The 288,358-nt window shown below is 47.3% G+C and overlaps 7 protein-coding genes and 1 long non-coding RNA gene across 10 annotated transcripts in view; 4 read left to right on the top strand and 4 right to left on the bottom strand.

The window, feature by feature from the left end:
* The window catches only part of Culd (CUB and LDLa domain), a 201,698-nt gene extending 121,111 nt beyond the window's left edge, over window positions 1-80,587 (top strand). The window contains exons 2-12 of the mRNA XM_077683855.1: window positions 5,128-5,288; window positions 18,927-18,992; window positions 23,313-23,547; window positions 55,727-55,902; window positions 58,326-58,679; window positions 60,685-60,720; window positions 64,370-64,534; window positions 65,236-65,439; window positions 69,915-70,034; window positions 73,627-73,878; window positions 77,137-80,587. Of these exons, the coding sequence (XP_077539981.1) occupies window positions 5,225-5,288; window positions 18,927-18,992; window positions 23,313-23,547; window positions 55,727-55,902; window positions 58,326-58,679; window positions 60,685-60,720; window positions 64,370-64,534; window positions 65,236-65,439; window positions 69,915-70,034; window positions 73,627-73,878; window positions 77,137-78,206 (2,742 nt within the window). The 5' untranslated portion in view covers window positions 5,128-5,224 and the 3' untranslated portion in view covers window positions 78,207-80,587. The remainder of the gene's footprint in view (window positions 1-5,127; window positions 5,289-18,926; window positions 18,993-23,312; window positions 23,548-55,726; window positions 55,903-58,325; window positions 58,680-60,684; window positions 60,721-64,369; window positions 64,535-65,235; window positions 65,440-69,914; window positions 70,035-73,626; window positions 73,879-77,136) is intronic.
* Window positions 80,588-89,347: 8,760 nt separating this feature from the next.
* LOC144152561 (pyruvate dehydrogenase phosphatase regulatory subunit, mitochondrial) lies at window positions 89,348-147,275 on the bottom strand. Its single transcript, XM_077683868.1, has 19 exons — window positions 147,108-147,275; window positions 144,065-144,315; window positions 140,824-140,954; window positions 137,698-137,779; window positions 136,308-136,389; window positions 129,948-130,029; window positions 121,455-121,579; window positions 119,092-119,206; window positions 117,392-117,541; window positions 115,880-116,004; window positions 115,315-115,507; window positions 111,869-112,036; window positions 108,832-108,968; window positions 106,426-106,574; window positions 104,132-104,339; window positions 103,183-103,272; window positions 102,724-102,903; window positions 97,427-97,621; window positions 89,348-94,458 (listed from the first exon to the last, which is right to left on the bottom strand). The coding sequence occupies exons 1-19, from the start codon at window positions 147,114-147,116 to the stop codon at window positions 94,267-94,269; spliced, it is 2,664 nt and encodes an 887-aa protein (XP_077539994.1). The 5' UTR covers window positions 147,117-147,275; the 3' UTR covers window positions 89,348-94,266.
* A 229-nt stretch (window positions 147,276-147,504) lies between these two features.
* Eef1gamma (elongation factor 1-gamma) lies at window positions 147,505-148,926 on the top strand. The gene has a single exon (XM_077683880.1). The coding sequence runs from the start codon at window positions 147,535-147,537 to the stop codon at window positions 148,819-148,821; it is 1,287 nt and encodes a 428-aa protein (XP_077540006.1). The 5' UTR covers window positions 147,505-147,534; the 3' UTR covers window positions 148,822-148,926.
* A 153-nt stretch (window positions 148,927-149,079) lies between these two features.
* LOC144152580 (uncharacterized) lies at window positions 149,080-160,231 on the top strand. Of its 2 annotated transcripts, XR_013319189.1 has the most exons (4): window positions 149,080-151,484; window positions 152,826-152,918; window positions 154,877-154,911; window positions 160,006-160,231. It is a non-coding gene; the product is annotated as an uncharacterized LOC144152580 (long non-coding RNA). The 2 variants fall into 2 exon arrangements; XR_013319188.1 differs by lacking the exon at window positions 154,877-154,911.
* On the bottom strand, window positions 156,424-159,978 carry LOC144175420 (neprilysin-like). Its single transcript, XM_077704502.1, has 2 exons — window positions 159,703-159,978; window positions 156,424-157,981 (listed from the first exon to the last, which is right to left on the bottom strand). The coding sequence occupies exons 1-2, from the start codon at window positions 159,976-159,978 to the stop codon at window positions 156,446-156,448; spliced, it is 1,812 nt and encodes a 603-aa protein (XP_077560628.1). The 3' UTR covers window positions 156,424-156,445.
* A 24,184-nt stretch (window positions 160,232-184,415) lies between the features above and the next one.
* On the bottom strand, window positions 184,416-234,666 carry Nelf-b (negative elongation factor B). The gene is made up of 13 exons (XM_077683910.1): window positions 233,922-234,666; window positions 220,212-220,328; window positions 219,030-219,374; window positions 208,682-208,830; window positions 204,082-204,184; window positions 203,925-204,020; window positions 198,739-198,798; window positions 194,833-194,986; window positions 193,826-194,061; window positions 189,273-189,311; window positions 188,982-189,092; window positions 186,705-186,858; window positions 184,416-184,513 (listed from the first exon to the last, which is right to left on the bottom strand). The coding sequence occupies exons 1-12, from the start codon at window positions 234,228-234,230 to the stop codon at window positions 186,736-186,738; spliced, it is 1,842 nt and encodes a 613-aa protein (XP_077540036.1). The 5' UTR covers window positions 234,231-234,666; the 3' UTR covers window positions 184,416-184,513; window positions 186,705-186,735.
* A 17,234-nt stretch (window positions 234,667-251,900) lies between these two features.
* LOC144152600 (endothelin-converting enzyme homolog) lies at window positions 251,901-268,129 on the bottom strand. 2 transcript variants are annotated; one of them, XM_077683931.1, is made up of 3 exons: window positions 267,670-268,129; window positions 263,116-263,463; window positions 251,901-252,049 (listed from the first exon to the last, which is right to left on the bottom strand). In XM_077683931.1, exons 1-3 carry the CDS (start codon window positions 268,095-268,097, stop codon window positions 251,974-251,976), a joined length of 852 nt encoding a protein of 283 aa, XP_077540057.1. In that variant the 5' UTR covers window positions 268,098-268,129; the 3' UTR covers window positions 251,901-251,973. The 2 variants fall into 2 exon arrangements, with proteins under 2 accessions (XP_077540057.1, XP_077540047.1); XM_077683921.1 differs by lacking the exon at window positions 251,901-252,049 and adding an exon at window positions 261,378-261,990.
* An 18,998-nt stretch (window positions 268,130-287,127) lies between these two features.
* Window positions 287,128-288,358, top strand: part of LOC144159698 (neprilysin-like) — a 67,700-nt gene continuing 66,469 nt past the window's right edge. Inside the window, exon 1 of the mRNA XM_077691364.1 lies at window positions 287,128-287,151. Coding sequence (XP_077547490.1) covers window positions 287,128-287,151 — 24 coding nt within the window. The remainder of the gene's footprint in view (window positions 287,152-288,358) is intronic.

Below are 288,358 nucleotides of genomic sequence, written 5' to 3' on the forward strand. Positions count from 1 at the left end.
TTAGCTGACCATTCTTTGCATTATTCGTCCAAGACGGCCTGTCACGGCAGCGGGCCGGCACAGCGCCGGGTCTAACCGTGACCTTTCAGGCTTGAGCAGCGGAACCAGACCGCTGGGTACACGCGGAGAAGAGTTCAGCCTAGAGTAACTTCATGTTGTAAATGTAGTAAATAATGCCTTCGTGTCTTTGAGATGATGTACCCCTGCAGGACCTCTAACTATTCCGTGGAAAACAAAGGGGCGAAGCGTATCCTCACAGCTCCGGAGGAATCGGCTGGGCTGTCCTCCACTGCTGTCGGTGGTTTTCACGGAGCGCCAAGTCGTTGAACGGTTATATAGCGTTGCTGCGCAGACGTTGGAAGGCCGCCCACTGCTTTCCATACCGGAGGCAGCACCTACCGAAGACGGTGGTTTTCGCAATAACGCTTTCATCGCCAGGCCTGGGCCTTTCGCAAACACATGACAGCTTCTAAGTTGCGCACGGATTGAATGCGCCTGCACCGCACATCCGTATACGGCGACGATTTTTCCTGAGACGCACCAACTTTTGCGTCATATTCTGCGACCTTCAAGGGTACGCTGAGGGCATGACAACATGCGATGCACATCCCTCATCGGCGGCTTGCAGAAGGGCCCTGCCAGCAAGTCTTCCTTCCCGGACTCAAATGCCGACCAGTCAACACGTTGCGTCTGCGTTCGACGAGTAGGAACGATGAAGCCCCTTAATTCTGCCGTGTACTGAAATATGACCGCTTCGGTGAGCTTAAATGAAGGCGGCCTGTGAATCGCTTCGAGGAAGGTCGACTCCGCAAAGTCGCCTACGAAGGAATATCGTTCGTCATGACTCCTTCGTAGCTAACTGGGAACGCCTAAGCGGACTTGATTTCTAAAGTATACCTGATGGCGTGCTATAGAAAAGTATATGAAGCAATCGCAGTGTAGCTTAGGCGGAGCGGGAGTTCCGAATTAGATATTACGCGCCACTACAATTCCTATGTAACGCTGGGAATGGGAGCCGTGGTTTAGCTGGCATTCAATCTCAGTACATTCATGGACATCGGGGACTTCTTAGTGCGAAATCACTCCTACCCTACCACCCTGCATTTCGCTGCATGAAGCCTAAGCAGCGAGATGAACTGATGGCGAGGCAGCCAGAAGTGGAGCAGGGTGCGGGTATGCGCCGGCCGGACGTTAGGCCTAACGTTACACTTGGAGGTCGAACGTCGTGCATCGATACTCGAAGCTTCACGTACAATGGCGTGATGATGGCTTTGTGATCGCAAAACGCAAATCGCAAATACTTCTCCCTGCTCGGCGGCGCCTTTTGTATTGTGTGTATGCAAATGAAGCAGGCGCGCTGGCGCCGCATTGGCCTTAGACATATGCTCATATATCATTTGATGACACTTTCTGTATGTAAATGAATGCGGAAATCTCCATTGTATGCATATTTTCAAAGAATGTATACTGAAGAAGAGCGTGTCGGTGAGGAGCAACTGAAGGAACAGCAGGCAATGTTAAATGCGCGACGCCGTACGGCTAGAACCGATAAAGATCGGCAGCGAAAGAGCGAGTGCATGCAGCAAGCCAGCCGCGAGCAGAGCATTTTTACGTAACGCGCGATATGAAAAATCGGGCTGAGTGAAGCATATAGAGCTTCGCTGTAAAAACGGGCCACAGGGTGCGCGGGCATGCTCGCGCGGGCCCGCTCGTGAAAACAATAACGCGCGCCCCATCACTCGTTTCTGGGCCCACTGGGACTCAAAAATTACGAGAGAAAGATTGCTCGCAGCCGAGGATCGTTCAGATGGCGGGCTGGCCAGCCTTCCTTGCACTGCTGCCACGGCCAGCAGTTAGTTATATTGGCTGCCACACGACCACGGACACGTGTCAGGCCCCTTTACACTCAGTTATGCAATAAAACCAACTGCGGCGAGCTGCAGCATAGAAAACCAAATGGACCGCAGAGCATCGCCGGAGAGAGAGAGAGAGAGAGAGAGAGAGACGAGGGGGTAAATATACTTCTCCAGCGTTTCCACGCGCTGCACACAACTGCGCCCACCCTCCCCGGCAGCCGTATATGTATATATATAGCTCAGAAATTTATGCGCGTTGGCGAGCCCCTGACACGTTGGGCTAGTGGCAGCTGGCCTGGATTTTCGACTCGAAATGGCGTTGGTGCCGAAGTGCGGATCCCGGCTGCAGGCGCCTCGTTGCGCGCAGTCGACTCGCAGGGGGAAATAAAAGGGAAGCGTGGGGTAAAATGCGGCGAAGGATAAAATTCTAGGGGAAGGTGGGGAGTTCGAGAAAAAAAAAGCTAATAATGTTCGCAGCAGTTTTTGAGGTAAAGAGAACGAAGGCTCTTTCAGCGACTGATCTCGCGTGAATCACATTTGTGTCGTGACAGGCTTAGAACTCGCGTTTATAGGGAGCGCATGCCGGAAGCTCAACGCAAGATGCCTCGCGCCGCCCGCTGTTCTTCGCCCCCGGGCTCTTTCTCTCGAGCTTTATTCCCCCGTCGGGCTGCCTGTTTCTCACGAAATGTGTTTGTGCACAGACTGAATGCAGCCGACGCTATTGTCACGATGTGCGCGTTTCCTGTTCGGGCCGGCATGTTTGGTGGGCCTTTCTTTTCGGCTGATGAGCTCGCCTATGCGCGCGCCGCCGACTCGCGAGTCGCGTCTGCCCCCTTCCGCTTCGTGTTGCTTGAACATTTTGTAATCGCGGTGAAGTGCAGTCCCCGAAAAAACAACGAGTCAACGCGGTTTTATTCGAGTCGGTGATGTTCCATTTCAGCAACACACAGCAGCGCCAAATGCGTGTGAAAGTTGGCCTTCCCCACTGCAAGCGCTTGGGGGGGAGTGGGACGCTCCGTTCTTTGTGTGCGCGCCAATGAAGGTGCTGACGGCAGAACATTTTTCGAGTAAACACGGATGTTTCGCTGATGAAGCGCCAAAGTATAGCGTGAACTGCTTTATATTCTACGATTTTGTCTTTTTTTAGAATCTGCATCTTTAGAAGTGCAAACTTATTGCGCCTCTCCAACACTGTTTCCAATAGTTCTGCACCCGCGCACCCCAAAATATTCTTTTGTTTGGCTGCTTTGATTTTTTTTTTTCATTTATCTGTGCACATGTTTTGCGCATACATATATATTTTTTTTCCAGCAATGTGCTGTGTGGCCTGTACTTTCAACTGCATTCTGAATCTGTTTCGAGAAGGGTGAGGGAGCCCGCCGAGAAGCTTGTTTTTTCACCCGTGACACGTAATTACAGATAAAAAAATTGGCCGCCTATCAGCTCCTTTCGTTGCAAATGTCGACAAAAGACGATAGTCTTTCGTCAACATTTGCCAAGTAAATGCCTCCCTTCGCTTTCCCGCGTACCTCTCATGCTGTTTTTCTCCGGTCGCGCTCCTCCCAAGGTAAACACGCTGGCGGTTTGCTCAAGTCAATTTAAATTTACCGCGTTCTACTGCTCCAGGCCCGATTCCTCGATGCCAGCGCTGTGGTACGACGGAGACGCGCGTGGATCTAGGCGCCCTACTTCCACGTTTATAGAACCACATTGCTTTAGTCCACGTGTGTTCCAAGCAGAACGTGGAACCTATCTAGTGAACCTTTCGTTGCGGTTGCCGTGTGATTTCTAAAATGCCGCCAGGAGCGCGGGAAACAGCAAGAGGCGGTTTTCTGCAGTAAATGTAGAATACCAGTTGCTATCGCAAAAACCAAGCATTCATGAATTTTTTATAAGGGAACACTGGAAATATCACTTATGTATTAATTTTCTGCCTCACATTTGCGTAACGTTTTGTTCTTGTTCAACAATGTTGACAAGTATGAACATTGCCACCGGACTTACACGTTTAGATTCGGCTGCACGTATATAAACCTATTGTATACAATCCGGCCGAAGTGAATATATTCACTTCGGCCGGTTGGCTGAATCGAGTTACAGACAGACAGACGTCCGGACAGACAGACAGACGGACGGACGGACGGACGGACAGACCAAACTTTTCTAGTTCAAGTAGCCCAAGAAATACTATCGTCTTTAAAAATAAATGCATTAGTATCCGTGCCCTCTGCAGATAGCCCCGCACCACACACCGGGAAAACGGTTCTTGTTTGCAAAGTTGTGGCTCCTCCACGTTCAGTTGTTTACGAAACGAAATCTTTCCAAGTGTGGCACGATTTTAATATGTCCGATTATGCCAACACTTTACCGCTGATTGTGCACTTTTCTTTTTTTCTCTGCTAGAGTTGTCGCTGCATCTCGATACGGGCTCGCAAGCGCCGAGTCGAATTCATAACTTCAAGGGAGAATGACGTTGATAAGTCGGCCCTCTAGACGACATGTTGGTTGCCGCTTGATAAGGTAAATGTATGCCAGGGCCCTACGCGCCGGAACACGGAAAAGTTGCATAATTCAGATGTGGTATTTAATGTGTCGAAACTACTCATTGACTAAGATGCAATGGAGAAATCCGGAGTAACTACTTGAGGCAAGACGCGTCCGTGTGCACTGCGGAACGGATCACTCGGCGCTAATCTCCTGCCGCCAAGCGTGGCGCGGCGCCACGAGGGGGCAAAAGTTAGCCTTTATGTTTCACTCTGGTCTATGCAAAATCCTTAAATCTCGTGCAGCTGTCGAATCTGGGTAGTCATGTCCTCTCGGTATCCCTCAAATAATCTCTCTGACGGCTTTTTCTTCCTTCTCTCTGACATTTCGGTCGACAGAGCTTCATTCTTCGCCACGTATGCGTTGCCTTCATTTAACTAGTAAACGCGAACATCAACGTTTTCCCAAACCTTTACGCATGCACTGACATCCCGAAATTTCCCAGTTCACGTTCACAGCGTCCGCATGTCATTTGCTCGCGACAGCACGAGCGGTGCGCGCTGGTTCGTCGAAGGCGACTCCAGTTGGCACCCGTGGCTGAATTTAGCCGGGGAGAGCTGGTTCTGAGCAGAAAGCGAAAATCAACGACAGAGCGGCGATGGGTATTACCGCAGGGCGGAATTGCGAGTTCTCTAAAGCGCAGGCGTCGCAGTGTGTGTTGCTTCGGGGACGTTCAGTGACCGGCCGATTTGGCTGCGCCTGAACTGCTGCTGTTTGCGTGACGCAGGGGCAGCCATGGCGAGTCCCGGAGGCCGCACCGGAGCGCGCCGGCCCGGAGGCATGGAGTCTAGGCCCCGCCTGATGCCATAAGTCCCGGCGGCGTCATGCAACCGCAGCGGTGGCCGGCACGGGCGACTGACCCCTGCGCTAAGGCCTGTCTCCGAAAAGGTACGTACCCACGCCGCTGTTTCCCGTGGGGGTACGAAATCTCTTTAGCGGTGCCCGAGTCGTGTTCGCATTTTTGCGCGTGCATGTATGTACATTGTGAGCGTGCTTAGCTAGTGGTATATCACTGTGGCATTCTATAAACAGCTTTAATTAGCTGCTGCGAAGTCCAGAAGGCGAAACAGAAACATTAACCACAGTAGATAGTTTTGCCTCACCTGGAAACAGCGTTTTTAACTTGTTCCAACGGATAAAAACGGGCTGTTATTTGGAAAGTAATCTGAAGGGTCGTCTGGCGTGTCAAAGACGGCTGCCCCAGGCAAGGCTCCCAGGCTGGCAGCTGCTCGAGCGCAGAGTGCCGACGTTTGCTTCTTTGCCGTTTTGTTTCGGGAAGAGAATTCCGCCATCGTTTAGCAATGCCGGTGCATTTGCTAACTGCATTTCGGCGTCATCCCGCGCACTCAAGAAGAGCTCCTTCAAATTCTGGAGTTTTGCGCGCGAAGCTGCACCTGTGCTATGAGGTGTGCCGTAGTGGAGGACTACGGATTAATTTAGACTGCCGAGGATCTTTAACACGCGTTCGAGCCTGCGTCCTTGGGCTCAGCAGGACAACGCCTTAGCCACTGAGCCACCGCGGTGGCTCGAGAAGAGCTCCTCCTTGGAAACTTTCGATTATTCTATTGCTTTCGCGTCATGAAGATGCCTTTTCGAACACTGCTTGCGAGGCTCCTGTCAACGGTGGAAACAGCCTCAACCGACCGTGTGCTCGTTCACGAACTATCTCGCTCATTTGATTGGTCAGAAGTTCAATTTCGCATTCCATACACTCGGCAAATTTATCGCGTACAGGTCTGCGGCCATACCTTTCCCTACAGCGAAGGTGGTGGGCCACATTTGCTGAGATTTTTCGCAGGCGCTGTCGTCCGTCAGCAAGAACGCCTTCTCAAGGTCAACTTTATGTTGTAAGCTCTGTAACGCGAATTCTAACGCGCACGGTTCTTATCACTGCTCTGAGTTCCACCTATTTCTTATAATCACTTCATCATCATCATCAACTGGTAGAGTAGAGCTGTAAACGGTTCGGAATTCCCGACCGTAGTCAATAAGTGGGCTTCTACAGGATGATCGCGGTTTTAAGAGAACGGCGGCTGTAACTCGTGTTGTTTTAAACTAGCGCCCCGAAACAAATTATACGAAGTTTGACTCCATAACCGTAGGGAGCTTTATCCCGGGTAACTATCGCAGTCGCAGTGTTAATACCAGCAACAAGATGCTGCCGATTTTCGACAAAACCGCTATGAAATGGATTGTAACGGTCCCGTGCTTGTCTCCCAGGGTATAAAACTGTAATCCTGCCAGATACCAATAACCTAATCCACTCGGAAGTATATCCCAAATCGCGAACTCGAAACGATCGCCGTTAGTTTCTCCTGCCCGTTTTGTCACTCACTTGTTTCGACAGCGCCTGTTAAAAAATAAATAACCTTATGCAATAACCTTATATCTTTTTCTTATATCTTATGCCCTAATAATAAAGGGAACATGAAGAAGCGCACTCCTTGCTTTGACGGTCATTCATTCCTCCAACGGAAAAGTGTGCCCCCGTTTTTTTTTGTTTTTTTTTTCTTTTTTTTTCTTTTTTTTTTTTTGCCTCGCGCGGACGCTTGACATGCACGCTCGATCCTGTGCCGCGGCTCTCTGCAAAAACGACCACCAGAAACAACGAACAGAACCCAGCTGTATTTGACGCAGGCATCGTTATCCCAATTCCAATTAATCTGCGTACACGTATACGCCGCGTAATACTCGAAAAAAATTCAGGGGTTCTGCTTCATCCCAATAAACATCGCCAAGATCAAATTCTAGTGCTGGCCTGTCCACACCCAGAGAACTTTTGCGCCCTATACATGGGATGTGTCGCTTACTTCCCCGCTGGCCTGGTCACGTGCTCCACGGCTGCTGTGGACTGAGGGCCGTGAGCATTGTAGTCGGTTATGAACCGACTACCAGTAGATGGCACTGCAGTGCGTTCAGGAAACGTCGGGATTGTACCGACATGGGAACGGAATGTCGCTGCTCAGAGGCCGCCCTCCCGGACGCTGACGGGGTCACTGCGTATCGTAGAAACAGTGCCAGCGTAACCACACTGGCCGTATACGCACGTATGCACGTGCGCCATCAGCCACCGGGCAGTTCTGTGAAAGCTGAATTTTCCTGCACTGCCGAGATTGATTTGATTGATTGTAGGGTTTAACGCGCCGACGCGAAGCAGGCGATGAGGCGCGCCGTAGCGGGGGGCTCCGGATTAATTTTGACCTCCAGGGGATCTTTAACGGCACTGCCGAGCCACTTCGATCGCAAGGTTGCGTGTTATAAAAGCACCGTACAGCCTCCTTCGCGGCATTTACTACCGTTTTAGGCAAGAAAGCGGTAGCCTGGACGGTGGACGTCGGCGCCGGTCACGGGTTAAAGTAATGTCATCGAGAGGTAAAACCATTGGTTCAAAACATCGTTGCAGTCAAGGAAGCTGTTTGCGTACCGAGTATTCCGAGACTTACGACTGGGAGCCCCGCACGTCATTACTTTGCAAATTTCACGCCATTATTTATAGCCGCATTCCGCGTTTGAGAATATTCTTAATTTTTTCCTTAGCTCATCGCTCATCCCATGGCCATATTAAGCAGCGTGGAGCTGTTCGGTGCATAATTGGGGATATCTTCTTCTGGTAAACCAACCAGAAATTGGACCGATTTTCTTTTTTGTTCTTGTTTCTATTCGTTGCGTTGACCGCCGTCGGCGCTGTCGTGCAGCGCAAGTGTCAGAAGAACGTGACCCCGAGGGGAAAAAAATGGCCCCTAATCTACGCCTTTCGAGGGACTAATTAATGCTGGCTCACAACATTTAGATCACAAAAAAAGTGATTTTTTATATATACCTGTCAAATCATATCGCTAACTTCGCGCGGTGCCGTCCTATATGAGTGACCGAAACGGGCACGGAAAAACGAAACGAATGAATCAGCCCCGAGCTGTCCGTGGGACGCAAAAAAAAAAAAAAAGGAATAAAATTATGATTCTGTAGCGTTTCTTGCCTTAACGGTTTTTTACATTTTTGCCATACTCATAACGTATTCTTAGGTTGTTTGTTTATTCTATCAGCTTAGTACTTTACTAGTTAGTATATAGCTTAAACCGAACATATTTAACGCATTTAACCGTTCAAATGTAGGGCATAGGCCTCATGAGTGTCAGTGATGCAACTAGTTACCATCTTTCATCTGTTTTTTTATTTAAGTGTCAGCACGTGCTTGTATAATCTTTGAACTCTTGAGATGAGCGCTGCGCACTGGTGCATGGGATGGGGTTGAGTTTCCTCCTTGAGTAAAATAATTTTCAAGCCCACTACCCGTCAGTTTGACACTTCAGCGAATATATCTTGATAGTTCGGCTCTACCATCGGGCTGTCCGTATTACCCCGTTGTTTCATCTTCGTCCCCTCCAGCTCGCTCAACTCCCTTTTGTACCCTAAATTGTACTTTGGTCTGGAAGAAACCAGTAGTTTCTGCACTGTTCTTTTTTTTTTTTTTTTTACTTTTCAACAACATCAATCTCTTTTCCTTTCTAAAGCCAAATACATGATAGTCATTTAAACTCTTGCCCATAAATGCACCACGCTTTGTTGGGAGGGCGGGGTGGGGGGGGGGGGGCGCACGCGTGCATCTGATAACTTTTGGCAAGCGAGAAAAGGCATTTTAATTGCAACGTCTGCCCAGAAGTTGCCTTATTTTTTCTGCGGGTTTCTTTGGAGTGAAGAAGGAGAGGGGGGGGGGGAGCGGGAATCGAGGAACTGAGAAAGTAGAACGTTTTTTGAAGCGGGGGAAGACAGCGCTCGCCTGTCATAGCTCCTTTATGGCTCGGCCAGCATCGAAGCCATCCGGTTGCATCATTTGTCGGATATCGCAGCATACAAGTATACGTGCATTCCTCCAAACCGCCTCCAAGATCCACAGCGAAGCCGGTGGTGCGCAAGAAATTAGTTTAAGAAAGACTTGTATTCGTGCCGGCGGCCTTTCACAGCAGCCACAGCGAAGAGATCCTCGCACAGAGAAGGCGCCATCGGCCACTCACCGCCACCTGGAACGTGCCAAGGCAAGCGAACGCTCAGGATGCACTTGGCGATGTAGTGCACCGTAAATCACTGGGAAAATAAAGCGGAAAAATAACCGTTTTCTTTCGCTCTCGTAACAAATCGAACCAAAGGGTAGCCTTTGCCTCCACGGGATGCATTTTCACGCAGATGGCCGCGCACGTTGTTGGCGCTGATGAGGGCGATGGCGCCCTTCCTTGGTTGATGTTATCGCACCTTGGCCGCACTGACTTCAAAGTCGCCAGAACGCTGCGCAGATGTCCGCGGCGTCTTGGCCTCATTTCGGTAATGCGTTGCGGAGCACGTTCCTTCTCTGAACCAGGGACGTAGCCAAAGCTGCAGGGGAAACGGCCCCATGGAGCACCCGAGGGTCAAGAACCCCGAGGGCCACTCACGCGAAGGATTATGCGGTGACTTTTGCCCCCGTTATGATTGGTTTTTCTTATTTGGTAAGACGCTGGATTTGCTATGCTTTGCACCATTGCTTGCTCATGCTTATGTGTTGTCAAGCAGCCGGCAAGAGCTCCTTGACCAAGCTTCTTAGAGGTAAAACGCCGGGGGCCTGCATGAGTGCCCTCTTCATCCTTGGTGCGATTAGACGGAACACGCTGACATATTTTATATTGCGAACCCCGAAAGCATATCGTGGAGTCAAGAGCCTTAGTGTTTGTCTTTTCTTTTGGTAATGCACGTGGCAAAAAAATTGACAGGGTTTCGGCTAAGGGGCCAACTGCTATACTGAAACTTCGTACGCAAACGGGGCACTAATCGAGTTAGTACACGATCTCTCTCTCTCTCTCTCTCTCTCTCTCTCTCTCTCTCTCTCTCTCTCTCTCTCTCTCTCTCTCTCTCTCTCTCTCTCTCTCTCTCTCTCTCTCTCTCTCTCTCTCTCACTCACTCACAGGGTTAGCGAGGGTTGATGCTTGGGCTGGTTTGTTCATGGTACAAAGGAGGGTAACAGTGCAAAATTTGACGAGACGAAGAAGACGACGAGCACAGCGTTCTTCGCCTCGTGCCTCGTCAACTGAGCCTGCCATTGCGAGCGCACCCTGATAACGATTACGGCTACGCGCGCGCGAGGGGATAAGTTTTTGAGCTTAAAGTCCAACACCATATCTGGGATTGTGCAGAGGACCCATTCCCTACCATTAATTCTCCTGACCAGTGGGTGCATGGAGGCATTGTGGATGGAGGCGTTGGGCCGCTCGGACCCCCAGCTCCAGAAGGAGCTCGTAAGGCTGAAGTCGTCGCAGGCCTCATGGTTTCGCCCACCATGCCCTAATTCATTATGTAAACAAAAGTTCTCTCCCTCCCCCATCTCTCTCTCTCTTTTTCTCTCTCTCTCATATATATATATATATATATATATATATATATATATATATATATATATATATATATATATATATATATATATATATATATATATATATATATATAGTAAGTAGAGACAGACACACGAGAAAAACATAAAAAATAAAAGTTTACTGACGTTTCAGGAAGAGGACTTCCTTTCTTCAGAGTACAGGTATGTACGTATATATAGCGAATCAGAATGGGAAATGAGGGGCTCGTTGAATTAGGGCAGAAATAAGGGTTGGCAGTCAAGAATGCGTCGGAAAGCAAAGGGGCGAATGCGGATCCTCCCACCCGGCGGGTATTTTTTCTCCACTTTCTTTCTGTCTTCCAAAATTCATCTGTTTAATGACCTACCGCATTCTCCCCTTTGCTTTCCGAGGCATTCTTGACTGCCAACCCTTACTTCTGTCTATATATATATATATATATATATATAGTTGCGGTGACTTTTATCCGTCACCGCAACAACTGCCAGCCCTCCACAAAGCCTGGCCATGCAATCATGCTTACAGCGACCTCGAGACTGCCGAGACTAAGGCGCTTTTTTGTTTGTTTTTTGTTTGTTGTGTTTAAACCATGAGCCATTGTCAGCCTGAAAGAGGCTGTAGGGAGAGGGAGCATGAAATCGCACCTCACTGCTGGGGCTTGGTCTCGTGAGCTAAGTCGCTCCGAAAGAAAGCGGGCCGCGATTCAGACGCGTCAGGTGGACCTGTCAGATGATTCGCCGGTCGTCCTGCCTGCCGAGTCCTCGAATAACAGCCCTTTGTCTCAGGGACGACCGTGCATCCGGTTAGGAGACGCGTTGGCGGCGCCTAAGTGCTGCAATAGCCACCTAGTTCCCGCCATGGTCTCGCCGCGGCGAAAGATAAACCCCCACTGGCCGAGCGATCGGCTCACACCGGCAACGACAACGAAGGACGCCCTTCGTGCCCGCCATAACAGCGCAGGCTGGCGTCGCGCGCAATGAAAGAGGTGTCGTGCGTGCCGCGTCTGGCGAAGTACGAATGGTCATTTGTCTTTCTCTCCGAAGGGTTGTCACCGACAGCACTTCGCCAGAACTCCGGCATGCGACAACACTCAGAGCGCACTCCAGAGAGGGAAAAGAAAACAGTAAAGGAGCGCTCCAAGCCTATCGGCCACGAGCACTGCCTGTAGGGACGCCACTGAAAGCGCTCTAGCGGCACGTTTAAGAAGCAGCCGCGGGTCGCTCCGACTCGCGTCCTGTTGTCGCTGCTGCTGTCGGCCACGTTCACGGCTGCGATTTCCCGTTTGAACGCGCTGGAGAATAATATTTCTGGGGGCAGTCACAGTGTTCGCAAATTCAAGAACGGGGGCTTTACTACAATGGAAATATTTTGGGTGCGACTGCGGCGCAATTCGATCGCCACAATATGTGCACACCATGTGTCTGTGATAGACCAGCGTCGCGAAACCGGCGTGCGATGTCGCGAACTGATCGTAATTCCTCGGCCCAGAAACTTTCTGTGCCTTATAGTAGGCAGCGTTAACTCAAATGGCCATGGTACGTCAATATAACTTAAGTCCGTTTTATGTGCTTACATTATCTGCCGCGGCATTCATAGACCTCAGATACTGACTCACACCCTTGTCGTTCAGTTATCACGACAGTGTATACGCCATCGACACCACATAGGCGTCGTCGTCACATTCAGTCTTAAAACATTCTACGAAAACGGTTAATTGAATCAGGTTAAAATATATTGCGGGAGGAACACATCTTAAAGTATTTTATGTCGGGGTGGTCTGTGCAAAGGAGCGGTAGAGAAAAATCATCGTCCTTGAAAGCAGCTTCTTGGAAACATCATCGGATGGCGCACAGAGCCTGCAGAAACTAGAATTAGCGCGTTTAGTGGAGACTAAATTCTTCAAATAACGGCTTTCTCCTTTCGTGTGCTACCTACATTCTACTTTAAAAAACTGTGACCTCCGTGTGTTCAGCTTTCGTTCAAGTTGAGAAAAAAAAAGCAAAGAAAACGATCCGCTGCTGACGGTCATTGCAAAAACGTTTATTGCGTAATGTAATTCCGCATTCTGACACAGCGACAGTTAAAGGGCCATGGAGGTAAAATTACAGATTTGGTTCATTGGAAGGATTGCACGGCAGAATAACAATGGTGGAAATTTCAATACGAACTACAAACAGTTAAGCTAAGCTTGATATAACGAAAATAGACGAAAGAACGGCCCCTCATTAGCCACTTTCTCGCTTCCCGTTATGACGTCACAGGGTCTAGTTTGCATGATTGGCGGACGTCAACAAACCCGATTGTCAAATTGCCCGTGGTGCATTTGGTTCTGTTCTACCACGCCGATTTAATCCTAGCACGGAATAAACACACTCATCATCTGCTTTCGGTATGCATGACGTGTTTGTTCACGTTGTATAAAAGGTAAGTTGGAACTTCCTTAACATTAGTCGTCATTTTTTTCTTTACCCGGGAGCTTTGTATGGCTACTTTCTAAAAATGTTTGCATCCGAAGACAAAGTCGCGTCCACAAAAAAAGTTTTAATCTTGTGGAAAAGCCAACTTTCTGGTGAATTCTCTGTAGCTCTCAATCTAATGTAGGTACCTCGCAAAAAATCATGCTGAAGCAGGCCGCTAGACGCCGTGTTTAATTCACTTGTCATAATTAGTTAGCTCTGTTAGGATCGGCCAACACTGGTCTGGGAAAAATTCCTCGCGAGCTTTCTAAGAGCATGGTGTACGTGGACGAGTCGCCCAGAGGCACGAGGCGGCAAGAACCGCTGGCGCCAACGGCGGCGGCGGCAGTATCAAGTGGCAGTCTACCCTCGGCTCACCGGACGCGCTGCGGGCTGCTTCCTGCCCCCGTACCCGGACGACAAAAGGGCCTGCCGAAAGGCAACTGCGGTCTCAAGTGGCCAAGATCTTCGGTTTCCGACCGCCGGCGAGAGGACGAGTTCACTCCTTCACATGCTGGGAGACGAGTTGGAATTCCGTTCTCACGGGAAGACTTGCGCGTAGTGACCGGTACAACTTCGGCACAAGAAATGTTCGATGACGTAGACATTTCCCTTTTCCATCGACTGAGTGGCCCGTGTGCATCAGCTCCGCCTCATGTCATGGGCGGTACATCAAGTATCGTCAACTGCCCACCTGATTGGACAACTATGGTGGAGCTAAATTCCCTAGCCAGGGATCTGGGGAATACGAACTCTATTTAAACGACTGTATTTGTCTTCTGCTTGTACTTTTGTCTCGACTGTCACCATGTAAAATAAGCGTACTGTACAGTTTCCTCCGAAACCGTCATCTCGAGTGTCTAGTCCGACACCATGCCGAGCCGGGACCTGTAGGCCTGAACGAGTCAGGCAACCCAAAGGCCCCTCATCTCTAACAGCTCACAGTGAAGTTGTAAATGTTACAGAATTACCGCCTGTTGTCCATACGTGGCCATCTACTTAGGAAACGTGGTTACAAAAAACGACTGTAACTCTCGCTTTATCGAAACCACCCTGAAAGAAATTGAATGGAAATTAGCCGCTAAGACAAATCTGACATTACACCAAGTTTCATGTCTGCTGTCAATAAATGACCAGCTACGGGGGGAGCATGGTTATAGAAAACGACCGTAACTTTTGTTTAATCGAAACTCTCTGAGGAGATATTATACGATAAATTAGCCGCCCAGACGATTCTACCGTAGCGCCTTAGTCTGATTTACTTCTCATAATTGCATAGTTCACAGTGACGTTGTAAATAGTAGACTTCCCGTCTGCTGTCAATACATGGGCTTCTGCGGGACGGAAGCGGATGGCCCCATGTTTTTCTAGTCCTTCCAAGTTTCATACAGATAAGTCCGCTCAATCGCAAGTTACTTACAAACGTGTTTTGTTTCGTGCACTCCTCGGACTGCGCCCAGCTTCGCTGGTCGTCCTTCTTCAAAGAGGGGAAGGGCACTAATTTTTGCCTTTTTTACGAAAACAACGTTCTTTGGGGACGTAATGTAATTGAACGAGTTATCTAAGACTAGTTCCTGCATGGTTGCTTCTAGCGTTCCAGCTGTGCTCAGTGAAACTGGCTTGCGACTCACGCGCAGTTGGGTTCGATGGCTTGACTTGAAACGAAGGTGCATTAGCATCTCTGAGGATGCACGAGAACTAAAAAAAAAACAAAAACACGTATGAGCTTTTCTGTTTCTTCCTGACTTGCAGACACTTTCATTGTAAGTGCGAATGCACTTCTTAAGCGACCCTGAACCTGCGTCCACCGGCGATGTCCGCGCACGTGGAGATGGGCGCGCGCAGCCTGGCCGCTGACATGGCACATACCCACGTGGGGGATTGGCCAGGCATCTCCTCGTCTTCCTTGGCAACGGGGGGAGATGGGCGCGCGCTGCCTGGCCGCTGACATGGCACATACCCACGTGGTGGATTGGCCAAGAATCGGGCGTGAGAAGGGCTAATGCACCTGCTTAAAGGAGTACTGACACGAAATTTCAAAGCTGAGATCCGCTCTAGCAATCAAGTACAACGACAACACAAATAGGTGTCTGTGAATAAATGCATCTTTCTTTCTTTGTAGTTGTGTGTGTGTGTGTGTGTGTGTGTGTGTGTGTGTGTGTGTGTGTGTGTGTGTGTGTGTGTGTGTGTGTGTGTGTGTGTGTGTGTGTGTGTGTGTGTGTGTGTGTGTGTGTGTGTGTGTGTGTGTGTGTGTGTGTGTGTGTGTGTGTGTGTGTGTGTGTGTGTGTGTGTGTGTGTGTGTGTGTGTGTGTGTGTGTGTGTGTGTGTGTGTGTGTGTGTGTGTGTGTGTGTGTGTGTGTGTGTGTGTGTGTGTGTGTGTGTGTGTGTGTGTGTGTGTGTGTGTGTGTGTGTGTGTGTGTGTGTGTGTGTGTGTGTGTGTGTGTGTGTGTGTGTGTGTGTGTGTGTGTGTGTGTGTGTGTGTGTGTGTGTGTGTGTGTGTGTGTGTGTGTGTGTGTGTGTGTGTGTGTGTGTGTGTGTGTGTGTGTGTGTGTGTGTGTGTGTGTGTGTGTGTGTGTGTGTGTGTGTGTGTGTGTGTGTGTGTGTGTGTGTGTGTGTGTGTGTGTGTGTGTGTGTGTGTGTGTGTGTGTGTGTGTGTGGTGTGTGTGTGTGTGTGTGTGTGTGTGTGTGTGTGTGTGTGTGTGTGTGTGTGTGTGTGTGTGTGTGTGTGTGTGTGTGTGTGTGTGTGTGTGTGTGTGTGTGTGTGTGTGTGTGTGTGTGTGTGTGTGTGTGTGTGTGTGTGTGTGTGTGTGTGTGTGTGTGTGTGTGTGTGTGTGTGTGTGTGTGTGTGTGTGTGTGTGTGTGTGTGTGTGTGTGTGTGTGTGTGTGTGTGTGTGTGTGTGTGTGTGTGTGTGTGTGTGTGTGTGTGTGTGTGTGTGTGTGTGTGTGTGTGTGTGTGTGTGTGTGTGTGTGTGTGTGTGTGTGTGTGTGTGTGTGTGTGTGTGTGTGTGTGTGTGTGTGTGTGTGTGTGTGTGTGTGTGTGTGTGTGTGTGTGTGTGTGTGTGTGTGTGTGTGTGTGTGTGTGTGTGTGTGTGTGTGTGTGTGTGTGTGTGTGTGTGTGTGTGTGTGTGTGTGTGTGTGTGTGTGTGTGTGTGTGTGTGTGTGTGTGTGTGTGTGTGTGTGTGTGTGTGTGTGTGTGTGTGTGTGTGTGTGTGTGTGTGTGTGTGTGTGTGTGTGTGTGTGTGTGTGTGTGTGTGTGTGTGTGTGTGTGTGTGTGTGTGTGTGTGTGTGTGTGTGTGTGTGTGTGTGTGTGTGTGTGTGTGTGTGTGTGTGTGTGTGTGTGTGTGTGTGTGTGTGTGTGTGTGTGTGTGTGTGTGTGTGTGTGTGTGTGTGTGTGTGTGTGTGTGTGTGTGTGTGTGTGTGTGTGTGTGTGTGTGTGTGATCTCTCTTTCGCGAACATTACCGAACCGCGCAAATTCAACTCGTGCATTCGCACTTTCACATTCTTCCCCTCGGGGAAATGCGGGGAATTTTTTTTTTACTCTGAGGCGTGAAATTGTGCACATTTCACACTTAGCGCGCACATATTTAATGACGCGAAGCTTATAACATCTAACCATGCATATTGCGTGGCTCACATTCACAAAAAAAAAAAAAAACATTCGGAAACCTTCAACAAGGTGGAAATTTGGGCTGGTTGGTACATTTTTTGATGAGCGAAAAAACAGCGCGAAGAACGGGACAAGGAAGGACAAACGGACGAAGCGCTTCGTCCGTTTGTCCTTCCTTGTCCCGTTCTTCGCGCTGTTTTTTCGCTCATTCGGAAACCACCACGTTGCTTGCGCATACGATATGCGAAGCATGCGTCGTTCATGCAAACTCACGTCCCATACAAGAAAATGTTTTGTTACCATGCGAGATAGTTACAGCGTGACTCACGCACTACTTGAAACTTTTTATCACCCACACTGCACGACACACTATAAACTAGTCTAGCACGAAGTGCTTCGAGAAGTAGGCATCAGCCGCGGAGGTAGATGGTTGTTCAGGCAAATCGAAGCTTACAGTCTGCTGCATCCCTTCCGTTCTCACCTCGCTTTCCTGGGCGGTCGCTTGTGAAATCCCATCTCATCTCAATCGACGAATGCCTCAACATCGTGTTTTAAAACTGTTTAAGACGCCATCAGTGACGCCGCCACGACTGCTGCGTGCCGCTTCGAAACCGGTTTTGAGATACAGGCGGCTTTCATCTAAGGGGTCAACTAATCCCCACGACAGGATTTTCTACGACGTTTATGTACTAAACGAGGCCGCAGTCGTTGTGACTGGAAACCAACTTGTCGCAGTACCAGGTCTGAACGCAGCGACAGCATGACGCACGCGGGTATGACGCCGGGCTATGGTGATCTGGTACTGTCGTCGCTGACGGACGTAATAACGACTAGGACACGCGCAGAACCGCAACCCATCGTGTGCTTTTGTTGGCGTTCGAGCACCCTACCAAGTGCAAGCGCCAAACAAGTGTTGTTGGGCGCCGAGCAAAAAAGAAGCGGGGGAAGCCGCAACACCGCATGGGCACCTATCAACTCGGCAGACGTCCCTTCCACACCGCAGAAAGGCCGCAAAAGGCGCCGCAGCAGTCGCGCACTCAGGGACTCTTGGCACGTGTGTATCGCAGAAATACACGCTCGTCGGTCGCTGTGAGTATTCCTCACAGGAACATCGCTAGCCACATGTTACCTCTAGGGTAGAAGTGCCTCATTAACACGGGCAGGTTTCATCCAACGTCGTCTTGCTCCACGAGTGAACAGAGCTCACCTGCAACAACATCCAGACTTCAACAATGTCGTACACTGCCGAGCCGTAGTAGATGGACTTCTGGTTTTCTACAAAGCTGAATTTAGATCCCGGTAATAAAATTAAACGCACGCACGCATGCGTGCGCACTCACGCACACACATGCAGTCTTGGGACCGTTCTGAAAGATAACCGAACGAGAAAAAAAGTATAGTTTTGGAACCGTATTACACCGGTGGTGGACGCTTAGACTGGAAGGATTGTAATTACATGTCTAATCTGTTCAAAATAGTTGCAATTAGCTACTTACTGTCTGGGTTTGTAGCACATGTATATGTAAGGAAGTCTTAATCATGGTTTCTCATATGCCTCCAATGTTCTGCCTCAAATGCATTAGAACTCTGCTCGCATTACCAAGCACCTTTGGGACACTATTATATTTCGAATATAATGTATTACGTGTGCTCTCGGCCACAAGCTTTACGCGGAAGATGTCTGGTCACATTCTCCTCTGGCTTTCTTTTGAAATGACGCTCGAAGTTATCTTACTCGATCCGGTACGGCTATTTCGTGGCGACGACCGTTGCGATCGTTTTCTTTCGCACGCGGGAGCCCCGCTGGACCAATTGTGGGAGTGTAGAAGCTGGAAAGGTAACTCTCAGAGTGGTTGTTAGGGTTAAGGTAGCGCTCGTCCTGTGTTCCCTTTCTTTGTCTCGCGTTTTTTCGGTGTTGCGCTTTTTGAAGGTTTCAAAATGCAATTTCACCAACTAGCCGAACTCGCCATTCTGCTCGAGCAGAAGTTTTTGGAGTGTTGCATGCGCAGTTGAAAACGTACGCTCAAGACGCCTGTACGTCCCACGCGCAGGGAGCTAACCCTTGCCTCTTCTTGTTTCATGCAGGATTTTGGGCTGCGCTGGTGGTGTCTGCCTTGTTTATCTGCCCTTCATCGGCCCGGGTCGATGGAGGTAAGTCCGAGCGCCTTTAGGGCACTGTGTGCTGGCGCCCCGCTTTTCTCGGGTGCTGTTCATGCGCATTCTGGAAGTTACATCTCCCGATACATCGTGTCTAAATACTGGGGAAGTTTGTTGTGTTGAATTTAATTGTGTCCTCTCCTGAAGACATTGTGATGGAAAGCCGGAGCCCACCATCGAAGTGGACATGATATGCCTTGCTGCGAAAGTGGGCCAAGTCGTAAAGGAGTAAGCAGTGCTCCATTCGAGGATAACGTTAGGTAGTCGGTGGACTGTAAAGTTTCGGTAATTAATTTGGGCCGACCAGCAGTTCGCTCTGCTTCTAGTGTCTCGGCTTTGTTGGCTTTGTTTTTCCCGAGAGCGATTTGCGTTGACGTTGACTGGCAGGACAAACTTTTTACCTCTGCGCAACAGTAAAACGATCACGCTATCCATATGACCGAGTTTATGATTTATATTTCACTCGTTCGCCACCTGGCACCACGCGTTGTTTTGCGTGGTGAAAGTGAGTGGTAGAGCTGGAGCGGGGCAGCGTCGCTAGGTTATTCTTGGTTAAGCACGTAAGCACAGTTCCCTCACCGGGACAGGGAACTACCATACGAGGCTGGGACTGCGTTCCGCGGGTGTTCCCCGTGTTTTCGCGCGAACCCTTCGCAAGTGGCACACCCATCTCCCTCTCGCTAAAGGTAAATATATCAACTAGATGGGGTCTACAGAGAGGTTCTGTCTTCTTTTTTCTGACAATTTCCCGTCCACTGGAACCCTGCCTGACAGCTGATGCGCTAAAAATACGTATACTTGCGCTCGGATCACGCAAAAACATTACGATTGCACGTAAGTACCCCTTATGGTGTAGTGAATGTGAAAGCATTAATGGCCAATCGCCACACGTGTCCTCCCGTTACCTTCGGCATCCTTTTCCCTTTGCGTCTTTTACCTTTTGTCTCCGTTACTACGACTGAGAGCGCCAATCTCACTCGCTAGGCCTAGGCCTATCGTTGTGTAGTCCTAAAACTGTATTATCCGCATACAACGTGCTAGGCGAAGTCAAACTCATTGTGCTCCATGCTACGGGTACGGGTTGACGACGTTAACCTTCCTCTGCTGCGCACCAACCTTTACGCAAGCGAGTGATAAACGGGAAAATACGAAAGGCTTCACCGAGTGAAAGATCTTCTACATTCGGGAAATCAGCCGCGAGCTATATAGGGTAATCGTACTTTCACATGTACTAAAGGTTTATCTAGACCCAGATTGTAACCCAGGTATTTTTTGAGGGGGGCGAGTATTGTGCCCACTAAGACACGGCATGGGGGGAAGGGGGGGGGAGGAGGGTAAACCATTTACGAGCGTTGGGAGCCTGCCCCCCCCCCCCCCCCATGCCATGTCTTAGTGGGCACAATACTCGCCCCCCTCAAAAAATACCTGGGTTACAAATTCTGGGCCTACATAAACCTTTAGTACATTTTTGCCTAGTGTTCAAGGCGAAAGCCTTAAATCGCCCCTTATACGAAAATCCGGCGTCCGCCTACTGAGCGAAAGAACGCTGTTGGGCTGCCGCTCTCCTCAGTAACACCTATGGTTAAACCGGTTTAATCCGGGTTTGGTTGGCTTCGGAGATAAAACGGCCACAGTAGACACAGCGTTAGATGTGCCACTTGCGAAGTGCTCGCGCTCCCGCGACACCGCCCCGGCAAGCTCAGTGTGGAGCATGTGTAGCATGAGTCGAAAGCATTTCACCCGCGGGACTACGTATAAGTCTTGTGGGACTATAGGTTTGTGGAATGCGCGATGTGTGTTGTGTATTTCATCCCGTTGGACTGCCGCAAGATGTACTACGTGGGACAAACGGGGAGATGTATTAATGATCGGCTACGCGAGCATGCTGACAATGTGCAAAACGCCACGTCAGGCCATTTGCCCATTCACTGTCGCGACTGCACTCCCCTGTTTGAAAAGTGCTACGTCATAGCGAAGAACAGAGCTGGACAACCCGAGAGTTAATAGAGGCAGAGGAAATCGCACGTGCTGGGGACTGTTGTGTGAGCACTCCCTCCTTGTCCCCCACGTATAATGAACTGTCTTTTCTAGTGCACGCTGACGTTTAATCATGTGTGTGCGTGCGTGCGCGTGTGCGTGCGTGTATGTGCGTGCGTACTGCGAGTAGGGACGGTATAAAAAGTGTGGTATCTTCTTAATAAAGTTTCTTGAAAGTTGCGTTTTGTGTCGCGTCGTCTCCCCTCAGTCCATCTTTTTTGCTTAGGTGAAGTATAGCATGGAATGCCAGTACGCCCAAACCTGCACCCTGTTCAGCATATTTTTTTCTAGGCGAAATATTCACTAGTATTTCAGTTCATGATTCACTAGTTGTTGAGGTTCGTAACTGTTTCCCATTGGTGCAACTTTACTAAATGAAACGTTCCATTATATTTCCGAAGAACTTATTCGGAGTGCGATTTTAGCGGCACGATGAAACAAAAAAAATTGTCAGCTCAACGTTGTCTTTCCCGGCGAATGTTTCAGTAACGTCATATTCCTGCCTCTTTTCATTCTCTGCATTCGCTTTCTGGGCTCCAGAGCCTCGTCCTCAAGGTAAGCGATGGCTGAGCAGACCCACGGGAGTCTCGTACAGGGTTTGGATACAAACAATGTGGTTTCTGTCAGTCGGCGAACAAATACGGATGCAAGTTGGATTACTGTGACCCACGATGATGCTTATCATTTGGTAACTTAATCGCATACTTATTTGGGTAGCGATTTTTGAGAGCGAGATTGACTGCTCCTTACCGCTGTGGTGCTGCTTTGTCGTACCACGGTGACAAATAACCGGCATGTCCGGAGGCATGGCGAAATCTTTTTTGATCCCTCGATCGGGGCTCGGCGAGGGAAACCATATAAACGTTCCCTTGCCTTGCTGCAGCCATTTTTAACAGCGAAGCTGTGTAAGCTTGAGCTCTGCCCGTGCGGATCGTTAACAGAAAACGATCATCGCCGGCGAAGCGGAGAGGGGGAAAACGCTAGGCCAAGAAACGTGAGGGACAGTGGCGAGGAGGAAGGAGCCGGCGTTGGGAGTGCGCGCCTCAAAAAAAAAAAAAAAAAGTGGTTAGGAGGGCCCCAGGAATCGAACCTTGGGCCTTTACGCTGTGAAGCTGAAACCGGCAGCCGAACCACTGGCCACCCGAAAGGCCCGAGGGGTGCAGGGTAAGCAGCGGTGGAGAACAATGGCATGTGCTTGCCAACTGGAAAGAAAAAACAAATGTTGTGTTGGCACGCAGCGCGCAACGCGACAAGGAAAAAGGCCAGATTTGAATTTGCGCAAGTATTACAGCCAATGGGTGTAATTTTGAAACGAAAAAAAAAAAAAAGAACAACCTAACAACGAATTTAGGTGCCCATAGCGTGCAAAAACCATTTCATCTCGCCTTCCTGCAGGCCGTTTCATTACAAGACGGGAAGGCAAATGCACACATGTGTTTGGGAGGTTGGAAATAAATAATAAAACAACGAAAAAACACGATAACCACCAAATTAAGCGCAACAGAAAACAATTAAAAGACCGCCGCCGCATGAAACAAAAGAGAAAAACCGGGGGGGGGGGGGGGGGGGGGGGGACGTTCCCGGTGGTCGGAATCGAACGTAGCTCCCTCGCGTTATGAAACCGGCGTCTATTTGATTGCGCTATCATCGCATTCGTGACGCTCAGCATTTCCTTCGGGTTCGTAGCGCGGGCGTTGGCTTTGGACTTTGGCTCAGTTGAAGGGGACTTTGGCTTCGAACTTGGGCAGTTTGGATTTGAGACTTTAGGGGGTTGGAGGGTGGACTTTGATTCAACTTAGTTTGCGTTGACAAAGCCACGCTTTTTAACCATCTTTCTCTTAAGAAAGGGGCAGAACTAAGAAAAGCCAAGTTATAGCTATTGATTGAAGACCTCCAGCCCCGCTGTTTCCTCAGTCTTCGCATCTCAATTGCGAAGGTGGCCGGTTTATTATTGTTATTATTATTTTTTTTTCATAAGCGGAGGCTCGTGGGCTCTAGTTATGCAATGTCTTTGTTTGTTCCCACTCATGTTCAGAAGGACAATTGGGACGTGTGTCGTTGACGCGGGTAACGCGAGACCTTTGTCCGAGTTGTGCTAGGATGAGATGCAATGCCGGAGATGCATTATTTTGGCCGCTTTAGTCCCCAGGTCACGCTGATGGCCGAGGGAGCATTGTTTATTGCACGCCTGTTGCCCGTTTATGCGCATGCGATGGGAGCAGCTGTCCTCTGGCAGGCCAGTGGCAAGCGTGGGTGACGTGGTCCTGTGCCGTGCAGAGCTGTGCGAATGGATGAACGGGCGCAAGTACTACCTCGGCCTGAGAGACCTGGGCAGCGTGACTGTGTCCAACGTGACCGCGGACGGCGCCAACCCGAGCGGCAGCGCCAGTCGCAGTCAGGCGCGGATCCCGCAGCGCTGTACCGTCGATATCACCTCGTGTCCCAGCTGCCACATCCTGGTGACCGTGCGCTACATCAACATCCCCTCGTGCTCCAGCGACGGATCGTGCCAGTGAGTCGTCCCGCACCGCCTGGCCGGTCGGGGCTTCCGGGCTGCGCCATGCATGTGGTCACTCTGAAATTGTGTTCAAGCCGATTATCAGCCCTATGACCGTAGAAGTTACATATGAGCCAAGGCTGTTGTTTGTCTATAGTTCTTTCAATTGTTGCTTTAGTAATGTCGCTGGAATGCAATGCTGTTTCGCGTAACTCGAACCAAGAAATTTTAATTTTAAATTTCGCATATTCTATCAATGAAGTGACGAATAATCATTAAACGTGGCGTGTACCACCGATTCTCACTACATTTCTACAATATGAGTGATTACGGAGTTGGTGAAAATAAAATTGTGAAGCTTAAAACGAGTAGATCTATACCCCAAACTGTCAATTACGAAGGTGTAGATAGTCTCAGTATGCCGAATAGCCAACTTCCTACGAGAATTCCCAAGCCGGGGGGAAATTGGTGGCGTTCGAATGAAACGCATAATGTACGCCAAGCGACCAAATGGCGAAGGCCCGCGGCAGTTGATAACAGCGACCCCTGCGCGCTCGCGATGCAGCATAGCGGTGTCCAGTGCAAGATGCTGATCCGCGCTTCGCTTGAAAGATGGCCTCCACCAGCCGGTAGTTGAAGCTTGGCGCGCTTTCTGTGAAGTGTTGAAAAATCTTCTACAGTCATTAAATTTTCACGAAAAATGGGGGAGGCGGTATTTCGTTCGACGTCTTAAGATTATATAATTTTTTTTTTCGGATTGAGCCGTTCTTACTAAAGTTAATGATTTTACCCGAGTAATTTCGCAACTAACCGAAATGCAAGGCTATGGTAAGTTGGAATAGGTGTAAGAATAGGTGTCTGAACGAGGCTGCTGCACTGGCGACTTGAGGTTTACGGCTCTCGCGACAGATGGCGCGAGTCATTGGGGGTAAACCACGGCGTGACCCCGCCTTCCCAACTTCCCAAGGGGCACACAAGTTTCACCTTCAAGACTCCAACGGATCCCAAGATGTCTACGACTCCAAACTACGACTACGACTACCTTCATTTTACCACTCTCGCAATTTCCTGCTCTCTCTCTGTCAATGTTCGGTGAATGTTATTCTATATATAGCGAATCAGAATATGAAATGAGGGGCTCGTAGAAATAACACAGAAATAAGGGTTGGCAGTCAAGAAAACCTCGGAAAGCAAAGGGGAGGTTGTGGTAGGTCATTGAAACAGATACAGAATTTGGAAAGAAAAAAAGAAAGCGGAGAAAAAATGCCCACCTGGCGGACATTTTTTCTCCGCTTTCTTTCTTTCTTTCCAAATTCTGTATCTGTTTCAATGACCTACCACAACCTCCCCTTTGCTTTCCGAGGTTTACTTGACTGCCAACCCTTATTTCTGTCTATCATATTATATATATATATATATATATATATATATATATATTTATATATATATATATATATATATATATATATATATATATATATATATAAATAATATGATAGACAGAAATAAGGGTTGGCAGTCATGACTGCCTTCTTTATTTTATTCTTCTTGAAACAGATAAATATTTTGAAAGAAAGAAAGAGAAAAAATGCCCGCCGGGTGGGATCCTAACACGCGACCTCCAGATTAGGTGTTTGGTGCGATGACCACTACGCTACCGGCGGGCTGTTCTCCCCGAGAACAGCCTCCCCGGGTGAAGGTCCCTTTCACCCCGAGTAGTCGGAGTGGCGCTGGCTACCACCCCCAAGCACAGAAAATAATTACCTTGAGATAAATACTCAAGAAAGTGCAGGGGAGAACAGCCCCGCCGGTTGCGTAGCTAATTTTCATGCCAAGTGTATTTGATTGCTTGGCTGTGATCTTTATAAGCTAAGCGTCAAATCACACTGCATGTCGTTATAGCTATACGTGCATTACGTCACTGGTTGCTTACGTTTTGCTTACACGAGAAACATGGCGAATTCACCGTGAATTTATGCAGTCAACGGTCGGTGAAATTGTTTGCCCTATTTCACGGCGACATGAGCCGCCATTTTCAAGCTGTTACGTAACAACACATCACTTTTACGCGCGCTGAAGTTGCTGTGTGACGTAAGCGTACCCGCGAACTATTTAAATTACGCCACGTTTTCTCAGCCAGTCAGTCACAGAGAGGGCGTGCCATAAAAGTCGTATTGTTGTTGAATAGCAAAGTCAGACCTACGTCGTCATGTCCGCTGCGTTTCGGCTAGTTTTTCATTTCCCGCCAAGAATTATGCGCTTTCAGTAGAGAGAAATACGGTAAACTTTAAAAGTGGGGCTAGTAAACGTAATGAAACGTCAAAATGACAACTGCTTCGTCAACCGGAAGCACGTGGCCGAAATTGAAAGCCATTCTGAAAATACTTCCGGCGCATTCCCAGTTTACCGTGAATTTAGTGCGCCGAGAATATGGCCCTTGGTGCCTCGCACTTATCTGAGTTGCTGCTGATGGCGGATGCGGTGGGTTCGCCGGGCCCAAGTTTCTGACTGTGATGTGGTGGCTGCTGCCGAAACGCTGAGTCATTCCACCGCCGATCCCCGGCAGCGGGAAACGTATTAGAATGTGTCAACAGCGCACTAAAAAAAGCGATATTTGCGCATAAAGATAGAGAATTTCGCCAACGGCAAAGAAATTTCCGCCGAGGCCGCCCCTGACCCAGCGGCGCTAAGGCAATTTTAAGCGGCGCCGCTCCCGAGGGCCCTCTGTCCGCGCATCTGCGCTGTAGCCCCTCATGTTTACGCATGAAGGCGTGACGTGCGGTCACGTGTGAGTGGATGGATTTTATTCTCCGTGTGAATCCTGAGGGCTGCCCCGCCTATTTTAACAGAACGGCCTACTGAAAAATAATCTACTTCATTTTTTTTTTTTTAACGGCGCAGCAAAGCGCCTGCACTGTCAGAAATCTCCCGTTTGTGTGCTTCACCCCTGCGCGCAATGATTACTAACTGCGGCTATCAACAATGAGCATTAGGAGAATCACAAGGCCCGCGCTTAGAAATTTCAGTGTACCGTTTCGCCACATTGCACCTTGAATGACCAGTCACTGCGCCCAAGGAGGAAAATTTCACGACAAACAACACGATTTGACCACGGGGCGGGAACATTTCAGGCGCAGAACCGGGGCTTCTTCGTACGCATAGATGACGTCATACACGCACTAGGAGCAGTTAGTGTTTCCTGTACACGAACGAGGGTCCTGTGATAAGTCTGGCAAATTTCTGTGAAATGGCTCCGCAATTCGTTTGATGACGTCATAGATGGCAAGTATCACTCTTCTCTCCAGCTCAGGTGATATATTATCGATATGCGTTACAGTATTTTCGTCCGACGCGTTTGAAGCGAGCACGTCAGCGCGTACGTGTCACAAAAATGGCGCGAGTTCCGACCAGTTATAAAACTTTTCATTTTTGTTAGAACCGTATTTCAGCCACCGCATAGACGCCGCATTGCAGAGCTTGGTAAACACTTTCGCCAAATTCGAAGTTGTAGTATCACAGAAAGCGATGAACGAGCAACAACGCCGTGCCACATCTACGACATGTGTTTCCTCAGTAACCCATTCACCGCAGGCAAACACGACGGCTCACCCGAAAAGATTCCTGATCTGACAGTCACGTTCTATACGCTGCTGCGACCGTTGTTAGCCTGCACCCCCGAGCCACCTTTCCCTCGTTTGGTTTCTTTCTTTCCTTCTTTCTTTGGGCGCATATATTTCTCGCTCGCTGCTGATGTTGAAGTGTGCCAGTTCGTTTCAGTAGCGCAGGCTGTGACGAGACGTCTCTTCCGCGTTCATTAACGTCCTGTTCGCGTTGGCAAGGAAGCAGCAATCGAACGCGAGTGCTCGCCCCGTCGCCTCGTGCCTCCACGGGGCGTTCGTATTTTATTTTGGGCTGCGCCTGTCTCTAACGCCGGTTGCGAAAATAAAAACAAGTCGAGCACAATACGCGTTTTGAATGTCAATCCGGGTCGCGACGCTTTTACAGCGACAAGTTGTTACGTGCTGAGTTTCGCGAAGGTCCTGTCCCCTGTCGTCGAAAAGAGCGGTGAACATTTTTTTTTTCTTTCTGAGAGTGGCGTTGTCTGTGACGTTGGTGTCGCGCCCCCTGGAAGAAGCGAGCTGGCGTTGCCGGCGTCTCGGTGCGATGCTCTCATGCCGGCTTGGCTCGCCCCGCACAGCACCATTTAAAGCCATTATTTCCTGTGGGTGCTCTCGGGAATAGAGGTATTCATTATGAATCATGCGTTTCCTGAAAAGTTTCGGCCACGCGACTGCATCAGACGCGAGCTGAAAAAAGCGCGCTAAATGTGAAACGTTGATCGATTGTGGGGTATTAACGCGCCGACTCTACACAGGCGATGAGGCTCGCCGTGGAGGGCTCCGGGTTAATTTTGATCACCTGGGGATCTTTAGCGCGCGCCGAAATCTCGAACACTCGGGCGTTCTTCTTTAGAAAAGCGGCCGCCTCGGCCGGGAGTCGAACCCGCGTCCTTGGGCTCAGCAGCACAACGCCATAGCCACTGAGCCACCGCGGCGGGTAAATGTGAAAAAAAGAGGTAGAATTTGGTCTAGATTGTCGTTCAACGCACGGCATTCTTTGGTTTGAATGAATCGTCGTGTATATATGTACGTGGAAATTGTGCTCCCCACGCTAACGGAAGCTGTTGTAATGTAATCGAGCGCACTTGTGATGGGAGCCCAGAATGCCAGGCAGGCCTTCAGAACAAGGGTTATGGGTGGTCAAGGAATGCTTCGAATTAGAATCGGGCCATCAATTGCTCATGCTGAAAAATACCAGGAAGCAAAGCGGGAAGGCAATGTTAAACTGTTTGGAGGAGGCGGAATAACTTTATTTTACACTGGTTAGGAAAGGGTATAGTTTGCTTGAGGATGACAGGTGCCTCTATTCCAGGTCCCTTGTATCTCTGGCCGCACTCGTGGCTCCTCGTACCAGCTGTCACTGATCTTCTGGGTTCGAGCTGAGCAACGCGGTTCTCCACTGCTCAAGAGTTGGGTTGGGTATCGGGGAATTTCCGGAATGTCGGGTCAGGGCCACGTAACGTGGTAAAGGGAGACATACTCAGTTGTGCAGGAGGAGCATTTGTTTGAAGGGTGAATTGTAGGGTACATTGCGTGGAGCCTTCCTATAGGTGCGGGAAGGTGTTGGTTTGTAGCTGACGCCAGAATGTCGCGTCTTCTCTCGACGCACGGGAGTTTCTCTTTTTTTTTTTTTTTTTTGCCTCTTACATCGTTAAAAAATGCCGCCGCGGCCGTAATCGGACCTGCGCCTTTTGCGCAGCAGCACAACGCCATAGCAACTGAGCCACCTCGGCGGGCACGGATTTTCCTTCGTAGCATTAAACCCAAAGTACATAGTTCCAGCTGTCTCTCAAATATGGCGCAAGTATTTTATCAAATGTGATCGTTATGAGAAAATCTAACCACAACCGAGAACTGTTCTAACCATATTACGACACAAAAATGGCCGTTGTTAAAGAGAGACTAAATTATGCTACTTAATCTACATGTTGTCAGTAGTGCCACAGTGGACGGATTGTGTTACATATGCACTCGCATGGACTTGAACAATAGCTTACAGAAAGAATGCCCAAGCACTTCCGGTCTCCTTGTGCTTATCAGTCAATCTTTCCTGTTGTGCTTAAGTTTGAATGAACTCGCAAGTTGTAGTAAGTCTTAATAAGAAAGTCGAAGCCTACATGTTAATAAGAATCTCCCTGCTCAAATAAATAAATAATAATAATAATAATAATAATAATAATAATAATAATAATATTTATTGCCACAAAAGGAGAAATGCAATAACTAACAGGGCTGTCAAAGCCTACAAGGCTTGTTGGACATGGCCCGGCAATGTTGGTACGGCAATATAACATGGTTAAGTAATAGCAAAAGGAAAACAGCATCGCTGTTTGAAGAAAACACACGCACGTTACACTCAGAAAGGCAAAAACGTAATACCAACCGCGAATGCAACCAACAAAATAGAAAAGGAAAAGCAAGAAAACGGATCTGCAAACAGAAACCAATGCACACAAACGTCACATCAGAAGCTGTGAAAAGGGAGACATTGACCTTATAACTCCATTGAGCGCACTAAAATGCAATAAACCTCTTCTTCAGCAGTTTTTTCGATGTCGATAACGAAACATGAACACTTTCGGAATGTGCACTGAGCGCCGTGCTTCGCCGTATCTCGTTGAAGAACGACGAGGCACAACGAAGCGCGCGCGAGAACGGAGCATGCGTGCAGGTTTATTCTCAACTTTGAATTCGGTGCTCCAAAAATGCTTCAATACCATGCACTGTTCAAACAAACAGCGAACGGAACGAAGGAAAGCCTAGTGCGGCGAATACATTTTCAGACGAAAGTAGGGGAAAGTTGTAGCCCACGCTTTCAAGCATATTTTTAACAAAGCATCAATACGGGCCTCCCAGCGTGCAGAACAGAAAGCGAAAACCGTTATGCCTACCTCAATATCCCGTAAGCGAGAGCATGTACGATAGTTTTTTTGACGGGGTATGGGACTTTTGAAATGATACATCAGCCATGCAACACTCCTAAGTTTGTTGCATAGGTGTGGCAAATTAGTATGCCGTGACATGTTCGAATTGAAAAATATTCCCATGATTGCACATACTCTACTGGAACACAAAAGCATGGTGCACAGAATCTAGAGTGCAGATAAATTTGTTGGTCTGTTACTGTCGCCTTCAACGGATTTCTAAAGCAAACAAGTCTTGTTTTTGAGACGCTGAGAGCAAGAAGATTTTTAGAAAATCAGCCAGCTGCGTTATGGACATCATTTTGGAGCATTTTGATCGCCGATTGATAGCATACATGTTCAGCCAACAATACGGTATCGTCGGCATACTGGCAGGCTGTACACCTAGAGATCGCGGAGGCAAAATCATTGATAGAGGTGTTAAAAAGTAAGGGAGACAAGATTGAGCCTTGGGGAGCTCCAGCTTTAATAGAAGGCCTAGAGCTGAAGTGACTGTCTAGTGCCACTATATGGAATCGATTACAGAGATAACTTTTAAGAATGTTATGAAAGGGTCCCCGAAAACAAATCAAATATAATTTGTCCAACAAAAGGCCGTGATTAACCGCATCGAAGGCTTTGCTGATATCCAGGAATAAAGCAATACTAAATGAATTCTGCTCGAGGACGAAAATAATAATCAATCAATCAATCAATCAATCAGTCAATCAATCAATCAATCAACCTTTATTTTCGGCGCCCAGGAACAACCCTAGGGTCTTGGTACTGGTACACCATATACAAACAAACTAAAATCTAGACAACACAACACAGAAAACCATATGTATGACAGAAACAAAAAATTACACCGTCTCCCCGAAGGGAACTATGTGGTGATGCAAAGCATCTCAGATCTTCATAATTTTTCACTTGTTCACTTGTTTTCGTTCTCTGTCACTCGCTCAACGATTACGATGTAACTTGGTACTCTCAACACCGGCGGTGCGAAAAAAGACAAAAAGAAACTGGCTGCCTTGTGCATGTTTTGTGCACGCTTGTAGATCGTTATCAATTTGATCACTAATAATTGCTTTTTTGCCCATTTTAATTCTAAAATTAAATTTTCCCCAAGAACAAAACATGGCAGCAGTGGCGACAGTCAGTATATTATCTCTATGGGCGACACCACAACATGGCGGGCGAACGCGGAAACTTTCAACTGCCTTTGAGAATGGTAGTGTAGATCGACAGAACTCCTTCCAGTTCGAATGACATTTGAAATTTCGAAGGTCATTAAACTCAAAGGACCTTCCAAACGCTCGTGTAGCACGGGTATTATCCGGTTCCGCACTAGTAAATTGGACAACGTCGCAGTGCCCCATTGGAGGTATGCTTTTCCGGGACAGCAGGCGGCACTTGTCTGCAATTTACACAGCCTTCCTTACCGGCGTTTGAAACCTAGCCGAAGATGTTTGATTCGGCCGTGAGCGCACAATTAATCATTGCGTGTGGTGTGCAAGTCCCGTGAACATAACGCGAAGAGGCGATGATGGCCACCGGGATGCTCATCAATAAACACGGGTCGAAGCAACACCGTCTCAATTAAGAGGCGTGAGGCGTGAAAACACCGGATGATAAACGTCGCGTTGGTAGGTGGGTTGAGCGCCCTCGTCGGTGGCTGTCTAAAGTGAAAACAGAGACGGCGATCGACGTGGTGCAAAATCGGCCTACTAGCGTGACGTACCCTCGTCATCCTGTGCGCAGGCCTGCTATATACGGTGTTGGTCGAGGCGAACGTGGCGAAGCGCAGTTTGTGATTTCTTGGGTGGAACTTTTCCAGGAATATATACGCTGCAAATCCCCAGCGGCCGGAGTGCGTGTCTCGTGTACCAGTGAGCTAGCTTCGAAGGTCGTTAAAAGCCGGCTAATTGCTTCCGAGTAATTATTCCGGCATAGGGATGGATAAAAAGCTTTCGATAGTAGACGATGAAAGTTTAGAGGAGCAAAAATACGCCACTTCGTTAAACGCCGATGAAGCCAGGAAACTTTATAGGTCTTTCTGTTCGCTAGGCGGCTGTCGGGTTCCCAATAGAGTGACACTGTAACAAGCGAAAAATATAAGCACTCGTGCCGCAGTTTTAAACGATATTGCACAGTGAAGGTGGAGAGTGGGGAGGAAAGAGTGCTGAGGAGGGTGGATATGAGGAGAGCATAAACAGGTTATATATTTGCAGCGTGACTCCGGGTCACAGATTTTCACGTTTTTGTGTGTGTGTGTGTGTGTGTGTGTGTGTGTGTGGCTTTCTTCGATATGAATTTACTAAAATACTTATTTGAGAAGACGTGACTTTGCTCTCCAGAAGAAGCGATCCTTCGTTCTGGTCGGTATAACATTATGGACGGTGTTACAAGCAGTCTAGACGTTTCATATTGAATTGCGCTACGTATAAACAGGCAAATGGGACGCTAACAGTATTGGGACGAGGCCCCTCGTCCCAGTCCAATTAGCGTCCCATTTTTTTTTATACATAGCGCAATTCAATATGCACCGTCCCCATTCTACGTCCTCTTGAGTCAAGACGCTCTTTGTCGCGGCTGGCAGCGAGCGCCAGCATACGCAATTTGTTGGTGACACCTGCACAACATGCAAACGTAGTTACTTTGTGGCAGTTTCAGTAGTTGGCAGTAGCCTATTGTATTTATTACCACTGTTATTAACCCACGGATGGTCCTAGTACAGTCATCGACTTTGGGACCGTTGTCTTCAGAAGCTCTACTTTTGTCTTTCGCAGTGTCTCGAGTTCCGTCCGATGGTGCTCCAGCTCAGAGCTAAAATTAAGAAATGGCTAGAATGCTGGCTGGTCCAGCGCGAATAAGACCGCCTGGCATATTGGTGTACAAGTTCTGCCCTAGCTTATATGGCACAAAGGGCGGGGGTCCAAATCCAGGGTTTGCCACATTTTTAATTTTTTAAAAATAAACTGTTGGTGGCTTAGCTTAGTTTTTCAGGTTTTAAATGATTTGTTTCTCGTATGTTAGGTTAGGTTATCTTCGGTTAAGTTACATTACGTTAGGTTGGGTTAGGTTAAGATAGGGAGGGCGTATTTATTACGGACACAGCGTCATTAGATAAAACGCCGCCGGACGTCACTTTAACGGCATGCTTATGGTGACGTCGGGTGGCACTCCAGGCAAAGCGTTTTGTTAATCACCTGTTAACCTCACTGTAACAAACTCATTTGACTTTGAATAACTATAAATTCAGTTTTAATTGAAAGGTTTATTTGACAGCTAGGCCATAAAACGCAATTCCACTGAGCGACCCCACCCCGCCCCCGTAGTTTCCTTACAAAGCACGTACGTTGTTGGCCTCGAGTGTGGTGCATGCATAACGACGAAGATGGGTCGCTGCACGCCCCGCCCAGGAAGATATGGCCCCGGCAGGCTTTCCCGCAGCGCGCTTAATTGCCGCGAAACTTTCTGGCTCGAGTGTGGTGGATGAAACGAAAGCGGGGGAAAAGAGTAAACAGTAAAATGGTGGGCGTAAAAGTGAAGCGCGTAAAAGAAACACGAAGCCAAAAAGAAAAGAACAACGGCAAGGAACGTTACAGGGAGGAACGGCCGTATCGATACACGACCGCTGTCAAAAGAGGGAGCGTATGCTGGGTCAGCTCAATTAGCGAGAAAAGGTTATCCTAATGAAGCGAGAGTTTCGATTGGGAGAGGTAAGCAGGCGTGTCTGCCACGGCGGACACCAAGACGCCCAGAGAAAATGCGCAAACGCAATTTTCTGAACACCAAGGGAGCGTCATGGATTCGGAAGAAGCAGTGACAGATAGCACAGCAAGGCTCCCGCACTTTTATTTTTGCCTGCTGGCGAGAAGTCGGGCGCACAAAACGGAGCACCTGTAATTATATAAGAACAATTAGGAGAGGCAGGGCCCTGTAAACTGGCACTGCGAAAAAGCTTTCAGACATAAATGTGTGTATCGCACAAGAGAGGAACGGCTCAACTAACTCCGTTCCAGCTCAATAAAATGTTTTCACCACCACCATCACCCTACAGTGCGTTGTGCCGAGGAGTTTGCAGTCTGCTTTTCTTTTTTACTTCGAAATTCTAAGCCGTCTCCGGATGTTGTGCCATTGCTATTTTTTTATATTACCGTACGCTAAAGTTCTGCAGTGCTGAACTGGAGCGTATGAAACAGCTAGCTGCAAAGAAGCTCATTGCTGACCTCTATGAATGACAAAGGGTTTAATAACTATGCCACACGATGTGCTCGGAATTTTGGAGGCTTATGTGACTGAGTTTGTCACCGCTACTGCGCCGTTTTTCCGCCCTGTTTCGCTATCGTCTAATTTATCCCCAACTTGTCAGTTTTAAATACACAATATTGGGATGCCACGGCAGCTTTGCGACGTACAACCCGAGTGGGTTTTGTTGTCTACTTTCACAGTGCCCTCGGGAGGCGAATGAGCAACGCATGACGTTTGTATCGAGCTGTCTGTTCGAGCTCCATAACAGCTTTTTTTTTAACGTGAAAGCGTTACTTGGGTAGGATAGCGAAAGCGTGAACCCGGCTGGAATCTGCAAAAAGCGTCCACAACGTAGCTTACCCTCGGCGCGCGCTCAATTCCTGTTGTCTGCGACACGTTCGATGGCACCTGCAACAATAAAATAAAGCACAAAAAGCATAAATCTCACTGGCAGTGCCATATGGCCTTCAGCTATGGTGGAGGCATGCTGTGTCGCACCAGCGTGAATAGTGGTCCTGCTACAAGTAGCTGCAGTGGGTGTATGCGGTGTTGAAGGTGTAGGAGTCGACGTCGGCAGGTGACTCCTCGACGAACCTGGACATAAGAAAAGGTTTCGGGATCTCATCTCATAGGAATATGCTTAAGGATCCTCTCCAAACTTTGTAAATGCGAAATAATTTCATATAGAACGGGGACCGACGGCATCGTTAGGACGTGCCGCATTGAGCAAAGGAGTAGACGGGTCACCTGTCGTTACCACGAGAGTATAACCGGTAGAGAAGAAACAGAAGGAAAAAAGAGCAGACTGAAAGAAAGGAGGTAAAAAGCGGATGAACATACAGGAAAAGAAGGGAAGCTGGGGGTTGGGATAAAGGTGGGGAAGGATCAATCTACCATCCGCGAAGCCAGACCCAGGGACGAGAGTGCGGCATTTGTTAATACTCAGCAAATGGATCAATAAACGAAAACACAAGGACTCGCAACCAACCATGATAGAAGAAAGAAACAAATAATAATAAATGCATAAGGTTCAAAACACAGTTAATGTGAAATGCTTAGAATAGTGTAAATAAAAATTCATACCAAAAATAACAATTAAGGCGCACACTAACCGTAATCCAGGGGAGAGCAAGAACAAAACTACCGAGGATCCTTTTTTTTTTGTCTTCTTACACTCCCACGAGGAAATGTAAATAAACCTCACCATAAATGAAATCAACACCACCGACAAGCATACAACAACAAAGGAACTAGCTTGCATGCTCGACGTCAAAACACTACCTAGCTGCCGAGCAAACTAGACAGAGAGAAAGAGAGACAAAAAGTGTGTGTGTGTGTGCGGGGGGGGGGGGGGGGGGGGCGGGGCGGGGCGGAGGATGCAGTTTCAGCAGCCAACCAAGAAAGCGCCCGCGCGACCAGGCGAGATACGCGGGGCTTGAGGCAGAGGTTGTGCCACATCGAGTAAAAGGGCATAGGGCGCCTACCGGTACCACCTGAAGAGGATGCGCCACAGCGAGAATCCGTTTTGGCGTCGTACAAAATGGGATGGCTATCGACAGGGCCCGCGAAATAGAGCACTGCACGGGCCCGGGCCGGGCTCGGGCTCGACGCCATGGGCCCGGGCCGGGCTCGGGCTTGAATTCATAGCCCCGGCTATTAATAGTTCCGACGTGAAGTGTATAAAAGATCATAAAATTGAATATTCTGAGTTTACTTTTACGCGCTTCTTGATGTTAGTTGTACACATTGTTTTAAAAACATATTTTGCTAGGTCTGATAGTTACTATACTGTAATTTTATACACATTTCATGTACTGCATACACGTTTCATATTTGGGTGTATAACGTATCAAAGATACGGTTACAAGGAATGCCCTAGCGGGGAAGGAATTAAGACACCCTGGAGCTGTACACCTATGTCTATGTACGTGTGTTTTACGATGTCGAACCAATCTAAATGCGGCTGCCATGGCTGGGAATCAAACTCGCGTGCCAGAGAAGCGCCACCGCTTAACAACCACTGAAGGGAAAATATTTCAACGCACGCACGTACTCGTGGATTCTAATGGGGAGCAAGAAATCTCAGCAATACCAACTTGTGACCGAGACAACCACGTGAAATTGCCAAGAGTCTGGTCATCAAAGGTGATGGTGCCTCTCGTTTAAGAATACGAGCTATTATAACGCCGATGTGGCGTGAACTGCAGACGGTGTAAGCCAAACTACGTGCACTTTTAAACCCTTATTTTTTGCGTTTCAATTCAGGACGTGCTTGTACAGACTAGATGCTCCGTCTGATTTCCCGCTACGAAAACACTGATCCAAATATAATTAACAAATTTTCTTCAGCGTCTAAGACCGGACCTTGTTTGAAACGGCGGGCCCGGGCCGGGCCCGGGCTAGGTTCACTTATGAATACCGGGCCCGGGCCGGGCCCGGGTTTGGTGTCACGGGCCCGGGTCGCGCTCGGGCTTCACAAAGCGGGCCCGGGCCGGGCTCGGGCCTTAAAATTAGGCCCGTGCAGTGCTCTACCGCGAAAATCATCACTAGCAACGCGCAGCAACAATACACTAAAAATAATCGATAGATTTTTTTATTGGCATGCGCCTGTGATGCTCTGCGTGTTATTGCCGTTTGTTTCCCGTTGTTGACCAGCAGCAGATAATCGACATCAGTCGGGGCCTAAAATTTTTCACGCATGGCGGCGCATGTCCTAATAATTATTGACCACGAAAACGAATAATATCGTCTATCGGCACCAATCAATCGGCAGCAGTAAACACCCAGCGCTGCGGAACAAGAACAAGAGTTTTGTTTTAGATACGTGTGTGGGGGCCACCCAGACGGAAAGTGGTTTCTCTGTCCGTCTGAGGCGACCCCTGGGGGACGACGTACGAGACAGCACGCTTCGCAAATACACAGTACATGATAAATTATTGATCTGTATATATACACTAAACATTCGAAAATAAAGTGCAGCAATAGAGGTCATATTTCCGCACGTTTTCTAACAAAATGGGCACATTTTCGAAACTTGTTTATTTATTTATTTATTTATTTATTTATTTATTTATTTATTTATTTATTTATTTATTTACAGCAGTATAAACGTTTATTTGCCACAAATGGGAAAAGGAGCGGGGGATGATCTTCTGCGTTGGTCTTAATGTGATCATCCTGTGTGGTTGACGTCCCTAGTCCGGGAAAAGTTTTAATAATTTATAAAATAATTCAATATTTCAAATGTTATTCAATAAAAACAATAAATAAATAAATAAATAAATAAATAAATAAATAAATAAATAAATAAATAAATAAATAAATAAATAACTCAGCAAACAGTGGTACAGTGTTTACAAACAGCACCGCTATTCAAAGCGCGTATAGCAAATAACGGGAATGGTGGCATTTCGGTGAGCTCATGCATGGAAAACTAACTTCTAGAAAACAAAACTTACACATGCCACAGAACTATAACGCATTACCGTACTAGGAACTTTTTTGTCTTACTGACTTATACTCGTTAATCTGTTGAAGAGCTGTTCACGCGTACGCTAAATGAATCAGAAAACGTTTTAGCACAAATAAAATTGTTCAAGTCCCAGTCGTCACAGAGACGACCTTGAAATGATTGTTGAAAGAAATAAAAGGAGAAGAGCAGTAGAAGGCGATCGACACTAAAATGCAGGGAGACATTGTACATTCAATCTTGCATAAATCTAAGCCGATCCTTTCGAACCGTTAAGCGGTTGGTAGGTTAAAAATTACCAACATAATTTAATTTCATTAGGGGGGGGGGGGAACCCGAAAGGCCTAAATAATTTGATGTACCCATACGTTTTATGTCTACTGCACATAATATACTTGCTAAAGTAATACATTACGTCGAACCAGCGACGATATAGAACCTCATTAACCTATGGGGAACAACTTGGACTGAAGAAAGCTAACTCCAGGATTGATGACATCCATTTCACCAACCAAGCAATCGAGAAATCCGCGGAATGCGGCACGCATAGATTTTTTATGATTACAAAAAAAAAATGGTTTAACTCATTGGAATCCACTGCATCAGTATAACCGTGGCGAAAACAGGACGTTTAATAAGGATATGCGAGTCTTCTGGCGAATCGTTAATGTGTAACAATAGGAGCTTCATGTGAAACATTGATCCATGTGAAACATTGAGTTTGAAACATTGATACATTGATAGGGCACCTTAATATACCTTACAATAAAAGCGAAAATTTCCCCAATAGGGAGGGCATTGGACAAGGAAGCTCAACCTCCCTGAAGTCCAGCCACTTGTCGAATAAACGCGTGGTGTCCAATGAAGCACTTGGAAAGTAAACGTATATCAATCAGCTAAAAAAATAATAGACAGAAAGTTGTTCGGATAGAAAGCGCGCGCCAGGGGTCAGAGAGTTAACTAAAGTGGAGGTCGAATATTTGCTTTAAAGGGACTCTGCAACACTTCCAATAAACGCTTGCACTATTTCCTTAGTGTCTGGAAGCATTGCCAACGCTATAGTTATCAACAGCACGGAGCGGCACTGCGTGGTTTGGTCGTCGCAGCACAAGGGAGCGACTCTCGCAGCAGAGCGCGCGCACAGCGAGCTACTAAGAACAGCTCAAATGACAGCGGCGGGCAGGGGCGGCGCCGGTGCGGGCGGAGCAGCGTCAACGTCCTTGAACTGCGGTCACTGATTTTTTACATTTCGGGGATTTTTTAGTGAAAAGCGCCCCCTTCGATCACTTCCGAGTACGCACTCTTTTCGTAAATAAGGGCGGTTTAGTATCTTGTACGTCGTTTTAGGTGGGGAGAGGAGCCAATCCCCGCGTTTAACTGAAGTTCCGCATCGCACCGGAGGTGCCCGTCTTGCAGTGACCTGAAAAGGGAATGTCGCCGTGGATGACGCACGTGCGGCGGCGTGGCTACCGACAGAAGGGAAAAGAATCCTATGAATGCAGAATGTTAGATGGAGCGGTAAAGTAAGAAAATTCGGGAGCAAGGGATGGATTCGGCTGAAGCGGGAGAGGAGCGAATAGCACCGGGAGATTGATGAAGTCCTCCTTCGTTCACTCTAGTCCGACGGCTGGTAATGATGCTGACGACGGCGATGACGATGATGGGGATAACACCAATACTGATAACAATACAAAAATATTATGAATGATATCTATAATATTTTAAAAAAATAAAAATAACTCTATATTTCTCTCTCCCTTTGAAAAATAATATTAGAAATTGCAGAACGAGGTTTCTTAATGGTGCTAACAAGCCCAAAGTCTGGATACGAATTTAAATAGTGTCTCTAGCCGTTTTCGGCTACCGCCATGGCGCACCGAACAACCTTGGTCGGCTACCCTCCGCAAAGCTCTGCCGATAAGCGTTCCAATGCCCTGACAAACTGTCATGTAGGATGACCCAATTTTGCCATATAGCGCGTTTACAAGCATCCCACTATCGTAGGTGAAATATGAGGCGTCTATTTCGTTCGCCGGAGTCCTTCACTGGCACCGGCTTTCTGCCTCTACCCGCGGCTAATCGTGAGTTGATCGATCCTGGAAGGCTGTGCGGCACGCGCGCGGTCAGCCGGGGTGAAAAATTATCGCCTTTCTCTCGCCTTCTTTCAAAAGAGCAGGTGCGCGAAATAAAAAAATAAGAAGAGGGAACGTGGAAGCTGAGTGAAAGGAGTTCCCTTCAGCTCCCTCGAGCTGAAGGGAACCAGGGTGGTGCAGCGGCCTAGGGTTCCTTCCGAGCCGAAGATGCGACCACCTCCGCCACCGACGGAGGGAGGCAAGCGCACTGCCGGGGGTGGATGCACCTCACAATTGGGCCCTTCGACAATTTACTCCGGCCGCGCAGCGAAAGTGCCAGTCGACCAATGTCCTTGCGTCTCCTTCGCTTTGTTTGCACTGTCACTGTTAGTCTTACTTTGTCGCCTTCCCACTGAGTTGAGGTCCGCTGCCCGAGTTTCAATCCGCCCCGACACCCTCCTGTGCTACTTCGTCGATCGATGCACCGTCTACGTTGTTGGACGCCTCCAAAATTGAACTGGCCGCCGACTGCCCGAATCGGCGCGTTTAGAGCACCACCCTTCGGCCACTGTAATCTGCCACCCACATTGCCTTCTCCATCTGTCGCTCGCGAGTCGGCTGTCAAGAGATTTTTTTTCCCCGTAAACTTCCTTCGTCGGTGGATATTGATGTTCCAAGTACCGTGTAATCACTCTTCTTTTCAGGTTATTTTGGTAGATATATCGTTTCATCACGCCCGCTCCAAACGTCGCTCACCGTCTGTGTGCACATTTTTTTTCTTGGTGGTGAAGGGTAGGGGGGAGGGGGGGATAGCGTACGGCACTTCCGCTGGCTGGGCACCGTGGCCTAGAGCACTGCACGGGCCCGGGCCGGCCCGAAAGCCCGGGCCCGACCCGGCCCGCGGGCCGGGCCGGGCCGCCCGAAGTCGATTTTCGGCGGGCCCGGGCCGGGCCCGGGCTCAATGCCGTGGGCCCGGGCCGGGCTCGGGCTTGACGCCGTGGGCCCGGGCCGGGCTCGGGCTTGAATTCATAGGCACGACCATTAATAGGTCCGACGTGAAGGCAGAAAAGAGCATCAAAATGAATATTCTTGGTTTATTTTAGCGCGCTTCTTGCTGTTAGTTGTACTCATTGTTTTAAGAACGTGTTTTGCTAGGTCTGATGGCCACTATATTGAAGTTTTAATGACATTTCTTGTAGTGCATCAAGATTTTATATTTTGGTGTATAACATACCAAAGATACGATTGCAAGGAATGCCCAAGAGGGGAAGGAATTAATTCAGACAACCTGGAGCTGCGCACCTATGTCTATGTATGTACACGTGTGTTTTAGATGTCGCACCAATCAAAATGCAGCTGCCGTGGCCGGGAATCAAACACGCATGCCAGAGAAACACCACCGCTTAACGACCACTGCACGTGAAGTTTTTCAACACGCGTACATACTCGCTGATTCAAATGCGGATAAAAAAATTTCTGCAATACCAACTTGTGGCCGAGACAACCACGTGAAGTTGCCAAGAGTCTGGTAATCAAAAGTGATGATGTCTCTCGTCTAAGAATACGAGCTATTATTACGCCGATGCGGCGTGAACAGCAGACGGTGAAAGCTAAACTACGTGCACTTTTAAACCCTTATTTTTTGCGTTCAGTTCATGACGTGCTTGTACAGACTAGATGCTCCGTCTGGTCGCCCAGAATATAATAAACAAACTTTCTTCAGCGTCAAAGACCGGGCCTGGTCGCACACGCGCGGGCCCTCTCTAGGCCAAAAAATAAATCACCGGGCCGGGCCGGGCCTGGGCTTGATATGGCGGGCCCGGGCCGGGCTCGGGCCAGGCTCACTTATGAATGCCCGGGCCCGGACCGGGCTCGGGCTAGGTGTTACGGGCCCGGGTCGGGCTCGGGCCTTAAAATTAAGCCCGTGCAGTGCTCTACCGTGGCCAATTGCGTATAAAAAGGAAGTTCAAATCAGGCTTTCCCGCGTCGGAATTTCACCTTGGTTATGAGGCGCGCCATAGTAGAGAGCTGTGGATTAATTTAGACCACTTGGTGTTCTTCAACGTGAACCTAAATTTCGTTCACACGGAGTTTTTGTTTTTCGCCTCCAAGTAGCCCCCGAGAGCCGGGATTTAAACCCGCCACCTCGGGCTCAGCAGAGAGACGCCTCAGCTGCTGGTCGACAGCGGCGATGCCACTACCAATACGTAACGGATGTCCACGCAAAAAGAACGGCCTTCTTGAGTTGTAGCTTGGTAATAGTTTGTTGCACGTATCCACAATGTCTTCTGTTCGGACTAATTAATTAAATAAGCTGAGTAAACTGACGTTTGGTTAGGTGAGAATAGAGAATGTTGTTTTGTTTGGTTTTTAATTCTAAGGTTGTAGGGTGCTCAATGACACGCTCAGTGCAAATTACTTTCAGTTCTTGGAAAGTTAATTTATGAAGACATTCCATACTAGTATATAACAGAAACGTGCGATTTAAAAAAAAACTTGACCGCGGCGAATAAACAATGGGGGGCAGTTAAAAAGGACGCTCGCCGCCGAGTCTGTACACAAAGCAGCCGCGTCGGCGGATTGCCTCGAAAGCGCGTCATCCCTATTTCATATTTGCCGCGCTTTCGAGGCGCTTTTTCAAAGAAAGTGCTACGAGTTGTGCCGCGCCTCCGCCAGATGGCGCCACGGGTCCCGCGACCGAGAGAAGATGCAGTGAAACATCCCCCTCGAGAGGGGCACAATCAAATGCAGAGCATTTCCGGGGGCGCACGACGTTAAGTAGTTTGCGTTGCGTTACGTTAATGTTGTTGCACTTGTGGCAACTGCTGACGACAGAGCGCTCGTCAGCAGTAATTTGAATGAGTCAACGATATAAGGCGCGTTCATAGCGTCCCATTCTGTGTCGGCTTTGTGGCGCAGTGGGTAGAGCAACATGTACATTGCGTTCCGCCCGCAGGGTCGAGGGATCGAAACCGGGCGCAGGATAGTATTTTTTTTTTATATATAGTAGGGAGAGGTGCGGACTACGGACGTCAACGCGGGTGACATCGTGAGTTACTGAAATGCTCTGCATTTAAAAGTGCGACCTAAGCATTTCTTATGCGTTGTGAATGCGAAAGCATGAATGTCCACCTGAGCGCCTAAGACGCCTTGCTTCCACCTCGCGTTGACGAACGGCTCTGCAATCTTGCCGCTGGAGACGTTTAGCTTCGCGATCCATCTCAAGGCTTTTAAATGGCTTCGACCTGCCTCCTTCTACGCGTTGCGCCGCCGCTCATTTCCGCCGCCGTATAACGCGAGAGTTGAGGACTGTGGTGAAATGGGCTGCTTGTTCTTCCCCTCACTTAATCTGCGGTACACTGGCGGGGACGACCACCTCCTGCGACTGCCACGCTGTGGAACGCCTCGCGAAGGGGCTGTTTTTCTATTACGCCGATTCTGGACGCCAGCTTTTTCGCTCAAGCTGACCTTGTGCAACATCTCGTAATACACGTGGCTTGCACGTGACGACACGACCGCCCTTTCTGGTGCGTCGCTCTCGGCTTTTTCAGAGCGTAAAAAGTTTTCTGTTTTTACGCTCGGCTTTTTCAAATTAGGGCGGCAGATATGTTCACAGCCCTCTACCGTGCACGTAGTGCACCTCACGGCGGCTAGAGTGACTTCAGTGCAAGCAATCACGCCTACGAAGGATCCGTCTTTCTGTTACGGACGCCGGGTGCAGGCTTTTTCTTCTTTTTTTTCCGCTGAACTGGTCATTTAAGACTTTCGCGTTAAAAAAATGACAGACAGCGGCTTGGCGCTTCATTAAAGCATTGTGTAACTTAGAGAGAGAGAGAGAGAGAGAGAGAGAGAGAGAGAGAGAGAGAGAGAGAGAGAGAGAGAGAGAGAGAGAGAGAGAGAGAGAGAGAGAGAGATGGGGGAGGGAGAGAACTTTTTTTGTTTACATAATGGATTAGGGCACGGTGGGCGAAACCCTGAGGCCTGCTATGACTACAGCCTGTCGAGTTACGAGCTCCTTCTGGAGCTGGGGGTCCGAGCGGCCCAACGCCTCCATCCACAATGCCTCCACCCACTGGTCAGGAGAATTAATGGTAGGGAATGGGTCCTCTGCACAATCCCAGATGTGGTGTTGGACTTCAAGCTCAAAAACGTATCCCCTCTCGCGCGCGTAGCCGTAATCGTTATCAGGGTGCGCTCGCAATGGCAGGCTCAGTTGACGAGGCACGAGGCGAAGAACGCTGTGCTCGTCGTCTTCTTCGTCTCGTCAAATTTTGCGCTGTTACCCTCCTTTGTACCATGAACAAACCAGCCCAAGCATCAACCCTCGCTAACCCCGTGAGTCAGTTTCGCCACAAAGCCTAGGAATTGCCAATAACTGCGCTCAGCGAAGCGGGCATAAAACAATGATGGACGATCGCATTTCATTAAACGAAAAACAGGCCATCTGCGCTCTCAAAACACCGTGCAATGCAAAGCTCGCTCCGCTGGTCGCGGTAATTGGTAATTTGAGCGCATCGAGGCGAAACAAACTTGCGGAGTAACGCTGAAGTTGACTTGTCAAACTTACGTTTGTGGCTGCACGTTGAATTTTACGCGTGCAATTTTTCATCTCACGATGGGCCGGAAGCATATGGAGCCGATTCTTTTATTTTAAAGGCCGGCAAGAAGAGAGAGAGCGCCCTTTTGGGTCGCCTCAGGAACTGCGGGGATGACGACCCGCTTGTCTGTCCTTTTCAATCTCAGTCCTTGCAAGTTTATTCTTAATCTACTACATGGTTGCGTATCACTGCTTCTGTCCAGGCCCGATTTGCATGCCATCTACGTGCTCGCAATCTATTAAAAGGAGATTGCAGTGTGAAAACAAGTGTGCTTATCGGTAGATTGTAGTTGCGAGAATACAAAGATGGCGACAGCAAACGCAGAGAATTACAAAAAGCGTAAAAACAGAGTATCGCCACCCCATACATTTTTTCCGCACTAAGATTTGGAACGGCAGAAATCGCGAACGGTGGCATCCGGTTGGCGGATCTTGTTTAAGCGTTTTTTTCTGAAGGGAGCAGCAACGTAGGGGCATGGAAATGTAGATTACATGGGTCTTGAAACTTCTGTTCAGCATTAAGAGACACAGCTTCCGTCCTTTAATAACGCCAAACAGGCGGTCTTACTGCTGTAATAAGTAAGTTTTGTTTCGGTGTTGTTTTGTCAAAATATTTAATGAGCCCAACTATTTATGCCGCTGAATGCGAAAGCTCTAGTCCCTTCGAGCCTGCGGCAGAAATCGCCAGATTAATGACGAAGTCAAGTACGCGTAAAAGTCGACCGCAGCGTTACTGACGGCCCATCTGAGCATGTGCTTTCCACACCACTTCCTAAGTGGCAGCTGCTCACAGGCTCGCTTGGATTCTTCTCGCTTGTTCAGCGTTCCCCCGGCATCGGTCGGCACACTTTGTGACGGGATCTTTTGCGTCAAAAAAAAAAAAAAACGTAGGGATACGGGATCCAGCAACGCTAGCTCTGTAGATTAATTTCTAAACAAACAAAGCATCGTTTGTCGTCGAACAGCAGCCGAAAGAGATACGAAAGTTGTGATCTTTCAGTTAAAATAAAAAGTTACTAGCTCCTGGTGCATCTTTAAAACCATCTAGTTGACATTCAGGACTGCCCTCACGGCTGTTAGCAGTAAACAGGGAAGTGGGGTGAGAAAGGAAAAGGGTCAGAGTTCGCTGTAGGTTTCTCACGAACAATTGCGGATATACGGAGGCGAAGTTCAAGTTTGCCGAGAGGGCGCAGCGCCGAATTTCTCGCGAAGCGGCGGCCTTGGCTTTTCCCGGGCGTATGAGGGGTGTTACAGACCTAAAACCGGCTCCGCTCGCAATTCATCGTTCCTATGGGTCACCCAACTAATTCATCAATATCCAAACATACCAGTCATAATTGGAGGCGATTTCAATGCAAAAAGCACAACGTGGGGATACGCAATGACGGACATCAGAGGAAAACTTCTGGAAGACGTGATGGAAATGAATAACCTCACGCTCGCGAACGATCTCAGCGTAACCACAAGAATAGGGCTGCACGCCTCCCAAAAAGATACCACACCGGATCTCACATTTGCCTCTCTTGGTCTCTTAAACGCGTGGAAAATTTCTGACACAACTTGGGGTAGCGACCACTTCCCCATAACATATTTCCTTCGTGGAAAACGACTAAGAACGACCAAAACTCTGAAATTAACGAACTGGATGACCTTTCGTGACCGCCTCAACCAAATCTCTGACCCATCCACCGATTTTCATACTCTTGTTGAACGCATCCAAAATGCTTCGCGAACCTCGAATGAAGAGGTCACCTGCTCGACTGACACACCGACCATGGACAACCATTTGGCCAATCTGTGGCAGCGCGCCAAACACCTCACGCGCAAATACAGACAAATGGGAAAACGCCATTGCGATCTCATGAGGTTAAGAAGGCAATACAAGCTAATTCAAGAGTACCAACGACAGCTTGCTAACGACCACTGGCAAGAGCTATGTTCGAGTCTAGGAAATGAACGCGGCCTGTCGAAACTTTGGAAAATTTACAGAGGAATGGCGGGAAAAGGGAAGCAGCACGTTAACGCTTACACTACACAAGGATCCCGAGAAGGTGGAACGAGAGATTATCTCGACGCTTTTCCCAACTGCTAGTAGACAACCTAACGACTACCTCCCCATCATTGACATCGATAACGAAGATTCATCACTGGACTGCCCATTCACGATGGCAGAGCTCCGCACTGCAATCAGACAGGGTAAGGCGAGATCGGCCCCGGGACACGACGGGATTACCTGGCAGCACATACGAAACCTCGATGAAGCTCACTTGGAACAACTATTGGTGCTCGTAAACCACTCGTGGAACACAGGCGAAATTCCCGAAGACTTTAAGCTATCCCTGGTCAACCTAATCCCGAAGCCTGGAAAAGACCCATCAGTAGTTTCCAACCTAAGACCCATATCACTCACACCTACTTTGTGCAAGTTAATCGAACGCCTTATTAACAACCGAATACAATACCACTTGGAATATGTCAACCATTGGCTTCACCCTTCCCAAACTGGATTCCGGCCGCATTTGGGAACGCAGGACTGCCTTTGGCTGCTGCGCCGCGTCATCAACAGATCCCCGTACGACCGCGGACTTCCCGACTACGTCTTAACTGTGGACCTTAGAAAGGCATTCGACAGAGTAAATCAGACCACAATTCTGAATGAACTAGCTCAAGCCTTTCCCAGCAAAAAAGCACAAATATGGGTCCGAAACTTCCTTCACAACCGCCCCTTAAAACTCAACAGCAAGCTCCCCGGATGGACACCTAACACCTATTACAACGACAAGGGAGTGCCACAGGGATCCATCCTTGCACCGGTCCTCTTCAACATAGTCATGGCGAAATTGGCTAAGAGTCTTGAACAAGGAACGTCGGCCAGATTTGCTATATACGCCGATGACGTCACAATATGGTGCGAGGGTAGAGATTACTCAACGACAACAGACATGCTCACCGAACTACAGGCAGCAGTAAACACCATAGAGGCGTGCCTACCACAACTAGGTCTTGAACTCGCCGCTGAAAAGACTGAGCTGCTCATGGTTTCAAGCACGAACAAAGCTCAGCCCACAGGAGATGACCTGCTGTATATAGGTGACACTGAGATACAAATGAAACGAGGGCACGTACGGCTACTCGGCCTCCCGCTAGCCAGCTGCAACAGCCCCAAGATATGGATCGCAGAACTGAGACGAAAATGGAAGCCAATGCTGAAATTGATAGAACGCCTCTCCAACAAACACGGAGGGGCGAATCAAAAAGCCTGCCTAACGATGGCACGTGCGGTCGCAATTGGCACTCTAGCTTACGGAGCCCCTGTCTATGAGTTGAATAAGACCAACACCAAACACATTCAGGTTCTCCACAGGGCCACATTGCGTACCATAACGGGCCTCCCAATACACACAAAAAAGGCAGCCCTTGAGCAGGCAGTGGCACTTCCTCCCATCGTTACTGTGATGATAGAAACAAAAGACCAAGCAGACCGCAAACGAGGTCTCACCCGCCAAGGATTGCTCCTCACGGCATGGGACGAACAAAAACCCGCACCAACAATTGAGCTACCCATCCCCCTTGCACCCTGGTCGATATCAAACAACATCGAAAGCCACCTCAGCAAGCCAATCCCACGGGCTCTTCCAGCAACCAGATCTCAACGTATTCATTACCTGATGGCGTCTAAACTGCCAAATGAAATTGATATCTTCACGGATACAAGCGTGACTCCCACACATATCGGTGCAGCATGGACATGTCCCGAAAATTCATCCTTTAACGGGCAGATATCTTTCAACCAAAACGATGGAACCGCATTAGAAGGAGAACTACACGCCATAAACAGCGCGATTAACCACATCTGCTACGAAATCGACTTTAAACCACCGCACAACGTGCGCATTTTGACAGATTCATTCGCAGCAATCCGAGAACTACGAAAACCCCTTTCACTCAACCCACTTGTTAACTCCATATTACTGCTTAAGGAACTACTAAAGAGCCAGAAAGTGAACATCCGAATCGACTGGACACCGGGTCATGAAGAGGCCAGCCCAGGAAACCAGGCCGCTCACGCAGCGGCGCAGGAGAGTCTTAACGCTACCCCTCCGCTGGTTTATACCTCGGCTACTTCACCTGCCCTACTCATCCAGCGACTCAAGAAGCGCAAGAAATGTCAGTACGAACAAGTGACACCATCTGGTTATCTTGCTAACATGCCCTCATTAACAAGAGCCGAAGAAGTATTCATCAACAAGATTTGCGCCAATGCAGCTTACACCCCACATATCATTCAGAAGTGGACAAAGGGCCCCACAACACCCTCACCCCCACATTGTCCCTACTGTAACACAAACACCAAAGCAGACCTTCACCACTTAGTATGTATATGCCCATTCTTCGATGCACATCGTTCAGACACCATTCGACACATTGATCTAAACACCATACACCAAGAAGCACATGCCGCATTAGATAAGTCTTTATTACACGAAATAGGCAAATTTGCAACCAAAAGTGGTCTGTCGCGAGTAGTCTGACGAAGGACGACCCCGGCGAAGCCTCCGAACAGTCCGTGAATAGAAGAAAAAGTGCCTGGAACTGAAGCTACCTGTGTAATCCCCTCCTTCATATCCCATTTTCCCCACCAAGTGGCTTTAGCCCTCCCTTCCCCAAATAAAAGCTTTACTACTACTACTACTCCGCGCTTCGTACGTGCTGGGCTAACCAGCGCGTGCAGCCTGCGCCGCGTTGTTCGCACTCGGAAGTAGGGCGGGCGGGTGCCGAGATAGCGAGAGAGAGAGAAACAACATTCATTTGTCCAACTTGGTTTTGAAGCAAGGGAGGCGGAGCCTCTTCACCCCCCTTCAGACGGCGGCCAGAGGCGTCTTCGGCCATTTGGACAGCCCGGATCTGTACGTCCGGGTCGGAGCTGCGCAGAACGGTCTCCCACTGCTCCTCAGTCTTAATAACGAAGCACCTAACGGATTCTTCCTTCTTCTGGGGACATTCCCAAATATTATGACGTAGGTCTACCCTGCCCGTACATAGCTTACATTCGCTCATGTAGAGCCCCGGGTAACAATGGCTGTACATGACCGGATTGGGGAATGTATTTGTAAGAGGCGCCGGGCTACCGACTGCCATTTGTTGAGAGTACAGTGAGCAGGAGGATACGTAACCCGTTCCAATCTGTAATGATTAATTATGTCTCTGTACGAGACCATGCGCTCCCTCCCCATCCCAGCACGCGAGAAGTGCTCAGATGTTTCCTCGACGTGTGATCGGCTCGGTTAGCCAAACCTCGAGCCGCGTCGTGAGCGTTATCGTTACCGGCAAGAAAAGAGTGTGCCGGCGTCCATACGATTTGGACCTTTCTCCGGTCTTTGAAGCCGACCAGAATTTTCAGTGCCTCGGACGAGATCCGTCCCTTTGCAAAATTCCGAATTGCAGTTTTAGAGTCGCTGACAATAAATTTACCTTTCGTGGACGCCATCGCCATAGCAATGGCCGCCTCTTCTAGTTACGGAATCGCCGTTACGGTCGATAGCTGCCACGGTCATGGCATCGTGGGCCGCGTATTCCGCGGCGTCCACGTAGACCACGTTCTGGGTGTTTTAGATGCGACGCTGAGAGCATCTCTTGTCGGCGGCCCTGTCCTTCCTGCGTGCGTCCGTCGTCGTCGGCGTCCGCACTCTCCTCCGCTCACCCCCTCTCCTCTCCGATGGCGAACACTCTCTTGCGAGGGGCATTTGATTGGATTGGATTGGCTTGGATTTGGATTGGATTAAAGTGGATTGTGTTGGATTGTGTTGCGTCATAGTTGCGGCAGACGCACTGGCGCCGGCGCGTGCCCAGGTGAGAGCGAACACTCTCTCTCAACATCTGCGGGTGTTGGTGTGTTGGTGGTGTTGTTGGTGTGCGGCCCAGCGCGCTCTCACTCCGCCGGTGGGCGGCGCTGCGCGCGGTGCTGCGCATGTGCAGTACTCTCTCTCCGCGGTCTCCTCTCCTTCGGGCGCGCTGCGCATATAACCGGTGTGCCGCTCTCCGGCGGCCTTTCGGTCGACGGTTGCTCTCCGGTTGCGCTTGAACCCCCCTCAGCGTCGCATCACACCAGGGTTCCCGCGAGGGGAGGTGAGCGTAATTTTTTTGAATCTCTTGTGTAAGGCTTTCGCTCTTTCTCGTCTTCTTTCTTTGTTGTGTTCGGGATGCATATTCCTCGGTATAGGAGGGACGTGTATGCATTCCCATACTTCACGGGAAATCTCGCGTTTGGTGCCGAATTGAAATTCGTACCGGATGCCTAGAGTCATTAAAATATGACTGCCAGTCGAACTCTTTGTGATTCTCTCTTGCTGGGCAACTCTATGCGCCTCTATTAGTTCCTCCAAGGTATTATGAATTCCTAACGCCTCGAAACGTTCGTTGTACGTGGTAACTGGTATCCCGAGAGCTTGTTTATATGCTTTCCTGATCATGGTATTAATTTTAGTCTTTTCGTCCGCCCTTAGTCTCAAGAAAGGCGTTACGTACGCTATGCGACTCAGGACGAACGCTTGTACTTAGTAGCGTGCGGGGTGACGTAGGGGGATCGGCAGGTGTCAGAGCGTGAAAATCGAGCCAGCACGTCGACTCTCAGAAGCTTCCGGTCGGGCCGCCGCGCGTCTGCTTCGATTCGAGCTCTGGAAATCCGTTCAGCCGATGCTTCCCGCAGTCGTTCGGCGATGTCTAAGGCGTTAAAAGCGAAAGCCAAGGCTAATCCGCAGTGTTGGTGGCAGAACTCTTTCGCTGACAACGCGCAGGCAGGGCGATTCACGAGAGGCAACGGGGGATGCAGAGGTAGGAGAGAAACGGTACAAAAGGCGCGGATACTACGGGCTTAGTGCAAGCCATGAAGATTACCATTGGTCGACCAACGGCAGGAAAAAAAAAAAAAAAAACCTCTTTTGCAGCCTTTATGCTGCCGGCAGCAGGATTCTTGGTTTCCAAGGAGTGGCTTTCCGAAAATTTTTAGAAATGATTTCGACTTAATTATTTGTCAAATTCGAAGGAAATGCCGCCAACTTGTTTTTCTTTATGTTGTCGAAGTTCTGATTTGCCAAAGATTACACATTTCGATCTGTTTGTTTTAAATCTTTTGTTATTTCAATACCTGTTTGTTTTTCGTTACACAGAACATTACTACACTTCCACGAACGTCACCCGTAAGGGTTGAGGCATGTACTTCTGTGTGTGTGTGTTTTTTTTTTTTATGAATTCTGAAATAATAACGTATGACTCGCAGAATGTTTTTTTTTTTTGCTGCAAAATTTGTCGACTCACACATTACATAGCAAAAACAATGATTTTCCTGACGTCAGGTCTGAACGTTGCGAACAGAAATTCCTTCAAAGACAAGCAAAATGGAAATGCGGCGTTGTCAGCGCACCTCTTTAATAGCATGTGCATTTTAAGTTCGGGTTCCATATGACGCAGCTGATTATTTCTAGTGTCCGAAGGAAATGCGGCGTTGTCAGCGCACCTCTTTAATAGCATGTGCATTTTAAGTTCGGGTTCCATATGACGCAGCTGATTATTTCTAGTGTCCGAAATAATATATTAGCCAGGATCAATCACGTTTATGTAACATTTCTTGCAAGCCCCAGTGTTTCTGCAGTCCATAAAATTTGTATTCGGGTGTACTAACGCGTATGGCTTCATAAACAGAAGGAAAATTTTACCCGGACCTCATCTTTTACCCGGACCTCATCATCATCAGCGATAAAAGCATGCACCAGAGCGTTGTCAGCTCGCGCATATGCTCGGAGACGAACGGCTGCAGCGCGCTCCTGCGACCTTTCGGTAGCCTATACTCACTGGAAAAAGTCAAGATATCTGTTGCACACGCTAAACGCTTCGATCGTAAGGTTGATTACCCTCTCTAGTGCTCTTTTAAGGGTGTAATGTAGCGCTTTACGCTGGATTCTCCGCTCAGATCAGGCCAGTTTTCATGTAAATTGCGCATATTTTGAGCATATCGGCCACAACATTTCAGCATATTGGCTGAAATGTTCAGATCGGTCTAAACTAAACTGCTCAGATCGGTCAGCTGTGGCGGGAAAAGTGGCGCTCTTTTTACGTCCTTGCGTAGCGTGTCTTGTGAGGTTTGTCGTCCCTCCGATGACAGCGAGCTCGATACCTGCTGCGTATAAAACTTGTTAAAGCACATCGCCAGCTGCCCAAACAGAAGGCACAAGGCGTTCCGTATGAGAAGTCTCACCTTGACTATTTGCAATGGAGTGGCTGGAGTTGCTGCCACCCTCTTCCCAATTGGCCTGCAGTATTTCAACTGAGCATGATATGTCAATTGGAGTTGTGCACTCCTCGTGTCCTCGTGACTCCGTCGCCTGCGCGTGTGAAGGTTATTATTATTATTTTTTTTTTGGGGGGGGGGGTAACTAAGGGCTGCTATTTGTATTAAGAGACAAGAGTCAAGTTGTCAACTACATGGTATCAGTGAAACGCCGCCATGCTGCATGCAAGTACAGGCACGTGCACGCGTGAACGTGAGACATTACTCTTGTATCAGTCGTACCACTAAAGCTTTCCTCTGCCGCAGGCAAAAAACTTGCGCAGACGTTAACGTGGTGCTCTAGCTCTCTTTTGGAACATGGAGTAAATATTCGATGATATGCACTCGGTGAAACAATAGTTGATGCAAAGGCGTCCCATGGAACAGTTTCTGCGAAACGGCGTTCTTAAAGTGTCCGGAAGCAAAGCGACAAGTATATGCGACGCGTTCCGCTGCCGTAGTGGTCCAGTGGCTAAAGCGTCGCGCTACTCGGAACGCGGTCGTAAATTCGATTCCCGGCCGAGGCGGCTGTTTTGTTGCGAAGTAGTCTTTGGCTGCCTTCCCTCCCTTTGGGGTAATTTACTGGTTGGCTGTGAGACTGGCAGCCCCTCACGCAGGATCATCGCCGACTTTCCTGTAAAGGGTGCACCACCGCACAATGGGTGCTATGACGGTGAAGCGAACGTTAGCGTTACTGCGAAGCGCGCTCTCCACACAGCTATTACTCCGTATGTTATCTATCTACACTTTTATTTCTCGATTATAGCAACATGCTTATTGTGCGATTTGAGTGATTTTTTTTTTCTTTTTCTGGCTGTGTGGGGCTGCGATTGCATGGAAGTAGTGTGCAGAGTGCGCGGTGTCCGGGGGCTGCAGAGCCCTAGGATTAACGCAGACTGTGGCCACTTCCATTTTGACTCTTTGTGGGGTGCTGCAGTTCCGTAAAATGTACGCAGCGGGTGCTGGCTGGGATTTTTGGACGCAGTGTTCGCGGCTGCAGTGCTGCGCTGCTTCCGCGTATGTCTCCGATGCTGCGTAACGGTTCGACAAGTGACTGAGAGCTGCCATTTCTGTTGGAACAGTGAGAAGTGTGTACTTTAGCTGCGTTTGCGCTTCAGTGTGTAGTGCGCGGAGCTGCCATAATATGTGCGCGAAGTACGGATCCGTCCTTATTTCCTTTTTTATAGCGGGGCTGTTATTGGCTTACTCCCCCGTATTTGTTTTTTGTTTTTTGCGTCCGTAAATGGAGAAATGCCGCTCCTTACTCCCCTCTTCACTCCGGCACACCCTCTCCCTTCGGCCACTTGTTTGTTCGGGCGCTCTCTCGCCAGTTGTGCGCCTCCAATGTGCGTGTCTCTTTACTGTGACGTCATACGTCTCCTAGCGACGTTATCGCAGTCGCCTTCCGGCGCGGTTTGAGTGGAAGTTTGAGGACAGCGAATGCGGCATCACTTCTACGGTGGGTGATGTGGTTTCCCCGGGACCTCACCACGGTGCGTGGCGTTCAACAGCGTGAGCGTGCGGCCGTGGTTTTACGGCAGAGTGTGACATCGTAGTGCGTCCACGTGATGCGCGTGTGTGGTGTAGTAACCCACAAAGAGCTTCGCTGGTCATCCAGCTTAGCAGAGATGCAATGGCACTGAATTTGCTGCAGTGGGCGAGGCTGCCATGCCGTGTCCTTTGTTATTTGCATTTATGTTTATACTAATCGGTCTTGCACCCGCTCGATATGAGTCTGCTTCCCGCGGATGTGGAAAGTTGTGGAAAAATGTTTTGCCTCTTTTCTATCCCCAGGCGAAAAAAACAATTGGAGGCCCAATTTGACCTGTCGAAAACACAATTGGGCCAAATGGAACCATTTGCATTTTCAAATGGTTCCATTTGAACCATTTGTGTTTTCGGCAGGTCCAATTAAATGGTCGTCCAATTGTTTTTTTCGCCTGGGTCTAAAAAATGTTTTTTTTTCTGCAAAAATACTCTTGGCTGTTGCCCGTTTTTATTTTATTTTTGCTTCGAACCTGCCATACCATGGCTGGAGCAGGTTTTGTTCCCCTCTTTTATTTTTTTCGGGGGCGACGTGGAATACATAAAGGAAATCGGGAAATCACTGCACGATGGATATTGTGACGGTGAAGCGAACGTTACTGTTACTGCGAAGCATACTCCCTCTACTCACGCTACTCACACTCGCAGCAGTCGCACTGCATGATTCATTTCCTGTAAAGTGATCCTTACCTATATGCCTTAAGTTCATAGCGGCTGAATTTCCTAAACCGAAGACTGGTTCGGATTAAAGACGATCATCGAGGGTTAATTACAAGTTATACGGACAAGGGTCCGAAATTCGAGAGACTGCGATGGGACCTTCGATAAGAAAAATGCAAAAAGAGATTCAATACGCAGGACAGCAACGAAAGTGAAGCTAGAAAACTGATAAAATGTTTGCTTTTCAAGTGCGATAGCACTGACAGGGCCATATTATTCCCCGCGTATGGTGTCCTTCCATTCGTTCGCAACCTCAAGGAATGCATCACAATAAACTGCGCTCCTAAAAAAAAAAAAAAAAAAAGCAGCGACCGTGAAGGATGTCGCATAAAAGTACCGTGATAGCGTGAGTGGCAGTTGTTGCCCGATTTCTTTTCTCTTTTTTTTTTTTCCAGTCGTGTCGATTATCTACGAAAGATTCATCGCAAATTCAACTTACGAACTTAGGGGATGTCGTAGCGGAGGGCTCCGAAGTAATTCGGGCCAGCTGTGTACATCAAGCGTACTCTTGACAACTTAACCAGCACTGGTGTTCCGCCCACATCGATATACAGCCTCCGCGGCAAGGTGTTGAACACACAGCTAGGAACTGGCCAGGCAACAACGCCAAAAGCATTAGTTCCTTCAGGTACTAACCCTTTTCTTGTTCTCCTTCAAATAAACTTTTTTTGCTTATTGCCCCCTGCAGGTGCGACTACGTGTGGGTGAAGGAGCCGAGTGTGGGCAAGTCCGGCCGGGAGTTTTGCGGCATCCGGTCCAACCTGACAAGCGAGACGTACGAGTCCGTGACCAAGTCGGTCTCCATCGACTTCCTGTACAGCTTTAACTACATCGACGCCTTCATGCTCGAATTCAGATCCCAGCGTGAGTTGACTTTCACGGCTGAGTGCGCCCGGGGAGAGGACGCGTCGAGGGCGACAGAGGGTGCACTTAGGGCGAGTGTCGTCGCACGCGTCTGCGACGCTTGCAAAATGCGACGACAAGGCGCGCGATAAGCGGGGCCGTCGGGGGCGCTTCGGCTGTGCTCGATGCAATATGCAGAACTGCCGGCCGCTGTCACCCTCGCGCCACGGCAGCCCTGTGCTGGAAGTGTCGCGTTTGCAAGCCTAATACATGGGCTGGCGAGGTTCGGGATATTAATACTCGCGCAGTGTTTCGCAATTCAGTGACACGTGCGCGTGATATCTTCGATGACCGTCGCAAGTGGCGGCAATGACTGCACGTTAACTGACACTGGTGCCGTCAGCGGCGACCGAAATCTCGCGGTTCCGTTTAACATTCGGAATGACTATGTTGGCGCGTCACCACCTCGATGCTACCATAAAAAGGGAGAAAAAAAGCGCCGAAACGAAATATTTCGTGCAGTTTCAGAAGCTGAGTGCCGTAGCTTTGCACCCGCTGCAATTTGATTCCGTTAGCTTGAAAATTGCAAGGGAGCTTTTCCGCCCCCTTGGGGAATCCTCACCGTGCGAAGCCGTTCCAGGCTGGCATTGAACGGTTGGCGGCTTCCCTTTTAAATGTCAGCGGGCAGTCCTTGTTTATTTTGCCTGATTGACTTTCGCTCTCCTTCTGACAGTAAAAAAAAAAAAAAGTATTAAATCCGGCAGATTCTCCTTCCCTCTCATTTTTTTATCCTTGATAAGGTCACACACATGAAAGGAGCGTTGGCGGGGCAGAACATCAAATCGTTTTTACGAACAATTCTTGCGAGGACTAAGCAAAATCATATTTAACAACAAAAGAAAAGGCAGTGAACCCTTGCACAACCTTTCTCCTTTGTGAAGGCAACTCGTACACAGCGCTAAGGCAGAGCAGCTAAAGTGAGCGACAACCCAAAGCGATGAAGCTATGGTGAAAGCTCTTGCATGGCTTCGCCAGGCGATTCTGTCTAAAATGACTGTTTCGTCTTACACCGATGGAATAAAAGTTTCTTTTAGGAGATCAGGAATGCTTGCTTTGAACAGCCGTTGCATCGATCTGAATGAAATTCGCTGCATCGGAAAGCAGAATGTCGATTTCAATTCTGTAGCAACAGAAGCGAGACGAATTTGGAATTGTTCTTAAAAAAAAAAGAAAGAAATGACTGGAAATGAGTCTGCGACCGCCAGAATTTTTAAGTGTTGAATCGATGTGCGTGGCAAAACTGCGAGCCAGACCTAGGTTAGATGCTTGTCATTCATTGGGGATTCCATGCAGGTGAAATTTATATTCTCTGTAAGAGTAACTGAAAGCCTCTGCGTTACCAGACGCTCTGTTTAACGTGTGGATGTAAATCACAAATGTGGAAGTCTCATGGGGGGTGGGCACCAATGGGCACCGAGTGTGCGTACTGCGCGTTTGTGCGATCAGGTTGACGACCTGCACGGGAGCTGTCAGTTCCGTCTCTCACCAAGCATATGATTAATTTTACGTGCTCAAGCATGCATTTATATGTAGACTCAACAAAAAAAAAAAACCTGTCTGCAACGCTTGATGTGTCACACATGAGGCCAATTCATACTTTGATAACAGAAAGCTTCTTAAATTGCCCCTAGAAAAATGTCTTGCCAGCGTATCGTTTGTGTATAGTAGTTGAGCCGACATTAAAGGGTCTGGGTGTACAGCGATTCAGAGGGATGTGTGGGGTCTTATTGGAGTATTAATAACTTTCCTACTTTGGTATCAGACTGCTTATGCGGCGTTCTAAAAATAGTCAAGCCAAGTCTGAAGGAGCCAGGTGCATAAGAAAGCGGCCCAAGCATATTGTGGGTTGGGAGTTTCTGCCTTTTTTTTTTAAGTTTTGGAATACTGCGGAAAATATTACGACACACGCTGAGAAGTTTTGTTTGCGCAAAGGCCATGCGGTTTTATTTAGTAAAAAGCAGTCTTCGGTCGCTGTAGCCCAGAGCGAGCCTAAAATGTCCCAAGCGCAGTGATTTCTTCGTGAATTTGCAAGAGCCGCTGATTAGCTCGAGGTGCTGTTTAAAACTGCTTGCTGGCCCCACGAATCACAATTTTCTCTGCTCCTAAATCAGAAATGGGTGAGCATAAATAGTGAGGTTTTTGCCTTGTTTTGCGATCGTTGGTTCGCCGGAGCAGCACCACGTACAACGGGGCAGTACATGTCTCTTCTTTACAAAACACCAAGGTGCCGCATCCGTTCCCATTTATTATTACAGTAAGCTTTTTGGGTCACATGGTCAAAAAAGAGAGAAAACACGGGCAAAATTACGGTTCTATTCATTATCGCTCTGATCGAGTTCAAGGGCGAGCCGCGATATACACGCGGTGCTCCTCCTCCGGTGCAGCCAACGTCTACTCGCACGAGGGCCAGGTGGACTTTCAGCACAAATACAACGCGACCGGCTTTGTGGAGTCCCCGCACTTCCCCGTCGGGTACCCGTCCGACTACAGCGTGGAGCACAGGCTGCGCAACATGGACAGCCGTGGCTTCGTCCAGCTGGTGTTCACCGACTTCCAGCTGGCGCCGTGGTCGTACGTGGAGCTGCTGGATAGCAACGGCTCCCGCGTGGACGTGTACAACGGCAACACCTTCCGGCCGCCCATCATGGTGTCGACGGGACCCACCCTGGTGTTGCGCTTCCGCGCCAACGACGAGTACCCCGAGAGTGGCTTCCGGGCAAAGTACACCTTCGTCAACTGTGAGTGCTCGACGGAATCTTCCTCGCAAAGGCGCGTCCCGAAGGACCCGGTCGACCTTCTGCGCGGGTATCAAATGCGCGGCATGGTCGACTGAGGCATCGCGCAGTGAGGAATGCAAGTAGCGTGTCACACCCTCACACCTGACTTGAGCCAGGGGCAGATTTGTGGGTGCGCCCTAGGGGAGGCGGAGAGTTTTTTTTTTTCCAGTGATGATGACGGATGATATTGCAGTAGACGACGATGATGATGATAATAATAATAATAATAATAATAATAATAATAATAATAATAATAATAATAATAATAATAATAAATACACAATCGCATTTATTTACGTGCCCAGGGACAGGCGATAGACCTTTATGGGCATCTGAATCATAGTAATTTTTTAGGTCATTTCAGGTCGCCTAAAGGGGCAGAAAGGGTGGGAAGGAGGAGGGGGGCGGGGCCACCGTTCCCTTCCCACCTCAAATCTACTACTGGCTTGAACCACGTGCTTCACTCAAAAAAGTAAACTATAGCAAGGCCACTACCTTACGTAATTAATTTACTTCTAAACCAGTGAATCTAGCCAAAACCTTTCAATTACAAAATTGTAGTGTCCAAAATATTTAAAGTGCACAAATTTTCCCCAAGGACTTGAGCAGGAAAGATTTTGTCACTATGAAAGTGAACTGCACGAAACGTTGGAGAAGCGCGCTGATGAGGCCAGCTGCGTGAGCGTATAGGTGCCGACTATAGCTAGCCTCTAAGATGCTATAAGCATATTGATGCTTGCAATGCTAGAGTCCCCAAAGGCACTCCAGCAGTCTGCCGCTTAAATTTCACCCATCTGTTTTATCTTGTGTTTTATTTTTGCATGTTTGATGAATCATTTAAAAATTTTCCACAACATTATTTCTTTTTTGGTGGGAAATTGTGTGTTCATTGGCTATTTCAGCATCCTACAATTTGTAATTGTAATTTAATCACCAGCACCCTCGTTTTCTTACATGGGGGAATGGAAGCTGGTTTTTTTTTTTTTTAGTTATCAACATTATGTAAAGCTTGCTTACCACAGATCGTAGTTCGCCAGTGCTTCGCACCGCAGTGACTGAAGAATCGGGGACTATACTTTTGTTGGGGAAAAAAAAAAGAAGAAGAAAAGAGACAGACCATAGGGCAACTAATTCGCATTTTGAATAGGTCTCCTAATGAAAAAAAGATAGCACAAAAAATTGCGTTTTTAGGAGCTTTGCAAGTGCTAGAGCCCATAACTACATCCACCATCTCCTTTTGGCATGGTCCGAAAGCGTGTGTGATATGATAGCAGGCACAAACCGCTAAATCTCATTAATAAATCTGGTGACCATTTTAGAGGGGCACTGCATTTTAGAGGGGCACTGCAGTGATTTGCAAACTTTGCCTAATTACCTTACCAAAATTAAAATCTGAAAAGCGTAGGCTGTGTTTTTAAATTTTCTTGGTTGATTGATACCCGTGCGTTCAAAATTGCCACTTTCCTCATACTATCCTTTCCACTGATTTGCTATTGTTGGCTATGATGACACACTGGTAAGTCCGCAGGGTTAAATTTAGCGAGTTGCTAGCATGCTTAACCTGTACAAGCTCTGTGTGAGCAAACGAAACATCGATATTAGCCATGAAATACGTTAAAATGAACATTATTTAAAGGCTGAGATGGCACGAAAAACACATTGCAAACTGGTGGGACGTCACTGCGGTAGTTGGTGCGATTTCCATGGGCGAAGCATGGAATTTTCTTTCTTTACTTCACAGCGTTTTCTTTTCTGCCGCCGATTACAGATGAAATGAGGCTGCAGATTTCTGCTAGGGAATCGTATCACAGATCGCATGCGTTAAATTGCACAAACCAGCCACAAATAACATTTTGACAAAACTCACTTCAGTGTCCCAAGAGAAGCAATAGAGAAGGAAAGAGACCAAGCAAAATGAAAGTGCATTCTTCGAGCCATTATAAGCCATGGTTTACTTCTTTTCCAGACCCAGAAAAGTACTGGTTTAACAAGCCTTCAACGGGTAAGTAGCAGATTTTTTTCTTGTCAAACTTTAGGGGAAAGGATTTGGGTGGTTGGGGAGCACATTAGTGGTGGCACAACGAAGGCAGTTTAATCATGAGACTAGCATCGCGTAAGCTCAACACATTTTGTTCGATCAGGGTGGGCAAGTTTTTTGTCTGGCCTCATTTCTCACCCCCCCCCCCCGCCCAAGAATCATGTTTTCTTTCTTGATGGCCTAGCCATTTCGTATTCGCATAATAGAGTCCAATGCTTCAGACTGACAGCGTTTTCGGTAACCCACCCTGATGGAAGACGTTCAGCTTGTTGCGACCGGGTGGGCCGACCTGAGCCGAGCTCTGTCGCCTCCGGCATACGTGTGGTAGCGTGGTGTGACGAGCAGCCAGCCGCTGTTGCAGCCGTGAAGAAGTCCAGAAGCCGTAGGCTACTGTAACTATTTACTTCATAGCGAGAGGTGAGCCGGAGCCAAAAAAACAATGCCCCGACGGGTGAGGTAACAGTACAGGACTCGAGCAGAGTAATAGCAGTGATTCGCTGCTCTAACAGGAATGGGTTATAGCGCTTGCGGGGCTCTATTTATACCCAAAAGCGGTAACGGTCAAAACGCCAACAAGCGGCAACAAGCCACGAACGTCACAGACACACACAACGCTCTTTCCAGAGTTCGTAAGCAGTCAGTAGCATCGGCGCACGTTGAGTCTGGGAGAGGGGAGAGAGGAGGACTCCGCTGCGATCGCGGGGCCTCTGTGTCCTTGAAGAGCGTTGAGACGAGCCTCGCCGGCATCCGCCGAAGCTTTGAAATGCGCCGAAAGCGAAGCGTCTGGCCCGGGGGCTTGTCGAGGCATGAAAACATGAATCACTGACAAGAGGGAACCTGTTTCAAAGGCGCACGCAGTGGCTTTGCCGCACAGCCGAGGAGTGATGCGGGAAAGTACGGCGGCGGGCTGATTCGTAACAAGCTTCATACTTCGTAGCTGTGCGTTCAGAACAAGTGAAACTGGCACCTACAAAATAAATTTTGGCTGGTTGAGGAATGCGATAACATTTGTTTGGCGCATGCATCATGAACTACAGCATTTTGCGATCAGAACGTCATGATTGCACTGGTCAAGTTATGTTAAACTTCCTAGCTGACTTGATGCCGAGCTTTGCCACATAATCCATTGCGAATTTTTACATAACCGTGATGCGTGATTAGTATGAGGGCACACTTGGTATTTGGGTGAGTGCAGATGTGTTGTTGAGATTTTGGTGCCTGTTAAAGATCCCCGCCTGGTCAAAATTAATCCGGAGCCCTACACTATGGTGGGCCTCACAGCCCAGGTGTAGCTTCAGCACGCTAACCCCCACAATCAATCAACAAGTGCAGGTGTGTAACCACTTCCCAAAATCTGAAATTCAAGCAGAGGCCATTTTTGAGTGAACTTGGTCACGTCATGTTTCGGGGAGGTCTGTGCTTTTGCATTGGCCCGAACCGTTTGGGACCTCGCCGGCATGTAGCGGTAGTTTGGCCCATGAGGCGAATTTTGGGGAGGACCATTTTTGCCAGACTGGATGATTTCTTCAAGGGCCAATACTGTTCCATCGTACCGCAATAAAAGTAGTTTTGTTTCACTTGCATTTGCATCCACGAACCACCATATTTTGTCTGTTGGTCTTTTCCGAAACTCCCTAAATAGGTTTCCGGCCAACAGTGAGTACTTGGCTAATGATTAAATACTAGTTGGAACAGATTTATCATTGTGTTATTTCCGCTCTGTATGTGCGCCTAAACATCATATATGAAGCCAAAAAGACCTCACAATCTAGAAAAAAATTCTGTATTGGCCGATCTTGCAAGGTCGCTGGCAACCATGTTTATCACAAGTTGTTTTTTCAACCAAATCAAGACACGCCAAGCCAATGTTGAAAATGTTGGATATGTTACAGTGAACTAGAATACCAAGTATTCTAGTTCACTATGGATACGTGTTAGCATGTGTTAGCTTTTGCTTCCTCCATAACTTTTGTAGCGTAGATACGTATCTTTTTGCACAGTCATGGGCAGCATAAGCTGAAACGATGGAACAGCGGCTGAAAGATAGTGGTGGTGCGGCCTAGCCGTGATTAGATACAAGATGTGTTTGAGGAGTGCTGTTCGCTGTTTCCCAGCAAATCTGACGGCTTTGTCCGCTACGCAGCTGGGCAGCTTTCACCCATGCGCTTGTCACAATCTGCCGTACCTGGCAAACGAAACAGGCTGATTCGCATGGCAGTTGTGTCTGCTACTCAGTCATCTGCAAGATAAGGTAAATCACGACAATATTACGAGTAAAAGCTGCTCTGTTGCGTAGCCGACGAAACCAGCGGATTCTCTAAGAAACAGCAAAGGGCACTCTTGAACACAAGTCTTATCTCGTCATAGCTGTCAGTTCTTGTGGCATTCTGCGTGCCGTTCTGTCGTTTCAGCTTAGGCTGACCATGACTGTACCTTGCTTGTGTTGAGAACAGATCAGGAAGTTTCCCAAGTGCGAGTTTAAAGGGGGGAAGAAACCACGCCTTCGAAGACTGCACATTTAAGAAGCAATATTAGCTTTGTCTTATGCTCTGTTCCCATTTAATTTTCCACTTATAGCATATAAATTTAGTTTGTCACGAAGAGAACACTCTGAAAAAGATCACTTATCCCATTTACCAGAAAGAGATTCTCTCAGCCAGCTAAGCAATCTTCACCCTATCTCGTGGACGACTGGGGATTTCAAATTACAATTAGGTGCACAACCAGTGCACGTCATGTGTCTGCTCAACTTCTGCGTTTCTACAAATTGTTTTTTTGCCGTGTTCTTTTGTTATCGTTTTTTTTTTCTTTGCTATACCGGGCTAGCCATCAACTTAATCGCTCCAGCAGTGCAGTGTGAAACAGGTCAAGGGTGTTGCAACCTACGACTACTGGCACAATAAAAAGTTACTTTTGAGTTTGGTGAAACGTACCAATTGCTGAGAGATAGCGAGACAGAAGGAGCTCTTTAATGATAACCGGAAAGGTTAGCCTGAAAAGTGGCAGGGGTTGCTATGCCAGATGAGGACAACTGTAGTGGGATGGGGTGGTTAGGGAAGACTGTGGGAACAGCAGTGAAATGGGAAACGAAAAGATTTTGAAAATAAAAAGAAAGGAAATACGAGACGGAGAAAATCCAAAGGAAAATACCAGAAGAGAAAACTGAAACAAAACAGAAGGAAAAAACAGCGCCAAAGGCAACTTGTTTTCGCACATTTAGTGTACTTCCAGCCGTGCTCCGAATATAAGCACCCCTCCACACTTTAGGCATTGCGGATAAAAAAAAAAAGGGGTGGGGAGGGTTAGAAATGAGAAATTTGGTAATTGCACACACCTTTCCAAAAATTATCCTGTGGATATGTATGTGCACTAATCTAAAGCCTTGCTGTTTGATGTTGCTAGGTGTATGTTTGAGAGACAATTTCAGACCCCATATCAGAATTTGACTCGCACAAAGTTTAGAATAAATACATACAAGTTCAGAACTCCATGTGTCTTACAATGCTGCTTTTGTATCCTATTTTCTTTTAAATTTTCTTCCTGTTTTCTGGCACATCATTCAGCTGCTGACAAGGTGTCAAACTATTTACAAAGATGTTGTTCATTGTTTCAGATTGTGGTGGTGTGGTGGAAGATCTTGGTGGTGCGATCACCATGATGAACATGGCAACACCTGGATACACACGCAACTTTGACTGCATTTGGCTTATCCATCCTGGCACAAGTTATACGTACGAAACACACATTTCCGTGCGGGTGGCCCAGTTTGAAGAAATGGGTGAGAACTCAACCTTTGTACAAAGCATTTAACAATGGCCCCTTTCAAAGTCCCAGCAAGTTCTGCAGCACCAATTCCATTGTGCAGTGCACTCTCCCTAATGTGAAGTTCTAGGGGATGGAAAATTTCATGCATGAGGCAGAGTTTGAATACAGTTTGAACCGTGCATTACTGGGAACTGAGCAACAGTTTCGATAACTCATAAATTTACACGTAGTCTTATGTTAATGCATATATATGCGCTTTAACCTTCCTGGACAACACCGGCTCATTATGGGTGTGCCTCTTTAGTACCCATGTCACGTTTTATCATTGTCATTTAAAGTAATTTAAGTTGGGAGAGAAGTGAATAAGCGGTGATAAGAAACGAAGTTTGCATATAGTAGCACGGAGGGGCTTTAATGGGGCACTATGGAACAAGCTAATGTGGCTTGGTTGGCTTGATTCATTGCTAACTAGGAAAAGCAGTGCAAGAAAGGCAACACGGGCGCCTAGGTGACTTTTTCGGTGAAGGTAAATAAAATTCCAGTTGTAAGTCGAAGGTGCACCTTAATTCTGATTAAAAAATTACAAGCAGCGCACATGCTTAGCTCACAAGGGGTTTTCTGAGGTTCTTTGCTGGTAGCTTGATTTGTTTTTTTGTTTTTTTTTTACAGCAAAAACCACTGCTTATTTGAATATGCATCAATTTTTAATTGCAGGTCAAGAGTCAAGTTTGGAGATTCGACAGGGCCTGACATCTTTGTCGTATCTGCTTGAGTCCCTGACGGGCCACCAAAACAATAAAACACCACAAGGCCAGGAGTACATCATTGCAGCTAACATTGGATTTTATATACGACTCCAGGGAAGCTTCAGCAACAGGTCCCGCCTGGCAATCGTCTACTCGGTATTCAGTTACGAAAGTAGGTCCTTTTTCTTCTTTGAGTGTGTGCAAAGATATTTTGCAAGTGCAGCTTACTTATCCACAAGGTTGTGCCAAGGCATTTTGGAGGTGGGAAAAAGCAGCAGCAGTTTTAGTTATTTAAGTGTTGTTTCTGATTGTCGCAGTCAATTTCTACTACACACGGCTTGCAATTACACACGGCTTGCAATCTTTTTTGCAACATACTTTCTAATGCCCTAGGTTCGTTTGACTTTCCATTGAGCAACTAGCTAACTGCTTTACAACCTCACCATCAAGCCATATATAGTCATATAAACAGGTCTTGTAAGATTGACAGTGGAAATGAGGTGTCCGCTGTGCAAACCAGGCTTACCTTAGTTTCAGTTGTTTCACCTCGAAATTTAATCGGGTAGATAAATTGCTGTTGTGACCATGCTATTTTTACTTCAAGTAGGGAGTTGTAATTTGGCATTTTTAGTGTGTTGGCACAGCTAGAAGCCTACATAACAGCCGTAACAGCCTCACAAAGTCATAACAGCCTTACAAATCAAGGCTGCTGATGTGCGATTTTAACATGTCGTGGCTTCCAGGGGCTTTATAAATGCGAATGAAAGCGGAAAATGGGCCATAATACTAGACATCTATGCCATCGAAAAAATCCTAAAATAATGGGAAGTCCATTACCTTCACGATACGTATTGCTTGATCAGTCCTCACTACCTCCCTTGGCCTCCGTTGTATCATATCGAACTCAAAAATAAAGGGAGGGAGAAAATGCCTGGGTGCTGGACTTAACAAAAAGGCCAAGGTTGTGAATGAAACATACATATGAGGTTCCATGGGTGTACCTAACTTTTAACAAAATATAAAGCTATAAGGCACACTTTGTCATGCCAACAGCTACGATGTCTTTTAGATCATACAAAAAGCCAGCAGGACCCCACCAAACAGTCTGAAGGGTATTACATTTCTGAAATCCTCCTTTGGTCTGCGCTGCCTAAAACCACAAATGTGAGCAATGTGATTAGACTTAGAAGTATAATTTCTACAATTTCTCTACTCTGGCCTCAGGAAACAAAGCGATAATTGCATGCAGTGACACGTGCAGTGTTTTTGTTCAGAACTGCATAGCTCATCAAAACGCTGTGATGCACTCCCCATGGGTTTTTCTCTTTACTAGGGCAACCTCAGCAGGAGGAAAGGGGATGCAGGCGATTTAAGTAAATTTTAGTATTTCGACACGACTGTGAGGCTGCTGTGTCTATAGCACCCTGTGTACTGTTGAAGGCAAAAGTTAAAAGGGAGTGTGAGCAGCAATCGGACTGCACTGCTGTGCCATCTGCTTGTGCCTTAGATGGGAGTTTAAACTTCTCTCGATTATACTCCTTACAAACTGAACCAGTGCAAGGTTTGTGGGCATACTGGGTCTGGCTGCGGGTTAGCAAACGACCCCGGCTAGCCTCGTTAGAGACGTTGAGCGACGATGTCAGCTCGACGCCCGGAAATGACCCATCCAAAATGCCCCAGAGAGGTACGCGGCGTCCACAAGGGAGACGCCGCGACGGGTTCGACTCACCGACACAGGCGACGACAGGCTCCAAAGGGCCAGGACGAACCATGGGATTTACTGGCCGAGTCGTACAGTGCATAATAACGCCAAGACCGGGTTAAGAACTACACTGTACCGACACGCGTCCGATCGGGGCCAAACAGCGCCCGACCGGCCGGCGCGGCGGGGAGGAGACGAGCCGGCCGGGGGCATGGAGCGCCCCGGTATCCGACTCCCTTCTCCTGGACGTGGGGCGGCGAGGGTGCGATACGATCCGCGGCCCCTCGCGTTCCCTATCCTCCATCCTCCATCTCCTTCCCGAGTCCCTGGAGTCAGGGAGACATCCAGAGAGCTCGCGAGAGAGCCGACCGAGCCCAGAGAGCAGAGAGAGCCTGAGAGAGAGAGAGACCCGCGAAACGTCCGCGTCGCGGTTTTAAGGCGCTGAGGAGAGGAGGCAGGTTCCCGGGCGAGGAGGAGCGACAGCGGCGGCGGGACAGTCGGTGCCCGCCGGCGCGTCGGCCCGCGAGGTTGACGTCACGTGCGCGGGAAGGCGCGCTCGTTCGAACATCGCGCTCGCGGGAGGAGGAAAGGGGATCAAGCGGATCCCCACAGGTTCTGTTTTCCTAGCTTTACTATGAGCACTCAACTTGGGGAGGGTAATGATAGAAATGAGTAGTTATTAAAATTTGGTCAATAAAAACAAGTTACAACTTGGGATTTCACCTAGGCTACATGGGGCATCATAGCGAAGGGCTCCAAATTAATCTAGAGTATTCGGTACTCTTTATCACGCATCTAAATCAAAACCGTGGGTGTCATATGCTCTCATATAAAACAGTCGTGGCATCCTAACAACAAAAAGAATTAATTAAACACGAAACGCATTTATGATGCATTTGTCCTACTTTAATTGTCACTATTCCCTTGCACATTCCTGCCCTTTTGCTAACAGTGGTTTGTAGGACTTTGTATACTTGGGGACAACTTACGAATGGCAATGGAGGTTTGAAATCTCGTTTGAAACGCACACGCGCATTGACATCCGGGTCAGTCACTTCGGCGGAGTGATACACTGCATGAACTATTGCCGTTCTTAACTTGTAACGGAGTATAAACCTTTCCGTCCGTTAGTCTTTAAAGGAGCCATGAAGAGAAAATGCAAGTTGGTTTTATTCGAAAGATTTCATGTTTTATAGTGCCCCCAGCGCTTGTCCGGATACAAACGATGCTTTATTCACTGAGAAATTAAACAATTTAGGTTAAAATTTTGATTTTCCCGCTCAATCGTGCGTTTTCGTGGTCCCAAGTGACATCACTGAAACCGACCGCTCTGCAGCCTAGAGTACCTTCATTCACGCATCCGCCGTACAGGGTAGAGACACGTATACGCTGGCGCCGCCATTTTCGGTTGCTCGCTCGCCGCCGAAGCAAGTCATTGTGTCAAAACCGCGCTAAAATTATCGCCGAAACGCGGTTTACTGAAGAAGTTTGAATCATATTGTCTGTTTCGCGTTGCTAGGTCTCGTGAGAAACGAAAAGAATAACGCGTTGAGCCCATTGGCCCAATTGCGGCGGCACGGGACCGTTCAAAGGTGGTCTCCACCCTGTACAGCGGTGTTGGTTTGTTCCCGCGTTTCTTTACGTTCCGTAACCTAAATGGCGCCACCATACCATGGCAAGCGTTTGGTTTGTTTTTGCCCGCGTTTAAACCTGGCTTGTTTTTGTTCGGGGAGAAAGTATTCGTTCCCTGAAACAGTGCTCGCTCGACAAATGGGGTCACGTAAGATAACGTTGCTTGCGTCAATCGGCCAGTGTCGTCTGAGACAACCCCAAGCCCCGTAGTGCTGTGCAGCTAAACCAAGTATGCTGTGCGCAGTACGAACAGCAGAACGCATCAGTACTTCTATGTTTACATGTGCTTTCGTAACTTCCACTGTTTGTCCCATCATTCTTATTGCTTTGTAAAGAATGTGCCTAAATTTAAGCGCAAATCGCTCGTTCGTCTAGTTTGTAAGTTCTACCTAATTTGCGTCTGCTTCTGCCAGCCTCCGCCAATCGCAGAGCTTAGCTCATGTGACGACATAGGTTCTGTTGCGGGAAATGAGCTGGTGGGTCGCATGACCATTCCCGTTTTTCCTAATTATGTAGCTTATTTGAGCGAAGTTTACGTTAAAAGTGGTGTCAGTATGATTCTAACGAGACAATCTTTTGAATGAACCAAACTTGTGTTTTCTCTTCATGGCTCCTTTAAAGATCAGAGCATGTTCTGGGCTGTGTTGCTCACGTGCAGTTGCATCTTCTTGTCGACTGCGCCCATTGTAGGGCCGCTAGCACAGCCCACTGATAAAATGGAAGCTCCCAGGATGAAGCAAGTAAAATGGTAAAATGGTCTATAGTGGGTACTTAAATGTAGTGGTCTGAGTCAACAGGGTATGCGCAAGTTCTCAGCAGATACCACATCTCAAATGTCCGGTAGTCCGGTAGCTTGGTTCTTTTTGGCTCTAGTAGCTACAGTCAATACAGGTTCTGAAACCCTGCTAAGTTTAGTTTACAGTATTCTTTCATTTTAATCAGTGGGGAGGATTGCTTAGATGCAAACCACTCCAACATTAAAACATGGACATTTTTTTTAGACTTCGTTGAGTAGCATGCAAGACGGCACTAGAAAATAGAATAGTTTATTCAGACCGTAACACAGGAGCTGCGCAAAGCACAATATTCCATGTCATTACTTCCGATTTCGTGAGTGTCGATCCCCACTTCTTTTTCGCTTTTTTTTTTGTTGTTGTGCTTGGTATTCCATAAAAAAAAGCCTGAATTTTTTTCTTCTTAAATTCATCTTTCTTGAACAACGTAATGATCAATGTGCTGTTCAATGTCTTGAAAGTTAGGGTTAAGTATAATTGCATACTTACCACAAATGAAATTCTATTTGTCCATTTCAGCGATTGAGTGCCAAACATCAGGAGATTTTGAGTGCAGCAACGGGAGGTGCATAAAGGCTGCCCTGCACTGTGATGGCTTCAACCACTGTGGTGATGGCTCGGATGAATCCGCATGCTATGGTAGGCCCACTGCACTGCACCTGCGTTATTTTAACACCACCACTACCATCATCGTCGTCGTAATAATCATCACCGCCAGTGTACTTGTGTCCCCTGCAGGACGAATACCTCTACCACAGAATTCCAACCGCTCCTATCCTATCCTAATCCATTCTTTGCCCCCATATTTTTTTTTTATCTCGTCCCATTGGTTCTCTCATACTTCTAGTCCTGTCTTTCAATGTTCATTCTGTTACCCAGGCACAACTCGCCTTCTTTTTTTTTAATTTGAGCTAAAACATCTCCCACCCAAGTTTGCTCCCTGATCCAAGACACTTAAGTTTCTTATCCCTAAGCATCACTCCTAACATTCTCCTTTCCATGGCCTGCTGGGCTGACCTAAGAAGTTTCCTTTTGAGGTGTTTAGTAAGTCCCAAGTTCCTGCCTTATAAGTTATCACTGGGAGTACGTACTGCTTGTATACCTTTCTCTTTAGTGACATATCCTACTTTGCATTATTTCAGAGTGCTTGCCAAGTGCACCCCAGCCCATACTAATTCTATGCCTGATTTCTTACTCATGGATGATCAGCTCTGGCAACTTGCATGTTCAACATAATTGTACACATCGACTATTTCATTACCCCGAACAAAAGGGGGGGGGGGGTCTGCATTTTATAATCACTTTCAATTTTTTCACATTGATCTTTAATCTTGTCACTGGGCCTTCTGACTACAGTTTCTGAAGCATTCTTTGCGGCTCTTTTACCAATTCATTGAAGACAGTGTCATCTTGTCAAGTGGTTCAAATATTCTCCCCATTAACTGATATCCCTCACTTCTCCCAATCAGGCCGCTTCCCAAGCATCTTTTTTTCGTAAATAACAGAGGACAGATGTCTCCTTGTGTTATGCCTTCATTGTAGGAAACTTTTCACCCTTCTTAAAAAATTTATCATGCCTGTGTATTCCTTGCTTATGCACTATAAAACAAAGAGCTATGGTGTTTGCTTTTAAAAATGTGCTATTACAAAAATACGGCATGAGTACGAGCATTTATATATGCAGTCAAAACAAAATCAAAATGGAATTGCGTTTCAAAAGGAAGCCCAAGGAATTGTAAGAACATAGAATTTTATGGGTATTCACACACATTCCAACACATACAGGGCTCCTCCTCAACCTTCTCCTCACTAAGATGAAGGTAAAATCACACGCAGTTGTCCCATAGAGTTTCTCAATCTTTGCTAGTGTTAACATGGTTCCTGCAAAAAAGATACTCCAAGGGAATCATGGGTAGTGTGTAGGTCAACGTTGGCATGGCCAGCCCCAGTCAGGCTACAAAAATGAGGTTTTTTGGCTAAAAGACAGGAAGGGAATGTTGCATTGCTAATATCATACTCGTCACAGAGAAATGCTTTTGTAAGCCACTTGAGGTTCGAAATAAATTATGCATTGTGGAAGAAAAAGAAGCAGGCATCTAGCAGTTGCCATACGCCGCCAAATTCAGTGATCCATTATGAATATATTTAGAAATCATTAATACACCCAGCGGAGTATTTTCTTTCTTTCAGTGATAAAGTGGTGGAAATACATTATTTACATCTGGTTTACATTTGGATCCATGGCAAATCGCCTGCATCAACAAGAACTATGATGACTGCTCTTTATGTTGGCTTGATATTTTATCAGTGGGGGGGGGGTCAGCTTAATAGCATTTAATGCAGGGTGCAATTTGTCATGGTCTGCCACTTGCTGCTACCTGGCACCTTTGCAATGGCAGCTTATGTTTTGCCGGCGGCTGCAATCCGGCAGATAAAGTGTTGTAAATGTCTCACCCCACGCAGGAACCTGAATATGAGCAGAAACGAATTGAGCAGATTTCATGGCGGTTTAGTGCATGGTGAAGCCTAGGCAGTTCGCACACGCGTGTATGCTGCTGAACAGCGCATCGCCACATACTGTACAACATCTGGCTGAACACACTGTGGCTCTGGCCATCGCAATGCTGGGAAGTAAGCTCTGCGGCTTCAGGTCTGCAAGACAGGCTAATAGTATCAGTACACAACAGCTGATGCAATGTGGGAGCAGGCCAAAAACAGAACTAAATAACACTTCAAATTCAAAGCTGACAAGTCCAATCCTTAGCACCAGCCTGACACATCGCCCATGATTTCCATGAAAGCACATGATTGAAGCACTAGTTCCCTCTGTAGGTAAGGTTGAGGGACTCTATGACTGTTCCACTCACTGTGATTTCACTGGATGAGACGCATCACTGTTTCGGTTGAGGAGACACAATCCGAATCTTTAGGAGAAACATCGGTGTGTCCTGCAACCCTGGTACTGGTTGTATGCACTTGATCAGCCCTCGTGGGAAGTGGGAGCACACTCGTGCTTTGCACTCTGCTCCTCACTAGCACGGCAGGCGGGATCATGAGCCACCACTATCTCCCTCTTGCGAGCAACAGGGTCGTCATAGCACTCGTCATTTGGCTGCTAATTGACCTGAGGAGTTGGGTGCACTGTTCCCTTTCTGTTCAGAGAGGGGAGAGGGGAGTGAACTGGAAGTTTATGGTGCTTATGAGCTCCAGAAAATGAGACAAGAAAAATAAGGGCCACTGGGAAAATACCCCTCCATACTATGGAGTTGTGGGCCGAATACTCACTTCCTATGGTTCAATTCCTAGATGGCCCCACCATAACACGGCGGGCCATTCTTGAAAACTGAAATAGAGACAGGTTGCATTTCATCCAGCCATGACTTCTGAGCAGACGGCTGCACTAAGCTTCCTCCTAGTCCTGCCTGTCATCATTGGAAGTGACCGGTTCAATGCTACTGACCTGAGATATGATGCCCTAATCCGTCAGCACTCCGCACACACCACTGCGCCCTCATTGACGTAGTTCGCAGAAAATGCGTCTTCCAAAATGTTCGCCTTATGTGATTTTTATAGGTTTTAATTCCTACTTTGCCTTCTCTGTTCCACGCAGCCTTGTTTGTAAGCACAGAGTGCGTTTGTGTGGTAGTGTGCCAGGCGCCAAGGTGCCGGCGTGGTGGCGCATAGTTCGAATTATTTGTGGTGCAGCCTATTCAGGTTCGAAATAACAGGCTTCTTTACATGTAGACTTCAATGGAGGCTTGGCCGGACCAAATCGGGCAGCTCAAATTACCCATCAATTCAAATTATTAAAGTTTGAATTAACGGGCTTTCACTGTACACCATGCTACTGAGAAAAGCCACTCTTCACGGCACTCCGAGGCATCTTGACCCTCCTCCATCTTTCCTTGCATAATTTTAAATGCAAGGGCCCTGAGGGGCGGTTGAGCCACTCTTGTCTTCTAGTTCACTCTAGAGAGAAGGGAGCCATGATGATGACAAGGACAACAAACACATCGTGGTGTATGTACAGGCAACTTTTTGCTTGAAGTTGGGCATAAGCCGTATTCCATGACGAAACACGCACAAGGTATGCATGTCCTCTGCGTGTTGCTGCCAAGTGTCATTTCTTCAGCTGGTTTGTGGGCATACCAGCGAGCTATTTCAGTGTCACTCCCAGGAGCCAGGCTACCACCCAGCAATTGACTGGCGCCCGTTTTCTTTGTCCCAACAGCGGTGCCCGGCTCTGGCGGCCGGCTGACGGCCAAGGACAACAACTGGTGGCGCAGCCTGACCCCCAACTACTACTTCCCCAAGCAGGAGAGCTCCACGGCAGCCGGCACCAACACCCTCATCCTGATCACCAGCATCGCGGGGCTGGGCATGTTTGTCCTCACCACCGTCATGATCCTGGTCAAGCTGCACAAGCAGCGCCGGCTCGAGGTGGTGGGCAGGGATGCCCTCCGAACCATCAGCGCAGATGTTGGTAGGCCTCCCCTCCTTTCTTCCTGGCTCCACACTTGGAAAGGGACGCATAGCACCGCTCTCATTGTTGCTGCCCTGGTCGAAGATGAACCGGCGCGCCTGGCAAGCTTGGCCCCGAACCACTACCGACACGAGGAGGGAGCTGAAATAACCGTGCTGGCATCTGGCGATAATGTGTATTTTAAGTGCGCATGTAAACTGTGCACACGCAAGTGAGCACATCAGATATTCACAAAACATTGCTTTTCACCCTGCTTTGCTTTGCTTTGCTGTGCAGCAGCAGTGTTCAATTTCTAGTCTTTGCTAGTCCTTTACTACTCTGTGGCGGCTAAAAGTGCACGCTCAGGATTATCAACAGCTCCTGTACTTTACTTTGTTTCACTCACCTTATGCAGTGCTCTTTTAAAGAAGACACAGTGACAGCAAAGTAGTTTCACACCATGCCCTGTACTTCCTGCTCATGGGAGCAGACAGCACATGTTCAGGTGTTGTCGAGGGGCATAGTTATGTTTTAAATACCATATTTGCATGACTCTAATGCACCCCAGTTGTTAAGTGCAGGTAAGCTTACTTATGAAAATTTGAAAAAATAATTCAACGCCGATTCTACCCGCATATGTGATTACGTATGTGGGTATAATCAGTGTACATGACACCTGGCGGAAGACATTTATTTGACACACGCAACTCTGGCAGCAAAATCTTTTGCACTTCATTAATTTGCTTATGCAGCCCCTACTGGCTTCAAAACTGTGACAGGGAACATTGAAAGTGTTTGAGCACCTTGACCTTCATAAGTTCAGACATAATGGGCCATCGTTTGTTCGTTTCCCCCTTAAAAATTCCGTCGGGGAGTTTTCAAGTTCTCAAGAACGTCCATGCTCAAGGCTGGTAAATTGTTGCCTCAAAGCCTTGCGGGACAATATAATGCTCCTTTGTTTACATCAATCATGCACACGTTACTGGGCACCCAGTGTGTGTGATGCCACTCATTTCCCCTCTCTCTCGGTAAGTAAAATAACCTTGCGTTGTAAAGATGCTTTACGGTGGTCCCTCCTCAGAACCATGGCCGCTGAAATGGGGAGCTAATAGCTGCAGCAGCGCCCGCCGCGGTGGCTCAGTGACTAAGACGTTGTGCTGCTGAGCACAAGGACGCGTTTTTGATTCCCGTCCGCGGCGGCCACTTTTCTGATGGAGGCAAAAAGCAAAAACGCCTGTGTGTACGAGATTTCGACGCACGTTAAAGATCCCCAGGTGGTCAAAATTAATCCGAAGCCCTCCACTACGGCGTACCTCATCACCTGTGTTGCGTTGGCGCGTTAACCCGGCAATCAATCAATAGCTGCAGCAGCAACATATGCAACACCTCGGGCCAAATTCTACTGGGTGCCGGAATTCCGGCAGGGTTGACTCCGGCGGGGTTGATTTCCCGCGGGGTCTACGTGACGTCACCGAATTATAGCCAAAACTTATTCGTGCGATGCAGGCTCGGTGGTGTTTTCGCTCTGCGCCAATCGCGTAAGACCCTGCGGGAAATTAACCCCGCTGGATACCTTCCATTGCCCTTCCTGATTGTTCCGGCACCCAGTAGAATACAGCCCCTGCTAAGGGTATGCCAAAATTTACTCATGTGACGCTGATAGAATGTTTTGCATCGGATTGAACTGGATTTTGGGAAGAGTTGGTGCAATGCTGTTGCTGTTAGCCACTTTACAGATGTTTTCACTTTTAAGCCTGATTATAACTGTAACACCGACAAAAATTTGAAGGCTACTTTAAGTGAAAAAAGCGTGTTAGAATTGTGCAAATATGGTACTACATATGCTTCTCTTATTGAGTTATGCCGTCTTGCTCGCTCTCCCTATTGGCTGATGCCTGCTGTAACTTCCCCAGTGCTGCACAAAGTTTGTGAAATGGAGTATTGAGCTAGGGTGACTGTGTTGCTGAAGATGGAAAACAGGACACCCCAGCATGCTTTGAGGGCAGAGAAGAAAAGATAGAAACAGAAAGGAGGTAAAACCAGTAATTTAAATCTATGCCTCCTATGAAAGCTCCGGTGCATAGCATGTTTTTTGGGCTACGAAAAAGTCCACTACAAGAGCAAACCCTTGTTGTGCATCACTAGTTATGCTGGCAATGTTTGTTGTATGTTGATGTTTTCTTTTGAGGATTCCACTCTAAGAAACCCTGTCATCAGACTTTCACATGAAAAGTAAATGCTCCGGCAACATGATTCGCAACATAGAAACAAGAAGCCGAAGCTTCTTTATTGTCAGTATTCAACTCATAGTAGAGAATGCTCACACTCGCTCCACTGGTGTTGTGGTACGTTTCTTGGAAGCATTATATTCAGCTCCACATTTCGTCAACTTGCTGAAAAATGTATTTTCTGTTTCCATGTCTCTAAACACTTGCAAGAATCTGTCCTAGAATGATGTGCCCCAGGAGCTCCGCTCCCCAAATATTTTGATATTTTTTGCTGCAAGGACATGTGGACAAACGCTACTTCTTTTGGAAGCTCATCCTGTGGCAAGCTCGAGAATAGTAGGAAGTATGGCAGTAGTTCTCTATAATGAAAAATATAGCTTTGGCTTCCTGTCTTTCTCTCTTCGAAGTAGATGTGCTTTATACATAAAACATGCTCCTAAAACCAAGACACAGTGCTTTATCAAGACACAAAAACAGGAAGACCGACGTCAACCTCCTCGACGAGTAATAATCAGACTTTTCAGGCATAGCAGGAAAGAACAACAGAGCCTACACTGAAAGCGGGAAAAGGCATGGTCAAGCAAAGAGCCATATTCAACTGAGGTCAGGCAAGCAAGCGGCCAAGTGCAGTTAGCCAGCATGCCTCCAGCGCCATGTGAAGACTGCCTTATCCGCTCATGTGTCAGCACGGTGATGAAGCGTGGGTGAAGCTTGACTCGCATCAGTCAACGATTGCCACTTCCTGATTTGCCATTTATTTTCAGTATTGCTCATTCGTGAGGTGGGAAGTATCGTGGAAGCATAGAAGTGTGCTAGGTATGTGGCTAACCATCAACTCGGCAGACGCCGTGCGCATGGCACACTTTTCATTTTGCCCCTTGCATAACTCGCCCCTTTCGCAACTTGCGCCAGGGCATTGCTTGGGCTCTCAGAAAGAAGTGTACATTGCTGTAGGAACATGTCGGCACTAAACAGCCTACGCAACGACACATTCCTGTCGTGCCATGATGGAGGAGGTACTTAATTCGTGTCCAAAATGCTTCCCTTGCAGACAGTGACTCAGGTTCCATTGGTCCTGGAAGGTACCCCTTTGGTCTCAGCGACGCCCCTCTTTATGACCCACCCCCATCCTATGACGACGTGATCAAGTTTTACATGCCACCCCCACCAGCCTACAGTGCAATTGTTGAAGCACGTTCCGCAACTCCCGTCAGCAGCCACCCTAACCCCAGCATTGGTGGCTCATCGCATCGATTTGGCATCGAGAATGCAGCGTACGTGCCAGACGATGGGCACTGCACCCCTTCCCGCCAGAGAAGCTCAAGTGGCCGGCACCGGTCCTCCTCCTCCTCCAAGGCGACCCAGCTGCTCAGAGTGATCCTGCCCCCCGTGACCGTCTTTGAGCGCGGTCCCCAGCGCAGGCACAAATCGACGTCCGTCGATCCCAAGCAGCTGGGCCTGCCTTCTAGTCGTAGCCAGCCACCCCAGCACCGGCACGGCCCAGCGGCTGCATCCGGTGGGCCCACGACCGGTGGCGGCCCTTCTAGTCCAGCCAGGGACCGGCTTGGTGCCAAGTCTCCTCCGGTGCAGCAGCCACTGGGACAGCCGCACTGCCAGTGCGGGGGGGCCTGCTCGTGCGCCACTTCCCCGCCACCCAGGGTGCACCGGCTGCTCGTTCACTCCACTGCCAAGAGCCGACAACCAGGGAGCACCGCAACAGCAGGCCCAGAGCTCGCCAGCCGGTCGGCCCCAAAGGCCAAGAGAGATTGGCCTCAGTCCTGCACCAGTGCAGCCTTGCCAGAGCCCAGCACTGTGGCACGGGTCGAGCCACCACTTCCATCGACGAAGCCGAGCCAGTTGCGTGGCCCCAGATGCCCCACTCTTGGGGGTGGTGCAGCTCCGGAGCATCCAGGCGTTGACTCACAAGCAACCGAAACGGCCGTCACCAAGGACACACAGCCGCTGCTGAGGAGAACCTCATCGCTGCCAGAGCTGGCAGCTGTATTACCAGCACGCTTGAGGGTCACGCCTCACAAGGCGATGCCAGCCGCTGGCCAGAACTCTGCTGCGCTGTGTGACCAGGTGGACTTGCCAAAGGTGACCGAGTCAACGCGACCGTAGGCGTACAGTGTGACATAAAGTAAAAAAAAAAGTGTTCCTATGTTAAAACGCAGTGTGTTTGTGTGTGTATATGTGTGTGTGTGTCAATATACATGTCAACCAGAGTTTGCAGTGGCTGAAATTACAGCCAAGGTATTCACAGCAAACATGCCCCATTACGACTCGCTCGCATCAGCGCTATTGTCACCCCCATAGAAGAACAGAGATGTGTGTCTGTGTCCCAGTTTATGTGTGTTGACAAGAAAAAAGATGTGATGGTGCCCCTGTCGAGACATGTTTAGGGTAGCATGCCAAACAGTGACCATTGTATTCCTATAATTTTCTCAGCTATCTACTCTGCAAGATTGAGATCTCCTAATATCTAATGTCATGTCACATCCATATATGTAGTAATGGCTGCACAGATTAAAATCTGCGCTGTTTACGAGGTGGAAAATATGTTTGTCCTGATAGTAGTTGTGTTTTGGCCATCATAAGGAGCTTAGCATTCATGTAACAGCTTACTACACAGAACAAGCTGCGTACATTTCTGACTGTGTCTAAAGGTACGTTCGACGTACTCACACACATTTTTTTAAAGGTATGTCGGACCTGTGGTATGCTTTATCCGATCATTTTTTCCTCGCCATCAAAAAAAAATTGTCCTTGTAAAATTGCAGAGCAGTAAGTATGATATGAAGCAAGTGCACCTTCCAGGATAAGTTTGCTGAAACCAACCTCAGATTATTTCACATTCTCAAAAATTTTTTTCCCAGAGTCAATCCATACTTGCACATGATGTTTAAATTTATCGAACTTTCTAAATTCAGTAAATATTCTCATAAATTTCACGTATCTTTAAAAATACATGTGGACATGCATGACAGATACGTCATTTGTAATACTCACACAAAAGCCATTTGCAAGAAAGTATATTCTTAATTTTCTTAATTTGATGTTTTGTGCACTGTCTTAGCGTGTGTGGCTGACGTGACACAATGGCCATCAGCATGGCCAGCTACACTTGGTAATTGGTTATGGACACCAAAACCACTTACGGAAAAAGGTTGCTGCAGCCAGCGCTACCAGCACCTGTGTTATCGCCAATGTGACAGGATTCTGCCAGCCCGGCTGGTTAATCGCATTGTCGGAAAGTGCATATCAGGACCGCTTAATTAAGGCTGTTTAGTTTTACACCCATCCTGTGGCAACTATGTATATGGCTATTAGCTCAGCCAAATTCCTCTGGCTGTTTTCAAACTCAATTCAAACATTCAGCATGACCTCTGCTGTGCAATAGTGGTAGTAGAATTGAAGGTTGTTAGCTCAGGCAGGATTAGCCTGGCATGAAATTGCTGGAGATTGCTCAGCCTGAGTGATACCATACCGCATCAAAAACCCAACGAGTCAACACTGAGTTCTGCGGCCCTAAAAGAAAACTCCAGCAGGAGCTGAGAAACAGCTCTTCATATCGTTCAATGACCCCTAGGAAAATTGATGTCATCTGATCAGCATGCAGAACTCGTAGTCTCTAGTGATCACAAAAAAAGTTTGTCTACTCCAGGTTGTGGCCTGCCATGCACTCCCCAACGTGCACCAACTTTTTCCAAACTACTCGAGCACATTTTGATGCATTTAAATCATAGCTTAGGTATCATTACTGGATTTACAGTGGGAAAAGGTGTTTCCAGAATGAAGAGTTCATTCAGAAATCTTTGTTTTACATTTGAGGTTGCCGCTGCTTGCTTTCCAAAGTCTCTTCTCAGCTTTGCTTTTTCACATGTGTTCAGCAATTTTACAAAGCCATACTTTGTGGGAATGCACCTTTTGTCCACAAAAGGCACCTAGGGTGAATGTTTCAGTTGCATCCGCTTCAAAGACATTCGTTTTACTTCCACTTCAAGCCGCAATGTAGTTCCAGTGGCGAGTCCTCTGACATGCACAGAAACCAAGCCTTGCTTATTTTGTGTCACATTGGTGTAGTTTGGCTTCAGCCAATCAGGGCTAGCTTGAAGTGGACCGTTTGAAATGGACATGCCTATGAATTCCACTCCTGGTGCGGCATATTGTAATTCGATGTATCTTTATCCCTTTGCGACACGGCGTGTACAATTGTACACGCAACTTTTAAGAGCATTTTTGTGAGTTACAATTGTCGTCATCCCCACTTGAACTGCTCAGCCAGCATTCGCATTTCCCGCCGTAAGGCGGGAAATGCCAATGCTGGCTGAGCAGTTCAAGTGGGGCTCAAGAACACCTACTGAGCGGTTCAAGAACACCTACTTGGCACACCAAATGCTCGGCGCATCAAGTAGGTGTTCTTGGTTTTACATTTTCTATCTAGCTAAATGTTTATTAAAGCAAAACAAAAGCTGTCACCTTAATATACAAGGGCTACAGATCACAATAATGTGTATACGTTTTCTATTGTAGTAATGGTTAGCAAACGGTGGTCACGTTTACGATAGCATGTTTACGATTAGGACACGACTTAATTTATTAACTACTTACGAGATCGAGTTGTTTATGGTTTTTAAGTGAAATTTTGGTCATCAAAAACACACACGGGCAGTTTCAAATTTTCTGGCGACTACATCCTAATGCGTGTCACAATGGGTTAAGAAATGCACGTGGCTGCATCTGCATAACCTTAAGAAATTTTTCTGGGTATGTCCAACGTACCTTTAGACACAGCATACTTTCAAATGTTATTGCCATACCTTGCAGTCTCGTGGGCTTATTCAGAACAAATACAGTGTAATGTGCACATTTATGCTCATAAATACTCCCCAACTGTTGTGTGAACTTAATGCAGCGCAGAAAATATGCTTTGGCAATCGGCTAGCCGGAAGCAATTTAAAATCAGATACAAAAAGAATGGTTGACGGTGTTTGTAAAGACGATATATTTCTGTTCTGTGAAGTCGCAACATTTTACGCAGACCCACTCTTTTTGTGTGGTTTATTGGTGTGCAAAAATGAAATCGTGCATCCAATGAAGTAATAAAAATGCCATAACATTATGCTTGCGTCATTTGTCTTTGTGCACAATTTCTCGTTCCTATAGGTCTTTCTAAAATTTGCCTGTTGACTCCTCATGCAAGAGGCCGTACAACGACACCTCAAAAAGAGAACATCTAGGGATCTCTGTTGCACTTTCAATTTTCTGCCAACATGTGCTGCACACACGAGCTGTGTTGCTACAGGTATCAACTCCGTGGAGAAAGAAGCCCCAGGAGTTCGAATGGGGTTCACTTTCCTACTTAAATAGTTAACCAATTAAGGTGAAGCGTTGCTTGGGGCAATTTGGGGAAACACATCGCAGAGCGGAATTCTCTGCAACCACCTACCACAATAACCTGCGTGTGAACGGTGGGGGCCAAAATTTTGAGTTGCACCAGTGATTTCTAAATTTATAAATGTGAATGCCACATAAACATATCTCCTTGATCGCAACAGCTGTCAAGTTACATAAAAGGGACACTAAAGCATAAGAATAGGTTTGTCTGTATTGGTAGATTACAGTGTTTAATCCACATATATGAGGAGCTTTTTTTTCGAAATGAGTCAAAACCACCTGAACAGAATTCAAAAAACAAACGAATTAAAATTTGATAGCGGACCTAAATGCAACGCTGTCAAAGCTAACTTCCTCAAGCTGACATGTAGAACGTACGTATCATATAATAGCTCTGACAGCACTGCATTTAGGCCCGATCACACATTTTCGCTCGTTTCTGAAATTGTGTTCAGGGGATTTGACTCGTTTCGAAAAAAAGCTTCTCATATATACCAGTACCACTCACATCAGCAGCAGCAGCAGTTGCTTACTAAAGGAGCCATGAATACAAAATACAAGTTTGGCTTCGTCCTGATAACAATGACACCAATTTTACCACAACCTTCAAAGAAATATTCAAGATATGAAAGAAAACATGAAGCAGTGGCACCTCCCCAGCTACTTTCCGATGATGTCTTTATGGCATCACAGGATCTTGTTTGTGCGTGCATTCGGCAGCCACCGACCTAAGCCGCCAGCAAGCAACATGGCTGGGTAATTGTTGTGGGGGCTTCTCATTCCATTTGATCGCATCACTTCAACGCCAACGTGCAGTTAACACACTGATAGCTATGATTTTACTGCTGGCCCATCATATGTCACTCATTTATTTATTTTTATTTATTCAGGTACCCCTAAAGGCCCTCCGTAGAAGGGCATTACATAGGGGGGAGCATGTGCATACATCAAACAAACAAAACATAAATGGGTGCTAACAAAATCACAAATTACAAATTTACAAAACACGAGCGATAAGAACTTTTCTGACAGATACCTCAAAGGCAAAAAAAGATGCGCAAGTAAAAACAGAATTAGGTCGTTTCATTCAAAGTCTTGAAATTTTGTTGCTAGCTCCTGTGGCAAGGTAGGTTATTCCTGTGGTAGGTTATTTTCCATTCTATGACCGTGCGTGGAAAGAATGATCACGCCGAGGAAATGAAATGGTGGGTGAGTGAAAGAAGCCGTTGCAAAGACGTTCATGGTGATACAAAAAAGTGTTAGGCGAGCATGTTGGTGGGGCAGTGATAATAAAACCCACTCGGTGCGATTTTTTATTGCTGTGACGCTTGCGTACAATGAATAATCCAAAAAAATCAAACAAACAGCACGATTTTGCAGGGATTCAATATCGCGTATAATGTATTCTTGACTTGGATCCCGGATGGCAGACGCATATTCAATTTTAGGGCGGATAAGAGTGAGTATGCATACTGCGTGACTAGTGCGAAATTTGAAAGTTTTTCAGTATTTTTTTCCGTTTTTTTTTTCCAGTTAAAAAGTGTCTTTTGCAGCTGAGATGAAGCTGAATAAGTTGCCAAAGGCTAGTTCTTTCAAGCTGAACAAAGCTGTCTTTTGTCTTCATGGCCCCTTAATGCAGAAAGTGCCAAAAGCTTGAAAAATGTTATCGCCATCCCATATCGTACATTTTCGAACATTAAAATTTGTAATGTCACACATCATGACTGGGGAAGAGATTGGCAGAACTTTTTGTAAGCATTTTTCTGGAAAATACAAAAAAAAAAACAGTAAGGTAGGGTTATGTATGCGTAAAATGGATATACAGTAATCCCTCGTTATAACAAAATCACTTTACTCAAAATATCGCTTTATTCGAAATTTATTCTGGTCCCAACCCAAACGCATGCATTTTAGGCTGCATTACTCAAAGCGCACGAAGAGCGTGACCCGCTTAGAGCGAAATGGCGAGCGGACGCATGGCCGAGCGGCAGCAACGCAGGGGCGAGTAAGGCTGTCAACATGGCGGGTCAACGCAAGCTGGTGCTTCCCTGGCAATTTTCTCGAGCCAGTCATGCTCGATTCGCCCCATCCGACTTTAGAGAAACGGTTAAAATTCGTGGTGGGGTCACTGAATTTTATTCCTAGACATTGATCAATGGCGTGGACGCGACGGTGCGTGAACACCGATACTCGGAACACTAGAATTAGCAGTGTCGTCGACAACGGGGGCGCCAAAAAACTTTTGTGTGGCAAACTTCACGGCTGCACACCTTGGGAAAAAATGGCCAAGCGGTCATGCAAAGCCCCTAGAGCAAAACCAGTCAGTTTTCATGATTGCGCTTAGTACCTGCAATGAGCGGTTAATCATTTTTTTAGCTCAACAAACACAACCTCAGACTCGAGCCACGGTGTTTGCGGCGCTTTCCAGATCAAAACTCTCCTAGCATTCCGTGACTCCCGCATGCCCCCTATAAAAGCAACCACTGCCACTGCCACTTTTACGTGCGGCGACCGCAGCGTCATGCAATGCTTGGCCAAATTGGAGCAGGGTTTGCTTGTGCCCGGCAAGAACTTTAAACAGTCAAAGCTCTCTGCCTTTTTCGCACCTGAATAAATTTTTGCTTCACTTAATTAATACATCGTACTTTCATTCCTCGCAGCTGTGGTGGAATTAAAGCTCAAATGCTTTACCTTTTCTTAAGTGGTCGCTTATATTGAAATACCGCTTATAACGAAATTTTTCGCCATCCTGCTGACTTCGTTACAACGAGGGATTACTGTATCTGCAAACTTTTGCTGAACAGATGACGTTACAAAATACACAAATTTTACCTAGTTAGCTACTCTGATGGTGGGCTTTGTTTCTGTTTTGATTATAGTCAAATGGTGAATAGGTGCAGTTAAAATACGTATTTATGTGCACAAGTGCAAAAGGCATCGCGTCTACTCACTGCCAGTGCATGCAATTATGACAGCCAATGACAAGCGGCAGATGATCAGTGCAATCCACTATGCTGCTAGCCGGCCGTCAATTTTACTCATCACCACTCTGGTGCCCATATTTTCCACTCGTTCTTCCTTGTAGCAGCCCTGCACAAGAGCAGTCTGCTGGGACTCACTTATTGCACTTAGTTGCACGCACCCAAACACCACAAAAAGTTTGAAAGCAAATGGGTGAGAGAAATACACCAGCTTTAATTATTGCTGAATGCATCAATTGTAGTTGACCAGTTGAACACAACCCGAAAGAACAATTACAGGTGTGATCTTTCCATTAAAACAAAAAGTCCTCCAGACATAAAGGGAAAGTGAAGAGGTTTCAGACCTAAAAGAAAAGCTGATCCACAGCAAATAAACATCGTCCCGTGAACAGAATATTTTTGTATAGGAGCGGCATATATAAACAAATGAGGCCCGATGATCTGCCCCCACATGAGTGTGGGATGCCAGGAGAGAGAAGAGCCCAGACCAAAACCAGCCGGAAATACATGAGAGAAGGATTTTCGGTAGGCGCACCCACCTGCGTTTGGCTCTTCTCACCATGTTCCCTCCGTAGGATCGTCACAGAGGGAGCGCTACTCGGCACCTTTTTCAAATTTTGACGTTTATAAAGTGCCAAAGCTACACATGGGCTATGAGGCATGCGGTGCTGGAGGGCTATGGGTTAATTTATACCACCTGGGGACTTTCAACATACTCGGCTTCTTTGTTGTCCTACCTTTTATTTGTACGATTTCCATTTTTAATAAGTATACACCGACACGTGAGACTTCTGTTAGCGTACCCTGGTCCTAAGCGGGATCTTCCCATGCTGCAGTGTTTTATACAGCTTGGCGGTGAAAGCAAAGATGGCCGTGCTTAATGACATAATACGGTATGTTGACGTTGAAGTAGAACGTTTTTATAAGCACTTTTCTTTTATGGTAGCCATCAATGCTTATATCTGATGCAAGAGATAGGAATGATAGTGAATACTACTACACTTGGGCCTGGGCCATATCTTTTATGCTCCAGAGAAAAAAGGGTCGCATTTGTTGACCATATATATATTATTTCTTACAGGGGCCATGAAGACAAAATACAAGTTTGGTTCTTTAAAAGGACTGCTTTGTCCTGATAACAATATCAATTTTATCACAAACTTCAAACAAATAATCGAGATACTAATGAAAACATACGAAGCAGTGGTGGCTCCGCAGCCACTTTCTGGCAATTTTTCTGACTTCACAGAATCTTGTTTGTGTGATTGGCAGCTGCCAATGTAAGCCACCGCCAAGAAACATGACTGGGCAATTGTAGCGGGGCCTCTGGTTCCATTTGATCGAATCATTTGAATGCCAAAGTGGAGTTAACACAATGATAACTATGTTTTTAGTGTTGGCCCATATTATGTCACTTTGGCCCATATTGCATCAGTGTAGCCCAAAATTTGAAAGTTGTTGAATATTTCTTGCATTTTTTCGGCGAAGAAATGTCTTTTGTGGCTGGAATGGAGCTGAGTGAGTAAGCAACAGCCACTTCTTTCAAACTGAACAAAGTTGTATTTTGTCTTCCCGGCAAAGACAAACTTAATTGTTTCTGAATATGGAAAAACAGCGCTAAAACGGGACAAAGAATTTTTTAATTGTTTCTTGCTGCAGGTCTAAGAACTGTGTTCAATAATTCACCCAACTTTTATCAGAACTGAAACAAGGTTCTACAAACAAAACAAAGTTTAAAAGGGGCCCCATCATCGTTCCCTCCTAGACTTCATCCGCAAAGCGAACATTTTCATGTTCACCTAATCAAGTTTCCCCATCATCAATTCGCACCCCCTCATCTGGTATGCCCTGCGGCAAAATAAACTATCTAAAAACGAAAAAAACAAAGTTCCAATCCTGACAGAATTTCTCTTCTGGCTAATGGGTAAATAATCTTACAAAGCCAAAGAACCAAGACCATGGCATGATTTAATGTGCAAGTATGCATGCCATTGATTGACTGATTGTGGGGTTTAACGCGCCGACGCAACGCATGCGATGAGGCGCGCCGCAGTGGAGGGCTCCGGATTAATTTTGACCACCTGGGGATATTTAACGTGCGGCGAAATCTCGTACCCACGGGCGTTTTTGCTTTTCGCCCCCATCAGAAAAGCGGCCGCCGCAGCCAGGAATCGAACCCACATCCCCACAACACTTCGTCCCTTTCTGTGTTACCTTAGTGGTGACTTTTCGCTATGCACCTGCGCAGCCTAGCATACACCGGTCATCCTTGTAGCTCATCCATGTTTCAATCAGATTTAGCAGGATGGTTCATAAATCACGATGCGACTGAAAAATGCAGGAGCAAAAAATGCGTATACTGCATCATTTATCCAACTCGAAATACATGCTTAAATCTGGCTATAGTGAAACTAGGCAAACAATTTATTATCACAGGCAATGTAATTACAATCTAAACTACTGTGTGATCAATCTTGTCTGAATTATGACAAGGAGGTGCTATTGTGGAAACAGGCTGTGTAATGTATATATGAATAGCATGCCTGACCAGAGCCACTAATGCTGCAGGAGGGAAGCACTAGCATGCTAAAAAAATAAAAAAAAATTACTGTCATTCAAACCATCGGATGTCACGAAATGGACAACCGGAATGAAAAAAGCACTGCAGTGCCATTTACAAAAACAAGAAGGGGGGAAGGGGTCAACTTACAGCTAATAAACAAAGCGAACTGGGCAGTGGGGTTTGCTGTTCCATTTAGGCATCCACATGGAACATAAGCACTGTTCCAGCTATAGTACACATGGACGTGGTATTTTTGTGGGTAACTACTTTTTCGCTTGTACATTGATAATAAAATGCCAATGGGCCTCAGGCTTATGAATGGTTACTTGGATGTTGAGGCAGTACTTTACCTTGTACTTTACCTTATCCTATGCAATGTAAGCACTCTATGCCCATTTAAAACATGGTCTAACAAAACCTGTCAGCTGACGCTGTGGCCATCACTGGTTTGTGGTCCTCACTTGTGTAAAGCAACCTGAAGCTCCAAGATACTTGAACCAACTCGTTGGTAAATTAGCAAATGAAATTGCAAAATCAGATGCAAACACAAAATTACAAACTAAATTGTGACAAAAGGCAAAAAGCACTACAGATCGAGAGGTTCCCATGTTTCTGACAGCCACCACGGCTGGAGTGTCCTCTACTGACGTCATTAAAGGGCCCGACCAATGAGAGGTGTCCAAGAGAAAAAGCATGTCTCGTTTGGTGGAGAGCACTCGTTTTGCACGACATTGAGACTCACCTACAATAAACTGCAGCCTGATATTTGGAATCAGCATGCGAAAAACTGCTTAAAACCAACCTTTAACCCAATTTCTTTGGAAAGCACGTCAAGTTCACCTGAAGTGTTCCTTGATTTTGCCCCGATTACTGCGCACAAACTAGACAAAATTTGATACTTAGTTTTATTTCGTACATAGAGCGCTCATTCTTAGACATGTTTTGCTGCCCTCTGTCTGCGCTGACGAGGCCGTGAAAAAGACCAAATACAAGTTTGGTTCATTTAAAAACTGCTTTGGCCCAGTAACAATGACCCTAACCTTACCGCAAACTTTCAACTACAAAGCTAAATATTAAGGGAAACAGATGAAGCATTGACGACTCACCAGCCACTTTATCGCCAGGTCCTTACGATGGCACAGGGGCTTGTTCGTGCGATCGGTGGCCGCCAACCAAACCCACTGCCAAGAAACACGACTGTGCGATAGTAGTAGTGCCGCTAGGTCTGCTCGATTGTAGTACCACTTCAATGCTAGCGCACAGTTACCTCACTCATAACTCTGTTTTCAGTATTTTCCCCATTACATCACATCTGACGTGACGACTGCACGAAAGCGTCGCTAAAACATGGAGGTGTTGTGAAAGCTGGAAAATGGTTCTTAACATAAGAAAGTGCTCTGTTTAAAGAATAAGTAGCGAAAAATTAGTCGCAGGCTCTTAACATAAGCAAGTGCTCTGTTTTAAGAATCAGTAGCAAAAAATTATTCTCGGGTTCTTAACGTAAGCAAGTGCTCTGTTTTAAGAATAAGCAGCAAAAAATTATTCTCGGGTTCTTAACATAAGCAAGTGCTCTGTTTTAAGAATAAGTAGCAAAAAATTATTCTCGGGTTCTTAACATAAGCAAGTGCTCTGTTTTAAGAATAAGTAGCAAAAAATTAGTCTCGGAGCTTCTATTGGAGGGAACCCAACTAGGCTGTTTAGTATTTGGGCGTTACAACTAGCCTCAAAGCACATCAAAAGTATTTGTTCTAGTGCACTATGGTTCCTTCAGTGCAAGCTGTCAGGGGCCCCAGTGCACGTCAAGCTAGCAGCTTATAAGGCACTCGTCACGCCTTGTCTAGACTAGACTTCATCCTTATGGAACCGTCACACTGTAAAATATATAGCTAAACTTGAAAAGGAGCAAAGAATTGCGGCTACATTTATCTCGAATCATTATAGAACTCACAGGATCACCTACATGATTAGCCTCCTCAAACTTCACTCACTTCAATTTGAGACCATTATCCGCATAATAAGTCACTCCTGCTTGAACTCGGATGAAATACGTATTGACAAACAGACAAAACAAAAACTCGGAGCACCCAGCATGGGCATTGGCAGGAGGGTGCAAGAGGGGCGCTTGCCCGCCCCTGCCCCCCAAAGCCACGCCAGCACTTTTTCACTCCACATTGAAACTCCGCACAAATGCTGAGCTAATTTTTGCTGAGTGCATTGTAAGATTTACATTTGTACTCAATGCCCTCCAGCCAGACTGGCTACCTCCATGTACTTCTGTATCTATTGTCTGTTGTTTGGTGAGCACAAACAAAGAAAGAAAGTTCAAATAAACAGCTTTTATTTACTTTTTTTTACAGTTTTACAATAGCAGTAATGTTGAAGTGTACACCACCAATGTCTATAAAAATTTCCAACATCCTGCTCAGAAACACAATCGCCTTTATTGCTATTATTTTTACAAACTTTGCTATACAATTCAAAAAATTTGTTCTTTTTTTACATTGTCAAAATAAATAAAAGCAAAACAGATTTAATTGGCTCAAAGCATTTAATTTACAACAGCTATAAACACGCTTCATGGTACAGGCTAGACTAGACAACTTTCATTTAAATATTCAGCTCTGCTAAAAAAAAAAAGCAACAATCTCGCATTTTGACAGCCCATTGGTTTTGATGACTGCTGAATTGATCTCTACTGCAGTGCTCGAGACCTATGCACACCAGAGAGATGCTGTTAGTGCCAAACAGCGTGCCTTTAATAATGCGATGTGAATCATTGAGCAAGTACTGAGCGATACAGCATGCCAGACTTTGGCATTTTATGGAACAAGCAATCACCGAAAACTTGACAGGGGCTTTTGAGGTTACCCACTGGACACGGGAACAGACAAGCATCATGAGTATGCAAAACATGCAGGCACTGAGCTGTGCTCGCGCTACCATGCCTTGGGAGATGCTTGGATGTTTCGTAAGGTAGGCATTAAGACAGTTTGCAACCATTCTGAACATTACGTACAATGGTGATGGTCAAACTAGGACTGAAGAACAATTTTCAGCGAGAGCAAACACTGCCACGTGCAATGCTTGTGCATAACCCGCCCACATGACAACAGCTACCAGCCAATTGCAGCTCATGAATGCTCTGGCAGGCAGCCGGTATGCCTGTAGAAGACAGCAACAGCTTCTCTGTTCTTAACAAAGGGTGTCTCTGTTTCCCTGGGCAGTTTAAACAGCGGACACAACAGAAATTGTGTCATGTATATCTTACTGAATTCAATATGGTTGAATGGAGTAGCCACAACGAAGTGAATCAGAAGTTTGTGCCACATTAAGATTCCAAACAAGTTTTAAAATTTTACACACTGCACCTTATTTTCTATAAAAGCTATAAAAACAACTGTGCATCTGCTCAGAGAACAGTTTCTGAACATCAAATGATGCTAAATGGCTAAAGTAATGTACTTCTGGTGGGCTCACATGCCATGGTCGAGCTTTCGTTCTGAACACAGATAAAATGACGGCCTGCCTTCAACAATGCAGATACCATTCATCAGCCAACCTTATTGGATTGAATGAGCTTACCACACAAGTGCAATCAAGAAATTCCCAGTTCAGCTGCTGTGAATGCTGCCAAAATTCAACAAGTCGAAGCTTGACAGATGGCTATCCTAAACAATACTGCAACTATCTATGGCCAAGTGGCATGCAGTGATTAACACGTCAGTCAGGATCACGATACGTGATCCCACACCTCAAATGGACACAATGGCCACTAAGCAATACGTGCTCAAGTGCAATGCACCCAACTCCGTCCAACTCATTGCGAAGGATTAATTTTGCATGTGTTTTTAGTGGGGCGTTCCTCATTTTCAACAAGGCATAGTTTTATCTATCGGAGTTTACTGAAAATAACTGTCCCTCTGCATTTCAGCCCTTCAAAATACCTTTTTAAAAATTCGAATTTTCAAATAGTGCTGCTGTCGAACCTCAATTAACCATCTCAGTTTAATGAAATTGGTAATGTTAGAAAATGTTTTTTATTTACCAATCTTTGCCAAATTGAAAATTACATTTCTTTTCCTGCTGCAAAGGCAATTTTCACCATACTTTCAATTTGACAAAGTATACTCCCACATTGTATGTATGTACCAGGAGCCTTCTTGATAAGTAGAAGAAAATAACGTGAGCTTAAGCAGACCACCATTGCACGCGTAATTTCATGCAAAAACATCGCCCTTGAACGGCACTCCGTCAAGCAGTGGAGCAGACCATACATAACACTGCACTATCTGTCATGCACACACGAAAGTCGCACTGGGCACTCTCCTTTCATCCTGGCACGAACGGGGGAGCCCTTTGAGAGCTCCAAAACATACCAGCGACCAGAAGATAGGATTATTAACACTTTAACAAGGCGGAACCAAAAAAAAGAAAAAAAGAAAGAAAGAAAGAAAAGAGCGTCATTATCTCCGGCTGTCAGCGTATGCCATATATAAAGCATGTCAGCCACAAACAGTGTGCTGACTATATACACTGTGTAGGCAGGGCATGATTACTTGCACTAGTAAGGAATGCGTCCAAGGTGGTTTTGAAGCTTTCAGAACAGTTAAGTGTCTGGTTGGGCTGCATAAACAGGTTAGGCTTACCATCACAGCAAACATTTAACGACCTGTTCATTTATAGCTGCACAGATGATGATTTCTAGACAAGTTCTGCCTGCAATATTAGCTCCTCTCCCAGATATGCTACTCTGCTTTAGCCAAGAGTTCCATCCTGGCAAATGGTGATGGGCTGTAACAGCTGCAAGCTATTATTATCGGTTTGTGATCACAGCCAGAATGGCAATGTTGGCACTGCTTCCTGTGTTGCACATTGGGCAGGTTCGTATGAGCCTGTGGCTGCATTGGCACACCAGGTGTGCGCGCGGCGCATCCAAATGCGGAAAAAGCTTTTAGCAGTTCAGGCTTTTTAGAGGTAAAAGTGGTCTCAGCCTTCTGAAAATGTATGGGTTATATTCTGAGGGAGCCTAACGTTGACAAACCAAGATGTTGGTGGTACGTGTGGAGCCATCTTGTGGCAGTTACAAGCACTATGTCCGCACTGCAGTTTTCAAATGATTTCAACTATTCAGTATCCAACATTATGCTTCAGATTTAAAAAAAAAATAGAGACGCCACTTTTGATAGCTTTATTATTGCTAAAGTTTTTTGCAGAATGCTGTTCAGAATTCAAGAAACAGAAATCAATTTGTTATATCCGTTTCTTGCTATATCTTAACATAAAATGTACAGTGGAATCTCGATGATACGATTCTGGGTGATACGAATTTCTGAGAAGTCCTGGCGAAATTGCATTGTTTGCAATGAGCACAATTTTGGCCGTTACGAATGGACCTGCACGGCCCGGCGAATGATACGAATGAGCCGGTGGGGCGCCCGACTGCCGAGCGTGCAAGCGACGGCGACGTACTGGATCTCTCTCCCCTCTTTGTCACTCTTTCTCCATGATTGGCCGGGCTGTTGTTTTCTGCTCGCGAAATCACGCCACGCACACCCCAGGCGCGCTGACGCCGCCACGGAACTACCCGCACGCTGCGTGCGGCACAACCGCCGCCGGCAACGTGGCAGCGGCTTTGGCCGCGAAGTGGTGTGGGGTGCTCGAGCAACCGCTTTTAGCCATTCTTTAAAATGCCGCTCAAGGCACACAAGAAGTTGCTTGTGCGGTAAAGGAGCTGATAATGTGGGTGGAAATGGCACTATAAAACAATCCGCGCCGCTAGTGAAAGCGGCCATGAAATATCTGCCGCGGTGGTAAGCCTAAACATCTCCGGCGGAGCCAACCGACTGTCTTGAGCACTTCGAAACTGCCACCATGAGACGCGCACTTCCACATTGGCGCAAGTCATCAGGTTCCTCCCACTTCTGCGTGCGTCATGCGTTATTATCTCACCGAGGCAGAAGCTGCCGCGGGCGCAAAATCGTCGACGTGGGCGTGAAAAGATCAACCGCGCAACGCCGACGCGCATGAATTGCATGCAAAAACACGCCATGCGGTTCATGCTTTGACTGTTGCGGCGTGTAGTGAGCTTGGGCACTGCGAGTGAGGAGACGAGTGAGAAGTTCCACACGCTCCAGAAAGGACCGCTCGGCAACATGAAGGCTAAAAAAAAGCAGAAAAACGTTACCGATTTCTTCCCTCAGTGCTCACTTTTTTGGTCTTTGTTGGTTCATACGAATTTCGGATGATACGAATATTTTTCGTGGTCCTGCGAGATTCGTATCATCAAGATTCTACTGTATCCAAATGATAATGGGAAACGAAGATTTGTTCTTTATAGCCGGGATTTCGTTAAAACCGGGTTTGCTATAGTGGGCTATACTGCATGTATATTTGCTTTGGTGTTCTAAATTTTTGAATATTCGCATACCTTTAGTTGTTAAGGTTAGTCACCCTCCATCGCTCCCCATGGGGACTACTGCCTCAACGGCAAGCGTGCACTACACATAACACCCCCTTCCCGCTTCCTCCCTTGTAGAATGGTGTAACATATGCAAGGGAGCTGGTCTCCTGCCACGCAAGAGACCGTTTTCTCTACACCAACCTGACAAGCACCACCGAACGTGTCTATAGGGGGCTTTCTGCTCAGTGGTCTGTACAGTGCAGGTTGCACAAGGGACTGCAGTTCCTCTACAGCGAGGCAACTCCACCTTCAGGGGAAGCACCCAGTCAGTGGCCATGGACGGCTAAGTGAGCTTGTGGAGGCTTTGTCTCCCACCCAAGCTTGCAACGGCCACTCTAGCATATTTGCGACCGAGCTTCAAAGAATGCTTGTTGATTTCACCTCTGAGAACATTCTTGGCACCTTCTGGTGACCCAACCAAACGAACCCTCAGCAGCACCCCTGATGCCACAAAAGGAAATTGCAGATTTGGTTCTCATGTGCTAGCTTGGTAACAGGGCAGAACAGCCTGCTTAATGTACACACACAAAAAGCAAAATTTCATAGAAAAAAATAACAAACGTATAAGTGATGCAATCTAGTCCACTTTTAAGATGCTACTGCAATTCTACGAACTAAGAGAATTCACACACAGCATTAGATACTTCAAACAAATTTACCCCCTCTGCAAATATTGCTGCCAGCTTTTATCAGTCACTATGTCGACCGAACATCTCAAATTGAAAAACAACATTAGCACACCACAGTGCTGAAAAATAGAACAGCATCCATCGATGAGCTTCACCTCGTTGCCAGATACAGCCGGTCTGGGGTGGTGACTTGGTAGGCCAAAGACGGCGAGTGGATATTGGCTCTAGCCACAAACTTGTGGCCTGCAATGTCAACATAGAACTCATTTTTTAGGATGAAGTCATTTGTCAGAACCTGGGGAAGGCCATTTTCATCCTTGTTCTCCACAAAGCCAAGACACACCTGCGAGACAAGCAACATCTTCTTTAAGGTGTAGGCTATACAATGTGAAAGATTTTCAACTGTGAAGGCAAGGTGCTATCTTCCAATGAGACAATCACTTATCTTTGAAAATAAATTATGCAAGAAAAACAATTTTAAGTACCGTATTTATTCGAATATAAGGCGAGGTTTTTTTTCCAAAATGTGCGGTCTCAAAGTCATACCCCGCCTTATATTCGAGGCTCAGTATCCCAATATGCCGATTCTGGTGTGACAGTTTTGGTTTCCACCTTCCAACCATTTCCAAGCTTCCAAAAGAGCCCAATGACACTGTTGGAAATGTAATAAAGAGATTTCAGAATAAAACGCATAAAATTTTACACGAACGCAGGTTGCAGATACTAATTACCGAGTTTCGGCAACTGCAAGGGTATTGAATAGTTCGCGATACAGCAGAGGCCATGGCAGCAGACGCCTTCGACCATGTCAACGAGCTGAGCCAGCAGTAGCCGTTCCAAGCCAGTAGTAGCCGCAAAGCTTGTAAACAAGTCGGGACGCCATTTTGCATTTTTTGTTAGAGCTCTAGGAGTCCCTGCTGCAAGATTTTCTTTCTCTGTGCTTGTTTCACGCGACCAGCGCAATGGCGAGTCGTCGTTGCCATTACGATGCAGCCTTCAAGAGGAAAGTCATAGCAGAGGCGGAAGTCACTGGAAACTGCGCGGCGGGTCGAAAGTTTGACGTTCCCGAGAACAACAAGCGTCGTTGGCGCAAACAGAAGACGTCGCTCTTGGCATGCGCCGCGACGAGGAAGGCTTTCCGTGGCCCACGAAAGGGAGCATTTCCCGAAGTTGAAAAAGTGCTGACAGACTTCGTCAAAGAGAGAAGAGGCCGCGGTTTGGCCGTTACTACCGACATCGTGCAGATGAGGGCGCACGAAATCGCGAGAGAGCATGGCATTCCCGCTCTCAAGTTCAAAGCCAGCCTCGGCTGGGTGCAGAAGTACATGAAGAGGGCCGGGCTTTCGTTGCGAAGGCGGATCTCCGTGATGCCGAAGTTGCCAGACGACTATGAAGAAAAACTAATTTCCTTTCAAAGGTATGTTATCGGCCTGCGACGCGACCACGACTTCCTACTTGGGCAGATTGGCAATGCCGACGAAACTCTGATTTTTTTTTACATGCCGTCGGCCCAGACCATTCACCAAAAAGGTGATCGCCAAGTGAGCCTGCGAACTACAGGCAACGAGAAGGCTCGGATAACCGTGATGTTAACCGTGATGGCGGAAGTTCCCCCCTTCATCATCCTGAACAGAAAGACTATGCCAAAGAACGAGATGTTCCCGCAGAACGTCCACATTCGTTGCCAGGTGAAAGGGTAGATGACGGAAGAGCTTTTTCTTGACTGGATAAAGTCGGTGTGGTGCCGGAGACCAGGGGCACTTCTCGCCCGGAGGTCAATGCTGGTGCTCGACGCCTTCCGCGGGCACCTCACAAAAGGTGTGAAGAAGAAGCTCATGGACAACCAGACGGAGCTGGTCGTCATTCCGGGGGGGGCATGACGAGTACTACAGCCGCTTGACGTTTGCCATAACAAGCCCTTTAAGGCACCCGTCAGACGGCTGTACAACGAATGGATGGCGTCTGACACTGTGGCCCTGACGCCGTCGGGACGTCTGAAGCGGGCGTCCCCGTCTATGCTCGCCCAGTGGGTGGTCGACGCTTGGGCAGCGATCCCCGAAGCCATGGTTGCGGCATCGTTCCGCAAGTGCTGCATTTCAAATGCTCTTGACGGTGCCGAGGACGATGACCTCTTTGAGTACGCAAGTGACAAGGAAGATTCGGATACCACCACCTCTGAAGACAGTTTATAAGTTGCACTTTCGTCTCGCTTCGAATAAATCCCATTGTGTGCAGATAGTTCATGAATACTTGGTGTCTGCTTTGCTGAAAGGTAAGGAATTTAGTTGCCTTTTTTCTTTCGTTATTTCGCCTTATATTAGTGTGCAAACTTTTTTCTTTTTCTTGGGTCCTTCAACTCCCCCCTCGCCTTATAATCGTGACCGCCTTATATTCGAATAAATACGGTAATTTAAAAAAAAAATACGAATGATTCAAGTAGTAGTTCCACTGATTTTAAATGGGTCCTAAAGCAACAATATATGCTGTACACACAATCCCGCACAAAACAATTAGAGTAGTCTACCCGCAGAAGAATTTTGTTAATGCAATCAGTGTACATGGAGTTATCATATACAAAAAGAGTGCACACTTCTATGCTCTTCCTGGCCAGTTTTAACACTGCGGAAGGCAGAGGTGCACTGCTTTAGGAGTAATGACAGGCCTCATCTTGCACACATCAGCTAACAAGTTCAGTAAATGCTCTGACCAATAGCATGGTGACAACACCTGTTGCACATCGGGCGAGGTGGGATCATGGCCTGTTCATGGCATTAATGCGACCACAAACCAACGTACGCTACTCTGAGCAGGGCTGGCGTTAAGCATGGGTGAGTGGGCTGACCACCCCGGGCTAACACTGGGGTCCTCAACAGTGAAACACGGCCCCGCACTCATGCTGTATATGAGCTCCCTGACACCAATTCTAAGTTGCTTTACGCTGCTGTCATTCTATGTGTGATGGAAAACGTGTGCTGAACTTGGACAATCTGCAGAATACCCTAGTTACGTGAATCCAGGGGCAAGGGGGGAGTTACTCTGAATTTAAGGCGACCAAAGGCAGCAGTTGCAACTGCCATGACCTGCCCGGGATACGTAGCAGCATCGTTGTTGCTGGCTCCGTCGTTACTTGGGGACAGCGATAGGGACACACGCACACCACCACTCTCTCCCTCTTTCTCTCAAGGTACACCTTCATTCCAAAAAGAGCCGGTGGGCTGTGCAGCCCAAAATGGACGTCCCAGAGCCTCCTCAAAGAAAGCTATAAAAGAGGAAAGAGCAACCGCCTTGAAATGATGGCCTCTAAGTGGTACCTGTCCACCAAGGGTAAATCCGTAGCACGTGGTGGATGTCATGCCGATGCAGCGGTCCTCGAACAAGATCGGTTCTCCACCCCATGGCCATGGGTCATAGTCGGGGTCGTGGTCTTTCAGAAGCAGCTGGACGTAACGTCGTGTCACACCTTTTTCCTTCTGCTTCAGCAGGGCTTCCTTGCCAAGGAAGTCTTTCTGTTCAAAAACAAAAACGAAAAATGAATATGAGTGCAGTAACATGCTCTATACAAGAATGAATAGACACCACTTAAAGGAGTACTGACATCAATGTTCAATTCCTGGAAACTGATGTGATTCTCTCCCTGACGTAGCCAAGATGCCTTCCTGCAAGTACGGGCGTCGAAGTTTGCTCGGAACCAATTTCGGATTGTTACTACTGCTGAAGTTTTGAGTGGCCAAGAGACAAGTCACTCTGTGACGTCAAGCGGACCTACGGCACCACAGGGAGAGGTGTGTGACGAAGAAGCTTCCAGCCAGTCAAACTAGGCATCTACTCCTTTTGCCTCTGCGACATAGTCAGAAGGAAACCAGCAAGTGCACAGCGAAAAAAATAACAAAAAATCAAAAGTTTGGAAGGGCTTGTAGGGTCTTTTGTACCCTTTCAACACCTTTATGCCCACTTCCCTTTGCCCAATTATGGACAGTTCAGACCTGCTGAAAGTGGCGGGACTAATCTTTAATTGAGCTGGGGCTAAAGTGGGGTATAGGTGGTCATGAAAGAAGGCCTTGGATGCTTTCGAAGCTAAGGACAAGGCTGGTGTCTTGCTTGGAGAGAAAAACGTGACATACAATAGGCAGTATGGATAATAGTATACGAAGCAGTTCAAACCAGCGCAGGCCATGGCAGCAACTGATTGATTGATTGTAGGGTTTAACGCGCCGACGCAACGCAGGCGATGAGGCGCGCCGTAGTGGAGGGCTCCGGATTAATTTTGACCACCTGGGGATCTTTAACGTGCGCCAAAATCTCGTACACACGGGCGTTTTTGCTTTTCGCCTCCATCAGAAAAGTGACCGCCGCGGCCGGGAATCGAACCTGCGACCTCGTGCTCAGCAGCGCAACGCCTTAGCCACTGAGCCACCGCGGCGGGTCCATGGCAGCAACTGCTCATTGCTGCTGTCCAAAGCAATCGTGAAAAAGAGGGTAAACATGCAAGGGAGTTAATGATGGTGTAGTGAAAAATTGTGCTAGAGATTGTCATCTGAGGTGATTTTGAAAGCGGTGATAAAATTTGTGCCGAGATGCAAAGCCGACACTTTTCTACGCCAACCGGCTGTGGAGGCTGGTGAGCGATGGCAGCAACTGCACCTGCCCAGTGTCACTAACCACACCTACCTGAGCACACGATGCTGCAAGGAGCCGAAGGATGGCGCTATCTGTTCGCAAGAATGAACACAGTACCGATCGCTAAAATGGCAATCAACGTGAAAATAAAGCTCCACATGCGAGAAAGGGGAAGATACTGTAGTGAAAAATTGTGTTAAGGATTGTCATTTGCAACTGTAGTGATAGCAGCGACCAAATATCTGTCTCGATGCTAAGCTAAAGTTCCTAACATCCAAGCTGTCGGGGAAGATGCTCTTTTCAAACTAGTCGCGCATGAGCGTGTGGCGTTTGGGTTCCCATAACTTTTGTGGGGCCCCCAACGCTCGGTTCCCCTATTCTAAAACTCTGTATGTGCAGCAATGCCAAGCCTAACATTTCGCTGGCTGGCCACGGAGCAACCCGGCAGCAGCACCTCCACACAACGCGGCAACCAGCAGCCACATCACTGCTGCCTGCATGCATAAATCGATGCAGGCCCCTGCACACAGCTTGTTACCGCCCGAGGAAGTGGATCATAGTGTGTTGAAAAATCGCGCCAGGAATTGTGATTAACACTGGCACAGAAAACGACATTCCAATATCTGCACAAGTTCCCCGCACCCAAAAAATCAAAGCTGGCCATGAGTCACTGGGGGAAAACCACTTTCTCAAGCTCACCGTGAGTGAACTTGCTGCCTTAATGCTTCCCTCAGGCTCTCCTATTTTAAGGACAGATTGTGTGCACCTTCCATTCCCCAAGAGGACCGTTTGGCCCGCATCTGAACGGGAACAGAATGAGCTCTGCAGGCTGAATGATCACCGCAGTGCCAGCACTTCCGAATATGAAGTCATCTACCGCCGGCCAATCGCGAAAGGCAGACCGCCGGCCAATCGCGAAAGGCAGCCAGAGATCTGACCGCACCCTTGAGCAGGGCTGCTTGTTATGATGAAAAAAGTGGTTTGGGTATATTTCCACATTAAATAAACTTGTTTTTCGAATTCAGCATTAAGAAAACTATAAAGTAATGCCCCCAATAAAAATTTCTTTGGAAAGCTCTTCAGCAGCCCTTTAATGCATGCCCAGGTTTCCTGGGTAGCACGCCTGGATCATGTGGTGTCCTCCACCGAATCCGAGTGCATTGCCATCGCGAATGCTTTGAGGAAACTTAAGTCATAATAAGCCACAGGAAGTTGTAATTCTGACTGACTCAAAAGCAGCACTACAGCTTTTGCAGCGTGGGATCCTCACGAAAAGGGACTGTCAGCGTTCCTTACGGCTTGTGCAAGAACTCAGCAGCAAGGGTTTTCATGTGCGGTTTCAATAGATTCCATCCCATGTTGGCGTCAAGGGCAATGAGACCGCTGATCAGATGGCACGGAATGCGCTGCAATTTGCACCGACAGTTAAAGTTTCCCCCAATCACTGGAACGACTTCAGGTGAACAGTGGCCGAACATTTCAAGTCCTTGGAAAATCCCTATCACCAGCCTTGCGTCACAAAGGGGCTTACAAGATCGGAGGCAACATTGCTGTACCGCATCCGAACGGGCTCAGCGAAGACCACAGCATGGCTATTCAAGGTGGGCCTCGCGCGATCGCCTCTGTGTTCGTCATGTGCAGTGATAGGGGATGTAAACCACTACATAATGTGTTGCCCAGAGCATGATGTCATGCGGACTGCAATGCTCTCAGCGATTCGAAAGCTGGAAGCCCCACACAGCACTCTGGACCACATCGTCTTTCCAAGGGGGCATTGGATGCTGCGAAGAGACGTGTCACGCCTTCTCCTGAGCTTCCTTGAGGAGACGGAGCTGGCAAACTTGTAGTAAAAGGACACTACCTTTGGCTAATTAGGAGGAGCTTGGGCAGAGCAATTGCCGGCATATCCAGCCAGGCTAATGCCGCCTGATCCCACAACCACCACCACCACCACCACTACAACATGCTTTACAGTTTACGGGGCTAGCCGGAAACTTTCAAGAGCGAAAAACTGAGAAATGCAAATTTGGTATCCGTACTCCTACAAAAATACATCACCTGCATTTCCTCATGCCCTGAGGGAAGCTAAATTACAAGCCAAGCAGGTCACACATCCAGGCAACAAGGTTAACCCGTTGTTGTAGTGCATACAGGGATAATCAATTACCAGTCCAGTATAACACACGTAGGCTTACACCATGCTAACAAAACTATACACTATACATGCAACATTGTGTCTGGAAATGTAGGTGAAAAGGGCACCAAAGTTCATCATTCTTACAGATTTTGTCGGACAACAAACGGTGCTTAGTCCATTTAAAAATAAGTAATGAAGGCTTACCATTTCCATGCCATACTATACACAAGACAGCTGTATTTCAAATGCTTTAAGGAGTGAAATTCTATGAGGAAGGGCATTGCAGACTCATTTCTTCTCAGTTTTGGCATATTTTATGCTGCAATTTCAACATTTTTTGCAGTATAGTGAGCATAAAAATTTTACTTTGGCACTTCACAAACTGTTTTTTGTTTTTTCTTAATATCTGCTCTGAAATTGCCCAGAATACTCCCATAGAGCCCTGCACTGGACTAGACGTATGCAATCTATAGTGCTAAGGAAGAAAAAATGTATTTTTTAGATGATAGATTCGCCTAGCGAGACACTACTTTCACATCTGAGAGAGAGTATAACTTTTTTTTGTTGTTGTTGTTGTCCAAACTCAATGACATTTGGAAGGACGATTCTTATGATAAGATAAGGAACAGCCATAAAATTCATCAATATTAGTTTGGTGGTTCAATATTTACCTTTTCTAGGCAGTGTACCCCCCCCCCTTCCCCTCCTTAAATTCAGCAGAAAAATATACGTCACGAGCACTGCCTCTACGGTGCCAATAAAAGCTCCCTAGCGGAACATTTTGAAAGAAACTGGGGGCTGCTCCCCACAGCTTCCCATTGTCGCTGCAGCCATTTGCCACATTTACAACTCTGTGATTTCTCACTTCTGTGTGTTGGATATTATTAATTATGCAGGGCTGTGCCAGTTCTCGCAAAGAGCATGTTATTTACCGGTGCAAATATTTCTGATGCAACTGCAGAGCATCACAATCGGGTGTGCATAACAGACAAGTGCGTGAAGCCAGCTTGTGATGCGGCACTTAGCAATTGCTCGTTTGCCAGATTTCTAACAATGCCGCAATAAGCCACATTTACTCACACTGCCATGGTAGAGCAATGCAATCAGATAATCAAGCACACCTCATACCTCATGGCACACCACTTATGGCCGCCAACGTACTGGCTGACACTCTTGTGGATGAGTGTCCAAAAATGTATTATACATGTATATACAGACGTGGCTTCAACAATTTTCGTGGGATGCGAACAAACAAAAAGTAGTGACAGAAAGTCAAAATACTGCACGAGTGCCTATCAGCCTTGCAGCTCTCTACACACTGCGGAAAAGCAGCACCTGACAGCACAGCAGTCACCAAACTCAGGGTCTATATACTGCACGAACCTGAAGGTATTTAAGCTGCTGCTCAATCAGATGGGCTGTGCAAGTAGAAAAATTTGGCGCAAACCCCTTACAAATAAATGTTACACAACCAGGCTACTTCACATGGCAGTCTGCCCCAGTGCAAGAACATCGTACAACTCCAATGATCTACAACACACCTTCCCAAGTGGTTTGGAGTGCCTCTCCTGTAGCACAAAAAACACTCAGGGCATGCACGCTCCTATGCTAAGGACACAAGCATAAAGCCTATCACGTGTGGCCTGTTGGCTCACTTCCCTGCGTGCCTCTGTCAAAAAAATTTCGAGCCACTCTCCCAATGCGCAGACTTCTTCCTCGCAGCTAGGTATGTTGCCCAAAACTACTCAACCCGTGGCAATTGCAAATGCGAAGGTGGGGAAATGTCTTTTCGCGTGAAATAGGACTAATGCAGCGCTGTGTGAAACATGCAACTTTTCATGCCATGTTTCTTACATCAAACTTGACCCTGAAGGCTCTTCCGCACTCGAATGGTGTTGTAGTGCAATCGAGGTCTTTTCCCCAGAAGGCAAAGAATTTCTCAATGCGAAGTGTTCTCATTGCAAAGTAGCCAGCGTGCTGGATGCCGTACTTTTGGCCCACTTCCAAGATCCGGTCGTACACGTGCAGGGCGTACTGAAAGGAGATAAAAAAAAAAGAAAAAAAAAACAGTTGATAGTTAAACAAAAAAATTAGCTTTATTCTTTGGAACATTACACATCATGTGGCGACTCCTGGAGTCACTGTCATGTTTTGACTTGAAAGAAATCAGCTAATGAAGTGCACTTTCTTGCATTAATCATATATAACCATAAACTAAGCAGTAAGAGTTGCCACACAGCATGCACTTAGAAAAATTTGGAGACAACAAAACCATCACATGCTTTAACACATGGTGCTTGTAGCTTCCCTTACCTCATTGGGAATATATAGAACCCATCCTCTATCTCCAGTATGAGTCATGTGAAACACTTTTATTCCACTGGCAAACCCGATGTCAAGTTCCTGAAAGAATCAGATAATGGATGCATAAATGTGGAGCACAACACCGATGCTGTTCCCTCTACCTAGCAGCTACTAAAAGCAAGAAAATACTCTACTTGGTTTATTAATCATTACTCATTATTCATGGTTTATTAATCATCAATTTGGAAGCATGTGGAAAATGCGAGGCACCATTTTTTTTTCTTCCATATCACATCATTTATTTTGAGCCTTCAGCAGCTAGGAGAGGCATTTTTCTGCAAAAAGTATCACTTAATAGCGGCGCAACATTCCCTTCCAGTTTATTAGATAAAAAAACTTAGTTTGCGTAGCCCTAAGGCAAACTGATGACCATGCCAATCCTGAACTATACACTATACACTACCCATGATTCCCTCGGAATCACAGACCTGTTTTATTTCAAGGCACTTTGAAAGAAACTTACACACAAAAAAAACTGCAGATGATGTAGGGAATTTGCCACATTTTGCAATATTGAATGGTCTAAAGACTGCAAAGGATCAGGTCAAATACACTTTCAGTTGTGCAAGGTAATGCCTGTCCATACCCAATTCTCAAAATTTAGGCAAGTGTGCTCTTTTCTCTACCAAGTGCAAAGGTAAAAGTGCATCCGTACATAGGCACGTCCTTCCAGAAAAATGCTCTCAGGTTTTGACCCCCCCTTCCCCCCTCATCTCAGTTTTTCTGACACTGAACTGAGTTCGCCAAGTAGCTTATCTGGTTCAGCTTCATGTGATCACAGATAACGCATGAAAATAGTGAAAAACAATTTTTCTCCTTTTCTCTTTGTTTCTGTACCTGTAAACCTACAAAAACAAAACCGAGCCCTACAATGCACTTGGACACACGGCCCGCCCACCTTCCAAGTGAACAGCGGGAAGTCCTTGGAGGTGAGCGATGTGTCCGTCAGCTCTGACATGAGGTTCGGAGCTCGCTGGCCCATGATGCAGATGGCGGTGTACATGGAGGTGACGTCGGCCACTACAATAGGGCTGTCATAGGGCACGTGGCGACGAATCCACGTTTGGCAGCGCATCTGCTGCTTGGTGGGGGCCACTATCATGTACCTGCCAGGGGGAAAAACATGGCTGGAGAAAACTTAAAGCTGGCAAGCTCAGCCTGAACATAGCAGTACTACGAAGGACGCTGAGAACAGTACATGGGACACAGCGCTGTGACCTGTGTGTCCTTTTCGACACCTTCTGTACTCCGTTCAAGCGATAAGCTCAAACCAACTTGCCTATTCGTGAGCGATTCTTGGAACTTCCTAGGCTCACATATTGTCAGACATCTCACTAACATCACCAATGATTTCCGTGCCCAGGTTATGCAGAAAATGAGGCTGAATAACATTAAAGTTGCAGGCGAGTATTAGATCCGACAATGTGAAAATTCAGTGCAGCTGCATGATCCTCCAAAAACATTGCACCGGAACAAATACCGCATGGTGACATTTTGATGACATTAATCAATACTTAAATGATATTTAGTAAACCTTAATTTACTGCAATAATATTACGGTAAATTGAAGTCATATTCTAGTCGATCTATTTCAAGCAATTACTGTGGGATCTTTTCTTCTCTCTCCATCACAAGCATGTCGTTGATCATGTATTTCTTCATAAGCAAGTGTCTTTCACAAGGCCATTGCAACTAATTGTACAGCGCTTACACATTAGCATACTACGACCAATGGTCACCGTCTGTTTTTCAGTTTCCACTTAACCTAGCCATTGCAAATAGCAGCAGCGGCTGTGGCTTTGTTCTCAATTCCTGTCCCCTTTATGCCTTGTTTCTTCTTCCCCTTCCAGAGGATTTTCACAGGTGGGTGAGCAATTGAGAAATTTCTTTGCTTTGCTGCTTATGTATTGTTCCAAGTTGTATGCATTGAAAGGTCGTACGCTGTTCATACCTGCCAACTTGGTGACTCGGAAAATCGTAAAACCTGCGTACGGAGAGGGGGGAGGGGGGCAGCACGCTTTAATTTTTTCTAGTTTAAAAGGATTAACGTTCTGTGACAAGCGTTCTCACATTTTCACAACCATAAGTGGAAACCGTCAGTCTTGAAGAGTAATGAGCAAGAACTCCATTGGGTAGGAGAAGCGAATTCAGACGTGTACAATTTCAAAAACACTTGGTAGTACTGTCGCGGCGTCGAGCCTGTCATTGCACAGCAAAGCAACAACCACGGTCGTACCACAGGTTGTACTGAATCGGACGCCGCAGTCCTACAAAGAGCAACACGGACATGGAAGTCCTAACCGTCCCGCAAACAACGTGCTATAAACAGGCTTGCCGAGGTGGTAGCCCGGACGCGTCCTCCATGTGGATGCTCACCCCGAGAAGACTGCTGATGATGATAGCAACAGTACATATTGCCCTCTCATAGCGGCGTAAGAACTAAATGTCCCCCCCCCCCTTTTTTTTTCAAAAATCTAAAATTTCACGCAAGATTTGTAAAATTGTAAGACGAATGAAATTCGTACATTTTGCAGAAAATTTAGAAGAGTTGGCAGGTATGTATACACAGCTTTCATAGTATGTGTTGCTCGTAAAAGTTTGCACTTCTCATTTTGGGAGCTTGCCATTGTGTTTTGACATTATGAGCACCAGATATTTTAATACTTTGACTCTGCTTCAATGCAAAGCCTTCTCAAATGCTGTTACAATAAAGTGCACAACAGAGTCGCCGTCCATAGCTTAACATTAGCCAATGTTTCCACTCTCATGGGCTGCTGTCACAGCTTCGGTTGCTTGCCATAACCTATTCGGGCAATCGGGTTAGAGGCTTCAGGTAAGGCTCGTCGTGAGACCCAGGGGATGAAAAACACCATCGCCCTAAGTGGCTGGTAACCCACACGTGCAACATAATGGCTAATGTCATCCAGTGGGCCTCATCCATTAGGTGCGCTTCAGATTCACTTTTTGGAAGCTTACTACCTTAGAAAAAATAGTAGCTGGTCCCAGCTGGAACCTGCTGGGAGCAGCTGTGCCCAGCTGGGTATTGGGCCATAAACCAGCTGGGACCAGCTACCATTTTCTCTAGGGTATTTCAAGTAAATGTAAGCCCCTCTGTACACAGTAAAGAAAGAGGGAGGGGGGGGGGGGGGTAAATTCAACACAATCAAATCTGGCCATTTCAAAGAGACAAACCTGTTCTTTTCAAGCCTGACGAGGCTGCAGTCATTTTCATAGCCACCCCAATGATTTTGCATACCAGTATTGACAATGCTTCCAACCGGAATGTCAATGTCATTTGAACAGAGGTACTGCAGGAGGTCAACCACTTCACTGCCAGGAGACTGAAGAGAACATGCATGCCCATGTGAGATCAGCACCTACTGAGTAACTGAAAGCACAAATTTCACACACACTAGAAAAAGACAACACGTTAGCATACATGAAATAAACCATATACAATGCAGAAAGACAAAATGAATGCATGACTGCAAAGCAAAGTTCATAGCATGCATTGATGATGTGCACTCTTTTTCTCAAAATGGTACCCCCTGACGCACACACGGTTTTAGATGGGCTATATAATTCTTATACAGCAGAAGACAACTACGGTAAATCTGAGTATCATATCATAGGAATTGTCAATGCTGACTGGATTCCTATGCAACTTAGGAACTCACAAAAAAATTCCCTGATAGAGTAAACATCAAAGCCAGAATAATCTTATAGGAAGCACCACCAGCCTTGGTCATGCTTTCAGTAACAATGCTACAAATATGACACTATGCTTGGGGCGGAATTCAAGTAAACCTTTTCTTCAGGTGCTGTCGCTGGTTATATTTGGGTTTCACGCTAGTAGTATTGCAAGATGCAAAGATGTTTGATGGTTAGACAGTTAACATAGAATAAAGGATTTGTCTGGAGCTTCTGAAGAAATGAAACAAGCAGGAAAAGTGTGCTTGACCCTGCCCAACAAATCTCATGATTGAGTTGTTTCGAGTGACCATGTTTTCTCTAGGACAGCATCATTACGTGAAAACCAGTGGGCAGCTGGTGAAAACCAGTGGGTGAAAATCAACAACCTTTAAAACTTTCCAAACAGACATAAAGCGCATTGTACATACTTTCGTACCAAATTTTTTCAATGTAGTATGTTTGTTCAATATGTTAATGGAGAATAAAAAGCGTTTCAGTCAGTTTCCAATGAACTCTAGGGGCTGAAATAGATGTTTTGATACTTACATGTTCAAGCAGTAGCATGGAAAGATGATCGGCAGACAGAAATAGGACAAGATGGGTATGCCTTGTCCTCTCTGCCTGTTCATTGTCTTTCTGTTGTGCTATTTGAATGCCTAAGCGTGCATATCAACCAACTTTCCACTCTGCTGCAGTAGGTGTTTGGAGTGACTCCCCCTCCCGTAAATTTCCCACTACAGTAAACATTTTGTTTAGTCCCAACCAATTTACCACAGCAAAGATTTATTCTATTTACTTTGCTTTGAAATAATTGCTTTTGTTACACCTACCCTGATTTGGCCTGCATGATTTCAGGCTAGATGCCTAATTGGATATCACATGTGTGTTTGGGTGCATAGGGGGACACAATGCCTTCAAGGGTGCCCCAACAGTTTGCGAATCAACAAAAAATGACTTGCTACATTTATATATATTTACCTCATAAGCACTGCATCAACAGCCTAACCATTTATATCACTCTGCTGTAACAAATGTCGCAGTCCCATTCTTTTGTTGCTACCATGGCATAAAAAAAATTCCACCAGAAAAGCCACAACCATTATACGCGAAGAAAGCAACAATTCCACTTGTTGATTAAAATTACACGAGTGTTGCCCTGAAGAGAGCATCTCGTACTTTTTTTCCCCGTAGCAACTGCTTAATAAAAATATGTGCATTTGGAAAGCAGGTATTTTACTTTACACAGAGTAAAGCTTGATCTGGGTTGCATTTTCTTGCAGCATGGGCACCGCCCCATATGCATTGCTCTATGCATGAATATTAAAGGAGCCGTGAAGACAAAATACAAGTTGGGTTTATTAGAAACACTGCTTAGTCCCGATAACAATGATACCAATATCATCGCAATCTTCGAACAAATAACGGAGATATTAAAGAAAACGTGTGAAGCCGTGGCGACCCCCTAGCCAATGTCCCGCAACTTTTCTATGACGTCACGGAACCTTGTTTGTGCGATTGGCGGCCGCCTAACTGACCTGTCGCGACGATACATGACTGGACGTCTGTAATGGGGCCTCTAGTTCCATTTGACCGCATCACTTGAATGCTAACGTGCAGTTAACGCACTGAAAATTATATTTTATTGTTGGCCCGTATGACGTCATTCTTGCTCATAACACGTCACTGTGGCGCAAATTGAACAGTTTTTAAATACTTCTTGCTTTTTTTTCGTTATAAAACCATCTTTTGTGGCTCTAATGGAGCTGAGTGAGATACTGAATCCTAGTTCTTTTAAATTAAACAAAGTTGTATTTTCTCTTCATGGCTCCTTTAAGTGCAGGTTTTGGAATACCACTGCAGGATAACTGACGTATGTTTCAGCAGGCCTCTTATGCACACACTCACCCAGACTTCGAGCTTGGTAAAAGACGAGTAGTCAAGCAGAGCAACCCTCTCCCGGCAAGCCTCGTACTCGGACTTCACTGCATCAAACCACGGGGGCTTCCCATACACGTCCACCTTGGCTGAGGGTAGATCCGTTCCTGCAGCACGCAGAAAGCAGCACGTATGCACACTGCCTGAAAACCACAAATTGCACTTCAACTCAAGAAAAAAAGCATGATCAGATGCCAGGACACACACACACACACACACTGAAAAAACAAATTACTGTTCTATGACGTGGCTGTCTTTGCCAATGGCTTCTGTACAGTATCTGGTTTTGTTATTTTTTCAAATTGATTGATTATGACATTTAGCGCGCCGAATCTGCACAGAATATGATGCGCGCCGTAGTGGAGTGTCCGGAATAAATTTTGGCCATTTAAGAATCTTAACGTGCGGCAAAATCTATTTCGAAAACACGGGCGTTTTCGATTTTCGCCTCCATAAAAAAAGTGGCCTCCGCGGGCGGGAATCGGACCCGCTTCCCTGCCCTCAGCAGGACAACGCCTTAGCCACTAAGCCAAACCCACGACAGTAATTGATCAAGATGTATGATTGGCCTTATTACAAAAACACGAATCGGTATCACTAGAGGCAAAACATGGTAAAATATACAAAGCAAAGCCATCCCCTTAGAGCACGAGACAGCTTCCTCACTTTTTCGCCATAAAATAAAGAGGAAACAGTATCGTTCTGTGGGCTGTGAAGACCTTGTATGAGCTGAACAGCAAGTCTCCGATCATCATGATTGCAAGCAAGCATTAAGGGCAAGCTAAGATCTCAAGCACTGCATTGGCATATTTGTGTATATGAAACTATCAATATGTCAAGCTAGTTCGAATATGTCCTTTGCATTTGAACAGATCAGACGCAAATGAGTAGCCAAAAATAATGCAAAACAATATTTTCGTTCAGATATCAGAATTTTTTTTTTTCAAGCTGCATTCAATGAAAGAAGTGGTTGTTGTACCTATATTCAAATGCAAAAATCACAGCTGCCATTTTTGCAGCATCCCATACATCACTAGAAAAACCTGCTAAGATATACAAAGCTAAGCCAATACCAAAGATAATTCAAAACTATGCCTCAAGACAAAAGTTGTCATGTTATCCTGAAAGCAAGGATTTGTGAACATAACTGCATGCAAACATGTTAGAAGTTTCTTCCCCCCAGACTTTTATCCAATTTCTTCAATGGGGTTGCCGCTTCTGATGAATGCTAATAGCATAGCTCAAATACGTAAACAAAGGTATATGCACATATAAATCTGTCTTTTCATGCACATAACATGTGCAGAAACAAACTAAATTATAGTTCTATTCAATTTAAAGGCAAATTGAATATTCACACACCTCTTCGATTCACAAGCATTTCCAAATAAAATTTTTGAACTTTCACGTTAAGAAAATACTGGGTACACCAATTAATTTCTCAACTACATAATTATAATTGAATAGTTTCTTGTCCCTATATTTTATATCTCAAATGCCCACCATTAAGCAAAAAATGCAAACAGCAATAGCAACCAAAATGGTAGAAGGACCAAAGCAACGACACTATAGGCATACGAAAATAAGATCTGAATCCAGTCGTGGTCGAAGGCAACAGATATTAGCAATTAGGTTTCTGTAAGCTATGTGTAAGCTGCCAAAAATGACAGGGAGCCCCAGAAGTGTGAGGGTGATGTTGACCAGTGACTGACAGTGAAAGCCATATTCTCTTGTGGCCAAAAAATTGGTGGTACTTAAAAGCACTGCCCGTGTCATTTCTGAACGTGTCTTTTGCAAAGCTTTCATGCAGCATAAGAAAGTCAATTTATAACTGAGTGCTGTGTGTGGATGCTTTAGATTCAGAGCAAAGGTTGGCAATCTACAGCCCGTGGGGCAGTATTATGTGGACCCCGGCACACCGTCAGAACCCCCCTCCTGCCTGCACCCTCTCTCCCCTTTCCACTACCTATCTGAAGGCCGACATGGCAGTTTTGACTTCAAATGTGGTTAGATACGAACAAAGAAAAATCACATCCAGTTGGCACTGTCCCCCATCTTCACACTTAGCCAGATAACATCTTCACTTCCTTTCGCACAGGCCCAAAAAAGCCCCCCCCACCCCCTCCCTCCATGCCATCCGGCCCCAGGCGCGTCGACTTCATGCCACTCGGCCCTCCGCCTCGAAAGGTTGCCGATCCCCTGCTTTACAGGAAGTCAAGGGGAAAATACTCCGGACAAAGCTTTTTGCATTCAATCAGCTGCTATATGCATGAATCTCCTACATTTATCTCAAATGACTCCTTTGTGCTACACTTCCACTTGCAACACACGTTGATCTTGATGAGATAATTATGTATTCAATCAAAAGACACTAAATTAGCAGAAATAATTGCCGGAAATACGTAGCATGGCATGAACGTGACCACACCTTTCCTATAATCGGCCCCTCTTTATGCTCCACTTATTTTGCACTAGGAACGAACCAATGTTGAACACAGATGTGGACCTTGTAATTAGTTGTGCTTTTCAAGACCCTGCTCAGGATTCATCCTATAGTACAAGTGTAGTGGCTGTGTGTAAAATGATGTTCCCCGCAGCACTGCACAGGCACCTCTGAGATTTCTCAGCTCACTCGTCTTTCCCATGAGGAAGCAGGATTTTGACTGACGCAGTACTTCTGCACGTATGGCAAACAAAGCCCCACAGATGCTACGAGGTGCCACTGAACTCCCACTGCTGCATGGACTCGTGAAAAACAATGCACAGAGGATAATAAACTAACGCGAAATTAACCACGGTAAAGCTATTTTGAGTCACAACTTGAGAAACATGCCACGGTATTTCTGACTAGCAGGTTCAATAGCTGCGCCACATTTACACAGGCTGGCAGTGGTTCATATAATAGTCTTCAAAGTCTTGTTCTCGTTCAGTAAGCAAGGAGAAAGTTTCATGTGGCACTGATTTGTGCATTCCACTTTTCTACAACTTATGGCAAGAAATCAGTTACCTGTGAGGATGTTTGGGTCACTAGACGTGTAGTAGTGTGGCCGTTCGTAGCCCATCGTTTGTCCGAACACTGCTCCGGCAAGCTTGAGCCGAGGATATATGGGCGACATTCGCAGCTCTCGTCCAGTTTGAAATTCTACAAATGGGTAGCACAACCTGTAATGCATACCTGCAAAAAAGCAAATGGTGTGAGGCCTATTTTAATTCTTTCGTGAAATTTTGAGAGTTGCCTGCAGCCAGTGCCAATACTGGTGCAAAACACATTGCAAGGCTTTGAAAAAAAAAACAGGGTACGTAAACACGTCTGATTTTGTTCAATTTTTAAAACTACCTACACTTTGACAATATTAAGCCGACACAATTCGCATAAAATAAGAAGGCCTGTTTCTCTTTCCCTGTGCTGGGTAGCACTACATGGGTAGCACTACATAAGGAGGTAATAGACAGTGCCACCAATTCATTCACACAAGAATGCTACATTTTTTTTTACCCAAAGGTGAAAGAAATAGGGGTTTGCAAATGTTCCAATTCGTATCGAGTATGCAATGACTTGCTGGATAACTCAATTCCCTGTATTCAATGCGTAACAAGATCTCATTGTGAGCAAGGGTTTCTTAGTGATACGTGACATGCGTTAAGACAGTACACACGGCAACTGGTGACCGTGGAATGGGAAATGAGCCCACCGTGCCAGAGACACTTGAGCATGCACAATAATGGTGAAAGCACCGCTGCAAGCCTTGTGCTGCCCTCTAAATTCCTCCTTATAAACTCTTTTTTCTTAGCCACTGTGCCAACACAGCAGGAGAGATTGCTGCTCAGGGCATTTACTGTAAAGCAACGCTCAAGGCCCAAGCTTGGGTTTTGAGAACTGCTCTGCATGTGTCCACAAAGGTTATCCGTTGCATGTGCTGCGATGAAAATAAATGGCCACTTGAGTTTTGCAACTTGAGTTTTGCACTTCAACTTCGCTGAAAATTGGACAGTTATTCTGCCAAATGAAGTCCAGTCGTACCACTGGCACAAAACACAGGTTTCACTGTTTACGTGCGTTGTAACTACAAGAAAATCAGTTCAGAGCTGCAGTAGTCGGCGATCACATGCAACACGATACCGCACATGCGTGCTATGCGCTCCACAAAGTGCACGAATGCCTGGAAGAAAGTGCCCCTGTGTACAGCGACGTTGTTTACGTTAGTGACGGTGCAGCCAGTCATTTCAAGAACAAATATCAGCTGTATGAACGTTCCAGAGCAAACTACACGTCTGCGAAGTGGCTGTTCTCTGCTACCGGACACGGAAAAAACTCGTGTGTTGGAGTTGGTGGTATTGTAAAACATCGCGCTTCGTTACACAACCTGAGGGCAGGCAGCACCAACGTCATTCGGTCAGCAGCTGAAATGATTGCCGAGTTGCAAAGCAAGCTAAAGAAGGTGACCCTGATTCACGCATCTACTGCAGGAATCGAAGAGTTTCACATGGAAAAGCGCGAAGAATGGAAGTGTCTGCCACGCACCCGAGGCATCCAGTCCTGGCACGTGTGATCCGTCACGAAGGAATACCCAAACGAACAGCGTTTAACTGTCGCCAGAACCGCTGAAAGTGAGCCCACTGCCATTTGCCCGTTTTCAGTTTCCTGTGCTTGACTGTATGAGCGCCCGAGGAAGCTGTGGAGCAGATAATATAAAGATTTTACTTGAGTTGTATTCCCACACGTATGCCTTTTGCTGTGTTCCTGACTGCAAATAATTAATCACGGTAGTCTGACAGCCAATTTCCAAACTTGTGTCTTTTTACTTGAATAAATATTCTTGTGAAGAAAATCTGAAATCCCTTCAGTAATTTACTCGTGCTGTGACCGAAGCGCCATAATAATAGAAAATTTCGACCACTCCTACCACTTCTACCCGGTATAACCACCGGAAAAACTTTTCCTGTTGTTTCGAATCCTTCTTTCCTTTCCCTATAAGAAGAGTGGCGTTCGCAAAGGAGCGCTTTTGAGCTGGTATCGGCCAGAAAGTTAGCTCGTTAAAGAACACATTAGGGAAACAGAGGCGGGCAAAAAAAAAAAAGAATAATCTCCAGAATAGTTTTTTCGTTTGGGAATATTGGAAAGAGATTGACCGTGCCGGCATGTGAATTTCCGCCCGTGTACACCCGCGCAACGTCCGGCAACAGCGGCCGGAACTTACCGCGGCGCGCCAAGACGCGTCGCGCGAGCCCCAAGTTTGGCCCCTTACAACTTTGTTGTGAACAAAATGATGCAACATGTTTTTCCACAGTTTTGTTTTCCAAGTAAAGGAGTCTTGTTTCCGCAATTTTGAAGAAAATCGAGTATGTTTTTTTTTTTATATTGAGTTTTGAATTTGCGCAGTTTCTGAAAAAGAGCCTAAGTTATTCAATTTTTTCAGTACTTATAATTTTCTACAAACACCATCTTTTGCTGATGCGTTCAGACACGTATGGCCAACAAAATGGCTGACTGACAAGTTTTTCAGAAAAGAAGAAATGTAGATAGGGGGCGTCAAAAACAGTAACAAACTATCGTCTGGGACGATTTCACGATTTTTTTTTAATTTTTTGTTCGCTGCTGGACGCTGATTTTGTGTTAAACTGATTAGCATTCTGGTCTAGTTTATGGCCCGAAACATTTTATACACACCCCTTGTACTCCTTGACGTACACAGAGACGCAAACTTGAAAAAATCTGCAGTTGCCGGAACCACCGCTGCGCTCCGGGCACATTCAAACATTCTTTTCTCCCGAACTACAACCTCAGGAAAAAACAAACTTGATCTTCGGGGGTTTCCATATTGCGCGCATATATAATAAAAAAACAAGAATGAACAAAAAATGGTCGTGCACACACATGTTCGTTCTCTCGTGCAATCGCCCATATTCGGGTTTGACTGTATTACACCAATTATTCACTTCAAGGATGTCTGAAGCAAATCATTATTTGCTTCATATTCGCTAAAAAGGCAAAAATCACTAATAGTGCACCTTCACACATCCTAAATAAAATTTGGCCCTTGGTGTGAAATAAATTGAAAAACGGCATTTTTTTGGCAGACTTGGGATGGAAGGTACAAATAAAAAGATATTTTTAAGTAGGCATTTCTTTCTAGCGAAATTTGTTTTAATTAGAAGTAGAAATTTTACTAATAATTTTGGTATACACATTTTTGCTCCTATTAGCACTCTTCAATTTGAGATAAAATTTCATTATTTGCCCCTCTAGCTAGACTATTTTAATTTCTGAGAAGTAAGCCAGGCAAAGCCAAATGATGTCATCAAATGCAGTATCAGTCAACCTTACATATCACAGTTAACATTCCTATGCGACAGTTAAGCATGCATAAAAGAGCCATTTAGGTCAAGCAGTGTTTAACCGTATTGTGTATCTAAAAAAACTGGACTGCACATAGCTTCCAAACGGTGACATACCAGGTGCCTCAGTCATGCGATCCCGCAGAAAATGGGCATTGTTGTGAATTCCAATGAACCTTCGGATATCAATATCCCACAGGTCTAGCTTCGGTTCTCCTCTGGCAATCCACTCAGCCGTGACTTCTCCCAATCCACCAGCTGCCTCGATACCAACAGACTTCATGCCAGATGCTACAAAATAGTTCTTGACCTGAACAAAAGAAGACAGAATTAGTTCCCACAAACTACCTTCGCGCCAACATTCCCAAGCTGCTGTATACCTACCTCTAAGTGCAAAGGCATCCCTGTAGCTACCAATGACTACACTGCTCACAAATGGGTTCGTGTATGTTGCACTACAGTTTTGGTAGTGACACTAGCTCACGCGAGAAACTCAATTCTATACTTATGGCATTTGATAAGACATTTTGTTGGCTATAATTACTTGCACGCAAAACACAGCTTTTAGAACTAGGCACCGTGTTGCACTGGTAAAATATTTCAATGAACGCAATGATAACGGCATATTGGATCATAACGACATCTTCCAGTTTGTTCTGTGTTCTAGAGCACGATGGTTCACCTCTGGCGCTTCTCCAATAATCCAACGGCAGTCAGGCGTGAAGCTCTCCGGGCAGTTGTAGAGTTTGTCCACCTCCACATTTCCCAGGTTTGGAAATCGGAAAAGCATCTCCTTCAGCAGCACGTCTGTGACATAAAAAAACAAGAAGACAAAACACATCAAAATTCTGCATTCTGATTTCACCCTTCACAATTATGGATTTTGAAAACTACTGGGAAAGGTGGACAGCATTCCAGTTAGGCAGTGTGTCAACAGACAGCACACAAAACTAGTGCCACTTGGGAGACCAACTATACTTTGGTGTTCTCTTTTTACGTCTGCTTTTACTGCAGAAGAGATTTCTCGCTGGCCACTTTTTTTTTTTTTTTTTTTTAGGTGCTGTCACAGGGCAAAAGATTCTGTGCAGCGGAGTGATGGGGAAGTGTTTCGTGCCGTTTAGCAGGAGTGGGTATAAGTCCTGCCAAGGAAAGTACTCACTTATCAAGCTACTGGACAATGAAGTGCGGTCGTGGCATGGAGGTGAGCAGTACCACGCAATAAACGCGTACTTGAACAAACAGACCATGCATGTGAAAGGCACTCTGCACCGCACTGTATCACTGGTTGCGTTCTTATGTCAGAACGGAAGAAGAGCTGTACTTTTTAAGGGACGCTGTGCCTCCTATGTTTTGAGGGAGCACCAGCTATTTGTTGAAGATCAAATACTGGGCGGCGTATTATTTGCTAGTAGTGGCACCCATCTGTACTAGCACCCTTCTGTCTCTAAAAAAAAATGCTGTTATTTCTGGATTCCCCCCCCCATTTTTGCCCTCTGTACATGAAACATAATTCGAGCAGCAATTGGACAGGGAATCAGCAATGGATAATAGGGGAAATAGGAAGAGGATAAGATAACTATGTAGAAATGTCGCCATGCAGCAGAACAATAATGCACATGAGTAACAGAGTTGGATCCAACTGGACAAATACGCAGACTTGTTTGTTTGTGCATACTGTTAAAAGCAAAAGGGCCAATACAGGGGGGAACAAAACTACAAACATCAGTAATAGTACCAGCATATGTCACCTCAAACCCTAGCAGACAACATACACAAAAATAATTTGAAAAGGAATGGAAAGACAAAGTTTGAGAAGTTGGCCTTCTGTTTACGTCTTCGTAAAAGTGCATACTCATGCACCAACATTCTTTTTTCCCTCACTACTTGGCAAACAATAAGAAGGATAGCACCCATCTTTTCATGGTAAATACTTCTTCGATTCAGCACCTTAAGCCAGCATGATGGAAGGCACAAAAAACAAAAACAAACAAAAACAAAAAAACAGAGAAACAAGCATTTTACGTCAGTATACTGCTCGCAAAGCAGGAGCATATGGCACAGCTCAACGCGAGCCTAGCATCAGTGCAGTCAGCAAGCCAAAACCTTTGAGCATGCCAACCAGTCAACAAGGGTCAGCATATCGAAAGTCACAACACGTGGCACAGAATAATTGCACAGTGGTCTAGGGACTTACAGAACTGGTCCCAGTCCTCGGGAACGGTTCCCAGCTCTCCCGATGTAAGGATGGCAAGATCAGCAGGCTTACATTGCGGCTCGAAGCCACCGGCAAGGTAGGCTCCCTCATGTGCCCTCAAGTAGAAGTGGCCATCACAGTCGTGGATCACTGAAGGATGCGCGCACAGGAGGGAGGAAGAAGTCTTGAAAGACAGCGCTGGGAAGGACACTTCTGCCGTGAAGTCTTTTTAGTAACCGCATACTATTTTACAACTCCACAAGTGCAAGCCTGCCAGACTGCAAAAAACTGAAGTTCACCAAGCGGCTGCGGGGAACGGGAGACGCAGCCTTCTATTTTTGCAGCACAGAATTTTTCATGGGGCAGGATATTGTCACAAAGTGTCAGGCAAGACTGCACAAAAAAACATCATGCTAGACTGCAAAAAAAAAAAAAAAAAGTCAAATTTTTTTTGCCATTCCAGCGTGGTGAGCTGGTGCTCTTTTCTATACCTATTTCAGATGAACTAAAGATATCACAAACAAACAATTGAATTATGTCACAAGGCGTTATGCACATATAGCTGGGATTAACTAGTGTTTTAATAACTGCACACATGGCACAACAATGAAAACTAGAAAGGAAAATCATGCCATGAGGTTTCGCATTTATTTCACCCTGGTCAGATTTTTTTTACTTGAGAAACATGGAAAATCTTTTACGAGCCATTAATGTGACAAATGTATCTGTTCTGCATGTTAGAAAATGTTGGAATTCTAGAAACAAACTTGACACCAGCTACACAAGAGACAGCTTGGAGAAGGGCTGCAGAGTTTGTGAAGCATTTGTACACTCCCCCAAATCTTTAACTAGCATGTGTGAGTGACGACTTTTCTGTATGCGAGCACCATATGACGGGGGCCAAGTTGCAAAGGGGTTGAGGCTAAGTGCATGCTCAGAATGTGGGCTCAGCTGGGCTCATCGTCTGCTAGGCTGTTCCTTCTTAAGAACGTCACCCCATACAAGCGCGCTGCAAACAAGCAGGCAGCGTACGCAAGCGTATTATTTTGCTCGTATTTTATGTTCAGAAGACCAACACTGCCGCAACAAACTGAGCAAATGAAATCTAAAGATATGCCGAACACGCCAAATCATGAAGTAAGCCGAAGAACATATATTATTCATTTGCTAGTTCCAGAAGTAAACGTTTTTTTCTTCTGTAGAAAGTTCTGCTGCAATGCTGATCTTCGGAACATAAAATACGAGCACAATAATTTGCTTGCGCACGCTGCCTGTTTGTTTGCAGCGCGCATGTATGAAGTGACGTTCTTAAGAAGAAACAGCCTGGCAGACAATAAGCCCAGCTGAGCTTGCATTCTGAGCATGCGCTTAGCCTCAATTCCTTTGCAACTTGGCCCCGTCATATGGCCCTCACGCACAGAAAAGTCGTCGCTCGCGCACACTAGCTAAAGATTTAGGCGACTGTACATCTCAATATAGCAGTGTTTTCTTCATGATCATTATTATTATTGCTTTGCACCTATAAATATACAGCTGTCACAACCAATGGTTGAGCCCAACCCTTTGTGCATGATCACAGCAACTTTGTCACCATAATGTTCCAAAGTACGGCGGTGAAATTTCGGAATCTGTAGTGCGCACGTCCTAATATCGCTACCTATGCATCACAGAGCCTTAAACATGACTAAGAACCCACTTACCAGGCATGTCAGGGTTTATCCCTTCCACAGGCATCGTGTGCAGAAAATGATGCTCACATGGGTACAGTGGAACCTTTACTTCAGGAGTACTCATTTTTCCAACATGCCGTCCAAGCTAAGGAAGAGAAAGAAACACACACTGAAACACTGGCAAGAATACACCCGTACAAAGAACTTTTAATGTAAAATAGCCTTAACTTATCCTAAACGCAGGCAATGCAAAACATGGGCACATCATCAGTCAAGAATTCCACTATTACTCAACATAGCTCGAAATACGCAACTACCGTATTTACACGATTGTAGGTCGACCCTTTTTTTCAAATTTGACAATCCAAGGTTGGGGGGTCGACTTAGAATCGAAATCAACCGTCTACCGCTAGTCACGGCAAGAGAAACGAGAACTCAGGGCTGCTGCGAGGTGGGGACACCTTTGCACCCTCGTTCCCATGGTTATGGTCGTAAGTGTGAACCGCATGGGGCGTTTCTGCTCGCGAAAATGCGCCGCTGACACCGCAGCTAATGCCACCCGCGTGCGCTACGCGATCGGCGGCGGCAACATGGCGGCGTCACCAACCGCGAAGAGGTCCGCGTAGCTCCAGCGACCGCTCCTAACCGCTCTTTAAGATATCACTGAAGGCACAAACGAAGGCGTTTGTGCAGGATAGGAGCTGATAATATGGTCGAAAACGACACTATAAAGCATCATCCGCGCCGCTAGGGAAAGCGCCAATCAAATATCCGCCACCGTGGTAAGCCTAAACGTCTCCGGCGGCGCCAGCCGTCTGTCCCAAGCGCTTTCAAACTGCCGGCTTGAAGAGCGCGCCTCCCCATTGGGGCAAGTCGTCAGGCTCCTCCTACTGCCGCTCCCGACACGCGCGAATCGCGTGAAAAAACACTCTATGAGGTTCGGCCTTAAAAGCAGTAGAAGCTGCCGCGCGCGCGGAGTCGTTGATGGGGGCATCAAAAAGTCACCCGCGCACGAATCGCGTGCAAAAACGCGTCAAGAAGCGTTTTATTCGTATAAAAAAAAAAATCATTAGCGAATCCCTTGATTCAATGCACGGCGCTAACGTAGCCGCCATGTTTGTTTTGGTATCGCGCGGCAGTGGCCGCTGCCGGTTGCTTCGATGGTTGTCATCTCGCAGCGAATGTATTTTTCCCGCTCAACCTACAGCGCATTGTTATTCCGCGTGCTTATACAAAAGCTTTTCTTTTTTAACATCTACCGCGCTTACCACGAGCGCACGGCTCTTGTGGAGAGCCGCCGTGTGGGTTAAGAGCTTTTCTTTGTGATACGATTTTCTACGCGGCGCTCGCATTTTTTTTTTTTTTTTTTTTTTTGAGAGATGTAATTTTTGGGGGTCGACCTACATTCGAGTCGACTTACAATCGTGTAGATACGGTAGTTGCTCTGAAAACAAATGTTACTTCAAATGTGAAAATTTGTGGTCTTTGGCTGCTGAAAAACCATAACCTTAAACCATTTCAGGCTTTTAATTCGAAGCGGAACTTTTCCTTTATGGAGTAACTGATGGGATTAGTTGGCATTAATGAGAGGCATCATTTCCTGAACTGCAAAAAGTATTTCAAATGTCCAATTTAAAAATTCGTTCATTGCCCTACTATTTACCAGGTCAGTTATCAATTTTCTGGCAGCTGCAAAGCAAAGTTAAATGACTAAAAACTGCATGTGCGTTAACTACTAAACTCTGTGCAACTGAAATCAAGCACCCCGTGTATTATATTATATTTTACTTATTTATTTATCAATTTATTTATTTACTTTTACTTAAGTACATACTGCAGGCCAGAGGCCCAAGAAGGAGGAGCGCAAAAGCCTGAACACTATCAAAAATACAAAACCGTTCAGGACACTTCATGTGGCAGCAATGAAAAATGAGAAAAGGTTAACAGCACTGGCTATGGGGCAGAATTAAGCCCTTGCTTTTATCTACTCAAAACATCTGAAATATTGTTTATGTGTATTGCTCCAGTTGGCAATAGCAAGTGGGAAAAAAAGAGGATTTAAACACGTCGGTGCAAGCGAAAAAAAAAAGGAAGGGGGGGGGTCTGAGCGAAACGAAATGGGAATGATGAGAGCGATGAGTAGCAAGGGGCCTGAGGTACGGAATCTGGGGCAAGTTTGCAGAGTAATAACAAGTAAAAAAAAATTTATTACATAGAAACTTTCTCCTCCACTCCAATGTTTAGATCCTGCCAATTCACACGAGCTCACAAACAGGAGCCGTGTGGCTATATTTGTAATGAATGAAGTGAACAGCTCTCCTCTGAACCTTTCCAAGCAAATCTATTTTCTATATTAAACAAACACCTTGACGAACAGATGTGAATGCACTCACGCAACCGGCCGAATTGACAAAGTATTCACAGCGAATGGGCCCCCAGCTGGTTTCCACATCGTGAAGGTTGTAGTGGCTTTGCGCTGTGACCTTCTCCACTGAGCAGCCTTCCACGATCTTAATGCCTGCATAAAAATATATACGTATGCCTAAATCTGCAAGCACGTATTAAAGGGACACTGAAGTGAATTTGTCAAGCTCCCGTTTTTGCTTGCACTGCGTAGACTGGCTCAAATTAGCACACTTTTCATCGTTTATCCGGTTGACAAATCGGTAATTATTTTACAAAGCGCGAAAGAAGAAAAACTACCATGCGCGGTTTGCGGCGGCCGCACCAACTAAGGCTGTGACGTTGGGAGGAGGGGCGCCGTGATTGGACGATGCCCAAGGTTAGCAATCAAACAAGTTTCGGTTTCGGTTTCGGTTCTGTAAAACATAACCAATGGCGTTGTTGGATGGGCATTCTCAATATCTCAGTAATCATCGTACCGCGCTTCTGCCATGTTGTCGGCTGTAAAATGCACAAGATAAGCCTCCCAGGACGGCTTGTAGTCGTAGCATTCACTAGCCGAGACCTACGCAGTGCATGAACGCCCTCCGCGTACCCGCAGACGCCCAAATGTCATGCGCTTTTCCCCCATATTTAGAGCTTGCCTCCCTCATGCCTGTATCGTAAAAAGCGTGTTCGCACCAGGCCAAGGGTCTGTTCATTCTGGCCTGTGCCCACTGCCTGCAAGCAGTCGGTGCTTATGGCAACAGCACGCCAACGAGAACTCGCTAGCGCGCCAGTGCCAGCCTGCGTGCGTTTTGTGAACTAGTTCGTGTAGCCATGAACGTTGCGGCCCAAAAAAAGGTGAACTCAATATAGAAAGCATCGGCGGAAAACAAAAAAGTTAACTTACAAAAAAAAAAAAGCACTTACCCGCGGGGATTCGAACTCGTGACGTGCAAAACACTTGTGGTGACATACCTAGCGCCCCAGACCACTGAGCCACGGAGCGGGATGCGAAGGGCTTACTAATATAGCGTATATATTGTACAACCGGTTTACACTTTTATTTAGTTTTGGCATTTCAAGCAGCTTAGGTGACTATTTGTTGTACTGCGCTCGTGCAGTAAGCGTCGCCCGAGTTTCCACAGTAGCTCACGTCTAGCAATTGCATTTCGTAGACGGAAAAGCGTTCGCAGATGCGTAGTCGTGCTGCTGACCGCTGTGCTTGTTCGCCCAGCGCAAAAAAGTGCTTCCCGCGCCCTAGTTTTATGCTGTACGTTTAAAATATCAGTTGATTTTATTTCCTTAGTACCTATATTGACTTCGCTGACTCTTCTCCCGCCTTCAAGAGGCCTTATATTTTACTACTGGCGTACCAGTCAGCGAAGCGTCGCATGTGCGCTTGTGCAGCGCTTGTGTGAAGCGACCTTGACTTGGAGCTAGATACAGTGTACAAACAAACCAAGTAAAGAAAGGCACATTCTTCCATTCACAAACGTGTCCTGGCTTCGTTTCAGCTAAGCGAACGAATTGCGACCAAGCAATTTTTTTTAACCTCCTTGATTGCGACGACCCGCCGGCGGCCGGCGGACGAAACGCTGGGCCGACTGACTCTGTCTGAAGGCCGGGGAGCCATGCAGTAGCGCAGACAATTGCCAGCTCATCCCCTCCTGACGTCACACGAAAACGCCACAGAAAATGGGCGAGCGTAAAGAGAGGAGGACAGCATTTTCGAATTAGTTTTTCTACTAAATAAAATTGCGTAAACGCGCCTAGAGTGGTCGAAACATGGCCTGGGGACTCCGGACAATTTGCGCTAGTAATCCCGCAATGTTAACATATCACTTCAGTGTCCCTTTAAAAACTGCTGTAATGTGCCATGACTGTCTTAACCAATAGGTAAAACTCTGCCTTAGTAAAAAAAAACTCTGCCTTAGAGGATATTTCAAGAAAAAGGAGCGCTGAAAAAATCCCGGGAAAAAGTAGCGCTGTATAAATGCCTGTTTTGACATAAAGGCAGAGAATAACTCTTTTGTGAAGCACACCTCTTTGAAGCTGGAACATGGCTATTTTAATGTAGCCCTATGCTTTTGAAGTCTAAACTTTCTTGCTTAACGTCAACCATTCTTAGAATTAACGAAGGCACTTCTTCGCATGGCATGAACAAACATCAGGCTGCATGGCATAAAGAAACATTAGGCTATAGGTAGTTCTCGCTAACTAAAATTGATATACTAATAGGGATAAGAGACAAAATCCCAGAGCCATATTATGCAAAGCTGGAAGTTCTTGCTGCTAAACGTTAAAAGTTCATCCTGCTAAAAGTTAAAAAGCTTTCAATGCCCATGATGTATGTGGTTGCTTCCAATACACATAGTATACGTGGCTCCTTAATAAATTATGTTGCTAAGAAAGAAGCAAAGGTGTTGTTACATGCAACAGCAACAAAAACTTGCTGTAATGAAAACTACTTAATGTGATGAACTTTGATAATTCAATGCTGACATCAAGAAATCACAGCACGCAGAACTCATCTTGAGTGAAGTGCTTCAAGGGGCCATGCAGGCAAAACAAGTTTGGTTCATTCAAAAGACTGCCTCATTAAAATCATACTGACCACTTTTAACCTAAACTTCGCTCAAATAAGCTATATAATTAGGGAAAAAAAAGGTACTGGCCATCCGACCCACTAGCTTATTTCCCGCAACAGAACCTACGATGTCATATGCCCGGCTGTGCGATTGGCTAAGGCCGGCAAAAGCAAGCGTAAATTAGGCAGAGCTTATAAGCTTGCCGAACGAGCTATTTGCACTTAAATTTAAGGCACACTCTTTTTTATGCAGTAAGAATTGTGGGGTGAACAATTAAAGCTGTGAATAAACACGTAAATGCCAAAGCAGTTAGCGCGGCACTTTGGCGGCTGACACTGCCTAACACAGCCGTTGGATGCGTTACACCTGTCTGACACAACACTGGCCAACTGACATACCGTATTTACTCGCAAAATGAACGCACTTTTTTCCCATAAAACAGAAACAAAGTTGGGGGTGCGTTTATTATGCGGGGTATTTTTCCGGAAACTTTTTCGCACTGACGAAAGCAGGCTGCAACAACAACAAAAAAAATACTGCATTACATAACCTACCTTTCGCAGTAAATATACGCGTGCACAATGGGCATACAAACAGCATTTTTACTGAATTACATTCGTCTTCGTTTGTTAACGCTTCATTTCGTCAATTCCGAAATGTTTACCGGCAGCATGCTTCCCATGCCCAACTGCGTACTCCACAGCTTTAACTTAAAACTGGCCGTGTAACTGACATTTCGGCCTATCGCCTAAAAAGTGCAGGACGAGCGGAAAAGCAAGCAAGTAGCAACGCCATCACGAAAAAAAGTAGAGCTAGACGCTGACCGCACTGAGCCGACTGAGCATCGTTGTGATTGACTGTCCCCCGACGCCGCGCCAGTGTTTGTTCGTTTTTACTCCGAGAGATGGCTCAAGGTTGCATGCGATCATCATTGAGCTAGTGAAGAGGGAAAGATACAGTACAGCCATTCGTGGGACTGCAGGGTTGAAAAGTTGGGGGTGCGTTTATTATGCAGGGAAAAAAGGAAACCTAATTTTGACGACAAAAGTTGGGGGAGCGTTCATTAAGCGAGTGCGTTCATTACGCGAGTAAATACGGTAAGCGGCAAGGTAACTTACATGACCATGTTTGTCGAGTTATAGGTTGCATTTTAGGAAACGATTAGTATGAACCCTAATAAAATTCCGGCAGGTTCTAGGTTTAGAAGTCTAGCCAGATGCAAAGTGCGAACTCTGGCACTTCATCGATATTGCAGCACCATCTATGAAAGTAGGCGAAAAAGAAAATAACCAAACAGCCGTCTGTGAGATGGGAGCAGCCATGGTCAGCAAGCTATCTTTAGCTTTAAAGGGGTCCTGAAATACCTTCCGCCGATGCATGGATGTACATGCACCCAAATAAAGCAATGTATTTGCAATCTCCTCCCGCAAGAATTTTGTTAAAGCGATGAGTATTAGCTGTGAAATCGTAAATCGAAAACCGCGCATTATCGTCGCTCCAAGTTTCCTCCTCCTTTCGACTTACTCTCCGCTGTTGACGGCGCGCGAGCCTTGCCTCCCATGATGCTGCGCTCCGCAGCGGTGACGTACTTCCGCTATTGCGCTGCTCAGACTCTCGTCTGCTACGGGCAAGCTTTGTTGACACCATGAATCCCGCACGCACTCCGCTCAAGGCTGGAAAAGCGAACGAAAAATCTGGCCGCATGTATGTGGCGGTCTGGCCTTGCCCTTTCGCGGTGTACGTTGCTGGCGGCACATGACTTTTTATCGGCGGCGAACTCGCAGCCGCAAGGGGAGGGTCGTGCGCTCGTTCCCTTGATGCACCGCGCACTGTTTATCCAAAAAGCGCCGTATCAGATGTGGCCCCGCTGCATGGTGCCGGGTCTTATTTTGCGGCGGTGGTAATTCCTGCCGGCGGCATGTGAAAAAGACATTTTAAACCGCTACAGAACCCGTGCACAAAACGCTTCAATCATGTGACCAGTTCAGCTTGGGGCGACGCGTGGTGGAGAGCGGCAACGTTGGCAAAACATTCTCCGCCGCGGCTCTGAGCTTTCTAGCGCTGGAGCGAGCGCCATTTCTTTGACAATCTCAAACATCGGTTGCCTTGGCAACAAGGCACAAACCGCTCCAGAAGTCAGTTACGGTTCCGTGATCCCGGTTCAGCTTGGGGCCCCACCTCGCGACATGTGGGCACTGCAGGCGTACCACCCACTCCTATTGGGAAGTGCGAGATGCGTTTGGCATTACAGGAGGCGATGGTGTGTGTGTTGTGGACGCCTTTGTTTCGCGATGAAATGCGACGTTGTGCTTCTGCGGGTGGATAGTTCTTCCCATGGTCTGGATAATCTTTCTCAAGCGACGTACGACTCAACCTCACATGGGGTATGTGCAGTGTGCGTGGCTAAAAGCCATCGGCTTGTGCGCCAGAGTTAAGTGACTTGCTGTTCGTCCCCGCAAACCGCGCGCGAGGTGAGTACCGAATTTAAAACGGGCAGGAGGCAACCCATCCTCTGTCAATCGTGGTTCAGACTTTCAACGCATGTTGTGACGTTGTGTTCGTTAGAAACGCATCTCTGGATTGTTTTGAAGTTGAATAAAATGTATGGTCAAACCCGGGCTTTCGGCTCAGGGCGTTCATTGCGATTGCACGAAAGAAGTGCCACGGGGCTTGAACGCTTTCTTTATGGAACGTACTCAGGTAAGAGAATATCCATGTTGTGTTATGGCCGTGTTGCATTCAATACAAACGGTTAAGCGTTTGTTTTACACTTGTTTCGTTTGTCGTAAAATGCCCAAGCACTCCGGCACTCCGCTGGCAGATCAGCCGGCGAGCCGACGCTGAGCAGACGACTCATCTCTTTGCCGGAAGTGCGTGAAAAAGCCGCCCAATAGCAGGATGTCTAGCTCATGACGAACATCTGGGAATCGATGATGTAGACATGTGAAGATGGCGGCGTCCAAAAACACGAAGGAAAGGGTGAGAAAAAAACGACAAACTTTGCAACAAAAGTGTGAGCTTTCCGCTGCGCGTAAAAGAGTAATACTTGGCCCAGAGGACGTTGACGACCCAATCTAACGGTTGCGCTAGTTCATTTAGTGTGCTCAAAATGCCTTTCAGGGCCCCTTTAAGGTCCTGCTCTGGATACGTCATAGCGAATTCCACGAAAATGCACGATTTAGCGGGAGAATTGAAATTTTCGCTAAAATGTTTAATTTCTCAGTGATATAAAATGTCGTTTGATGCTGTACAAGCGCTGAGGGCGCTTTATTATAAAACACTAAATCTTTCGAATAAAACAAAATTTTATTTTGCATGGCCACTTTAAGGCACGGACAAGAAGCAGAATTCAATGTGGTTTTACTAGGTCTGAACTATTCTGTTATCAATGTATTTAATCGGTGCATAACATATAATTCCTTCTTCCAACTTCATGTTTTTGCAATAACCCGAGCCCACAAAAAATTAAACTGGCAAATGACCTTAAATGTCTTTATTACCAGTATTAGAAAACCAACAACCCCCTCTGTCGAAATGACAATGATGCGAGAACACGAAGCTTTCCAAAATCAAGTCCAACACCAAACGAACCAAGCAAGCGGACCCACATCCCTCCACCTTACCATGCACATAAGGTATTTCTTATCGTGACGGTTTACTGCATGGCGATTGTGTTCTCTAGTGCTGTACTGATGCGAGCATTCCATGGCTCTACCTAGCATTCAACCATCTACATTGTTAGCTGGAGGGGTGCATTTTCTGTCTAATTTTGCACGTCCATGCACCTCTCTCCAAATCGAACCTGCTTTGACCGGGCTGGAATGGCGCAATCAGGTAGACATCGGCTTCATAACGCGAGAAACCCAGGTTCAATTCCTATTTAATTTTTTTTTTTTCATTTCACCCATGATGATTGTGATCATCATCACCAGAAAAAGTTCGCCTTCCCGCAGTGCATTTTGGGTGGACTAGGCAACGTCAGTGAAAGGCCAAAAGCTTCGTTTTAATTGCAGAAGTGAAGCACTAATACAGGAATTGACATTGTAATAAAATTTTCTCATGGAAGCCTCAGTTACAGTTCTGCAGCATAGGCTAAAAGCATTCAATGCTGATGGCATGTAGCTGTAAAAGTGCCAGCTAACCAGCACAGCAAGTCTGGCTCTCCGTTTCATAGGCACTCTAAAAGTCACTATGTCAGAGTCATCTCAAAGTTACATTTTTCAGTCCGCACTCTAAAAGTCACTATGTCAGTCATCTCAAAGTTAAATTTTTCAGTCCGCACTCTAAAAGTCACTATGTCAGAGTCATCTCAAAGTTAAATTTTTCAGTCCCTACAGGCATGTTTTCTCCACCGTTCATGAACAGCGGACTGCCCCTGCAGTTTCTAGGAGGAGTATGGCCATGAGCACGGGTGCATGCACACACTTGCACAAGCCACTGTCAGCGTGCAGCACAAGGCTTCTCCCAATGAGGCCCTGCGACACTTAGCACTGCGCACTGCCCCCAATATGAAGAGTGCCACCGGGTACGAACTGCTCCTCGAACGGCAAAGACGTACACATCCTCAGGTAGTAGACACACAAGTATAAACGACAACCTCGAAAGGGACAACGCTAAAACATACAATAGCAACATGATACACCACCACCATCATCATCACCAGCCTATCTACACCCACTGCAGGGCAAAGGCCTCTCCCATTATTCTCCGATTAGCTCGGTCCTGTGCCAACTGTGACCAATTTATCCCCGCAAACTTCTTGATCTCATCTGCCCGTCTAGTTTTTTGCCGCCCCCTGCCAAGCTTGCCTTCCTTAGGGATCCACTCTGTTACCCTTAATGACCAATGGTTATCTTTCCTTCTCATTACATGCCCTGCCCACATCCATTTCTTCTTCTTAATTTCTACTAATATGTCCTTAACACGCGTTTGTTCCCTGACCCACTCCGCCCTCTTCTTGTCCCTTAATGTAACACCTATCATCTTCCATTCGATTGCTCGCTGAGTCGTCCTCAATTTAAGTTGAACCCTTTTAGTGAGCCTCGATGTTTCTGCTTCGTAGGTGAGTACCGGTAAGATGCAGCTGTCATACACTTTCTTCTTCAGGGACACCATGCACTCATAGAAATGCCAGTGCTAACTGAAGTAAGTGGACACCAGTAGCAGGGCCGGTGAAAATCCTGGTGCAGCGTAAGATTGCATCAGTGCGAGATGAGAAATTGTTTGAGGACATGAAGAATTATTTCTACAGAGACCGATTGGGTAGCTAAGTGGCACAGATCACACACAGGAAATGGTGCAGTGTCTCTCAACAGTCTCTGGGGGACTTCCCCAAAGACACACTAACATGCCGTACCCCCTCTGCGATCAGGAATCAAACTCAGGCTCTCGTGTGCAAACTTTTTTTGGAAGCTGAGCACCCTTGTGGCCTTTTGTAATGCAGATAAACTGCTCGTTTCTAAAATTATTCAGTACAAATTTTTTACACCTCCACACTGACATTTGAGGCAAATATCAAGAAAATTTCTTTTACCTAATTAGACACATATGCTCAGCCAGATATGTAGGTTATTTTGTGATGCTACAAACTTTGAGATACCATGTGCTTCAAATTTTACGGTCCATTACCTGTAACTAGGAATGCCCATGTAAACGCAGCTTTGTATTGCAATGTTGCAATTCCTTTCCCACATCAAATGCTACTTTTCCCAATGATCCCCAACCCATGGTATACTAGGTCTTTCTTCACGGTACGAACAGTACAAATATTCACTCAACAAAGGTAGGCAGGCTGCTCTGAACAGGCTTCTGTTGTAATAAATGTTCATCCTTTAGATGGTCCACACATGCGGCTTTGCAATGGGTACTACCACAACAGCCCAAGGTCAATCATTACGCCATCACACGCACCCATGTCAACTGCCTCCTGAGCAAGCACTTGACACACAAGCGAAGGATTGGCCACACCATCTCCAGGCACCCACAGAGCACCCTGGAAAAGCAACAGACATGCTGTAACTCATTCTGTGGGGGCAACAAATTTAGGTTCACCTTCCAGAATACTAACATATGTCAAAGGTTTTACTAAGTTGTGTCAAAGGTTTCTGCATTATGCCTAACCCACAAATTCAAAGCGAATGCTCACAAAGCTGATTACCGAATTGTAGGAAGCTATTCAACCAAATAACAGAGCGAACAGACGAGAACGAAGAGCAAGAAGCAAGCATGCCTACCTAACCACTCTACTATCAGGCCCACATAACTGTTTCGATGTGCTGCTGAAGCATAAAAAAAAAACACTATTGTGCAACTTGAACTGGACCATCAGTTGTAACGATTTGCCAATGCACTTTGCCAGTTTAACAAACTCCTTTTTTGTTTCAACCTATGAAACTTTTTACATGTACATTAATCGTGACACCACCACATTTACTTTTAGCTTTTCACTCTGTTTTCAATAACTTTTCAATAACTCTGTTCCTGCCAAACACTTACTACCTCTGCACTTACGAGGGAAAAATATTACAACCAGTGTTCCAAAGCTGAACACAAGTCCCAATGACGGTGACAGAGCATGCAATTTTGGCTCAAGAGTCACATATGCATGTTACTCGCCTGAATTGGCTTACCATGGAATCTGAACAGTAATTCGCGTGAGCGGGTGTTCAGAGATTTCTTTTATTTCAGTAACTGCTATGACATGGTTGCCTCTTCTAAAATTTTGTTAAAAGCTAATACACTCACAGCCCCCTGTATAGCTTGCAGTAAGGGGGAAATGTGGAGGCTCGTGTTGCAGACCATAAAAGAATGCTACAGTAATGTCACTGTTTCATGCACCAATTATACCTAAACGAATTCATAAAATACCCACTCGAATAAAACCATTCATTGGCTAAGCATTTTTTTTGAAGCCGCAACTAGAATATCCTGACAGGGTTTCAAACCGAAGCATGCTGCAAGTTAACCACTAAACAGCCTTTGGTCCTTTAAATATCTGAATAACTACAAGGAGCCTACCCATATGTTTTGCTTTCCTTCCACAGTTAAACATGGATATAACGAAGTTGATAAAAATTCAAAATTTTTATAAAAAAAAAAATTCTGGACATCAGTGAAGGTAAACTCACCGTTCAAGGATTTATTTCACACTTAAAAACTGCGTGATCTACGCCTGCTCCTTTCGCATGAGCTTAGGCACTACACGACGCTCCGATGTAGCAGTGTCACTCAGCTCCGTCTTCGCAAACGTAACTTAAGTGTTACTTTTTGCCTTTTGACCCTTTTAGGCACCTTGACGAGTTTCAAGAACCAAACTTATGCTGGAAGGACGCCTTTTCGCCAACTTGATGCTCTTTTCCGCACTCAAAGTTATATGACTTACTGTGTGGCAACGTTCTTCTTTCTCGCCAGCAGAGGCGGCATTTAAAATTGCGAGCTTGTCTTGAAAAGACAAAACTTTTTCTTTTCTGGCAGCAGAACTAATCACTGACAAACCGACACCACAGGTAGCAGTAGAGACACGCAACTACACGCCGACAGGCAGACCTAGCACCTCAACCGCACAGCATCTCAGCAACCGACACCACACTCACAAGTGGAAACACACGGCAGTCTGAGATGCGGGCGAAATTTGCTAAAGTAGTGCATTTCTCCAACCGATTTTTCAGAAAAAGTATGAAAAACAATGACTCATCAGCGTCGGGAATTATTTTCATCAAGGTTAACCGTCGCAACGCCTTCGTTACAAAGAGGTCGCAAAAACATGGGTTTCAATGGGGCTGGCAATGGGGAATTGAAAAACTTCATTAAATACAGGAATTCATTACATAGAGGTTCATTACATCCAGGTTTAATTGTACACACTTACCACTAACAGCATTAGGAGTTTTTTGACCTAGCACCCCCAGCAAACAAACATGAACCTCTACACACTATCATACATTGAGCATATGAGTAATTCTACATAGGTACGTGCTGATTTCATCTCACTTTAATTACATTCTCATTGCAACGATTGGAGACTACTGGGCAGTGGCAATGTGCTTCAAGTGGAGAAGGCAGGCAGCGTGTCGATTCCTGCTGGTCCATTTCCTGACATGTACGACACTTACAGGACACAGAAGGGAATTGTCAGTCTCATACGTGTCTGCACCATGTAGTTGAACCTATGTAAACCGTTATTTTACCATTTATCAGACGTCCAGGACCATAGACCATCTGTTATGGTTGGCAGAACAGAAAACTCCACGCACCATTTGCAACTGCTGCACCAACAACAGTAATGAAGTCATACTGGTTTGCAATGTGGTTTCATGCTACCTCAGCTTTAGAATGACCAAACAAACAACAAAAGTGCAATTACTGATTAGAGTGCAATTTTAATCAGAATTAAGTACAGTAATCCCTCGTTATAACGAACTCGCTTTACTCAAAACATCGCTTTATTCAAAATTTCTTCTGGTCCCGGCCCAAACACAGGAATTTTAGGCCGCATTACTCGAAGCGTATGAAGAGCTTAACCCGCTTAGAGCGAAATGGCGAGCGAAGGCGTCGCCGAGCGGCGGCGACACAGCGGCGAGTAAGGCTGTCAACATGGCGGGTCCACGCAAGCTGGTGTTTCCCCGGCAATTTTCTCGAGCCAGTCATGCTCGATTCGCCCCATCCGACTTTAGACAAACGGTTCAAATGGGTGGTAGGGTCATTGAATTTCGTTTCTAGACATTGGTCAATAACGTGGATCAGATGGTGCGCGAATTCCGACACTTGTTCTATACGCCTCGAGCTTCTCGATCGCTGCGCCGCCTGCCGCCGCTTCTCCGCGGCGCTTACGGGATGTCCGCAGCGCAGCTGATAGCGGCCCATGCAGTGTTTTGGTTGTCTTTCACTTCTTTTTGCCTTTCCGCGCCCTAAACATCATGTTATTTTGATGTCTGTACGCAAATCGTACGTTTAGGGGACTTTAAAAAACAGCTGCGTCCTGATTAGAGTTGTTAGAGAGCTCGAACGCCGACAAGAGCTAACCGGGGATGCGGTACTGCGCGCTTCTTCGCCGCTCTTACGGAAGTCGGCGACGGCAGCGGCATATCACCACTGTCACCTCCGAATATCTCAGGCGCAAGTGAATTCTATTGACGCCTCGTTTAGACCTGATATTGACACAGTGAGAGGTAGGTTTTGTTTTGCAGCGCTGACAACGAATTCGGCCTTGTTTTGAATGTATACGTCGTCCAAAAATATCATTCGGGGAGGTGATTACCTAATATACCTGGCAATAACTTGTGCGTTTTATAGAAATAGAGGCCACGCGAACATGTTGAGTATATTCCAAGTCTATGGGTCGCTAAATATGTGCCCACTCCCGCCTGATAGAACGGGCCAAAGGGAGTCAATGAAACCACGGAAAAATAAATGGTCTACCAAGTCCGGAAGCAATGTAATAGCTCGTGCGAGAGTGAAAAAAACAAAAACAACAACAAAAAAAACAGTGCAGCTTCTCAAATCCCAGAAACGTTCGTCTTAGTTTATATGGCTGCACTCACTAGACCAACTATATGCGGAATGTACTGATGTTTTCCAAGACAGGGGGAGGAGGAGGAGGGGCGCTTTACTATCGTTGTGTACAAATGCGGAACGAAATCAAAGAGAGACTGTTTTAGAAAATCACACACAAGCTGCGCGTTCACCTTTATTTTGTTTTTCGACTTTAACGAACAGCGGATCACTCGGCGGACACATTTTTTGAAGTACAGTAAGGAAGTTCACAAGCGATAAAAGGTGTCTTTGGATTCAGTGGGGTCCCCTGACTTCACTTTTGTGCTAAATTCGTCAGGCTCCCTGTTTCATATGATGATGTTTCGAAAAAGCGTTTAGTCACGGTCGCGGATATAAGCGGAGGATTATGTAACCGATGACTGTTTGGGGAAGCTCACCTCGCGATAAGACGACCCAGCCGTAAATTCTTGGTGCCGACAAAATTACATGTGGGATCCCACATGTAATTTTGCATTATTCATCGTACTTATTGCGTGGAATGACCGTGATATTTATGCCACATTGGCTTGTTCAGGGTAGTGATCAATATCCGAGATATGAAGCGTAACTGGTGGGCTGTCAGGTATGAGTGCTCTGCTAGATTATGAAACCACACGAAACCGATTTACATCGCAGTGTAAAGACGTAGAATGAGCATCTGAACGAACGCTGCTTACGGAGTTACTGTTAGTAAATTTCTGGGCAGTGTAATTACAATCAGATCCATGCATATATGCCGGTTTCGTGACGCCAGCTTGTGACACACACCTGGAGCTTATGCGGACCGAATGCACCACAGTAAGATCGCGTCAGAAGCATTTACACTCTCGTAAATGCACCACGTTTGCGAACAGAGTGATCGCAGAGTGATGTGGAGTGATCGCTCCACATAAATATGTATTTCCAACGCACACAAACGGAAAATATCAGTCGCGAACGTGCCTCAAAAGCAACGGCGGCAGTGGTGAGTGGGCCGGCCACTCCCGCGACTGCTTTCGAAATGAGCCGCTAGGGGGATTTCAGTGGCGCCCCTACAGGCAGCGCTCGAGGCGTATAGAATCAGCAATGTCGTCGACAACAGGGCGCCAAAAATCTCGTGTCACAAACTTAACGGCTGCACAGCTCAGGAAAAAATGTGTCCTGTGATCATGCAAAGCCCTATTGCAAAACTAGTCAGTTTTCATGATTGCGCTGTGTACCCACAATAAGCGGTTAATCGTTTTTTCAGCTCAACAAACACAACCTCAAACGGCGCTTTCCAGCGCGAAACTCTCGTAGCGTTCTGGGACGCCCGCAGGCCTGTATAAAAGTGTCCGCTGCCACTTTTATGTGCGGCTACCGTAGCGTACGTCATGCAAGGCGTGGCCAAATTGGAGCAGGGGTTGATCGCACCCAGCAAGAACTTGAAACAGCCAAACCTCACTGCCTTTTTTGCACCTGAATTAAGTTTTGCGTCACTGAATACATCGTCCTTTGATCCCTCACAGCTGTGGCGCAATTAAAGCTCAAATGCTTTAGCTTTTTTCGAGTTGTCGCTTACATCGAAATGCTGCTTATAACAAAATTTTTGGCCGTCCCGCTGACTTTGTTATAACGAGGGATTACTGTATCTTTGTATGTAAGCTCCTAAAGTTCATGAAATTTGGAGAAATTAGGGACATACAACAATAAAGGGATTTGCAGCAGTTGAAATGACTTGTTAATTTAGAAAACAGATCTGTGACATTCAAGAGGAGAAAAAGAAGCTTCCTTTCTGGGGGCTTCACTAAACAGTCAGTCAAACTTAAAAGAGTGTATGGTCAAAACTTGATCTAATGAAACCCGATCGTACTTATTTCCTGATTTAAGAAATGAATTCGGATTCCCCGAAAGGTGCCTATACAGCTTAATGCTTTTCTGAACTAACGAAATAGATTCAGCGCCATTCCCGATTTAACAAAGTACATTTCGAGAAACATACATATTTAAAAAAGTAGTAATTTCAAATGTTTTTCTCAAAAACGCCATGAACATTACTGCGCCCCATTAGAAAAAGAAATGAGGCATCTAGTACAGTTAGTTTCCAGCGCATAAGAGGATTCAGAGGATGCTGACGAGCCAGAAACTGCTGAAGCTCCTGTGCCCGCTCCAGGCCAGGTGATGGACGCTACTGACTTGTTCAGGCGCTTTGCTGGGGCTCATTGCGAAAGACCCGAGGGCGCGTTTAACGTGCTTGCGTGCTATGAAAAGTCTGTCCACCCAATGCTAACCAAGTGCACGCAGGCGAAAATCACACGCCTTTTCGCCAGGAAATAAATGCGTTTCCTGCAGTACCCCTAGCATTTTATTATTATTTTCACAACGGACTTTTAGCGCATTGCTAAATTACCACCAACGAGCGCTGCGAGCACCACGGCCGCCACAGGTATGAGGTCATGGCAAATGCTGGGATGCGCCCCCCTTAAGATGCCGAATTTATGGGATCAACTGCTTGAAATTGACAGTCCCGATTTTACAAATTATTTAACGAAATAATTCGCGAATCCCAGTGACTTCGTTAGATCGGGTTTTAACTGCATTTGCTTGCCAATTTCGATATTATTCATTCAGCATGACAACCGAGCCATGACCATTTAAACAGAGAGGGGAATCTACACTCAAATCTGCCTCTTGGTTCAGAATCCCTTGAGAGCAGCAGAACTTGAGACATGGTGACAATGGTCAAGACACGAGTACAGACAACCTAAAAAAAAAAATTACCTCCAACAACTCCGTTGTGATCTCCGGTGCTTTCAACTGTGCCTCAATTGGGGACAGCAAATGACACTCTAGGTTGAGTGAGCTAGAAAAAGCAGAAACAGTGATTATATATAACATGTTAAGGAAACTAGTGCATTGACTTGCTAGCAGCTGCCTTTATGATACTACACACATTTTAAAGGAAATGTGCTTTTGTCTTGATAAGGTGATAAACAAATGGAAAGGTAGCCCCCCTAGACTTTGTGCACAAGTGAATGGTTATAATGGTTACACAAGTAAATACTGTTATTAGCTGGGCAAAAGGTACTTCAAGCTTATCACGGTTACGAGTTAATTAACCAGGCGAGAGAAAAACTTTAAAAAACTAAGCAAGAAGCCCACAACACAGGCGCTACACCAACTTGAACACAAAACAAAGTTTCTTGCTTAGTCGCATCTTCTGCACCTTCTTTTTTTTTTGATACGCTACAGTATCACTGTAGCTATACCAGACCAGCTGAGAATAGTTGCAAAGGTGTATTTAAGGAAACTGGACAAAGGCAGGAATTATTTAATATTTCTAGAAGATTTAGCCCTTATTTTCTATTATAGCATATGAGGAATATTTACACATTACAGAATTTTGCTGCTGCTTCTTTAGCCTTATGAACAATACAAGGTCGACATAAGTGAAGAGGAAGGTAGGGGAACACCTCACACGCTTTCTAGCATGTACAAAACATGCAGTAAGTGAAGCCATTATATTTTTAGTTAGTATTAAGTTTTTCTAACACAGCTTTAAGACAATAGGGTTGGTGTGCAGTCCGATTGTATGCTGTACTTTACTGCTGATGCTTCTATTCAGCATATAGCTCTCTTTTTATCTATCATTTCATTATACAAAGATACTAAATGTCAGTGACTGCTATGCTGTAAATCCACAACAATTCAAATGGATCTCATAATCCACTAATGTCAAATTCAGCCAATTTCATCTTACCTCTCAATTTGACCAAATTTAACAGTACCACTAAGACTTGAAGCTATTTGCTTCAAATATGGTCAGCAGAGCCCTCCACTACAGCGCGCCTCATCGCCTGTGTAGCATCAGCGTGTTAAACCTCATAATCAATCAATCAATCAATAAAATATGGTCAGTTTGATTTTTTGCTTAATTTCAACAAGCTGTGGTGGTCTAATTAGGGTGGTCTAATTTTAACCAACTGCAACGAGTTTCTGAATTAAGTAAGATTCTTCATGAAGAAATACTTCAGCTGAAATTTCAGAGGTTTTCTTGTTTTTTTTTTTATACAAACAATTGGCACCATGACGTAAGATGTTGACTTCTAAGGCATGACAGCCCCTTCCCATTTCAAAGACAAACGTGTGTAAACAGAGAGCTTCGGCTTACGCTGCCATGGCTGCTAGCCGCTTGAAGTAGAAAAGCCGGTCTTTTGTACGAGCAAGGAGGAGGCTTCCACACTGGTTCCATCCTGGAGGAAAGAGCGTGCGATATCAAAGAGGCACAATGACCCTCAAATGTGAGGGTTGTTGAGAAGTTTGGTAAACTTCTGGGAGACAACACCACAATCTTTGTGGAGACATCACAACCATACAGTTCATTACTAAAATATACTAGAGGGAAATCTGCCACTGCAATTGCATGCCGTCATGGGTGGCACCATAGCAGCTAGCAACATTCCTCTCCTACCTGGTTTAACTAGCCACATGGCTCCTTTTCACTCCTGAGGCCAAAATCACAAAAACGGGTAACTTTTTTTTTGTCTTGCATGAAGCTTCTAAAAAATTTCTGTCAATCAAACTTTTTTTTTTTTTGACTACACCATTGATAAAACAACCTTAAATAACCTTTTAAATAATACCACATTTTTATGCAGCCAAATAACTTCTCCACCTGTTCTGAGTCATGCCAAGGATGAGTGGAACGTTCCTACCCGGCAAATGACAACACGCTTGTTGAAGCAGCACTTGCCTCGACACTGGTGCCAGATTCCCCTCTAGAATATATTAGTATGAAACTCTATGGTCGTGTGACTAGCAAGTAACATTATTCAGAATAGCTCAGGCGAGATTATCGATAGATAAGCAGGGCCTTAGTTTTGTCTCGCATACGTTTGAAACAAGCATGTCAACACTTGTCCTGTAAAATGACAGAGACAAGTTCTGAGCAGTGATGGCTGCACAGATCAAATTTGAGTTAGATGAAGTGCATCAGGAACTGTGCACCAGCCAAGAAGACTTTCTTATTTTCAGATTAATTACTAACTTAAATGATGCTGGACATACATATATTCAAGCTGAAGTGAATTATTCACTGGATGCCCAGTTTGGGTCCTTAGTCCAGACATTGTGAAAAAAATTTATGGTAATGTCATGCATGACCACCAAATCAGTGGGTGAAATTGTCAACAGCGTAAGGATTCCAACCTAAACAGTCCACAAAATCCTGCATGAAGAATTGCCAATTAAAAAGTTGCGTGCACAACACGTGCCCCGACCGTCAGCTTTGGGCCAAAAGTACCCAGAAAAGAACATGTCCATGCCAAGTCAAGCAATGCTTAATAACAATCATAACAATCAGATTTTTCTGCATCAATGCGTTACCCTAGGCCAAACATGTACCCCCCCCCCCAAGTGAAAGCACTCCAAAGAAAGCATAGACCATTTTTTCAGCTAAGATGGTTATGGCCACTGTATTTTAATACAGCCAAGGAATAATTTGTCAACTCCTCCTGGAATGACGAAACAATAGGTCGAGCCCTACACAATGTCATCGATCTGTTTGAAGGAAGAGTTGAAAAAATTAAAAAAAAACCCAGACTGGCACACAAGAATGTGCTTTCACCAAGACAACGCACTGTTCTACAAATTGATCGTCACAGTTGCGGAAGGAGATGGTTTCAGCAGCAGTATTAGGTTGCAGCAGGATACAAGGTGAACACGGAGTGATGAGGATGAATTCCTTTACTGCGATCGCTACACACGCACGATCTGTCCCACCAGTGGTGCACCACCCCATTGTCCTCCTTTTCTTCGCTCACCTAGATGGGCGAGATGCACACCGTTTCCCTTCAACAGAAATTTAGCAGTAGCAATGGCTTTCTGCAACTGCTTCCGCACCTTCCATATTCTCAGGATTTGTTTCTGTCTGATTTCTCCTTGCATACCAACTTGTATATCTGGCTCAGCAAAAGAAACTTTTCCTCCAATGGAGATGTCATCCCTGCCACACATATATTTTTGCTGCACTTGAGTTTCTATTTGCAACAGGAATAAAAAAAAATCCCACAACACTTAAGCATCTTTTATGAGTTGTGAATGAGAAAGTAATAATGTTCAATTGAATGCCACTGAGTGCTTCTTCAAGTTTAGCTGTGAGTTATGTTTTCTTCGACATATGCGATTAAATTAGTGCAGGTTATTGTTTAGCGTCTCTATGGTAGCACGTTGGCTGCGTACAGCATTCATTTGGATGGCATCACTGAGAACTCAACTGTTGTGCAGAGTGCTCTGGCTCACTGCTGACTGCTGTGCCGCTGGGTGAGGCCAGCGTGAGAGTGTTTTATGCACTTTCCGCTTTCCGCATATCTCTGCAAATGTCCAGGCATTGCCTAGCAGGGCAGTCCTTTTCTTGTGTTTGAATAATGCAATACATGCCCTATGGAACACTTTGCAATTGTGCGGGTTCACGAGCCGTTTTGCTGCTTCCACCAATGCCAGCATTTTGTTTAGCGGGCCATTTGATGCTCTCACATTACAAATTGGAAACTCAGGGAATTGAGTGTGTAGGTCTCAATGGATGCCATGTTTAAAAACAAAATGAAGTGCTTGCAGAAAACAGGACTGAACTGATATGTTTGTCATACTTATCATGCAACCTTCACAACCTCAACCAGTTTTGGAGTACATACGATTCAGCACAAGCCATTGTAGGCAGGAGAGGAATGCATTTTGTGCTTGACTGATGTTCTTGTGTAACTAAAACACTCATTGCTCATATAGTATAACTCCTTCATTTTGATAACAGCACCAAATAATGCATGCACACACACTATAATGATCATGGAAATGGAAAGCCCATAAGATTTCTTTTTTTGTTTCACGTATGGTACATGCACTTCAAATACGTTTGGTTGTTTAAGCTATGTCTTACATCTCATCCATAATTCCATGCAGTGCTAATGTCTGATGTGTTATCAACTAGAGGCAATCTGCTCACCCATGCCTGGTTCATTTGCAGAGTGTAGAAATTTTCACATAAACAACAAAGGACAATACACTAATTTAAAAAAAAAAACATGAAAACAATAAGAAATCCCGCTAGTCTAAATATACAGAAACTGATTACAGTATGTGCATGAAGGCTTTTCTGAGGGGGCCGTTGTATTTACATTTCGAATGCAGAACAAGAGGCTCTTGCAACGAACAGAGCTAGGCGCAAAAAATTATGATCCCCATGACAGCAATTCGTTATGACACCGCCCACGCTCACAAGAGGTTTTTTCCAAGTACTAACCTGTGTTGAAGCCTCTCCTTTCAAATTCTTTGTAGAGTTGAATGCTGTACTTGCAAACTCGGGATTCTATTGTGGTAGCCTTCAGTTGCCCAAGAAGCCCAGCACCGTGCTTTGTAGAGCCACCTCCAATTCTGGAGAAAAAAAAAAAAGGGCAACAATAAGAGTCAATTTATACAATTTATGCTGCATTGAATAGACAACAAACCAAATTGTGAACAAATATTTAAAGAATTTCATCCTCCTAAGAGTGACTACTTTGCAAAGGAAAAATTATCCACCCAAATGCTGGCAGCACCAGCTGGCGTATGCCCTTTAGATTGCTATGAACCAAACGTAACATAGGTTAAAGGGACCACAAAAACAACATGCAGCTTTGCTTTATTCAAAAGAGTGGGCAGTTCACACCTCACTGTATTCAAAAGAGTGGGAAGTTCACACCTCACTGGAATTGGCATTTTAGGCGGACATATTTAAAATTCCCCCTCACTTTCTAACCCCTATTGTGAGCCAAAAGTCCCCTGTGACGTACGTGAGGAAGCAGACAAAAAGGCCCAGTCAGTGTGCTGACCACATGTCAAGGGATAGAGAGCGCTTCAAACTGGCCTTGCACACCGCCAGCTGTTCGCCAGCCAGTTCCGTTTCCATACGAGGGTATCTCCAAATGTCTAGTGTTGCTCCTTAGTAGAACTATCAATTCAGACGGAGTCTCTAACAGGTTTGGTATTGTTTCTTTTCGAAAATGTTAGGGTGGCGCTCCCATTCAGAAGGCTCGTAGTGCTAAACGCTTTCACCGCGCAACAGCTACTCGGTGAAAGCTTGAAAGGCACTATTCTAGAGCATCGCACCTTAGTCCTGCAAGCAGGGCTACAACAGTGAGTCAGAAGATGATAATAAACCACAAGTTTATGTTTTGAGAGATAACTGACAGTGAACGTCAACAAGCATCAGCCATCAAGTTTCAACTCCATGCTGATTTTTTCAGCATCGCGTGCTTGTCCCGAATACTGAGCTGGCCGTAAATGCAACACCAGTCATTGACGAGATGCTTTAACACCATGTCAGGACAAATTGGTGCCTCTGATAATTTAAAACCACCAAATTTCTTCTGGGGAACCACCCAAAATTGCACAGTTTGAATGAAGGTTGGGCTTCCCCGCATGGCATAAGCACCATGCATGCTAACATTTATTTTATATCTTCCGCACAAGCCAACATTTTTTCTCTCACGAGTTTTTGAAATGTTTCCCTACAAAATGTATATTTGAAATTTTTTTTTACTATCGGTGGTTTGTTATACACAACTCCCTTTTTATCATTTTCTACGACCGCTAGACAAAAGTTCTGATTTTGATATTTTTTTCGCAAATATGATGCAGGAAAACATTTTAAAAACTGGTGCAGTTAGAAATGCTGTTAAATCATCTGCATTTTTTGTTGCTGCAAAGTTCCTAACTAATATGTTTAGCAGAAAAAAAAGTTCTCTTAGACCCCTAAAGTTTAGTCAATTTCCCGCAGTAATGGAAGAGTTAAACAGCTTCACTGTTAAAATTGTCATAAACAGTTTTCAGATCCACATGACCAGCGGCACGACTGCCTCAGTTGTCTGGCAACCATTGTAGCGAAACTCCGACCTAGTCGCTGTTTACCTGCTGGAGACAGCATTCTTTCGCCAATTCTCTTCGAAATTTACCTTTGTCGTATCAGACAGCACAAAGCCATTCAGACAAAATTTAAAAAAAATTCACATGAGATTCGATCCTGCGTGAGATCCAAGCCTCCATAGCCATATATTGCCCCAGCAACTTGGCCCAGTGCTTCACAATTAAAAGCCACTAAACTATGTTTTAGCTTTAGACCTTGTGGTGCCTACACCTCAAGGTGATATCAAAGATAGCTTGAATGCCTGGGCCACCATCGACAGGTGGGAGGAACCAGCAGAAGAGGCATCATCCATCGCTACTGAGTTACGGTGACATGCTCTTTGAGCCACCACTGCAGCATCTACACACCAAGCTTCAACAAGTGAGCAAGCAAAGTAGCTCGATCATGACTAATCCTTTCACTCACGGTTCACGAGGGGCCCACTTTGCACGCCTCCTGGCTTTCGGACTTCTGTTGAGCTCCTCCATTTCCCCCCTCGTAGCAGGGACTGCCCCTACCTTACCAAACTGCTTGTACTATGCCCTCCAGATGTTCATTTGACATACAGGTCTCGTTACAGGGGCTATAATGAATAGAATTAAATTGCTCGTATTCATGAAGCACTATACAGGTAGCAACAGGCAAAAAAATGTCAACGTATGTCCACAAACTGCTCTACTGTTTGCCCATGGCACTCGCCACTAATCAATGTACCCCATGTTACAGTGAGCCCACTAGGCAACCAACACATTCTCTCAAACGTGGCTGTATATAAAGCTGATGCGAAAATGTAACTTCCAAGAAATGTTTCATTCCAAATGAGCTATTGTCATCGGTCCATTAAGAATGCTGTAATATCCCCCGGTGCCCTCAAGTTATAGAAAGGGTATCATAAGTATTTAACAGTAAAGACGCCTGAATCACTATATCTGGACACGCTAGTCAAACAAAACCACTTTACCGGCCCGGCCACTGAGAGATGAATTAGTGCTAGAGCAATCAAGCAGCCCTAGGCAGCATAACCACAGTAGGCATTTTCATGTTCCAAGACCAGGGTTCTTCCCACAGTGGGCGGCGGTGGCAGTACCATCGACTGCTCCACCTTACCCCCCACTGCCTTCGGTAGGCCACCCACCACACTGACTGACCCATTTGAAACAAGAGCCTGAGGAACTAAGAACTAAAAACAGCCACTGTGCTACAGCAACGGCAGCACCAGCAGGCTGCACCTCCCGCCATCTGGTTACGTGAACAGGAGTCTGAACAAGCGGCTCTGTCTGCCTTCAGCCAATCAGGGCTCTCTCAAAATGGACACTTTGAAACGGACATGAATTGGGCAAAACTGAAGCCTCACATTGAGATGCACGCAAATTTTGGGAGTCAATGCTTGTGCTTATAGCTTTCTTATTTTGTTTGAGAGCCTCCACTTTTCACCACGTGCAGCACCCCAATACCTGGTATTTGACCCCAGTAGTTAAATCTTTGTGATGAATTTGAAATTCTTAAACTTCTTGCCCCCCTTCCCAAAAATTCCTGGGCAGAACCCTGCAAGACTATCCCTGACAAAGCTAATCTACGACGCAAGAAGTGCAGCACTCACACTCCTTTCTCCAGAACAACAACATCTGTGAGACCATGGTCTCGAGCCAAATGGTAAGCCACCGAGCAGCCCATGACCCCGCCTCCGCAGATCACCACTCGTGCTTCAGTGGGCAGCTCAAAGGGACCAGGCGGGGCAGCCCTCTCAACCACCGGCTCAACAGCACTGGCCAGCCGCAGGCTTGTCAGAGGGCCATGCCGACTTGGCCGGCTCAGCTCCAGAAGCCGCAGGGGCAGCCTCCCTGCTCTGACCTGCAAAGGCAATCAGGAGCCTGGCTCCCTTCAGATGCTTGAGGAGACCTCCCTTGCCCACTAAGCAGTACACATTTTCTATGAAGAACAAGTAGCATCATGCAACTGATAGCACCGCATGCCGACTGTACCTTCTACTGCAGTTACTAAAATAAAGCTTCAACAACTAACACACACAAGATACTTTCTGGGCTGAGTGGCAGAACTGTCGCACATGAAACACAGCAGCATTACAAGATACACACACAACAAGACTAAACTGCAGCAGCAAACAGCTGAAAAACAACAAGTATAACTTGAGTCTAGGTATCATGCAGCCAGGCTGCATGTAAAGCATACAAGCTAGGCACCAGAATAAAATGGAAGGTAAAAAATATCAGCCTTGACCCAAGGAGTATCTCCAAAGTGTGTAGCGCATTTGGGTCCTTCAGCTCAGAGTGGAGCCCAACATTACAGTTTCCAGCCATGTTTTTTATATAAGGCCATTGCAGAATAAATCCCTTTGGTGCATCTTTCACGGCTTTTTACATTATGAATCTAAAACCAATTAGCCTAACTTGCCACCCTTCTATGCCCAACAATAACATTCGATTGGATTGCGCAGTAACTTAACTTGGCCCATGTTTGAACTTTGAACTTGGATACAATTTCAGTCTCGCTTTTGAAGTTGGAAATTTTGTCTGGTTAAGTGAAGTCTTCACATACCTTCAACAGACGTTATTTTGCACTCAAATTTGTCATTTGCTACTGCCATTTGCTCTAGCATGCTTGGCACTATCCTGATCTTGTCTATACGAAATGACACACTTGGTAGGAATGTACCTCACAGAAGCGAACCACGGACGCATGCAGTCACTTGCGTTCCTGCCATAACTGAGAGAAAATATTGCTTGTTTGCATAATAAATTGGGCTTGACTCGTCACTAAACAACTTACAGCATAATTGTGTTCTACAATAAGTATAGAAAAAAGTAGCCGTGCTAAGCCCCAGATTTGGATTTTCTCTGCTAATACCGCTAGCCAAATTCTACTAGCATTGCCGACTTTTCTGGTCGTGCCCATTGTAATCATGAAGGGAACTCACAGCCCTCCTTAAATTCTTAAGCTGTAATGGCCTGTGTGACCAGCTTCAGAAGCCATGGCAGCATGGCAGGCATTCACGATTTTTTTCACTGCCTTCTCCAGTATTCTCTTCTTCCCTGGGCAAGATAGCCAACTTGAACTAGACATCCTAGTCTGGTTACCTCCCTTCTCTCTTTATGGCCAGTTCCAGTGGCCAACTCGGAGCACAGAGCAAGAATATATATAGGAGGTGAAACAGCCAATTGCAGCAAGATCGGGCGAGCGACCAAATAATGTCACAACAAAAACCAACACGGACTACAAAGCTTCATAGCTGCGACGGCGAAGGAGAGGGTAGCGGCACCTGATGGACGAAATGGTAGCAGCCATAGTTCATTCTGTGGCTGCACAGCAAAATTCCGATCAAGGCAGCCGTACAGTTTCTTCTCCCGCGACAGATGCCACTAGGCTAACCTTGGCCAAGTGCTTGTGACGTTATCTGGCCTCCCTGAGACGCAACGTTTCCCCTCCTGTCTAGTTCTTGCTCTGTGACTTGGAGTGACAACTAAATCTGCCAAAGATTAACAAAACCAAACATGAAAGGAGCAAATCCAAGTAGACCAGCAAAATGCAATATGTTTTAGCTGCATCCAAAGTTTCTCACTGGGGCAAGGCGGAAGGCTCCGCAGTGGAGCAAGTTGACCTCAGACAGTAAAACAAAAATAGCCCACCACAGATCGAAAAGCTTGCCTCACGTCCGCCACTGGAATTCACCATTAGAGAAGCCTTCTTTCACTGGAATTCGCCACTAGAGAAACCAAGCCTTCTACATATGCAAGTTGCTTACACACACAAGAGCCTAGAGTGTCATTTTCTAAAACCCTCTATTACCTGAGTACCTTTTATTATTAATAGCCAGAAGAACAGAACACAACGAGAGCTTAAAGATGTTTGGCAAGTGATGCAGCAGCTTTACCGGGAGTAAAAAAGCACCAAAATGATCAACGGGTAACTTAGTCAATATTGACACGCGTTTAGTCCTAAATAATCCATTATTTTGCGTTGGAATAATACACGAGGATAACGCACCCGTCCTCCTCATGTATTACTCCTTTGTTTTTGTACCTCATGTCCCCAAAAGAGGCAACACCCAATGCATTAGTTTCAAAACTACAAACATGTTGCGTCGACTTCTCACGCTGTGAGAAAATGTGCTTGCGGTCGGCTTTTTAAGTATTAAACTATCCATTGTCTTTTTTACCAATAGGAATAGCCGTACTTCACTGACAAGCCAGTGGGAACACAGGAGAAGGTAAAGCCGGCAAACTTCACCGCAAGTCCAAACGAATTCAGCAGTGGCAACTTGCGATACCTACAAAACGGTTCAGAGTGCAGGATGTACAATGTAATAAAATGCAGTTTTTGACAGTGTTGACAATGTTTGGGCGTAATTTTCTTTTACTTCACAAAGAAAGCGACGAATTTGTAACGGTCGGATGATGGTCCAAACAATGTCGCACTGAGCTTAATAGTCGAGATAGTGTTCATTTGTACTACACAATACGTAAGGATAATCCTGCATAAGTGATCATAGTAAGTTGCGTAGAAAGTAAGTTGAACAGTAAGTAAGCATAAGCATAATAAGTTGGTAGAAGACTATCCGAAACAAACACTTCGTTGGCCCAAAAGCCCGTGTATAATCATGATTAAACGTTATTTTCAGTACTTACCGAAGCCATGTCTTCCAAAATAAATTTTCAGGGCATTTCTCTAAACACGTATTTACTAGAATTCTCCAGATAAATATTTTGTAAATGCCATTATCCCTTCTATTATTTCAGTAGCACGGCGCACAGAAGAACATACCACTGGCCCATGGCTACCCATGGCTGGGAGCTGCTGCTTGGGATCGACTCGATCCAAACGTTGGTTTGAACGTTAGCGCCCATGAATACAGTAAATTATATTGAGGGATTGCAGTAGTGGAGCAAATCTGCAGCAAGCTATTTATATTGTTTTTATTAGCTTGTTATTAGGACCACAAATTAATTTAATTCTATTAACCCAGGTACCAACCCGCCAGAGGGCGAGGCAACTTTTCCGACTTTTCTTTGAGCGCCATTGTCCCGCATTCCTTCCTTTTCGACACTGGTCAAGATGGCAGCCGGTACCCTGTACACGTGGAAGGACAATTTCCGTGCCCACAAGATCCTTATTGCGGCACAGTATAGTCAGTTCAAGCTCAAAGTATGCTGCGACGCTCCGGACTTCGTATTCGGGGACACTAACCAGTCTGCGAGCTTTCTGGAGAAGTTCCCGCTGGGCAAGGTACCGGCGTTTGAGACGGCTGACGGTCAAACTGTCACTGAAAGCAATGCCATCGCCTTCTACGTCGCAAACGACCAACTTCGTGGCAAGAACCTCCTCGAACAAGCACAAGTTGTCCAGTTTCTGAGCTTCGCCGACTGCGAAATTTTGCCGCCAGCTTGCACGTGGGTGTTCCCATGCCTCGGCGCCATTCAGTACAACAAGCAAGCCACGGAGCGTGCCAAAGAGGACGTGAAGAAAATCCTGGCGTACCTCAATACTCACCTGCTGACGAAGACCTACCTGGTCGGTGAGCGCATCACTCTCGCTGACATCGCGGTTTTTACTGCCCTTTTGCCGCTTTACAAGCTCGTGCTGGAGCCGTCCTTCCGGGGACCGTATGCAAACGTCAACCGTTGGTTCGACACCCTGGCTCACCAGCCCGAGTTCCAGGCCGTGCTGGGCGAGGTGCCGCTGTGCGAAAAGATGGCTCAGTTTGACGCCAACCTGTATGCCGAGGTTCAGGGAAAGGCCGGTAAGGGCTCTGGTGCGGTGAAGAAGGCCGAGAAAAAGGAAGCCAAGCCGAAGGAGGAACCCAAGCCCAAGGCAGCCCCGGAGCCCGAGGACGACATGGAGCCGGCGTTGGCGGAGCCACCCAAGAAGGACCCCTTCGAAGTATTCCCCAAGGGAACCTTCAACATGGACGACTTCAAGCGCTGCTACTCCAACGAGAGCGAGACGGTCTCTGTTCCTTACTTCTGGGAGAAGTTCGACAAGGACCACTACAGCATCTGGCACTGTGAATACAAGTACCCCGACGAGCTGACCCAGGTGTTCATGAGTTGCAACCTCATCTCTGGCATGTTCCAGCGTCTGGACAAGATGCGCAAGCATGCCTTTGCCAGCGTGATCCTGTTTGGTGAAGACAACAACAGCAGCATTTCTGGCATCTGGGTCTGGAGGGGACACGAGCTGGCTTTCACCCTGTCCGAAGACTGGCAAATCGACTACGAGTCGTACGAGTGGAAGAAGCTTGACCCTACCTCACCCGACACCCAGAAGATGGTCAGCGAGTACCTCAGGTGGGAAGGAGAATTCGGTGGAAAGAAGTTCAACCAGGGCAAGATCTTCAAATGAGCCCTTTCTTAAGCGCACACTGTTTCTTGTGCTGCCGTGAGGTTAACAAAGCCGATTTTTTGCGTAACATTGCTTGGCACAATAAATTATGCCAATTTAAATGTCTGTGGTTGTCATGTTTGCAACTTTTATTGCATCGTGCTCTGTAACAGCCTGATGTGTTATCACTCAGTGCTGCTGGAGTGCATGACTGCAATGTGAAACCTCTTGCAAGTTCTGGAATTTTTTTGAATGCGTGGCATGCATCAGTTGATCTGTTCGGGGCTCTTTCATATGGGATGGCATAATATTGGACAGGTGGGTACACAATTCTTAGTATGTGACCATGTGGCGAAAACTCTGCTGTGTACTCTGGAGGCACGGCGCGTACTGTCGGAACTTGTGTGGTATGCTTCCATGCCCTTGCGTACTCGCAGGCACAGGAGTTGTGTTGCTTTTGGTAGCCGTGCTCGTATCGTGAATAATGCGCCACAGGGCGATGCATTTGTAGCATTTCGTGCACACCGATGGTACATCTGAAACATTGTGTACGTTCCATTTGCGCAGGATTTCACGTGTTCATGTTGTGCAGATAAATCATTACTCGGAATGATTTTTGTTTTATGCTTCATCAAACAACGTAGGGTTAGCCTGCTGGCTATCAAAACAGAAACCCGAGATTAGTCGGGACATGAAAAACACATGCGTTAAAGCCTGTGAATTGGCCTGTCTGGCCATAGACTGGGCATAACGTCAAAAGGGATGCTACAAAGGCGTTGCCCCAGTGCCTCTCTGACAGTCGGAGTGAGCTGCTGAAAGTGAGAACTTCTGTGCCCTCAAGTACGTAGAGATGCACATCGCTGTCAGCAGCTGGAGCCATGCCTCCAGAGTGTGCAGCAGTGGTTTTCACTGTACCTCTGCATTGTGTCCCCGCCTGTACATGTGGGTGGGTGGAGACAGGCTGTGTCAAAATGCTATTTTCACTTGTCTCCTCATATTTTATTTCCATTTTTTTTTCCTGCGAATATTTTGCACCACATTGTAGGTCTTTCTTTTTTTTACATTACTGGAAATGGCACCTAACTTCTAATGCACACCAGAATGTGCATGTCTTTCAACTTATTACAAGTTCAAATTAGTTTTGGGTGCCTTGGCTGTTTCAGGCATTTGGCAGGCAGCTACCGTGATTTTTAGCTGATTTATCTTTGTGATTGGCTATTGCCATGGAAAAGTGTGCCTGACCAATTTTCGCCTTGGCTTCCTGAACAAAAGGTAGGCTAATGTATGCCTTTTATTATAAACTTGCTGCATGCTGTTGGGACTATTGCAAGCATGTGCTGAGAGAGTCGGTCGCTTCTTTTGTGTGCCTGTCGACTGCCCGGAAATGTGCCCGGAGCACGTGTGGCAGCTGTCGCATTCAAATTTTCGAGGCACCATATGGGAATTGTGAAAGGAAAGAACATAGACATTTTTACATGTGGTATCAAGGTGCTGTCTTGGCATTGTAAAAGCTGCTAAGATAATGGATGTTTAGGACAATGAGGTTTTATATTATTCTTATTATGCTTGCTAGTATATACCCCGCCCAGCATTTCCAAGTTATAATTTAGCACTACTACAGCCTTGTGTAAAATACTTTTGCCTTCTCACCAGGTATAACCTAATGAGGTGCAACTGCAATACACCGGACATTCTTATGATAACATGTTGTCTAGCAACAAGCCATAATCTACAAGCAAAGGCACAGAGAATGTGGACACAGCTTCTGATAGTATAACTTTTTTTTTTTATGAACCCTCAGTAAAAGGAAGAGTGCACGTGAGACCTCAAAGTGACAATTTCAGCCAATTGCTTTGATAAAACAAGCGGTTGGTGCCAGTTAGACTAACGACAGATCATGATTACAGCATTACGATGGGCTGTGAGAAGCGTGTTTCTTGTAAACATGTTCCATTGCCAATGGCTGTTCAAGCCAGTCAAATCATTAACTTTGACCATTATTTGTAAATTTGAACTCTGGCTATGCCTATCGTATTTTCATGGTGTCACTGGTCGAAGTTGGTATTGACGGGTGTCTACTGTAGTGGCGCGAATAAGGGGTTATTTTAAACCTTTGTTGGGGATATACCATGCATGATGATTGCACTAGCCAACACATGGGCTGAAGGCAGTGCAACAGTGCTGATAATATTAACTTTATTCAACATTTGGTAGACATTTCACACAAAGTAAAAGTGACATTTTTATTGGCGGCAACTAAGTAACTAACAATAATGAGTAACATGCAATCCATTCACTGAGATTGGCAGTACTTGGGGGCTCATGTTTTGTTTGTTCCATGGTGAGGGCTGGGCACTTCAACGGAACGGGGTGAATGGTGGGTAGGTGTATTCTGCACAGTGGACAGGGAAGAAGGGTTGGGGTATTGGAGCAGTTCCATCTGCTCAGTGTTGTAGGTAGCACCATGCTCAGTGGTTGTGGTGCCAGTGTTGGCTTTGTGAAGAATTGGGAGCCTGTGTGGAATCAGGTTGATGGGCGAGGGCATTGATGTGCCGAGGCCGCTGCGCTTGCAGATGCATCGGATAACATTATGCAACCGGATCCGGAATTAAGGCATTCAATGAGGTAGAGGATCAGTGAGAGGGGTATGCAGTGAGGATCCGGAAATGAGGTAGAGAATGCAGGTGAGTCCTCTTTTTCAAAATTTAAACTTTGAGAACAACGAGTGCTCCGAGCTCACCAGTATGGTGGTGGTTGAGGACGATGAGGCTGCTGTGATGTGTCTGTGCAGACAAATTCTTGCTTGGAGCCAGGCTTTTATCCCATTATGTGAGAAAAAGGGGGAGCAGCTTTGGGTGAGCTAACAGGTTCAAGGGTGTCAGGTGTGTCAGTGCAGTTAGCATGTCTGTTAGATGGTGGGTAGCTTAGTGGAACACCACATTTGTCCTTGTGGTTTTCAGTCATTGACCATGCGGCAGAATGAGTGTAACAGGCTCATTTTGTTGCTTGATGCAGTCCTGTATTGGTGCAGGCTCACTAGTTAGAGAGTAATGAGTGTGGGTGCTTAGCAGAAGTGGGTAGTAGTGTCAACACAAAATGAGGAAAGTGATGCTGCTTCAGCCACAGGGTGGTAGGCCTGGCTTCCAGCAGACAGCACACGATAGTTTTGGCGATGGCCAGGCTGGCTGTGTAAGAAAGGTGAAGGCAGCCCGTGCAAGGCCCTTGGTCCTAGGGAAAATCTGTAAAAGTGAGGAGATCTCAGGCCAGCACAATGATGGCATCTGCATGTGCTCTGAATTAGAGGTAGCAGTTGAGCCACACCCAGTACATAGTTTGGTTTCAACAAACTGTAAGAAAAGGCTGTCTTAAAATTCACAGGTGTGCCTATGGAGTATCTGAGCAATAAGCGGCTACTATACGCAGGGTGCAGCAGTCTGTGAGATACAATGGAAGCCCACTTTTGTGATCAAAAGAAATTTCGCTGAGATCATCGTGAAGACAGAGGTGTTTGTATAGATAAATTTCAGTCAAATTGTTGGCCCAAATCAAAGGCACCAAAGGCTATCGGTGATGAAATGTTCATATTTAAAAGAGCCCTAGAGCAAAACCGCTTGATCTTCCCCCTTTTAGTGCGGCCTGCCGATTCATCTCGCGAACAAAAGAAATCGTATGAAAGGAGAAGTTGACGCACTGGCCTTGGTGGGAAACGGGGGCGCTGCTTATAGGCGAAGAAGGCGCCTTGTACTTGCTTGCACTGGCTCAAGCGAAGGTGGTATCCTTTCTACTCTGTGACACTTTTACCCTGCTGTCGTCTGGTCAACATGCATGCGACCTCGGTTTTTTTTCAGTCTGCTGTTAGGTTTACTATAGTCTGTAGATGAATTACACTGCATGCAATGCCTAAAAATTGTAGCGCACGTGCCACTTTGTAAGTCAATTGCCTCACAAAACCCGGAACTGTGCTACCATGAGCTACCATGTGTGTTTGGAAGGCGACTTCTTGTAAAGGTTATGATCATTCTCAGTGCAGAAAACTGCTGAAGCTGCCATGTCAAAGCATGCTACAAAAGTTTGTCGGATCTTCTACAGGAGAGACTGGCGTACCAAGCCTTATAAAGGTATGGTTCCAAGTGCAGAAACGAAGCTTGTGGTCAGAAAAAGAGCTGCAGTGCAGCCTCATCATTGACGAAATGCCAATACAGCAAAAAGTATTTTTATGACCGTCAAGTCAAAAAAATTTTCGGGCTGTCATATCGTCTGTGAACCTCGTGAACAGGTGATGCCACTGAATTAGCCAACAGGCTCCTTTGCTTTGTCCTGTGGGAGCTTTGCACAGCTTACGTTATCCCCGTTGGGTATTCTTTTACCAGGAACCTGAAACATGACCGACTCCATGACGTGGCGCTCAGTGGGCTGAAATAGCGTCACTAAATATAGGCTTTTAGAGTATCGGCACTCTTTTCTCTCATTGTTATGTGCCGCCAGGATTTTCATTGGTCGGTCGGCACCACGTAATATTTGTTTACATATGGGCGCAGCCATTTTGTTTCTGGGCGCCTGCTACGCGGACGATGGAGCGGCCGGTCACACTCTGCCCGTCACAACCGGCGGCGGTTTCGTTGGGAGAGATGGCAACACTGTAAGCCGGAAACAAAATGGCCCCCAGACGCTTCCGGGTGCACGAAGTGGCGGTACTCTTAAGCGTAGCTTATTTAGTGACGCTAGGCTGAAAGCTGAAGAGGTGGGATTCCTCATTATCCGAATTGTCACGGACAACCACCAGGCAAATGTCCAATGATAAAACACTGCAGCATGATGTGTCACACCCAGTACAAAAAAATGACCTGTTCCTTTCATTTGACCCAAACCACCTGATTAAGAACCTCGGAACGAATCTGCTAGAGAAAGATGTTTGATATGGAACGGAGAAAATTTGAGATTTTTTCTCAAGGCCCTCTTGAGATCACACAAAATTTGTTGGTGAAGCCAGTTTGACGCCTAAGCTAATCACATGTTGAGCCAACCAACCTGGATAAAATTAAAATGAGGGTGCCACTTTGATATTTTTGCCTGTCGTCATCATAACCCTGGAGTTCCTTCAGAAAAATCCCAACGCTCACGAGCGGGCCTCGGAAATTAGTGATTGTGGTTCGGCCACCACATTCATGAAAATTGTGGGTATGTGATAAGACCTCCATGACATATCTGGCATGCTACCCTTCCCGGGAGCCCCACTCCCGCAAAGTCCTCTGCTTGTGAAGCCTTGGGATGATGTAAATTTAACCTATAAATGATGTGCAGCTGGATCTATTTACGTAGTATATCATTACCATTACTCAATGGCAACCTGCATGTCGCGGAAATAAAATTGCCGCGACGCGTAAATTCCGTTATAAATAAGGCCAATAGCGAAATCCCATCAAATGTGGGGTCAGATGTGAAAAACCGTATGTCTCTACTCCATGTAAATAAGTAACTGCAGCCTGTTTAGCAAGGCGTCTCAAGTGAACTGAAGCATAACAAAGCGCACTAATACTACAAATGATGGCTGATTGTGTGGCCTCTTTCCGAGTCGCCGCCGCCGCGTCGCCGATAGTGCGCGCCACAGGCGACGCGGCGCAGGGCAACAGCATGCGGGCCGCGCGCGGTGTGATCTCGGGGGCCGTGGCCGCACCAAAGGGGGGAGATCGAGCGGCCAGTGCCTGGAGCATGCCATGAACAGAAACCGTATGGTTCATTTAAAAGACTGCTTTGCAACGATGGTAAGAACACCAATTTTATTGCAAACTTTAAACAAATGGTGGAGATATTAAAGAACACACATGAAGCAGTGGCGACTCCCCAGCCACTTTCTCGCGATTTCTTAGTGACGTCGCAGAATGTTTGTGCAAATGGCGGTCGCCGACCTAAGCCACTGCCAAGAGGCATGCCTGAGCTACTGTAGTGAAGCTTCTAGTTCCGTTGATTGAATGCTAACGTGTAGTTAACACTGATAACTGTTGTTAGTATAGGCCCATATTACGTCACTGTAGCGTGAAATTTGGAAGTTTTTCGATATTTGTTGTGTATTTTTCAGTTCAAAAGCATCTCTCGGGGCTGGAATGGAGCTGAGTGAGTTACCCAAGTCTAGTTATTTCCAACTGAACGAACACGTATGTTGTTTTCATGGCCCGTTTGACATTAAAAGAAGTATGAATAATCAACCTCCATACTTCTCTAGATTACATTTTACACGCGTGACATAGTGTATCTGTAAAAAACATTGGAACCCGCGAACATAAAGTGTGGCAGGCGGAGGCTGTATTCACTATACTATTTCCCCCTGATCATGGCTATGATAGGCTAGCTTTCACTTTAAATCAATGGCGTTGCGAATTCCAATTGACCTGTGTAAGTTGCCTAACTACTACTGCTTATTTTTCGATTTACATTGTTCGTTGAAGCTAACTATGGTTCCTTCCTTGCCCCTTCCTTGCTTTTTCTCTGCCAGTACTCTAATTGCTTTTTGCTAATATGGACTGCAATGAAGTTAATACTTCCCTCATCGGTAAAACCGGCCCAGTTCTTCAGGAAGGTGGTATTTCCATTTCGGGCTGTGTGGGTACGTTACGATTCCATTACCAAGTTCTCAATTGTTTGCTTGTTTTTGACAGGAACACGCCTCATCCTGTACCGAGTATTTGCACATGGATCCTTGTCTTCAAGCAGCCAGCTTGGCCTCAAAAAGTCACGCGCAGTCCCTTTAATGTTACCATACAATTTTTTTTATTGTATGGCATTTTTGTTTCCAGCCTTTCCGCCCAAATAAGCACCTCCGCTTCCTTCATGTTCTTTTTGACGACCATTGATAGCCTGTTTTCCCCACTAATTTTGTTTTTCGTCATTGGCTTTCGCGCCCTCATGCTTTTAAGGTACTGCTACCTGTGCACTTCCGTCGCCCATTTCTTCTCACTTAAGTTCCTAAGCACCTCCTCAAACTGTATTTTAATTTGTGCCTCCTTGGCTTCAAAAGAAGCCCAGCCCGTATCTCCCTGTATTGCCTCACTTGTTGCCTTGCCATGAGCTCCTAGTTCTAATCGTCGACTACCTTCTGGTTCGCTCCTAGCCCTGACAGGATGTCTGACTTTGAGCATAATGCGGCATTCAAAAATGTGAGCGCCAGCACCATTACACCTTTCAAATGCCTCCTACTACCTCGTACTTATCGTACCCCCAAAGTGCTCTATGTTTCACTATTGTTACGTTTCGCCTTCCTTTCGTAGGAAGTACTTTCCTTTTTTTAGCCAGATTTCCCAGCGGTTACAACACTACTTAACTGTTGGTACAACTTCCTGCGGTACTAGCTTCATCATTTAATGCCACGACCACTGATTTCTGAGGTTTAAAATTTAGGACCACATATGTTCTTCACCACAGGTGTCAGACAATTTCTGTAAGTTTTCCACATTACTGCTAGTAACACCATGTGTCAGTCCCGGCATCCAAAACAATAATGGCTGCATCGTTTTGAGGGCGAGAATGTCTGTCCCGAAGACTTTCACAAATGTCTTTGTTAGCTAGCAAAGGCAATCTATATACAACTCCTGTCTTACGCGTCAAATCAGAAAGCCGCACATGTTGCGGCCTGGCTCTACCCTATTGCGCCCTAGTTGAGCCCAGTCAGGAGGCACTTCCTGGTTGGATTCATGAAGGCTTTGGGTCTACAGCCGAAAGCATTGGCGAACTGTGGCATGTTGCGCAAAGGGCCGTTGACGCGGAACCAAGCGGGGCTTCTCAGTCCGTTGGCGGTGTTCCAGCGCGCCAGCCTGGGCGAGATGTTCTCGCATAGGCTGGCTGCGTAGTGCACGAAAAAGAGCCGCGGGGCGTTAAGCACGTCAACCTTGTTGGCACCCATGCTCAGCGTGATGCCTGTCTTGCGCAAGTAGAACTGGAAGGCCTCGTAAGCCAGCGGCACGGCAAGACCGTCCCACAGATCTTGCAGCGGCCAGCTCCCGTTGCCAGGGCTGGATGTCTTGCGCAGCCACGACATGCGGTCGTAGTCTCGCGTGAGGCAGCTGCGGGTGGTGGCAAAGCTGCGCACGAACTTTCGCTGGTGCCTACGGCCCTGATCGTACGCGACCGTCCACGAGTGCAGCACGTTGAAGAGGCGGCCGTAGATGCGGGGTCCGATCCTCGCGATCTGCAAGGCACCGGTGGCCGTGTCGTTGTAGACGTTCAGACTGAATGTGGCCGGGGGTATTTCGAGCCTCCGGTATGGGTAAGGCAGCCGAGGATTGCTACTTAGGAATCCGCCCCGCCAAAGCCACGGAAGCCAGCGTCGCGATGAATTTGTGAGCCACTGGTGCATCCTTGTAGACGCGGTCGTAGCGCTGTTCGGGTAGGCCTCAAGCACGTACCACCTTCGAATTGAATCGTTGAGGAGCATGGCGGGAAATAGCGGCTCCCATGAAATCGCGTCCAGTCCCGTCACCAGACTGCCTCGAAGGTCATTGTTAAATGCGCTAATCCTGAGGACGTGATCACGAAATATGTCGCGCAGTTGAGACAAAAGCCACAGGATAAACGGCCGACCACCTAGGACGCTTTCTGAGAATCCCCTAGATAAGAACAAAGGTACGTTGGGCTCAAAACGGTTTAAAATTCGGAGGCAAACTTTCGTCTGGCGAATTGGGCGTTGTAGTTCAGGAAAGCGCGCGTAACCGACGGACCCAAAGCTGTCTCTGACACGGCTGTCAGAGCTGAGTGGCAGCAGGAGGACTGCAATGCGAAACAGCATGTAGTGAATAAGCTCTCTGGGTGACGGCAGGGCGTCTTCAACGGCCAGACCAAAGACGTACTCGGGAGCGCCAAGGATCACGGGGGTAGACCTGTCGATGTCCTCGTCTCCAAAGGACGCACGCAGGAGGGGCAGCCATTCAATCCTTTGCATGACGGGCAGCTGAGACACCTGTAGTACTGGGCACCTGTCCAGGTTGTCATCGTCCCGACGACGAAAGAAGAGAGCCAATCGTTGCTCCAGGATGTATACGTCAGTTTTAAAGCTTCTTCGGAAGTAAGTCAGCAACGGCTCAAAGTGTTGCCTCGCAGAATGTCCTTCCTGTATACTTTGCTTCGAGCGAACAAGAACTGTCCTCGGCTGCTGGATAACAAGCAGGGTACCGTTTCCTGAGGCCGCTTCAACCTAGAGGGAACAATTCGAGCGCGGCGCGTTAGAGTCGTTTCTCAGAACCTTTACTGAAAAAATAATTTGTATGTCGATTTAGCAATGACTTTATCTGAATTTTTGAGGCTTTTGCGAGGGCATGACTCAACGTTTTTAGCTTTGCTATGTTTAATTGGGAGCACATGTGACGCTCTACACACTATACACCCCTAAAAATGCTTAGCGGGAGGTCGGCTGCACACAGATTCGCTGCGACTGTCGGCAAATGAAAGGGGAATTTGATTTGATTGATTCAAGAGTTTAACGCACCGAGGTTACAACTGGGCTATGAGGCGCGCCGTAGTGGAGGGCTCTGGATTAATTTTGACCGCCTGGGCATCTTTGACGTGCGCCGAAATCTCGACACAAGGGCGTTTTCGCTATTCGCTTCCATTAGAAAAGCAGCCACCGCGGCGAACCCGCGACCTATCAGGGTTTAGCAGAAAATGGGGAGTTTGTCAACAACAACGAACAGTACGACGTCTTCACCCCTATGGAAGGAGCAGCCAAAGGAATATGTATAGTGACTGCAACAATCGCTATTCACGGTACCTATCCAGCCGTACGTGGCGATGTATTTAAGGCGGGAGCCTTAATTACATCCATTGAGCGAAAAAAAAAAACGGCCCATTGAGCGAAAAAAAAAAAACGGCGTCCGTCGTCCGCAACAGAAAAGAAATCCAGCATGCCCATCCACTCCGTGAAAAAGGGTGACCAACGAAGGTGGGCACAACTCAAGGAGTGCAGGAAATAAAACATGTTTGTTTGTAATTTGCAACTGCAAGCAAACTTCCTAGCTAGTTAGCTGAATTAAATTTGGAAGGACTAGAATTCTATTCGGCCTGCACAAACATAAGGAGCTGTCAGTTTCCCTCTCGTGTGGTATAGTCATCTTACTATCTGAGTAACAGACCAATTAACCCAAACCATGCGTGCACTCGACCACGCGGAGGATGCATCGGCCATGAGACGTTTACGTTGAACTCTAGTCTCTAACCAGCAAACAGGCATGACTTTGGTGAGCGCGTTATGCCTGCGCCTGCACGCTCCACCTATCACTAAATAAGCTACGCTAAGCTAAAATAAGCTGCGCTAAGCTAAGCTAAATAAGCTAACCTAAGCCTTTATTTAGTGACGCTAGCTCCACCCACCCTCCGCTCTGCACGCAACCGGTGATGTACGCGTGCTATGACGGTTTACGCAGCCAAGCCGTTAGCCAGCTGGATACGGCAGAAGAGTTCTTTTAATGGCATGCATGCCGGCCAAATATCAACCACGCAGGTTTTCCTATTGACATAGCCTATTCTATAGAGTGTATATGGATTTTACGATATCTGAACTGGGCTGTAAGAACAACGCTGTATCAAGAAAATGCGCTAAGAGGTGTTGGAAAAAAGGGTTGTTACTTGGGTTGCAATCGATGAATGATTCGCGTTAGCCATTTATGACGCTGTGCTCACTCAGCATGCATCAACCATTTGGGCATTACAAGCATCGATCATGTCTTTTTCATCACCATCGGGAGCAGTAGCCTATATTCCTTATACACAGGCAAGTTTTGGAAATGAGGTGAGGTTTTCGCTGAGCCCAATAGTTTAGCACAAAAGCGCTTATGCGTTTTTGTTTGTTTGTTTTCGCCTGCTGCTTGCGTACAGACATGTTTGCAGTAGTATCAGCGCTATTCCTGGCGAAACGCTCACCCTTGTAAGCCGGAAGACGACGTCGATGCCCAGGTCTCTCTGCAGGTTTCCCAGCACCCGCGAGAGCTGCGCGGCGTCCATCTTGCTGCCACTAGTTGTGTTCCAGCCGGACAGGCCGAGAGACTTCTGAAACAGTGCCATGAGCTCGTAGTACAGGCGCTCGCTGGGCGCCAGGCACTCGTTGAACAAGCGACGCAGGTTGTCCAAGCCCATGCGCTCGTCGCTGATAGCTGTGACGAGCGTGTTGGCGTATGTCTCCTTCATGATGTCGTCCATTGAGACGCCTTCCTGGCCTTGCTGCAGTGGGTGCGCCTGGGCCCAGTTACGGCATACGTGCTCGTAGAAGTCGTTGCACGGATCCACGGTGCCGTTCAGCTGGCGCAGAAGCAGCCGCGACTGTTCCAGGCAGGCGGCTGAAGCGCACGGGCCCCACGGAACGGCGACGTCGACAGGCGTGTCGCCATAGTGCGCCACGGTCGCCTCGCCGCGAGCCACGCTGGCACGGGCCGTCGGAGACCACAGGGCGAGAAGAAGCGACGGAGCGTCTGGCATCGCTGCCCACACGAAAGTGGTGATCACTACCGAGCCGAGCAGGAAGGCAAACAGGAAAATGGCCGACTCCCAGCATACAGCCGCCCAGTTGCACCGCTGTTTGCGCACCCGAATGTCCGCGGCTGGAGCTGTGCTGGTTGCGGCTACCTCGGCCGCCACGTTCTCCTGGGCCGGCTGCGATGACGTCTCGCTCGCTGACTTGTCCGCGCTGCTAACCTCTTCCTCGCTCACGGGGCTCTGCCGCTGAGCCTGCTCTGCGGTGTCCTCATTGGCACTTATGCTTACGGGGCTCTGCGGCTGAGCCTGCTCTGCGGTGTCCTCGTTGGAACTCATGCTTTCTGGGCTCCTATCGCGAATTCAGAGGCAGGTTGCGACCGCACCACTGCTGTGAGGTGATGATGACGATGATGATAGTGCCGCAGTAGAAGGCATAAGCCAAGTCAGGGAATCGGGCAAGAAGCAGGTCGTTTGAGCGCGCAAGAAACAGCTTGGGTGGACTTGCTGCTTTCCTCTCCGTGATGCGCCGCTTGCGGTCCGTTTTCGGGGTCGTTTCTCGTCGCCACCTTTCGTAAAGGCTCGGGGACGAATTAAGAAACTGGCGCTTATAAACACTTGTTGCGTTCTCTTTGCGTGTAGTTGTACAGGTGTAAATACAAAAGCATGAGTAGACGTTCTCACTAGCACTTGAGTAGCAGTCGACGGGTTTCGTCTTATGTGCGCAGCTAGCTTAGCCGTTCTCCGTTAAATGTGGCGTGTGCATTAAAAATGGGGCGTACGCCCGCTATGCTCAACAGTTAATTACAAATTTCATGTTTAAAAGGAGTGGTTGCTAGTCAGTGGCGTAACTAGATGGGACGGCACCCATGCAAATATATTTTCGCGGTAATTATCAATATTATATTATCATCACTATTAACAGCTGTTGTAGAAGCCCTAAGTTCGGTGTTGCAGGAAAAAATGCAAAGAAAATGCCGATCGCTCGTGAGCGCGTGCCTCGCGGCGACCGCAGAGTCCCGGCTCGCGCAGTAAACAAAAAAATTCCAGCGCTGTCGTCAAGCGCTACCGTGCATGTAATGCTTGGTATGAGGAACACGAGGATATCGATACATATGACGATGACTACTACAAGCACAGTGCAAAGTAACGACAGAACATGTAAATAAACAATTTCGAACTTTTACAAATGCCTGGTGATGTGTCCATCAGTGCTCACGTAGAAAGAAATCTTGCAACTTCGCTATGGTTCAAGCGTTGCGCGACTTAGTGCAAGCTTCGCCAGCCGAGCTGGTGGAAGTCTACAATGCTGAGGATGACTTTGCAACCACCACTCGCCCCGAAGAAGACGACGACTTCTTCGAAGCATATGATGACGATTACTAACACCGCAATTGTGCAAATAAACAACTATACTAAAACTTTACTATGAGTGCGACAATGGTCACCTACAACAGCTTCGCCATTCATGTCTTGCGCCTGAGTGCAAGCTTTCGTGAATTTTTAATATTAATGTAAGTGCAAAAAAAAAAAGACCACCTGACTGTTTTCGGAAAGCGAATTCTGAGCGATTTCGTGATTGATTGTTCACTACAGTGGACTATAGCCATCTTAGCGAGAGAGAGCGAACGATCTTTAATGAAAACTGGCTATGTTATAGCCGTCTGAGCGCATCCGTGCATCGCTGTTGTATAGTCGTCTTAGCACGTCGATGTATCGTACCCAAGGGGAGGTTGTATAAATTATACAACCTCCTTGATCGTACCCAAGGAGGTTGTATAAAACTTCTGGAGTGGAGATGGCGCTCGAAAACTGACGCTAGACGCCGACGGCCGCCATATTGCCGTGGGCAGAAAACTCGTTCCTTCGTAGGAGACACATTGCACCCGTCGCATCATGTACTTGTTTTTGCGGCGGGTTACGTTATATTTTTGCTTCCGTTCTTTTTTGTTTTGCAAGTTGATTCTCTCATGCGGCTAGCTTCAAGCGCACCGAGCTTTTCTTGCGCGCTTTCATTTCGACGCATGTGGTTTCGGTCATGCTCCCCTCTTCGTGTTTCTAGTTAAGCGCTACGCACGTCTCTTGTGCGTGCGCCGGTGGCCGCACACATCTGCTAATTATTTACATTCTTGGGCGCAAACAACTAAAATAAACAGAAGACACAATGACATTTTTTTTTTCTTCTGCCTATGTGTCGTTCCTCCAAGTTCTCTCTTGCCAAAGAGCAGAACTCGTGTTCGTTCGATCGTCGTACGCGGATGGATGCTCCAAAGGTGTAGAAAGCAGAAATGGTCTGCTCGTGCGTCGCATTCAGCTGCGCTAATCGCGCGGCGAAGACGTCGGGTATCACCTTTCATCTGTAAGTATGAGGGTCTCTGTTTGTTTTGGGTCTCGAGGTCATTACTATTATTATAACGTTATAAGTGCACACTTCCCCGCCGTTTGTGCGTGATGTAAAGGGAAAATTCGACGTAGAACCTGCCGTCCGCTTAGTGAGCATACCGTACGTGCTTGTTTACGCAGATATGCGAATGTTTTCGCTCGTAGTTGGGGTGGTCCTGCTTTACTGCGCGAAATCACGTGTTTGTAAATATGTGGGTCGGAAATTGTTTTTCCGCTCTAATTTAAATGCAGAGTATTGCTCAGACAGTTACCGTCAAAAATCAAGGCACTTTTGTTTAATATATTTCATTTACATCCGGCCCTACGTGAATACTCTGACGTTTCTCGTCAGCGCTCTTTCGTAAAAGTCTTTGATGCACTGCAATGCTATCCCGCGTTCTTCGTCCGCGTTATTTTCTTATCAATAGCACGCTGCTCGCGTACGAACGTGCGCGGTCAACGAGGTTGTGAATGTGATTGAGTAACCTCCTGCGCGTAGTTTTCTTATCAATAGCACGCTACTATCGTGCGAACGTGCGCGGTTAATGTAGTCGTGCATTCAAAATAAAGAAAGTCAATGTGAGTGGCACATGTACGTCTGATGGTCATGCTTTCTGTAAAGTGCACACGAAATAAAAAAAAAAACCTGCTTTAATGAGCTTCAGTGTATGCCTAATCCATTTTGCAAAATACGATTGAAAAGCTGAAAATAGACCCGCCGTGGTGGCTCAGTGGCTAAAGCGGGGGACACATGGGCGGAGAGGGACGCGTCTTTGCACGCGATTCCCCGTTCCGGTAGCCGGAACCAACGTTTTTAGATTAGGTAATCTAAAAACGTTGGCCGGAACGGCCCCGCCTGGCACCCAAAACCGGCTCTCCGCATGCGTCAAACCTGCTATACTCGGGAACAAGTTAAGAACGGCACCAGCTCATGTACGGTATCACTCCGCCTAAGCGACAGGCCCGGATGTCAACGGGCGCGCGCGTTTTGAAAGGAGACTGCCACGAATGCGTGATAGCGTCTGCCTTTTCTCACGTAGTTTGTTTGCCGTCGCTGCAGTAGTTTATAAGCATATTAGGTCCAAAAAGATACAAAAACGGCTCGTGCCATGTTTAAAATATTCCCAGTAACGCGCTACTTGTGCTGCGCGGAGTGACATCCGGCTGCGGTGATGAGGCACAGCGGCAACTTCGGTGCCGTTCTTAAGTTGTAACCGAGTATAGATATTTTCCACCGCTGCCACGCGTCAAACTGGCCGGGGGCGGCAGCCAATAACAGCACGAGGCGCGGAAGCGTCATTCATGACGTTTCGCGCGGGTTTCAAAGTGGAGCCTCCGCGAGGTGGCTTTCTCCTGCGCCGCAGCCACGAGCAGATCAAGGGCGGCCCGCATCGCCGAAAACGATCTGCTGATATCTCTGGTACGAGCAGAACCGAATATGTGGGATCAAAAAACGACTGCGTATCGTTTTCGCTTGCCTTGTAACTGCAAAAGACCACGCTGCATAAAGTAAAATTAAGAGCAACATCTCTGAGAAGTGTCGGTATTGCAGTGTTTTTTTTCTCCGTGTAATCAGCGAAGGCTTCCTTTATCGTGGTTTATTCGGTGGTTTTATTAAAGTTCATGTGAAAAGAACAACAATCGAAACCATATTCTTGCCACAGAATGAGAAAAGCATTTGCAGAAATCCACATAATTGTCAATAATGCGTAGCATTCTTACGCCGCTAGTATTCATTGAGTTTTTTAGAGACAGATTTGGCTATGAATAGCCTAGTACGTTGGGGTATGTTATTTTGATTTTTTATTTTGTTTCTTTTCGCCGATTATCTAAATTAAACGATTATATTGATTAAGCACTTGACCAATAGTGTGTTTTTCCGCAGATGACAGGCGTAGTGCTGGTTTCGTCTGTTTGCGCGATTATTTATTCGTGTTTTCGCTCTTTTCCGGGCTTTTTTAGTTGAGTCTTCGTTTTTCAGAGGACATGTATAAGATGCATTTTTTAAATTTCGTCTTCATTTTTGCGAAATGGTTGTATTGTGTATTTTGGGGGGGATATTGTGTTTTACCATTTACCTTCATTACGCTATTACAACGATTAAATGCGTTACTTCCGCCAGTATGTTGTGGAACTGCAGGGCGTTACATGACTGGCTCGTCTCCGCAATTTTTTTTTCGTAATTTCAACGTTCTTTTGTCGGCTTTTTTAAGTTACGTCTTCGTTTTCGAGCAGATGTAAGACATATTTTTAGTAAGTTCACTGTTGTGATTATTTATTTTTTCTATTTTTGTAGTACATTTTAGTTTCTCAAAACTCCGCTTGACCAATTATATCCATTTACGCTATTAATGAATATAATTGGCCCCAATTACTTAAAGCAACAATCTCCTACGAGAGGAAATCACGAGCATCGCGGGGCACCCAGGAGAACTCCGTCAAGCGTCAATGCGGCCCTTGTGCGGGCTGCCAAAGGCTGCATGCACGCACGACGGAACGGGGCGGAGCTGAGCGGCCCGACGCGTCGACGGCACCCGCGCACCATGTGTCTCCAATTCCACCAAACGGCGGCTGGGAGCGGTTTCCGGAACGTTTACCGGCGCCGCAAACCGGCTGCAAAGAAGGACATGTGTCCGGCCCTTAAGGCATTGTGCTGCTCATCCCTAGAACGCGAGTTCGATTCCAGGCCGCGGCGGCGGCTTTTCTAATGAAGGCAAAAAGCGAAAACGCTTGTGGGTACGAGATTTCGGCGCACGTTAAAGATCCCCAGGTGGTCAAAATTAATCCGGAGCCCTCCGCTGCGGCGCGCCTTATCGCACAATCAATCAATCAATCAATCAAACAATCAATCAATCAATAAAAAGCTCGTGAATTAATTTGGTCTTCTTCGGCAAGGGCAAAACTGAGCATGTTGTTTAAACCAGAAAACGTACATGTGCAGTACATATAAAGATTGCAATATCCTGATGCATATGATTCCTTGCAGTACTGCCTAAAAACCATTCGAACCGCTAAACTATGTCTACAGAGCTTGCTTGGGTGTGATAGCTTCGTTATTATTCATTAATCATTAATGAATAAGCATGCATTAAGCCCAGCAATGCCGCTAAAAGAAACTGAGCGTCGAATAATCGCGCTATCGCGTGTCCTGCACTTTCAGCGTGAAATCACGGCCAATAGTTACCTTATAACGCGGCATCTCTTGGCGTGCAACATGAGGTAATTTTAATGTTAAGGGGGGCGGCCTATAGCCTTAGATATACAGAATAAATGTATATTGAAATAAAAGCAGGGGTGGTGTCTTTAGCCAAGTACTACGCGTTTTCCCGCGGCGACAGCTCTGTTCACCACCGTAAGATATACAAACGCGAACTCGCTGCTTGAACCATATCTTACGTCAATACCTTCCGCGTAAGGCAAAATTCAGGCTGCCCTCAAATATCGTAATCGATAAACCAGCTTACCCATCGTTTTCACCCTTGTAAAGCCAAAAAACGACCGCACTTCAACGTCCCTGCAGGCTCAGCGCCTTTTCAGCCCACGGCAATATGGCCGCCGACCGGTTCCGCCGGCTTCACCTCCCCGCGTTGCCCGCTATGGGCGGCCTCCACTGCAGAAGTTTTATACAACCTCCTTGATCGTACCATACACCGAAAGTCCACAAGGTTAGAAAAAAACTGAAAGAAATTTATCTTGCCGGTCACCTGTTGTCGTCTCCATTGGCACGAAATAGGTGAAACTTATAAATTACGTACAACCGCACAGAAGAAAACGACCATGTAGGCATGTAAACAGCTCTTATCGTTTTTCCGTTCATTACCATGAAATGTATTGCTCAAAAGTATTTATTATATTGCGTACTTCAAATCTGCCTACTACGCCCCCATTTTTTATCAGTGCTAATGATGCGTTCGAAAACTCGTTCCGGCATTCCCTGTTTTCTACTGGTCCGATAGTATTGCCTCTTGTTAAGAAAAACACGTTTATTTTTGTTTGAAACGCTTCATTGAAATCATTTGGTCATTGTTAACCAAATGATTTAAATGAAGGGCACTCCGTCAAGGCTAGACCAGATATTTTCTTGTTTTCGAAGAAGCAAAGTGTTTCATAATTTGATAAAACTTTGTTTTTTCAGTTTCTTCTTTTTCCACTCTCAGCAGAGCAAGATCAGAGTCTTGCCTTCCTCCGAGAGACGGCTGCCTAGGTTATTTTTAGGCCAGCGGGCATATTATCGCAAATCAAAAAGGAAAGCCTGTTCTGGATCATTGTGGCCCACCAATATGAAAGTGTCAATTTTAGCTTGCTGAAGAACCTCTCACAGCCACCGACAGATATATGATTAACATTATCTGAATGGGGACGCGAAGTTTGGGAAATACGCTAACAGTTCCATACTGTACGACAAATTTTGGAAGTTCTTCAGGTCTCGACGCTGGCTGGCCAACCCGACGTAGAAGCAGCAATCGCCAATCTAAAATATCTGCATAGAGGTCGTGCGCGTCAACATCGGAACGGTAAAACTCGCCATAAGTATAGAAAACCAACCGCGAGCTCAGTAGCGGAACGCCTTCCACAGGGAATTCGCGGCGGGTATTTTTTGATGAAATATGACCATAAAGCTTTCGTGAGTAAATAAACGAGGGAAGAAGAAGGCAGCAGAGGTGGCTTCACATCGCTCTGTAGGAAAATGTCGCACACCGCGGAAATACTTCCCCTACGCAAAGAGAATCGAGTTTACATCGTCAGAACAGGTAACGGACGCATGCCCGCTACCAGTCTCCCTATCATCTGTCGATTTTCTCGACGTCGCGGAAGTCCACGATCATCGAGCAGTGGGTAGGCCTAGCTTGCCCGGCGTGGGTTCGGCGGGGCCGTCTCCGCCTCCGCTGCGAACTCTTACGACGGCGACCCCACCAACTTCGGATGCTCCGGTGCCACCCGGACAAGGCTACGATGCTGTCAGCACGACACCAACATCCGAGGCACGTCAATCGGTGAGCGAATCGGTTTCCGAGCCTACCGTGCCAATGGACATTCAACCCGTGGTTCGGGATGAAACACAAGCTGCATCGCACCTCCAAATGACCAACCCGACTACGTCAGTGAACAAGACGCAAGACTTGTCTTCTGGGACATCCGCTTCACCATCAACGTCCACAACCAATCGCGTTGGCCATAAGCGGCCCACAGGAAACCCCGAAAAGAAAATATTCCCTCGTGATTCTCAAGGGAAGCGTTCTTGTCTGACTATGGACCACCCAGTCGATTTTACACCTGGATCAGTCCGGTACAAGGCCACAGTTAAGGCTTTAACACCTAAAAGCCTTGCAATCATCCCGAACCGAATCTTAGAAGCGAACTTCGACTCCTGCCTCAGCACCAAATGATTTCGCGGCTTCGCTGTTCGCCCGAAGTCAAACACGATTGCTGTGTGGCTCCCGACATTGAGTGCAGTAGATCGCCTGCAGGCAAATGCTCAAGTTCAAAACGATCACACCCGAAGATGTGGTTCCCGTGCAAGTGTACCTAGTTGAAGGGTCTGACTTGCAACGCTACGTTGTGTACGGTGTGGACTGCAACGAAGACCAGGCGGTGCTCCAGCGTGAGCTTTACTGCCCTACACATCGTATCATAGCAGCGCGCTACATGGGAAAAAAGGGCTCCTGCCTCGTAACGCTGCAAGGACCTCCTACACCCCTCGCCTGCTTGTACTACTGCGGGTGCATTTTGCGACCGCAACTCTACAAGCCTAGTGTTGTGTACTGTTACAAATGCTTTCGACCTGGCCACATGCACAAGTCTTGCCCTTCCTCAAGTCAGGATGAGGAAATGGCTGAGAGCAAGGTGTCTTACGAGTGTGGCCTTTGCAAAAGTAACGATCACCACATCACATCGCCTACGTGCCCGACCAAGCGGAAGGCTACCGAAACATTACGCCGCCGTCAAAACCACAGGCTCCAAGCAGTCAAAATGAACACATTTGCCGTACCGACAGCCAACCGTTTTTCAGTTCTTCAGTGGGATGAAGAAGACTGGCCAGACCTCCCTGATTTGTGTTCTGCACCTGAACAACCAGTATTGTACAGTGATGCTGCGCGCCGAGGGGGTCGTCGCCGCCAAAAGAATTTCGTGCAGCATACACCTATGCCAGAACCCGATGATGTCGACACGGCGGTAGTTAATTTGATGAGCAAATTGCTCAACTCTTAGCAGAAGTCACTAAACTCCGGAGGCACCGAGAGTTACTTTTACGCCGGAAGCGACCTGACCAACGCGCAGACCTGTCCTCAACACCCAAACCAATTGACGATGCGCCAGCCGCCGCCCTTTTTCGGATCGCAAAACTCGTCCGCGATTCCCGACAAATTACGCGATTCCCGGCAGTTCCTTACAGCGAAGGCACGCCGATACGAAAAAGACCTATCGCGTCGCCAATGGTATACTTGGTGTGAAGGGTTTTCCTCGAAGACCTCGAATGCCTCTCTATGGCGAACATTCCGGGCGATGGAACGTGGACGACGCCCTCCGGATCCGGCTGCCCATGCTTGCTTTGCGGCTAGGCTAGGTCCCGAAGATTTTGCTAAGAAAGCGGCCAGAGCGTTTTTTCCGTTCTATGATGCGACACCTGTCCGAAATCTATTGCCTTCCCCTCGATTCCTCCCTGCACATGCGGACAAGCCTCCATTGTCTTCTGACATCGAAGGTATTGGTACGGCTTTTACGATGGCAGAATTGCTTGCGGCAATAGACTGTTCTAAGCGGAAAACTGCGCCTGGTCCGGACTCTATTCCTTACGAAGCCTTCAAGAATTTGAACAATGATGTGCTCGCTCAGCTCCTCGATTCCATGAACGAGGTATGGCTTAGTGTAGTCGTCGTCCCTGGCAGCTGGAAAGCAGCGCACGTCCCCATACCAAAAGCTGGCAAGCCAGCGATGGTGCTAGAAAATCTGCGGCCAATATCACTTACGGCGACGGTTTGCAAGCTTGCAGAGGAAATGCTAGCCACTCGCTTGTCGTGGTGGCTTGAACAGCATGGGTATTACCACCCCGCGCAAATCGGCTTTCGCCCATCACTTGGCACGGAGGACGGGCTTAGCGTTTTGGCAACATCAACACTGTCGTCAACCCGCAGTCATGCTGTTCGGACCATCCTAGCAATGGACATCCAAAAAGCGTATGACAACATCAGTCACGCTGCTATCCTGGACTCAATTGATATGCTCCACCTTCCCATGCGGGTACGGCAGTTCGTCCAGTCATTCCTTCAAGACAGGACATTTGCCATACGCCTTAACGGACAAGCTGTTGGGTCCTTCGTTCCTGTACGTGGTGTGCCCCAAGGATCGGTATTGGCTCCGACCTTGTTTAATATGGCCTTGATACCACTGGCATGGCGCCTTCATGATGTACCGGCTGTTAAATTCCTCCTTTACGCCGATGACATCACCGTGTGGAGCACTCACCATGACCTGGAAACTCACGCGAGTTCGTTGCAGTCAGCCCTGGATGTCACCGCAGCCTTTGCCTCTTCGGTGGGCCTTCAGCTATCAACGAGTAAAACAACATACACATCCGTTGCCAACCGCTGGGGCCACCGAAAGCTTGCTGCTTGTCCCATCCGCCTTCATCTGTCTGGGCAACCACTGCAGGAGAGCCCAGCAATCAAAGTCCTGGGATTGCTGATACACCAGTCAGGAACGGCGACAGCTTGGCTTGCTCAGGCTAAACACCAAGCTGCTCAAACGCTGTCACTAGTACGCCGTATTGCTCCCAAAGCTGGTGGAGCCAGCTCACACGTGGCGCGACAAATAGTGAGAGCAGTTTTACAACCGCGCTTGGTGTACTCTGCTCAGTTCCAGCATTTGACGGCAACACAGTGGGATCGACTGGAAGCGATTAACAGAGAGGCTATGAGAGCAATTACTGCGCTTCCACGCATCACAACTATAGTTGCTCTCCAGGAACAAGCCCAACCGAACACGTTGGATGAACTTGTTCATCAACGTCGCGAAGCTCGGAAATTGAAGAATGCACTGTGTGATTCGGCGCAAGCATTAATTGCTTACGCAGTCTCTCATACGCTACCAGCCCTACCGCAGCGAGTACTTCCCCCGTGGCAGTTCGTGCAATTGAGTGGCAACAAACCAACTGACCTTCGTCGTCCAGATTCCAACATTTCGGCGTCTGCCCTCAAACAACGCATCGCCGACACGGATAGCCTCCTTCCACCCGGCTCTACCATATTATATACTGACGCCAGTACACAAGAGACTGTGACTGCCACTGCCATTCATTGCACTAGCCATCCAGCCCTCAGCAAGACGTCCAGATTTAAGGTCCCGGAACCTCCACCATCGTTCTGTGCAGAACTTGTAGCCATTAGAGAGGCTCTGATTGCTGTAACCGGAATCACTTTGCAGCCCGGGGCGCGCATCGTAGTTCGCACCGATGCTCTACAAGCAGTCCGCCTACTACGGTTAGTTAGTCGTAGCCCTGTGCTGGCTCAGAGTATTCATCAACTTGCGGCAGGAATCGCTCACAAGATTCTGATTGAATGGGTTGCACGTGACCTACTCACAGAACACTGCAAGGCAGACGTAGCAGCCCGACTGGCAGCATCCGTTCCATCTCCGACTTCCCCGTTAGAGCTGGATGATGCCACTCTCCTGGTGACGAGAAAAGAACACCTCCGGCGCCGCACACGTGCTCTCATTCCACCGTGTGCTGCCACCCTCCCCCCCGGGTCTTACCCGTGCAGAGGAGGTTGCGCTTAGGAGGATTCGGGTGGGGGTGGCCTTAACTCCCGCCGTGACCCGCCACTGGCCTCAATACCGAGGTTCCTTTACAAAACCTGGTTGCCCAGTGTGCCACCGCAGCGACGCGATCGCCGACCTTCACCACTTGCTGTGGTCCTGCCTCGCCTTGAGGCCGACAAGACTGCGGCACCTTGCGGCGACGGGCCTCCGCGTAGACGACGCCACCGCATACGCCGCATGGATACATGGGCGCCATCATCGTTCACTCCTTGACTTCATCCGCGAAGCGAACATTTTCATTTTCATCTAATCACCATCACCTCATAATCCCATATATATGCCCTGTGGCAAAATAAACGTTCATAAAAAAATAATAATAAACGAGCGTCCGTGCAATCCCTTGCACGTGCCTCACCTCGCCTTTTAAGAATACCTGCAAAGGGTTAATAGGAATATAAGGGTGCAAATTTTAGGCACTCCCCCCCCCCCCCTCCCCTCCCACTGCTGGGATACAAACGAGAACAGATGAAAGTACATGCATGCAGCACGCACGCACGCATACTGGATATCATCTGGGGTGGTGGTGGTGGTGGTTGTTGTGTGGGATCAGGCGGGGTTAGCCTGGCTGGATAGGCCGGCAATTGCTCCGCCCAAGCTCCTCCTAATTAGCCAATGGTAGTGTCATTTCACCACGAGTTTGCCAGTTCCGTCTCCTGAAGGAAGCTTAGTAGAAGGCGCGACACGTCTCTGCGCAGCATCCAATGTCCCCTTGGAAAGACGATGTGGTCCAGAGTGCTGTGAGGGGCTGCCAGCTTTCGAATCGCTGAGAGCATTACAGTCCGCTCGACATCATGCTCTGGGAAACAAATTACGTAGTGGTGTACATCCCCTATCACTGCACATGACGAACACAGAGGCGATCGCACGAGGCCTACCTTGAATAGCCATGCTGTGGTCTTCGCTGAGCCCGTTCGGATGCGGCATAGCAATGTTTCCTCCGTCTAGCAAGTCCCTTAGTGACGCAAGGCTGGTTATAGGGGTTTCCCAAGGACTTGAAATGTCCAACGACTGTTCACCTGAAGTCGTTCAAGTGATTGGCGGGAACTTTAACTGTCGGAGCAAAGTGCAGCGCATTCCGTGCCATCTGATCAGCGGTCTCATTGCCCTTGACGCCAACATGGGATGGAATCTATTGAAACCGCACATGAAAACCCTTGCTGCTGAGTTCTTGCACAAGCCGTAAGGAACACTGACAGTCCCTTTTCGTGATGATCCCACGCTGCAGAAGTTGTAGTGCTGCTTTTGAGTCAGTCAGAATTACAACTTCCTGTGGCTTATTATGACTTAGGTTTCCTCAAAGCATTCGCGATGGCAATGCACTCGGATTCGGTGAAGGATACCACATGATCCAGGCGTGCTGCACAGGAAATCTGGACATCAGGAATGACATACGCCGCTGCACTAACCCCTCTGTACGGATTGACTGAGCCATCCGTAAAAATTTGAAGGTGATTGGGATGAGAGTTCTTCAAATGCTCAAGAACCAAAAATCTGGCTGCTTCCACTCGCGTATTTCGCTTGACTCTCATGTGAGGAACATAAAGCTGACACTGAAGGCTCAAGACCACGGCGGCATTGAGATAGGAAGTTTCCCCGGCCACTGATGGCACAATATTCTCATAGTGGGGGTTCCTCCTGGTCCCCTTGATTCGGGCGCACCTTAGTATTCACACATGGGTGGCGGCGTTGCACGACAAGGAGAGCAGTTTAACTGGTAGCTCGAGCAAAGCGCATAACTGGTAGACGTGTACATTAGTCCTCCTCCGTCCTTTGCGTAATTTTTGTGCTTTGCTCGTCTACCATGAATACCAAATTGCCCAGAAGTCCGTCTTAATCAGTTTAGCTGCTTGAAGAGCGGCATTGTAACAAAAGAATAGCGCTGAGGTAGACAAGGACGAAGAGAGGGGGACACACAAGGGGGGCTAAGCCGGGCGATGCGAGGGGCGCTAGCTCCCCGAGTGTACTAATTTCACTGGAACTTAGAGAGTACCGTTTTTCTTTTCTCCACGCTGCAGCGCGAATCCGCCATTCAGTAGTCCGTCTCGGTCACGTGGTGGGCGGCGACCACATTCCGTCCATCTGCTCGACGATGCACATCGGATTCCATCATCGGTTTTGCGCATTTTTTATTATTACATTACGTGCTACAACACAATGTAAAAGATAAATAAATTCCAGGGGCTGTGCTTTTGGCTGCAGCAAGAGAAGAGATTCTGGAAAGACACTTTTTTTCGTTACGTGTTGTCAAACGAAGTTGCTTACGCAGCTTACTCAAGTTTTGTTAGAGGCGCCGTGAAGAACCTTGCAACCATTTTAATTGTTTTTATAATCTCCACTGAAGATTTACCCCAAGATTCGTCCCCTGTCCTTTTTTGTACGCTGGACCTCCAAGTGCTTGCCAAAAAGAAAAAAAAAAGAAAAAGCGCTAACGCATGATGTCGCGGTACATATGCGTCTTCAAGGAACTTTTAAATATCACTACGCTAAACCTCAGGGACGGCTTGATGAAAGGGGCTGTACATTCGAAGATCGACAGAGCATATGCCCCTCAATAATTCAAATGACTACAGGCGATTTCCTGCCCCAACAATTTTACAAAACGCACGCTGGGCAAATCAAAAGACGGATTACACATTGCAGCTAGTGCTGATAGAGATTTTGTTCAATATTTAAATCTAATTTGAGTAAGCTGGAACATATTAGGACTAGGCCATAGGCGGCTACGCGCTAGGGCTATAGCCGCCTCTTCCGTAGTTGCAGGGTTGGAGGTGAAAAGAGCTAGGGAGTTAAGGGGGTGGTTTGGGGTCGTTGGTTACTGCTATTGCGAATGCAGCACGATGTCTATATTCCGCCGCGTCCGCAAAGATTGTTTCCACTTTGGTGGGAAATCGTTGCTGTAGAGCCTTCGCCCTCTGCTCTCTGCGTCTGACGTGGTATACAGGATGCATATTTGTGGGGATTCGTTTGACAGTCAGATTTTTGTGAATTTCAGGGGGTAGGGGGAACCTGCCTTCCGCATTATTTGTTGTTTGTGAATGTGGTTTACCGTCGGGGTTTCGGATAAACGAGCTATTTGATTAGATTTGTGAGCTTCTATAAGCTCTTCGGCCGTGTTGTGTACCCCTATAGCTCTCGGATCTGGCAGTGGAAGTGCTTAGAGGGAGCTGAAGCGCCGATTTGTATGCCTTCCTAATTAGTATACAGTTAAACCTGGATATAACGAAGTTGACAAAAATTCGCAATTTTTCGTTACATGCAGGTTTTCGTTCCATGCAGGGTTCAAGTTAAGGCTCTCGTGAATGCAGTAGAAACTAAACCGAAATGGTAGACATCAATGAAGGTGAAGTTACCCTTAAAGGATTTATTTCACAGTGGAAAACGGCGGGATTCGCGCCTGCTTCTTTCCCATGAGCTCAGGCACTATACACGGCACCCCCAAGAGGTAAGGTCACTTGCTCCCGTAATCACAAAAATACCTCAAGTATCACTTTGACCTTTGACACTTTTCAGGCGTTTCAAGAACCAAACTTATGCTGATAAAGCGCCTCTTCGCGAAGGGTATGCTCTTTTTCGCACTCAAAATTGTTCAGAGGGTGCTAGCTGGGATACTGTATACCGGGCGGCGACGTTCTTCCTTCTGGCCGCGGAGACGGCGTTTAAAATGGCGAGCTTGTCTTGAAAAGACAAATCTTTTCCTTTTTTGGCAGCAGAACTCATCACCGACGAAGTGACACCACAGATAGCAGTGGAAACGCGCGGCTACATGCCGCCAAGTAATACGCCCAGAACCTAACCAGCACCGCACTCACACGTGGAAACAAACGGTAGTTTGCGGTGCGTGGAAAATTCGCTAAATTAGTGCATTTTTCCAACCTGTTTTTCGGGAAAACTGCAAAAAAAAAAAAAAAACAATGACTCATCAGGGTAGCGTGTTCGTTGCATCAAGGTTAACCTTCGCAGCACCTTTGTTACATTAGAGGTCGCAAACACATAGGCTCCACTGGGGGTGGCAATGGGGAATTGAAAAACTTCGTTAAATCCAGGAAATCGTTAGAGGTTCGTTACAACCAGGTTTAACTGTATTTTTGCAATTTGGTTTTAGAGGGTTTTAAGTATGGTAGGGAGTACGTGATTTTGCTTATGACGAATGATTGGATTAGCCGGATTATTTCGCTTTCGCGTAGGCTTTTCCAGCGGTTGGAGATTCTACTGATAAGGCCTATCGTTGGGGCGACGTGCCATTCAAGTTTTTTCAGACATTCGGTATTTGCTCTGTTGTTTTGGATGAGTATTTGTAGAATTTTGAGCGTGAAGACTTCGGTATGGGATCATCCCCTATGTGGGCTTTGATGTTGGGGGATACTTTGCATCGTGTTTTGGGGATCAATAGAAGCAATTAGGATTTGCTAGGAGAGCGTGTTAATCCTGCCATCTCGGCTCCTGTTATCACCGCTTGTATGTTTTCCTGCAAGGTTTGTTCTTTTTGTGCGTCACTTCCGCCTTTGACCCACAAGGTGATGTCATCTGCGTATAAACTGTATCTAAGGTTCGGAATTTGGTCAAGTCATTGGGGGATTTCTAGTACGGCCAGATTGAATAGCAAGGGGGACAAACACCTCCTTGGGGTGTCCCTCTAGCCTGGAGTTCTATACCGCGTCCGACGTAACTCCCCCAATCTGCAAGGTGGCCGTTCTGTCGGTTAGGAAGCTTCGTATGTAATTGTATGTGCGATGCCGTGGGTTTACTGAACTGAGTCCTCGCGTAATGGCTGAGTAAGATACGTTGTCGATTGCTTTTATTAGATCGAGTGCTATAGGATGGCTGCTGAGTCGAGGTTGTTTCTAGGGGTTATGATTTCGTGTGAGATTTGGAGAAGAATGTCCTGTGTGGAAAGCTCCGCCCTAAATCCAATCATAGTATGCGGTATAGAGCTCGTCGTTTGTAAGTGACTGACTAGTCTTGCGTGTATCACGTGTTCAATCAGTTTTCCCAGACACGACGTGAGGGATATCGGTCGCAGGTGTTCAAGAGAGAGGGGTTTACCGCGCTTGGGTATAAATTGCATTTTGGCGTGTCTCCATGAATGCGGTAGTGTGCCCTGTTTCCAGTAGTAGTTGAAGTAGCAGGTGATCTCGACTATCGAGTCGTCGTCTAAATTTCTTAGCATCTTGTTGTTGATTTGATCAGGCCCCGGGGCTGAGCTTAGTCGTAGTTTGAGTATGGCTCCCCTAACCTCTGCTTCGGTGATGTTTGTATCCATGTTCGGGTTATCCGTGCCCGTGTATGTGGGGAGGAGCTCGTTGGTGGTTTTGAAAAAGTACGTATCTTTGATGCGATTAGTAAGATCTGTGTCCGAGCCAGTGAAGTTTTGTATGATGTGTGTGAGTCGGCGGGCCTGGTCTGTTTTCGACTTGCTGGGGTCCAACAGGTGTTTGAGTAGTTGCCAGGTACGTTTCATCTCCAGGTTTCATTGCATTCGGTGGCAAATTTCGTCCCATTGGTTCTGTGAGAGTTAAAGAGTGTGTTTTTTGGTGGCGGATTCTAACCCAGCGAGTTTTCGGCGTAGTTTTCGATTGTGTTTATTTTTCTTCCACCTTTTTGAATGCTTTTGAATGCTTCCCATAGGTGTTTAAGGTGCGTGTTCACTGTTTCCGCGGGAATTTCTGGGTCTGCCATTTGAGTGACTGATTTCACGTCGTTAACCAGTTGTTTGACCCAGTTGTGGAAGTCCGGGGGGTTTCGTGTGTTTTGTTCCTCTCACCGTGATTCTCTGACGTTTCTGAACTAGTGCCAGTTGGTGAGGTGTTGTTGTTGAGGAGTTTTCTTGATGGCGTGAGTGAGCCCAAGGTCTATTGGTATAATAAAATGGTCGCTATCAAGGGATTCATCCGTGGCTTTCAACCTGACCTGTTTGGCTTGTAGAGTGAAAGTGAGGTCTAGGGAAGAGTTCTTCTGTGCGCTGTTACCTATCCTGGTTGGGATATTTGTTTTGGGAAGTTTGTGTTATTCGAACGAATTGGTGCTTTATGGTGCCCCCATCAGCGCTTGTACGGCAGCAAACAATGCTTTATTAACTGAGAAATTAATGAATTTAAGTAAAAATTCTGATTATCCCACCAAATCGTGTTTCGTGACGTCTGCGATGACGTAACAAGGACAGGTCTTCAAGCGAATGTTAGTGCGCTGTTTACTCTGCAGCGGTCTGCGTAACAGTTTTTTAGATGCGACGCTGAGAGGAGCATCTCTTGCCGGCGGCCCTGTCCTGCGTGCGTCCGTCGTCCGCGTCCGCACAGCTGCGTCTCTCCTCCGCTCGCCTCCTCTCCTCTCTCCGATAGCAAACACTCTCTCCCAACATCTACGGTCACGCTGCGCGCGGCTGCGCACTGTGCGCATGTGCAGTACTCTCTCTCTCCGCGGTCTCCTCTTCTTCGGGCGCGCTGCGCATAGAAGCGGAGGGCCGCGCTCCGGCCGGTCTCTCAGTCGACGGTCGTCCGCGCTTGCTCTCCTGCCGTACCCGACGATTGCTTGATGCGACGCCAATGGAACGCCCTTCAGCGTCGCATCACACCAGGGTTCCCGCGAGGGGAGGTGGGCGTAATTTTTTTTACCTGAAGAAGGGCATGCGTTCGGGCTAGTTGATATTACATAACGTCCATCTTAAAGGGACCCCGAAAAGCTTTGTGAAGGTGGCAATCAAATGCATTCAGGTGGTAGAACACATGACGGGGGATTTTTGAGCCAAGTGTGAGCCCCATACGTTGTACAGATAATTTGTAAACAATTTTTGAAGATCGCCTTTCTCAGCCGATGAGCGCGACGCCGCAGCGAGCCGACCGCGGGTGACGCAACGGCGACCGCGGGTGACGCAACGGCGAAGGCGCCCCCTGATTCGCCCAATCGCCGGCAAGGTCGGCCGCCAGCGGCGTCACTGTCATTGGCTTCCGGCTGCTCTTCCTCCTTCCTGCGCGATCCCAAGGCAAGGCGGCAAAGGCGGGTCCGCAGTGATTGACGCGAGCCTAGGCGCAGGAATGTAGCTAGCTGCTTTGAAGGAGGCAGAGAGGGAGGAGGAGTCGATCGGCAAGTGGGGAGAGGTGCATTTAATTGCTTCTGGCGCAGCTAATACTGAATGTAGATCAATAATTCCAACGGCATTGCATCGCTATATTGGTGCTACGTGACAACACAAGCCTTTTGTAACTTTTACAGAAGGCTTTTCTGGGTCCCTTTAAGCGCGCACGCACACACACACACACACACACACACACACACACACACACACAAAGCACGGACACAGAAGACAAGAACAAGCGCCTGTCCTTGTCTTCTGTGTCCATGTTTTTTTTTTGTGCGCTTAAGATGAACTTTTTTTACCGTTTGTCCTCCTAGATGGCCCTACTATTGCGCAGGGCCACTGCCCGCCTTTGCTTTTTTTCTAACCATATTTGCACCTGGCTTGTTTTTGCTTCGGTAGGTAGTCATCGTTTCGTGAAACGTGCGGTATTCTCGACAAAAAGGGTCACGTAAGACAATGTCGCTCACGCCAATCGGCCTGTGTCACGTGAGACAACCCCAAAGCACCGGACTGTTGTGCAGCTATAAGAAGCGTAGTGCGCGCAGTTACCTACAACAGTACGCACTCGTACTTCTATGTTTACGTGTACTTTCGTAACTTCCATTGTTTACCCCACAATTCTTACTGCTATAAAATTACGCCCACCTCCCCTCGCGGGAACCCTGGTGTGATGCGACGCTGAAGGGGGTTCCATTGGCGTCGCATCAAGCAATCGTCGGGTACGACAAGAGAGCAAGCGCGGACGACCGTCGACTGAGAGACCGGCCGGAGCGCAGCACTCCGCTTCTATGCGCAGCGCGCCCGAAGGAGAGGAGACCGCGGAGAGAGAGTACTGCACATGCGCACAGTGCGCAGCCGCGCGCAGCGCGACCGTAGATGTTGGGAGAGAGCGTTCGCTATCGGAGAGAGGCGGCGAGCGGAGGAGAGGCGCAGCTGTGCGGACGCGGACGACGGACGCACGCAGGACAGGTCCGCCGGCAAGAGATGGTCCTCTCAGCGTCGCATCTAAAATGAATATGCGTTACATTTAAGCGAAAATAGCTCGTTCTGCAAGCTTATAAACCCTACCGAACTTGCTTTTGCTGGCCTGAGCCAATGTGACAGCTGTGCGTATTACGTTATAGGTAGTGCGGAAAATGAGCTAGCGAGTCGTACGGCCATTCTTTTTTCCTAATTATATAGCTTATTGAGCGAAGTTTACGTTAAAAGTGGCATCAGCATGATTCTAATGAGGCAATCTTTCGTATGAACCAAACTTGTGTTTTGTCTGCATGGCCCCTTAGGCAAGCGACAGTGGCCATTGAACATGAATGCGAGCAGAGCGCTTGTCGAATTAATCCAATGAATTTTCATTAGTCCAGCGGTTCCATGGGACGATTTACTGGACATGTTCAACAACTGTTGGCGCCTTTGTGCCATCATAAACAATAACATTTTTGGTTTTCCTGTCGTAGATATAAAGGTCACACACGTCTTCGTTTGCAATAATTGTTTGCATTTATGTAAAAAAATTATGATGCCTATATTTACGACGTTTGAGGTCTAAAGCGGTGTTTTGCGTGCCTCTTTTTGGCGCCAAAAACTCGCTTTTTTTAATGCCTAAAAATCCGGCCTCTAGTGATTACATATGAGATAGAAACTCGGCGCCTTACTAAAAATTCGTGAAGAAAACTTAAAAAGAGGTCAACTCGGCGAACTATGAAACGAAGGATGGTAGGAGTAACGCATAGGGGCAGGAAAGGAGCGTCTTGGACCAGCGAACAAACTCGCGTGGGATATCAAGTTCAAATAGAGAAAATTAAGAAAGCGGGCTGGACCACCAGGGTAACACAGTGGCTACCGTGAGATGGGACCAAAAATGGGGGGGGGTACCATTAACTCAATGGAGGGACGAATTTAAAAAAAAATTGCGGCAAAGAATTGACTTGGGAAGCGCAAGACAGGATCAGCGGCGATCCACGAGAGAACTTCGTCCTCCAGTGGACTTGGTAAAATGCTGCTGCGGCTGCTGATGCAGTTTGTTTCCTGCGATGAACGATGGTTATTAGATTTGACTATCAGTGGCCAAATCTAGTGCCAGACTGCACTGTACAGCCGAATTGGGTTTTGTTTAATTACGTTAGCATGTTTTTTTTTTAATTTTTTTCCTTTTTTTATGCACATTTGCTTTACTATAACTATTAAATGTCACAATTTCGCCAATTACGCGTTTTGGCTTGAGGAAGATACAAGACACAAGGCGTTCCCAACATTACTAAGCATGGAGGAAAATCTTCCACCCATGGTTGTAACCTAACATGGACCTGAGGCGTTCCGTGTACGTCGAGTTCCACAGGCAGACAGACAGTGTTGCAAAGAGCCACTCGGTCGTTTTGCTAGTTATCGCTCACTTTGCTGTTATCGCTCACTTCAAATGCCCAGTCAGTAGCTCTGTGAGCAGAAAAACGACACTTCTACCACTTTAGCCATTCTGCATTATCAGCGCGATAGCAGCATCCGCGGACGCGCGCGCTCAACCTGCTTGTAAGCTGTTATTTTATACCTAACACGCAAACAACGGGTGTTTTCACAAAAACTAGAGAAGAATCTGGCGCTAGCATCAACATGACTAGCTGGAGGCCATCTCAGTCACCGTGGGAATTGTGGGAAGAGTACAGATTTGCATTTGTTGCTTCCTAATCGACTTGGTTGGTAACGTACAGTGAATGTGAAAACAAGTACAGCAAAAATGACGCCGAAAGGTGTTCCATTTTAAAGACGAAAAAAACGCGCTGCAGCGAAAAGAATGGAAATAAGGCGAATTTTCTTCCGTTCCCTTCGCTGCAAGTGTCGTCGAAAGAACACATATGGCCTTTCGTGGCATGGGCGGTCCATTCCAGTACGTGCACACTAGCGGTGCCATATGCCATGCCGCGCGCCGCTTGCCGACGTCGGCAGCCGCTGGCAACCTGTTTTCGCCAAGAACGGCCGGCGCGTTTTCCTTGTGCCGTTCCGCAGAGCGCAGACCAACGAGGGATGGCGGTTGTGATGACGTGTGGTGACGTCTCGCGCCTGACGAGTTGCGTCAATGGGGAGACGCGCTCCTCATGGCGGGAGCTTCGAAAATGGCCCATTTTACGATCCTACGCGTTTGACAGATGTATATCTGTGCCAGGCGCACTACCGAGTCTTCGATTCTCATCGCCGAGACGACAAGGGTGTTTTCACGAGAGATGGGACAGACGTGTCCGGTCGACATCTTTAATTTTGACGAACATTTTGTATATGGCGCCGGGGAAAACATGTGAAGTTATTTTGAGGAAAAAAAAAACTTCCTTCCTCAAAAAAATTCCCAAAGCCGGCTCGGGTCACTGGCGCGTTGAGCAGCTCGCGGAAGATTTGAAACCTCTATCACTGTAAAACAAGAACTATTGCAGCTATCACCCTAGTTATTTTTATGTACAGACTGCATACTCTCAAATGATTTCACGTATTCGTGTTTGGCTTTCAGAGTGAATTCCTTTCAATAAAAATTCCCGGATTGAAAAATTTTTGAAAATCGCCCAAATGTCGGTCCTTTTTCGTCTGCACCTAAACAAGCCAGGTAGTTCAAAATTGTTTGTGTTATTATTCTATCCTTGTTCAATCTTCGTGCCAATTTTAGTTTATGTGGTCAAGACGGTTCAATTTGAAAAAAAAAAAAAAGAAAAAAAAAAGAAAAGAGAAAACACTGTGCTGCAGATAGGTAACGCATTTTGGTATCTTTTTAAAGCCGATTAAAAAAAGGGCCATCTTCAACTTTTTTCACACGGCAGGGTGCTTTCTATTACCTACATCAAAATCATATATGCTGCACTATTTTTCTTGTTTTGCAGCTACAAAGCGCCACATATGGCCTTATCAGTATTGCAGTGACATACCCAAGTGGTTTGTAAGAAGCTTACGATCGCAATTCAGGGTGAGAAATGGCTGTTACGAAGAGTCAATCATGAGTCAATCATTGAGTACACTACACCTAAATCGCATGTTAAAGCTCCGGCTTCCGAGCCTATGTTCGGCCGCGTGTATAATTAATGTCGCGCCTCAACCGCGCAATTCGAGACCTTGGCATTTTTAAGACCGCTGGGCTTTAAATGATCGCCTTACTATTTTTGATGAAACACAACGGAACCATGGAGCGATACAAAAATGTCTTTAATGAACCAAGACAAATTATTCTTATGTTCGAAGTATATGCATTTCAGTTGTCTGATCTGATAATCGTGCTCTCTTCAAACTTCTAGAATCGCACCCGTGTGCAATTGCATGAACTGGTTCCTGAGGATCCGTGTGGCACCATATGAGACTAGAGCACTTAGCACTGACGAGGCCGTACAAACGTCTTCACTGTCGTTCGAGCATGAAGCAGATGGGCAGTGAGGCTGATCCAAGTGGCCAAGAGCGGTTTAGCGACAACTAAAGCGTTTCAGATGCTAAGAGCTAGTCTCACGGTGGCAGTGACCTTAAATGCAGACCAGGATGTACAGGTGTCGCCAAAACTAATTGGAACACGGTCTCGTAAATTTACAGGAATGATCTTCTCCCGGAAACTGCCTGGCTGGATTGCCGTGCATTTAAAGAAATCCTCCCTAATAGAAAAAGCTTCCTGTAAGCAAGTAATAGCTGTAGAATGTTTAATTTGTTTAAATTAATAGAATGTTTAATTTGTGTTGAAAAAAAGACACCATGTTCTTAACATGCAGTGCCATTTATTGTAGCGTTTTCTTAGAGAGAAATCAACATACTGCTTGTACTGAAAGTGATTGAGAGCTTGGTTATTGCTCTGTATGTGCTTCACTGAAAAGTAACCACAATTGCTGACCACGGCAGCAGAATTTCGTTGTTTTGTTCCTCCCCTAGGTCCCCGTCCATCTCCGGCAGCGCGCTCGGCCGCGTATTTTCTCTGCTCGCGTGCTTTTCCGCAGCTTGTAGACACATATTTATATTTATCGTCTTAGTTGTTGAATTGACGCTTATAAAACGCCAAAACGGACATAATCACGTCACAAGGGCCAAGAAACCGGCAACCGGCCCGCTGTTTAAAAAACCGGTCGGGACGGTTCAAAACCAGGCAGGTGGCAACCCTACCTCCATAGAACTGATATTCACTCCCAGTTGCTCCTCCCTTGCTAGAGTGAATTGATGCCCACTGCTGCTTGTGTCACACAAAGGGCACCTCCAGAGAGAAGGGAAGGCTTGTCCCAACCTCCAGTCTATCCTCCCACCCCACTGAAATCCCCTACTATTACCACTAGCCTGGGCCACACTACCCCCATCCCGGCCCGTCACAGTGGCTTCCCAGATGCGTGCGTAAGGCGACGACTCCAAACCCATACTTTGTACAACACCCCCATCCTCCTCCACCACACACCTCCTACAACATATCCCTATACAACCAGTGACATTTGTTGTTCTATGTATCCCCCTGTACGGGAGTTCCCCCCCTTGCTCTACTCGTGCCCTCTGCTTTACTTAGAGCAGCGGGAGAGTGGTCTGACCAGCTTGTGGCTTGGAGACATAGAATTCCTGGTCAATCGGGCCTGAGAATAGGTGCTTGCCTATGGCTGCCTGGAATGAGAAAACAACACACATTTCTTTTTTTTTTTTTTTTTTATTTCAGCTCCAATAAACATTTTTCACCACCACCACCTCCCGGTGAATGGCCATCGGATCCACTGTCACGTTTCTTGGCAAGGAAACATTTTTGGACATGGTTCCAGATGGCCTGAACGCTGATGGGTTGATTTGCGAGGATTATGACTTGTCCAGGAGAAAATGATCGACGAGGCCATCATGAGCAGCGTGCACGAAGCTGGCAGCGCTGAGGCCCAAGGAGTAAAACACGAAGAGAAGATGAAGGCACACTTGCACGATGTTGTAGATGCCTTTGACAGAGCTCGGTCGTTCTTAGGTTGGCACGATGACAATGTGGCAATGAGCCATTTTCTGCAGTATGAAGACACGGCTGTGAAGTTGCTGCAAAGCAAGGTTTGGCAAAGTAAGCTAACTAGCATTTAGAAATTTTCATTTGTGAGTCATTTCCCCGTTTCCTGTCCAACTTTCACAGCAACGAAATATTAGAAAAAGCAAATTCTTACAAAAAGCAAATGGTCTACCAACCCCCACCTAAGCGTCCACTTCAGGCAATTTTTTTTTTTTTTTCAGTTTTCCTGGCAATTTTTTTAACTGCAAGTTTCGATTGTAGCATGTCTCCCCCCCCCCTCATGGGCACCGATTTTTAAACCACTCTGAAAACAGAACCTTGAGTTGCGTAGAAAGAAGGCTGCCTCCATGAGTGCTGCAAGTGCTCACATACTCCAAAAATATTACAATTCAATAGCACATACAGCTAGTTTTTGAGATGACCCTACCAGCAGTGACGCTGGGGATAATGCCAGATTGTCAGACTTCAGTTCTGAGGGCAACAATGACAGGAACCAGTGCAGAAAATAGGTGGCAGCTAAACGGTTAGTTTACCTTTCGTTTGACTGGTTTTACTCACCTGAGTGGTCAGTTTGGCTGACTTACTGATGCCACAATTGCCATTAGTCTCATTTATACGGTGTCTAAATCTTGAGACACAAACTGAAGCCACCTGCATAAGGTAGCAGAGATTGCCGTACTGCCCAAGAAGGGATTCAAACATTGCTTTCAAGATGGTGCTCTACAGTGCCTTGCATCGTTTGCTGAGGACCTTCCTCCATGGCGATCCGCTTTGTTCAGTGGCACACAGAACTATAATGTTCCTTTTGCCATTTTCCATAGCTACAAAAGTGTTTGAGCAAAAACGTCAATTTTCTCTGAACTGTTTGCTAATCAGTGTTGAAACCTTTGGTACAATTCAAAAATCTTTCTGAATTTTTTGCGAGGTTAGCATTCTGCGCATGTTGGTAACCCATTACTTGAGTACGATTGTGCAAAACAATGCGGCCACGACAGAAAGGGGACACACAGCGTGGACGTGACAGGGTGCAGACACACACAGCGTCGAGTGTGCCCCTTCTCTGTCGTGCCCGTGTTGTGCACAATTGCACTCAAGTAATGAATTTTTTTCCTTATCAGGTTTTTCAAGTTGGACTTACGTTTTGTATTTGGCAATAGAATTTCGGTTTTGTGATCCTTGGTTTAGTAACTGAATTCCTTTGTTTTCTTTGTTTTCCCACTATTTTGAGGAAGGATTGAATTATTGAAAGCCCATTTACATGTAGCTTCATTTTGACATGTCGCGTTACATTATTGGCTTAATAATTTATTAAACAGCTTTCAAGCAAAACTATTTCCTATTGACACCCCCAACTCCCCCTCAAAAAAAAAAGCTTTTCGCAACATATGGAATAAGTTAATGGACCATGAAGACTGCATACAAGTTTGCTCCATTTGGAAGATTGACAGGCTTGAATAATAACATGCCAATTTACCGCAAACTACATTTAGTTAAGCATGATGATTGTAAAAACACCAGGATGGGTGGCAATGCCCTAGCGATTTTCCTCAATGATCTCACAGATACAAAACTGCGATTGGTCTGTGCAACTAAAACCAGCTGAAATGAAGAAAACTGTGGGCTTGCAAAATGAACCACTTGTGACATCAATTCCAAACAGCACTTTTTCTTAGTGACATTCTAATTAACAGATGGCTACACTAAGAAAACTTGTGTCAAATTAACAACTTGATGAACTACTGGAGATGTGGCACCAGGCTAGAGTGGCTTCCGTAACAACATGACAATTTCGCAACATTTGCTTGAGAGTTTCGCTCATCATCCAGAAGACTGCCAAACTCTGGCTGGCTGTCCTGTCCACAACTTTGGGCAATTGGTCAAAGTTCAATTATCGAATTTTAGCCCAATGGGACCCTCAGCGAGGGTTTCCTCCCCCAAATGCAACGTGTCCTACCAAGTTCCACCAGACTTCATCGGCAGTACCTAACTTCGGCTTCCTGCAGGCTGTCCCTTTTGACATAGAGTCTGCATACTGATTGCGCAATTTTGGCTGTTGCCCAAGTTATGCCCACACACCATTGGCATGTAACATTACAGTGAAGGAAGCAAGTGTTCGCCTCACTGCTGGAAGACGTCGTTTCCGTTAAAACAAAACTGCATGCTGTCTCAACGGTTCCAACAAGGGTGATGTGAATAGAAGAATAGCAAGCAAATTCTGCTCACCAGCCAATGGTGCCCGTTCCCCACAAGGTCATCACATGGGGGCTGGCACACTCAACAGAGGGGAATCTGGTGACTTTGGCTCAACGGCAGGTGGAGCGAGGTCCTTCACTTTGTCTTGCAGGGCTTGAACAGCTGGCTTCAGCCCCTCGTTGGCCTAGTGCAGCCAAACGAAGTCATCAAACCAAATTAACACACACCTCGCTGCATAACTAGCCAACTTTGTTAAGCAATGAAACAAATCACTCTAATTTGTGCCCTGAGAACCAGACATGCAGCTCCAGGGGTGGGAGCAGCCTGAGCCTTTCAGGGCAGCTCAGGGAGCAGGAATAATGCTGATTTGGAGCAGCTTTGCAGCAGTGAAAGGGGAGTTTAGGAGCAGTTCTGGAACGTCAAAAGGCAAGTTTTGCAGCAGTGCAAGTCAGTTCGGGAGCATATTTCTAAAGACAAACATGATTAAATTGCAATTTTTATTGCTTGTAAGCACACACACACACACACAAAAATTCAAATGGTTCTTACTCAACATTTGATCCGACCACTTTTCCAATGAGTTAGAAAATATATGTTCCCATAATTAAAACATAACAGCTGACAGAGCAATAACAAAGAGAAAACTAGAGATACGCGATGCTTGGAATAGCTACATTTCACTAGACTTCAGACAAATGAAAAATAAGTGTTCACGATATTACAGGAGCTTCACAGTCGTGAGAAACAGCCCAGAGAACACCAGAGAGAGGCAAAATGGCCCCTTTTGCACCTAAGCTGTTAAAAGTTTAACTTTGTTCTACCCCAAAAGAGACTCTAGACAAGTAAAAAAACCAAGAAAAAAATTCGCCATGACTGGTAGGCCCGGACCGTTTTAAAGAGTCTGCAGGCTTTCACATCTCTTCCAAAGTGGACCGCACGTGAACTGGCAAGGAGAGCAGCACAACAGAGATCACGCCACGAATGCTGGGCAGAGTGTGCTCGAAGGTTGAGCTGGCCGACGCCGGACACTCCTCACGAGGCATACACTCATGTGCGCTCCTTGCGTGGCACAAGCCTGGGTGACGAACGCTGTACCCGAGCCTTTATACCATGCGTTGCGCAGCGACATCACAGCTTGACGGGCACCACTGAGGCTCGGCAGAGCCATGTCTAGGCTAGCGAAGCGAGCTATGCACAGCTGTGCCAGGGGTAGCTAGGCAACACGAGGCGACATCATCGCTCCGCCAGGTTTTTCGGCGCGACAGACAGATAGCGGTCAGCTTAAACAGCTCTGCTGTTAAAAAAAGGGATAAAATCCTAGCCACGGTGTAGGAACGTGAGGGATACAGGTTGTGTGGTGGCTTTCAATAAATATCAGTTTGTAGCAGCGCTGTGTCATATTGAGCTGCTTTACAAGAACTTGTCAACGCTCTTACGAGTTGCTCTCTCAGCCCAAGAGATGGCGCTAGGGTAGAACCCCCCAGTTTGTTCTCGATCAACGCTCCATAGGGGTGCGCACCGTCGTGGAGCACTGTGCACCGCGCTGGTTTTGGGGGTAACCTCGGCGCGTGTTTATCGAAGACGCTATAAATTCTTGACAATACACATACAAAAAAAGCACATATTTTAAAATACTCATTCTGATTGATTAAGAAATAATTTACTGCAACACACGTTTGCCTTTTTCATCAAATACCAAATAGCAAATCTGAGACCGGTAAGTAGGCACTCGATGTGCAATGCAGCAAGCTTGTGGCCTGCTCGATTCCGCACCAGTCGGAGCGAGACCTATGCCTGCAAAGGGCAAAGCCAATGTTTCACACTGCCCGCAGGCTGCACAGTGCGATATTTTTCTTGCACCGCCTTCCATTCTGCATGAGTGACCAGCATCAACATGTGCTTGCAATGTCGATGCACATCCTTTTCCACTTGTCATCATCAAAATAAGCGTGCTGATATTCTTGCGATTCATCGGAGGGGTGAAAATGTACGAGTGATCACGAAGCTGACAGCAAAAGAAAGTGAAAGGGCCGAAACGGCATTGACCCTGCATCATAGTAGCCCATGGTAAAGCCATTTTGTCCTTAAAATGGTAGCTTACTGTCACAGTAATTTCAACATTCTAAACATAATCCTTGCAAGTTATTCTAGTGCTCCCCATAATTAATACGCTTAATATACCGATGGTTTTAGCAGCCTGTTATAATCTGCCAAGCCTGACCGTCTCGAAGTAGTAACTTAAATGCGCGATGCCAACACTACCCCGGGCCCCTATCCCACCGTGAGCCACCTTCAAACTGGGATCACCTGGACGAGTGGTTGGAGCGTCTTCATGAGGCCCTGCAGTCTTGCGGGGGGCAACTTGGCATGCACGTGCCACAGCAGGCGCAGCAAGTGTCGCGCAGCGCTGCTGGCACCCTGGACGGAAACAACCAATGCGCAGCAGGTCATCTGTGCTCATCTGTGGTCATTGAAAAATATCCTCGCACCACAACTAATGAAAGACCATGCAGAGGGCTGCCACACTCCCAGTTCTTGCGGCCCCTCTTTGAGAAATTTCAAGTAAAACAGCGCTTACATTCGGCGCTCTGTTTGTACCTGGTTCCGAAGATGCTCCGCACTGTTTTTCATTGAGGGCTGGAATGAAAAAGAATAACGAGAATTACCTGTCACTATTGGTAGGGGACACAGTACCAGTAGACCGGCAAGCAGAAATTTGGCACAGATGCATGATATGCCCCCAAAACGCAATACGCCAGTTTTTTTGTTTAAAAAGCAGCGTAAAAAGAAGAGAGTTCTGATGAAAGGCGTCAGTTATCTAGACATTGCTTCTTGCTTAAAAGCCAACTGCACTCAAAATTTCAACCTCTTGAAAACGTTATTTTCGTATAGTCTGCCTAAAAATACTGCGAGATACAAAATATGACAGCTGAAATACGCGTATCCGCGGCGCAAGCAACCATCAAAGATCGGAGATTTTGAAACCGGAATTGAGAAGAGCGTGGCCATTGCGGCCAGGCTGAAGTGACATTCCAGCCGGCCCAGCCGGCGAGCAAGCGGCCGCACGTGGCTGGCCGGCCGGACCGAACTTGCGTGCAACACTTTGCCCTCGCCGCAACACTAGCAGAACTGTGCCCAGTGGAGATTGACCAGTTCTCCTGGCTGGCTGTAGGAAAAAGCGCAGGGCCGACCGCAGTGTCACTTCCGCTTCACGGTTGTTTGCGCGATCCGCTGGCAGGTGCAGCATCGCCTGCGACGGAGCTATTTGAAACGCTTCTAATTAAGTAACCATGCATTTCATGCATTTCACGGGGCTACCAGTCATGTCCCAGTTGGCCGGGTGGTACGTACTATATGTTCAAAGTAAATTTGGCTGAGGTGAAATGTGAGTGCAGTTGGCCTTAAATTTACCCCTTTGCGACACGGCGTGTACAATTGTACACGCGACTTTTAAGAGCATTTTTGTGAGTTACAATCGACGTCATCCCCCCTTGAACCGCTCAGCCAGCATTCGCATTTCCTGCTCTACGGTGGGAAATTCTCAGCCAGCATTCGCATTTCCTGCTCTACGGTGGGAAATGCGAATGCTGGCTGAGCAGTTCAAGTGGGGTTCAAGAACACCTACTGAGCAATTTAAGAACACCTCCTTGACTGATTGATTGTAGGGTTTAACGCGCCAACGCAACACAGGCGATGAGTGGGGGGCTCTGGATTAATTTTGGCCACCTGGGGATCTTTAACGTGCACTGAACTCTCGTACACACGGGCGTTTTTGCTTTTCATCTCCACCAGAAAAGCGGCGGCGGCGGTCGGGAATCGAACCCGCGACCTCGTGCCCAGCAGTGCAACGCCTTAGCCACTGAGCCACTGTGGAGGGTAACACCTTCTTGACACGCCAAATGCTTGGCGCGCCAAGTAGGTGTTCTTGGTTTTACGTTTTCTATCTAGTTAAAACATTTATTAAAGCAAAACTGAAGCTGTTACTTTAATATATAATGGCTACAGATCCCAATAATGTGTATACATTTTCTATGGTAGCACTGGCTAAGAAACGGTGATCACGTTTACAACAGCATGTTTACAATTAGTACACGACGTAATTTATTAACTACTTATGAGATCGAGTTGTTCGTGGTTTTTAAGTGAAATTTTGGTAATCAAAAACACACACAGGCAGTTTCAAAATTTCCTGGCGGCTACATCCTAATGCGTGTTGCAAAGGGTTAAGGCGTCCCTTTCAAATGGGCTGTGCATCTGGCACATCCCGCCACCTATTAATCCTATAGTTTCAGATGACAAGTTTACTTGCCACTCAGAATTGAAGGGTTGACAGCTGGAGCACTCGCAGAATGTGCAGCATTTATAACCATCCACAAGTGCACTTTTCACACACATCTGCAGCTTGCCAATCAAACATCGCAGCAACACACGAATTACATGCATGGCAGCCTCTCCAGTGCTGCTTCTATAAATCACAAATCCATCTGAACAGGGAATGCAAATTAAACAGTACTGAGAAACGCCCATCCTATATGAGGCAAAATACAGTCATCTTTATTGAAGTTGATGCACACGGTGCTGTGGAAAAGATTTCAGGATAATGAACAGGTCAATCAAATGGCCACAGAACACAGTTAGCAGCAACCCATTTCAAATCAAATGTACTCCTGACTACTTGTCAGTACTGCAGGCTTGAAATCACATTTTCTGATTAAGCAAGTACCACGTAATTCTCACCAACTACACGACTTCCTACAAATCTCACACAAGCCTCTTTTATCTTTCCTGAAAATTACACAGTAACAGCCAGAGGTTTTCTACAGTGATGCAATTCTCGTTTTGAGTCAGAACTATATTGAGAATGATGTGTCAAAATTAATTTAGCCCTATCACGGCCATTTTTTTTTCACAAGAAAGGAGGGTTTTGGTAGCCGTTTACTTTTTTTTTTCAAGGCAGATACTAAAATAACCCCTCTTATAGTCACAGCTGTTCATCTACAATGGCATGAGCAAGTATGCTTAGTCACTGCCAAACACACGACTACAATAGATGGTAAACTTTTTGAATTAATGGGAAATCTTTTCTAACAAGTTTTGTTTAGTTGCAATTTGTCCCGGCGACCTCGGGCGTTAAATTCAAGGTGGTCATGGTGTTGCTTTAGCTATGATAATGTCTTGCCCTCCAATTATGATTCCATGCTTGGTTAGAATGCTGAACAAGAGCGACAACCACATGGCAAAACAGCCCAGTGTGCACGACCATACGCAGACACTAAATAGATAAAAAAACCAAGCGTTCATAGATTACAGTGATGACAAATTCGCACTCACAGCAGCAAGAGCTAAAATGCTGTTGCAAGGCAGAAAATTCTAAAACCATGGAACGGGTGCCACCACACCATAAAATGTTTTGCACTGGGACATCTCAAAATGCGAAAGGTGAAAGCAGATTGCTGAAGCTTGTTTAAATGTTTTCCTGACAAGAACAAATAGGCAGGCATCTGAAAATATAAGCTAAACGTATCTTGTGGCAGGGATTTATACACCCCCCCAGGAGGATTTCGACACCCCCCCAAATCGAAATTCTGGATAAACCCATCTTGTGGCTTTTGTTAAAGGGACAGACAACCGATTTTCATCGAGTATATATTCTCTATCCCAAATGAAAGGGCATCACTTAAAGCACCTCAGCGAGAAGCGGTTTTGCTGATAACGCTTTAGAACTTTTAAATCGAAATTTTTAGATCTACCAGCCATATATCCTCCCAAAAATAATGCTGGCAAACATGACATACAGTAGCGTGGCAACATACTTTTGGCTGTAGCGAAATGAAAAGCGATATTTAAAAACTTGTCCCCAGCTAAAAAAAATTGTGAATCGCAGGCTTTCTTATTCCTTTGTGTTTTTTTTAATTCACCAATCTATTTTGCACAAAGGCGCCATCTGTTGGGATGGACGATAAGTCGAATCTGGCTTCACGTTGTGCAGGTCGGAAGTTCGATTCTCCCCGGGCACGACCTTTTCTTTATTTCTTTTTTTTTTTTTAAAGCTGCCGTTCGCCCCTGACTAAGGTAGGATCGTCAAAGCTCCTTCACTGGGTCTGTTTACTGAATGCTGTTGTTGATTCTGGGCATGGAGGATCAGTTAGCCACACTGAGAGCAACCCAGCGACGGTGGGCGGCGTGTCTTAAACATTTTCATGATGTTTAAAAATACATATACAATTTATACTTATACAAATACTTGTGTTAAAAGGTTTTCAATATGTAAATAAACGTTTCAGCAGTTACAGTGGCTGCTAGGTTTGCAGGTCATGTGACAGGGACACATATTGTAGTGTCAAGTTTCGTCACTACGAACCGCCACCCTTCCGATTTCAGGAAGTTTGCTGCCAAATTAAAATTATTTCCGCCAATTTGTACTGAAATTGCTTGTGGTTACCGGGCTATATAAAACGCTGGCTTTCATATGAGCTAGAGAACATATACGCGACAAAAATCGGTTGTCCGTCCCTTTAAGCTCATCCTCTCCAAAATACACACAACCGTGGACTGCAATGTTACTAAGCAACATGCTTGAAAGGCACAGTCATTCACCAAGTTTTTAGTTTCATTTTAGGCTCCAGGCTTTGCTTTGAGACTTACGGAAGCAAACCTCTACTTCGATTTTCTTTAGTACGGCCACCGAATGTTTTTATTGCTGCAAGTGAAAGAAACCAGGCTAATAGAGACTGCAATACAACCACATGACATCACATTGCTGCAGGAAAAAAAAAAAGTGCCTGAGCTATCTGATGCACCTGAGAGCAGTAATATTTTGCACAGGTATTTCATGTCCTCTAATCTAATGTCTAGATCAGTTTATTCACCATGTTCTAAAAGCATTTCAGATGCTCAAAAATATGTTTGTTTCAGGGACTCCTTAACGCACAAACTTCAGCTAAAGCATGGCAGCCACGCTAGACACACCTGTGGCCCTGCACACAATCCAGCTCTTACCCCTGCTCGACGCACTAGCTTCACTACCCAACCCACGAGCACAAGAATCTGCCATGGCACAGAAAAGGATTGTGTGTTGTTTACTGGCAGCTCTGCACATCGCAGGGGCAGAGCAGAAGCTGTGGTGGAAAAAGGGTCATAAGTGTGCATACCTCAGTGGTGGGCAGCGTCGCAGGGGCGCCACTCGCCGGTGTGGTCCCACTCAGGCCACTGAGGAAGAACTCGTCAAAGACGACGGTGCAGAAATCCTCTTGGGCAAAGTCGTCCGCCATTACGGCCAGGTGGCCAACCAGCGTGTGCAGAAAGGGGTCCTGGTAGGCCCGCTGGCCTTCGGCCCCGGCCAGGCTGCCAAGCACACGCATCACGCCAGTGCGGTCCCGCTGCCGAGCTGCAGCCACATTGGCGGTGTCACTTGCTGGTGACCAGTGAAAAGCTATCTAGCGCCACGGTCATGTGCGCGGAGGACGACTTGCAAGCACCAAAGAGCTTCCGGACACAACCTAATCCACAACAGAACTGAAGGGGAACCCACAAAAATGTGATTGACATCCCACGCACACAGCTTCTGCATTGCAACGCAGACTAAATTTCATGAGACCATGTCTTCTAGACTTGTCACTCTAATACAGAAATTGTAGTTTCGGTTCGGTCTGACACTTTTCGTTTTTACAAAACTCCACACCACAATAAATAACTTGCAGGCACCCAACAAACCCCTACAATAGAGTTTAAACTATGAACCTTCCCATGACAAACAAAGACTCCACCCACCAATATGTACCCCATACGTCCATGCCTCTTTAACAAGCAACTGCAAGGGCCATAAAAAAACAGAGAATGATCGAACGTGAAAAAACAGCAAAAAAGGGTGCAGATGCACACAACACGCTGTTCATGTGCTTTCTTCGTTCATCTTGTGTCTTCTCTTTTCACGCTCAGACATGTACCAGCTGGCCCATCTATAACCCGTGTAACGAAAAGAAAAATAGTTGAAATGTTGTAAAATTTATTTGAAATAAGTTGACACGAGGCCTGCTGTGGTGGGAGTGGAAAAAACAAAAGGTGATTATGTGCATCCCACTACGCCGCTGCAGCTTATGGCTCAAGCGTAGAATAAAAGCACCAGAGTCTAGGGTTGTTAAAAAAATAAAATGCTTGCCTGTGTGGAAAGTGTAGTACAGGGCGAGCACACTGGCTACAGCATTTTCTTGGACATAGGCCTGGTAAGCATCTGGAGGCGGTCCTGAGTGCTCAATAGTTGTGATGGCTGACTCTCTATCATCTTGGGGAAGCCGGGAGCTTAGGCTTCGCACCTGGAAGTTCAATGGAAAGGCACAAGTGAGATTGGTGACCTCAAATGCGCTCTTTGTGAAGCAGCCGTGAGTTGGTGTTTCAGCAGGAGAAAACTGTGCAGAAAATTTACAGCAGACATTAGAAAAAGAAAAAAAAAAGCACCTTCAAGAATCTCAGTCTGAAACAAATGCTCGTTACAACAAAGTGAAAAAGACACAAAGAAAAATTTTCACAGCCACTATTTGACATAAAAAGTAGGCGGTGCACAGCATGTTAATGAGCCGACAGTGTGTACGAGGTGCACAGACATGGCCGACCACAACGGGAATTTCAAGACGCACAGGAAGGAGATGGCCCTCCTCTCTATCAACTGGTGCTGTCGCACATACTCCACCCCGCTTTTACGGACCCCCAAAAAATAAGCCTGCGGGAGACTTGGGAAAGGTTTAAGTTTGGCACAAATTGTGTTTTTGGAGTTTGTATAAACATTACGAAATTTCAAGGAATACAGAAAGAAGCCACACTTAAGACCAACTGCACTCGAATATCACCTTGACCAAATTTATTTTTAATGTGTAGTAAGTACCACCAAATCAGCTGGGACACGAGTGGTAGCTTCTTGAAACGCATCGTTAATCAGTCAGGAGCGTTTAAAAAAGCTCTGCCGCAGACCACGCTGCACCTGCCGGCAGATTGTGTGAACAGCCATGACGCGCCTGTGACGCTCCAGCATACGGGGGCTTCTTTTTCTGGCCTGCCACATAGCTGGAGAACCGGTCGAGCTCTGCTGCGAACACTTCACCCATTTGCTGCCCCAGGCTTGCTCCCGACCTGCTGACTGCCCGGCCGCTCGCTGGATGGCTGCAACGTCATTTCAATGGGCGCGCTCTTCTTGATATCGGTTTCAAAATCACAGATTTTTGCTGACCGCTTGCGGCGTCCACGCGCGCATTTCAGCTGCTGTATTTTGCATCTTGCTTTCTTTTTCACCAGCCTATACGGAAGTAGTGTTTTCAAGAGGTCGAAATTTTGAGTGCAGTTGGCCTTTAAGCAAAGCATGCACTACTATTCACTGTCACAGCAAGCCCAAATAAATGGCCAATTGTGCCGACACCAATAAACAAGCTAGGTGCCAAACCTGGCTGGCACTTTTCAGTGGCACCAAGCTGCCAGATACCGTATTTACCCGATTCTAACGCGCACCCGATTTTCCTGGCAAAAAAACCGGAAAAACTTGCACCTCCGATTGTAACGTGCACGGGACTTTGTGACCCAGACAAACGAATGCGAGAGAAACGGGCGATTTATTTCCCGAAGTAATCTCACTCATCTCACTCCTCGTCGCTGTCCGCTGACCACAACATCTCAGCCTCGGTGCCCTCAAGCGCGTTCACGATGCCACACTTCTGAACGAATGTTCAACAATGGTCTATGGGATCGTGTCCCACCCCTCGCACGCCCATCCCGAGAGCTTCTCCAGAGGTGCACGCTTCAGCCGACCGCTCGTTTTGAACGCGTGGGAGCCGCAGCTGCCATTGCTGTTATCAAGCGCGCAAGCGAAACGATTTGACGATTTGTGCGAACGCCGATAGAAAGGCCTAGGCGCCTAGGCTTGCTGCGTCCGAAAATCTTTGCTAAAAGCTTTGGTGCCATCTTGAGATGGCGATGGGTCGGACGAAATTTCCGCTGTTTCGGCAGTTTTGGTTTTGTATCCGATTCTAACGCACATGCAATTTTTCGGCCTATTTTTTCGGAAAAAAAGTGCGCGTTAGAATCGGGTAAATACGGTAGTTGCTTTATACTCCTGTCACACGGGCACTTTCAATCGCGATTGAGTTGATCCAGATCGAGCTCAATCCTGATTGGGCGCTGTGACACGCCAGTTTCAATCACGATCAAGCCCGATCCTTTTCGAACTCGATCCCGGTTCCCGATCGGACGAAAGTGCTGATACTCTTGTCCCTGCTAAGTAATGGCACGGAAGGTGACAACTTAAACTAACACCACAAATTGTATCAAATAACTTGACTCAAATAAGCGTGCAATAACATTTATATAGTTGTGTATACCTAGAACCACGCAAAGTTACCAGGCACCGGCTGCAAAATATATTTTTGGCGCTATCTGGCGTATGCGAGCGCAAGCGGTGCAACTTCTCAATCGGGATTGAAACATGAAGTGTAAGCAGCAGCGATGTGTCGAGCGTGCCCGAAAAGATTTGTAACAGAAGAGCATACTGAACAATGTGATATTAAAGAAAGCCATTGACATTTCAGTCCTCATCCCTTACATTTTAGGATACTCAATGCCGGAATCTGTTTCATCAACATTACATCACTCACGACAATGTTGTACAAATTCCAAAGCAAGTCACCTGAGCCCCTGTCACATTTTTTTCATGGCAGAAAAACTGGAGACAAACTATTCAGGACAAATATAAACATTCTCAAATGTGGATGCATCAAACCAGCCCAAGCCTACACTGACTGCTTGCAAAGTAAAAGTGCTTGCTAAAGGTTATGAACAATAAAACAAAACAGAACACTCTACTATCAACAGATGGCTTCTAAAAATAAGTGCACAATTTACACTAAACAAACCTTGTCAAATAGAAAGATATCTGTGTGCGTGTGTTTTATCCTTGCTGTTAAAAACCAATGGTATTTCGTGTTAAATCTGGGCTTAAATGCGCTGAAGCTGCACCAGGCTAAGAGGTGGCATGTGGTGCAAAGCTGCAGAGTAATTTTAGACAACCTGAGAACATTTAACGGGCACCAGAATACTGTACCCGTGGGCATTCTTGCATTTTGCCTCCACTAGAAACACAAGCACCCACGGCCAAAGCACCCCGATTTAAAATTAAAATGAGTTTTACACGCCGACACCACACCTGGGCTGCAAGGAATGCCATGGAAGCGGGTGAATGAATAATTTAGCCTCTACCCCGGGATTCTTTACTGTGAGCCGAAAATTCAACATGCAACTGTTTCTGTTTTTCACCTCCATGAAGCTGCACCACTGTGGTACGTTAATAAATAGTGCATACAGTTTCTACCTGAGACGAATTCATAAAACGCCTTTGCTGAATCGCATTATGTACAATACAATAAGCGTTGGGAGCCAAAACACTTTTATGTTGTGGCGAACACCACGAATCAGTGGGATATCACAAATAGGTGAGATGTGCCATGATTTTTTTTTCAACTGCCGATCAACAATGTCGCCAGTGGACAGAGGAACAAGTTGAAAATCACTGATAAGAAGACAGCTGGGCCATCACAAAAAGCAGACAGCAACAATGGCAACAAAAAAATGAGAAGAAACAAAAACCACGCCGTCTTTAGCAATGGAGGCCAGTGAACTTCAGTGACGTGTCAAAAGCTCAGACAATGTAAGTGGCGACATGGGTGCTTACTTTTACGCCTATAAGCTTTCTATGTGATGACACCGAAAAGCATATTTGACCTCGTAAAACTAAAGCATAAAAAAAAAAAAAATTGGTTCTGCATTTTTGTTACTTGCATGTACTGGTTTAATTTGTTCCAAACAGTAACAATTTCGAACGATGTCAATATTTTCTGGTACTTGAAAAGATGCAAATATTCAAGATTTTACTGTAGTGATGTCATTTCATGCTCAGTTTTAACCAGGAAGGTTTTCCTACATGTGAGGTTAATTGGTTTCCTGTCTATGACAGAACACATTTAGTTAACAAAAGCTAACTGTTCATCAATTTGTGTATTGAAACAGAAAACCAGGCAACATCTCTCACCTGGTCATCAACCATGAGGGACATTAGGGCAGGCAGAAATTTGGTGATCAGCTGCACATCCTGCATGAGCAAAACGGAAAAACAGAGAGAGGGAGAGAGAAAAAAAAAGGCCAAGTGCTCTTTGAATGCACATGAAACCCTACAACTATTTTGCAGACTGATATACAGAAAAAAAAAAAAAAAAAAAATGCTAGTAGCCTTCTTGACAAGTTTGGAAGCCAAATACAAGTAGCGTACACTGCAGCAAAGCTTTGGTAATTTGATATCACCCAACTGATGTCCCAGATAATTAGCCAAATTTCCAGTCTTACATTTTTATGCAAAAATGGCAATACCAGAACCTAGGAGAGCACCTCCCTGCCACATGAATTGGTGTCTATAAAGTTTTATGCAGTCAGGACTACATTGAAGGGGGAGGCGGGGGCAGAAGTTTGTCTGCCCTGACTGAGTGATTGTCATTTAACTCATCCATTCATTCAGCAAAGCAGTTATCGTCACGGGGTCAGGCAATCTCAGCTATTTTGCAGGTCGATCTCAATGTCCATAACTGCTGGCAGCAGCATTGAGCCTGCTTGCTCACTTTCTTACTCGCATTCTGTCCTGCCTGTCCAGTTGCTCACTTCAAGAACGGAGCAACTTCACAGCCCCAAGTGGCTAATCCATTTAAGGGCATTCGCCACAGTACCCAAAGACGATGCCAATTTGCTTGTTCCTCCTCTGCACCCTTGCTGCTGTAGTTGATATTTTACCATAGGACACAATGCCTGGCTCCTTGTGTGGTGGCACTGCAACCACCATCCCCATCGTGGACCACTACACTCGGCCACAAGCAGCACAAGTACGACTGGGACCCCAGTACTCTTCCGAGACAGTAGTACTATATAAGTAGGCTGTGCAGTAGAATGACACGAAAATATCAAATTGTATCAAAATGACACAATTGGCCCAGCTGTTGCACCCCTGCTGAGACATTTCAACGAAATCAAAGCGATGGCCAAAGACAGGGCATAAGGTGAAACACTCCACGTTATTATTTGGGCATGTGCCTACTGGCCAGGACCAATCGGATCCCCACTGCTCGACGCACTTCCGTGGCGGTGGTGGACTGGTGCTACTAAAGTGACCACCAGAGTAAAAGCCCGGCGGCTGCAGCCTGCAACGTCGCTGCTGCAGAGTCTGCTCCTGTGTCCTCGTTGTAATTTACCAGTGTAGTTTTAGTCGCGAAGGTTTTTTGGGAGTAAGCACTTCTCCCATGTCACAGCAGCAACAGAAGCTAGTAGTATAGGAGAATAATGATGCACACGATCGCACTTTGCCAGCCAAAGGCAGGCTCAGTTCTACAAACCGGCCGCTGTGTGTGCCTAGTGATATGTCAGTTCTCAGTCCAGGATCCCATATGCTCCCATGTAAATTTTGCCAACGAAGATGTTTATCCTTCTCCTCCGTCAGTGCTGCGGTGTGTCAGTAAAGATGAAAAACTGTAAGATGAAAAGTCGCCACTTATGTGCATTACAATGACAGAATTGGGCATAGCAGCGTGCTATGTTAGTACAGTGGAACCACAATTATGCATCCCTCGGTTTTACGACGACCCGCTTCTTATGATGGATCACTGCGGTCCTGGCAAACTCCCTATACGAACAACGCATTAAAAACCTCGATTATACAACGCTTGGGTGCACACGGACCACTTCATACAACAGACTCTGGCGGGGATATACTGACGTTTTCCCTGCCTTTTATGCCACCTCGTCCCGACCTATCTCTTAACCCCCATTTGACGCTGCTTGATGTGCAAAGGCAAACAGTCCGCAGCGGGCCCGACCACTTGCTGATCAGACTCAAGCAAGCAGGCGGGTACTGGCGAGCGGGAGCTTAACCTTGCATGGTTCCACACGGCAGCAGAGCGCCAACATGACAACTGTGACAAGTCAAAGTTCAGGTGGCCGGCGGGCCAGCAATTTGAAGCTCCCATTGAGCCGACGAATGTGAAGACACATACGACACAACTCCACGGTGATGACCGAACACCCACTTTCCTCGCGTGCTCGATTCAAGTTTCTTCCTTTAACAATGCTCTCCCTCCCCCTGTTCGTTGTTTCAACCTCCACAACGCCCCACCATTGTTTCTTTCTGGCCTTTACCAACTCTTACCACCTGAACTCTGCTTATCAGCATCTTTCAAAGCTGTGTTGTTTTGTTGTTTTGTTCCTTTCTTTCCCACTTTTCCTTTCATTGCCGCTTTTGCTTTGAGGTTCTTGGGGGAAGGGAGGAAAGGGGCCCGAAACTGTCTGACTGTGGGGTTGTCGACACCTTATCAGGCCCTTTCATTTCTAGAGAAACAGTCTTTGTATTATACCGCAAATAATGTCCTCTGGGCCGAAAATATGCATACTAAATCAGCCCTCCTTGTACTATCATTTGTTTTGCTTTCTCTTCAATTGCAACTGCAGTCTTGGCAGTTTCCCACTCTCACCTTTACCCCTCTCAATTTGCGCAGCTGCATCTTTTGCGCAAGGTGCAGGGCTTGCTGGCTAGCACAGATGCCACAGGGGGGAAAGCATAAAATAGGAGTTTTTTTTTTTTTTTGAAACTTGGGATTTCAGTTAGGAGTTCACAAATTACGGGAGAACGCATTAAATACTGTAGTTTAAATAAGTTCTTAGCCTACGTGTCACGCGAGACAGTCTACTAGGGCAGCATTTACCCGACGCCCCAGTCATGCGGCGCTTTTGCACAGTCCCTTGAAAGTTGTAATATCGGGGTTCAACTGTAGTATGGGTGGAGCATTTCAACAAGGCGGTCCCCGTCAAACGCGCGACAGCTCATGCTCACGCACCTCTGCGTGGGTGCTTGCCCTCACCCTTGTCATGCACTTTGCAACACGCGGGCGAGTATAAACACGAGAATGTGAGTGAAACAAAGCGTGCAGGCGCGTGCACGTGGTTACCACCTTGCACCCCCCCCCCCCCCCTCCCCCCCTGATGCAGCTTAAAGGGACACTGAAGTGAATTTGTCAAGCTCCCGTTTTTGCTTGCACTGTGTAGACTGGCTCAAATTAGCACACTTTTCATCGTTTATCCGGTTGACAAATCGGTAATTATTTTACAAAGCGCGAAAGAAGAAAAACTACCATGCGCGGTTTGCGGCGGCCGCACAAACTAAGCTGTGACGTTGGGAGGAGGGGGCGCCGTGATTGGACGATGCCCAAGGTTAGCAATCAAACAAGTTTCGGTTTCGGTTTCGGTTCTGTAAAACATAACCAATGGCGTTGTTGGATGGGCATTCTCAATATCCCAGTTATCGTAGTACCGCGCATCTGCCATGTTGTCGGCTGTAAAATGCATAAGATAAGCCTCCCAGGACGGCTTGGAATCGTAGCATTCACTATCTGAGGCCTACGCAGTGCATGAACGCCCTCCGCGTCCCCGCAGACGCTCAAATGCATGCGCTTTTCCCCCATATTTGGAGCTTGCCTCGCTCATGCCTGTATCGTAAAAAGCGTGTTCGCACCAGGCCAAGGGTCTGTTGATTCTGGCCTGTGCCCACTGCCCACAAGCAGTCGGTGCTCATGGCAACAGCACGCCAACGAGAACTCGCTAGCGCGGCAGTGCCAGCCTGCGCGAGTTCTGTGGACTAGTTCGTGGAGCAATGAACGTTGCGGCCCAAAAAAAGGTGAACTCAGTATAGAAAACATCGGCGAAAAACGAAAAAGTTAACTCATAAAAAAAAAAAAAAAAAAAGCATGTACCCGCGGCGATTCGAACTTGTGACTGGCAAAACACTTGCGGTGACATACCTAGCGCACCAGACGACTAGGCCACAGGGGGCCGCTGGCGGCAATGGAAAATATCAGGTATATAATGTATAACCAGTTTACACTTTTATTTAGTTTTAGTATTTCAAGCAGCTTAGGTGACTATTTGTTGTATTGCGCTCGTGCAGTAAGCGTCCCCTGAGTTTCCAAAATAGCTCACGTCTAGCAATTGCATTTCGTAGACGGGAAAGCGTTCGCAGATGCGTAGTCGTGCTCCTGACCGCTCTGCTTGTTCGCCCAGTGCAAAAAAGTGCTTCCCGCACCCTAGTTTTACGCTGTACGGTAAAAATATCAGTTGATTTTATTTCCTTAGTACCTATATTGACTTCGCTGACTCTTCTCATGCCTTCAAGAGGCCTTATATTTTCCTACTGGCGTACCAGTCAGCGAAGCGTCGCATGTGCGCTTGTGCAGCGCTTGTGTGAAGCGACCTTGACTTGGAGCTAGATACAGTGTACAAACTAACGAAGTAAAGAAAGGCGCATTCTTCCATTCCCAAACGTGTTGTGGCTTAGTTTCAACTGATCGAACGAATTGCGACGACCCGTCGGCGGCCGGCGGACTAAACGGTGGGCCGACTGACTCGGTCGCGGAAGGTCGGCGAGCCGTGCAGTAGCGCAGCCAATTGTCAGCTCCTCTCCTGCTGACGTCACACGAAAACGCCACAGAAAATGGGCGAGCGTAAAGAGAGGAGGACATCATTTTCGAATTGATTTTTCTACTAAATAAATTCGCGTAAACGCGCACAGAGTGGTCGAAACAGGGCCCAGGGACTCCGGACTACATAATGAGATAAAACGCGCTAACAAGACGAGGACGAAGAGAGAATACACAAGCACAAGCGCTTGTGCTTGTGTATTCTCTCTTCGTCCTCGTCTTGTTAGCGCGTTTTATCTCATTATGTGTCACCAACAGGCCCAAACCTCGTCCCTCCGGACTACAGTTTGCGCTCGTAATCCCGCATTGTTTACAAATCACTTCAGTGTCCCTTTAAAGCAGTCCCTACAAGGTTGCTGCTAGACTGCACCACCACGTCATCAGCTCCCATGGTCGGTCTGATAGTATGTCCACAGACCGGTCAAACCAACCTCTACAGGAGCACACTACAGCCTGCTCTCATTCCTTCTGCACCACTTCTCACACCTACGTGTCAGCCCCCTGCAGCTAATGCTGCACAGCCACGAGGCAAAACTCCCACAGCATGTACCATGGGGTGTGGGGTAGCATTCTGTGGTGGTGGCAACTAGAGATCATGAGCAGAAGTACATGCAGTATGCATCAGAGGACAAGACTTCCGCACTTCCTTGGTCCCTTGCAATGCTACCCCAACAGTTACATTGGCTGCGCACATGGCAGCACGTAGACTTACTAGCTTTGGCTCTTTGTACTGCTGCGTGCTGATCATCTCCCATGCCTGCAGACCAAGAGCCAGCATACGAAGCACCAACACGAGGACCTGGTTTTCCTGCAGGTGCCAAGACATCAGTGTCCGTCATGTTTGCGAGTCAAAAGTAGACGCGACTCACCCGGGGAAGGCTCTCGACATTGATGAGGTGGTTAATGATCTTCAGAGACGACTGAGCAAGAAAGTTGATGGCGTATGGGTCACTGAGTGTCATGGACAGGTCCCTGAAATAGCAACAGTTCTATGCAATCGGAACGGTTCAATGCATTCACTGGAGCTGACTGATCTGGTACTGCAAGTCACCACTGATATTCAGATTCAGCTAGTCCAAGTTTTTCTATGAAGTTTGATACAGCAGCATACCTACACACCGAAGCTCAGATTACTACCCACTGCAGTGGCTCCATGTCTAAGGTGCTGTGCTGCTGAAAAAGCGGTAGTGGCTGCTCTGGTCGAGGTGAAGGACAAGAACGCCCAAGTGTACGAGACCTCAGCGCATATTAAAGAACCCCGAGTGATCTAAATTAATTCACAGCGCTCCATTACGGCAAGCCTTATAACCCAGGAGCAGCTTTGGCATATAAAACACCAGTTTGATTCAGGCACAGAGACAGTTGAATGTTGTTATAGAGGCATTGTTGTAAGAGACAGTCGGGTACGAGAGACACTACTTACCCACATGGATGGCTGCCCTATCTCTCCAATTATTGATCTCCAATTAAATTAAAAAACAGACATAGGATGTAGAAGATAGTTGGTTATAAAGGACAAGTTATTCTTGAATTTCGGTCAGCAATCTCGCTTGAAAGAGGTATTTTAACTTTAGATGTGGTTCCACCAGTCACTAACTGAAGTTGTGGCTGTTGTGGAATCAAAGGGAACGACGGACACCCGCAGTCACTATTTATTATAACTTCAGCAAACACACAGTGGTGCTATGAAACAACGATGAGAAGCCCTGTCAATGAAACTGCAACGTACAGAAGTGGTTAAAGCTTGCTGCCAAGCGTACGAGCACAATTGCGCATGCGGCATTCTGCGCAAGCCAAGAATACCGAGAATATGCAGTGGGATCTCCCAATCGCGTAGCTCCAATTAAAGGAGCCATGAAGAGAAAATACAACTTTGTTTAATTTGAAAGAACTAGAATTCAGTATCTCACTCAGCTCCATTACAGCCACAAAAGATGTTTTTTTTTAACGAAAAAAAAAAACAAAAAAAAAAAACAAGAATTTAAAAACTTTCAAATTTTGCGCCACAGTGACGTGTTATCAGCAAGAATGACGTCATACGGGCCAACAATAAAACATAATTTCCAGTACGTTAACTGCACATTAGCATTCAAGTGATGCGGTCAAATGGAACTAGAGGCCCCATTACAGACGTCCAGTCATGTGTCGTCGCGACAGGTCAGTTAGGCGGCCGCCAATCACACAAACAAGGTTCCGTGACGTCATAGAAAAGATGCGGGAAATTGGCTAGGGGGTCACGACTGCTTCACACGTTTTCTTCAATATCTCTGTTATTTGTTCGAAGATTGCGATGATATTGGCATCATTGTTATCGGGACTAAGCAGTCTTTCTAATTAACCCAACTTGTATTTTGTCTTCATGGCTCCTTTAAGAAGCATCGCACATGTTGAGTCCTGCAAGCGCGACGAATAGCCACAGCACACAGCGCGAGATGGTGTGTGCTCCGACTATTCATCAGGCTTGTGAACCGGACATCTAAGATTCATCTTCTGCAACCAGTGAAAGAAGAAAAGCTTGTAGAAGCTGTGGTAAAAAACAGTCTAAATACAACTAAGAAGCAAAAACAAGGATTCAGAACCACTTCATAAACTCTGGGGGCAAAACACGAGTTACAATAAACCTTTCGCAACATGCTTTAGCGTTCTTTTGGGGTTATTTTAGTCGTATGGTGCCCACATTGAACTAGGGGTTTATCAGTTAGTGAAAACATGGTCCCGTGCTTAGAGGAGACACTCATATAAGAGACGGAAACTGTTCCCCAGTACATGTTTCTTATAAAGGGGTTGAACTGTACTGTGTACATTTGCACAAAGAGGTTTGTTTTTTGAAGCCCTCGCGGTGAGGTGAAGCACTGGCACCGTCCTCCCGAATTCCACCTTTTCAATAATTTGACATACAAATTGGACAGTTCAAATGGAGAAAGAATGCTAAGCCCCTTGCCAAGTTTTAGTGGTGCATATTCTCTGGACACTTGACAGTTTTCAAACTTGCAAGTACAAGTAGCTGCTCCTTGACTATGTTACGCAACAATGCACGTGACAGTATAAGTCATTTTAATGCTTCAGCTAAAAGTCGGGAAATATCAGGCACAGGTAACACGCAGCAGCCAGCTACATACAAAACAGGATATCGAACAGCCAGTGCTGGTCTCCTCTGTGGGCATGACATGTGCCCAACGGCTGACCTTCTCAGTGAGTACGTGCCGCCTTACCGGCGACGCTTTGTAGTGCAGGAGATGGCAGACACGCCGGCAGGGGATCCCCTTGAGCACAGCAGCCGTCCATCTAGTGAACGGTCTGCGTCAGGCCAGATGGTTACCTAACGGGCAAGAGTGCTGTGCAGTGCAGGGAACGGAAGGCAGGCACAGCAGTCCCTAGCATGACGTTCAAAGCGCTCGCGTTGAGACAGCCGCTCTTCAAGCTAGCATGCTGCAAGCAACTGAGCTGGCATTCTCGCAAGTGTGTGTTACTGGTGGCACTCGGTTAAGAGCGCGCACAGGTACGCAATAGGAGTACACAAGGCTTGCACACCAAGTACGGCTGGTCTGCAACAGATGCCTCTGCACTAGACAGGCGAGAGAGGGAGATGCATGCATGCAAATGAAAGCTTGCATTTCATGCCATAAAGAGTGTGACTGAGATCCGGGATTCCCATGCATCAGGCGCATGCGTGTGCAAAGTTCGCACCACAACAGGCGTGGTGCAGGGCACCGCTGTCAAAAGCAAGTTGAAGAAGGTGTGCTCTCACATACAATATCGAGTGGGAACAGCCATTTCCTCATATGCTTTTTTCAGCATATGGGGAATTGGCACCTTTTCTCAGCAGGAATTCACTACACTGTTCAACCCAGTTCTTTCTGTACCTGCAGGCTGTTTTACACAGGGGTGTTTCACACAAATTACATGAAAGATTAGATAATTTTCCAGCCCTTGTGTAACCTATAATGGTCTGTGGACCCCCCCTATTTGTACATTTTAATGTACAAATTAGTTACCATTAATTCGATGTTATCGAGTGAATCTAGCTGAGAATTTTCAAATTACCAAATTGTACAGCGTACAATAACATGCGATCATCGAAGCTTTCGCAAAGACTTCCTAAATGCGAGTTAAGTTTTGGCACTAGAGTGCAATACAGAGAAATGCAGGTTTAGCGTGAAATCGCAAACAAACAGCGATATATAATGGGCGTGCACCGAGCCGTGAGAAGCTTGAATGATACCCTCCACTAGTCTGAAGTTGGCTCGATTTCTTCACAGGGCACCAGAAAATCTTGCACACTAATAAAATTTTCACAGAAACTGCCCCACTCCGTGATACTTTCAATGCTCTACAACTTGGCAACTAAAAAATATCTGGCCGGATTCACTCATCAAAAAAAGCAGTTAATTGCAGAAGTGAAAACAGTGCAAAATTTACTTTCTTGCAGGAAAATTTAACAATTATGATTTTAATCTGTAATCTAAGCAACATGAAACACCTTGCACATGGGAAGAGGGGGAAAGGAACTGGAGAATTTCTTCCCCTCTGCTTTTGTTGCCCCAGTATTGCCCACAGCAATTTCTTCCCGTAGTAACCTTTTTCCCCAGCAACTCTTCCTCAGCTATGATTCTTGTGCAGAGAAAATACTCTGCACAGAGCCTGCCTTTTAAAGCCTCTCTCTAATGCTTCTACCAGAGTGTAGCCGTGTTGCTCCAATTTACCCAAAAGCATGCAGACTTCCTCTTATTCCACAAAAAGAACACTGAGTAAATCTTGTACCTTTGCTGCTGTACCTAATTATGATGTTTATATGAAGTAATAACTGAGACAAAGATGCTCCATTACAAACATACTTTATTAGCGGTCTTTGTCACTTCCAATCGCAGCCCTCAAAGCCGGCACATTGAATTGTAATGAGATTAAAAGAAGAAAACAGATTGTAGCCATAAGCATTACTGTGTTAGGTAACGAAAAAAAATAAAACGGGTTGTAGCCATAAAACGGGTTGTAGCCATAAGCGCTTGGTAATGCACAGAAAGCATCTAGCTGCTATTAAATTGCTTTACAGTTCCCTAAACAACTACTTTTAGCCACACTCTCCAAATTTTTAAGTCCCCAATTTGGTGTTCACTGCTTACAGAAGCATGGCCCTTACACAAGTTTCCATAGAATTTCCTAGAAGGTACATTTCACCAGAACTGTACACCCTTTATGGGAGAGCCTATAATTACATCAATGCAAGCACAACACTGAATGGCCTCAATGACGTCATCAAGCTTAGACTATTTTTGCACAATGAACCGTCAGAAATTCAATTGTAGCTGAGCAAATGCTCCCTGGAATAACATAAGCACCATGAATCCATTTCTGAAATAGTAGGAAACTTGGAAATCTGAAACTGCAGTGACAAATGCCCAGAACAAAAGCGCCATCTCAAACAGCAGTGCAGCAGTAGTAGAACAAGCGATGCGAGGCTGCTGCACTAACCCCAGCACTTGCTCTTGACCCCGCTTGATGCTGTCAAGGAAGCCTTGAAGCTCCCGCGATCGCTTGGTGTCCACATTCTTCTCCCGAATGCAGGCGTCAAGGCACCAGGTGAACTTGTGGCAGGGGTCCACCGCTGTGATGTCCTGGATCTGCATGGCGCAAAAGCACTTTCCTCGCATACTTCGCCCCCCACACTCTCTAGTCAAACCACAAGACTGAAAGAGGAAAGGCCAGAGCTAAACAGGCTTGCCAACATTTGCAGCAGCCAGCCTAGGGCTGCTAGGAGTAGGCTCCTAGGGCTTACTCCAAATGGGTATACTGTCGGCTTTTGGAGGAAATAACTAAAAGGCGCAAGAATACGACTAAAATACAGTCTACGCCCGTTACAACAGACCTTTCTTTTAGTCTGGAAAACAATGTGCACTGCATCCGAAGTATGCAGTACCCAGCCTAAAGTGGGAACTTTGACCAGTACTGCATATAAATTCTACAGACAATTTGTTCTTTCTACATGCCTGCAGCATCTCTGCAGTGTTCACACGGGGGCAAAGAACTGCCTAACGCTATCTTTGAAGCTTAGCACCAGCACTTTGAAAAGGCTTACCGCAAAGGGCGAGCGAGAGACGCAAGCAAAGCTGAGCAAATAAAGCAAGAATATAACTAGAAGCAGTTACTAAGCAGCTATAAAAACCAGTCAAGGCCAGCAGAATTTGCCAAACTCTTTTTGAACCCTTCGTGACGAGGCAGGTTTACTTGAAACCGTTCGTCAAACAATTCGGATCGCCGCCCGACGTTCCCCCAAGGCAGCTTCCACATTTTTAATGATCTTAGACTGGTCAGTAAAACAGCTGATGCGAAATAATCTGATGAAGGAAAGCTGTGAAATTGAAAGTTAGGCCATTTAGATTCCACAAGGACAGCAGCAGATTGCACACAATGGATGGGAACCATTCCCCTGCTCCTGGCACTTTATCTTTTTCATCGAACGGAATGGAAATGCTGCATGTGTGAGAATAATAAATGCCGAACTTCACTGAACCCAAGTTCTTTATTACATAAAAAACTGACAGGGGCAGACTCGATCCCAGGGTGCGCCTTTTAGCGTATTCGAAAGCGGCTGTGCGCGGAATGTTTGGGAGCACTGCAATCACGACGCGCAAGCCAGCCCTGGTGTGTTTTTTTTTTTTTTGTATTTCGTGGTGATCTTCAGTAAGCTGAAAAACACTAATTCTGAATAGACAGAAAGATGAAAACAGTTTATTTGGATGTTTTGCAAACTGTTCTGCAACTTTCTAATTGAGATTTTCGGCCTCGTTTCGTAGGTTCGGAAGTTGGCTAATTTAAATCGACTAATTATTTAATAAGGCAAAATACAAAAATTAGCGTGACGCACTACATAGCAGTTGGCCGCGTCGTCTTAGAGTGAACCGGCATATTTTTGAACTCAGGCTAAAGGCCCATTCCCACTGGCGATTTGCCTCGTCGCGCGACGAGGCCACGAGGCGGTGTTCGCACTTGCGATGAGCGATGATGTGACTGCGTTCAGCGCAGCTGCTTCCCGACTTGTACAACCTCATTGGTGCGTCAACCATTCGCAGTCAAAGAAAATGATGTTACGCGACAAAAGCAAATAAAAATCAAACTAAAACACATGCTACTAACCTGGAACAATGCCGAAAGCATTTGCGGGTTGCGGGAGGAGCAGAAAATAAACTCAAGAAGGCTCTTTTCAACATATTATTGCACGAATGCACACGCTTGCTTTCACGCCACAACACCCGCATCACGGCCCACAAATTTCACTTCTTTTCACAGGCGCAAAGTTCTGACGCCTCCGAACTCTACGCATGTTTACCAGTCGCCGATAGAAGCACGAAGAGGCTGCAAGTCAACCTACCATCTCGCTGTCCACCTAGCTCTATACGATGATTAATTGCTTTTACAATCCATACACGCTTCTCCACACTGACGAGTTCCATGCTATTCGTTAATTAGTGCACGCGTACGCTGAAGCCACTGACTAAAGAACCGAAGCGCACGGGAATTTGCTTGCCGGCCCGACCCGGCGGGTACAGTGATAGCGGGCCAAGCGCTGGCTGAGCGAGCCCGGCGGCGGCGGCGGCTCACCCTCACCCGTCCAAGCCGCCCGCCCGCAGCCGTTTGCATTACCGGATGTAAAGAAACGTTTCGTTTCCGGCTACGTCAGCCTACTCCGCGTCCATGATTGGCTATCCGGTTTTGCGGGGCCGCCACGTGACGAGGGAATTCGGACCGAGAGCAATCTGCTCCGCTGTCGCAAAGCGACGAAAAGCGACGGCCGGCTCATCGCTTTGCGACGTCGCGTTTCGTCGCGCGACGAGGCGAATCGCCAGTGGGAATGTGCCTTAAAGAAAGCTGAAACAAGCAGCATTACACAAGGGTATGTCCACACTGAAAAGGTTGAGCAAGGAAAGGGGGGTTTGAGAGTCATTTCCAAGGGTTACAATTTCCTTAATGTTTTGGGGGCAGGCTTGGCAAGCCAGGCCCCACTCTTAGTGCTGAAACAACAGTCCTCCCCCCCCCCCCCCCCCCCCCCCCCCCCTTTGTACACACACTTTTGTTAAGGGGGCAGTTGGGTCTTTGGGGCCGAAAAACGGTCAAAAAAAGCGTTTTCTCAAAAATGGAATTTTTGGCCTCCACGGCCATTTTTCTAACAGTCTCTAAATTTCCTCATCAAAGGGCATCATATTTTGTTGTTATTATATTATAATAGCATTTTAAAGTGCACTCTACTGCTCAGTTAGCGCAGAATTCGATGGTCAAACGGCACTTTTCTTGCAATGCAAAGCTAGCATTTCATCCTCGGATATCTTGGCACCCAGAGCAGGTACAACTTTAATTCTTTTTGCTTCTGATACCAAAATGTGTGGAGAATACAATATAGGAAACAAATTTTTTAAATGGAGGCTTTGGAAAATTATTATTGTGTTCAATTGGCACCACCTGCGAGCCATTTCTGGCAGAGCGCGGGAGAAGCGAAGTTCCCTGTGTTGTAAAACGACCAAAAATAGTTAAATCAAAAAAGTTCTTCCTATGTTGTATTCTTTAGTCATTTGTCTGCCTAGCCACGTGGTAATTGCCATTCTGCATGGAGTGGTTATTTTGTAACTGTGTCCCAAAATAATGGCAATTAATCATTAATTAACTCAAAATATAATCAGCTTCAAAAAAATCTAATATGAGATTTGAAATCAGCACAAAAAACTCTATAATGCAGTGCAGTTTCATTAAAATTGGTTGGTAAATAAAAAATATAGCTCTAAGACCAGTCTGCCCCCTTAAGCAGGCCTCTCTACAGCAGTACTGGTTAAAATAACATGTCACAGCCTAAAATCTAGTGCTGGAAGTGGAAGCGACCTGCCACTTCGCCCGAACTTTGTTTATTCTTAACCCCCGTTTGACCCTGCTTGATGTGCAAAGGTCTGCAGGCGGGCCAGACCACTTGTTGAACAGATGCAAACCAAGCAGGCAGGTACTGGCAGGCGGAAGAGTTAACCTTCGACAGCACCGTGTAGCAACAGAACGCCAATGTGCCAACCGCGAGAAGTCAGAGTCCAGGTGGAGTGTGAATTTACAGCCCGCCAGCCCTGTGCTTTGCGCGCAGGGCTGGCGGGCCGGATGGCATTGGGGTCACGTGGCATGCAGCGCATGGCTGGTGGGCTAGCCCAGACGCTGTGGAGAGGAGGGAGGTACAATATATGTGCTCCTTTTTCTTTTTTAGAAACTTGAGATTTTAGCTAAACCCTCACAAATTATGCGAGAACGTGCTAAATATAGTAGTTTAAACAAGTTCTTAGCCCACCACCTGTCGTGTGAGACAGTCTCAGGGGTGAGACAGCTGAATCAGATTTGGGAGCAGTTTTTGGAGCAGCGAAATATCGATTTTGGAGCAGAAGAACGACATTTAATATATCACCTTAGGAGCCAAAAGAAATCAAATTTTTAGCAACTCACGGGTGAAAAGTGCACTTTTTAATTGGTCTTGAATGTACATAACCCTGAAACAGCCTTTCAATAAAGTTTTTTCTACCAGAGTATCACAAGGAACGAACTGCACTACCTTTTTACTAGCCATCATTTCAATCCCCAAGGTGCATGTTCCCTACGATAGTAATCTGAGTAACGTTGGTATGTTTATCCACCTCCCTTGTATTGGCAATAAATCTATCACTTCAGATAAATGAACCATTATTACTAGCGTGCAATAACAGCCCGTCCCGCTATCGAAGACTGCTTGAACATTTCGTGGCGATGTAGCCTGCGCCGCCACTTCTGCAGCGTCGATCGTCCCATTCCCGTCGCTCGCAAGTCTGCTGGGAAAGGCATCAATAACTCAGTGTTTTATAACACCGCAATGAGTCCGAAATTTCACTTCAAGCACGTACCGGCCTCACACTCAAGGCCGAAACACGGCGAATTCGCGGGTGCCATGTTTTTGATGAGCTCCCGTCTTTTGAGTCGCGCCCCTTCCAGCAACCGATCAAACGACTAAATGTAAACCCAACCACCCCCATAACTAAAACCAAGGTAGAAATTGGCGAAGAGCGCTCTGCCTGAACCACAAAGAACTGCTTCACCCGGCGGCCATGTTTTCATATCTTCATCACACCAAGGTTGCGGTGCCCAGTAATGTCGTTCCGGAGATATGGCGCTCCAAAAATTGCCGTTTTTTCACCAACTTGTACAAGCGGTTTGACGCCTCAGTACACCTAAGCATTTTTTCTACAGGTTTTCGATGGGAAAATTTTAAAAACGCACAGAATATAACATGTGCAACCCGACATTGTGACTTTTGAAAAAACTACCTCAGGGACAATTTTATGCAGGTTTTTTATGGAATGATCAATCAATTAAACCTTTACAAACAGCATCACCTTGGGGGTGCTGGTAAATTATGCGGTCAGTAAGCATTTTTCAGCACTGGAACTGACGGGAGCATTAAAATCCTTGGCTCTCAGACTGTTTTGGAGCAGTTTGGCGCAATTTTTGCGATTTTCAAGCTTTTGGAGCAGCCTGGCGCAGGAAAACAAATTTGTATCAAATCTGCGCAACATGCGCAGCTATCTCACCCCTGCAGTCTACTAGGCTGGCATTTACCTGTGCTTCGATCATACGGCCCCCCAGCCATATGATGCTTTCACGCAGTCCCTATTATCACAGTCGTATTATCAGGGTTCCACTGCAATGTGATTGTTTTTTCCTTCGTTGAGTAAAAAAAACTGGATGTGACAAAACGTGGCACAAAAATTCCAGTTCCTCAATTCTCACTGGCTGCAATGCTTTCCATAATGCATGCACAAAGAAAAGAAGTGTGCCACGTGCTTCAGAAATAAAGCAAAGATAATAGGAGGGGGGAAAGGAGGGGGAGGAATTGCACTACTATAGCTCATTTCAGAAGCTCCTGCAGCACTGTGTGGGCTACATTGTTGTGAGCAGTCTATTCACTGAGGGCCCTCAACTCACTGTGAACGAATGTGACAATAGGCACCCTGGCCTTGCAGTTCCACCTGCACAGAGGGGAGTTGGAAATGTTTTTTCAATGCCCCCTTCACGGTAAGTTAGGCATGCTCAGTGAGCCGATTGTTGACAACAATGTAGCCTCCAGACTGCTGCACGCAGCTGCTGAAATGAACTATAGTCAACGCCTGTGCATGTGAAGAGCCCAATGAAAAGCGCAGAGAGTGGCTATGGCAGCTGGAGCTGCTTGGCATTCCAGCTGCTTCTTTAAATTGACATTTTCTTTAAATGGACGTTTAAATGGACATCAATGCTTTTGCATTCACCCCAAATAAGAAATGCTACAGTGTCCTCAAAGATTTTTTTTTGTGTGCCACCGGTTTCCAGCTCAGCAGATTGTTACAATTCTTATACAGAAGAAGCTTACTCTAGGAAACAAATTTTACTACAACTGCAGTGCAGCTTTGTTGCATGAGAAATTAATTATTCGCAGATGAACCCTCCCTGTAATGGAGTCATGGAATATACACATTCCTGCTTAAAGGGACACTGAAGTGAATTTGTCAAGCTCCCATTTTTGCTTGCACTGCGTAGACTGGCTCAAATTAACACACTTTTCATCGTTTATCCGGTTGATAAGTCGGTAATTATTTGTTTCAATGATAACTTTCATACCGTATTTACTCGCATAATCCTCACACTTTTTTTTCAGAAAAGTCAATGCAAAGTTAAGGGTGCGAGAATTATGCGGGGAAAAAAATCCGGTGCACAGTGTTGCCAATTTGCCTTATGCCAATCCCGCTAAATGCAGCGGTCGTTTTTTGTATATGCAAGTTCAGTGTTGCCAACGGCAGCTTATTTTATTATTTACAACGTTTATAACGTAAACAGTCTCCAGTCGATCAGCGATCATGAAATTGCCGCCTTTGCTTTCTGGCGCGCGCGCCCTATCTCGTCGTCGTATGTGCGTTCCCTACTCCAGTAACGCACGCTGAAGTCGGTGACGCCGAAGTGCCTGCCTGCGGCACGGTTGCAGTGTTCGATCGCATACTCTTTCGCTTTCAATTTGAAAGCGGCAGTGTAGCTGGCGTTCCTCCCCATGGCGAAGCGGCACCAAGCACAAAACAGAGAGATCAAAAAGTTCCATGGCGAAGCGGCACCAAGCACAAAACAGAGAGATCAAAAAGTTATCAAAATGGCAGCGAGCTATCCACCACTGACCCGAGTGACTCACTGACTGCTGCCACTCAACGACGGGACCACGACGGCGACACGACGACACGACAGCGGGCTGCGCGAACACCGTCTAGTTGCGCGCACGCGGAACCGGCTCAGGGACAGTGTGAGTAGTAGCGTGTTAGGGCGCCTGTTAGGGAGTAGCCATGCAGGTTTTTGGGGCGCCTGGATGGCCTTGGATACACAGCGCTCTCCGCCGAACGGAGAGGCGGCGGGGGAGGGCGCGCGTTGGAAAGTGCGTGCACCATGCGGGTTTCGCGAGCAGGCAACTTTCGCCGCTGCAAAGTTGGGAGTGCGAGGATTATGCGAGGAACCAAAAAATCCAAGTTTTGGTGGCTCACATTAGGGGTGCGAGGATTACGCGAGTGCAAGGATTACGCGAGTAAATACGGTATATAAGCATCTTATCTGTTGCACTATAACATTTAAATTCTAAATCCTATCACTTGATTGCCATGACATCACACTTATGCATACTGCAAGTGGATGCAAGAAGTTTCACTTCTTTTAATTCACAATTATTTTTAATTGTTTCAAACTGTTTTCGTTTTATCACAACTGTGAGGTGAAACACAAACTCTGGAAATGTACCTAACAAATGAATGGTTGCCTGCACTTGAAAAGTCCACTGTACAGATGCAAAGGTGGACTTGTTAACATTTCAAACTGGTCTGTTATATCCGAATGTATGTTGTAACAGAATCTGCAGTAAAGGGAGTTTAATCAATGGCACAGATAGGAAGACCAAGCAAGCATTGCAAATCAGTATGTTGTATCCAAATATCTGTTGTAAGCAGATCTGTTGTAACGAGGTTACACTGTATAATGTATAACCAATTTCCACTTTTAGTTAGTTCTAGCATTTCAAGCAGCTTAGATGACTTGTTGTATAGCGCTCATGCAGTAAGCGTCCCCCAAATTTCTACAATACCTCACGTCTAACAATTGCATTTCTTAGACGGAAAAGTGTTTGCAGATGCGTGGTCATGCTGCTGACCGCTGTGCTTGTTCACCCAGCGCAAAAAAGTGCTTCCTGCTCCTTAGTTTTACGATGTACGGTAAAAGTTTGTTGATTTTATTTCCTCAGTACTTATATTGACTTCGCTGACTCTTCTCCTGCCTTCAAGTGGCCTTAGATGTTCTACTAGTGGACCAGTCAGCGAAGCGTCGCATGTGCGCTTGTGCAGCGCTTGAGTGGAGCGACCTGGACTTGGAGCTTGATATAGTGCACAAACTAACAAAGTAAAGAAAGGCCCATTCTTCCATTCACAAACGTGTCCTGCTTCGTTTCAACTGAGTGAACGAATTGTGACGATCCGTCGGCCGCCGGCGGATGAAACGCTGGGCTGACTGACTCTGTCGGAAGTTCGGCGAGCCGTGCAGTAGCGCAGCCAATTGCCAGCTCATCTCCTCCTGACGCCACACGAAAACGCCACAAAAAATGGGCGTGGATGTAGAGCGGAGGACAGCATTTTCGAATTGATTTTTCTACTAAATACATCCGCGTTAACGCACTCAGAGTGGTCGAAACATGGCCTATGGACTCCGGACTACAATTTGGGCTAGTAATCCCACAATAGAGAGTCTTAGCATAGCGTGCTCCGTCCGCTAACGCTACGGCGGCAGGTAGCAGGGCGCGACTGGGGAGAGCAAATTCGTCACAGTGGGGTGGATTAGTTCCGCGCGGCCTGCCTTTGCCATGCCCGCTCTTTCCCTCCGCTGAGGGGCAACCTCCTCGCACTCCCCGCGCGTATGCGCAGTCTGGTCCCGCCACCCGCCAACCTTAGCGTAGCGTACGGGAGCCGCTATGCTAAAACTCTCTATTGTTTACAAATCACTTTAGTGTCCCTTTAAAGGAGCCATGAAGAGAAAACAAAAGTTTGTTTTATTCGAAAGATTAGGTGCTTCATAGTACCCCAAGCGCTTTCCCGGAAGCAAATGATGCTTTATTCACTGATAAATAAGGCAATTTAAGCCAAAATTTTAAATCTCCCGCTAAAATTGAACATTCCGTGACGTGTACAATGGCGTCATAGAGCCGGTCCATGAAACAGATACTTAGTATGTCGACTCCATATAGCACCCACACGCGGGAGTCGATCGAGACGGCGGCCATTTTAAAAATACTAGTAAAACCTAGTGCACCCGCAGCCCTAGTCATGGAATCGCCTGATCCGGAGAACAAAACTCTCGCCGAGGAGCTCGGGCTTGCATTTAACAACCTCACACCACAATAACGCTCAATGCTTCTAAGTGCACGAGCGGCAAGAGTTGTGGGATACGCGGTGGACGGGAAAGCGACCATTCCGCGATAGCCACAACAGACGAACGCCCAGCCGTCGGTACCGCTGCCCCGTCAGCCCCGTCGCGACGGACGAATATAGACTGGTACGTATGTGCCGTATTTTGATTACGGTTAATAATAGTTCAATTTCAGTAGCAGTATCACTTATGCCAGTTGGCCGGTGTCGTGTATGGAAAGCCGTTCGCGCGAGCTCTCTGCTTCGACCAGAAAGATACGAGCGTCAATGCGCGGTGTTTACGGCATTTTTTTCCCCAAGGTCAGAGCGATTTGACGAAGTCGGCAACGAGCGCCAGCATGTTCCAGGAGTGAGCTAACGTAAGGGTCCCTGCCGTAACTGAACAAACTGAAGTTTTCAGTGGTTGTAAACTGGAAACGAGCTCGTAACGACAGCAGCAAACCAACACCATTCGAAACTTACGCGACGACTGGCACTATCTCGTCGCTTCTTGCTGTTCCTTACTCCCCTCGTTTCTATTTTTACCTTTGCTGGTTGGCGATATGACGGCCAACCTCCTGTGAAGGGATTACGATACGAAGCAAGGTCGCGGCTGTGCGTGCTGGAACGGTTCGTTGGCCCCGAAGAGCCTCGAACCCGAAAATTCGTCTGCGCGACGGCGAGATGTCGAGCTCGGCCGGCGCGCTAGTTTCGTACGCATTGGCGCACACGCTTGCGAGTTCGTTCGGACCTTCAACCGTTTACTCCACCGTTCTTTGTCATAAAAAGAATGTGCAGTATGTTTCACGGGCATTTAGCTCGCTATGCAAGCTGTAAGCCCTGCCTAACATGCGTTTGCTTTTGCCGGCCTCCGCCAATCGCAGAGCTTAGCCCATGTGACGGCATAGGTTCTGTTGCGGGAAATGAGCTGGTGGGTCGCATGACCATTCCCGTTTTTCCTAATTATGTAGCTTATTTGAGCGAAGTTTGCGTTATAAGTGGTGTCGTTATGGTTCTAACGAGGCAATCTTTCGAATGAACCAAACTTGTGTTTTCTCTTCATGGCTCCTTTAAGTGTGCCCACCCAGCACCACAAGTCTACCTGCTAATAGTATGTTAAAAGTTAGCAACAAGACTTGCATGCTGCATGTTTCTTATTACCTAACTGCTGCACCAAATATGTGCCAACTGCGGAGTTGGTGGTGGGCATTGCCATTGGCCCCACTCCAGGCTCAACACACTAGAAAATGTGTCTAGGCACTCATTCGCTCATCTGTTCCTTGCCCTCTCACACTCGCGGGTTTGTCCTTTGTGCTACCCAGTGCCCACGATAAGACGGTGCCAGTGCCTTCCTGGGCCTCGCAAAGAGGACCCACCTCGAGATCATGCAGGGCCATGAGCAGCTCGACACGGAGGGTGCAGTAGTGGACGTTGCGCGTGCGCAGGAACAGCGTGCGCACGAACTGGAGCACCATATCGTAGAGGACCACATTGCGGCCCACCATGACGAGCAGGCGCTGCAGGACGGCCCCCTGGCGGCGCTGCTTGGGTGACGGCCCAAAGAAGGACGACGACGCCTCGCCCGCGGGGTTCCCCGCAGCCGCCGCCGGCGGAGCCAGGCTCCACAGGGATTCCTCCTTCTCTCGGATGTACTGTGCCAGCAGGGGCAGCACTTCGTCCCCAAACAGGCTCTGGTGCTCCTGCCAGATCTGCCGCTTCACCTGCACACACGGCCGGACACGCGCACCCGTCGGAATCCACCAAACCACCACTCGGTCGGCGATTTCGGGGAAGAAGCCCTCAGGGCGGTCTCTCCAAAGCAAAAATTGACACCTAAGCTCCGGCGCATAGCCAAACATTACTGTTGTTATTCTAGCAGTGTTACAGACCCACAGGGTAAAAATAGCTTGTAGTATTGTATTGATTAATTGTAAAGTTTTAATGCGCCGACGCAACGCAGGCGATGAGGCGTGCCGTAGTGGAGGGCTACAGATTAATTTTGACCACCTGGGGACCTTTAACACGCGCCAAAATCTCGTACACACAGGCGTTTTTGCTTTTTACCTCCATCAGAAGAGAGGCCACCACAGCTGGGAATAGAACCAGTGACCTCAAGCATAGCAGCACAATGCCCCAGCCACTGAGCCACCGCGGTGGGTTGTAGTATTCTATTAGATGACACTTTATAAGGAGGAATGTATGCTCCTTTCGATAACAGTTTGTGGTTGGCACAACTATACCATCTAATTTTTTTCAGAATTGTTTTGATATTGTCTTTTGGTATTAGGCACACCTTCAAAAGTTTCCCTGACATTTTTACATAATTTTTGCAGTTGACACACAATTTTTTGTATTACTGTAACCCACAACTCCATTCTGAAATTGGCACCATTAAAAGAGTGTTTGATTTAGCTTCATTTGTATGCACCTCGCTACAAATTTTTTCTTCATAGTTTCTTAAGAAAAAAAAAGTGACTGAAGCACACAATGCACCATTTTTTTTTTTCATTGTGGGAAAGAGTCAAAGTAAAGTGAAAGCACACATACACTAGACTTACCTGGACATCACACTCTTTGTAAAGGGCTTTGTCACTGACCAGCTGCTTCAGGTATTTTTCATCCACATGTTCCATATTTTTCAGTATGCACATCACCACAGGACGAAGTGCTGGCACCTACATGAATAAAAAGGCCAATAAGAGCAGGAAAAAAAAAGTACTTTGAAAATACAATTGTCGAAAAAAAACCCTCCTGGCAAGTAAGAAAGCCTGGGTAAAGACACCACACAAAATTTGATACGCTCGTATTTATATCGGAACTATAATAACATAAAATGGGTTGAACACTTCAAAACAGTACAAGATGGTGCTCATGTTATTGCCGATCACTGGTGTCACTGCACTAACCAGATTCAATGCACCAGTCTTCAGAGAAAAGTGCACAATGTTGGTGTCAAAGTGTCAAAGCGCACTTTGAAAACAGTGTTTTACCAATTACTGATACATAATTTCTTAGCAAAAAAAAAAAAAAAATCAGAACATAGAAAGAAAGGCAAGAACACAGACAGGTCAGGTGTCCATGTTTATCTTTTGTCCTCCCATGTTCTTTTTGCACCAGGAAATTATGTATCATGTATCAGGGAACCAACTAGTCGAACGTTCCACACTATAGGCACCCTGCAATGCAGTTTGAGGACCAGGTGGCGCCTTCTGGCGGCTGAATTTATAAGCTTGAAGGCGTTCGCTGCTGCTGCATGAGCGTGGACTATTTGGGAATTTCATCCGTTTTTTTTTATTTCACGGTGATGTTTCTGCAGCTGACGGTTCGATGGCGTCATCGCAATCATGCTGCGACCCCACAGTCGCAACGATAAAATCTGGGCTCAGATATTGTTGCCTCAAATGCCACAGTCGGGAGGGCACGCCAGGCCCGAAGGTTTTTACAGCTTCCCGTCGCAGCCGGGGTAGAGAAAGTGAAGACAAGTGGATTGTCGCCGTGCGGCGAGTAAAGTAAGTGAACTTTGTTAGTTCGGGAAATCGCGGCACGTTACAAAAGCCACTAAGGAAGCGTCAGTCTGCATTTGGTACAAGGCGGTTGCCTCAACATCGTAGCTTAACGTTTGTTTAACGTCTGGTGGTTTGTAGTTGAATACCTTCTAATCTAATTGACAAATGTCATACTTTACCATTCTTTTCGACTCCGTGTGCTTGTACTTGTGGCTTGTATATGTATTCGTTAACAATGACCCAAGCACTCGTGACGTGCTTAGCAAATGTGCGTGTTCGTCGGGAGCCATCCTCTTGTTTCTACATTGTGCACGGTTGGCGTCCGCAGTCGAGATATGGACAGGGCCCGGCGCTGTCGCCCGCGTTTCTTATTCGTAGACAACTTCGCTGTTCAATCATGCTTATTGAAAATAATTGCAATATTAGTGAATAGCGCGTGGTACATAATAAAAGATGACGAAAACATCTGCAACGTTCAAACAAAGAAGAAAAATGTATATGCGCAGTGTGTTTTGTTTTTAGCCACATTTATTGTATGACACAGCTTGATATTACTGCACTTTGACGTCATTTCTCATTCTTTGTTTCAGTTTGCAGGATTCTTCAACCTGGCAGCCCAGTCGGGGATGAAGTGTGTACTCCAGTCATCTTGTAAATGTCATTCAAATAAAACGCATGCAACTGCGGCTAAGCGCTTGCTGTGCTGTATCAACTCACGCTGCCGTATCAACAAGTGCACTTGCGGGAAGTTCAATTTTTTGGGGCCTCACCGTCAGCTGCGAATTGAATTCGAGCGAAAAGGTAGCTGAGGCACACGCTCCCCTCCCGAAATGCCAGCCGCTGGGTGCAGCGACTTCCCAGGGATTCTCCCCAAGCGAGCAGGCCCCTTTAGCCGAGCGCAAGGCCGGGGTGCCGCTTGTACCCATTAACCGGTGGGTGCCCCGCCGTAGTGGCGTGGGCCGCATACCACCACCTCCCGTGCCGTAGGCGGACGCTCTAACCACTGGGCCACGGCGAAACGAAATAAAAGCGCGTGAAGTTTTAACAAACGAACGCCAGCAATACGCGATTAATGTTTTTCTCGAGCTTTGAACTGCAAGCTGGGAACTCGCATTGTTTTGGTTACTTATTTTCAGACCAATGTAGTACACGCGTTTGCTCTGCTGGGAAAGACATGTATTGGTAGCTCTATATAGTTTCGTACACTTCCCGGATCCCGTAAACATGCTTGCTTTCGAACAAGCGGCGTTCTTCCTACTGTATTTATCCCTTACTTGAACCAGCAATGCACGCCTCGCGACATGGCAACTCGCAGTTTTTCACCGTATGCTGCTGGGCTATAATGGCAAATCCAAGTGTAACGTTTGCTGCACACGTAACAGAAAGATGTCTCGGCAAAATCTAGCGCCGCGCGCCGTTAAAAACTCTAAAATTACGGATCCCCGCATCACGGAAAGCAATGCTAACACGGCCGCAGCCCCGCATGGAGTGCCTGCGTGTTGGCGCCCCTGCCGTTGGCGGCGCGCATGTCAGTTCAATGGAGGCACTGCCCGACAATTGCAGGGTGCCTATAGCGCTGCACTGGGCTGTATTCCATACATAACAGTAGTATAGCTTAAATAATTCCCAAGTAAAGGAATTTGAGGTACATAGCCTCCAAGCCATAAAGGAGCCAAGAAGACAAAATACAAGTTTGTGTTATTCGAAAGATTTTGGGTTTTATAGTGCCCCCGGCGCTTGTCCGAATGCAAACGATGCTTTATTCACTGAGAAATTAATTAATTTAAGTTAAAATTTTGATTTTCTTGTAAATTGTGCATTTTTGTGGTCTGCAATGACATCACAGGAACTGAACCGCTCTGCAGCTGATTGATAAGCCTTGTTTACCGTTAGGGAACCTAGACGGCACCACCATACTGTAGCAAGCCGTTTTCTGCCTTTGGTTTGTTTTTGACTGTATTTAAACCTGGCTTGGTTTTGTTCAGGGAGAAAATAATCGTTTCGTGAAACATGGTGCTCGCTTGACAAACATGGTCACGCAAGACACCGTTGCTTGCGTCAAGTGGCAAGTGTCGTCTGAGACAACCCCAAAGCCCGGCAGTCCTGTGCAGCTAAACCAAGCATAGAGCGCGCAGTAACAGCAGCAGTACGCATCGGTACTTATATGTTTACGCGTGCTTTCATAACTTCCACTGTTTGTCCCACCCTTCTTACGGCTTTAAAAAGAATGTGCCCCAAGTTTAAGCACAAATAGCTCGTTCAGCAAGCTTATAAGCTTTGCCTAATTTGCGTTTGCTTTTTCCGCCCTCCGCCAATAGCAGAGCTGGCTGGTATGACATCATAGGTTCTGTTGCGGGAAAGAGCTAGTGGGTCGCATGGCCATTCCCTTTTTTCCTAATTATGTAGCTTATTTGAGCGAAGTTTACGTTAAAAGTGGTGTCAGTATGATTCTAATGAGGCAATCTTTTGAATGAACCAAACTTGTGTTTTCTCTTCCCGGCTCCTTTATGGCACTTCAGCTTTAAAAAGCTTCAAATTCAACCACCCCACTGGCGGGCTAATTGTTGACTGAAGGCTGCTCGTTTGTGTGTATAAAACAAATTCCATTAAGTGAGACGTGAAGATATCTGGATTTCTTGCACATAAAAAAGAAAGACAGAAGCCTGCTTTTCACCAGTGGCATATGCACAGAGCTACACTGATATACTAATATTAACTGGATTGTATGAACTGCACCTGGTACTTTGGCCCTACTATGTACATTTAGAATGACTAAAACCAACCCAGGCATTACAAAACATTTTGTCCTTGAAATTTCAACAAGGCTGCACAATTGTATCTTACGAGATTGTACACTATAAAGAGCTGAACAATTCTTGTTGGCTATGGCGTTGCGCTGCTGAGCACAAGGTCGCGGGTTCGATTACCGGCTGTTGCGGCCGCTTTTCTGGTAGAGGTGAAAAGCAAAAGCGCCCGTGTGTACGAAATTTCGGCGCACGTTAAAGATCCCCAGGTGGTCAAAATTAATCCGTAAACCCTCCAGGAACAACCCCTTAAGTGTTTCAATACTATATTACCAAGTGACACCCTTCTGCCTTTTTTTAACTGCAGGTTTTTTGTGACCAACTAGGGTACAAAGCTAACCGAAACGTTGTCTTCAAATGCGGACTTTGTGCTGACATATCTGTGGTACAAGAAAAACCAATTAGCCAGATTCATTGAAATAAATTCAAAACTAATGCCAAAATTTACAACGATCCGGTTGACAAGGGGGGTTTGCTTGCAACCACTTAAAGGGGCCATGCAGACAAAACACAAGTTTGTTTTTTCGAACGATTGTTTTATAGTGCCCTCAGCGCTTGTATGGCATCAAACGATGCTTTATTCTCTGAGAAATTAAACATTTAAAGCCAAAACTTCAATTCTCTCACTAAATCGTGCGTTTTCGTGACATTCGCAATGACGTATCCACAGCAGAGCCTTAAAACGAAAGATAGCCTTCTGACAAGGGCTGCAACCATCTTACAGACAGCCGTTTGGTTATCTTGTTTATCACCCACTTTCATCTATGGCGCTGCAATACCACTGCCAAATGTTCACACTTTGCTTCGGGCTGGACTTCTATCCCTGCCATATTTTTATTAGGGTTCATACTAATCATTTCCTAAAACGCAAGCTATGACTTGACAAACATGGTCATGTAAGTGACCCTGCTGCTTATGTCAGTTGGTCAGTGTTGTGTCACACAAGTCCAATGCGTCCGACAGCTGTGCTAGGCAGTATCAGCTGGCAAACTGCTGCACTAACTGCTTCGGTGTTTACATGTTCGTTCATAACTTAATTGTTCACCCCACAATTCGTGCTGATATAAAAGGAATGTGCCCTAAATAAAGGGAAATAGCTCGTTCGGCAAGCTTTATAAGCCCCCCCTAATTTGCATTTGCTTTTGCCGGCCTCAGCCAATTGCACAGCTGGGCACATGACATCATAGGTTCTGTTGCAGGAAATGAGCTCGTGGGTTTCATGACAATTCCCCTTTTTCCTAATTATATAGCTTATTTGAGTGAAGTTTACATTAAAAGTGGTGTTAGTATGATTATAACGAGACAATCTTTCGAATAAACCAAATTTGTTTTGTTTGCATGGCCCCTTTAAGGTGTTTGGGGGTCACGAAGAAAACATACAACTGTACTTCATTTGAATGATGCGGTCTTTTGTCCTTTACCACATTCTTGCTGATCAACTGCTGCAATCACTGAGGAATTTTTAACTAATAGAGAATATTTCAAATTGCATGATTTCTTCACCTTAACTTGCTAGCAGTGTATTTAGGGTAACATCCAGAAAGCAGGCAGCCAGTATGCTAATCCTACAAGACACAAGGTGCAATAAAATAAAAAATAAAAAGCAGGGGGGGGGGTAAGAGAGGAAACACAGAAGTGAAGCTATCACCAATTAAGCCAGTAAAACCTACTAAGGTGCATGTAAATAGCGCAGGTATGAATGGCATTCTTGCTTTGGACAATTAAAGGAACACTACAGGCTGAATAACTTTGTTTTAACTGAAAGATCCCAACTGTAACAGCCCCTTTGGCTTTTGTTTGACAGTGACAGTGGTAGAACAGACGTGGCTACTTGGAGCAGTGCTTGGAGAACCAAAAATTAGGATTTGGAGCAGGTTGTTCTGGACCAGTTCATCTTGTAAGGACTACTACTTAGAGCCATGCAATTCCTCAACATGTAGCAAGACTGCAGAAAAAAAAAAAAGGGGAGGAAACCACACGGACAAAGCACCAGAAGAAACTTTTCGCTGTTTTTAAAAAAATTATTTCAAGCACGTAAACCCAAGTTTGAGAGAAACACTGTACAAGCAAAACGTAAGCTTAATTATCTGCATTTTAGGTTTAGGACTTTTTTTTTCTCCAAAGAGTGCAAGTTTGACAAAGCTTCCAAGAGCTTCCTCTGGCCCTCCTTCAGAAGACTCTGGCCACTTCGCACATCAGCGAAGCATTTTTTGCTCATGCCTATTGAGATGAGAAGATCTGCATTGCTCAACATCTTCCTAGTTGAATCTACTTCCGCCTGCAATTCTTGCTCTTCACCAGCCTTGCTTGTAAGCACTGAAATCACCTAGCTTTGGTTTCTTTTCGCGTGGTTCTTCCAATGCTAGGCCGTGTTGAATCCTGTCAAATCGGGATGCAGGGACGTTGTCTTCACGAAGGTGCAGGGACAAAGTACTTATTAGGTCAAGGTGCCTAACTTGCCAGGCGAAACACAGAGAGAGAGCACTGGTTAGTGGTTAGCAATATGGCAACCAAAACCAAACACACGAGCCGCTAGCCAACGCGCTCCTTCGTCGCCGTCTGCTGTGCCGCATCACACGGCACGTACCCACGCGGGGGATAAGGATGTCCGTCCTACTTGATAACGGCATCATCCCACAGTTGCGCACGTGACATTACCTACTGTATCTGTATAAGTCGCTGTATCTGACGTTCCCAAGAACCCTTCACAGCTCTGATGAGCTCTCTACTCAGGGGCGCTCCGGCCAAATCCTTCTGAGAACTACATTATAGACTGAAGGATGTTGACACTTGAAAATAGAAAAACTAGTTCGGTCCCAAAGCATACGCCTAGTTTCACTGAAGCCTCTCTCTCTTCATCTGCATTTCCATGCGAGGCTGAACATTACAAGTTCTCCCAGTAATGGTTACCTTAGGGCCCGAACCCCTTCCTTCAGCTCAAAGATCTTTAGCCAGAACTCGTCCAGCCGATGAAAAAGGCTACAAGTTGAATGTTATCTGTTGTAAAAAGGCTTGATTCGTTCATTAAAGAGGACACCTGGTGAGGTTTTATTATTGGGGAAGCTCCTAGCCAAGTTCCTGATGGATGCAGCAGAACCTTCTCCACTAAAAAAATTCTCGCTGATGCAGCTGAGGTACCTCAGCCCAGATTTTCGAAGTGGAATCCTGGAGAGCAGATATCCAGCGGCCTTTATATATGACCCCCTTGCTCCTACTCGGAAATGTTTCCTTTCATGCAGTGCCCAGTAAGCAAGAGCAGCTTTGGTATCTGCGCCAATTTCAAAGTGCTCCTTCCAGTTGGATGATAGATCAATTTCAAGAAGTTCTCTGGACTTTTCCTGGTAGACTTCTCACCGCAAAAAACATCCAAGGACCTTCTTGCTCAAAACTTCCATCTCAAAAAAGAGGATGTGTAGCAGTGGCGCTGTTCTTTGGAACAGGGTCAAAAACCCGATGAACAAATCAGTACAGTTGCGCAAGAAAAGTGCCTTGGACAGAAAAGCTTTATCTGCGAGAGAGAAATTCAGGCTGTTATAGAGCACACTACCATGACCATTTCGACTGGACAGCATCACTTCTTTCACTGCTGGCAGCTGTTGAATGAGTCTGTCAAGATCCGGGCCAAGTGCCAGCCAATGCAAGCTCATGTGTCGAAGAGAAACATTCTCAGGTAGGTTGAGGGCATTCTGGCTGGCTTTCAGACGCTCACTTTGTGATGCATATTACTGAAGAAGCAACGCAACAAGTACCCACAAAGTGCCGCTTCTATATCACTGCCCAATGTAGCTAGTGCATGCCCAAAGGCATTGGGCACTTCGTGCAACGAACACTACCCAATATCGAGAAGGGCAGGGCTGACATTTTTCCAGCTGTATTTTTAGGCTCTTCATTACATAAAGCCCGTCGCTGTAAAAACACAATGGGTTGTCTCTTGGAAGGTCGTATACTGCTTCCTTCACAGCATTGAGAACGTCTGCTGTTGCTGATACCAGGCAAAATGATTGCAAATGTTCAACAACTTGTTTTGTTGGTCAGAACAGTATTCCACGAGCACATCAAGCTGTTGGCAGCGCGGTTCCGGAATTGGTGTCTCGTCAATTTGGATTCTGAAAAAAACTCCCGGTGTATTCAATTCCTGGACTACAATGTCCTTGATATAAGTACCCAATCTGTCAGACACTATGTCAGAATCTGCCGCACTAGAAATTCTTCGCAATCTGCGATTGAGGCTTAACACGCCGACGCAACACCGGCGATGAGGCATGCCGCAGTGGAGGGCTCCGGATTAATTCTGACCACCTGGGGATCTTTAACGTGTGCCGAAATCTTAAACACACACATTTTAGCTTGTTGCCTCTATCTGAAAAGTGGCCTTTGCAACCGGGATTCGAACCTGCATCCTTGGGTTCAGCAGCACAACGCCTTAGCCGCTGAGCCACCGCGGCGGGTGGCAATCTGTGAGTCAGCGAACATTAGTGGAAAAATAGCAGAAGCTGTATCACCTCCAGGAAAGTGGCAGTATTTTGTTCTCGGGAGAAACCACCATCACCCGACGACTGTTTTGGAGCAAACATGGAGCAATTATTCCAATTAACACTCTTCTGGAGCAGGATGACCCTGTTGGCGCTTGGAGCAACTGGTGCAGCAGTTCCACCATGCAGTGAACAATGCTTTGTTTGTTTAGAAATAAACAATTCCACCTGCATTGCCTCTTAAGTTGCCCTCTTTTTTTTAGATAATGTAAAAGACCACCTTACTTGTTGCAATTGAGAAAGGCTGAGAAAGCCGCACAGGGCTGCTGGCAAGTGAAAGGCTTAGAAACCACCCTGTAATTTCCCAGCATACTGGACAGCAAAACCATCAAAAACCCTCTACTCAGGATACAATGACTGCCAAACGCGTGCACATACAGGCCGGGACAATATTCCGGACCAAGCGAGCATGTGGCAAAAAGCCACCGATGAGCACTCTGGAGGCCTGGCACCCATTGTAGAGACCGGCGCAGCGCATATGCGCATCCTTTTTTAACCCTTTCACTGTCGGGTGTTCCTGGCCGTGACGCACTTCCAGTGTCAGCTTGGTTTCCAAAATATGAGGGAAGGAACTTGTGATTTATTTGACTATGATAGTGCCCGGAGCGTAACGCGTTGAAAGGAAAGAGCGTGGGTGAGAGATCACCTTTCTTCCAGATATTTTCAGTTTGCTGTGCACGCTTCCGGGACGACGACCCCACCGTTTCAACATCAGAATACGACGTGGAACTCGCACCCCTACCTCGGATGAGAAACTCTCAGAATGCAAATCCCAGCTCGGCTCGTATTTGGATCGGAATTGAAGAATTATCACTTGTTCGCAGTCGAAGGCCCCGCGCGGTCAGCCATCCGAAAGTAACCGCGCACATGGAGGGATCACTTTCAGCAGTCCGCAGAACGCACAAAATGAGCGAGCAAAGCCGCGATTGAGTCATATTTCCATCTATTGAAGAGGCAACGGCGCGCTGTAGCAGGCAACAGCGCGCCGTAGCAGATGCGGGAACAGAATAAAAAACAACCTAGAAACTCGTTGCGGATGGCACAACAACCCTTGCACCAGTAATCACACAGGTGCCGCATGGTCGCTCATCCCAACAGAGTACAGCGTGGCGGAGCGAACAAGCCCCCAAGCAACGAAGGGTGGGCGCTGTCGCTCTGTACTCTTCAATGTCGAGTGAAAATACGAGCTACTCGAAAGATTCGGCAGATGGCGCGAACAGTCCAGGCTTTGCGCTATGGTGCGAATTTTTGAACGCACAATGAAGAACGTATTGGTATGTCACTGACACTGCAGAGAAATGTGAAAACCTACCGTTCTGCCAGCGACAGCGAAAGGGTTTTAATCACATGCACGCAGATTTTCTCGCTTCCTACAGCGGTGTTGCAATGGTCACTGTAGCACCGCAGAGCGACGCCTTTGTACCATTCCCTTCATCCCAATGTAACATTTGTGCCTAATGTGATGATGGCACCGGCTCTGGCACAAGCACTCTTCGTGTCCTGATAAGTACTTACGCAGAATGTTAGGCATTTTTGCATTTTTCTGTTTTGCGCTTTATCGTTTATACACGATGAGACTAGCTGCTTCTGAATGGTGTCGCCAATATGAAGCGTGTCTGAAGCACAATCACACGGTACCGTGCTATTGACAACGAAATGCCAGTGAGAAAAATCGTGAGATCTATATTGCGCTCAGTTGGACTAGCCTTCTCTGCAATTGTTTCCAGATATTTGACGTAGCTACCTCAGAAGACAACAGTGTGATCAAGCACTATCAGGGAGCCGATCCGCCAAATGTACGAACATTGAGAGTGCGCCAGTCTGTTGCTAGACCACTCTGCATGTACAGTAGGTAAAACGCTTGCCTATAATACTCGAGCAACGTACTCCGGACTGCACGGGAGACATCTAGTGATAGCGCCTGGTTTGAGATGAGTAAAATGTGAGCATGCGCGGCCCATATCAGCGCAATGGCCATGTCGCTTCTCACTGTGCCTGCCGCCTTGGCTTCCGCACCTTCTATCACCGTGAGAAGTGCTGCCTGCGGTGCCAGGCCGGCAAACAAAATCATAGGAGGTTACTCGCCTTAGCATGGACAGTGCAAAATTCCCGTCTGCATCAACTTTGGTGCACAGCTTTCATTGCATCATCGTTCTTCCAATACACTGCATGGGTATCACGCGCACAATTATCCGGTTTCTGTGTTTGCCTTTGCACGTCACCGCAGACTCGCGAAGCCTGCGAATAAAAAAAGTAATGTCCACTTTTCTTTGCCGGCCTGGCACCGCAGGGACCACTTCTCACGGCGAAAGAAAGTGCGGAAGCCAAGGCGACGGGCACAGTGAGAAGGGACATGGCCATCGCGGCGATACGGGTCGTGCATGCTCACATTTTACCGTTCTCAAACTGGGTGCTATCACTAGATGTCTCCCCTGCAGCCCGGAGCAAACTGCTCGAGCGTTATAGACAAGCGTTTTACCGACTGTACTGATCAGCCCACAATCCTGTGTTCGCTGTCATAAAGCCTCTGACTGTACAAATATCAAAGTTACGAATGGCTGAGTTTTAGAAGCAATGAATGGTAAAAATTTTCGGCTTTGCTTTTACGTTCACCAGTACGTCAATTACAAAGAACAAAAACATCAGTGCCCTTCCACTCAGTGAAAAAGGAAAACCTGCAAAGCTGGTTGCAGTACACGAAATGCGCGAAACGGAACACGTTTGTAATTTGCGATCGAGCAATTAGCACTTAGCCCAATAAAACTTTGAAGGATTCGACATCTATTCTAGTGGACGAACATGGAGCTGTCTCTCTCCCTCCCATGTCGCACACATCTTATTACCTGCGTAACAAACCAACCCAATCAGCTCGACCACTGAGAACACCGCACAGTTCGCATTGGGGCGGTGGACGTACACATTTAAACCTCCCACCAGCGCAATGGACATGTCATCAGTGAGGGCATGAAACCTATATCTGCGTGTGCACGCACCCCCTTTCCCCCTCTCCCAACTCATGCCTGATGAACGGGCAACCAGTTATATACACGTGCTTAGGAGTGAATGGCACCACCAAAATTGTTGCCCTGAAAGCCTTTCAAGATGAACAAGAAATAGTGTCTCACGTCGACGCTGCTGTTTATCCGGGAGAGATTCCTAGCGACTTGGTTGATTGATTGTGGGTTTAACGCGCCGACGCAACGCAGGCGATGAGGCGCGCCGTAGTGGAGGGCTCCGGATTAATTTTGACCACCTCGGGATTGTTAACGTGCGCTGAAATCCCGTACACACGGGCGTTTTGGCTTTTCGCCTCCATCAGAAAAGCGGCCGCCGCGGCCGGGAATCAAACCCGCGACCTTGTGCTCAGCAGCGCAACGCCTTAGCCACTGAGCCACCGCGGCAGGTCCTAGCTACTTGGTGACTAGGAACTTAGTGAAAACACTGGCGGCAGTGACCTTCTGTTCAAGAGTAGGGATTGCTGGGCAACTTGGTGTTGCATAGCAGAAGCAGGAGAGATGAAGTGCTAATTTCAACTTCAAAGTTGAAAGTAGCACTTCGTGGTTTCTCTCCTTTCTTGTCCTTCTCCGCATGTGCTATGAATTTTTCTGCAAGGCTTTTTGTTGTTTTCGCACCTATTCACGCTTCTGTTCCAGCTGACGCTCCTTCGACTCCCGCGGTTCTTCCTCCGAGCGGGCGACATGCGTCTGTCCATAGGGAGTTAAAACCTGGGAGAACTCGAGCTTTATTATGGTGGACAAACATGTGGCTGTCCGCTGCCGTCCCGCGTCGTAGGCATCTCACTGTCTGTGCGACACCTCAACCCAAACCCAAACCGCTCGACCATTGAGGACAGCTGACAGGTCGCATTGAGCCGCACGGTTCTACGTCTAAATTTCCTGCCACCCCAACTCGCATGTCATCGGCAGCTGCATGAAGACTAGCTTAGCATGCACGCCCACCTGCTTCCACCCCCAACCAGTGCACACACAAACCGACCGGCAACCGGTGATGGGCGCATGCTTAGGCGTGAAACACACGGGCGAAAATGTCGCGCAGAAAGCTTTTCATGCTGAATAAGAATTACGAGCTCAAGTTCAAAGCAGGCAAGTTGGTCTGGTAACGCCTGATAAGGGCGCTACCGCAGTTATCGCGCAGTTGTGAAAAAGGCATCGTCGGTGGCGAGAGGAACAACAGTTGTGAAAGCTGTGTCGGCAGTGGCGAGGAGCAGCGCCAAGTAAATTTGCTTCACCAGAATGAAAACTGGAGAATTAGACACATACTGCTTTGCAGTAAAAGAGAAGAAGAGATGACAGGCCTATGCCCCAAGGGATGCCGATAATGCACTGGTTGGTGGGGGCTGTTAAGAAAGGTAATTGAATACAGCCTTTGAATTGTTCATATTAAAGGCAACAGCATAAGGTAGCTGGTAAAACAACAGATTATGTGGCACACAACCTAACCCAGGCGAAAAAAAACAATTGGAGGCCCAATTGGACCTGTCGAAAACACGATTGGGCCAAATGGAACCATTTGAAAGTGCAAACGGTTCCATTTGAACTAATTGTGTTTTCGGCAGGTCCAAATGGTCTAGTTGTTTTTTTCGCCTGGGAAGGGCAATATGGCATCTGATTTGTCCATAACTAGAATCAGGTTGTGGGTAAATTCATCAAGTTGGGTCTCGCGTAAGGGGCCTTTCCAATAGTCATGCTGGTGTTTATAAAAGAAATTTTGGGTTAGTGTCTGTGTTAAAGAAAATGATACGTTTTAAAAAGTAGCTCGGAAAAAATGTTCGTCAGGGAAATGGGTCAGCAACTAGCTACATTTGCTACCTAAAAATGCTAAAAATTGGAACTATCCAGGACCATCTGGAACTATGGCAAAAATTGGAACTATCCAGGCTATCTTCCGTCATGTGGAAGGTATCTGTTGTGAATGGTAGATACACAGTTGTGGAGCCGGTTAGTCAGTGAACCCTAGCAGTACATTTACGTTTTCACGCTATCTGGATCAGAAGTTAAAAGGTTAAGAGTGCCTCTGATAGGCCACATTGACGACCTAGTGTAGGTTAAAACTGAATAACAGCTTGGGTTCGTTGCACTGAGCCGTGCTCGGGCACAAAGAAGCAGGTCGACCTGAGGAAACTTATAATCGTCGAAAAGGAAAGTACGTGCTTCTGAGAAATTATCTTTAATAACGGAAAGTGTATTTGGGGGGGGGGGGGGGGGGTGAGTTTAGAAAAAACATTTTACAGACAAGCGGTCGGCAACAAATACCGAAAATCACTTTTAGGACGGCATTTGGATGACTAATGCACCCACGTTAATTATAACGATTAATTCTAAAGGATGAGGGAAGACGATACAGCATTTCTGATAGCAACGAGGGCTCATGCATATACACATGGAAGGGACCACAGGTTCTCCCACCTTGATGACTGGAAAACTTTTCTGTAGCATCTCCTTGAGCTTTTTTTCCTTTTCGCGGCCTTCTTGCTTGCCCAGGTTTTCAATCTGCTGTAGAAGTCGCTCCTTCAGCTCTTCCAGCACCGATGTATGAAACTCCAGACGACAAACGCCGTGCAAATCAAGGAGCGGCAACATGGGTCGTAAAGACGGCAACAAAATTCCGTTTTCTTCTTGGAACTCTTCGATTGCGCGTAGTGGGTCCGAACAGTTGGTCAGGGCTTCACGAAGAAACTCCCGGCCAGGAATGCCAACTTCTTCCAAGCCGGCCATGGCTACGAAATTAGGCTGCTGGTAATGGAGTAGAACAAAGACCGCCTTTCAGCAACCCACCCACTGTTCGTACCGGCTGTTTAGCAGGCCTGCCTCGGTTTCTGAGTTGGAAGCAAGTTGAAGCGACGCTTGATGAGGACTCTGTACTTTGAGTACTGGTCGTCAGGCGAGAAGCGCGACGGATGAGCCGAGACTGTCGGCTTCCCGTCCGGCGAAACGTTCTTTAACGTGTACACTCGCTTGCCCTCGTCGTCTAAGTAGTACATCAACAGCATTTTACAGGCTGAGGAAGTTGACCAATGAAGAAAAGAAAGAAATACTACGTAAAGGCGCGGAATTTGCGCACAATAATTATTGGCGCGTAACGAGCGCGGGCCCTGCTGCCGCCTTGAACTTTTCCACGAGGCAGATACGCCGTTACGCGGTGAACTCTGGGAAGCGTGTTGGCCATTGTCCAATGTTGCTTGTTGTTTTTCTTAAATTTCTCTTAAAACCCCTGTAATGTTTTACTAATAATTTTATGACCTTATAACATGTGTTAAGTAGCTCTCTTTTCTTATAATCATATTAAAAATTTAATCTTTACTGAAAGGTGCGGTAAATGTTTTTTTTTATTTTAGCATTCTTTTACATAGGGTGAGATCTTTTTTTTTGGTATCAAAAATGTTTATATAAAACTGCAATTTAATTTAAGCCTCCTTGATTAGCAATAACTCTGTGGATATAATGGCGAGGAGTAAGACCAGTAAGACCCACAGTTGCCACAGTAGGGTGGCTGCCCACAGTAGAGTGAACGAGTGTAATATTGAGAAACTATGGTAAAGACTACAGAGGCGCATGGTTTGATAATAAAATGAAACCACGGAGCGTGAAGACTGCGGAATCATTCTTCCCGGAGCTACAACGCTAGTGCCGGAGTTCATGCTGAAGTGTATTTCCTCCATTTCCTTATCTAAAAGCGTTGATGCCGGAGCAATCCCGGAGTCAAGACCTAACCTAAAAACGTTGGCTGGAGTGTCCACAGGGTCCGCAGAAAGTGTCCCTCCGCGCCCTGGTGCCGTTAGGGGACATTGCGGCGCTGCAGCTAGCAGCGCCGTCGGGCATGTGCGATGTGACGTGAGAGCGGCGGCGGGGAGTTCGAACTTCAAAGATTATCCGTTTCTTTGACAGGCTCGGCACGTATGAACTGCTACTCCGTTGATTAATGTGTCTACGGCCTTTATTTTACGATTTTCGTTCTTGAAACATTATCCCACCCCTTATTTAACACTCCCATCCGGGAGCCTTTACGTAATAAAACTGAACTGAACTGAACTGAACTGGTTCAAAACGTGGTTCCAAAACAGCTGGCCTTAGGGATTGCGACAAACAATTCAAAGCGTCTAGCTGTGATATGGCTAAAACTTGGTCTTTAGTAAATCAGTTACGAGGTAACGAACGCCTGCCTACAAAAACATGATTAGAACACAACTTTGGTTTCGCTACTTCCAACCTAGCCAACAAATTTAATAAAACGTTTTCATTGGAACAAAACGAACCAGTTCAGTGTGCAAGTCCCAATATACTACACAATCATGAGTCATCATCCACATTTATTACGTTTTTTACAGACCCTCGTATAATCCCGTCAGTAGCTTAAGTAACAACAAATCGTCAGGGCTTGCTAACATAGGTGATACCTGGAGAAATACTGCGCATTTAAAAGGTGTTATTTTGTGTATATTGAACAAAAAAAATAGTGCCCTTCTACTCTGTGAAGAAAGATGACCTGCGAAGCTGGACGCAGTACACGAAATGCAGGAAACAAGACATGTTTGTAATTTGCATTCGAGCAATTAGCACTTAGCCATATGAAACTGTGAAGGACTCTAGATTTATACTGGATGACAAACATGGAGCTGTCTGTTTCCCTCCCGCGTCGTTCGCATCTTACTGTCTGCGTAACACGCTTAACTCAACCGCTCTACCACTGAGGACACCGGAGATTTCGCATTGGGGCAGTGAACGTACATGTTTAAACCTCCAGCCAGCAAAAATGACATGTCATGAGGGACCGCATAAAACCTATACGCCTCGAGCGCGGCCTGTAGGGGCGCCACTGAAATCCCCCTAGCGGCCCATTTCAAAAGCAGGCGCGGGAGTCCCCGACCCGCTCCGCCCTGTCGCCGTTGCTTTTGGGGCTCGTTCAAGACAGCAATTTACCGTTTGTTTGCGTTCGAAATGCCGAATAACGTGGAGCAGGCACTCTGTTTGCAAGCGTGGTGTGTTCACGAGAGTATAAACGTTTATGACGCGATCTTAGTGAGATCTATATGAGCGCCGGGCATGTGTCACAGGCCGGCGTCCCGAAGCCAGCATTTGCATGCAGCTGATTGCAATTCCGCTGCCCTGAAATTTAGTGGCAGTGTCTCCGTAAGCAGTGTTTCCTCCGATGGTCATATTGCGGCCATACACACTATGATGTAAATCGACTTTGTGCACTTACAAAATCCAGCGGAGCACTCATACTCCGACAGCACGCAAGTTACGCCTGCTAATATCACATATCAGATATTGAATAGTACCATGAACAAGCCAATGCGGCATAAATTTCACAAACATTGTACCAAAGAAGTACGACGGATAATGCAAAATTACACTCCGGAGTCAGCACACGACGACAAATTTAATACTGGGTCTTTTTGTCCCGAGGTGAGCTCTCGCAAAGATTCATCTGTTACATTTATCCTCCACGAGAAGCGTGCAGATGGGCGTATAGAGTAATCCGCGTCCGTGACCAAACTCTTCTTCGAAACATCGTCATATGACACAGGGAGACTGAAGAATCTAGCATAAACCGAAATCAGAGACCCTGATCAGATACGACACTCCTCCAACGAGCCCGTGTGTACGAGATTTCGGCGCACGTTAATGATCTACAGGTGGTCAAAATTAATCCGGAGCCCTCAACTACGGCGTGCCTCATCGTCTCCGTTGCGTCGGTGCGTTAAACCCTGCAATCAATCAATCAACTCTTCCAATGACACCTCGTATCGCTTGTGAACTGCCTACCCTGTATTCTTCAAAAAAATGCGTCCGCCGAGTGATCAGCCGTTTGTCGAAGACGAAAAACAAACGAAAAGTGAACACGCAGCTTGTGTGTGTGATTACTAAAACGTTCATTCGTTGATTTCGCTCCGCATTTGTAAAGAACGATAGTTCAGCGTACTCCCCCCCCCCCCCCCCCCTACGTCTAGCGAAATAGGCGCGCATTTCGCATCTAGTTGGTTTGGTGAATACTACCTTGCTCAAACAAACGTCTTTAGCATTTCAGAGGCTGCACTTGTTTGTTTGTTTTTTTCATTCCCGTACGACTATTCTATTTATTCCTGACTTGCAGACCATTCATTTTCCCGTGGTTTCATTAACATATACCTTGGTTCTTACTATAAGGCATGAGTGGACACATATCGGACAATGCACAGTCTTTGAGTGTACTTAACATTTTCACGTGGCTTATATTCCCATAAAAGGCACAAGTTTTTGTCAGCTATTGGGTTATCACATCCCCGAAACATATTTTTCTACGACGTACATATTCGAAGCAAAGCCGCATTTGCTGACTGCGCTGCAAAACGAAGCAACCTCTTACAGTGCCAATATCAGGTCTAAACGAGGCGACAATAAATAGAATTCACTTGTGCTGGCGTGTTCGAAGGTGCCCTCGGTGATATGCTGCTGCCGTCGCCGACGCCCGCAAGAGCGGCCAAGAAGCGCGCAGAACCGCCTCCCCGGGTAGCTCTTGTTGGCGTTAGAGCGCTCTACCAAGACGCAGCTGTTTTTTTAAAGTGCCCTAAACGTGCAGTTAGCTTACAGACGTCACCATAACAAGTTGTTTAGTGCGCGGAAAGGCAAAGAGAAGCGAAAGAGAACCAAAACACTGCATGACCACCTATCAGCCACGCAGCGCTAATCCCGCAAACGCCGCGGAGAAGCGGCGGCAGGCGGCGCAGCGATCGCGAATCTCGAGGCGTATATCTGCAACGTGCACATCCCCCCCCCCCCCCCCCCTTCACTTCACTCCCAAATCGTGCCAGACAAACAGGCAACCAGTTATGTGCGCATGCTTAGAAGTGAAAGGCACTGCCAAAATTGTCGCTTTCAGATCTGAAAGCCGTTAAAGCAGAACAAGAGATATTGGCTCACGTCGACGTTGCTGTTCATTCGGGAGAGATTCACAGCTACTCGACGAGCTGGAACTTGCGGTGGAAACCACGGCGGGAGAGGCTTTCTGTTGTTTTCACACCCGTTCGCGGTTCTGTTCCGGCAGACGCTCCTTCGATTCCTGTTGTTCCTCCCCCGAACAAACAACAGGCGTCTGTCCATAGGGAGTTAAAGCCTGGAAGCACTCGTGCTCTATTCTAGTGGACATACATGTGGCTGTCCGTTTCCCTCCCGCGTCGTAGGCATCTCACTGTCTGTGGAGCACACCAACCCAAACCCAAACTGCTCGACCATTGGGGACAGTTGACAGGTCGCAATGAGTCGCAAGACTTCCACGTTTAAATTAACCTGCGTAGCGTCGGCGCGTTAAACCCTACAATAAATCAATTCCACGCTTAAATGTTCCGCCAGCACAACGCGCATGTCATCGCTAGCGACATGAAGACTAGCTATGCATTCACGCCACTCTGCTTTTACCCCAAACCAGTGCACGCATAAACCAGCAACCGGTGATGGGTGCGTGCTTAGGCGTAAAACACACGGGTGAAAATGTCGCGCGGAAAGACTTTCATGCTGAAAAATAATTACGGGCTCACGCCGGCGTTCAAAGCGGGCAAGTTGCTCTGGTAACGCCTGATAAGCGCACTACCGCCGTTATCAGCCGATTGGGCAGCTTGTGAAGGAGACATCGGGGGTGGCGAGGGGAATAACACTTGTGATACGCGGTGTCCGTTGTGGCGAGGAGGAGCGCCCCAGCAGCGCCGAGTAAAAATGGAAAACGAGGGGAGGGAGGGGGCGGGGGGAGAAGGGGGGTTGGACATAGAAAATGGTGCAAGCAAAGATCAAGCAGAAAAGCGAACAATGGATGGCAGAAATACGGAAGAAGGACAAAAGCGCATCCAAGGAGTTTTGGAACCATGTAAAATTACTACGCTCAAAAAACGATATCCATCAAAAATTCTTGATTGATGAGGAGGGGAAACATTTAGAAGGAGAGCACGCGTTGGCGCATATTCATCGAGTGATTAGTGAGAAGTTTAGGGCAATAGTGGTAGGGAAGCCTGCACCGAACATCAGCGCCACAGAAGACTACGGAGCGGAAAATAAGTTTGAGCAACCTTGATTGGAAAAATTACACCATCTTCCCACGTGGAACCCTTAGGGGATGCAAAGCCGTGGAGTAGTAGCGTGTTAATTGGTTGTTAGAGTAAAGACACGTGTAGTAGCGTATTAAATGTCTTCTTTATTTATCGAGTAATGGGGAACGTTTTGCGGCTTCTCGTTCTCGAAGCGAGGAATCCGCTGTTCGACGCTGGCGTTTCGAAGCGTTGTCACGTTGCCGAACGCCATCTGGATCAGTTACTCGCCGTTGGCGTTTCAAAGCGGCTTCTCGTTCTCGAAGCGAGGAATCCGCTGCTCGACGCTGCCGTTTACGTTCGGCGTCGCGAGCTCTCCTCTGTGCAGCCTTGTCTTCGGAGGTGCTCGCGGTTCTGACAGTGTGCTGGCTGGCGCTAGTTGAAGGCGTGACAGCCAGTTAACTGCCAGAATCGTTGGCGTCCATTGTCAGCTCATCGGACGGCGCAGCGTTGTCTCGACAGAAAGCAGCAACTGAAGGGAGCAGCGGCGCAAACCTGGTTATCTGTGGAGGTGGTGTGGAGACGGGAAGAGGAAGAGCAGCGCGCGCCCTATCGCACAGGTGGTGTGGAGAGAAGGAGGGGAGAGAGAGTGGCGTTATCACAGCTGTTGTGGAGCGGAGCAGAGGTGTGGACGCCGGACGACGGAGGGTCGACTAAGAGATGCTTCGCATCTAAAAAGCAGAGCAACCGTTTTTCCCCCCAGACAGCAGTGGGCCCGGACGGAATACCAATGCAACTGATAAACCTGCTTGGACCTAAAAGTAAGGAATAGTTTATGAGGGCAATAGATAACGTGATACAAACCAAACAAATATCAGAGGACTGGCTAGAAAGTAGGATGGATTTAATGTATAAAGGCAGAGGCAACAAATGCAGTATTAATTCATACAGACAACTCACAGTAACGTCAGTGGTGTATAGATTCGTAATGCAGGTGATAAAACCAGAAATTCAAGCATGGATGGAAGAAAATGAAATACTTGGCAAACTGCAGAACGGATTTAGACAAGACAGGCGATTGGATGATAATTTGTTCGTGATAACGCAATGCATTGAAATTGCGAAAGCATAGAATCGACGATTATGGATTACGTTCTCGGACATTAAAGGGGCATATGACAACGTAAACAGAGAACTGCTGTGGAGAATGCTGAAACTCCAGGGATTAGATGACGAGTTAATACCGTTCCTCATAGCAATCTATAAAGACAATAGAGTGCACCTTACATGGGAAGGACAGAAATGCGCCCAGCAGGTCAACACCCATCGGGGACTGAAACAGGGATGCCATTTCAGCCCAATACTGTTCATGTTACATGGCAGGGTTAGAAAAGAAACTGGAAGAAAGTCAAGTATATGCCTAACCCATATGCTACAAGGCGAAGTGGTACAAGGGAATGTTATACGCAGACGACATTGTTCTTTCAGCTGATAACCAGACCGATATGCAACGGCTAATAAATATTAGCGGCCAGGAAGCCACCGACCTCGGGTTAAATTTTAGCGCAGCAAAAATCGGGAATAATGGTTTTCAATGACGCTACCACTGACGCAGTGTCTATCCAGCAAGGAGAATTACCCAGAGTGAAGGAATATAAATAATTGGGAGTGTGGATAAACGAAGGGGATAACTACTTAAGCACTCACGAGGAGCAACTTAAGGGTGAGGGAAAGCGAAACGCAGGAATAATGAAGCATAGATCTCGCTGGGGGTATAACAAATATGAAGTAGTGAGAGGAATGTGGAAAGGAGTAATGGTTCCTGGTGTCCCATTTGCGAATGTTGTACTCTGCTTAAAATCAGACGTTCTATCAGGCCTTGAAGTGAACCAGAGAACGGTAGGCCGTTTGGCCTTAGGCGCGCATGGAAAAACAGCTAACGAAGCAGTACAGGGAGATCTGGGCTGGGCTTCAATTGAAGTTCGAGAAGCACAGACTAAAATATGGTTTGAGATGAGGTTGAGAGCAATAGATCAACGAAGGTGAGCAGCTAAGGTTTTTAGGTACCTATACTCGAAAAGCGTGGACACGCAGTGGTTAAGGAAGACTAGACGGCTAACGATGAAATACGGAAAGAACAGTGGAGAATCCAAAAATGGCCAAGGTAACCAAAAAAGAGGCAAGGCAGATTGAAACGAATAAATGGAGAGAGAAAATGGAAGCTAAAAAGTCGTTAGAGGTGTACAGGGCTGAGATATTGAACATCAGCAAGGAAAATTTCTACGATAATTCCCAGTGCTTCGCTTTTTGAGGCTAGAGCAGGTTGCTTGCGAACTAAGAGGTTTGTGGGGAAGTATTCACCAAATGATGGGGTATGCGTGGTCTGCGGAAAGGAAACAGAAACTATGCGGCACATAGTGTTAGAATGTGAGGGTATCCATCCAAATCTACACGAGGGAAATATTCGGCTTCCAGAAGCCCTAGTATTCAAGGGTAGCACAGAGGAAGTTAACTTCGAGGCTGTCGAGGCGACGAAAAGAAGATTAGAATGCTGGTGGACGAAAAGCAGAGAGGGGAATATTGCCTAGGACAGTTACCACCTGTAACTGTGCCAGCCTTGAGAGTAGTGTCCCGCAAGGATCTATCTTGTCACCTCTTCTTTTTAATTTGTTGGTTAATGATTTAGCTAAGTACTGCTGTTAAAACTCCGATCATTTATCAATACGCTGATGACACGCTTCACTAGCTCTTTCAAATCTTCAGGATGATGCTAGAAATGTAGCCAATTGGTTTGAGGAAAATTTAATAACAAGTAACCCTGTAAAAAGTCGGCTAGTTTGTTTCACAAATTCTCAGAACAGCGCCAAATTACTGCTTCATTACGTCCCACACATGTAAGCGTGCATCTTGTTCCTGTAACCATATATTTTCTGCGTCGCGTCTGTCAGATACTTAGGGGTATATTTTTAAGGGGATCTTTCGTGGAACAGACACATGAATCACGTATATAAAAAGCTTAGAAGTATATTACTGCCTGTATGCTGTACAATTTAAAAATCTGCCTTTCTCTGTTCGAAAAAATACTCGCTCAAATTTTGGGTTATAGTGTTCTCAGCTATGGCATATATGTGCTGCTTCTTCAACTGCTCCCCTACCTGGAAGAATAGACTCAACAGTATTTAAAAAAAAAAGCCGCCAAGAGCGTTCTTCATAAGTGTGCCGGATTTGGACAGTGTATTTAATGCAAGCAGCTTATTGTCATTTGATGTTTTGTTTAAGCAAGTTGTCGGGCTAAAGCATTTCTGGTGCACGGATTACCAAACTCTCAATGTTACACCTATACCTCTGCGGCACTCGTTATATGATGCCAAGGGTCCGCACCCATTACGGAACAGCTGCAAGGCCGCATTATGTACTTACCTGCTATTTTCGATGAATTACCTGACGGTGTTTTCTTTAACTACTCGAAAACGTTTGCGTGCTGTCATTCTATAGCACTGGAATGTTGCTGAAATACGTATGCGTGCGCCGTGACTGTTTTGTTGGGTTTTTGCTTTCTAAGTGTTTCTTGGCGATGAGCAAGCTTACGATGGTTTGCAAGGGTACGAATCGGTTATGAAAGTGCGATGAGTTCTGCTGTGAAATTCTAACAATGAAGTTATAGCCAATTTTCATTTATTGTATTCTTTGTGTCTGTCTTTGTTTTTTTGCTTGTCTTTTTTCTTTTTCTTTCTTTGTTTTCTTTTCTTTTTCCGTTTTTTCCTTTGTATTCAGTCATCACTATCATTGAGTCCTGTTGACAGTACAGTCAAACCCGTTTATAGCGAATTGCAATATGCACCGCGATTAGTTCGATATATCCAATAGTTCGATATAGCCGAACCCGCCTATAACGAACTTATCGTTACAAGTTCGCAATCCGCGGGAGCCCCCCTCCCCCTCCTCAACTCCACCATACCCGCATGCAAAAACGAACACAGTAAAGTAGCCGTTACCATACCCAAAATAATCCAGTTATTGCAAGTATTAAAGCTACTTTCCGCCTGAACTGCCTACTTTGCAAAGAAAAAAGCGGTGATTTTTGTTTTCACTTTCGTTTTGGCGGCTTCAACTACCATAGCATTCTCTACACGAAACATTATTTGCACCAGTTCGAGTCCGCGTCCTTCAATATCTAAGAAGCATTGGCGGAGCACATTGACTGCCGAAAGCGCTTCATTATAAGCGTCGGACGGCATTCACTCGCGACATCATCGGGAATGTGGGGGAGCTCTTCCCACAGATCACCGATGCTGCTGTCTTGGTCCGGACTCGCTGGCTGCGGGGGTTCCGTCGTGAGTCCCGCGCGTCGGAAACAGTTAAAGTGTCGGGCGTCATGTCGCTCTGTGCGAGGCGCAATGTCTAAGTCGCAACTCTTGCTCCGTGGTCGCGGCTAATCCACATCTCAATCGCCGCTCCGAGACCATGCATTTCGGCGGTCATTCTAGGCGCGCAGAGTTCGATATATCGGATCTGAACTTCGTTATAAGGAATATGTTTCCCATGTATTTCCGTAACTGAATTATTTTTGTTCGATATAATACATAATTCGCTCTATCCGGGTTCGTTATAGCCGGGTTTGACTGTAGTGATGGCTGCTGCTGCCGGGCGCCGCCGCACAAGCACACCTGTTGTCTTTGGCGGGCCCATTTTACCTTTGTATGTACTCCTTGATAATAAATTAAATTAGTTCAGTTTTGCGATGTTAAGAGAGCTAGCTGAACTATAAAATCAGTGGAAAACTACTATTTCTTATCCCGGGAGAAATTTCATTCGCAGTAAGCTTCAGTGTGAGTCATGATAATCACCATTTTATTGACACTCTTATACCGTACCGGGTAGGTTCATAAATGAAGTCGGGAAGGATGAACAGAAAAAAAAAAACCGGTAATGATTCGGTATAGACTGCACTCCGGCTCGAGTCCGTCTAAGGCTGGAGACACAGTATCCAACAACTACAGAAGAAAACATAATAAAAGCTTTCTTTCCTTATGCCAGCCTTACCTCATCTGGGCGTCTCCCAAACATACCTGTTCTCATCAACGCCGACCATTCTCACCATTCTCACTATCAGAAATGACCGCAACAATCACGCCACCGCAAACCTAAATTACCTTTTTGTCACGACGGCGTCACATGAAAGAACCTTCAAAATTTACCCCAGCCGGCTCTTATTGTCTTACCCGACCACGTGAAACAATCCTGAGAAAATGGCAACGTACCAACTCATCTCAAGCCCCCCCCCCCCCCCCCCCCTTCTTTAATTTTCCTATTCCGAAGCCAAACAAGCCTTATTCTACACCCACCCAACTTTCCAACCTTCGAACAATACCCTCACACCAGTCTTTTGCAAACTCATCGAGCGCTTGATCAGCAATCGCCGCACCCACTGCCTCGAATACACACAACCTCCATCCTCCTCAAACAGGTTACCACCCGAACTTTGGCACACTTGATTGCGTCTGGCTTTTACATCAGGAGATTAATCGCTCGCTTACTAATCACTCTCCTCCAGATCTCATCCTGGCCCTAGGCACCCACAAAGCTTTAGATTGCATTAAAGCAAATAATCACCCTCAAAGAGCCTTTCCCAGCCCCAGAGCCCAGCACTGGATCCCGAAATTTCTTGACGCCCACCCCATCAAACTTCAAGGCTCCCACCCCGGGGGACCCTGTTAAGTTCGGGCTCCGCATGTAATTAATGAAGGCCGCCGGTGGCCCATGTATTGGCGTCGCCTCCGCTGGTAGCTACGATCCCGTGTCCCTTTCATGTAGCCGCACGGACGCCAAGTTCGGAGACGCGGGAAGCGTGTGTTGTGCCCGTCCTTTTGTGTGTCAAAGGACGGGGGCGATTAGCCTGCGTCGCAGGTGGCTGGGTCATTCGGCATAACAAGCTGACGGGAAGCCAGGTTATCCTATCTCTTAGTGTTGAAAGCGCGCGCAGTGTAAGTTTGGAAATCTTCGACTCCGGCGGCGGCGTGGGTCGTTGACGGGTCAATCGCCTCGGAGACCACCGAGTGGGCCTGAAGCGCGTCTTCCGGTGCGACTGGCGGCAGGCCGCGGCGCCCTTCGTCTGGGAGGGAATTAGCAACCCTCATTGTCCTGCGCGTCGCGGGACAATGGGGGCGTCGCGGGAGGCGCCGCGCGGAGGGAGGTCAGCCGCGCGAGGACCGCTCCGGGCCCTCGGCTTGGCTGTTGTTTGTGCAGATGCCGCCCGCTGAACGTAATGGATGGTTCACTTTAGGCCGCAGATGTTCTGTATTTTCTGGCCGGGTGCAACAGCGTGCGTAGGAAACGCACTTTGAGTGCATAAGAGAGAGGGTTGGGTCACGTGACCGCAGGTGGGGACACAGATGTGATTGGCTGGTTCCTGTGGCCAATCAATGGTTTGTAATAATTGTTTTGAAAGGTTTTTCTCTCTTTCTTGTACGCCCCCTTTTTGGAGGCGGGGTTTTTGTTATCAAAACCGGAGTGTTGGGTTTTCTCGGAGGTCGGTCGAGAGGGGATCTAGTTTAGTATAGATCTCGGCCGAACAGGCTGCTGCTGTCAGAGTGACAATGTAACCGTCACTCTGACCTGATGTAAAGTTGGAGTTTTGTAAATAATGTAAATAAACCTAATAACCAGCAAGGAAGGCAGTCCTCATCCCTCACCCGCGCCAAGCATCGGTCGTGGGTCATCGGAGCGAGTCGAGATCGTCCTCTCGGCTCGCGCATCAAAAGAACATCACTATTTCGTCTCCATCAGTTCGCCAAGAAGATGGAGAGGCGAAATTTAACTGGCGCAGTCGGCAGGATGACCACGACAGCGTGCTGAAGTTGGTGGGGAACTCCTGAGAGACTCCTGGAACGCAACGTTCGGCCTGGGACCAACGACGGGCCAGGCCAGACTCCAAGTTTCAACGAGGCGACACCTCAGCGGGAGGCCTCGTGGGCTCCGGCCCAGGGCGGCAGAAGCCGGCGGTTTCAACGAGGCGACACCTCAGCGGGAGGCCTCGTGGGCGCCGGCCCAGGCCGGCGGAAGCCGCGGTTCATCAACGGGGCGACACCTCAGCGGGAGGCCTCGTGGGCTTCGGCCCAGGGCGGCAGAAGCCGGTGGTTTCAACGAGGCGACACCTCAGCGGGAGGCCTCGTGGGCTCCGGCCCAGGCCGGCGGAAGCCGCGGTTCATCAACGGGGCGACACCTCAGCGGAAAGCCTCGGGAGCTCTGGCTCAAAACGAGAAGGGAGACGCTCCGGAGACCTTGCGGCGGACGCCATGACGACGGGTCGCCGAGCGTGACATCGACGCCGAGGCGCCGACGACAGAGACTGCCGCAACGCAGTCAGCGCATTGAATCCAGGTAGGCCCCTATTCTGTTTCCTCCGGGGGCCCCATGGTAGCGACCACCCGTGCAGGATCAGAGAAGGCAGGAGCGAATAGGAGACTGGATGACGAAAATCCTGGTGGGGCATCGAACACTGAGAACCCCAGGGATGCTGTAGTTACGGATGAGGATAATGCCGTAACGCTGCAACAAACGGCAGACAATGCCGCAGTGGCAAGGGAGACGGCTACACCCGCACCGGCGGATGTGCAACAGCTAACACTCAAGGTATTGGAGCTGCAACTTGAGCTCGAAAGGTTGAAACAACGGGGCAGTGGCGAGCGCGAGTGTGATGGCAGGTTTAAATTGGGACGGTATGCCGAAGAAATGAGAGCGGTTCTCGCCCCAATGCCAGACTCAGACGATCTAGTGCCCGCCTGGTTCAGGAGTGCGGAAAATATGCTGAACAACCGGGTTATTCCTGACGACGCGCTTCAGGCCCACTCGGTGGTCTCCGAGGCGATTGACCCGTCAATGACCCACGCCGCCGCCGGAGTCGAAGATTTCCAAACTTACATTGCGCGCGCTTTCAACACTAAGAGATAGGATAACCTGGCTTCCCGTCAGCTTGTTATGCCGAATGACCCAGCCACCTGCGACGCAGGCTAATCGCCCCCGTCCTTTGACACACAAAAGGACGGGCACAACACACGCTTTCCGCGTCTCCGAACTTGGCGTCCGTGCGGCTACATGAAAGGGACACGGGATCGTAGCTACCAGCGGAGGCGACGCCAATACATGGGCCACCGGCGGCCTTCATTAATTACATGCGGAGCCCGAACTTAACAGACCCCCCCCCCCCTTTTTTTTCCCCCATTCCCCCTTCGTTTTCTCTCGGGATCAATCCTTGCTCTATTTAATCTAACGATGACCAGAGTAGCCCGAAACCTAAAAAAAATTCTATACCCGTTTGCTCTACATCTACGAAGACGGTGTCACTGTCTGGACTGAATCGAAGAACTGCGCCTCCTCGAAGGCCATGCAAACAGCGCTCGACAGCGGCTTCTGTGAGCCTCGAGAAATCTCTGCTCTCCCTTGGCCTTGAACTCGCCTCTGACAAGAGTAATTTTTTTTTCAGTAATAAACCCCCCTCAAATCACCCACCCTCCTAAATTACATTAGCTTACGTGGAGACTGCAGCATCCCTAAACCCCATACGCTTACTCGCGAGTACTAACTGGGCACAAAAAACAGCCCACCAATTTGAAGAAAAATGGGAAGCTATGCTGAACACCATGCACCACCTTTCAAACAAATATTGTTCGCTGGCCACCCAAACGCTTGCCCGGGGTGTGGCCATTAATGCCTCCATATACGGCGCCCAAACCTACAATCATAATCGCACACACGCCCGTGCACTTCGCAACCTACTCCGGGCCGCTCTTCGCACCATCAGTGCACATGGACTCTCTAAGCATATCGGGATCGTCCAAATTCAAGCTGCTGTTCCTCCCCTGCATTTCAAAACATAATTCAGGAACAGGTCAGTTATGCCTTCTTAGACGGCCAGGCCTATAAGCTTCAACTCCTTTATTGCATGGGATGCTCCGTTACCTCGATCCATTCCCCACCTTTTCAACTCTGCTACCTTCATGACAACGACCCTTGTAAGCCTCTCATCCCATACCCCGCCATGCGCGACATGCCCGCATTAAACACACTGCGTTCTTCCTGAGAAGAAGCACCCCAGGAAATGACCCAACTTAGGCCCCCCATAGAACTCCCCTGACCTCCCGCTGGTATGAGGCTCCAATACGTACTGTTCATAATCCTCATGCAACACCACTTGAAGCCGAGCCCTACGCCGTCATACACGCTATCGATTTCATCCTTTTGTTCATCAAATATTAAACCAGCTGCCGGTCCTTCCCCTCCTTCATAATGGCACTCACGATCGCACGACTGGATGCCTGGACATGGAGAGAGAGATAGATAGATAGATAGATAGATAGATAGATAGATAGATAGATAGATAGATAGATAGATAGATAGAGAGAGAGAGAGAGAGAGAGAGAGAGAGAGAGAGAGAGAGAGAGAGAGAGAGAATTTCATGCAGAAATTCAGTGAACAAATTTATTTCAGAATATTGAAATGATCGGCTTTAGCCTTGTAGTGAAAAAAGGGTGAATGAATCTCCTTCACGAGTGAAGCTTGAAGTCCCTTCATCGGCTTTTAGCGAAGCTATTCGCAAATCCGAGTTCCGCGACGCAGTCTGGCAACATCAGTCAAAACAAACAACATGGCGCCGCAAAACAGGTCCGCCGTCGCAGTTTCGCTTGCTGCCATATATACTAAAATTCTTACTGCAGCGTTTATTCGCGTTGTTATGGCGAGAAAGAGCACATGATTTCAGCCGACGACCTTGATCGGGCCCGCCAAAGATCGTAGCGCTGAAAACAGCTCAGATCGCCGCTATGTGCATGCAAAGGTCAGGTGTGACCGAGGAACTGCATCACATTTCGATCAAGACAAGCTGCCTTTTTATCGACCCAAGAATCGTGGAAGGGCAGTGCTCGTGCGCGCCAGGGCTGTCAGAGAAGTGCAAGCACCTTTCTGCATGCGGCTCTCACCCACGGGGACAGGTAAGTCGTGTAGTTTTAACTACCACTGTTCGGGCTGTGATAGAGATTCACCATAGCCTCGTAAATAATGATCCAGTGTGGCCGCTAACTGCATAAAAATATATGGGTCGGAAGAAACAGGAAAATAAGAACACTTCCAGTGTTTTGTTTGCTGCCTTTACGCTCGTATTGATGGCGTGATGTGCAGTTAAAAGCAGGGTGTCGACCGGAACCGGAACCGTATTCTTTCCGCCATTTTGGAACTGAACCCGAACCGGAACGAATCGAAGGAACCCCTCCGAACCGGTTCCGGGGCCTCAAAAATGTGATTTCTAGTTTTCCATTTCGGTACCCTACCTTGCGTGTGAAGATATTTTGCCACTCGCCAGACAGCACCATGAAATATTTTGCAATATCTGCAGTTCCCAAGGCCCATCATGTTCCCTTCTAATTGTTGCCCTCAATTTAATGTAAAGTTGTCCGTAACAGTTTGCGTTAGGAACTGCCCATCTCTCCCAATTATCTTTTACATTTAGCATAACTTAAGTTAGAACGCATATTCCGAGGCAACATATCATGGAATATTCTTCATGGTTTCTATCTGCATGGTGTTTAAAATCGGGTAAAGTTTTCAATGTGTTGTTAATTCGCATGCATCCCTGTTCGTTTCTGAAGGCCTTCAGGGACACCATCAACAATAAATCCATATCTTTCACTTAGGTATTTTAGTTTGAATGGGCAGTTATATAAAAAAAGCACTGAGACACAAACACTCGCAGTTCTAAAAATTAACGTCACTTTTTCTTGTATACAGTGCCGTTGTGTTCTTTGGTTACTGCTCTAAGAGAACATGAGATATAAAAAATGGGGATCCTAATTTCCACTTTTAAAGTATATTTGATAGCATTTTCATGTTATCTTGAATCTGCTCAACCTTAAACTTAAGAGGCGGATGTATCAAAGTCGATTAATGCGGGTTAGCGGGTAGACTGGGGTGGATTAATTAGGTGAGTGAATGAGCTAATGGGAATTATAGTGGGACTAGTGTGTTGAATAATTGGGATTACAGGAAAAAGCGGGTCAGTAAAGGCGGATTAGACGGTCGGACCAAACATATCTTTGGGGTCCTTGGCATTTGGAGATTTTGCAGCGTTCTCCTTCTCAACCAATCAGGAAATTTTGTCACAAAGACACGCCGGGCCCCTAAAGTGCTCCACACTTAATACTACAGGACAGAAGCTCACTGGCAACCTATTTTGTGCAACGAATCATCACATTATATATACAGAGCATAATGATGAAATGGCTGACATACCCAAACTGTGGATAAGTGCCTGTCTGGTCATTTTTGTCACAACCGTCGGTAGCGTATTATGAGAGGGCCTTCTTTTCTTGGCTTGTCTGTGGGTATCACGATGTCTGTATCTAATATTATATTATGTGTTACACTTGGCCGAGCAGATAAAAAAAAGGTTCTTTTAGCGACTTGAAAATTTTGGGTTTTGAATTCCGGTCCCTCTGCTTCTCAGCAGCAAACGTGACCACCCACCCACAAGCTTTTGCTCATAACCTGTTAAAGCTGCGAATTTTTCGTGTATGTGCGGCCTGTTTTAGGGCATATGTGGCTGAATAAATATTCATTGTTTCTGCTATATTTCCCTAGAAATGGAAACAGCAATGCAAGAATACATGCTGCTGCTGCTTCATACCCATGCTGGAACACGTGGCATATTCACATAGGCAACAAAAGAATGGTAATGTCTTACTAGGAGGTCTGAAAGGTCGTGTGCCCCCGATTAATACCCACATATATCGACCTGGCACGTTTCCGAGCCCCGGATTCTTCTACTCATTTTAAAGTGTCAAGTTTAGGGTGTGCTGAACAAGATTTTGCCCCCCCCCCTCCCCCCCCGATAAACATCATAATCCCACAGAAGTATGCCAACAGATGTTACTGTTGGTCATATCACCATGGTGTAATTGCCTAAATTTGTTTCCCTTGTTGGCTCTGGACTCGGAATTGTTGGCTGGAGGCTTGACACTGCCAAAGACCTATAGTGTGCAGAAAGGTGCCAACTCTTTTGGTGCCACGACTTGCAACGCTTGCTGTTGGGTGTGGTGATTAACTTGTGACACAAGCTGGAAGAAATTGGTGCTCCAATATACCCTCCTTCCTTTTGGAAAATGGTAATACCGCTGATTGGCTGGCTCGAATAATGATGTTGGTTAAAATGGCATAGAAAATGAGCATTGTTGTGTCATCTGGACAGCACAAGTGCCAGCATTGGTGATCAGTGGCGTGTCAAGAATTCCTGAGCTGCATGATACGGCTGTAGACGTCTACCTACCCTAATTTCAAGAAAGGTCGAACAAAATGAGTACTGTGTGCGTTTTTAGAGGAGGGTTTTCAACGTTTGCTTACAGTGGTGGATGGTGGACCGCTTCATTCGTAGCCGCCTTTCTGCGCTCAGCAGTTCATGTCGGGCAGCTTTCACTGCATCATGGGTTGATGATTTTGGCATGTCCTGACTTGGAACTGCTGTTTTCTTTGGTACCTTCCTCTTCGATTCGTATCCTGAAAACCCAGTTCAGAATATCATTAGCATATGCCACGAAAACACGCAAATTTAAATGCAAACCGTTGCACATATCCGTTTAACAACTTGGTTTACATCGAATTGCTGTAAACGCTTTGCAGAAAATATTTGGCTTCTCATGACAGCAATGGCAGCATGCAACTTACGGGTGCTGGATAAACTGGATAATAAGCTGGATAATAAACGGGTGGTGGATAAGAAGTGTGCATCTTACGCGGTGGTGTAATGTTTAGGGCATTGGATAGCTGCGGGTGAAGTCAAGTTCTATGCAGTCGGGCTGGGTTTTACATTGCTCTACATTCGGGGCGCACGTTAATTTTCCGGTACATTTTTTTTCGCGAAATGTCATGATTATCCGCTTTGAAACCCAATTTTGACTACTTTGATTTGCAGCCGCCCGCAAGGTTCGCTAATTGATAATAACTACGAAGTCGTACTAATTGATTAACAGGCGCGAGGATCACTGCGGGTGTTTGGAACATGCACAACGTGCTTCCGGGAAACGACTAAACTGGAATTTCACGTGCGATAAGAGTAAACAAAGAGGCGACACAGCGTGCGCCGATAAGATAACGTCGTGCGCTAGCTGCTTGGAGCTGTCGAACATGCGGGAGTACTGCAATTCACCGACTTGACCATCAAGTACGTCGAGCTGCGCGCGGGGCGGCCGCTCAGATGCGCGCTTGAGGAACTGCTTCAAGCGCGAAGTAAAAAACATGCTCCAAGCTAATTAAAATCAAGGCTTCATTTCAAACATGTATCTTGACAGTATTAGCACCTAACAGATACCTTTAGCACCTAGCAGATATATGAAAAGGGCAGGTACATGTTCGAGCAGAGCACATGGGGGAAGCGCGTCGACAGGAAGTACGCCGCGCGCATGCAATGCGGCTTCATCACAATGAAAATTGGGCCCATCTCCCCACGAGGGGGGACTCGAGTAAATGCGTCGTGTAGGGGGTGGGTGTATTGCGTTAACGTTAGTGTTTGGGGGGTGGTGGTGGGGTGGTAGTGAATGGAACACCAGTCAAGCAGGGGTCAAGTCAAGCGAAAGTCAAACAAAGACGCGCTTGACTGATTTCCGCACCGCGCTCCTCCGCTTTATATACCCGCCACGCGCGTTCGAGGGAGAGGAGCACGGGGAGAGACGCGCATGCGCACACTTCCGTATACATGCACTCGACCCTCCGCGCCGCTATCGCGCAGCTGTCACGTTGCTCGCACGCCCCTATCACGTGTACAGCACGCCGCTAGCACGTCTCTATCACGCAGCTGGCACGCCGCTAGCACGCCGCTATCACGTGCACACCTGTTACTCAGCACGCCGAGCGAGGGGTACAGGTGCGCATGCGCGCGCAGACTCGCTCCTCACGCACCGCTGCACCTGTTTTTGAGAGCGAGGAGGGTACGGGGGAGAGACGCGCACCTGCGCCTCGCCGCGACGCGCATGCGCAGTGAGCGTGTGGACGCCGCCGCCGACGGTCGAGGGGCATCGTGCGACTAAGAAACGCTCCGAGTTTAAAAAAGCAAGTTGCTGCTGACCTGAAACGTAGTTGTCGTTTAGAGTGAAGTGCTTTGGGCAAACTTGAATGGTGGGCGTCACTTTTTTTCCAATCCGTAAGTTCTGTGTCCACAGCACCTTGCGAGGCGTGACGTCTGCTTATCGCGGGAAGCGGTAAAATTTGCACTTCAATCGTGCGGTCACACTGAAGGGGACGCAATAAAGCACCTTACACGTCCGCTTTATCGTCTTTGGGTCTTCTTTCGGCAATATCATGACAACTACGCAGTTACGACGTGAAACAAGCGTGCTGCGCCATGGGGAAGTCCACAACCGGACCTGATTAGGGCGATTCTCGCGACGGCCGCTAGGTGGCAAGCACAAACACGGAGTAGCCAAAAGGGTTCGCAAGCCTGACCCCGTCCGAAGAAGCGGCACCAACCCGCACGAAACATAAATCACCGGTTTATTCCGGGCAACAAAAAACAACTAATGCTGAGAGAGAAAGAGAGAGAGAGAGAGAGAGAGAGAGAGAGAGAGAGAGAGAGAGAGAGAGAGAGAGAGAGAGAGAGAGAGAGATTATTTCTCTAAACAGCCCTAGTTCGGGCCGTCGTGCCACAGTATCTTCATTAGGAAACCGCTGGTCCGTAGAACTCCCAAAGGTCCTCCCTAACACGAATGCAGTTGGCCGCCAGGAATTCTTGCGTCGACTTGACATCCATGCCAGAACCCGGATTCAACCAGTCCTCCCAGGAAGCGATGCGGAAACGCATGTGTGGTGGTAGGTCTGGTGGATGGCACTCCCAGTAAAGGTGTCGTACTGATGGGTAGGAAGGGCAGAAGTGGGACGCGAGAGGATGCCTTGTATGTAGTGGGTACGGGGCGAAGTGAGAAGAGAGGAGGTTTGCGTTTTCTGATACACAGATACGTCTTCACAGGAGAGGGTGGGGTGGGGGACCGGGAAACACTACCTACTTGCCCGTAGCGCGCTCTCGGCGTGCCTGATGTTGTAAAATCTTTTGAGTGCCAGGGTGGTACACGTTTGGCCCCAACATTGACGGACCTGGGGAAAGTTCTCGGTTAAGCGCGTGTGCTCGAGCATTGCCGTCCAATTTGGTGTGGCCGGGGACCCATACCAGCGTTATCTTGTGGGGAGGATGGACGCGAAGGGCGCAGTTTAGGGTGTCAGAGGTATGAGGGTGTGTGGTGTGCCGAGAAATATTTCGTAGCGCCTCCTTCGAGTCACTAAACACGAAAATTGGGCTGGAAGGGGGTTCGACTTTGAGGGCATATTCGACGGCGGCGGCTATGGAGAATTCTTCGAGGGTTGTACAAGTTGGGACGTTTTTTGAAGTGGACGATGGTGTCTACGGACCGGGTAGGGCTATGGAGGGCGATAGCACCATCTTAAAGTAAACTCGAAACTGGCGTCCGTAAAGTAGATTGCCGCTCCATTCAAAGTTTTAATCAATTTATGCGCTTGTTTTATGCTTTCGTTCGTTGTTGCCTGCAGGCCAAGTTGTGAGCAGGGTGCACGTGGTAAGGAATACGCTCGATTACTATATATGTTTGGGAAGGAGGACCATGGAGGAGGTTCGGGAAGGCTGTCTGTTGGGTAGTTTAAAGGGGTCGTGAAGAGAAAATGCATTTGTCTTTGATTAATTTTGTCTGCTTGAACGACCTTTTAAGAAAATAAATCCCAAATATTTTCACAATTCATTGCTTCTGGAATTTAGGAGGCGCCGTTGAAATTCTCGTTTTGAGGCGCATCGCAAGCGACTATGCGCGCACGGGCGGTCGGCAGCGCAACTAGAATGACGTCATGTGAAGTACATTCCAGAGTTCAACGCAGTTCAATGTTCTTTGTGTATAATATTCTGCAAATATGCAAACCCAATATTTTAAAAATAATGCCTCCTTTATTCGTTGCCAAAAAAACAGTTTTCTATCCACGTGAGCGGTATCGTGACCGCTTCAGTTGTCTGGCAACCATTGCAGCAGAACTCAGACCTACTGGGTGTTTGTACAGTTTGTAGCCAGTTTACCTGCCGAATTTCACATTCTTTTGCCGTATTCTCTTTCGGAATTTTATCTTTTTGTATGAAATGGCCCAAGACCGCTCAAGGAAAAAAAAAAAAAGTGCCCCGTGTGCGATTCGAACTTGCGGCCTCCGGGCCAGCCCAACGTAACGGCCAGCCTAGTCGGACACTTTATCCACTACACTATTGCCGTGGGAAGCGCGCGCGCCGAAAAACTGCTGCATAAAAGCCTCTTCGCATTTGTAACCCAGAAGTCTGTCGTGTTTTCATAAATTCTAATCTACCCAGAGCTTTAACCGCCAACTTACTGTTGAGCGCTTCTGCAGTAAGCCAAAGCGGAGCGTATACAGTCAACAAAACAGCGTTAACAGCATTGTGTATTGCAGGAAACAGGAAAGCAATCGTCGAACTGCGTGATGTTGGGACTCGGCGACTCGGCGCTGTATCGTTCTCGCTAGTTATTTTTGCGCTTGATGAGTGAATAATGAGTGGGTTTTAAGTTCCGACTACTCGAAGTTCCTTCGATAAACGTGTTTATGTAATAAACTGTCATTTTAAGCGTTCGGTCATGTATCTCGTCAGGTCAGAAGTTTCACGTTCGCGCAACTCACATTACAGGCTACGTGAGACAGACGTCGGCAAACTTGTGCAAGAATATCGGCTAGCAAAACGACAGTTTGGACTCGTGGAAAGCAGCGTAAACAGTTTACGAATGCCCAGTTTAGATAAAACGTGGTTACTTCTGCCTGCGCCACTCGCCGGTGTTGTTGACTGAAAGTTCGACCATGTTGATCAGTCGTATCAGAGATCAGACGTCTCCCGTTCAGTTGCAGGGCGAGTTTCATCATGGCGCCGATGTTGTAGCTTTATCTGACCCTTTGCAAGCCCGCCCTATGCCGACATATTGTGCAGACGAGGGAGAACTGTGATTGGCTGCTTACTGACTTACTGAAACGTCACTTCACGAGTTGAGGAGGAAAGCCTCGGTGAAACCGTAACTGCATTTATTTACCTATTTCCCGATATCTGACGACGAAACGGGTATGCATTGTTTGTTTATCAAGGTTCCATGGTTATAAGCGCACACACAACACAGTTTTTTTGAAAATCTCTTCACGACCCCTTTAAAGGGGTCGTGAAAAGAAAATGCATTTGTCTTTGATTAATTTTGTCTGCTTGAACGACCTTTTAAGAACATAAATCCCAAATATTTTCTCAATTCATTGCTTCTGGAATTTAGGAGGCGCCGTTGAAATTCTCGTTTTGAGGCGCATCGCAAGCGACCATGCGCGCGCCGGCGGTCGGCAGCGCAATTAGAATGACGTCACGTCAAGTACATTCGAGAGTTCAACGCGGTTCAATGTTCTTTGTGTATAATATTCTGCAAAGCTGCAAACCCAATATTTTAAAAATAATGCATCCTTTATTCGTTGCCAAAAAAAACAGTTTTCTATCCACGTGAGCGGTGTCGTGACCGCTTCAGTTGTCTGGCAACCATTGCAGCAGACTGTAGCTATCTGTAGCAGACCTCAGACCTACTGGGTGTTTGTACAGTTTCCCTGCTGAATTTCACGTTCTTTTCCCGAATTCCCTTCGGAATCTTATCTTTTTTGTATGAAATGGCCCAAGATCGCTGAAGCAAAAAAAAAAAAAAGTGCCCCGTGTGCGATTCGAACTTGCGCCTCCGGGCCAGCCCAACGTTACGGCCAGCCTAGTCGGACACTTTATCCACTACACTATCGACGTGAGAAGCGCGCGCGCGGCGAAAAACTGCTACATAAAAGCCTTTTCACATTTGTAACCCAGAAGTCTCTGGTGTTTTCATAAATTCTAATCTACCCAGAGCTTTAACCGACAACTTACTGTTGAGCGCTTCTGCAGTAAGCCAAAGCGGAGCGTATACAATCAACAAAACAGCGTTAACAGCATTGTTTATTGCAGGAAACAGGAAAGCAATATCGTCGAACTGCGTGATGTTGGGACTCGGCGCTGAATCGCTGAATCGCTGCTTCTCGCTAGTTATTTTTGCGCTTGATGAGTGAATAATGGATGGGTTTTCAGTTCCGACTACTCGAAGTTCCTTCGATAAACGTGTTTATGTAATAAACTCTCATTTTAAGCGTTCGGTCATGTATCTCGTCAGGTCAGAAGTTTCACGTTCGCGCAACTCACATTACAGGCTACGTGAGACAGACGTCGGCAAACTTGTGCAAGAATATCGGCTAGCAAAACGACAGTTTAGACTCGTGGAAAACAGCGTAAACAGTTTACGAATGCCCAGAAGTGTCCGACCTGAAGCAGAGAGAGTGACGCCTTGCGTGAGTGTGGCGCCTTGTGACGCCTTGTGAGTGTGACGAAGTGTGTGACGCCTTGCCTTTGTGTCGTTCCGGTGTCACACTCGGCCTCGTTTTGGTCGAAGGCCGCCGGAATTGTGTGGTCGCCTTCAGTGTTGGCTCCTCGGAACTCGCAGAACCTGCGCTCTGCGTGTTGTCCCTGGTGAGCTCCCAAGACCGCTTGCTCGTAGCCGCACCCGAATCTGCCGCCCCCTCATCTTCCATGTCCTCGCTCTCCACTGTCTCGTCCCTTGACTGCTCGTCGTCCTTCATTTCTGCCTCCAACGCATTTGTTGTTTCGTCCATCTTCTCCTTGGGAGGCACTATCTCAGCATGACTGCCGTCTTCCGCCGGGGAAGTAGATGGATCGGGGGGCGTTACCTCCTTCGCCTGATCGTTGTCCCCACCCCTTGCGGCATCCTCAGCCTTGGCTTCGTCCATGACGAACGACGCCGTCGCCGTGTCCTGCGGTGAGCCGGCTACATTAGCGTAGGAAGGCACACATCGTCGTGGCCGAAGCGACGACAAAGAGCGCAGCGTAACACTCTACACTCTCGCCTGATGTGTCCGCACCGATGGCAACGCAGACAGAGGGGCGCTCGCCCGGGCACGACGACCAGGGCTTGCTCTCCGGCGACCCGTATACTTGGTGCGGAATGTCGTCGACGGTGACTCCCGCTCTCAACCTGAGGGTGACCAGGCGTGTTGTCGACGACTGAGCGTTGCATCCTTACACGCCACCGGTCCCTAGCCACGTCGGTTACCTTTCCGTAAGGCCCTAGGGCGGCCCGAACTTCGTCGTCGGGGACGTGGTGGAGCACCCAGCAGTGGACCTTTAAGCGCACCTCCTGGTTCCTCGGGTCGATGACGAGGCACCGACGGTCCTTCACTAGTAGTTCCCCGGCGGCCATCAACTTTTTCGCACCTTCCGCATCCTTGAACGTAACCGCCCACACATGGTTCATCTGATATGCCCCCAACGAGATAACCTCGGGGAGCAAAGCCAAACGAACCAGCGTATCGCGGAAATCTTCAACCTTGTACGGTCTTCCTTTGACGTCTGCGTGCAAAAAAATTGTGTTGAGGGCAGATGGTCCATATGGTAGATGAGGCAGCATAACTTGATAATCCTGGGTATCGTTTGAAGAAACAGCAGACTGTTACGCCAAAACCGCTCCTTGGGCGGAGCCTGACATTCTGCGACCGCACCGCTCGGAAGCCGGAAGTAGGATCCCGCCATCCTAACACTGTTGAATCAGTTTCGGTTTTAAACTGTGACTTTGACTCAGGTTCCACGGGAGAAAGCTTCGCGCTTTAATTCTCGTAATACAGGCTTTTTTTTTTGTCAGTTGGATCAAGTTGGTAGGAGTTAATGATTGTTTTGGGGCATGCCTCATAGCCAATGTGAAGCTTATATCGTAAAACACCCAATTTTTTTTTCTCGCTTCACGTACCTAACATAGTGGTGTCGGTGCCAATAGGGCCGCATAAAAGGTCTGCGCGAAATGGAACGATTTATGTGGTTTACAATAAAGGCGAAGTTAAAACTCCCGTGCTGTAAAAAACAGTCAGTTGGAATGTGAATTAGCGGTGGTTGTGAGTGAGCGTGAGTGGGTGATGGGTGTGGAGAGTGCGTGTGAGTGGAGGAAGCGAGTTGTGATTGCGAGTAAGTGTGAGTGGCCATTACAAGCGGTGAGTGCGAGTGCGAGGGAGTCTAGGCGGCGAATGCGAGTGGTGAGCGTGAGGGCGGGTGAGTGCGAGTGGTGACGAGTGGTGAGTGTGAGCGCGAGTGAGTGTGAGTGGTGGGGATGAGTGGTGAGCGTGAGCGTTAGTGAGTGCGAGTGGTGAGGATGAGTGGCGAGCGTGAGCGGGAGTGAGTGCGAGTGGTGACGACGAGTGGTGAGCGTGAACGGGAGTGAGTGCGAGTAGTGAGGCCCGAGTGGCAAGCGTAAGTGCGAGTGAGTGCTAGTGGTGGGGACAAGTGGAGAGCGTGAGCGGGAGTGAGTGCGAGTGGTGAGGGCAGAGGGGTGAGCGTGAGCGCGAGTGGGTGTGAGGTGTGAGAGCGGAGTGGTGAGCGTGAACGTGACTGAGTGCGAGTGGTGGGGACGAGTGGCCAGCATGAGCGCGAGTGAGTGTGAGTAGTAAGGGCAGAGTGGCGAGCGTGAGTGCGAGAGAGTGCGCGTGGTGAGGGCGGACTGGCGAGTGCGAGTGCAAGTGAGTGCGTTAGGATAAATACTTTTTTTTTAGTAAGTGTGAGTGAGTGGCATCCAGTTTTGCCAAGCTATGTGCACGACCAGCGTGTGTGAGGAGCACTTCCGCGCTTCATGCTTTCCAGCTTGCTTGATTTCTTGTTAACCACGCGCAAAATCTACCTACTTAACTAAGCTGTCGTCGTAGCCAACAATGTTAATCGGGAAAACGAGCAAGAAATTTGCTAAACGCAGAGCTAGAGTGAACTAGAATCTAGCAGAGCGTAGCGGTCCTCCACTTGGGGCACCTCCATATTTGTTTGAGCCCGTCGCTTCGCGTGTGAAGCACACTGCATCCGACGACACGGCCAGCCCCGACTACTCGTGAAGGCAATGTAGTAGCCACGGGCGCTCGGGTAGGAAATATCCTATCTAGGAGTCGCTTGAGCGCGACCACGGGCGGCGCTGCGAAGTGCGCCTCCGTGACGTCGGCTTAGGGATTCTCGCATTTGTCGTCTGCTTCACTCGGGCTTGCTCTCCCTGCTGTTTCTTTGCGCTCGGTTGACGTCTGATGCTTGTCCGCACTACATTTTGCGTGTGTGTAACGTTTTATAATAATAATAGATTTAAAATCGCAAACAACAGCTCAAGGCATGAGTAAAAGTATAGTTTTGGATACCGCTACGGAACAGTGCCGGCGCCGCCCCATTCCTTGCGAATCCGGTCCTGTGCGGAGCGCGAAGAGTCGGAGCTAGGCGTCAGCTTCTGTATTCGGCAATCTTTCGAACAAAGGGAACAGCCAGCTGCTAGTAACCGACAACAGCGAAAATACGAGACCAAAACAAATTCCAGGCCTTCGGGGCTGTCGGCTTTGGCAGAAGGCATTAGTATTCCCCGTAATCATATGTCAGGTAAAACAGTTTTTGCAACCTTGCCGAACGCTCGAAAGTACTATGTCCCATCACCTTACGGTGTTATGGCATGAAAGTATGCCGACGTTTTTCAGGTGGATGCGAAGAGCGAAAACGTACGCCCGTGTGGCGAGATTTTGGCGCACATATAGATCACCCCTGGTGGTGAAAATGATCCGGAGCCCTTCACTAACGGCTCGCATCAGAGCCCAGGTGTCGCTTTGGCACCAAAAACATTTTAGAATGTGACATCGAAAGACGGCCTTACTTCAGATACGGGATGGTTGGGAAGAGTTTCTGTATATAAAGCGGGAACGCCTTAGTTCTGGAAGGGGGAAGACAGGATCGAAGTACCACGCAATACGCAATACATGACTTAAATTAAGTAAGGTTAGAACAACGACAATACAGATACTAGTGGTACCGGCCGTCCGCAAAGGATGTTGTCTAATCTTGCACGGTGCTAATCCACGCTGCTATACCAAAAGGACAGGACGAAAGATGGGAACAAAGACAGCCTATCAGATCTCACTGTATGGGGCTATATCAATTTATTATCCATTGAGCAGCTAATACAAACCATACGCGGTAACTCGCGGCTTTATTCAGCTACCACAGATCGCAACGGTCGCGCGTTAGATTCCGGAGCCGCTGACGACAGCCGAAGGCGTGGGCGAATTCAGCCGATCGGCGTACTAGGCGGTTGCAGCTGTGGTCCGCCTTGTTAGGACCGTGCTTGTCGGCGCAAAGGAGCAGACAGCGGCTCATGAAGAACAGCCGATTGCGGCTCGGACGCTTGTGTTTGGTTCTCGAGTGGCGTTCACTCTTGGCAGCCTTGCGGAACGCCCGGAACAACGCGTGCGAGCCCACAGAGACGCTGATGACTCTGCGGCCGCTGCCAGCCGCAGCCAACCAGGACCCCGGCGTCCTCTCGTTGCATGAGATCCTGAAACCATTTTTAAAAGATGTCTATGAGCCCACCGCTGTTCTGTGGCCGCATGAGACCCCCAGATATTTCTGCGCGGAACACCTTCAGCTATCCCGGTGATAGCGAGCGCCCACGTCACGGATGTCGCGCTCCAACGCAACAACTAAAAATGTAAGCAAAAGTAAATGAACTTTACAGGGCGGGAAACCATAGGCAGTGGTGGTATTTTCGCAAAAACATGAACACCCGTGTTCTTCATCGCGCTTAAAAAATTCTAGGGGATCTAAAGTGTCCATTATTCCTCCACTACGTCGTGCCGCATAACTCAGGTGCGTATATATAAATGCAACGAAAATCTTATAGTAGTAATTTATGGCCCTTCGTAAGGCGTTGGTACAGAATTTTTGCGTTTCTTTGTAAATACGTGAGCTAAGTCTGCTGAAGGTCTTCGCGTAGTTTGTGCCGGCAACTTAATGTATTCGCTTAAGAAAATATAGAGCGATTAGGGAAGTTTAGCTGTGGTGAACTTCTTTCTCGGGTTCAGCTAATAGCATAAAAATACCGCATTTTTTTCTTTTAGCTTTTGTAACAGGTACTGGCCCCTGTTCAGGCTACACAACACATATATAACCTATTTTCTGCCGATGTTGACGTTTACAACAGCTGACTACAGTTGTTAAGTTCAGACATATTCACATTGGTATCTCGCGCGTATTCTCTGCAGGAAGCTATGCTATATATCATTTGACCGCCGGACGGAATTTATTTTTATAGTAGTAGTTGGGTTGTTGTGTTGCTGTTTGCATCGTATGCAGTTTTGCTTTTTTCACAGTATGCTGCCCGTGTTAAGAGAGTTTTAGTTCTCATTTTATATATTTATGTTGCCTATATAAAGGAATATAGTTATCACTACACTTGTTGACCTCTAGTAAGTATGTGTTCTTATTGATTCGTATCGTCTATCAGGCAACAGTAAGAAGCTGCTTGATTTAAAATACTTTAAGGAACCGTTTGTATACTCGAGAACCAAATTTTTCCAAAAATTTAGCACCTCCAGTTACGACCGCTCCTCTCCCTCAAAAGAAGGGTTTCATTTTTTTTTTTTCAGAATTATGATCTGCCAAGGAATCTGTACGCCCATACCGTTGTATGAAGTCCTTCACCCGGCTCGCTTCCCACGTTGCGTTCTCCAAGCCGTTGACCTCGTCGAAAGCGTGCAGCATAGTCTGTAGCATTACCGAGCCCAGCAAACCGTAGTTCACTTCGGGCGCGTCCCGCAGGCTGAGCAGCGGAGGCAGCAGTGACGCGGCCGGCAGCACCGCGGTGTTGGGGGCTACGTAAGCCGGCCTCGAGTTGAATTCGGTGAAGGCAAACCTAGAGTCGACATCCTTGCTCTTCAGGGACTCCAAATACCGGCTCATGCGCTCCTTCCTCGCGCTCAGGTAGTCTCTCCCGAAAATTCCCGTCGCGGATGGGTAGTGGCGGTAGAACCTGCACGCAGAAACGCCGCGACTCCTGCTAAGTATATGTTTTTCTAGATCCTAAAATATGGTGAATATGCGCTGGAGATCCATGCAAGACACTGTCCGTACCTACCTTCGCACGTAAATTAATACGTACGTCATGGCAACGCCATCATCATCGCCATCATCGCCATCATCATCATCACAGGGATCAGTCCTTTGGAGGCGGGATTCCCCCAGGCTCCCCCGTACACCAAAAGGGGCCACGAAGGCAAATCATAACCTCGCTTAATTTCAAAGAACTAGCCTCGGTAACTCGCTTAGCTGCCACGAAAGACGTTTTTTCAGCGAGAAATGCAAAAAAAAAAAAGGTAGAAACCTTCCAAATTTTGCACTGCACAAAGCCAGCAATTACATGATAGAGGGAAACTATAAGCAGTGTCTTAACTGCACATCGACATCCAGGCAATACGATCAAACGTAACTAGAAAGGCAAATCGCGCCGTCATGTCGCCTGCAGGTGATTTTGGTCGGCGGCCGCCAGTCGCCAAACAAATCCCTCTGACAGAATAAGGACCCGGCGAGAAAGTGGCTTGTAAGTCGCAACTGCCGCACCTGTTTTCCGCGGTATTTAATTTAGTTGTTTGATGGAATCATTGATCTTGGGTCAATGCCGTTTTTTGAATAAACCAAACTTGTATTTCTGTGGCCCGGACAGGTGGATGGATGGATGGATGGGTGGATGGAATTGGGTTTTTCCATTTGTAGCGGGCGGTCTCTGCTGTGGCTTTCACACCGTGGCATAGCAAAAAAAAAGTAATTATACAACAACAAACAAAACTAAAGAACAAGCTTTCCCGCTGCTCGAAACTGATAGTCATTCAACTGTCCCTCAAAGTTTTGTCCGGCTGTGTAAATAATAGCGCCACTACCTCTCTAGACGTCGCTTTGACACTTCCACAGTTTCTTCCATGGAGGAAAAAAAAAAACTGCAGGAAGGAGCATCCCGTCATGGAGGAAATAAACTTCTTCCATATCCCCCGCAACTACGATAGTGTCGCCACCTCATTTAAATAGATCTTGGTGGCCGGCTGAGACTTCAGGAACCCCGGTTACAGGCTATACTATATCACTACAGGCATTACTATATCACGGATTTACAAGCGCTAATGAAATTAAACAAAGCACCGGACCCGCTCTGCGCAACGTCACGCAGTCAGGAGCTAGGTATATAGATAATAAATATAACCACGTGAAAACACGTAGATGCGAAGAATACCTGGCAGCAAATCTACGTGGGTTGTCTATTCCGAGCTTTACCCACATCCATGCACAACTGCTGGCAGGAAATTTATTTAGTCAAGACACATATCACTTAGCAACCTCAAACCTCGCCGTAAATGCGAACGCACGAGCGTAACGTCCTCGCAGAACAACATCGGTCACACGCACTCCTAGCACAGCCAATGACATCCTAAATGGCACTTTGCTTCAACACCGAGTCCGAACGGCATAACCGTGTCCTCTACGGTGCATTATACACAACCGTGCACTATACGCAACATTCAGGAGTCCTCGGTGCACGCGCCATCTCGCAAGGCCGCACCGAGCTTTTTCGAGCGCAGCTCAGCGCCACTATCTCAACAATAGAGAGTTTTAGCGTAGCTGCAAGCGTACGCTACGCTACTGTCGGCGGGTACCGGGACCCGACTGCGTAGGTGCGCATTCTTTCCGCGGGGACGAGCGGCCCACCTCGCCGATCCCGCGCATTCGTTGCGGTGAGGGACGGCCCTCCTGGCTATAGTTCATCTCACAAGCTAGCTGCAGCACTGTGGAGGCTACATTGTTATCAATAGTGCGCCCACTGAGGGCGCCTAATCCGCCGTGAAGGGGGTCCTGAAAGGACACTCCCTTCTCCCCTCTCGGCAAGTGGCACCGCACGGCCCCGGCGCCTTTTGTCGCTTCCTTCGCGGTGAGTTAGGCGCCCTGAGGGGGACAACAATGTAGCCTCCACAGTGCTGCAGCTAGCTTGTGAGATGAACTATAGGCCCCGCGCGCGCATGCGCAGTCGGGTTCCGCTACCCGTAGACCCTAGCGTAGCGTACGCTTGCCGCTATGCTAAAACTCTCCACTGTTCCAGTCGACGCGTGAGAACTTTCACTACCTACCGATTTCGGGTGGTAAAAATTAATCCGGAGCCCTGCACTGGCTACGGCGTGCCTCATAGCCCAGGTGCAGCTTCAGCGCGTTCCACCCCCAAACTTTGAAAAGTTGAATTTTTTTCATGGTTCAGTGCACAGCCTCAAATCGATAGAAATGTTCTCCCACTTGCATCGGGGTGTTTACATCAATGCGATGATGCACTATTTCATCTCTTCTAGTCGGAGTGCCTGTTACGGTCTTAACGGTATCGACAAGATCCATTACTACCAACGCTTTCATTTCACATAGTAGCGGTTTCGGTTTCGGCTTGCACGCGGAAAAAATGGCTTCTAGGCGGCTTTCCCTCTCTGGTGTGATGTGTTGCCAGCATTCCCTTTCTCCGAAACATTAGAGCTTGCTTGAGGCATTGAGAGCACGCGAGAAGGTGTTAGCTTTTTGGGATATACATATCATAATGTTTGCTTCCCCGTATCGTTGAATATTATGAGAGAATCAAGCTTTCAATGTACAGGGTTTTGAAGGTTCACGGTCGGCCTGTCGTAAAATTTCTGGTCTGCGCGAGGCCCGCAGCCGTCTGACGAGCATGAACCGCATGAAGCCTTTTATGTTCCTGACTGATAATGATTCATCAATTATTGGGTAACTCATGAGAGAGCCTTTCAATTTCAGGAGTACGTGTCAATCACGGCGTAAAGGGCTCACTAAGGATGTGATTTTCGAAAAAAAAAAAAAATCTGCCACGTACGCAATTGAGAAGCGAAGACTGAGGACACAGCGGAGCTGGTGGTCTTCACCAGCTTTAACTTGGCTTTTTTTAGGTCTGCCCATCTTATCGGTAGAGCGGACACTGATGCCGAGCGCACGCGGTCTCTCTTAACTAGGAGAACACCTGCACGTCAGAGCTTATGCCATGACTAGGCCCAGCCAATCTTTGACGCGCGCCTCCTCACTCGAACATCTGTCCACTTCAACTCAGCCAAAGTCCAAAGCCAACGCCCGCGCTACGAACCCAAATGAAATGGTGAGGGCCCCGAATGCGATGATAACGCAATCGGATGGACACCGATTTCATAACGCAAGTAATCCAGGTTCGATTCCGACAACGAGAAGCATTTTTGTAGCGTGAGCTACACTGGCCGAGGTTGAGCAGCTTCGCGTGGCTCCTGGAGAGCCGTGCTGCGCATGCGCGAGGAGTAGTGACGTCTCACGGTGCACAGCTGGTGCGCCGGAGCCGCCGCCGCCGCGACTGGATTGGATAGAATTGAATTGAATTGAATTGGATTACATTGTATTGGATTGGATTGAATTAAATTGGATTAAATTGGATTGTATTGTATTGGATTGGAAATCGCTTTTGCAGCAGTAAGCATGATAATCAGGTAATGCTAGAAAACCGGGAAACCTAAGAATAACCACCAGAACTTTAGCTTGCGCTACGTATATCCTGGCATAGCCGAGCTAAGCCACTGCTATTTTTTTTTTCTTGAGGCGCGCGCTCCCCACACGTGCTCGTCGGCTCCTTGCCTTATCGCCACTTGCCCTGAATTGTTGGACCAGAATTTTCCTCCTCTCAACTTTGCTGCGCCGAGGTTTGAGCGACGCCAGGCACGGATGGAACTCAAGCTTAAACAGCTCCGCTGTTAATAACATTTCTAGGGGCGTTGGGGCCTTTCAATTGCGCCTGCCATGAGGGGGGGCGGGCTCCTTCTAACACTCAAACGCCTACTGTCACCCGTTTCTTCGGCTGGCCACCGTAGAAGTCACGGTGAGTTACACGCGCTGATGCGGTATACGATTGTTGAGAACACTGTAGCATCCGTTGTGCTGCATGCAGGTGGGGAAATGAACTGCAGAAGCTCCTAGTTCACTTAGGTGTACGTAGCGGCAGGTTATTTATGCCTCTCCCATTGGCTCCTGGCCCGCGCTGTCCGTCCAAATTCATTCTTTCCACCCAAATTTCCTTATCTCATCGGTCCACTGGGTTATCGGCACTTTCCTACTGCTAGTCCCGTCTCTCGGTATCCACTCCGTTACAGGCTAGAATATCCAAACATTAATGAAATACCCATACCTGTCCACGTCACTCCAGTTCTGGAGGGACGGCACCACGCCGAGTATCCAGCGCATGCGGCGGACCTTCTCTTCGAAACTCGTCCGCACCTGGTACGGTAGCCAGTAGGTGTAGCTGATGCTCACCACCAACTCGCGCGAAATGGCCCGCACCATGGCGCTGACCTCGGCCAGCCGGGCGGCGCTCAAAGCCGAGAGCAGGAAGGGCGCCCGCACGGCGTGATGGTACTCCGCGTTCGTCAGGGCCAAGCATCTCGAAGCCACCTGGCGACGAGGGCCGTGGCTGCTGCTGCTTACGTTCACCAGACGCCGGGCGCCTTCCCACGCAATGTACAGGGCGAGAGCCGAATTTGGGACGCCAGGGGCGGACCGCATGGCGTTGAAGGATGTCGCCGCGTTCGAGTCGATATCCAGCTCGAAATCGGCCATAAGGACTCCCGCGGAGTGGGCCTTTAGAGACGCCTTCCATGCATCCTCGTCCAGGTCGCCGTTGTTGTTGTAGTCCGAAGCGTCGCTGATCAGCTCCTGGCGCCAAGGTGAAGTTTCATCGCGCGGCACGCTTCGCTTGTGTTTGTTACAGTCTCTGAAATGCGCGACTGGGATACGTGACTGGTCAAGCATATCTCTTGATTATCTTGAGACAAGATATGAAACTTACGGCAGTGAAACCTAATCAGACGAAGCTTAGCACCGACACGTGTGCGCTAGAAATACAGGTGACTGAATTTTTTACGTTAATCAGTACTCGACTCCTTTAGAACGGATCACACTTCGAACTAAATGTGTGGCTATGGCCTTAGAGCGTACCGCATCTCAGTAATTTGCACCAATGTTATACAAGAGCAGTGTATAGGGGGGCATGTTGACATTTTTGTTTAAACTTCCCAGTACGCATGAACATGTACTCGCTTTATAGTAAAGCGGTGGTTTGAGATGACAAGCATACTGTCGCTAAGCCCAGAGCCTCAGACCTGGATAACCCTGTCGTTATCGGTTTATCCACATTAACTGTTTTAGGCATAGGTACACGTTTTGACTTAGAACACACGTTTGCGATTGTCTTCTGCGAATTACAGATCCGATTGTTGTCCGTATTCCACACTCTGGGCCTAGATTTTGTACTCCTTGCCTGAAATTACCGCAGGAGATTAGGCGAAAAGAACCAGTAGAATAAAGCATTTTTGTTTATTTATACTACAAAAGTGAATCCCTATGAACGGTTTAATTTTATTATTTGAAATTCATACTCTAGACCGTATTTCGTCTGCTTTCTTCGGCAGGTGGCGGGGTGAGTTAGCGAACGTTCCCTTTATTAGTGAATGCCCTCCTTATACTCTTTTCGATAAACACCGGTTCTTACTTCACTTCTAATTGTCCACTAATTCTCTTTCGGGCTAAAAGTAGCTAGAAGGCTCTGGTTATCTCAGTTGGTAGAGCAACCACCCAATCCAGGCAGTGGCCCCCGGTTCCAACCTTCAACTGGGACGATTTTTCTTCGTCTACAAAAGCTCACCAAGCTTTTTTTTTTTTTTTTCCTGGCCATACGGCTGCACGTTAGGGGACACCAAACTATGGCTCTGCCTTGCGGGGCTTCCCATAAATTAACCACTTATAAATCTAAAGGATGTCGGAACCAAGCTGTTGCAGCATACCGCTTTGACGAGGAGCTTTTCCTCTAGCGTCCAGATACGGCCCGCGAGTTTGTCAGCGCGCTTGTCACCAACGCCGCAAAAGACCAGCACGTCTCTGACAAGGTGGTCGTGCTCGCTCGGGTCTATCATGGCGAGGCGCCTCTCTTTCCAGTCCTCAAAGTCCGCGCTGGGAAAGACCCTGATGAAGCGGGCCTTCTCTCCGAGGTCGACGAAGGAGTCCAGCCGCAGTTCAAAAAAGAGCCGGAGGTCGTAGACGAGGTGGAGTTCAAGGGTCTTGTCTAAAAAGTCGGGAACGTCAGCGCTGCTGTTGGCGTCGGCCAGCAGTGGCAGGCGGTTGTCGTTGAAAAAAGCCGCCAAGGCTTTGACGTTGCTGGAGTCACTGGCGTCCTGCGAACCACACAGGTTCAGTATTGGAAGGCGCGCCAACGCTCGCATCGCAATGCAGCTTTTGCTCCTCCCTTGTCCCTAAGAATTGAGACCGAAGGTAGCCACAGCGAAAAAAAAGTTGCCTAAGACCTCTATAAACCATTTTCCTCTTTAGACGTGGGCGCCACCATTTCGCTTCTTCCGACCAGACGCCAGCGCGTCTATGAAGCGAACGCCGCAACCGCCATGCTGGGCTCACGCTCCGTTCTTTCCGTGCCTCTGTTCGGTGTCCGTGCGTTACCCAACAAACCGTAGTGGTTTGGCGTTAAGTTAGCGGTTTCAGTGATTGTGTATGTGTTCTGTTTTGTTTTTATCACCTGCGGAAGAACACAACAGTAATTTTAGATCCTAATTCGCTGCTAGAGTGGGAGATGCCGACCCCGGGTGTTGCGAGTAGCACTGGCAGTGGTGGTGGTGCCGGTGTCACTCCGCGGTTCCGCGATGCAAACGCCACCGGCATGTCGCCACCTGACATAAAAATCGATAACGGGGAGTAAATACGCATTTTCAATGCCACTTTGCTTGTTATGTTCACCGATTAGTCATGTCTACGGAAGAGCGGACGTCGAATGCGGAGCGAGCACAGCGTCTCGATGACCCGCGCTCGCAATGGACTTTCGACGAGGCGATTACCACGCTGTTGACATCGCAATACAATATGATCCTTCTGAACTAGACTTATGGTTACTTACGAGTGTGAATTGACTGTGCACAAAAATAAAATGACCGCACAACCAGTCAAACTACTATTCCAAGGTTGCGATCATGATATGCGCACTGTCGCCCGGAGCCAATCATTGTGCACCCTCAGCTTGCACCATGAATGCTTTACACGATCAGCGATGTTTCTTTTGTAATTGTAGTACTTAAGATTCCGTGACAATGGAAAATGATGAGAAACCTTTCCTTTAACCGCGTTGTGTCCAAGTTGAGCTATCCCCCCCCCCCCCAAAAAAAAAAAAAAAAAAACAAATGAAGGAAGCTCATACAAACGCGTAATACTTGAAGGTAGCGAAGCTGTACGCAACCTTCACGACCATCGCGACGGCGTAAGTCCACCATTGCAGCCGATTTGCTTCTTCTTCGCTGCCGGAATGACGTTGCATAAGTGTGAGCTTCTTTCATTTTTTTGGTAGTAATAAGCATTGGACATAACCTTGAAGGGGCGTACACTATGACGTGTCTTTCTCATTCCGAGCAAGTGTTGAAACGATTAGGGCGAACGCTGGAGTTTTTTTTTTGCCAATCTTGGCCAATCTCCCTAAGTGGGTATGCTTGGCTTGACAAAAATGCGCCGGAGGCGCTAGGCAGTCGCCGCGAGGTACGCGCATACAAGCGCTCGACATTTTCATGGTTTTTTTTAAAATGCCGGGTGGTCGCCGCAATCTTGGCCAATCTCCCTAAGTGGGCGTGCTTGGCTTGACAAACGTGCGCAGGGGACGCTAGGCGGTCGTCGCGAGGCACGCACACACGAGCGCTAGGCATTTTCTTGGTTTTTTATACTGCCGGGTGGTCGCCGCAATCTTGGCCAATCTTTGCCAAGATTGGCCAAACACACACACACACACACACACACACACACACACACACACACACACACACACACACACACACACACACACACACACACACACACACACACACACACACACACACACACACACACACACACACACACACACACACACACACACACACACACACACACACACACACAGACGCACACACGCACACGAACACACACACACACACACACAGACGCACACACACACACGCGCGCGCACACACACGCACACACACACGCACGCGCGCACACACGCACACGCATGCACGCCCACACGCGCCCACACGCACACACACGCACACACGCACACACGCACACATGCACACATCCGCCGGGGTGGCTCAGTGGCTAAGGCGTTGTGCTGCTGAACACGAGGGCGCGGGTTCGATTCCCGGCCGCGGCGGCCGCTTTTCTGATGGAGGCGAAAAGCAAAAACGGCCGTGTGTACGAGATTTCGGCGCATGTTGAAGATCCCCAGGTGATGTGAATTAATCTGGAGCCCTCCACTACGGTGCGCCTCATCGCCTGCGTTGCGTCGGTGCGTTAAACCCTACAATCAATCCCACACGCACACACACGCACGTGCACACGCCCACAAGCACACACACGCATACGCACACACGCACACAGAAAAGAAGGATTCTAAGCGAATCTCATGTAACCTGAGAATACCAATAGTTCATGCGTGTTGCCGATATCTTGAGCGTTCAATCCCCGCAAAGAATTCTTCCATCTTAGTCAAGTCGCAGAAATTGCAAACTTTTCCAATCGTGCGTGCGTTGTGCTTTCGGTCTAAGGTTAGCATCGGCGTCGTTTTAAATACTTCATGAGCCTTCCTGTGTGGACTGAACGAGGAAATCCGCATGTCCGTCTGTAACGCTTGACGCACCACACCTTCGCCGCATACGAACAGGCTTTTTAAGTCTTTCCCACCTTGGTGTCAGCCTTCCTGAACTGTACCTAATTATGTCTTCTCAGCAACGCACTAGTGTACACTAGTGAAGCCGACTTTAAAGTGGCCCGTTTACTACGCGTTACAGAGATAGATACATGGGGTCCTTTAGAGGTATGTAATACATAGCTTGCACTGACGTCACTGTAGCGGCCATCCTGGAGCACGGCTTGCATGGTGGAAGGCTGTGAACTTATCTGCCGCTGTTATCTCAAGAAGCTCTGTGAAAGCTGAGGGCATGCAATACTCCAGAAAGGGCTGTGACGTCACATTCAAGCTATGTATAAAATACCCATGGGCCATCGTACTCTAGGGAACGGGTTCATGACACCTCGCTTCGGTTGCATTTTGTCTCTGTCGATAAAGTACTCGAGGGACTCCTCCAAATTCAATTTACAAGTAACAACATTCGCTTACGTTCAAGGCGTAGGGTTTCAAATGTTACACTTATTAGGGAGTTTTAGCTGACCGTCTTTCACGGTCCGCTCCGCTCAGATAGCAAGCGGAAGCGCCATTGCGCATGCGTGGCGCGCTTGGCCGCGAACGGCATTGGCTCCGGTTGCGCGGAACGGGCCGCCGATACCGGAGCGGAGCGTCGAAAACGGTCAGCTAAAACTCTCTATTACATAGAAATAGAAACGAATACTCCAAGGCACTTTGCGGAACATATCTGGTTGGCGAGGGTCTCCCGGCGTTTCTTGGCGTCCACTCGCGTCTACCGCCGTCTCTCTACGGAGGGCCTCTAATTAACGTGGCCCCTTCCTTAGGCTCACGAAAGTATCGGCCTCTTCTCTCCCCAAGGCACCCCGGGTGCCTCTCAGGCTTCAAGAAAAGACACAGTTGACAGCATTTTTATGGTAGCGAATACCTCATCGGCTACAGGCGCATCTCCGCCCGTCGAGCGCATAGTACGCGACACCCCGGCCTTTCTAGAAAATCGATGAAGACTAAAAAGCGTTCCCACGGCTGTGCCTCGCACCTCTCATACGCTCATTATAACCGCAAAACACAAAAACGCGAAACAGAACAACAATGACAAATGAGCTGCCGGCCGTCTGCAGTGATTAATTGAGGTTCTCGTAATTAACAGCCTGCCTTCCGCCCAAGCCTCTCTAAAGCATACTACATGCCTTTCTCGGAAACTGAAGAAAGAGCGAACGGATCGAGGGCTTCACGAAAATGCTTTAATATCAGACCTGTTATATTGCTTCTGAAATGTCTTCCCAGCAAGGCAGTTGTGTATAGTAATGAATCAGACTTTAGAGAAGTTTGGTATATAGCGTTTCTAGGCATGCATGGGGTCTTACCGAGGTATTCAGTGGTAAACCCTAAGGCCTTTATAGTTTGGTGTCAAATTGCTTATGTGGCACCTGAAGAATGTCTTCCGATTAATGCATGTGTGTGCAGTAGTGAAGCCGACTGCAGAAACGCTCGGTTTAAAGCAGAGCGGCTTAAGCATTTATTCGACAATTCTCACTTGGGAGTTTCTGCAAAATTTTTTTTCATCATAATACATATTGTTCAAGATCTCTCTGGTTTTCCCTAGTATTAGTACAGCCAAACCCGCTTATAACATTGCAAGACCGTTCAAAGCGCAAAACGTAAACGAGGGACGACGAGGGCACAGGTACACGCGCTTCTCGTCGTCCCTCGTTTACGTTTTGCGCTTTGAACGGTCTTGCAATGGAATACCAACTTGCCCAGAAATCCGCCTTAATCCGCTTATAATGAACTCGAAAGTGCCGCGAAAAGTGGTCGTTATATCAGTAGTTCGTCGTATATGGACTCTCCCTTTAAAACACGCGCAAGAGCGAACATGTCAAACATCCCCTTCGGTGACAAGTTAAGCCGTTTCGGTTCATAAAGGGAAGCCCGCTGCTTGCTTACGAACGAACTAAACTGTGCGTAGAACCTGCAGCTACCGGTACAATGCTCGCCAAGCAATTCTTTCGGACGTCTTAAAAATCTCCACTCGCCGTAATGGCTTCGATAGCTACCTGCCGCGCCAGGCTGAGAGTATCGGGAGCCATAGAGAAAGGAATACTGGAGCGGCGTAGCTTAGGATCACGATTCGTGATCAGTAACTCTGCAAACTAAGTGTTGGCCAACCGCGACCTCTAGACGGAAGTAACCAAAGGCGCTGTTTGCAGCGCGCGGTGCAGCGTCCGCGTCGACTCGGGTGGCATGAGGATTGACACTGGCGATAGCAACGCTTGAGCGGCAGTTGATACGGAGTGGCGTAAATGTTCATTTTTAGCATCTTGCATATGCTTAAGATTCTAAATTGTTCACACTTGCTTACCTTTACCGGGGAGTGCAAGTTTGGGCTGCCAATCTCAATAAAAACAAATTTAACGACATCTAAAGAAAAAAAAAATAGTGACTGCAGGAGAAAATAAATTTATTGTTTACATTGTGAACACAGGAGGCGAAATGTGCACCAAAATTTGAATTTTATGCGGGGATGTTAAAGGCTATGTTTTCTCTGGTTGACCGCCAGCAGACAGCCAGGCTTCATGCTCCCTCATTTTTTTCCCTCACTGCAATTCTGCCTCTGGAGAAATGCCTCGAAAGTGAGTCACCTCGGTCGCGGCGTCCGAAATCTGTGTGTGTGTGGGGGGGGGGGCGCTCTCCGATCTGGAATGTCTTCGTCGCGATTAAACTGAAGCGGCGAACTCACCAGCACGTCGCCTCTCTCATGCTTTAAGGGCGGTTTTGATTTTTTTTCACTTCGTATGCGCCATATTTTTACCGTCACCGTGTCCAAAGTGTTCGTTTTTAGAGTGAGACGCGTTGAAAAACGTTCGGTACATCTTGACGCAATTTCAATGGTTAGCATATAGGAAAGTCGTTAGTGCGCCGAACTATGGTCGTTATAACCGATTCATCGCTGGCATCGTTATAAGTGGGTTCGAGTGTATTTTTACCGCGCTGGCTGCGCAGTGATGCGCCACGTCTGGCTTTCTTTAGGCTCTTGTGGCGGCACCTTAAACCTCGCTCTCGCACTCAGTCGCGTTCACTGACTGACTGGTGCCCATAGTAGGCCGACAGCCACTTCTGGCACCCATATCGGCTCAACGAGGCAAAACCGAGTATCAAAATACTGATCAAACAAGATAGTTTAAAGCCTGTAATAGAGCGACTGCAGAATATGGCGGGTCACACGAGAACTCACCCGAGACAGCACGGAACGTAAAGTACATCCACGCATTACTTGCGCTTGCGCGCATACTTGAACAGCAGTGCTTCCACTATAGTACAGCTGGCTTGAGCTTGGATCTAGTTGTGCTCTCCCTACGGACTTGGCTTCAATGTTTTTGCACTTTTTTTTACTCGCGTCTACGTTGAGGCGGAATCATAAAACTGAGTGAACAAATGCGTGTTTTTCGCCAGGATATCGATGGCATTGTTGGGCAAGCAGCTGTGAAGCGGATATAAGAATTCATGATCTACAAAGCACACAAGCACTGTGCGGCTCTTACTGTGCGCAAGCAAGAGCGGTAGAAGCCAGCCGCCTTTTTAAGGGACACGTGCTCGGCAAGCAGCTTCGGGGAACGGATCGCCCGCAGGAACTCCCCGTCGACGTCCATCGCACGGGCAGCGTAGTCCAGCAGCGAGCGCCCCCGCAGCACGCTCTTTCCATAGCCAGTGCACACGTACGCGTGCAGGTCTGAACAGGGGTTGAAGCGTGTGCGTACGGACTCGTGGAGAGCTCGAGACACCAAGCGGCTCTTCACCGGGTAGTGGTGCTTGGGAGTCCTAGAGACCGTCGTATGCTTCGTCTGCGGAGATGCACCGAAGTGCACCAAAGGAGAGAAAGGCAGGGAGACAGAAAACAAACATTTCCTTACTATAGCCAGCTTGCTGATTATTACTGCAGGATGGTGGCCCGTACCATAGACTTCCCACTGCTCCTATCCTGCATCCTATTTATTTTTTTGCCCCCCGAACTTTCCTATCGTATTCGTCATGCTTCTACATCTCAGCTGGTCCGGCAATTGACGGCGTTACTAAGCCGACATCAGTCGTCCACATTACGCGCCGTAACAAACTTCATGTTTATTCTCTTGACTCAAGCGGTAATTTGTACACGCCGCGCTGGCCGGGTCACTAGCTAAGGCGTTGTGCGCGGGTTCGGTACCGGCTGCGGCGGCCGTATTTCTGGTAAGGGCGAAAAACGAAAACGACCGTGTGTCGAGATTCTACCGCACGTTAAAAAATCTCCAGAAAGTATAAAATAATCTGTATCACTCCACACAGTGCGCCTCATGGCCCAGGTGTAGCTCTGGCGTGCATAAACCCCAAAATTTGAATTTGGAAAGGGACATGTTTTTTATACGAGTTGGTTCTTTAATTAGCGTCATTCATTTGTTATTGTTTAAGCGTTACTCCTTTCATTAATATTTTAGCTGACAAGAGTTTTCTGAAAGGTGCTTCCTAAAAGTACTACTTCTCGTTAGCACCGCAACTGTAAAAAATCTATTATTAAGGATTCAGCCGCTTGCGTCCAGGTCAATTTGAGTTGAGGGTGGGGCGTTGCTGTCTTCGTAATAGACGTGAGATTACTCACGAGACCTGGCCATTAAAGGTGCCCTGCAGCCCTTACCATCGACTACTAGGAATGTATTTTGGGGTAAAGTCTATTCTCCCAGCAATCTCCTCCCGCAAGAATTATGAAAATCCGCTCACTATCACCGAAACTACGCGCGATGTGAAATCGCGCATAATCGTTCCCTCTGAACTCGACTACGGACTACGCGACGAAAGCTGCGCGCTCTCTCTCGGAGTGGGGAGCGGCTCGCGGCGTTCTTTTCTGCGGCCTTCGAAATATCACATGCCGTGGAGTTTTCTTCTTTTCTATTTTTCTCCGCAACGGGGAGGGGTCTATTTCCGGTCTGGTGCCACAAAAAAGCAGGCATGGGTGCCTGCTCGCAAGCGCGCGCTCGGGCTGGTAGGGCGTTTTTGAAGCAACAAACGTTTGTTGTCATGTGACCTGGCTGAAAGGGGAGTATTACGTTCGTCACTCAAACTCCGCGCGCACTCAAAATACAAAAGAAACGGCAAAACTGTGCCTACAGGTTCAGGCATAGGAGAGGTTCGCACTCAGCGCCGACAACGGCGGATCGTCACAGGAAATGCGAGAAATTAGCCACGAAGTTGACCAGTGACAGCCGATCGGACAGCCATGGCCTCAATGACCTAGTTTAGGTCATGCCAGGGGTGCATAATGAGGAGAACTGAGGAAAGAACGGTTGGTTTTTCCGCGTCTTTCACAGCGATGTGCGTGCTCACCGCTTCACCTGCACGTGTAATATTTGGCTCAGGCATTTCTGGTAGTGTAAGATAAGCGTCGCGCAGGTTTACTTGCAGTACTCAAAGCGGGTTGCAGGGTCCTTTTAAGGTACATCATGCCTTCTACCGCCTACGGGCCAGAATATAACTCTAATAAGCCAGAATATAGTTTAGCGTAAGGGGCACCACAGTCTTAAGAAACGTTCAGCCATGGTTGTGCGCACAGCGTCAAAGCCCAGTCAACAGAAAGTTCTAGCATAGCGGCTATCGTACGCTACGCTGGCGGCGACACATATTGGGACCCGACTGCGCATGCACGCGTGGGCACAACGCGGGGGGCCGTCCGCCCCCGGAACGAATGCGCCCATGCGCAGTCGAGTCCCAGTACCAGCCGCCATAGCGTACGCTAGACGCTCTGCTAAAACTCTCTGGCGGACACGCTCATGTGTTGCATGGCTGGTGGAATCATGACTGTCAGACTTGACTTGCACTATGATTTACGCTATGCACTAATTGAGTTAAGTGCTTACGTGAAGTTTGCAGTCATAGTGGTATCAAGCATTGGAACACCTAAAGAAAGCTTGTGTAAGCACAATGACCGCTTCGGTTACAAAGTAACCGAATATATTAATTCTACCAGTGCGAAAGCTCTCCCGGGTGATATACTATAGCTCCACGAAGAAAACAGTGCTAGGAACAGGACACGAGCAAAACAGACAAGGACGGGCGCTGAGTTTTATTTAAAAAAGCATCGAAATATATAGGAAGTACAAGAGCTCAAACAAATAGCAAAAAAAAAACAAGAAAGGAAAACACAACGGTTGGAATATGATTGCTAATAAGTGGTGTCACCCACGACAGTCCCGCCGCCTAAGTAGTTTATCTCTTTTTTTTTGCATGCAGTGCGATTAATGGTAAGCTAACACAAGAGCTAACACATTGTGAACGCCTCTGAAACTTCATGGGAGCATTGGTCCGGGTATCTGCTCACACTCGAGGCGCGGTCAAGCTTTGGCGCGCAGCCATGCTTTCCGCAATGAGTTGCCAGATTGCTCCCCTTAAACTTCCTGAGAGAATTGGCATACTCGGGCAGGCGGCACGGAACAATAGGAGAAAAATGTGCCCATACTCTGTACTCTTATTTAGTGACGCTAGCCGGGCGCAACCAAGAAGCCCGCCGAGACGACGAGAAACATTTCATACCATCCTCAATCACAATTTGTAGTTGATTGTAGGGTTTAACGTGCCGACTCAATGCAGGTGATGAGGCGCGCCGTAGCGGAGTACTCCGGATTAGTTTTGGCCGACCGGGGATCTTTAACGTGCGCCGAAATCTCGCACACACGGGCGTTTCCGCTTTTCGCCTCCATCAGAAAAGCGGCCGCTGCGGCCGGGCATCGAAGCCGCGCCCTCGTGCTCAGACCAGTTGTAGTTGTTTACAACAGCTTTGCTGGACATCCACTTTCGCAGGGCGGGATGGACGCGAATTTTTCTTGTTTTGTTTACTATTTGCTTGTGCTCATGTACTTCCTATAAATTTCGCGGTCTTCCCCCAATAAAATTCAGTCGTAAGTCAGCGCCCGTCATTCTCCGTTTTACTCGTGTACTATTCCTTGCGATATTTTCTTCATAGATTCTTACCGACTCACCCAGCTTCGTACTCTTGTTCAATACTATAGCTATTCGGCCCTCGAGTTGGGACGTTCTCAAATTACCCTTTCTTGTTTCTTTGTTGCTTTTTGATTGGGAAGAGACGGATTATCTAAGGATCGGAATCCCGAACCCTCTCCACATTATAGTAGGTGTGCGAAGAGATATTTGTGTGTTTGCTTTTGTACAAATACACTCATCATCTGTCATCACATGCTAAATTCTTACCAGTTATTTCAAAGGAGTAATCGACTTGGAACTTTTGTAACCAAAATATTTTGAGAAGTTAGTGGCTTAACTGAGCATTCATTTAGACCGTGATTTAGACTCAATCACTTCGAGTTTGCTCTGCCTCTTAATGCCCTTGCTGGCATAGCGGGACACGTGGGTCCGACTTCTCACCCAGCAATACGCGAAGCGCTGCATAACGGCCTGGCGCTGAAAGCTTTCATAAGTCTTTGACAATGAGTACTGGGACAGTAAACTTGACATTCTGCTGTGGATAAATGCCTTTTCTGAAGACGTTTTTTTAAGAATTATCGCTCCTACTTGATGGTGTCAACGCCCTTTCAAGATGAGCAACAAAGTTTTCCATTTGTGCCAGTAGAGAGAAATGTTCGCATTGAGAGATTTATTTGACATGATCGGAGTGATACCACACCATATGAGCAGGTAGAGGCCATAATATCTACTCAGAAAAATGCTGAGCAAGATAACCCAAATAGCGGAAACTGCAGATGTGGAAAATGCAGATGCGAAACTGCAAATTCGCGGCGCACTTTCACACGCTTTCACTTTCACACGAGGGATTGAACTGTTTTTTCTGTCTACCAGTAGGAACAAGGCACAAACAAGTTGGTGGGACCGTGTGAATTGGCATGTAAAATTACGCCCACCTCCCCTCGCGGGAACCCTGGTGTGATGCAACGCATCTCGGGTTGATTACGCTTGTACCGTCGCATCAAGCAATCGTCGAGTACTGCGAGAGAATGCAAGCGTAGCAAGGACGACCGTCGACTGAGACCACCGGAGCGCGGCATGCCGCTTTACATTCACATCGCCCGAAGGAGAGGAGAGCGCGGAGAGAGAGAGTACTGCACATGCGCAGCGAGCGCAGCGCCGCCCACCGGCGCCTAGCAACGGAGTGAGAGCGCGCTGCGCCAACCCGCAGCTGTTTGGGAGAGAGTGTTCGCTATCGGAGAGAGGAGAGGAGGAGTGGCGCAGCTGTGCGGACAACGCCGGACAGACGCAGAAAGGACAGAGGGGTGAGCATGAGATGCGTTGCATCTAAAATGGTTCTCCCAGAATAATTATATACATTTTCTCGTAAATGAGGGTGGTTTTGAACCTTGCACGTCGGTTAAGGGGCGCCTATCACAGCGTTTAATTGACGTTATGCACTACCTTAAAAGAAGTGAGCAGCATTGGCACGCGCCGCTGTTGTCCTTTCTCTTTGTGTTTATAAGGTGATCATGTAAATAATATAGGAACACGTAGCGCTAGTCTAGCTATTGTTCATGGCGACCGGGCACAATTTTTAGGACGTCCCAAAAGGTGAAAGAGCGGGTGTTTTCCCAGAGGAAATCAAGCGCAAACGAAGACTGTGAGCAGGGCGTGCAAGGCGCTCGCCTTAGCTATACGCTCTTGTGTCCTGTATTCGGAATACCAACCAAAATAGTCCCAATCTAGAACACTTGTGACACAGTTGAACACTAATGTCCCACTTCTGAAAACCACAGATTGTGTGGGCGGGGCATATACGTGCTTTCTTTTTTCAGTAAACGAGTTATGTTACTGTTTTGAAACTGGCCGCACACCATTTTTGAAGTGGTCACGAGTCGAAGAAGCAAAGCATTTTTCTGTACCCCTCGGAAGTACATAGGGCCCCTGCTTTCGCACTGAAACGACAGTAGTTCCACTGGGTCTTGCAGAAAGACCATCTTCATTCCGCAGGAACACTGCGTGCTGTGCGATACGCTACCACCCAGAAGAGGTCGCGCCGCCGGAAGATGACGGAACGCGTTGGGGAAATTGTGTTCAGCGATGTTCCCACGCGCTCATTCGACTCTCGGTGGTATGCGCTTGTTGCAGTGGCAGAGTTCCCTACATATACGAATATGTCAACCGCTGATAACAAGCAACATCCCCCGCTGCAAATAAATAAAGAACAGGCCTATCTTGGCACACTGGGTTAGGATAGACAAAGGTCGCGCTACGGCGACTTCGAATCCTGGTGTGCAAATGTTTTGATTCACGTAGCACGGCACACAGTATGTTATCATTGACCTTCAACGATAATGCCGCAAAAAGGGGCCCGAATTCTCATTCGTACTACATCGACAACCGACCAACCAGTACTCTCCCACATTATCGGCTAATCTAAGAACTCATCATAATGGAGTTCAGCCCAACGCGGTCAGAATAAAGCCTGGACAGGCGATAGCCCTCAAAATCTAGTTAGGAGAGGTGCCTACGCAAGGACGACAAAAGAAACGTCCTGCATGCGTAAGACGTTTGTGTCATTTCTATGTGTTCCTATAAGGCGCCTTTTCTGGCAAAATGCCGTCCCGACTATATGGCCAGTTGATGTCGCGCTGGAGCCTGCAAGCAGAGGTACCTACCGAAGAAGGCTTGAAGTGCAGGGAGGTCAACCCGGCAGTGTGCATGACTCCGCCATCATGGGAGACGTTGGCGGCGCTCGCAGGACCAAGCTCCGGCCTCATGAACCACCCAGACAGGTCAGGGCCAAACATGAGCACTACTACAAATAAAGTTCCGACCAGCAGCGTGCCGATGGCGCCCTTCGCGAAGGGATCTTGGGCGTACTCGGTGGATGTGGTCTTGTCATCGGTCGTGCCATCAGTGACCATAGTGGCAAGGTATATTCTACGCGAAGTGCTACGCGCGGCAGCCGGCGGTCACGGCGAGTCCCTAGTGGAATGGCGACGACGACGATTACGATGATGATGATGGAGAGGAGAAAGAGGACGACGACACCGACGACGGGGAGGAAAAGGGGGAAGGATACTCTCATAGAGTTTTACATACCCGCAGGAGTTCATGCCCACAGGAGGGGATTAGCCAAGGCCGAAACGCCTACTGCTTTTAGGTTGGAGCCGTTAGGTAAAATCTAACTTGTATAACAAAAAATACAAAAACTAGAATTGATTTCTCTGAGTGCTCTTCAGGTGATGGGAAACACGTATTTAATAAATCGCGTAAAGACACTTGCCGTGAGTGATCGTTAGACTCGTCTGACAAAGCAAGTCTGTGTGCTATGACTAGAATGAGTTCGTTTCCCCGAGCTTCATCTTGCGTCAAGGCGTCCTTGGACAAAACGAGTGAGAATGCATGGGCAAGTAGAATGCAGTCAATCGGTCAGCTGTGTGAGCCACGTAACCTGCACGAGGCTAGAGTGCAAGGAGGAACATCCAGGCACCCTACCTGGGACCCGGCTGCAGCGCCGCTCAAGCAGGTAGCGGCAGCGCACGGAAGTTCCTCCTTTCCTTTTCTTTTCTTTTTATTCAATTCAGCGACCACCGGGTGAAGTTGACCGCATCTGGCAGTTCAAAACATCCGAACGAAGTTGTTGGTCTTTTTTTTTTTTTTTGGTGATCGTTCTTTATTTTTTTTTATCTCAAGCATGGGAGGCAGCCACCCGCCGCGGTGGCTCAGTGGCTATGGCGTTCTGCTGAGCCCAAGGACGCGGGTGCGATTCCAGGCCGCGGCAGCCGCTTTTCTGATGGAGGCGAAAAGCAAAAACGCCCGTGTGTACGAGATTTCGGCGCACGCTAAAGATCCCCAGGTGGTCAAAATTAATCCTGAGCCCTCCACTGCGGCGCGTCTCATCGCCTGCGTAGCGTCGGGGCGTTAAACCTTATAACCAATACACCAATGGGAGGCAGCCCTGGCCAACTCCGCCCTCGAGACTCAGCGAGAGCTGATCCGAAGAGCGAAGATCGGGGCAACTGAAACTGAGGCCCTGGAAAAAGGGCTCCACTCACTTCTCTAGCCCCACCTTGCCCCACCCCCTCTCACCTCAATAAAGTTTGCTGAGTGACTGACCTTTGGATGCAATTTTTAACTGGTTCTTTATTTATTTCCGTAAAAATCAATCCAACGTGCACTTTTATTAAAAGAACATTTGTACTCACTGTTATGTAATCACGGTTTACTTCAAGTGTTATGGAGAGAGAGAGAGAGAGAGAGAGAGAGAGAGAGAGAGAGAGAGAGAGAGAGAGAGAGAGAGAGAGAGAGAGAGAGAGAGAGAGAGAGAGAGAGAGGCTAATGTGAACTGGTGAGGTCAGCCCTGCTAGGGACAAGGCTTACTATACCAGATGGGGGCTGACGGCGAATATTAGACATTAGGGGTACGACAGGAAGAAGACAAACAAAAAACGTTAAAAACGAGAAACAAGGGACTGCGGCTATTAGAGTCCGGACATAACAAATACAATTGAAAAGAAAATCGTTACTGTATAACGCTAAATCGAAAGGCAAAGTAAACGGTGCAAAAAAAAAAAAATAACAACCCCAATTCGAGAAAAATAAATAGATGAACACCACAGCGCGAAAGAGTAGACATCATGAGACATTTGCGCTGTCTATGATCTAGAGAGATTTGTCCAGTTCAGAGTCTCGTAGGAACCGGATCAGAACTTTTGTACCCAAGGTACTCTCAGCACTATTGGCCCAGGGCCCAAGAAAATGACAAAGTTTGAGCCTGCCTCCATGACGTACACGAGACAGGGAGCTCGCTGCAGTTTTTCGCGCAGCAGCAAATCGAGCGCAGACGCACAATAGGTGATTTACAGTCTCACGCACGGCGCAAGTCCGGCACAGGGGGAATCGTCCCAACCTAGCTTAAACTCCGAGTAAACGGTATACATTCAGGCGCAGTCGGTGCAGCACTCCTTCACACTGCTTGTTGAGACCGCGTGGAAAGCGGAAGTCCCACTGAGGATCCACAGCCGGTCGTGGTGGATACCTGCGGTGAGGGTCCTGCCACTCCGGCATTTGTGCAGTTCATCCACTTGCGAGTATAAGGGCGTTGCTGTACTCTCGAGAGAAAGGACGCTGGGTCGTCTTCCTCAGCAAGTGGCCAGCGCTGGAGGCTGCGTCGGATCTAATGTTGCCTTGTATGCCTGAGTGAGCACCCAGTGAAGAATGATGTCATGACCTTCGCGCACTGCCATTGTTTGAATTTCGGCAATTTCACATACAAGCTGAATGCGGTTGTTGTGAAGCTTTCGGAGGGCTTGTAAGGCGCTACGCGAGCCGAGGAATGTTACCTATTGTTGGGCATGATGTCCGCTGATGTAATGAAGAGCATCCCTTAATTACAGCTGCCAGTTCGGTAGCAGTCGAGGATGTTTCGTGGCTTAGTTTTCTTTCGATAATGCACCCGTCTGATAGGATCCACAAGCCGATAGGTTTCCTTGTCACTGAACTAGGCTAACGGGCCTGAGTTGCCTACAACGCCCTTGCCTACGTACACTTCGGGTTAATGGCCTTGACTAGGACAGGGAGGCTTTTTGCAACACAACACAGTCCACAGGATTTGAAAATGGCACACACACACGTGCACACGTGCACGTACGGACACACGCACGGACACACGCACGGACACGCACGCACAGCAGAGAAAGCCAAAGACTCTGCAAGTATTAATAACGACTCAAATTGTTGAATATTGCTATATAGACTCCTTAGAAATTCGGGCGGTCTGTTGCGGAAAGATGAGCATGAGAAAGCGCACAAATTCTCCCCACTTACGTGTTGTAAAGTTACGGTCCCAAAATAGAACAATACCTGCGCCAGAAGGCCATTTTGAAGCTCTTCCGAAGGAGCCGTGTGCTTGCAGTAGCCCGAGTCTGTTATCACCACGCTTCGTTAGTGCACGTTGCCAGCGGCGAACAAGAGTTAGCCTATCGCACGTGGCGCTGACGTCATACTGTGCGACAGGTAAAGGTGAATGCACCTGAAGGCACGTGAAGGGCGATATAAACAGTCTGATGTTGTTATTATTATAATTCTTTATTCCGAAGGTGTGACTAAAGGTCTCGACAGGGATGGGGAAGGCGCTTAAGGAGGTGAGAGCGTCTACACCCCCTTGTGTATCCCCGTGGTACTTGCGAAAGTCCGCAGCGACATAACAGTCTCTTTTTGGTGAGTCCGGCCCAGAGGGGGTGCTGCCCATCCCTGGAGGGTCTTGATGCTCGGCGGATAATGGGCTGTAAAGCCATGTAATTTACATGTATCAAATAAACTTGAAACTTGAAACTTGAAACTTCTCTCCGCCGCGAGCCCCGAGCACTCCCACAGCAAGTGCTGCATTGTGGGCCTCGTTGGCGCGTGACACGAGGAGCAGGTCACGATGGTCGTCTCCCTGGTGTTCTCGGGGGGTTCTCTAAAGTGTCTTGAGCGTTGGGGGACGTATGCCCGCCACTTTGCGAGTACGTCATCCGTAAGAGCAGCCCTGGCTCTTATTTGGTGTACCAGGACTTGGGGCACCCTGGGAAGTCCTTGTAGCTAGTGGTCGTTGGTCATGGGGTGTAGCGGTACGGAGCTTTGCCCTGCTCTCTTGCTTGGCAGCGGCTCGGTCGTCCGCAGGGTCTGGGTCGTGCCGTGCTGGGGGAACAGGGTGTGATGGGTCGGCGAGGATACTTCGTCGCTCGCCCGCGCGTGGGCGGCCTCGTTACCGACGCCACCCGCGTGTCCCGGCACCCAGTCCACCCGCACGGTAATGTATTTCGTTGTGCGAAGTCTCTTCGCAATCGTCTTGATGAGGTGGCTTGTGGATCCGATGACTGGGGTGCCACCGAGTCTTGCCACCACCTCTCTACTGTCAGTATATATGGTAAACGTCCGGCCCCGGTGCTCCCCCGCCTGGTAACGCTCTTAGATGTAGTTCGCCGTGAGCAGTATACCGCCTCCAGCTCGCATCGCACTGTGCTCTGCGTAGCGTCAAACTGAAACGTCCGCCTCGCCCGCGCTGTAACGGCAGCCACGGTAACGCGGTTGGTGGTCGCATCGACGGCGGCATCCACGAATATTGCACCTTACTGTAGGTCGGCTCGCGCCGCGGCTACGGCGCGCTCCCCTCTCTGTTGTGGTCCTTCCTTGAGACCCTCGACATGGGTTTGGGGGTGCGGATAAGCTCGTCCTCCCAAGGGGGGGATTGGATTCGGCGGTGGCAAAATCGGCGACTCGTCGCTCGCCGTGTCGTTGATAAGACGCTGTATGTGTGCCCCGGCATTGGTGGTAGCTAGTCGTCGTTGCGTGCCCTTTGCACCGCTCCTCTATGATGTCGCGTAGCGGAGGAAGCTTTGCAAACCGGTAGAGCTCCTCGGTTCTGGTGTGCCTGGGCAGACCCGTGATAGCTCGCAGGCACTCGTGGTGCAGCGTTACTAGTTACGCGTGTTGCGCTTGGGTGAGCTCGAAGCAGAGCGCCACGTAGCATGCCTTTGATGTAAGCACCGCCTGGGTCAGCGTACGTATTGCCTGCGTCGCCGCACCGCCGAAGCGGTTGCCCATACGTCGGATGATATGGAGCCGGTGCCGCCACGTAACCTTCGTCTGTCGGACCCACTCGTCGGCTCCACCCTGTTCGTGCAGAGGGACCCCTAGGATCCGGATCCAACGGGAAGCAGCCCGCTCGATGCGGCAACCGCCTAGCCTGATGTCGCCGGCCTCCCTAGTCTGCTCCGCACCACCTAGAACAATGTACTGGGTCTTTTCTGAAGAGGAGCACATGCCTGTAGCCGTGAGCCCCTGTTCAATGGCGCCCAGTTCACGCTGCGCCGCCGCAGTATATTACAATATAGAGGCCATAGGACCTTTTTTATTCTTTGTGAATTTTCCTCCACTGAAAAGCGTTTTTTTGCGTGGCGGAGAAACCTGCTATAGACAGAGCGTGACACGATGCCAGCAGAGACTGTCGTCAGGGTCAGAGCTAGCATAGCTCCGCTGTTAAAAAAAATCACGCACCGCACCGTCTAACGGCGACGATGGTTGAGCGCGAAGCTCTCTCGTGATGGATTCTTTGGTTGCCCAACCCCACACTGCGAGTATGTGCTAATCTGCAGGTACCCACCACCTTTCTAGAATACCCACAGCAACTCTAGGGTGTGCACTCCGTAGGTCTACCGTTTAGGTTTGGGGTGTACGGTGGAATCGGTACCTGCTGCTTGGCGTCGGCTTCAACCGTGTCGAAATGGAACATAATAAAGAAAAGAGAAAAAAAGTGGCGAAATGGAGCAATCGGATAGCCGCCAGCTTCGTAACGCAAGAGGTTCCAGGTTCGATTCCGGCCACGGGAAGCGTTTTGTTTTTGTAGCGTGAACTACACTGGCCGAGGTTGAGCAGTTTCGCGTGGCTCCTGGAGAACCGTGCTGCGTATGCGCGAGGAGCAGTGACGTAACACGTCGCACAGAACGTTGCTCGCCACCCGGCGTCTCTCACACACCCCAGGCGCCCAGCGTCTTCTCCGACCTCCGTTCCGCACGTGGCGGCCCGGTCCACTTGATGATCATGCGAGGGGTGGCCGGGTGTGGAACCGATGCATCGTGCGTCGCAGCAACACCGGCGTGCGCCCTTGGAACAAGCTTAGCTCTGGGGCGATTGGTGACGCTGCGCCGGAGCCGCTTGATAAACATACATGTGTCACGTAATGCATATACCGTGTGTGTGCCATTGAAGCAGTCGTAAGCATGATAATAAAGCTAATCCTAGACAACCAGGAAAGCTAAGAATAACCAGCTGAACCTTAGCTCACGCTGCGTATTATATCCTGGCATAGCCGAGCTAAGCCACTGCTAATTTTTTTTCTCTTTCCAATCAATTTCTCTTCCCCCCCGATCATTCATCGTCATTGCCAGGGAAAGTGGGCTTTCCTACAGGGCGTATTGGCGTACGACGGCATCAGTGAGGACACTAAAGCTTCGCTTTAATAATAACAAGTAAGGTCCTGACTCCTGGGGCCTTCATACTTCGAATAAGACGACCTATATTGCTCCTGGCAAATATGCCTTTTTAGCAATGCATTCGTGTTAAGAGGAGAAGCCGACTTCAGTGTGAGCTTGGTCTTTGTAAGCTGCCTCTGCCACATTTGGAGTTGCACAGTGAAGCATGGACATCTATGGAGGGAGCAGGA

This window comes from Haemaphysalis longicornis, unplaced genomic scaffold, assembly GCF_048455015.1.
Source record: "Haemaphysalis longicornis isolate Haplotype H1 unplaced genomic scaffold, Haemaphysalis longicornis Haplotype H1 scaffold_1, whole genome shotgun sequence".
Lineage (NCBI taxonomy): Eukaryota > Metazoa > Arthropoda > Arachnida > Ixodida > Ixodidae > Haemaphysalis > Haemaphysalis longicornis.

What these genes read in the sequence shown, in the direction of transcription:
- LOC144175420 (XM_077704502.1), bottom strand. Translation starts at nt 159,978, where the DNA reads ATGGACGACATCATGAAGGAGACATACGCCAACACGCTCGTCACAGCT. An exon ending in TCGTCTTCCGGCTTACAAGG is followed by an intron (nt 157,982 to 159,702) that starts GTGAGCGTTTCG and finishes TGTTCCCTCTAG; the next exon opens with GTTGAAGCGGCCTCAGGAAA.
- LOC144152600 (XM_077683921.1), bottom strand. Translation starts at nt 268,097, where the DNA reads ATGGCCGATTTCGAGCTGGATATCGACTCGAACGCGGCGACATCCTTC. An exon ending in AACTGGAGTGACGTGGACAG is followed by an intron (nt 263,464 to 267,669) that starts GTATGGGTATTT and finishes TTCTGCGTGCAG; the next exon opens with GTTCTACCGCCACTACCCAT. An exon ending in GTGAAGGACTTCATACAACG is followed by an intron (nt 261,991 to 263,115) that starts GTATGGGCGTAC and finishes AAATGGTTTCAG; the next exon opens with GATCTCATGCAACGAGAGGA.
- Eef1gamma (XM_077683880.1), top strand. Translation starts at nt 147,535, where the DNA reads ATGGCAGCCGGTACCCTGTACACGTGGAAGGACAATTTCCGTGCCCAC.
- Nelf-b (XM_077683910.1), bottom strand. Translation starts at nt 234,230, where the DNA reads ATGGCCGGCTTGGAAGAAGTTGGCATTCCTGGCCGGGAGTTTCTTCGT. An exon ending in ATGTCGAGAGCCTTCCCCGG is followed by an intron (nt 204,021 to 204,081) that starts GTGAGTCGCGTC and finishes TGGCACCTGCAG; the next exon opens with GAAAACCAGGTCCTCGTGTT. An exon ending in GTACTACACTTTCCACACAG is followed by an intron (nt 194,062 to 194,832) that starts GCAAGCATTTTA and finishes ATGTGGCTGCAG; the next exon opens with CTCGGCAGCGGGACCGCACT.
- LOC144152561 (XM_077683868.1), bottom strand. An exon ending in GTTGTTCTGGAGAAAGGAGT is followed by an intron (nt 140,955 to 144,064) that starts GTGAGTGCTGCA and finishes TTTTTTCTCCAG; the next exon opens with AATTGGAGGTGGCTCTACAA. An exon ending in TTATTGGAGAAGCGCCAGAG is followed by an intron (nt 115,508 to 115,879) that starts GTGAACCATCGT and finishes TCTTTTGTTCAG; the next exon opens with GTCAAGAACTATTTTGTAGC.